Consider the following 277,200-nt stretch of genomic DNA (forward strand, 5'->3'; position numbering starts at 1 on the left):
CACAGGAAGTACATCATTGGACTGTGGTGAATGCAAGTGTCTGCAAATGCCTCCTGTGTACATATACCAACAGCTAGTTTTTGTGGTTTCTCTGTCCATTTTTCTAAATGTCATGCACTGTCTTTACATTCAAACCATTTGTAAACTCTTTATTGTGTTTACAAATGTGTTGCATACCGCAAGGCATTTTTGAAACTATTTGTAAATGTTGATGCAAACTGGGGTTGAGTTTTACTGTGTTATTATGGCACTGCACCACAAAACTCTTGCTGGCATTTTTCATTACAAGGGATGGCAGGTTTGAGAATCCAGCATGTGCCGTAAGTCCCATGTGCTATCCAGCAATGGAGCAGGAGCAGGCTGGAATTTACACCGCAGAATCTGCTCTTGGAACCTGTCCCATTTCAGACCAACAACAGGATCCAAGACTCTATTAACCTTAATGTACAGCTGTGGGGACAAAAGTTGAAAAATAAGGAGATATGAATTTGAAGAATTAGTTATGTTCTTTGACCATCTGTCCATGAGTATAGTATCATTGATTTAATGTTAACTTCAGCTTGAAAGTAGTTTGATTTCAAATAATATTTAAGAAATGTGTTTAACTTAAATTTTTCTCAATGACAGGGATAATCAGAAGAATTAAAAATGTTGACAGATCGCAAAGTTGGGGGTTGTGTCTTTTCCATCCCTCATGGGATTTGAAGAGTTTCATGTCATCTGACATGTTAAAGGAGCTGTGTTCCTCAGTGTCATAAGCATCTCAGTTTCCAAAAGTGAGCAATGGACCACACCCAAATATTGAGACCAGTGGGTCTGCAAGTATAGTTACCATTAATGCAGTAGGCATGTTCATCTACTAAACTGTTGAGTGCTATCAAAGTTTGAGGAAGGCTTCAGAAAGTATTGTTGCAAGAGAATATTAAGTTATATATGCCAGATGGGTATTTCACAATCTAGTTAAGTAGGCTTGAAAGATCCTGGTGAACAATTACAATCTGAAATTAATGTTATGTGTTGGTGGTGGTGAAGTACTATTATTCAAAGCAGAAATAACCACCAAGAGCTCAGAGTCTGAAGTCTTTAAGAGTCTAATTGAATAGTTCCTTAAACTAATGAACATTAACCCAGTGCTGAATTGAAGTTGCAAGGTTTTTCGCAGAAAATGGTCCTGGCTTGAGCTACCTGCAAGAGATGGTGCTGAATGCAGACTTAAGTAAGTCCCCTTGGTAGTGATGTCTACTGTAATGACAAATGAGTGGTGTCATTACTTAATTTGAACAGCACTCATGAATATGTGGGAGTTCTGCCAGTGATATGTTATGGGTAAATGTGCCTTGGTTCAGTATGCAAGGCATATGCAACAGTCCTAAGATGTGACACCAATTTATGATACTTACGTAGTAGCTCTATCAATGCAATCAATGGCTGAACCAACTTAATCTTGCACGCTCAAGATTTCAAAAGATTCACTACTCCGACTGAACATGTCTTTAATTTTCGTTCCAAACACCCTAAACTTTTATTTACATTTATATCAGTGTGTTTCTAGGGTGCCGTCACCTTGCAAATCTGTGACTGTTGGTATCCAATCCTGTAGGAGATGATCCATCTGAGTATTATCTCATTTTTCTGTAATCCATCTTTCTTATGTATCTTAAATAGGTTTCCTGGCTTGTATTTTGACAACTATTTTCACTGTTCCCTAGCATTCCATTTTAAATGTCTGTACATGTCAGAAAATATACTGTATCAGCAAAGGAGTTGTGAATCATTGTCTCGTATCCAACTTTAGAAACATAGAAAACCTACAGCACAGTACGGGCACTTTGGCCCACAAAGTTGTGCCGAACATGTCCCAACCTTAAAATTACTAGGCTTACCTATAGCCCTCTATTTTTCTAAGCCCCATGTACCCATCCAAAATTCTCTTAAAAGACCCTATCATATCCGCCTCCACCACCGTTGCCGGCAGCCCATTCCATGTACTCACCACTTTCTGAGTAAAAAAAACACCCCTGACATCTCCTCTGTACCTACTCCCCAGCATTTTAAACCTGTCTCTTCTTGTGGCAACCATTTCAGCCCAGGGAAAAAGCCTCTGACTAGCCACACGATCAATGCCTCTCATCATCTTACACACCTCTATCAGGTCACCTCCCATCCTCCATCGCTCCAAGGAGAAAAGGCTGAGTTCACTCAACCTATTCTCATAAGGCATGCTCCCCAATCCAGGCAACATCCTTGTAAATCTCCTCTGCACCCTTTCTATGGCTTCCACATCCTTCCTGTAGTGAGGCAACCAGAACTGAGCACAATACTCCTGGGGTCTGACCAGGGTCCTACATAGCTGCAACATTACCTCTCAGCTCTAAATTCAATTCCACGATTGATGAAGGCCAATACACCATACGCCTTCTTAACCACAGAGTCAACCTGTGCAGCTGCTTTGAATGTCCTATGGACTCAGACCCCAAGATCCCTCTGATCCTCCACACTGCCAGAATATAGTATATTAATACTATATTCTGCCATCATATTTGACCACTTCACACTTATCTGTGTTGAACTCCTCCTGCCACTTCTCAGCCCAGTTTTGCATCCTATCAATGTTCCGCTGTAACCTCTGACAGCCCTCCACACTATCCACAACACCTCCAACCTTTGTGTCATCAGCAAGCTTACTAACCCACCCCTCCACTTCCTCATCCAGGTCATTTATAAAAATCACAAAGAGTAAGGGTCCCAGAATAGATTTCTCCAGTTTCTGTGCCAGCTTCACCTTCACTGTACCCATCGTGTGTGTGTGTGTTTGTTTGTTTTTCAGTCCTCTTGGTGTTGTAGCGACTTGATTTGCTTGCTCATTGACTTAAGATCTTAAATCTCTGCATCACCTTACAAGTAGAGAGGTCAATTCACATGGAATTCCTCATTCTCGTATTTCCCTACAGAAGCCCATTCAATCCAGCCCCAGTCCCCCTGTAACCTCTTCTCCCATCAGCTGCCCCTTGTCTTGCCACCTATTTACAGTAACTGATTAACCACATTTTTGTGGTATTGGAGGGGAAACAGTGAATGTGCAAACTCCACCTAGCCTGGGTCACAATGTGTGTGGTGGTAACAGCACTAACTGTTGCAGACGGTTGTAAACCCAGCCAGCTCTATCATGGTCAGGAGCCTCTCCACCATGCAGGGCAGCTTCAAAAGGCAATGTCGCTGAAAGGACCCCCCCACCCAGGACATGCCCTCTTTCTGTTACTACTATCAGAGAGGAGGTACAGGAGCCTGGAGCCACAGTCTCAACATTTTAGGAATGTCATGCGTTTGTGCTCTCTTTCAGCACTACTTATTTAATGTTCTTTGAAATATTTCTTTTTTGCATATATTTTATGTAGTGCTGCACTGCTGCCACAAAACAAAATTTCACAGCATATGTCAGTGATGATAAATCTGATTCTGCACCACCATGGTGACCCAAACCATGCTGAATCAGGCCTATTTCAGGGTCAGCTAGTTCCACATTGTAACTTTTAGATCAGAGATTCCCAAAGTTGGTGATATTTGCCCCCCCCCCCCCACTTAAGGCAGTGTGTGTTTCTAAGAGGGCAATAAAGATAGAGGGGGTGGTGGGGGACAGATTACAGTCTCAATTTAAGAAATGAATTATTTCTTATCAGCATTTAATCCTCAGTGCCTCATAATCGATTACAATGATCACATAATCACCTAATCACCTCATCTCTTGCTAACCCACCATCTGCTTAGACTTTGCTTTTCAACAACTATAAAGTGCTTCAAGCAATGCAATACTCCTGTATTTGCAATATCATGCTGTTTACTACTGTAGTACAGTGCCAGCTAATACAATCCCCACACTCAGTAATGCAATTCTTGGGAATTGGGGTATGGCATTCAATGGGGTAAAGTTCTGAATCTGCCCTTTTGAATGGCCTTGACTGCCTTTCTCTAGCCCACGACCCAAATGTGATAGTGCTGTGCCACTTTATGTACCTTGAGGCAGAGTCAGACTTTGCCTGAGCTATGATGATGTCACAACTTTTACCTTTACGAGTGCACTACTTGAGGTTGGACTGAAACAATAGTTAATTGACCATGGTCATTAATCCATAACAAAATGGCAGAAGCAGACAAAATGAAAAAGTAGTATAGAGTATCTGAAATACAGATTTATACAAGCTCCAAACAACCTACAGCAGCTGATGTGTGAAAATGTTTTATCAAATGAGGTAAATGAAACCATCCAGACTCCTTAACATTTATAGAAAGTACACTCTGTAAAGCAAACAAGAACTTGGCTTATTCCTTCCAAAGTGGATGACCTGGCATTTACCAACATTGTATTCCATCTGCCCAGACTCTTTCCCACTCACTTAGCCTGTCTACATCTCTCTGCAGAATCTCCATATCTTCTGCACAATTTGCTTTTCCATTCAATTTAGTGTCATTGGCAAACTTAGATACACTACACTCGGTCCCCTCTTCCAGATCATTAACATATATCATGAACAGTTGCGAGCCCAGCACTGACCCCTGCGACACATCGCTCACCACTGATTGCCATCCAGAGTAACACCCATGTATCCCAACTCTCTGGTTTCTATTAGTTCACCAATCCTCTATCCATGCTAATACATCACCCCCAACTCTATGCCTCCTTATCGTATGGATAAGTCTTTTATGTGGCACCTTATTGAACACCTTCTGGAAATCCAATTAAATAACATTCAGCTGTGCCCTCGACCCACTGCACTCATTATATCCTCAAAAACCTCCAGTAAGTTTGCCAAACAGGACCTGCCTTTGCTGAATCCATGCTGCCTGATGGATCCATTTCTTTCCAGATGCCTCACTATTTCTTCTTTAATGATAACTTCAAGCATTGTTAAACTGTTAGTTGTTAAACTAACTGGCCTATAGTTACCTGCCTTTTGTCTATATCCTTTTTTAAACAGTGGCATGATAGTCGCCGTCTTCCAGAGAATTTTGGTAAATCATCACCAAAGCCTCTACTATAACTTCTTCCATTTCTTTCAGTACCCTGTGGTGCATTCCATCAGGGTCAGGGAACTTATCTATCTTCAGGCCCACAAGTTTGCTCAGTATCACCTCTTTAGTGACAGCTATTGTATTGAGGTCTTCACCTCCCATCGCATCCATAACATCTCTCTTTGCCATGTTAGATGTATCATTCACCATGAAGACTGATACAAAATAGTCATTCAAAGCATTGGCCACTTCCTCATTACCCAATATCAATTCCCCTTTCTCGTCCTCCAAGGGACCTACAGTCACTTTATTTTGTACTAGTTTATTAATCTAACTTCCCTTTCTTTATTGCTCACTTAATGCTACTTTGTTGCTTTTAAAGTTTACCTGATCTTCCAGTTTCCCACTACTCTTGGCAACTTTGTACACACAAGCTTTTAATTTGATGCCTTTTTTTTATTTCCAAGCGTGGCTCTCCCCACCCTTGCTGTCCTTGCTTTTAACTGGAGTATACTTCTGTTGAACCCTGTGAAAATTTCTTTGAAAGTCTTCCTACTGTTCCTCAACTGTCCCACCATATAGCCTGTGTTCCCAGTCTACACTAGCCAAACCCTCCCTCATCCCATTGAAGTTTCCATTGTTTAGGCATAATACACTGGTTTTAGATCAAACTATTGCACCCTCCATTTATATGAGAAACTCAATCATACTGTGATCACTCTTTCCAAGAGGATCCCTAACCACAAGATCACTAATTTTACCTGCCTCATTGCACAGGACTACATCTAAATATCACATTCCCTTGTAGGTTCAGTAACATGCTGTTCAAGAAAGCCATCATGGATGCATTCTATGAATTCCTCCTCAAGACTGCCTCGACCAACATGATTTACCCCATCTATGTGCAAGTTAAAGTCCCCCACGATAACTGCTGTTCTTTTCTTAATGCCTCAGATATTTCTCTGTTTATTGCCTGTGCCACTGTAATGTTATTATTCGGTGGCCAATAGACAACTCCCACCAGTGATCATTTCCCTTTAGTATTCCTGATCTCTACCCAGATGGATTCAAAAATTCTGCTCCTTAGATCTTGTATTGTCTCTCACTATCACCCTGATCTTATCTTTGATTAAAAGCACTTTCCCACCTCCTTTATCTTCATGCCTACCCTTCTATATTACCTGATATCCTTGGATATTTAATTCCCAATCCTCCCCATACTGCAACCAGGTCTCTGTAGTGGCCACTAAATCATTACCTCTTTGTACTGATTTGTGCCACAAGTTCACTGGCCTTGTTTCAGATACTATGGGCATTCAGATAAAGTGTCCTTGCACTCATTGTGTTTTTAAAATCTTATAATCTTTTACTCTTTTGCACTTGACTTTTCTTCACTCCACTCTTACTTTTTTTAATCTTTTGTTTTTTCTTTATCTTTATCCACACTTTTCTTTTTTTAACTTTATCCATACTACTCCGGTCTATTGAACCCAACCCGCTATGATTTAGTTTAAAGCCCTATCCACAGCCCTAGTTACATGATTTGCTAGGATCCAGGTTCCATTATGGTTCTGGTGGAGCCCGTCCCATTCGTACAGCTCCCTCCTTCCCCAATACTGGTGCCAATTCCCCATGAATTCAAAACCACTTCTCCCACACCAATCCTTGAGCCACGCATTTAACTCTCTAATCTTCTTGACCCTATGTTAATGTGCATGTGGCTCAGGTAGTCCAGAGATTACCACCTTTCTGTTTCTACTTTTTAATTTAGTCCCTAGCTGCTCAGATTCCCTCAGCACAAGCTCTTGTTCTACCTAAGTTGTTGGTACTCACATGGACCACAACAACTGGATCTTTCCCCTCACACTGCCAATTCCTCTGCAGCTCAGGTGAGATGTCCCAAACCCGGGCACCAGGCAAGCAACACTCCTGCACTGCTCCACTCACACAAAGTCAAACCACTCGTCTCCATGTTAACCCTGTTTATGTGCAACTTTGGCTGTTGCGACCTTTTCCAATTTCCAAGCCTCTCTGAGTTGTAAGAGAAAGAAAAAAATACCAGATGGTGATCTTCAAGTCTACTGTGCCCACCTGGGTGAGCTGCATATCAGAGAGATTTCAGAAACAAGAGACAATCTGCACTTGCTGGAAATCTGAACAACACACACAAAATGCTGGAGGAACTCAGCAGACCAGGTAATCATGCCAAAGGGTGTTGGCCCAAAACATCAACTGTACTTCCCCTAGATGCTGGATCCTCCAGCATTTTGAGTGTGTTGAGAGAGATTTCAGGATCGTCTCTCAATCCTCATTCCAGATTGGGTAATAAATCCATTCCTGAACACTTGTAATGAGGAGTTAACCGCAAGGGTTAAGGAAGAATTTAACTCGCTGAAGCTGAGGGCAAGACTTGTGGTTGCAGAAAGAAATCTCTGAACGCTATCCTGCTCTGTGGAAAGGTCAAAATGTTCTTTATTGCCTTTCCAATATTTAGAGGAGTGGGGTTTCTGTGCAGTTGCCCAGTTTGTTTCAAAGCAACAAAAGGCTGCAAATTACTGAAGATGGGGATCTGAGACTGCTGTCATTTATCCTGAAGTTGAGAAGCTGATATCACTGCATCAAGCCCATCCATCACATTCAAAGTGAAAAAGCAACAAAGTAGTGAACAGTGGACTAAAGTAAGCTCTAATACTGATGAAAATTAGTTTTACTGTTATTAAATAATTTTACTTGTAACTTTTAAATAGATTTGAATATTTTTTCTAATTATTTGTCACTGATTTGAATTTGCGTTCCTAATTTCTTTCACTCTGCCCCATAAATAAACATTCTTTACAGTTCTATTGGATGGCCGGAAAGGGAGAGGGGGCGTTGGGGATGTGGTCTGGGAATCATGTAGGTGCTAACCAAAAAACAGTTTTATGATTGTGAAATTCAACAGCTAAGGCTTTGAGAGTGCCCCTGGCTGCTGGGCTTGGTGTCTGTGAACTTTGACCTACTGATCTGAATACAGAGGCTCCGAGCCGACGCCTGTGATTTGGATCTATGGATTCGATTGGGTTCAGAACGCTGCTTTTGTTGCTGGCTTCTACTGTTTGTGTGATTTGTCTTTGTGTTTTTTTCTCTTTCTCTGTGGGCTCTGGGGGTTGGTCTCATTTTTTTAAATTGGGCTCTTACAGGTTCCTTTGCCTGTAAGCAAAAAGGTTGCATAATTTATACATTACTGGATAATAAATGGACTTTGAATATTGAATCTTTTAATCAATATTTTCATCCCGTCATGGGCAATATAACATTTACTACAATTACATGGAAGTGTACAGCTGTTGAGTGTCTTGTTCTGTAACAGGGTTCCAAATCTAAAACTGTTAACTGATTGTTCATTCCACAGATGGTGTCTAACCTTTTTCTTTGTTTATGAGGCGTTAACACAAGGTCCAACACTGTGCGTAATAGTGTCCTTTGCGGTGGTTGTGTGCCGTTTCAACGCGTCTCTTGCAGAGGTCACATACGAGGGACCGAAGGGCGGATGAGGGATTCCCGTTCTCTGAGCTGCCTACGCGTTTCTCGGTGTGAGCCCCTTGCAACCAAGCCCTGGGTTATGAACTTTAGCCTCTTTCCGGGACCGCTGCAGAAGGGGAAACGTGGGCAGGACAGCCAGCGTGGTGTTATCACGGCGAAGCAGGTTCAGGGTCTTTGTGGGCATGAAGGGATCAGCGCACCTCCAGGATCCACGGCCTGACACGCATTCGGTCCCGGTGCATTTGTCGTGGGAGAGAGAAAACGCACTCGAGTTCCAGTGACGCGATGCTGCGTCTCCCTCACTATCCCGGGTTAAGCAGTACAAGGACGGGTGGTGTGGGGCCATACATGGCCAGTGGCTGCAGCTTCTCCCGCCTCCCTCTCCTCGCTGCTTGCTGCCTCCGCCGTCCTTGTTGACTAGTCGCTTGACCAGCACTCTGTCCGCGGCCGCCTGTTACAATATTGAGAGTGTACCAGCCTGCTCCACACACTGAGGGTGGCGCAGCCGGTAGCGCCGCTTCTTCACTGTCCACACCAGGATTCGTTCATAAGTCAGGCCCTGTCTGGGAGAAATCAAAGTCGGCAGGGGCATTCAAGTTTCTTGTTGGGGTGGAGGAAGAGACGGTAAGCGACACCTTAACTTGAGGCAGGAGACCAGAGCGACTGTGTCAACTCACCCGCGTCGACATCCAAAAAATTTTATTTAAATTTAGTCCTGTTAATGATTCATAGATACAAATGGTGTACGTATGAAGGTGATGGAGCTATGAATTCTAATTCTACTAAGAAACCGAAGCTACAGAAAGTGCATCAGTACAACGTTACCTTCCTTGAGTATGGTTTTGTTCTGTTACCGTCAGATCCCTCATGTAGTTGTAATACTGTGCTGTGTAATGAAACCATCAAGATTGCAGGAACACTTCAGCAAATGACAACCTGCAAAGGCTATTCGTGGTATTACTCAGTTCCAGAAGACGAAAGAAGCATTTGAAAAGCGTTGCACACTCGAGTCATTTGCCAAGAGCTTAAAAAAAAACAGCCTCGATAGTGGTCTCTTTGCTTATTTTAACACTTCCAAAATGATAGCAAAGTGTGGAAAATCTCATACAATTAGCAAAAGAGTAATAGAGACTGCTGTATCAGAAGTGCTCACCACTATTTTAAAATTAATTCCTCTGAGTAATGACTCTGTAACTGGTCATATTGACAAACTGAGTGAAGACATTGACATAGGTAGGAAAAAGGGAAGAGGTCCTGAAAAGAGACTACAGGGAGTTAGGAAGGAAGTTGTAAAGCAGGACCACAAAAATAGTAATCTCATTACTGCCTGTGCCACGTGACAGTGAGAATAGGAATAAAATTAGGTGGAGGATAACTGCGTGGCTGAGGGAATGGAGCAGGGGGCAGGGATTCAGATTTCTGGATCATTGGGACCTCTTTTGGGGCAGGTGTGACCTGTACAAAAAGGACGGGTTGTACTTGAATCCTGGGGGGACCAATATCCTGGCGGGGAGGTTTGCTAAGGTTACTGGGGAGAGTTTAAACTAGAATTGTTGGGGAGTGGGAACCAAACTGGAGAACTGGGGAAGAGGAGGTTGGCTCACAAATAGAGAAAGCTTGGAGACAGTGCGAGAGGGAGGATAGGTAGATGATAGAGAAGGGACGCACTCAGACCGAAGGCTTGCGATGTGTTTATTTTAATGCAAGGAGTGTTGTGAACAAAGCAGATAAGCTTAGAAGAGTGGATCAGTACTTGGAGATATGATGTGGTGGCCATTACAGAGACTTGGATGGCTCAGGGAGAGGATTGAAGTGCTAGGTTTTAGATGTTTCAGAAAGGAGAGCAAGGGAGGCAAAAGAGGTGGGGGTGTGGCACTGTTGATCAGAGATAGTGTCACAGCTGCAGAAAAGGTGGACGCCATGGAGGGATTGTCTACGGAGTTTCTGTGGGTGGAGGTTAGGAACAGGAAGGGGTCAATAACTTTACTGGGTGTTTTTTTATAGGCTACCTAATAGTAACAAGGATATTGAGGAGCAGATAGGGGAGTAGATCCTGGAAAGGTGTAATAATAACAGAGTTGTCATGATGGGAGATTTTAATTTCCTAAATATTGATTGCATCTCCCTAGAGTGAGGGGTTTAGATGGGTGGAGTTTGTTAGGTGTGTTCAGGAAGGTTTCCTGACACAGTATGTAGATAAGCCTACAAGAGGAGAGGCTGTACTTGACTTGGTATTAGGAAATGAACCTGGTCAGGTGTCAGATCTCTCAGTGGGAGAGCATTTTGGAGATAGTGATCATACTTCTATCTCCTTTACAATAGCATTGGAGAGAGATAGGAACAGACAAGTTAGAAAAGCATTTAATTGGAGTAAGGGGAATTATGAGACTATCAGGTAGGAAACTGGAGGCTTAAATTGGAAACAGATGTTCTCAGGGAAAAGTACAGAAGAAATGTGGCAAATATTCAGGGGATATTTGTGTGGAGTTCTGTTTAGGTACATTCCAATGAGAGGGAAGTTATGGTAGGGTACAGGAATCGTGGTGTACAAAGGCTGTAATAAATCTAGTCAAGAAGAAAAGAAATGCTTACAAAAGGTTCAGAGAGCTAGGTAATGTTAGAGATCTAGAAGATTATAAGGCTACTAGGAAGGAGCTTAAGAAGGAAATTAGGAGAGCCAGAAGGGGCCGTGAGAAGACCTTGGCAGGCAGAATTAAGGAAAACCCCAAGGCATTCTACAAGTATGTGAAGAGGAAGAGGATAAGACGTGAAAGAATAGGACCTATCAAGTGTGACAGTGGGAAAGTGTGTATGGAACTGGGGGAAATAGCAGAGGTACTTAATGAATACTTCAGTTTTCACTATGGAAAAGGATTTTAGTGATTGTAGTGACGACTTGCAGCAGACTAAAAAACTTGAGCATGTAGATATTAAGAAAGTGGATGTGCTGGAGCTTTTGGAAAGCATCAAGTTGGATAAGTCACCGGGAGCGGATGAGATGTACCCCAGGCTACTGTGGGAGGCGAGGGAGGCGTTTGCTGAGCCTCTGGTGATGATCTTTGCATCATCAATGGAGACGGGAGAGGTTCTGGAGGCTTGGAGGGTTGCAGATGTTGTTCCTTTATTCAAGAAAGGGAGTAGAGATAGCCCAGGAAATTATAGACCAGTGAGTCTTACCTCAGTGGTTGGTAAGTTGATGAAGAAGATCCTGAGAGGCAGGATTTATGAACATTTGGAGATGTATTATATGATTAGGAGTAGTCAGCATGGCTTTGTCAAAGGCAGGTCATCCCTTACGAGCCTGATTGAATTTTTTGAGGATGTGACTAAACACATTGATGAAGGAAGAGCAGTAGATGTAGTGTATATGGATTTCAGCAAGGCATTTGATAAGGTACCCCATGCAAGGCTTACTGAGAAAGTAAGGAGGCATGGGAGCCAAGGGGACATTGCTTTGTGGATCCAGAAGTGGCTTGCCCACAGAAAGCAAAGAGTGGTTGTGGACGAGTCATATTCTGCATGGAGGTCGCTGACCAGTTGTGTGCCTCAGGAATCTGTTCTGGGACCCTTACTCTTTGTGATTTTTGTAAATGACCTGGATGAGGGAGTGGAGGGATGGGTTAGTAAGTTTGCTGATGATGACACAAAGGTTGGAGGTGTTGTGGATAGTGTGGAGAGCTGTCAGAGGTTACAGTGGGACATTGATAGGGTGCAAAACTAGGCTGAGAAGTGGCAGATGGAGTTCAACCCAGATAAGTGTGAGATGGTTCATTTTGGTAGGTCAAATATGATGGCAGGATATAGTATTAATGGTAAAACTCTTGGCAGTGTGGAGGATCAGAGGGATCTTGGGGTCCAAGTCCATAGGACACTCAAAGCTGCTACGCAGATTGACTCTGTGGTTAAGAAGGCGTACAGTGTATTGGCCTTCATCAATCGTGAAATTGAATTTAGGAGCCGAGAAGTAATGTTGCAGCTATATAGGACCCTGGTCAGACCCCACTTGGAGTACTGTGCTCAGATCTGGTTGCCTCACTACAGGAAGGATGTGGAAGCCATAGAAAGGGTGCAGAGGAGATTTACAAGGTTATTGCCTGGATTGGGGAGCATGCCTTATGAGAATAGGTTGAGTGAACTCGGCCTTTTCTCCTTGGAGCGAAGGAGGATGAGAAGTGACCTGATAGAGGTGTACAAGATGATGAGAGGCATTGATCATGTGGATAGTCAGAGGCTTTTTCCCGGGGCTGAAATGGTTTCCACAAGAGGACACAGGTTTAAGGTGCTGGGGAGTAGGTACAGAGGAGATGTCAGGGGTAAGTTTTTTTTACGCAGAGAGTGGTGAGTGTCTGGACTGGGCTGCTGGCGATGGTGGTGGAGGCAGATACGATAGGGTCTTTTAAGAGGCTTTTAGATGAGTACATGGAGCTTAGTAAAATAGAGGGCTATAGGTAAGCCTAGTAATTTCTAAGGTAAGGACATGTTTGGCTCAACTTTGTGGGCCAAAGGGCCTGTATTGTGCTGTAGGTTTTCTATGTTTCTATCAACCATGTAGAGCTACAGAAAACACAATTTGGGATACAACTGGATGTGTCAAATGTGTGAGACAACAAAGCATTGCAAATGGCATATGTATGGTTGATCAAAATTGAAAAGTTTATGAAGAGATTCTCTTTTGTAAAAAGAGAAAAATAAATCAATAGGGAATCAATCTACGATGAGCTCAAAATGTGTACTGAGGATAAAAGTATTCCATCTCAAGCTGGAGAACATGAAGAGAGCTTGCAAGAAGAAATTATTGAAATTCAGAATGATGAACAAGCAAAAATGCTTTTCAAAAATGTCAGCTTTTATAGTATGTGACTACACTGTCATATGAAGTTTCCTGATCTTTGGAGAAGAGTCAAACTGCTTTTCATTGCACTTCTATCCTCATACCTTACTGAAAGAGGCTTTGGTGCAGTGAAACCCATCCTCACAAAGAACAGAAACTGCTTGGACACGTTACACATGGGGACTGAGGCTTTTGCTGCCAGAACTTGAAGCAAACATTTCAAATCTTGCTAAAATCCATCAAGTTCAAGGATCACATTGATATTGAAGCTGACTGTGTAAACTAGGTTTAAAGAAATAAAATTTAAAGCAGAATAATTTTTCTCATGTTAGCATATGGTAGACTTGTTTTTACACTATGAGGATGCTGGAAAGTATATTGTGCCCAAGAGGGGTATTGGCAAATGTGAAGGTGCTTTAGGAGGGACGTTACTCTCAAAGAGGTTGGGAAACATTGCTCTGGCCATTCATTCTACGGAAGTGCATCAGCTAAGAAGTTAATGAAACATCATCTGCTATTTCTTTGCCCAGCTGACCAGTTATCAACATCGTTCTGGAGCCACAAACTACCTGCTTTGGTATAAACAGCACAGCAGCCAATTGTTAAGTGTTGTAGTTCTGGAGAACACAGCAGGGTCGTCCTTGCATTCCTTGCATTCCAAGGAATCCATAATTCCTTGGAAGTGATATCACTGGCCGGTAGGATCATAAGGAGAGCTTTTAGCGTAGTGGCCTTCATAAATCAGAGTACTTAGTATAGGAGGTGGGATGTTGTGTTGACATTGGTGAGACCCAATGTGGAGCACTGAGTTACTGTTTGCAGTGTGGTCACCTACCTACAGGAAAGATATTAATAATACTGAAAGAGTACTCAGAAATTTTACGAGAATGTCACCAGAACTTGAGGACCTGAGGAACAGGGAAAGCTTGAATAAAGCATTGCTCTGCCAAACAGTCACCCGGCGTATAATGTAGAGGAGGTCATATCAAAAGCACCAAATGCAATAGACAAGGTTTGTGAAGGTCGGGGCTGATGGGTGAAAAAGTTAAATTATCAAGTTAATGAATCAAGACTCATATTCTGGAGTGAAAACATTGAATGGCAATATAGTTGAAGATAGGGAAGCTATGGAGAACTATTTCCACATTATTACAGCACAGTAGAAAACACATCAGCTAGTTTTTGTACAGCTGAGACCCACAAACAGCAACAGGCTTACAAAACAGATTGTCAGTATTTTAGGTTGGGAAGTTTGATGCATTTCTTAGGACTCCAGGGAGATTACTGTGTATCCAGCCCGAATCCAGAGCTGGTGTTTCAGGTGCTGGATGGATCTTGAGATAATTTGCCTTGAAATGCACTGTCAGCATTCTTCAAAAAGAGACCTGGTGTGTGTTGCTCCAAATTTCCAGCATCTGCAGAATCTCATGTTTGAAACTAACCTGTGATTTAAAAATCACTATGACCAGCATTACCTGAGTTTCAAATCTGCACTTGAGCCTTAAATTAACATCCTGAGTCTGGAGAATGAAAATAAGTAAATGGAAAATTAAATAGCGTAGGTGTCAAAAATGGGAGACATTGAGGCTGCTAGTGCCAGCCATCTCTCTTTAGCTTCACACTCTCACACTGAAGCAGACAATACCCTCAAATCACTCGCAAAATTAATGAGCTGGTGTTTGCAAACTGACGGCCTTGGAAATAGCAGTTTAGCATCTCCTGCCTGTTACAGCATTGCTTGGATTGTCACTGCTGTCCCTCCAAGCAAATCTTTATCTATTTGGGCCCTGTTGTGATTCTGAAAGGACAGAAGCTCCTATGATGAAAGAGAAACTGAAAACAGGATAGGAAATATTTCTGTGAGATGTGGCTTACTAGGTCTGCCATGCCTTATGCATGAAGTGCTGTGACAACACCAAAGTCCTTCTGCCAGCAAATTCATTGTCACCGATGGCTATGGAGGCCAAGTCATTGGGTATATTTAAAATGGAGGTTGATAGGTTCTTGATTAGCAAGGATGTCAAAGGTTAAGGGGAGAATAAATCACGGTGGAATGGTGGAGGAGTCTTGATAGGCCAAATGACCTAATTCTGCTCCCATGTTTTATGGATTAAATTAAGACTTATTCCCTGCGGTGTAGAAGAATGAGAGGAGATTTGATAGAGGTATACAAAAGTATGGGTGGGATAGGTAGGGTAAATGCAAGAAGGTTTCTTCTGCTGAGATTGGGTGAGACTAGGACTAAAGGTCATGGGTTAAGGGTGATAGTCTCCATATACCTCCACCCCTCACCAGAAGACTTCAAAGCTCTCCACTTCTTTCTGGACACCAGACCCAACCAGTTCCCCTCACCACCATCACTCTCCTCTGTCACTCTCAATAATTTGTCCTTTGGCTTCCTTCAAATAAAAGGTGAAGCCATATGCCAGGGTTCCCAACCTCTTCTATGCCCCACACCCCTAGGAAATGTTTGATTAATGTTCACACCCCCTGCAAAAGTAATATCACATTTGAAGATGAAGAAGTCTAATTTCTAATTTTTGAACCACATACAATAAATTGAACTTAAAAGCTTTTAACTCAGAGTATAAAATGCAAATATAAATTGAGCAATTAGATTCTAATTTATTCAGAAAAAAATGTAAACAGTAAAATCAATCCCAATTGTGAACATAAAATTCAATTACTTCTTTGCTCCTGCTTCTCATTCACGATTTTGTCAAAACATGGAACTTTCTTGCTGACTGCGATCCGCAGGTCTGCCTGTGGATTCAGGCGATTCCTAGATTTTGTCTTGATTGACATAAGAGAACTGAATCCAGATTCACACAAGTATGTGGGAGTATGGAATGAGGACACGAAGTGCTTTTCCACCAAGTCTTGGGAATATATCCAGTGCTGCACACCAAGACTCCTCCAAAGTCTTGCTTTCAAATTGCATTTCAAGAGCTTGATTTGTCCGTAAATCAATAAGATCTTCCTTCAGCTCTTCATCATCTGACATTTTCTCCAAATTGTAGGAATATGGATTCATGATCCATTCTTCTGAAATCTTCAGGTCTCCAGCAGCAAAATATCCATCAAACGATTCTGACAGCATTTCCAAATGAGCCACAATTTCTTCATGCACAGTAGGAGTTATGGGAGGAAAATTTGAGAGACTGCCTCTTTCCATCCTTTGATGCCATTACAATATTATCTGCGGTTATAGCAAGATAAATCGTCAGGTGGAAATGCTACAGGGACGCAACGCGACTTATTAGGCTACTCTCTACTGAATTTACACACCTATTTATGATGATTACCGGAGATATGAATTCCCATCACATGATTCAAAGTCCTCAGTGCTAACCATGATACCTCCTCAACTAACACAATTCAAAATTATCAATGATTCAAGAAAAAAACCTTTTAAGAGAAAAAAAACCTTTGAAATTCAAAAACTTCTTTAATGCATTGAGACAAATACGAATGAATGACTTCAGCTGCTTTTTATCAAAATGCGGCTTTTTTAAATTTTGTAATTGAATAATGTACCTACTGTCTGCGGGTTTGGTTTTAACATGAAGTCGTTACTCGGTGGTTGATTCGGGATGTATAAAGATTTTGGCGTTATGAGATGATTTTTAACTCTGAGATGTAACCTTCGAGCTAACATTGATGAGACTCCTCAACTCTGAGGTGTAATTTCCCAGGTAACACTGATGAGAATCCTCAACACTGACTCGGGCAGCGGGAGACTGGAGTGTGCTTGGGACAAACATTACCTCCTGTCTCCCCCGCGCTCCTCAGTCCTTCGCATTATATATGGGGAAGTCAGTGGTAACAAGGGAGGCGTTTGATTGGCTGGACAAAGCGGAGATAAGCACAGGATTGGCTGAGTGAATTCAAGTGACGGAGGGAGGCAGAGGCGTGTGAGCAGGGGTGACGGCGAGCTGAGAGGCCCAGAGGGGTGAAATACTTAATGAACTCTCACGATCATGAATTTATGTGTGAAACAATATACAAGGATTATGTTAGATGTTGCATTATTGATGCACCATCAATAACTCACGATGAGACTTAGGAAGCGAGATATCGGCTTTTATTGACTGGAAGAATAAACAACACTACATCCTGGGGAAAATGAGGGAGAGCAGCAGCCCACAGTCGCCTTTATACAGGGGTCTGTGGGAGGAGCCACAGGAGCAGTCAGCAGGGTCTGTGGGAGGAGCCACAGGAGCAGTCAGACAGGTATATCTAGTTCACCACAATTAGAATGATTTTAAAAGCAATACTCTGACAATCAGTTACTTACTTTACGTATATGTTAATTCTGTTATTCTCTCCTTTTGATTAAATAAACAACGAGACTACTATCTATGCAGCACAACCACCTACTACCACTTCTCAAGGCACTCTGGCAGCTGGCTGAGTGATGACTCATGACTTGTCACTCAAGGACACAAGCCATTCTTTGTTGCATCCCCTATAATTCCATCTCGCACCCCCTGGGGGTGTGGGCACCCCAGGTTGGGAAACCCTGCCTTATGCACTGCCAGCTATACCTGCCTGTTTGTCAGCTATGTGGAACTGTCTATGTTCCAAGCCTACACTGGTGACCATCCAGCACTTTTCCTACACTACATCAAAGACTGCATTGGTGCTGCTTCCTGCACCCACGTGGAGCTTGTCAACTTCATTAACTTTGCCTCCAACTTCCAACCTGCCCTTAAATTTACCTGATCCATTTCCAACATCTCCCTCTTCTTTCTCAATCTCTCTCTGTCTCTTTCTCTGAAGACAGCTTATCTTCTGAGGTCTATTATAAACTCATGGACTCTCACAGCTGCCTGGACTATACCTCTGCCCACCCCCTTCTCTAAACACACCATCCCCTTCTCTAAATTCCTCTGTCTCTGCTGCATCTGCTCTCAGGATGAGGCTTTTCATTCCAGGACGAAGGAGATGTCCTCCTTTAAAGAAAGGAGCTTCCCTTCCTCCCCCATCAGCGCTGCCCTCAAACACACCCCACCAGCCTCCACGTCCAGCAGATAATTCTCTGTAGCTTCTGCTGTCTCCAATGGGATCCCACCACCAAGCACATCTTTCCCTCCCCCTCTACTTTCTGCAGGGAAGGCTCTCTCCATGACTCCCCCCCCCCCCCCCCCGTCCATGCATCCCTTCCCACTGATCCTGGCATTTATCCTTGTAAGCAGAATAAGTAGTACACCAACCCCTACACTTCCTCCCTCAGTACCATCCAGGGCCCTAAACAATCCTTCCAGGTGTCCCTTCCATAGTTGTCCCCCTAACTATGGAGTCCCCTATTACTGCTGCCATCCTCTTTATTTCCCTACCCTTCTGAGCCACAGGGCCGGAGTCTGTGCCAGAGGCACGGCTGCTGTTGCTTCCCCCAGGAAGGTCGTCCACCCCGACATTACTCAAGCAGTCCTCTCTGTTATCCGATGTTTTCCCTTCCCTATCTTGTCAGGGACCCAGTTTGCTGCCTCCTGCTGCCTTGGGGTGACTACCTCCCTGTAGCTCCTGTCTACCACCCCTTCACTTTCCTTAACAAGCTGAAGGTCATCGAGCTGCAGCTCCAGATCCCTAATATAGTCCCTAAGCAGCTGCATCTCAATGCACCTGGTGCAGATGTGGCCACCGGTCTCCTGGAAATCCCACATCTGACACCCAGAACAGATCATTGGCTCTGCAGACATACCCCCTATTCTCTCAAGAGTTAATTAAGAAAAAGAAATAAACTTACCTACTTACCTTGCCTCCGCCTGTTCCGTCAAAGCCTGTTGAGCCAAAGCCTGATCGCTCCAGCGATGACTGCTCGACTAGACAGTACCTCTCTTATGGAGACAGGGTTTTTCAAGCTCTGCTCCGGACCTGTGCAGGAACACTTTTACTGCATCTGCGCTGCTAACCCATCAAAGGCTCCCCTCTTATCCCTCCTCACTTGCCTATCACCCCTCTAGTGCCCCTTCTTCTCTTTTTCCTTTTCTCCACTCGCCTCTCTTATCAGATTCCTCCTTCTTCAGCCCTTCACTTTTTCCAAACATTACCTCCTTGCTTCTAACTTCATCCCCCTCCTCTGGTTTGACCGATTACCTGCCAGCTTGTACTCAACCCTTTCCCTACACCCTCTTATCCTGGCTTTGTCCTGGTCTGGACCGTCAGATGCTTATTCCTTTCCAGATGCTGAGTTCCTTCCGCATGTTGTGGTGTTGCTCTGGATTTCCAGCATCTGCAGGATGTTGTGTCCTACAGTCTTTCTCTTGTATAAGATATGTTGTGTATGCTGTCTGAATCCACACGCGTGTGATATTACAACAAGTTTTTTGTATTGTGCCTCTACCTCACCGGACCTGTACACAGGACAATAAACTAGACTCAGTTTCACTGGATCTTGCCAACAAAGGAACATCTTCCCCTTCCAAACCAGGTGGACAATGTGGAAACGATATTCCCCTCGATACTCACCAGCACTTTAAATCTCACCTGGGCTCTTTTCTCGAGGGGTTAGGTTCTGTATTTGTGAAGAGAAAGGTTTGCCCCTGGGAAATAGGGATGAGGAGGAGGAGGAGTTCTGCAGGAACCTAAAGATAACACCAGCCAGGATAAAATGTTCTTGCTAATATAAAGACTGCTGTTTGTCCTCCAGTAATGAATACACCAGCTGAATTTTACAAATTACTAATTATAAAGAATCCTTATTACTTATCCACCACTGTGTCTGTCTTTTCCACCACTCTTCTGCAAAATTTTGTCCTGTGATTCTTTTGGCAAGTACATAGTCTTAAATCAATTCTGTAATTGAAGATCTCTAACTATGCACAGTACTCCAAAAAAGCACAAATCTTCCCTAGTATGAAACTTATGTCAAATGCCCCAGTTTTTAATGCAGACCATTGATCTCCCAAGTGGTTTTATTACCATGCTAAGGATGTCATTTTGTTGATTAATAAAGCTAGAAACGAGAGCAGTTGTGTAATTCAAGTTCCTATTTGGAACTTCACTTCAATGGAAACTTAATTTGAATGAAACAATCCGTTGTCCCCTCAGTTTTCAAGGCAGCAATCGTCATTCCTGTGCTAAAGAAGGTGACAGTAACTGCCTAAATGACTATCGTCCGGTGGCATAAACATCAACTATTATGAAATGCTTTGAGCGGCTGGTCATGAAGCACATTAAAGCCTTTCTCCCGGCTACACTGGACCCTTTCCAGTTCGCTTATCGCTCAAATCGATCCACTGATGATGCAATAGACTCTGCCCTCCACTCTGGCCTGACCCACCTGGAAAATGGGGTCTCACATGCCAGGCTGCTGTTTAATGACTTCAGTTCGATATTCAACACCATCATTCTGGTCACCTCAGTATAGGAAGGATGTGGAAGCTATGGAGAGAGTGCAGAGGAGATTTATTAGAACATAGAACATAGAATAGTACAGCATATTACATGCCCTTCGGCCCACAATGTTGGGGCCTTTCCACCCCGATTTTAACTGCGTGTTACAGGAGCACCATTGACAGCGTCCTGACAAGTTACATCTCCATCTGCTAGGGGAGTTGTCAAGCATCGGACCAGAAGTCCCTACAAAGGACCGTGAGAACCACTGAGAGAATCTTTAGGGTCTCCCTACCATCCATCGGGGACTTTTATCAGGAGCGCTGCATACACAGGGCCCTTAGTATATTAAGGAACTCACTCAGCCACCCGGCATCATCCTCTGACTTTCTATCATCAGGCAGCAGGCTCCGATGCATAAAAACACGATCAGAAACAGTTTTTTCCCTCAGGCCATTAGACATCTGTACTCTCAGTCACTTCATTTTCGATGTGTCACTGGTTAATCTGTTCCATACCTTACAATATTTAATATTAATACACTTTAGTTTGTGATGCACCATCAATAACTCTAGGAGACTGGAAGTGAATGATAGGCTTCTATTAACAGCAAAAAGGGAACATGACATCTCGGAGATTGAGGGAGGACCAGTGCCCCAATCGCCTTTATACAGGGGTCTGTGGGAGGAGCCACAGGAACAGTCAGCAGAGGGACGTGTCCAGACAGGTATACATAGTTTACCACAGTTTGCTCATCTGTAGATTTTATCCTTACCTTCAAAAGTTACCATTATTTATGTGTGTTTTGTGCTTTACATCCTGGTTTGAAGAAACATTGTCTTGTTTCTATACATGTTATATGGTTATATACGTTATATACATGTATGTAGTTAAGTGACAATAAACTTCACTTGACTTTTAAGTGCTTCCTGAAAATGGTTTTTGGTCTCCACTGCAGTTGTTGGTGATCACCAGCTGATGGCACTAATGAGCTGTCTCAGCACGGAGCTCAGCACTGCCACCTAGTGCAGGCAGGCTGAGAAGCCAAACAAGCCTCAGGGTGATAGTCCCAGCCAGTAGAGGCCTCATCTAATCAAATTTATTCTTTTTGGGAAAGACATGCAGATTATGCTCACCAATAGCTAACAGAAAGTTATAATTTGCAAACATCCTAGCCACAGTGAAAGTATAACGCCCGAGGGAAAGGACCATGGTACAGCAGTGCTTGAGGGCATCAGCAGTGGAGAAAGATGAGCAGTTTCAAGTTCCTGGGTGCCAACGTCTCTGAAGATCTATCCTGGGCCCAACATATTGATGAAATTACGAAGAAAGCACACCAGTGGCTACATTTCATGAGGAGTTTGGGAAGATTTTGCATGTTACAAAGACTGCAGCTGCACCGTGGGGAGCATTCTGACTGGCTGAATCACCCACCGTCTGGTTTGGAGGGGACACTGCACAGGAACAGGAATGGAAAAGCTACAGAGACAGCTTCATCAAGGGCACCAGCCTCCCCGGCAATGAAGGACATCTTCAAAAGGTGGCATCCATTAAGGACCCCCATCACAGTCTCTCTTTATTACTATCATCAGAGCCTGAAGTCACACCATCAGTGCTTTAGGAACAGCTACTTCACCTTCGCCATCAGACCTAGAGCAGACAACGAACCCACCCATGAACACTGCCTCACTATTTTTACTCTTGCATTGCTCTACTTATGTAATTTATATATATTTCTGATTGTAATGTATGTACTGCACAGCTCTGCTGCCACAATACAACAAATTTTATCACATACGTCAGTAATATTAAATCTGTTTCTCGTGGAGGGTGACGTCCTTTGCTAATGCATAGCTGGAGCTGTGAATCTTAGATTGGCTGGGCGCCTCATGAGGAGGTGAGAGGGAACCAGGGATCCTCAGATATGCTGGAGAGGCTCATAAGAAGGTGCTGTGGTGGACAGGAAACTGGGAAACCCTGGGTGATCTGGTGAGCCAGAACTTACTGCTTCAGGGCATTATATTTTGTAACAGTTTACCTGGGTGTTAACATTAGAATTGCCAGATCTCAATAACCCTTCCTCAAACAAATAACTTGCTTATATTATGAACCTGAATCAGGTTTATTATCACCAGCATGTGACATGAAATGTGTTAACTTAGAAAAAACACAATTAATATATTATCCATCTTATTTTCTGTAAACTAGCAAACATCTTGACAATTTTTCAAATAAACTTAAATAAGAGGGGTAATTGATAAGTTCGTAGCCTAATGTAGAAGGAGTCAAATTTAGAAAACCTAGCACATTTATTTTTCAACATAGTCCCCTCCTACATTTACGCACTTAGTCCAGCGGTCGTGGAGCATACAGATCTTGGACCTCCAGAAAGTGTCCACAGCAGGGGTGATTGATAAGTTCGTGGCCTAGGGATAACCAGAAAGGAAGAGGTGGAGAGTTTCTTAAATGCATCTATTTTAATGCTAGGAGCATTGTAAGAAAGGTGGATGAGCTTAGAGCATGGATTGATACCTGGAAATATGATGTTGTAGCTATTAGTGAAATATGGTTGCAGGAGGGGTGTGACTGGCAACTAAATATTCCTGGATTTCATTGCTTCAGGTGTGATAGAATTGGAGGGGCAAGAGGGGGAGGTGTTGCATTGCTTGTCAGAGAAAATATTACAGGTTGCTTTGGTAGGATAAATTAGAGGGCTCATCTAGGGAGACTATTTGGTTGGAATTGAGGAATGGGAAAGGGGTGTATTATAAACCACCTAATGGGAAACAAGAATTGGAGGAGCAAATTTGTAAGGAGATAGCAGATATTTGTAGTAAGCACAAGGTTTGATTGTGGGAGATTTTAATTTTCCACACATAGACTGGGAAGCCCATTCTGTAAAAGGGCTGGATGGTTTGGAGTTTGTAAAATGTGTGCAGAATAGTTTTTTGCACTAACTAGTGAAGGGTCAGTGTTGGATCTCCTGTTAAGGAATGAGATAGGTCAGGTGATGGAGGTATGTTGTTGGGAAGCACTTCGGGTCCAGTGATCACAATTCCATTAGTTTCAATATAATTATGGAGAAAGATAGGACTGGACCAAGGGTTAGATTTTTGATTGGAGAAAGGCTAACTTTGAGGTGATGCGAAAAGATTTAGAAGGAGTGGATTGGGACAATTTAGTTTATGGGAAGGATGTAATAGAGAAATGGAGGTCATTTAAAGGTGAAATTTTGAGGGTACAGAATCTTTATGTTCCTGTTAGGTTGAAAGGAAAGGTTAAAAGTTTGAGAGAGCCATGGTTTTCAAGGGATATTGGAAATTTGGTTCGGAGAAAGAGATCTACAATAAATATAGGCAGCATGGAGTAAGTGAGGTGCTCAGGGAATATAAAGAATGTAAAAAGAATCTTAAGAAAGAAATTAGAAAAGCTAAAAGAAGATAAGAGGTTACTTTGGCAAGTAAGGTGAAAATAAATCCAAAGGGTTTCTACAGTTATATTAATAGCAAAAGGATAGTGAGGGATAAAATTGGTCCCTTAGAGAATCAGAGTGGACAGCTATGTGTGGAGCCAAAAGAGATGGGGGAGATTTTGAACAATTTCTTTTAATCGGTATTCACTAAGGAGAAGGATATTGAATTGTATAAGGTAAGGGAAACAAGCAGGGAAGTTATGGAAACTATGACGATGAGGAAGTATTGGCACTTTTAAGGAATATAAAAGTGGATAAGTCTCTGGATCCTGACAGGATATTCCCTAGGACCTTGAGGGAAGTTAGTGTAGAAATAGAAGGGGCTCTGAAAGAAATATTTCAACTGTCATTTGTTACGAATGTGATGCAACTCTGAGGGGGCGAAGGGTACAAAGTCGCCCCCCCCCCCTCCTTTTTGAGAATCGCAAGATCGCTATTAATTCGGGTCTGGGACCCAGGAAATGAGAGAGAGAGACGTCCAGAATACACAAGGTTTGGAATGTGTCCTGACCTCAGCGAAACGGAACCACTGATTACTGCCATTGTCTCTTGGAGAAGGAATTGTGTATTGAGTACTGTACTATTCATTGAAACCCCTCAGGGGACAACCAGAGTGGGCTGGTTGAGGGATTGCATCATCCCAACCTGATTGACATCTGAGACCCCGTGAGTAAGGATAAAAGAGGGTCTGGGGAACAACCCCTTCAGACGCACCAGGAGAAACGCTGGAAATCCAGTGACAGCATTTATAGCAAAAGTCGGTGGGGGGCTCGTGTGCGTCCTCCCTTGCCAGGGTGGCGGGCTCATCACGGAAGAACGGTTTAGCTAAAGGAGAGGCCACAAGTGAAAGGCCACAACAACGAGACTCCTGACTGATCGAAATCATAAAAGGAAAGCCGACAAGTTTTTCTCCAAATCTCTCTCTCTCTCTCTCTCCAACCATTGCAACACAGCGGTCCCCAATGGCTGCAGCCTGCATGAACTGAGTGAACTTATATTTCCATCGGACAATACATTATCCCCTAGACAACGATAGAGCTTATTTCTTATTATTATTATACCCGCACTTTAAGATTTAGTATTGACGACGTATATTATCAGTATATTTGCATTGATATTATTTTTGTGTATTTTTACTAATAAATACTGTTAAAAATAGTATCATCAGACTTCAACAGACGTCTCCATCTTTGCTGGTAAGTGACCCAGTTATGGGGTTCGTAACGCATTAGAAACTGGGATGGTGCCGGAGGATTGGCATATTGCTCATGTGGTTCCGTTGTTTAAAAAGGGTTCTAAGAGTAAACCTAGCAATTATCGGCCTGTAAGTTTGACATCAGTGGTGGGTAAATTAATAGAAAGTATTCTTAGAGATGGTATATATAATTATCTGTAATGACAGGGTCTGATTAGGAGCAGTCAACATGGATTTGTGCGTGGAAGGTCATGTTTGACAAATCTTATTGAATTTTTTAAAGAGGTTACTAGGAAAGTTGACAAGGGTAAAGCAGTGGATGTTGTCTATATGGACTTCAGTAAGGCCTTTGACAAGGTTCCACATGGAAGGTTAGTTAGGAAGGTTCAATCGTTAGGTATTAATATTGAAGTAGTGAAATGAATTCAACAGTGGCTGGATGGGAGATGCCAGAGAGTAGTGGTGGATAACTGTTTGTCAGGTTGGAGGCTAGTAACTAGTGGTGTGCCTCAGGGATCTGTACTGGGTCCAATGTTGTTTGTTATATACATTAATGATCTGGATGATGGGGTGGTTAATTGGATTAGTAAGTATGCAGATGATACTAAGATAGGTGGCGTTGTGGATAATGAAGTAGGTTTTCAAAGCTTGCAGAGAGATTTAGGCCAGTTAGAAGAGTGGACTGAAAGATGGCAGATGGAATTTAATGCTGATAAGTGTGAGGTGCTACATTTTGGTAGGACTAATCAAAATAGGACATACATGGTAAATAGTAGGGCATTGAGGAATGCAGTGGAACAGAGTGATCTAGGAATAATGGTACATATTTCCCTGAAGGTGGAATCTCATGTGGATAGGGTGGTGAAGAAAGCTTTTGGTATGCTGGCCTTTATAAATCAGAGCATTGAGTATAGGAGTTGGGATGTAATGTTAAAATTGTACAAGACATTGGTGAGGCCAAATTTGGAGAATTGTGTACAGTTCTGGTCACCAAATTATAGGAAAGATGTCAACAAAATAGAGAGAGTACAGAGGAGATTTACTGGAATGTTACCTGGGTTTCAGCACCTAAGTTACAGAGAAAGGTTGAACAAGTTAGGTCTTTATTCTTTGGAGTGTAGAAGGTTGAGGGGGACTTGATAGAGGTATTTAAAATTATGAGGGGGATAGATAGAGTTGACGTGGATAGGCTTTTTCCATTGAGAGTAGGGGAAATTCAAACAAGAGGACATGAGTTGAGAGTTAGGGGGCAAAAGTTTAGGGGTAACACGAGGGGGAACTTCTTTACTCCAAGAGTGATAGCTGTGTGGAATGAGCTTCCAGTAGAAGTGGTAGAGGCAGGTTCGATTTTGTCATTTAAAAAAAAATTGTGTAGGTATATGGACAGGAAAGGAATGGAGAGTTATGGGCTGAGTGCAGGTCGGTGGGACTAGGTGAGAGTAAGCATTCGGCACGGACTAGAACGGCCGAGATGGCCTGTTTCTGTGCTGTAATTGTTATATGGTTATAAGGTGGAAGGAAATGAGTTATACAGGTCTTGTTACATGCACATGCAGTTCAACTCTGAGTGATTATGGAGGAAGTTTGAATAACTCATCTCCTTCTACATTAGGCCATGAATTTATCAATCACCCCTGATGAGTTATTAACTTCAAACTTCCTGCATGTGCACTTTCTGCACTCAAAGAGCTGACCTGCATGTGCATGCAATGAGAGCTGTATAACTCATCTCCTTCTACCTTAGGCCATGAACTTATCTTTCTTCCTTTTTCAATCTTTTGATTGATTTTTTTTTAAAGTGTGTACGAACAGGAGAATATCCCTGGTATAGATGTCAATGGCAATACATACAGAAGGTAAAGTAAACAATATCAGAATCACACATAGTGTTGATCTACAAAGTATCAATTTGATATAGAATATATAATTCTTCTCATCAATTTATGAAGAAAGGAAGGACTACTAGAAATTTTTATATTAAAAAAAAGTGTTACGAACCCCGTAACTGGGTCACTTACCAGCAAAGAGAGAGTGGTCCGCTGAAGTCTGATGGTACTATTTTTAAACGTTTTTATTTATGAAGGGGCACAAAAGTAAGGTTAATACAAACATTCAGATAATATACGTCATCAATACTCAATCTAAAGTGCGGGTATAGTAATAATCAACATTAAGAAGTAGCTCGATCGTTTGTCTAGGGGTAAAACTATTGTCCGATGGAAATATCAAAGTCTCTGAAGTTCATGCAGGCTTTTAGCCTTTTGGGGACCGCTGGGGTCTCATGTGTTGGAGAGAGAAAATAAACTTGCCAGCCTTTTGGACTCAACTCGTTGAATCGGGAACGTGGGTTCCCCGTTGTCAGTTCGAAATCCTTTTCGGGGTTATCAGCCACTTGGTTCCCAAGCTGGGGGAACCGAATCACACGTGGCTCCCGAACAGCTTCCCGTCATCACAGGAGCGATGAGCGATGGTCTCCTTCTGGTGTGTCGCTGGGGTACTGCCTCCTGCAGTCTCCTTTTTATCGTGACTGGCAGATTTCTAGATGTCAATCAAGGTAGGGTGATACAATCCCCACCCCACATTGCCCGAGGGTGTCCATGTCCCTGATAGCTGGCACGTACTTTAGAGTTGCAATTCACACAGGTGTCTCTAAGAACAATGGTCAAATCCATTGCATTGTCTCTCATTTCCTGGGTCCAAGACCCGAATTAATAGCGATCTTGCGATTCTCCGGAAGGAGGGGGCTGGTCCCGCACCCTTCGGCCCCTCAGAGCTGTGGTACATTCATAACAAAAGGGGAAAAAAACACTGTTCTAAACAGAAAAAGGACTGGACAGTTCATCCTGAGAGAGAAACCAAGAGAAAAGAGACTCTCTGATCAAATTCAAGGTTCTGACAAAATAGCTGGAAGAAAATCAATACAAAAATCAGATCATATGAAAATATTGAATAAAAGGTCGCCAGATTTCTTCAAATTTAAAGGATGTATCCAATGTCCGACTTCTTATTTTCTTTAGACTTAAACAGGACATAATAGAGGAAAGCCAACAAAAGGCGGTAGGAGGGTTAGGTCTTCCATTTAAGTAAACTGGCTTTCCTAGCCAATAAGGTTGAAAAGGCTATCATCCACTGAGTGGAAGCAGGAATAATCTCAAAAATACCTGTAAATAAGTTTGGTTGTAAATCCAGATACAGCACTTTTGATAAGGTTTTAAAAAAATCTTTCCAAAAATTCTCCAACTTTTTGCAAGACCCAAAACATGTGAGTTAAAGTGGCCACCCGAGTATTACATCTATCACAAATAGGATTAATACTGGGAAAAATACAGGCTAATTTATCCTTTGACATATGTGCCCGATGCACTACCCTGAACTTCATCAAGGAATGACGGGCACAAATAGATGAAATATTTACCAGATGAAAAATTTTACTCCATTGATAATCTGAAAGTAACTCTTGAAATTCTAATTCCCAGGCAGCTTTAATTTTATTGTTAGATATTATTTGTAAATTTAATAACCATTTATAAATTGTAGCTATGATCCTTTTTGGAGTGGTTTAACCTGGAAGAGGGTATCTATTATATTACATGGATAAGTGGAGGGATAAGTTTTATTAAAGAACAAATTTCTTTATTTTTTGAATTAAATACAACTGAGGGAATGTCAGATTTGGTTATTTGGGATACTGTGGCGACCCACTTCCCAGAGCACTCGAACCGGCTCACAAAGCGGCATGCGCCGGCATTGAGGCCGGTCCCAAAGAGAGCGCCAAGCCTGCTTCATCAGCACGGGGAAAAGCCCGCGCGTGGGACGGGACTGTGAATATGGGCCTCCCCCCAAGGCAACAGGGGGCTGGAGACCATGCGACTACCACAGGCTGAACGAGGCTACAAAACTGCTACCCTGTGCCGCACATTCAGGACGGCACACGAATCTTCTCCAAGGTAGACCTCGTCCGGGGATACCATCAAATCCCGATGCATCCGGACGACGTCCCCAAAACGGCCTTTTCGAGTTCCTCCACATGCCATTTGGCCTGAAGAATGCCGCACAGACGTTTCAGCGGTTAATGGATGCGGTGGGACGCGACCTGGGCTTTGCTTTCATCTATTTGGACGACATCCTCATAGCCAGCAGTAGTCATCAGGAGCAGCTCTACGCCCGACTGAGTGATTTCAGCCTAACAATCAACCCAGCCAAATGCCAGTTTGGGCTCGACACCATCGACTTCCTGGGCCACAGGATTACTAAAGACGGGGCAAACCCTCTGTCCGCCAAGGTAGACATGGTCCGCCATTTCCCCTGACCCAACACAATCAAAGGCCTTCAGGAATTCGTGGGTATGGTAAATTTCTACCACCGCTTCCTCCCTTCAGCAGCCCGAATCATGCGCCCCCTGTTCGCCCTGATGTTGGGTAAGGGCAAGGACATTACCTGGGACGAGGAGTCCACCACCGCTTTCATTAAAACCAAAGAAGCCTTGGCAAACACCACGATGCTAGTGCACCCCAGCACAGACGTCCCTACCACCCTCACAGTGGACGCATCTAACACGGCAGTCGGTGGAGTGCTGGAACAACTCATCGAGGGTCGCTGGCAACCCCTGGCGTTTTTCAGCAAACACCTACGACCACCCGAGCTAAAATACAGTGCTTTCGACCGGGAACTGTTGGCACTATACCTGGCAATCCGGCATTTCAGGTACTTCTTGGAAGGTAGGCCGTTCATCGCGTTCACGGACCACAAACCGCTTACCTTTGCATTCACGAAAGCATCCGACCCCTGGTCGTCCCTCCAGCAACGACATCTGTCCTACATCTCCGAATACACAACAGATGTCCAGCATGTCTCGGGAAAGGACAATGTTGTGGCGGACGCCCCCTCCAGACCTAACATCCAAGCCCTGTCCCAGGGGGTAGACTATGAAGCGCTGGCGGAGGCACAGCAAGCAGATGAGGAGATCCCTAGTTACAGAACCGCAGTCTCCGGTTTGCAGCTCCAGGACCTCCCCTTAGGCCCAGGTGAGAGGACCCTACTCTGTGACGTCACCAGCGGCCAGCCCCACCCCGTCGTTCCGGCAGCCTAGCGGCGGTGCGTTTTCGACTCCATTCATAACTTAGTGCACCCCTCCATCAGGTCAACCGTCTGGATGGTGGCCAACAGGTCCGTTTGGCACGGACTCCGCAAGCAGGTCAGTGAATGGGCCAAAACGTGCATGCACTGCCAAATAGCCAAGGTGCAGCAGCACACCAAAGCTCTGCCGCAGCAGTTCCACCCCATCCACCGGCGTTTCAACCACATTCACGTGGATATCGTGGGCCCCCTGCCAGTGTCGCGAAGAGCGCGGCACCTCCTGACTATCGTGGACCGGTTCACAAGATGGCCAGAGGCAATCCCGCTCACCGACACCACCTCTGAATCTTGCGCCCGGGCACTGATTGCAACCTGGGTATCTTGCTTTGGTGTACCGGCCCACATACCTCCGACAGAGGCACCCAGTTCACCTCCAGCCTGTGGTCGGCTGTGGACAGCCTTTTGGGGACACAGCTGCACCACACCACTGCCTACCACCCACAGTCGAACGGACTGGTGGAGTGTTTCCACCGTCACCTGAAGTCGGCTCTCAAGGCCCGCCTGGGAGGACCTAACTGAGTGGACGAGCTTCCCTGGGTCCTGCTTGGAATCCGCACGGCGCCCAAAGAGGATCTGCACACCTCGTTGGCCGAGTTGGTGTACAGCGCAACCCTGGTCGTCCCAAGAGAGTTCATACCAGCCCCAAGGGGGCAAGAGGAAGAACCAGCAGCAGTCCTGGGCAGACTACGCGAGAGGCTCAGTAACCTGGCCCCCATACCCACTTGGCAGCATGAGCAGAGCCCGACCTACGTACCCAAATACCTGCAAAACTGTAAGTTCATTCTTGTACGATGGGGCGGACATCGGGCACCACTACAACGGCCCTACGAGGGGCCGTTTACGGTGATCAGAAACAACGGGTCCACTTTTGTGCTGGACATTGAGGGGAAAGAGGAAGTTTTCACAGTGGACCGACTCAAACTGGCCCATGCGGACTTGGCGCAGCCGGTCGAGATTCAGGCACCGCGGCGCAGAGGCAGACCCCCCAAACAGACTGAGGACATTGGGGGGTGTATCGCCAGTTCTGGGGGGGGGGGCGTTATGTGGCGACCCACTTTCAGCACACTCGAACCGGCTCACAAAGTGGCGCGTGCCGGCATTGAGGCCGGTCCCAAAGAGGGCGCCAAGCCTGCTTCACCAGCACGGGGAAAAGCCCACGCGCGGGACGGGACTGTGAATACGCGCCCCCTACAGCATTCCTGCCTGGGGAGGGTGGGAACAGGAAGGCTTTAAAACGAAGCCACGAAGTTTGAATAAATCTTCTTTGCAACTGCAGCTCACCGACTATGTGTCGTTATTTCAGCAGTGTGTGTAGCATGCCACTACAATACAATGAAATCTTTTCTCAGGGACAGATAATTTCATATTCAGTCAGTTTTAGAAGGAAAACCAAAGCGGAACTTTTAGTGATTACTAACAGGATTAAAGAAATAGATGAAGTTTATAAGAAAAGGGTGGAACTTCAAACACAGCATGATTTGCTTTTGACCTATCCTATTGAGCAGGAACTTCTCAAATCTAAAAGTCAATTTTACTTACATGGGGCTAAGTCAGGCAAATTATTGGCTGGTCAATTAAAAGCAGATATGGCTAGAAGATAGATTTTGAAAATACGAAGAGCTTATAGAATTGAAACATCAGATGGTCAGGAAATTAATAAGGTATTTCTGGATTTCTACTCTAACCTTTATAAATCTGACTTTTCAGACAATACTACTTCTATGAATAGATTTTCGCAAAAGCTGAATATACATAAAATTTCTACTCAAGATATGAATACATTAGATGCACCTATTAAACAAGAGGAAATAACAAGGGCTATATCCTCTCTTCAATCAGATCATACTTCAGGACCAGATAGATATACAGTGGAATTTTAAAAGATTTTTACTGAGATACTTACACCTCATTTATGTCAAGTTTTCACTGATTCTATATCCTCTGGGACTCTCCTGAAAACTTTTTATGAGGCATTAATTTCACTAATTTCTAAAAAAGGAAAAGATTTATCTGAATGTGCCTCTTATAGACCAATTTCTTTACTAAATGTGGATTCTAAAATTCTTCCTAAAATTTTGGCTAACAGGATCGAGAATATTCTACGTAAAGTTATCTCTAACGATCTAACTGGATTTATTAAGAATAGATATTCACACTTTAATATTGGAAGACTATTGAACATTATTTATTCCATCCAAAGAACCTGAATGTGTTGTTTCCCTTAAGCAGAGGGAAATCTAAATGTTAATTTCATGGGTGCATGGTCTGACAACGTAATGGCATCATATGTGCAATCGGCAACAAAAGGCACCAATTGCATGTCCAGCAAAAAATAATCAATTCTTGAGTATTTATGATATACATGGGAAAAGAAAGAAAAATCCCTATCTTTAGCATGTATAAATCAACCAAATTGTATTCCAATAAAAAAGAGTTATATAAGTCACAGCCTTATTAGGAAGCAGTGGCTTGGTTGATGACCTATCAATCGAAGGAGTTAAACAACAATTGAAGTCACCACCCATAATCAACTTGTGTTCATTTAAATTTGGCAACGCAGAAAATAGTTTCTTAAAAAATTCAGGACTATCTATAGTAGGTGCATAAACACACACTAGAGTCATCTTTTGACCACATAAGAAACCAGTAACAATCAAATATCTTCCAATTGAATCAGTAACAGTATTAAAATGTATGAAAGGGATTTTAGATTTAATAAAAATAGATACCCCTCTAATTTTAGTTATTGACAAAGAATGAAATTGATAACCCCTCCAAAATTAAAAAAAAGATTTTCATCTTCCCTACGAATATAGGTCAGCCTGAAGTGCTTTTAATTTCTTAAAGATCTTTTTCCACTTAATAGTTTGGTTCATACTGTTTATACATCCATATTTAAACTTCAATATAAGATTTTGTTAAGGAAGTTATTGCATAAGCACGAATCAAATCTACCAGGCAAAATAAAGCATGAACTCGATCAAAGATAATAAAAAAATGCAACATGATTGACAGAAAAACCTCTCAGGATTGCCCAGTCGAAAAACACCTAATCTAATAATCCCATCCTTCCCCCCAAAGTCCAAAAACCGTCCAATAGGTGGACAGCATGCTAAATTATTATCCCCTATCCCCTGTCTCCAATTGGCAGGCTCTTCTCAGACAGTTATGTATTAACACCACTAACTAAAGTCAAAACAAAAAAAAATGAAGAAATAAACAATTTCAAATATTTTGGTATTATGTCTAACAAAGGTTAGAACCTAACAAACATTGGCCATCTTAAATTCATTTAAAATAAGTTAGTCATGTATTCAAAAAAGGATAAATCCAACCAATTCATGTGTTATGACTAGTGCTAGCCACTTACAAGTCAATAAAAAAGTAAGTAAATATGTGCATCCAAAACTATATTAAGTATTAAAGTTTTCCCATTTCAATGACTCCCAGCTAAGGATTAATTGTTCAAATTGCTTGGGGGATGGATTTGAACTCCTTTATGAATCTCCACCCCTCTTCTGGAGGGTCAGTCCATTTGGGGTGATCATTAGATGGAGAGATTCTCAGATGAGGCAGGAAGCGCAAAGAAGGACGACAATTATTCTTATAAAGTTCAACCATCACTTCCCAATATGATGAAGGGTCTCGGGCCAAAACATTGACTACTCGTTTCCACGGATGCTGCCCGACCTGCTGATTTCCTCCAGCTTGTTGTACATATTACTTCCCGATATTTAACACTTTCAGCATAAACCTCTGGAGAAAAATCTTCAGTTATACGAATGGCTGTCCCATTAAAGATTAACTTCTCTCGCTTCCTTGCATCTCGGAGAATCGCTTCTTTAGTTGTAAAATAATGCATGCATAGTATCACATGGTGAGGTTTCATCTCAGGTGAAGGCTTTGTGCGGAGAGAGCGATGGGCTCTATCTAATATCGGAGGGGCTTCAAGTATCTCACTAAAAAGTGAATGTAACATATTTGTAAAATATTTTAATGGCTCACCGGATTCCGTACTTTCAGGCAAACCCAGTATGCGTAAATTCATCCTGCGGGTTCTACTTTCCAGATCAATCATCTCCTTCTTAATTCTTGATATTTCCAAAGTAGCCTCATTAATTTTCTTTTCCATAGCCGATATCTTTAATTTTGTTCTTTAATAACTTGATTGTTCTCTTTTAATTCTGTTACTAGTCTTCTTTAGTGTCTCGAATTGGATTTCCAGATTGCCGCAAGAGTCCTGGACAACAGAAATAATTTTTTCAAACTTTTCATTTGCCTTCACCAGGCTATCAATCTCAGTATTCATACCGTGCATTAAAGAGAGCATTCTTTCTGAAGTAAGGACTTCCACTGATTGCTCTGTTAGGTCGGTTTCAGCAACGAGTTTTCCAGCTTTTTTTAAAATCCCTGCCATCGTAATTGAATCATAAAACCTTCAGTAGAAGTAAGAAATCTTCGAACTTTAACCAGATCTAGCAGAGTTATCAAAGTTAGGAGCAGTGCCAGACATGTCCTACTCCATGGACTGCCAAGGGGAGACCTCCAGAACTTATCAATCACCCCTGCTGTGGACACTTTTTGGAGGTCCAAGGTCCGTATGCTCCATGATCGCTGGACTAAGTGTGTAAATGTAGGAGGGGACTATGTTGAAAAATAAATGTGCTAGGTTTTCTAAAATTGACTCCTTCTACCTAGGCCACGAACTTATCAATCACCCCTCGTATTTGATACTTTAGGTATTTCTTTCTAACCTCTACCAGCTCTCAACTGCATCTACCCTGCCCTGAAGTCTAGGTCAACTTTCAGCAGTAAACAACAATTTAATTACCTTTCGATACAGAAGTCTTTTAGAAACATAGAAACATATATTTTATATATTTTATACTTCTTTTAAATCTTACTTTATACCTTTGATAGTGGCAGTTGTGAACGGTCCACTAGTCAATTGTGCCCAATGTGAACTTTTTCCTCTTGATACTGAAATGCACAGGCCACAGTCAAGATAGTAGTTACTGAACTAAATGCATTACTAACATACAAATAACTAGCTGACTCATTCAAATTTCTTGTCAGAATTTAGAGGATTTTTAACGTGATTATTTCATGCCTCTGGGAGAGAGCAGAGAGAAGCATTTCAGATAAAGGAACTAAGCACTCAACAGCTGAGTGCAATAAATGCAGAAAAAATAAGATCATAATTCCATTTGTGTTATCTAGCAAAGTGGAACAGTGAAGCTAAAGAGATATGGGACCAGTAAAGTACAGAATAAAGTTCCAGAAAACTGCAGAAGGGAAGCTTTTTGCAGGAAGGCGATAGCTGATGTGGCTAAGTGGTAGGAGAGAGCCCATAAGTTAAGTTTATGAGCTGTGAAGTTCTAAACCAGACAGAGCTCCCCTTTGACTAGATTTCTCCTTTCTACTATACAATCGGCCCTCCTTATCCGTGGGGGGATTGGTTCCAGGACCCCCCGCGGATACCAAAATTTGCGGATGCTCAAGTCCCTTATTTAACATGTATCAGTGCGGTGGTCTTTAGGACCCAGCGGAACCCCGGACTTTATTTAACATGTCGCCGTGCAGTGGACTTTAGGACCTGGCGGTGCAGCTCTGAATCCGCAGTGTTTCTGTTCACGGAAATAATCACGATCGCGATTGAAAATAAAGTGGAAGTAATAAAGCGATCGGAAAGAGGTGAAATGTCATTGGTCATTGGAAAAGTATTAGGCTACAGTCGGTCAACGATAGGAACAATTTTAATGGAGCATGTGAAAGGCCCTGCCCCGATGAAAGCTACAATTATTACTAAGCAATGCAGCGGTTAAATTATTGAAATACTTATGTTTCTTAAGTGTTTTATATGCATAGAAAGGTAAAATATGTACTATATACTAAGAAAAATGTTTGACTAACTGACACTAAATAATACCGAATGTACCTGGAACAGAACTTGAATGTACCTTGAACGACTTCAAATCAGACTTAAAGATGGACTCAGGAACGGAACTCATTCATAACCCGGGGACTGCCTCTACTTTTAAGTCATTTCTAGATTATTTCTAATACCTAATACGGTAAATGCTATGTAAATAGTTGTTATACTGTATTGTTTAGGGAATAATGACAAGAAAAAATAGTCTGTACATGCTCAAGCAACGAGTGCTGGAGAGAGGACTTACGGGTTTTCCGGATCCGCAGTTGGTTGAATCCACACATACGGAATCCTTGGATAAGGAGTGCCGACTGTACATCTGCAACACATCCCAACACCAATGCAACTTCTCATCTGCTCACTACATCACTCCACAAGCACATATTTTGTAGCCGAGGAAAGAAATGTACACACTTGGGACAACAAGTAGGTTTTCTGATCTTTAATTCCTTTATCTGTTTTAGATACTTCAATGCAGAAAGAGAGTATCAAAAAAATTTTTAAAACAACAAAATGAATTTTTAAAAAAGCAGTTCCTGCTGTTACAATCTTAGCTTAATTTTGGACCATACACTTGTGTATCAACTAGTTACATATGCACAATGAAAATAAATAAAATCTTCAAAACCAATACAATAATGGCAATTCTAAAAAAATACAAACATTAGAATTGCACCAACCCTGTACCTTATACACATCAAAGGTATGAAAAAATAAATCTCACCTTTACTAAGAGGTATCCTCACTTAGGCACACACATGCTTAACTTCCAAACACGTATAGGCTAGACCCTGAAATGAATTCTCCTCGCTCATGCTACGTGAACAGAGATGAACACATTCACATTACTCCGTTACCCATTACATTCACATTCGGCCATGAAACAATAAAGTAAGACAAAAATAAATCTTTACAAAAGCTTTTGTAATATATTGCCTTGTAATTAAGTTACTAAAAAGACTAACCTACTCAGCTGATAAGGAACTTCGCACAACCACGCTATCCAGTGCCAATACCTTACTCACGAAATCTTTCCTCACCGTTCCTGGGAAAAGCAGCTCCTAGTATTCGACGATCTTTCTAAAACATTGTAACTTTTGTTTTTTCTACTCTGCACGTGCTCAATGGCGTCACTGTTTTTTCTTAAAGGCACAGGCAGTTATTTTAGCATTGGCAGGGTGAATACATAAAACGCACTTTAAGAATAAAAAATAATGTTCAGCAGTCACCTGGTTACACATATTATGCTGCTTTCCTGAATGGAAGTCAGACTAGTCCCATTCACCCAGCTGAATTTGTTCTTGTATCTTTCGACTCAGTTTACTTCCTCCAAAGGTGTGTGATGGGATTTGTAAGGATTTAAGTTGTTTTGTCTTTCCAAGGGATCCTCCTTCCAGATCTCTCACTGTACACCGGTGTTCTGCTCTCACCCAACATTAGAACATTTCATTGACTTTTCTTCCCAGTCCAGCTTCCCTCAACTTTATTTTGTCTAGCTCTGACTTTTCCTCTTCCCTTCCATTTCTTTCCTCAGTTTGTTTTTCTGTTATTTCCGGGGACTGGCTAATGAACTTGCTGATTCCCATAACTACCTCGACAACTTCCATACTTTCTGTAAGGGCAGCTTTCCAGTCATGTCTTTTCATTGTTATTTCCTCTTTCTCCTTTCCATGACTACTTTAGACAGACAGACAGACAGACATGCTTTATTGATCCCGAGGGAAATAGGGTTTCGTTAGTCGCGCCAACCAAGAATAGTGTAGAAATATAGCAATATAAAACCATAAATAATTAAATAATAATAAGTAAATTATTCCAAGTGGAAATAAGTCGAGGACCAGCCTGTTGGTCCTAACACTAATTAACGCTAATTATTTTGTGATTGTCAATATTCAACTAGAGTTGGGGGCTGGAAACATTACTGACAATCTGAAAATGAATTAAACACAACCTGGGTTTAATTATCAAAGATACCCATGTCAAACTTCTATTTACACACACAAGATGCTGGTGGAACGCAGCAGGCCAGGCAGCATCTATAGGGAGCAGTACTGTCGATGTTTCGGGCCGAGACCCTTCGTCCTGACAAAGGGTCTCGGCCCGAAACATCGACAGTGCTTCTCCCTATAGATACTGCCTGGCCTGCTGTGTTCCACCAGCATTTTGTGTGTGTTGCTTGAATTTCCAGCATCTGCAGATTTCCTCGTGTCAGACTATTTATTGACTCCAGCTCCACCTTCAATCACCATAGTTCCAAACAAATCCACCCTTCAAGACCCAAGGCTCAGCACCTCCCTTCACTTCCTGACAACAGTCATTAAGGAAAAGTAATAAATCCTCTGCCATGTTCATCCTCAATGCTCGTGCCTTGCAAGGTTGTGCCCTCAGCCCCCGATGTTACCCCTTATGTAGTAACTGTGTAGCCAGACTCTCCATTTATAAATTCACAGATGACAGCACCATAGTGGCTGGATCTCAAAAGTCGATGAGCCTGAGTACAGTACACTGTGGCATGTGGTCAGAACACCCTCAATATCAGTAAAACAAAAGAACTTATCTTTGATTTCAGGAAGCAGGGTGGAGCAGATATCCCTGTATCTATCAATAGCACTGAGGCAGAGGTGGTTGAGAGCTCCAAGTTCCTATGTGTAAATGTCCCCAAAAGCTTGTCCTGATCCAATCACGTAGGCACTGTGGCTAAGAAAGCATATCAGTCCCTCTACGCCCTGGTGTGACTGTGATTGCAGTCACTGGAGAGACACTGAAGCAGATGAGATAGAAGTCTTCATTCAACACAACAAGCAGGCATCATTCTGGAGACACTCTAGAGGCTCACAAACACTAAGGTACATCACATTTTATACCCTTAAGATCAAAGGTAACAGTAGGCAATTCAGTGGTTACAATGAATTGTTTACTTTCATACTTTGGGTTGACAAGTGATTCTTTTGAGATATATAGTTCAAACACATTGTAGTTGATGAGACATCTCTGAAGATCCACGCACCTTTGGGAGAAACTAATTAACACATATATTCCAAAACCTTTTGAGAACAGGAAGCCAGACACCCAAAGTTAATGTTGTCAGGGCTGTCTCCGAGTACAGAAGAATATCATAGTCACACAGAGCCGATTGATTGTCTATACCTGTGACTATGTTTGATATGCCAAGTGCCAACATCAGTCTAGTCTGCCAGGTTGGTCTCAAGTCACAAGGATGCAAATACCTTAAGCCAAGTTGCTTGTGAATGATCTCAGACCCACTCTTGTTAGTCCGTGGAGCAGCCCGGTGTTTTTAACTTCAATTTACTGCTTGCAATTCACAAAAAAATGGAAGGCTAATTGTGAGCATCCCGAACTTAGTTACATTTACAATAAGAATAGAAGCCTGGTTCTTACTTAAATTACCGTCTGCTGAATTCACAGAACTCCGAAACACTCCCTAAAAAATGTGGCTAATCTTGGCTAAGCTTTAGAGATAGACTACTGAACGCATCCTATCTGGATGTATCGCAGCTCAGTTTGGGAACTGCTCTACCCAAGACCAAAAGAAATTCTGTTGCTTTAGAAAAGCAATCAATGTGATCAGAGACATTCTCTTTCCTGCCTGCTTCCATTGGCAGGAGATACACAAGCCTGAGGATACACATCAACAGACTCAGAGACAGCTTCCATCCCACTGGTGTAAGTCTCAACAATGAACTCTTGGCCTCTCAATCAGCCTCTCATGGACCTTGCATCTTTAATGTCCACCTGCACTGCTCTTTCTCTGTAACTATGGCAGCCCTATTAGCAATCTCGTTAGAGGTCTCTCAGCCCAGTATGACACTGCGTAGTAGGGTCGTGATTACTTGCTTGAATCCATTCTCAGTTATTGATGTGAGATAGGGGAGGCTGTTGATAATTGGTGAGTGCTGTACTGCATGCAGGGGAGGACGGTAGGCTATAATTGGTGAGTGATGCATCGCACGGAGGGGAGGGCGGTAGGCTGATAATTGGTGAGTGACGTATGGCACGGAGGGGAGGATGGTAGGCTGATCATTGGTGAGTGATGTATGGCACGGAGGGGAGGACAGTAGGCTATAATTGGTGAGTGATGCATCGCACGGAGGGGAGGGCGGTAGGCTGATAATTGGTGAGTGATGTATCACACAGAGGGGAGGATGGTAGGCTGATAATTGGTGAGTGGTGTATCACACAGAGGGGAGGACGGTAGGCTGATAATTGGTGAGTGATGTATCACACGGAGTGGAGGACGATAAGCTGATAATTGGAGAGTGCTGTACTGCGTGCAGGGGAGGACGGTAGGCTGATAATTGGTGAGTGATGTATCACACGGAGGGGAGGATGGTAGGCTGATAATTGGTGAGTGATGTATCACACGGAGGGGAGGACGGTAGGCTGATAATTGGTGAGTGCTGTACTGCACGGAGGGGAGGACGGTAGCCTCTCCCTCCCGAATTACCTCTCCCCCCACCTAACTTTCCCTTACACGCTGCTGACTGACTTTTGAGAGTGAAAAAACTCTACTGCTGTAGTAGAAAATAGGAGGGAAATTTTCATTCCAAAGACAGTCCAACGTGACAATTTGTGAAGAGGAGGTGTGAGATGGAAGAGGAGGATTCTGGGCCTGGGCCTACAGACAATTCTGATAAGGTTAATGATGAAGAATTACAGTCTTCTGAGGCATTTCACTGAAATAGTGCATCAACAAACACAAAAAAGTTTGTCTTTTTTACAAAACTATAGAAGTTTATTTACACAACAAATATACGAAGTACAAACATTAAATATTTACAAGGAAGTGAATTAATTCAAAATAAAATATGTTTACTACTGTCTATAAAACAGTCAATTCCCTGGTGGGCCCACCACTCTCGGAAATCCCCCACTGTACCCATTGTGAACGCAGGCTCCCTCTCCAAATAAAGCTGGGCACGAACGTATCCTCAGAAGAGGGGCAGGCAGTCGGCCCAGGCAGAGCCCTTGACTTTATGCCACCTGGCCTCGTGAATGGCCATCTCGGAATGGACAGGTGGACGGGGTGTCAGTGAACAATAGACAATAGACAATAGGTGCAGGACTAGGCCATTCGGCCCTTCAAGCTAGCACCACCATTCAATGTGATCATGGCTGATCATACACAATCAGTACCCCGTTCCTGCTTTCTCCCCATATCCCTTGACTCCGCTATCTTTAAGAGCTCTATCTAACTCTTTCTTGAAAGCATCCAGAGAATTGGCCTCCACTGCCTTCTGAGGCAGAGCATTCCATAGGTCCACAACTCTCTGGGTGAAAAAGTTTTTCCTGAACTCCGTTCTAAATGGCCTACCCCTTATTCTTAAACTGTGGCCTCTGATTCTGGACTCTCCCAACATCGGGAACATATTTCCTGCCTCTAGCGTGTCCAATCCCTTAATAATCTTATATGTTTCAATCAGATCTCCTCTCATCCTTCTAAATTCCAGTGTATACAAGCCCAGTCACTCCAATCTTTCAACATATGACAGTCCCGCCATCCCGGGAATTAACCTCGTGAACCTATGCTGCACTCCCTCAATAGCTAGAATGTCCTTCCTCAAATTTGGAGACCAAAACTGCACACAATACTCCAGGTGGGGTCTCACCAGGGCCCTGTACAGCTGCAGGAGGACTTCTTTACTCCTATACTCAATTCCTCTTGTTATAAAGGCCAGCATGCCATTAGCTTTCTTCACTGTCTGCTGTACCTGCATGCTTACTTTCAGTGACTGACGAACAGGGACATCTAGATCTTGTTGTACTTCCCCAGTTCCTAACTTGACACCATTCAGATAGTAATCTGCCTTTCTGTTCTTGCCACCAAAGTGGATAACCTCACATTTATCCACATTAAACTGCATCAGCCATGCATCTGCCCACTCACCTAACCTGTCCAAGTCACCCTGCATTCTCCTAACATTCTCCTCATATTTCACACTGCCACCCAGCTTTGTGTCACCTGCAAATTTGCTGATGTTGCTCTTAATCCCTTCATCTAAATCATTAATGTATATTGTAAATAGCTGCGGTCCCAGCACTGAACCTTGCGGTACCCTACTAGTCACTGCCTGCCATTCTGAAAAAGACCCGTTAATCCCTGCTCTTTGTTTCCTGTCTGCCAACCAATTTTCTATCCATGTTAGTACCCTACCCCCAATACCATGTGCTCTAATCTTGCCCACTAATCTCTTACATGGGACCTTATCAAAGACTTTCTGTAAGTCCAGGTACAGTACATCCACTGGCTCTCCCTTGTCCATTTTCATAGTTACATCCTCAAGAAATTCCAGAAGATTAGTCAAGCATGATTTCCTCTTTGTAAATCCATGCTGACTCGGACCGATCCTGTTACTGCTATCCAAATGTGCTGCTATTTCATCTTTTATAATTGACTCCAGCATCTTCCCCACCACTGATATCAGGCTAACTGGTCTATAATTCCCTGTTTTCGCTCTCCCTCCTTTCTTAAAAAGTGGGATAACATTAGCTACCCTCCAATCCCCAGGAACTGATCCTGAATCTATAGAACATTGGAAAATTATTACCAATGCGTTCACGATTTCTAGAGCCACCTCCTTAAGTACCCTGGGATGCAGACCATCAGGCCCTGGAGATTTATCAGCCTTCAGTCCCATCAGTCTACCCAACACCATTTTCTGCCTAATGTGAATTTCCTTCAGTTCCTCCGTTACCCTAGGTCCTCTGGCCACTATTACATCTGGGAGATTGTCTGTGTCTTCCCTAGTGAAGACAGATCCAAAGTACCTGTTCAACACGTCTGCCATTTCCTTGTTCCCCATAATAAATTCACCCATTTCTGCCTTCAAGGGCCCAACTTTGGTCTTAACTAATTTTTTCCTCTTCACATACCTAAAGAAGCTTTTACTATCCTCCTTTACATTCTTGGTTAGCTTACCTTCGTACCTCAACTTTTCTCCTCGCATTGCCTTTTTAGTTATCTTCTGTTGCTCATTAAATTTTCCCAATCCTCTGGCTTCCCGCTCATCTTTGCTGTGTAATACTTTTATTTTTATACTGTCCTTGACTTCCCTTGTCAGCCACAGTCCCCTTAGAATCTTTCTTCCTCTTTGGAATGAACTGATCCTGCATCTTCTGTATTATTCCCAGAAATACCTGCCATTGTTGTTCCACTGTCATTCCTGCGAGGGTATCCTTCCAGTCAACTTTGGCTAGCTCCTCTCTCATGGCTCCATAGTCCCCTTTGTTCAACTGTAATACTGACACTTCTGATTTTCCCTTCTCCCTCTCAAATTGTAGATTAAAACATCATATTATGGTCACCACCTCCTAATGGCTCCTTTACCTTGAGTTTCCTTATCAAATCCAGTTCATTACACAACACTAGATCCAGAATTGCCTTCTCCCTGGTAGGCTCCAATACAAACTTCTCTAAGAATCCATCTCGAAGGCACTCCACAAGCTCCCTTTCTTGGGGTCCAGTACCAACCTGATTTTCCCAGTCTACCTGCATGTTGAAATCCCCCATTACAACCGTAGCATTACCTTTGCGACATGCTAATTTTAGCTCTTGATTCAACTTGCACCCTATTTCCAGGCTACTATTTGGGGGCCTGTAGTTAACTCCCATTAGGGTCTGCTTAAAGACTTGATGCATGGTACTGCCCAATGCAACACCTACCACCCCGGGTCCCCAATGTACAGGGGAAGGATCCCTGCACAAAGAGATTTCCACCGGGGACCTCCTCCGCTGTCAGATGGTAACATGGACCGCTAAGGAGAGTCCAGTCAGCAGACAAAGGCAGGGAAGTGAAAGGTGTGCAGGAGCAGTCCGGACAAGAAATGCTTTGGAGCGTCACGGAACGGCATGGTGGGCATCCCCATGAGACGGTTCACGTTATGCGGGACCCTCTCCCGTGTGGTCTCCCGAGGCCTGTGTCTGACAGGCAATTCTGGCCAATCAGTTGGTGGTGCAACCAGAACCCTTCCACTTCCCCGAGCCCCCTCGACACCCACTGTGATAGGATGGGGACCAGGCCCCTCCCAGAAAGAGCACCGTCCCCCACCGGCACAAGAGCACCCTGTCTGGATGAGACGAGACCCCACACCCTCAACAGCTCTCGGTAAAAACCCAGCAGTTCCCTCAGATCAGCGTGCTGATGCTGTCCACTGGGAGTCCCGTGTCCTCCTGCAGGTGGTGTCCCCGGTGGAGAAAATGTATTGCAAGCACATGCCATCACACAAGGTGGTCGCTATAAAGGTATCTCTGCAGGGTCCTGAGGCGGACAGCTGCCAGCTGGGTGTGCATGCTCACCAATGACTGACCGCCCTCTGCCATTGGAAGACTCAGGACCATAGCAGAGACCCAATGCCTCCTGTTACCCCAGAAGTCCACCAACCCTCTTCTGGGTCCTGGAGACAAGCAGTCGGTGGGACTAAAGTGATCAGCCAGTATCATATCTTTACAATGAAAGCTACTTATCAATGGATACTTATCATGGACTGGTGATCCAAGTTGTCCTATTCCATTGTGTCTGGTCTGTAGCAAACAATTTACAAATGTAGCAGTGGCTCCAGCAAAATTAAAAAAAAACCTTAACTACAAATCACAGCCATATGGCAAGTAAAAGTGCTGACTATTTTAAATGACTATTGGAATCTCAAAACAAACAGACTAAAGCTTTTGAAAATAAAGTCACAGTCACTAAAAAAACTCAGGAAGCAAGTTATTTAGTAGTTTTAAAACCAGTTCATGAGAGAACATTTAAAAACCTGTGTGTAAACTTGGACAAGAGCACACCAATTTCCTGCTTCAAGCAGAAATCCAATGGCTTAGGAAAAGTTCTCAACAGGGTTTTGAGCTGAAAGGTGAATTGCAGGAGTACTTTCAAGAAAGTAGTATTCAGATTTTACTAAGTGCTTTGAAGATGAAGAACAGCTGCAGAAACTAGCCTACTTAACAGACATTTTCCATCATATGAACCAGCTGAACAAGTCTCTGCAAGGCCCCGGAGAAAATGTTTTGACAAGATATTGGATTTAAAAGGAAACTGAATCTGTGAAAATATCATGTTGTAAAAGGAAAGCTTGAAATGTTTCCACTGCTGCTTGGGCTTGAGAGTGAAGAAGGATCAGAAAATCTTGAGTCTTTTTGAAAAACACCTGGAAGAACTGCAGAGCAAAATTGAGCAGAGAGTGGTCTGTTTAAGTATGTGGATAATTTTGAGATAAGATCCTGACAAATATCAAAATGCTAATCTGTGATCAAGTTACTGGTCAATAACTGTATCTAAAAAACATTGTCCACAATAACTCTGTTGGTGACTGAAGATCGATAAATATTCTGTTTAGATTTGTCCCATTTCCGTACCCCGTAACTGGGTCACTTACCAGCAAAGATAGAGCGGTCCGTTGAAGTCTGATGGTACTATTTTAAAAAGTCTTTATTGATAAAGGGGCACAAAAATAAGATTAATACAAAGATTCAGATAATATACGTCATCAACACTCAATCTAAAAGCGCGGGTATAATAATAATAATCAATAAGAAATAGCTCTATCGTTGTCTAGGGGATACTGTATTGTCCGATGGAAAAATAAAAGTCACTGTCATTCAAGCCGCAGCTCTTTGGGTTTAAGAGAGACGGTTTTAAACTTGCCCGGGTCTTTTATGATGCCAATCCGTTGAGTCGGGAGAGTTGGTTCCCCGTTGTTAGTTCAAAGCCGTTTTCCGTGGTACCAGCTACCAGTTCCAGGTAATGGAACTGAACGCACGTGGCTTCCTTCAAATGGCTTCCCGCTATTACGGGATCGCTAGCGTTTCTTCTGGTGCGTCTGAGGGGCTGTTCCTGCAGTCCCTCTTTTATCCTGACTCGCAGGGTCGTAGATGTCAATCAGGTTGGGGGATGATGCAATCTCTCCCCTTCACCCAGCCCACTTTGCCTGAGGGCTCTCACGTAGAATAGGATCTCAATCCACAAATTTGTCTCCAAGAGACAATGGCCATTTCCCCTAGCTTTACATCGCCAGGGAACGAGACAGTCCGCACGTCTCAATCTCATTTCCTGGGCCCCCTGACCCAACCCAATAGTGATCTTGCGATTCTCACAAAGGAGGGGGCTGCGGGCATAACAATACCTGGACTAATACTAATACTTACATTCTTGTCTACATCAGAGCTAAACTCAATTAATAATAGGTCTGCCTTTTCCACCTGAGCAAATGTGAGTTACATAAAAAGCTAAACACCAGATAGGGCAGTATCTGTCTCATTCACAGCACACAGTCATTATACTTTGGAATAACCTTGAATTGTTAATTTAGTCCTTGCTAAAGAAAAACCAAACTGGTATTGGTTACAAGTTCAGTATCAATGCTGGATTATAAACATCAAAGGCTGGTTCCATTCTGTACCCGTTCAGATGTAACCATCTGAAACCACCACCAGCCAAGAATGGCAAGAAGTGGATGCCAGGCAAGCCCACATGGTTGCACCACTGACATAATCTTGTGTAATGTTATGCAAGAGTTTCTCCTTGACAACACAGGAACACAATACTTCCCTTGTGACTTTCTCCAAGATGGGGGTACATGTCCACAGATCCCTGAAAGTTGCCTCACAGGTAGATAGGGTAGTTAAGAAAGCTTATGGGGTGTTAGCTTTCATAAGTCGAGGGATAGAGTTTAAGAGTCACGAGGTAATGATGCAGCTCTGTAAAACTCTGGTTAGGCCACACTTAGAGTACTGTGTCCATTTCTGGTTGCCTCACTATAGGAAGGATGTGGAAGCATTGGAAAGGGTACAGAGGAGATTTACCAGGATGCTGCCTGGTTTAGAGAATATGCATTATGATCAGAGATTAAGGGAGCTGGGGCTTTACTGTCTGGAGAGAAGGAGGATAAGAGGAGACATGATAGAGGTATACAAGATACTAAGAGGAATAGATAGAGTGGACAGTCAGCGCCTCTTCCCCAGGGCACCACTGCTCAATACAAGACGTCATGGCTTTAAGGTAAGGGGTGGGAAGTTCAAAGGGGATATTAGAGGAAGGTCTTTTACTCAGAGACTGGTTGGTGCGTGGTATGCACTGCCTGAGTCAGTGGTGGAGGCAGATAAACGAGTGAAATTTAAGAGGCTACCAGACAGGTATATGGAGGAATTTAAGGTGGGGAGGGGGTTTAAGGGTTGGCACAACATTGTGGGCCAAAGGGCCTGTACTGTGCTGTACTATTCTATGTTCTATGTTCTATGTCCTACTGCCTCTCTTTGGTAGGGTCATTTTGGTTACTGGGATAACTGAATAGCTTCCTACATGGGCAGAGGAAATATGGACTGTTCAAGAGGTTGAAACCATTTCCTTAACTATTCTGAACAGTTAATAACAAACTTGGTGAAATGAGATTGTGATACAATACATTTGACCTGTAAATAAGACAAGAAATAGGACCTACTACACCTTTTTATTTATCCACTGGTCAGAACACTGTTCACCATCGTGCTGATGCCAATGAAAGAGCTTTGCATTTTGTGTATCATGGAAAGATCTATGGCATTGGTAGATGGAGGGTAGAAGTAAGATTATCAATCACCGCATGCTGTGGACCACTTCTGGAGGTCCAAGACGCCAACTTCTACAAAGAAGGGATCCGTATGCTCCACGACCGCTGGACTAAGTGTGTAAATGTAGGAAAAATAAATGTGCTAGGTTTTCTAAAATCGACTTCTCCTACCCTAGGCCACAAACTTATCAATCACCCCTTGTATAAGATGATAAGAGGCATTGAGTGTGTGGATAGTCAGAGACTTTTTCCCAGGGCTGAAATGGCTAGCACGAGAGGGCACTGTTTTAAGGAGCTTGGACGTAGGTACAGAGGAGATGTCAGGGGTAATTTTTTTACGCAGAGAGTGGTGAGTGCATGGAGTGGGCTGCCGGCAACAGTGGTGGAGGCAGATACGATAGGGTTTTTAAGAAACCTCTGGACAGATATATGGAGCTCAGAAAAATGGAGGGCTATGGGTAATGCTAGGTAATTTCTCAGGTAAGGACATGTTCGGCACAGCTTTGTAGGGTGAAGGGCCTGTATTTTGCTGTAGGTTTTCTATGTTTCTATACGTATATTGAATAGATTTTAAAAATGTGCAAAAACAGAAATACTGTATATTAATAAAAAGTGAGGTAGTGTCCAAGGTTTCAACGTCCATTTAGGGAATTGCTAAATCGCTGAGCATGTGCCTTCAGGCTTCTGTACCTCCTACCTGATGGCAACCATGAGAAAAGGGCATGCCCTGGGTGCTGGATGTCCTTAATAATGGACACTGCCTTTCTGAGACACCACTCCCTGAAGATGCCCTGGGTACTTTGTAGGTGAGAGCCCAAGATGGAGCTGACTAGATTTACAACCTTCTGCAGCTTCTTTCGATCCTGTGCAGCAGCAACACCACCCCCCCCCCCATGCCAGACAGTGATGCAGCCTGTCAGAATGCTCTCCACAGTACATCTATAGAAGTTTTTGAGTGTATTTGTTGACATGCCAAATCTCTTCAAACTCCTAATGAAGTATAGCTGCTGTCTTGCCTTCTTTATAACTATATTGATATGTTGGGACCAGGTTAGATCCTTAGAGATCTAGTCGGCATATTTCGCTCCTGTACGCCCTCTCATCACTACCTGAGATTCTACCAACAATGGTTGTATCATCAGCAAATTTATAGTGTTACGGATTCAAGCAACAATAAATATATGAGTTAGGCAGGGGATTTAATAACAAATAACATGTTTATTAAACACTGAAAACAAACCCCCCAAAAGTAAACAAATCACTAACGTAACCGGAAATCAGCTGCTGTGCGGCAGCCTAAACAGTTCTTAAAGTAATGAAGCTTAAACAGTTCTTAAAGCGATGTTGCAAAAACAATTCTTCAAAGTAGTATTGCCAAAAGTTCAGAATGATCACAGTCCATTTAAGGGAGAGACTTTTTAAGATGATTTAAATTCTTTTTCACGTCGTGTTGCTTCGGTTCCCAAGATCAAACTTTTTCCCATGAAGAATTTACGAAATGAAATAGCTTAAAGGCACTGACCTTTCCTTTACAGAACTATTCCCAATCCTTTCTGCTATTTCGCAGGGATTAACACGAGAACAGTCAACGAATTCCTTCCGAATAAGGATCAAACAAGGTTGAACCTGTTTCACCGTCGAAATCGATTCTCCTTGATCTTTAACTCCCGAACTCCGATCTTCACTCTCCACTGATTCTCAACTAGCAGTATTGTAAAGAAACTGCTGGCAATGACCTTTTAAAATTTAGGCATTAGATAAAATTTCATCTTCCAACTAAACTGCGTCATAACATTAAATCACGCAGCAGCATGAAGTCAACATGGCAAATCCAGCCACGAACTGCCCCTCCTCACAGGGAGGGGTCCTCCTTTTATACCCTGTAAAAAAAACCTGTCACATGACCACTACTGGCGGGAAAATGACGTCACTCCACCATCACAAAACCATTACCTCAAGTCCAGTATAGCTTCAATCCCAATCACGTGACAAGGGTACCATTATCAAGTGTCACGGGTACGTAACAATAGATGGTATTGGAGCTATGCGCAGCCACACAGTCATGAATATATAGAGATTAGAGCAGTGGGCTAAGCACACACCCATGAGGTGCGCCAGTGTTGATTGTCAGTAAGGAGGATATGTTATCACTAATGCACACAGATTGTGGTCTTCCTGTTAGGAAGTCGAGGATCCAACTGCAGAGGGAGGTATAGAGGCCCAGGTTCTGCAACTTCTCAATCAGGATTGTAGGAATGATGGTATTAAATGCTGAGCTATAGTCGATGAACAGCATCCTGACATAGGTGTTTGTGTTGTCCAGGTGGTCGAAAGCTGTGTGGACAGCCATTGAAATTGCATCAGCTATTGACCTATTGTGGCGATAGGCAAATTGCAATGGGTCCAGGTCCTTGCTGAGGCAGGAATTCAGTCTAGTCATGACTGACCTCTCAAAGCATTTCATCACTGTAGGTGTGAGTGCTACCAGACGATAGTCATTAAGGCAGCTCACATTCTTCTTCTTCTGAGGCACTGGTATAATTGTTGCCTTTTTGAAGCAAGCGGGAACTTTGGCCCGTAGCAGTGAGAGGTTGAAAATGTCCTTGAATACTCCTGCTAGTTGGTTGGCATAGGTTTTCAGACCCTTACCACGTACTCCATTGGGACCTTCCGCCTTGCAAGGGTTCACTCTCTTTAAAGACAGTCCAGCATCGGCCTCTGAGACAGAGATCAGAGAGTCATCAGGTGCAGCAGGGATCTTCACAGCGTGCATAGAAGGTGTGGAGTTCACCTGGTAGTGAAGCATTCATTCATGCTATTGGATTTCGCTTTGTAGGAAATAATGTCTTGCAAACCCTGCCAGAGATCTTTATTGAGAAGTGCAGACTCTGTCAGTAACCTGACTTTGTGTGTCTTCTTTATAGGGCAGGGCACCTCTACAACCCACACCTCCAATCTCATCTCATTGACTGGAACACCTGACTCCAAAAAGCATTTGTAGAAGGCATTACCCCAGAGGTTCACATACTTTTTCCAACAAATACATGTAATATTGGATCATTTTTCTCAATAAGTAAACAAACAAGTATATATTTTTGTGTTATTTATTTCATTGAGTTCTCTATCTACTTTTAGGACTTGCGTGAAGTTCTGATCACATTTTAGGTAATATTTATGCAGAAATAGAGTAACTTCTAAAGGGCTCACAAACTTACTAGCGCCACTCTATGTCTATGCCAACTGTGAATTTGAATGGCGATCTCGATAAAATATTATTAGAGTGCCTGCCCTCTGTTACATTATCAGAAAGTGTATTCCAAAGTGCATACCACACTCTGTAGGAAAAATGTCTCAGATCTTCTCTAAACCTCCTGCAATTAACCTTGATCCTCCGATTTTATGCCTCCATTACTCACTATGCACCCTATCCATGCCCTTCAGAACTTTGAATACTTCTGTCAGACCCTGCCTCCGAGCATCACCCCGATAATAGTAATCTAAAGTCATATCAGGACAGGTGTCCGGTTGGAAGGTGGCGGTTTGGTAGATCAAAACCTAGGCTTGACTTCTTGAGCAACATATCACTAATTTGAAACCTTGATCCCGTTTCTCTCCCTGGAGGTGCTGATCTGGCGTGCTGAGTGAGCCCGTACAATGAACAACGATTGGACTCAATGAGTGGGGTCTACTTCTGGATGTGATGCCGGCACCGGTCACTACAGATTCTGCCGGACCTGCTGAGTTCATCCAGCCTTTTTGTACGTCTTGATTTGACCACAGCATCTGCAGTGCACTTTGTGTTTACCACAGTGAAGTTCCCCTATGCCCTTTCCAACCGCGGCCTGCGCTGCCCGGAGTGGACCTGACGGTTACCCTGACAACAAGGTTTCCACCCTCCCCCCGCCTCCTCAATCAGGAACCGGAAGGTGCGGCGCTTGCACCGGAAGTGTCGGTAATGCGGCGCCTGAAACCGGTGCTGTGAGGCTCGGGAGATGAAGTCGGTGTTAATGGTGGCGGAGAAGCCGTCCCTGGCTCTTTCCATTGCCAAGATCCTATCGCGGGGTAAGTGCGCCGCGACGGTCTAGTCCGATGGAAACCTGGAGCTGCTGGTTCCATTCTCAAGTTTAAAGCACGGGCATCAGACACTGATTGCTGGGACCGAGCTGAGGTATATATTGTATAAGGCGAAAGAAGAAGGCAAGCTCTGATGACAGGTTAAAGTGTTTACTGACTTAGCAAAGTTTAGTATAGAGACAGGACTTGCTGGAAATACTCATTAGGTCATGCGGCATCGGTGGAAAGAACTTCTGACTAGTGTTTCCAGCATAACCAAGATACAAGATAAGAACCGATATTGCCTTTGGTTTCTGCTGAACTTAGCTGAGACAAAAGCAGAAATGTAACAAATTTTATTTTTCAATTCCCTTTGGCTAGAAGGGGCAGGGGAGGGCAAGTCAATCTGGATTTCATGATCCGATATCTTGCGTTGACCTGCGCCAGAAGCCACTTGGGACTGTGCTGTGGGCAGGTTTAGATTTGACAGATGTTGACAATCAAATAGTTTCCATCATCTATGCTCATGTGTAAAATAGGTAGCTGAGTGAAGAACCAATAATGTATCTGGTATCAGTTACAAAAACAGAGTACAGAAGTAGGCTGGTCAGTCCATCGAACCTGCTAGTTCTTTCAAAGGGCAGTCAGATTAATTCCACATATCCATTCTTTTCCCATTATGCTGTAAATCTCTTTCTCCTTGGAGTACTGAACTAATTGACAGAGTAGATGATGAATGCTGTTTCCCCAATGTGGAAAGTGTAGAACTCAGGTTGTAGACCTGGAGCGGTGGAGTACCGGTATTTGCACTTGTAGGCCGAAGACCTTATCATTCCCAGCCACGTTAGTACTCCTCACATTTACCCAGATTAAACTCCATCTGCCAGTTCTTCCCCATTTTCCAAATTGATATTCCTGCAGCCTAACACTACCCTCTGCACTGTCAATAACTTCACCAATTTTAGTATCACCTGTGAGGTTATTGATGCTTCCTACATTTACATTCAAACCATTCATCTACACCAACGTTACAAAAGCATCCCATCACCCATCTCCTGTTGCCAAGCCAATTTGGATTAATTTTTCCAAATTGCCCTTGATCTTGTGGTCTAGTCTCCCATGTGGAGCTTTGTCAAGGGCCTTATTGAAGTCCAAGTAATCTTCATCAATACACTTTGTTACCTTCTCAAAAAATTTAGTCAGATTGTTCATGATTTCTGCTCTTGACAAAGCTTTGTGAGCTATCTGATTAGTCCCTGTCTTTACAAATAATCATTAATCTTGCCTGTCCCTCAAAAACTTTTCCCATAACTTTCCTACTGCAGATGTATGGCTCTCAGGCCTGCAATTACCAGGCTTTTCCCTTCTGTCCTTTTTGAATTGAATTGACTTTATTTTTTACATCCTTCACATACATGAGTAAATATCTTTATGTTATGTCTCTGTCTAAACGTGCAATTTATAGTAATTTGTAATAAATAGTATGTACAACAGGATAGTCAATATAGCATAGAAATACAATTGTATTAGTGTGTTAATCAGTCTGATGACCTGGGGGAAGAAGCTGTCCCGTAGCCTGTTGGTCCTGGCTTTTATGCTGCGGTACCGTTTCCCAGATGGTAGCAGCTGGAACAGTTTGTGGTTGGGGTGACTCTGGTCTCCAGTGATCCTTTGGGCCCTTTTTACACACCTGTCTCTGTAAATGTCCTGAATAGTGGGAACTTCACATCCACAGATGCGCTGGGTTGTCTGTACCACTCTTGGCAGAGTCCTGCGATTGAGGGAAGTACATTTCCCATATCAGGCAGTGATACAGCCAGTCAGGATGCTGTCAATTGTGTCCCTGTAGAAAGTCCTTAGGATTTGGGGACTAAAGCCAAACTTCTTCAACCGCCTGAGGTGAAAGAGGCACTGTTGTGAGTTTTTTTCATCACACAGCCGGTATGTACAGACCACGTGAGATCCTCGGTGATGTGTATACCAAGGAACTTAAAGTTGTTCACCCTCTCAACCCCAGATCCATTGATGTCAACCAGCTCCTTTCTTTTTGTGACATTTAGGGAGAGGTTGTTTTCTTGACACCACTATGTCAGGGTGATGACTTCTCTGTAAGTTGCCTCATTATTACTTGAGATAAGGCCAATCAATGTATCGTCAGCAAATTTAATTAGCAGATTGGAGCTGTGGGTGAGGACATTCATGGGTATACAGAGAGTAAAGGAGGGGGCTTAGGACACAGCCCTGAGGGGCACCTTTGCTGAGGGTCAGAGGTGAGGGAGCCCACTCTTACCACCTGCCAGTGATCTGACAGGAAGTCCAGTATGCAGCTGCACAAGGCAGGGTGAAGGCTGTGGTCTCTGAGCTTCTTGCCTGGGGGAATTATGGTGTTGAATGTTGAACTATAGTCCAAGAACAGCATTCTCACATAAGCATCCCTCGTCTCCAAGTGTGCAAGGATGGTGTGGCTATTGCATTATCTGTTGATCAATTGTGCCGGTAGGCAAATTGTAGGGGGTCCAGTGTGGGTGGTAACATACTGCAGATGTAGTCCTTGACCAGCCTCTCAAAGCATTTGTTTATTATTGAGGTGAGTGCAACAGGTTGCCAGTTGTTCAAACATGTTACCTTGGTCTTTTCAGGTACAAGAACAATGGTGGATGTTTTGAAGCAGGAGGGCACTCTACACTGGGAGAGGGAGAGATTAAAAATGTCTGTAAACACACCTGCCAGTTGTGCTGTGCACATCCTGAATACCCGGCCTGGGATGCTGTCTGGTCCCGCAGTCTTGTGACTGTCCACTCGTTGGAAATGCCTGTGCACTTCAGCCTCAAATGACTAAGGTGCAGGTCACTTCGGTGGCTCTCCTCGAGGGCTCACATTTGACAAGGCTACTGGGACTACATTTCTCTATTCATCTGGTGTCTAGTGGAGATTTAAAAATCTCAGCCAGGGCTATAGCTGTCTCTTTCCCCATCACAATCTAAGATGAGTCTCATCCGTATTAGGGGATTGTGCACCTCCTCTTTACTTAGGGAGATCTGAACTAGAATTTTATCTTCTGCTTTTCTAAGTTTGAGTTCTCCAACTAGTCTTTTTCCTTGCTGAATAATCTCAGGGTGGGACAATTTAGGACTGAAGTTGGGGGCAGAATGGTAGCATAGCGGCTAATGTAACACTTCTACAGTACCAGCGACTGGGTTGAATTTGTGCAGCTGTCTGTATGGAGTTTCTGTGTACTCCCCATGACCGTGTGGGTTTGCTCTCATATTCCAAAGGGATATGGGATAGTAGGCTAATTGGGCCAGAACAGCCTGTTATGCTGTATCTCTAAATAAAATAAATGAAGATGAAGAATACTTAATTAACAGAATAAAATCAATGGTAGTATTTCTATTGGACTTTGGATCATCTTCAATGATTAGACTAAATATTTATTGGTTACCTAGACCATAGAGGAAGAATCAGGTTTAATATCACCAGCATATGTTGTGAAATTTGTTAATTTTACAACAGCAGTATAATGTGTTACAAATGTGCCACAGCTCTGAGGGTGTGGGGTAGCCCCCTCCTTTGTGAGAATCGCAAGATCACTATTAAGTCAGTTCAGGGGACACAGGAAATGAGAGAAAGACATGCAGAATCCATAAAAGGGTTGGAATGTGTCCTGGCCTCCGAAAGGCGGACCCATTGATACCGGCTGTTGTCTCTTGGAGACGGACTTGTGTATTGCATCCTGTACTATGCATCGAAGCCCCAGGCAATGAACCGAGGGGGAGGTTGGTGGAGGGATTGCATCATCCCAACCTGATTGACACCTGAGACCCTGTGAGTCAGGATAAAAGAGGGTCTGTGGGAACAGCCCCTCAGACACACCAGAAGAAATGCTAGCAATCCCGTAATAGCGAAAGCCGGTGGAAGGCCACGTGCGTCCGCTTCCATTTGCCCGGAATCGGTGGTCTTTGCCACGGAAAAACAGTTTTTAGCTAACAACGGGGAACTCAACTCCCAACGACTCTCGAAGGATTGACATCATAAAAGGAATGGGCAAATTTTAACCCGTCTTTCTCTCCAACCAAAGGCTGCAGCCTACAGCTTGACTGAACTAAAGTGACTTTTATATTTCCATCGGACAATACATTATCCCCTAGACAACGATAGAGCTATTTCTTACTGATTATTATTATACCCGCGCTCTTAGATTTAGTATTGACGACGTATAATATCTGTGTGTTTGCATTGATATTATTTTTGTGTATTTCTATCAATAAATACTGTTAAAAATAGTACCATCAGACTTCAACGGACCTCTCTATCTTTGCTGGTAAGTGACCCAGTTACGGGGTACGTAACAAATGAAATACATGATAAATAAATATAGGGAAAAGACTGAGTTACATTGTGTGTGTGTGTGTGTGTGTGTGTGTGTGTGTGTGTGTGTGTGTGTGTGTGTGTGTGTGTGTGTGTGTGTGTGTGTGTGTGTGTGTGTGTGTGTGTGTGTGTGTGTGTGTGTGTGTGTGTGTGTGTGTGTGTGTGTGTGTGTGTGTGTGTGTGTGTGTGTAAAAAATGTATATGTGGTGCGTGGCCAAGTGGTTAAGGCGTTGGACTAGTGATCTGAAGGTTGTGAGTTCAAGCCCCAGCCGAGGCTGCGTGTTGTGTCCTTGAGCAAGGTGCTTAACCACACATTGCTCCAGTACACCTAGCTGAAAATGGGTACCGGTAAAATGATAGGGGTTAACCTCGCAATAAACTGGTGTCCTATCCAGTGGGGGGGGCGGGAGGGGAGAGTGTCTCTAATCTTAGTTGCTTCATGCCATAAGCACCGGCCTGATAGCAGTGCAAAAAAAAGTAATGAGATAGTGTTAGGAATCGGATGGCAGAGGGGAAGAGGCTGTTTCTGAATCACTGAGTGTGTGCCTTCAGGCTCTTGTATCCCCTTCCCAACGCTAACAATGAGAAGAGGATATGTCCTGGGTGGTAGTGGCCTTTAATGATGGAGCAGTCCCAAAGCACCACTCCTTGAAGATGTCTTGGATACTACAGAGCCTCGTACCCATGACGGAGCTGACTAATCTTACAAGTTTCTGCGACTTGCATCACTGTTTTGCAGTAGTTTCCCCCCTCCCCCCCCCCCACCAGACAGTGACACAACCAATCAGAATGCTCTCCACGGTACATTTGTAGAAGTTTACAAGTGTTTTAGTTGACAATCTAAATTTCTTCAAACTCCTAATGAGATATAGCTACTGTCTTGCTGCCTTTATAGCTGCATCAATATGTTGTGTCCAGGTTGGGCCCTCAGAGATATTGACATCCAGGAACTTGAAACTGCTCACTCTCTCCACTTCTGATCCTTCTGTGAGGATCAGTATGTGCTCCTTTGTCTTACCTTCTGAGAGTCCACAGTCAGCTCTTTGGTCTTGCTGATGTTGAGTGCAAGGTTGTTGCTGTGACACCATTCAACTAACTGGTATATCTTGCTCCTGTACGTCCTTTCATCACCATCTGATATTCCGCCAACAACGGTTGTTGCATCATCATTTTCAAATTTATAGATGGTATTTGAGCTATGCCTAGCCGCACAGTGGAAGGTGTAGAGAGTGTAGTGCAGTGGGCTAAGCACACATCCGTGTGGTGCACCAATGTTGATTGTCAGTGATGTGGAGATGTTATTTCCAATCCACGTAGATTGTGGTCTGTCGGTTAGGAAGTCAAGGATGCAGTTGCAGAAGGAGGTACATAGGCCCAGGTTCTGTAGCTTTTCAATCAGAACTATGGGAATAATGGTGTTAAATGCTGAGCTGTAGTCAATGAACAACATCCTGACATAGGTGTTTGTGTTGTCCAGGTTATCCAAGACCACATGGAGAGCTATTGAGTTCGTGACTACTGTAGATCTATTGTGGTACAAATTACAGTAGGTTCATGTCCTTCTTGAGGCAGGTGTTGATTCTAGGCCTGACCAACCTGCATGTTGGAAGATGGGAATTATACGGAAAACTAAGATTGATATCTTTGCCCAAGGTGTTGTCTTTTGGATGAGATGTTATGCTGAGATCTTAAATGCTCTTTTATGTGAATGCAAACAAATTACATGGTTTATTTTAAACAAGAGCAGGTTATTCTGACCAAACCAATTCCTTGACATAACAGCACTAAAATGCATTATCTGATCATGGTTTCATGAGAACTTAGTGCACGCACATGACCATATGCATTGCCCTACTAAGCACAGTAAATGAACTTCAAAAGTACTTAATTATCAGTTCCTTGGGACATCCTGGGGTTGGGTGAAAGGGAGTTAAAGATCATTATGGAAATACCGGAATTAGTGAGGACACAAAGAATACAGTTCTGCAACACACATGACTAAGTGAATGAATTTCTAAGAGATTTATCGACATAAGATAATATGGTTTCAAACAATAAAAATATTATGAATTTATTTAGGGACTATCCTGCATTAGTAAATCTTTATCCTATGGTTGATTCAATAGAAAGCTCTGGTGAATGTTCTGTTTATCCAAAGGGAGTCTTTTTAAATACAAGAGTGCTGTAATAAATTCAATCATTAATAGACAATATACTTAGTTTAGTCACCGTATATGCAGTACATCTTTTAACTCATTGGAGTTTCTAAGGTAACGTCTGTGGTAATTTACAGGATCTGATAGAGGAATTTAAGGCAAAGTTATGAGAGTTGAATTTGTTACTGTGATTTACATTTGTCCAGTAAGACTGCCACAACCACTGCCCTGTGAAACACTTACTTATTTTCAAACTCTATTTAATTTAGAATGTTGAAACTGAGCGAAAAGAAAGTTCTGGAGAGTAGAAAGTCATTCATCCCTTATGGTGTAGTTATTTACAAGCAGGCAATGGATTTTCAGAAATGTGATTAAAGTTTTCCATTGGTATCTCAAGTGCTCCTTGACTGATGGCAATTGTATAAATGAGGATTTACAGTTATGTGTATGTAGTGAATTGTTGAGCCATGCAAACTTGGATGGTTCCAGATTGTTGCTTACAAGATTGACTTTCAATGATTGTTCCTCTATATGGTTCCAGTCTACTGCTGCCTTGAACCACAGTCCTTGTAATGTGAATATTCCCAAAATTGGAAGTGCTTTATTCCAATGGTGATAAAGGAAATGATATCAAGTTTCCCAAGTATGTGACTTGGAAGACAACATGTGAGTGATGGCATTCCCATGTACCATGTGAAGTAGGTCACAGGTTGGAGAGTAACCATTGGAAAAAACCTCAGTGAGTTGCTGTAGTGTTTTCCCCCTCTGGTTTCTGGAGTATATGGTACAGCAGCGGAAGCAGGAATGAATGTTCACATTGCTGAACCAAGAAGGGCTGTTTGATCCATTGGTTTGGAACATTTGTGTATTATTACAGTAGCACTAGCCCAGGCAACTGTAGAATATTCTGTCACTTGTACCTTGTGGAAAGGCTCTGGAGAATCAGAAAGTTTAATATTTCTCGTTATGCTGTTGGAGGCTGAATCTATGTTGACCTCATCAATCCTATTTCCCCTACTATTTTCCTATAACTTATGCTTTTTCTCTTGGTCATGCATCCCCCTGATTCTCCTGCTACTCACCTAGGGCAAATTTGCAGTAGTTAACCAACATCACATCATGTCTTTGGAGCACATGGAGGAAATCCACACAATCACAGGAGGACATGCAAACTTTATTCATGCAGTGATGGGACTGCGAATCACATGCTGCTAAATATCTACCTGTAGGTATGTTGCTGATTCAGCTACCGAATTTCCAGTAACCCCACAATGATGATACCAGATATTATCCAGCTGTTTGTTGACAGCTACCCCCTGTGAGGAACTGCTTACTACATTGATTCTTTGTGGACTGTTGTAATGGCCTGCTAGGCCAATCCAGATGTCACATTGCTGCTGGCCCAGAGTCTCAAAGCTCAAACTAGCATGAGCTCTTCAAAAGTCACTGATGAGAAAATTAGGCTTTTATGACAATCTTGTTTCATGGCTGCCTCTGACAACAATGGCTTTTTATTAACTTGTATTCAACTAAGCAAATTTAAATTCACTCTCTGCCTTGTGATTTCTTTTGGATCATTAATCTAGTTCCCTCTATTGTTAACTAACCATCATAACAGCAATATAACCCTCCTGTTTCAAATATATTGGTTCCTTCATGACTACAATCCCCATCATATATTAACCAAGATATTATTACAGATCCTTAAGCGGTGAAAAAAGGCATTGTAAATCATTGAGCTTGAATCTAGAGCTTGGATACCCATTGTATGAATTCTGTTTCACTTCATTGGGTCTCCTAAAAAAAAAAGCTGTAGGAGATTAAACTTGTTTTCTCTTGTACTTTCCATTCAGGGAACTTGAACTCACGGAAAGGTTTGAATGGAGTATGCTCTGTGCATGAGTACGCTGGGACCTTCCTGGGGCAGAATGTCCGATTCAAGGTGACATCGGTCTGCGGTCACGTGATGACCTTGGATTTCATAGGTAATGTGAATTCTGGTGCAGCTTTTACTTGGTAAAGATAGAGATTATTGTCTAATGATTGAATACAGGCAGTCCCCGGGTTACGAACAAGTTCCGTTCCTGAGTCTGCCTTTAAGTCAGATTTGTACGTAAGTTGGAACAGGTACGTCTGGTATTATTTAGTGTCAGTTAGTCAAACGTATGTCTTAGTATATGGTATATATTTTACCTTTCTATGCATATAAAACACTTAAGAAATGTATGTATTTCAATAATTAAACCACTGTGTTGCTTATTAATAATTGTAACTTTCATCAGGGCAGGGTCTTTCATATGCTCCATTATTCTCACTTTGTCCTTTACCTGTATCCTTCAAAGTTGTTCCGATTGTGGATCGACTGTAGCCTAACACTTTTCCAATGACTGATGGCGTTTCACCTCTTTCCAATTGCTTTATTATTTCCACTTTATTTTCAATCGCGATCATTTTCCGTCAATGGAATAGAAAACTGTGGATTTTATGTTCTATCGCTGAGCAGCAGTGAACCGTCTGATTGGCCTATCAGATTTTTCTTTAGGAACTAGCTGACTTGATCAGCATTTCTGATCTGGCTATTGTTCACGATCGCACTTAATAAAAAAAATACAGCAGCAGCCGTGGGTGGCGGGTCACTCCGGGTCCTAAAGTCCACCTGCACTGAGACAGGTTAAGTGGAAAAGGGGGATCAGAGTGAATCTTGCTAAGAAGTATTTAAGCCAAATACAAAGTTACACACTCAACACAGTGTTAATGGCAACAACTTAAAATGGCGGATGGCATCGTGATCCAACTTAAAATGGCGGACAGCGTTCTCCTCCCTCCGTTTGTAAGTACGAGTTGTCCGTAAGTCGGACGTTCGTAACTTGGGGACTGCCTGTACTGCCAAATCTGCTTATAGTTACATTCTTCAGTGGGTATTCTTCATTTTATGAGATTATAGATAAGAGGGTGCAGTCCCTGACCTGGTTGCTTCTGTGCAAAAGTAAGCCTTTAAGCAAGTAAGACTTAATTTGGATTGAGTGAGAACAGTAGCACTGGGGTTCTTGGCTGTACTGTAACTCAATATGGTCCACAAGGTTTAATATCAATTTCCAATCTAAAGTCAACTCCACACGATAAAACAGCTTATTTTTAACCACCTCCTCCAAAATTTTTGTAACAAATAATCAAAAATTCAAATCTGTGAATTACCATGGAGTGCTGGCATTCACAAAAATACTGGGTTTGTATGCCTGCTGATACTGATCTATGAATCCTAATCTGAAGTTAGATAGATCTCAGCAGGGTGGTGAATTCCACAGATTCATTCCCACAGATGGCTGTGGCGGCCACATCCTTGGGTATATTTAAAGTGGAGGTATATTTAAGTAAGGGCATCAAAATTATGGGGGGAAGGCAGGAGAATGGCTGATAATAAATCAGCCATGATGGAATGGTGGAGCAGTCCAGTCTAATTCTGCTCCTATGCCTATACTGTCTTTCAATCTGATTGCTGTATTTTTTGCTATTTTAATTAATGTCATTCAGTTGTTAATAACTAATTCAGCATGAAAACAATTTGGGATTAGAAGGAATATATGCTGGTTTTATATAATTCTTTTGCCTTGCCAGTGAAGTACCACACTTGTTAATTTCAGAGAATGATTTAAGTTCAACCATGTTGCTGAAGGTCTAGTATTAGGCTACCTAGGTAGGGCTAATGCCCTTCCCTTGGACAACATTGGTGGCGTGGAGAGGGGAGACTTGCAGCTTGGGCGACTGCCAGTTTTCCATTAAAAAAAAACCTTGCCCAGGCTTGCGCCCTGGAAACCTTCCAAGGTGCAAATCCATGGTCTATCGAGACTAACGGAGGCCTACACGCCTAGGTAGAGGTGATGGCATATTTACTTCCCTGAAGAGGAAGAAAACAATAAGCTGAACAAGTAGCTTCTTAGCTTTTTATTTCATGCTTATTTCGTTGCTTCAGGTGTGATAGAATTGGAGGGACAAGAGGGGGAGGTGTTGCATTGCTTGTCAGAGAAAATATTACAGCTGTGCTTTGGCAGGATAGATTAGAGGGCTTGTTTAGGGAGGCTATTTGGGTGGAATAGAGGAATGGGAAAGGTGTATTAACACTGTTACGTTCCCCAGTAACCGGGTGACTTACCAGCAAAGATAGATAGGTACGCTGAAGCCTGATGCTACTATTTTCAAACGTTTTTATTTATAAAGGGGCACAAACGTATGGTTAATACAAAACATTCAGATCATATACGTTGTCACAACTCAATCTAAAGCACAGGTACAGTAATAATCAGAAATAAGCTCTATCGTTGTCTAGGGGTAATGTATATATTGTTCGCTGTATATCTGAAAGTCTCTTGCGGCCACTGCAGTTCCACCAGCTGCCGTCTGTTGTGGTGTCGCGTTGGTGCACTTTTGTTAGAAAGAGAGAGAGAGAGATTAAATGAAACAGTTACCCGACAGGTTTTCCAACCTGTAGGAGTTCGGTTCGTCGGAAGTCTCGTTGGGGAATGGACTCTCATCTGTGGCCTCCCCTGTAGCTAAGCCGTTCTTCCGTGGTGAGGTCGCCAATCCCAGGCAAGGAAAAGACGCACACGAACCCCACCACCGGCTGTCGCTATCAAAACGCTGTCGCAGGATTTCTAGCGTGTCTTCTGGTGCGTCTCAGGCCCCGCCTCGGCAGCCCACCTTTTATCTGGACTGGCAGGGTTGTCGATGTCCATCAGGGTCATCTTTCCCCCATCACCCATCTCACCTTGCCCTGAGGGTCTGCACGTAGGCCAGTTCCTTATTCCACAAAGGTGTCTCCCAAGACAATGGCTATGTCCAAGGCTTTTGTCTTGTTGAGCGACCAGCCCACATTCCAAACCGTAAGGCTCTCTCTCTCTCTTGCGATTCTCACAAAGGAGGGGGCTGAGGTCATAACAACACTTATAGGGGTGTATTATAAACCACCTAATGGGGAGCGAGAATTGGAGGAGCACATTTGTAGGCAGATAGCAGATATTTGTAGTAAGCACAGGGTTGTGATTGTGGGAGATTTTAATTTTCCACACATAGACTGGGAGGCCCATTCTGTAAAAGGGCTGGATGGTTTGGAGTTTGTAAAATGTGTGCAGGATAGGTTTTTGCAGCAATACATAGAGGTACCAACCAGAGAAGGGGCAGTGTTGGATCTCCTGTTAGGGAATGAGGTAGGTCAGGTGACGGAGGTATGTGTTGGGGAGCACTTCGGGTCCAGTGATCACAATGCCATTAGTTTCATAATTATGGAGAAGGATAGGACTGGACCCAGCGTAGAGACTTTTGATTGGAGAAAGGCTAACTTTAAGGAGATGTGAAAGGATTTAGAAGGAGTGGATTGGGACAATTTGTTTTATGGGAAGGATGTAATAGAGAAATGGAGGTCATTTAAAGGTGAAATTTTGAGGGTACAGAATCTTTATGTTCCTGTTAGGTTGAAAGGAAAGGTTAAAAGTTTGAGAGAGCCATGGTTTTCAAGGGATATTGGAAATGGTTTGGAAAAAGAGAGAGATCTACAATAAATATAGGCAGCATGGAGTACAGGTCATATCTTCCCCAGAAGAGATCCCAATGATCCATAATTCTAAAACCATGCCCCCTGCACCAGTTCCTCAGCCACACATTACTCTGCTATCATTCTATTCTTATCCTCACTGGCATGTAGCACAGGCAGCAATCCAGAGATTGCTACCCTGGAGGTCCTGTTTCTCAGCTTTCTACTTAGCTTCATAAAATCTCTCTTCAGGATTACCTCGTCTTATCTACCCATGTCATTGGTGTCGATACGCACCAAGTCTTCCAGCTGCTCACCCTTGTCCTTGAGAATGCTATGGACCTGTTCCGAGACAGCTTTGATCCTGAAACGAGGGAGGCGATATACTATCCAGGTGTCTCTATCAGAAGCTCGTCTCTGTTTCTCTGACTAAGGACTCTTCTATCAACAATGCAGTCCTCTTCATCTCTCTGCTCTTCTGAGCCACAGCACCAGACTTGGTGCTAGAGACTCCCCTGGTAGGTCATCTCCCTCAATAGTATCTAAAGTTGTACACCTATTATTGAGGAGAACGGCCACAGGTGTACTCTGCACTGGTGTGCATTTCTCCTCCTTTTCCTGACAGTCACCCAGTTACCTGTCTCCTGCAACCTAGGGTGACTAACTTCCTGTAGCTCTTTTCTATCACCTCCTCATTCTGGAAGTCTCTCTGACTTCACACATCCCACACAGAGTATAAAACTGGAGCAATTCTCACTAAACTACTATGCCCTAACAGATGAGGAAGGAACAAATAAGGACAGACAGAGAGAGAGAGTACTTACAAGACAATCTACCTCACCCAAGCTTGATGAGCCTACGCCACTCTAAACACTGGCACACTCCAGAAGAATGGCCGCTCTGCTTGTATATGAATTATTCTTATTTGGCCCTTTCTAATGAATCCATCTTGCTGATTGGTCGATCTTCAAATCAGGATAACTGCCATGAAGCTCTGCCTTCAAAATCTTGATTGCTACCCTGATTTAAAAAGTAGCTCTTTTCATGCACCCCTGTTGCAGATTGTCCAACTCAGAGAAAACTGGCTCAAAACTCTGCATTTTAAACCTTGAATGTGGACCTGACTGAAAGGTAGCTCTTCTTATGCACTGCCACTTTCTGATTGGTCACTCCTCAAATCAGAAAAACTGCAGTGAATCTCTACCTTCAAAATCTCGATCGCTACCCTGATTTAAGAAGTTGCTCTTTTTACACACCACTGGTGTGGATTGTCCAAACTTTGCTGATGTTGAGTGCAAGATTGTTGCAACACTACTCAACCAGCCAATTGACCTCACTCCTGTATGATTCCTAGTGACATCAGTGAATTTATAGATGGAGTTTGATCTGTGCCAAGCCACACAGTCATGGGAGTAGAGTAGTGAGCTAGGCACGCTAGTGTTGATTGTGAGCCAGGAGGAGATATTATTTCCGAAATGGACTGACTATGGTGTCCTGATGAGGAAGTCAAGGATCCAGTTGCAGAGGAAAGTACAGAGGCCCAGGTTTAGAAGCTTGTTGATAAGTTGTTGCTTGTTGTATATTAGTAAAACAGCAAAAAAAACTTACTCAAATATGAAAATGCTTGAAATGTTCATTTCAAATTTTATGCCCATTTTAATAATGATGCACATGCAAAGGGAAAATTCCAACAGATTTACAACTGGAATTTAATATTATAGGAAGGTATACTTATGATGTGACTTATTTTGATCAATACCAACATATATTGTCCATTGTAATATATTTGTAGATGAGATTCTGGAAAAGGTTTGGGCAACAGGAAAGTAAATGATTTTTGTACTGGTGATTTGTTGCTTTCAAAGTAAATTTATCATCAAAATATGTATATGTCACCATATGCTACCCTGAGATTCATTTTCTTGCTGGAACTCACTGTAGAGCAGAGAAATACAATCAAATCAATGAAAAACTACACACAAACAACCAATGTGCAAAAGAAGACAATCTGCAAATACTGATACTAATAATAAGTAAATTAGTACTGAGAGCATGAGTTGTAGAATCCTTGAAAGTGAGTCCATAGGTTGTGGAATCAATTCACAGTTGGGGTGAGTGAAGTTATCCATGAACCTGGTAGTGTGATTTAGTACTCTGTAATAATGGGATGATGGTGGATTATGTGGATTGCTTTAGTTATAATTTATAGCATCTTGTTTTTATTTTTCAGGAAAATATAACAATTGGGACAAAGTTGATCCAGCAGAACTTTTCAGCAAAGCACCAACTGAAAAGAAGGAAGCCAACCCCAAACTCAATATGGTGAAGTTTTTACAGGTGCTGAAACCATCATTATGCTTTTCAAATGGTTAATATATATGTACACCCAGTTTTGTCGAGTATATGAAAATACTTTGAATGATGTTTAAATACAGCTTGTTGTCAGTAAGTTCTGTAAGTTGCTGTAGAACTGTGCAGTGATTCATTTAATTAAGAAAGTTTTGCTCACTGTCCTAGTGAATGAAGTTTCTATTTATTCATAAGGATCAGGAGGAGAATGGAGACAATCAGTCCCTTGAGGCTACTCTGCTGTTCCATATGTGTGGAATGAATCTTGGTGGGACTGCCAATACCTTGCTCTCTCCCTATAATACTTCTTCCCTTACAATTCAATAGACTTCAATCTTTTCCTTTAATATTTTCATTGACACTACGTCTGCACTCTTGTGTTTGAGAAGTATGAAGAGTTGTAACTCCCTGAGGAAAGAAATTCCTCTTCATTTCTATGTTAAGTGCATGGCTTTTTATTTTGAAACAATCCATCTTTTGTTCTTAATTCCCCCACAAGGGACAAGAAGAACTTTCAGCATCTACCCCACCATTTCCCCTCAGAATCTTCTATGTTTAAGTGAAATCTCTCCTCTTTCTACTTACTCTAATGAATATAGACCCAATCTGCTCAATTTTTCTTTGTACGTTAATTCCTCCATCACAGAAATGAACTCAATGTACCTTCTCTGCAACACCACTAAGGCAAGTGCTTCTTTCTTAAGTTTGAAGACCAAAATTTTTAAACAGTACTCCAGATGTGGTCTTACCAGTGCCTTATAAAGTTGCATGATAGTTTTTATCCTCTGTAACCCTTGCAAAAAAGGCCAATGTTGCATTGTTCTTCCAAACTATTTTTTTTATTATTATTCCTTCCAAAGTGGCTAACTTCACTCTTTCCCACATTATTCCAACTTTTTGCCTACTTCAATAACTTGTATGAGATTCACCTTTTTCTTCAAATGTTGGTTTCTTTGCTTGTGTGTCAACAAATCCAACCTTTTGAGTTTATTGTTTCAAAGAAATATAAGACTTCCTTTTCCACTGCCTTTCTAGTTTCTTTAATGTATTATGAAAGCGCTCCCCATTGTGGGGGAAATAAAATTACAAGTTGATTTGCATGCAGCAAGCTTTCACAAGTAGTGATATAATAATAACTAGAATATGCTGATGGAGACATTAATGTTTGCTAGAATATTCAGGATTGTTTAATATCATTTCCAGTACACAAGAGTATGGAGAATGAAATAATTGTTACTCTGGATTAAAAAGCACACTTAGATAAAGAACACAATAATTTAAAAAATGTAATAAATATAAATACATGATAGCTTAAATGTGCATAAAGTGATGTTGGGTACAGAAGTGTCAGCACATAAGGTGACTGACAGGAAATGATAAAGTCGTGGTGGGTTAGTGGATGGAAGTGTTGATCAACCCTGCTACTTGGGGCAAGTAACTTTTTGAATCCGGTGGTCCTGGTGTGGATGCTATGTAGCCTCCTCCCTGACAGGAGCGGGACAAACAATCCATGAGCAGGGTGGGTGGGATCCTTCATGATAATGCTGGCCTTTTTCTGGCACCTTTCTGTATATATGGCTGTGATGCAATGGACTGTTTTGACTAACAATTATAAAGCCTTCCTGTCCACCATAGTGCAGTTCCCATACCATGCAGAGATGTAGTATGTTAGCATGCACGTCTGTAGAGGGCTGTGAGTATTGATGTGTTGTCCAGCTCTTTTCAGCCTCCTCAGAAAGTAGAGACTTTGGTGAGCTTTCTTGATCGTGTAGGATTCATTCTGGGTCCATGAGAGGTTGTGTGAAATGCGCACTTCGAGGAGTTTAAAAATGCTCGCAGTTTCTACTGCTGTGCTGCCAATGTAAAGAAGGGTGTGAGTGATGTGAGTTCTCCTCCAGTTGATAACCATTTCCTTTGTCTTGTTGATATTGAGGAAGAGGTTATGTGCCTGGCACCAGGCCTCAGTCTCTTCCACCTCCTCTCTGTAGGCAGTCTCATTGTTGAGATGAGTCCCACAGCTGTTGTGTGACTGGTGAACTTGACAATGTGAACTTTCAGGTCATGCAATTGTGTGTGAGCAGAGTGTACAGCAGTGGGTTCAGCACACAGCCCTGAGGAGCACCTATATTGAGGATGATGGGGAAGGAGGAGAGGTGTTCATCCTTGCTATGTGAGGTCTGTTGGTTTGGATGTCCAACACTGGTTGTACAGTGGTGAAGTAGGAATTTGTTCACCAAGGTCTCGGTGGGGCAATAGTTTTGAATGTCAAACTGAAAATCAGAAACAGCATTCTGACATAAGTGCCCCTGTTTTCTCAGTGTGTAAGGGTCATGATTGCATGACAGATACAATGATATTTTAAAATGGTACCAAGAATGCTTTTATGTCCATCAAGCAGGAGCTCACTCTTAACTTCTCATCATGAGGGTAGAAGTTTCCTTAGTATTAGACTGAAGCATCAGTTTGTGTAATTAGTCCCATTTATTTACAGTTGCTTTTTTCTGAGCAGGTAGAAGGGCGAGGCATTGACTATATTGTCCTCTGGCTGGATTGTGACAAGGAAGGAGAAAACATCTGCTTTGAGGTACAATTTTTTTTTAATCTTGTGTTTCATGTCATATAAAAGACAGTTCCTTGTGCATTTCCCGTGTTTTGGTGGACAAGGATGGCCATTGCAATTAATGATACAAAAAGAAATTCTTACCATTAGAAATAATTTAGACATAAAGACTCGGAGTTTGAGAAGAATGAAAATGATAGCTAAGTAGCTTCAGAACAGTTTACTTGCAAGATGCTTTAGGGTTCTGAAGTTTTTTTCAATACATTTGCCTGTTAATCATTGTTCTTTTTGATTCATTGTGACATCTATTAGTGTTGAATTTCAGGCAGTTAGTTGGCTGTGAAAATTTACATTATAAAAATCAACATAGTCTTAAGTTTAATAAAACTAGATTTTTTTTGAGGAATATATACACATAAATGCAGCCATATTCAAAAAGTAACATTTTTTCTAGAAAACTATTTTTTAAAAAGTTAACTAAAAAAGATTTGCTTATTTTCTAAATATGCATAATTCTTGATGCAAGAATTATATGTTATTCCTGTTCCAAAGGTTTTGAATGGCTTTAATATATTGACAATCAAGGCAAAGGTCAGAAGAGAGTCTTCCAAAATAAAAATTTGCTTTTAAGACCAATGTTTGATGTTGAGAAGGCATTCATCTAAAATGGCATTAAACTCACAGAGGTGCTGAAGAAGTTAATTGGTCTGATAATGGAACATCATCAAACCAAGCCTTTGAATTGTCAATAAATAACCCAATAGAATAGCCCTAGTGCCTATGAATCTAGTAATTGTTTTCATCTAAGCAATAGCTAGCAGTGTAGGGTACCATTCAGACATAAAAGACAAAACTCCTGAAGCTATCTGAGAGGATACTCCAAATTTTCCTTGGTTTTGATTAATGCCAGGTGTTCCCTGATGATAGCAATATTGCAGATACAGGATAAAATGTCTTTTGAGGAGAGTCATTCTTACCATGACTTAGAAAACCCAATTCAGTGTCTTCATGGTGTTATTTATGCCACCTAGTAACTTGATGGAGTTAGTTCAAGTGTGTCTGAGCAAACATTTGGAAGGAAATCTTAAATCTTGTAACATTTTCTTTTTGAATATTTCTTAGACATGCCAGTTTCAAGAACCGTGACCTGCACAACCAGTGTATGTGCACTAGCTCTTCAGAATGTCCAGGAGTGTTTTCCTTGTTTGTCATTTAGAAGTAACAATTCCTCAAGGGAAATAGAGAGCATTATTGCTAGGTGTTCTGTCCATTATTTTAGAAAATCACAGAGCATTTGGTGTATCTTCCAAAAGGAAGTATTGTTTTACATCCAGACTTGCACTGTGGTGTGTTTTTGTGTTCATTTAGGTACTGGATGCCATTAAACCTGTTATGAATATTCCCCATGGAAATGAAAGGGTGATTTATCGTGCAAAGTTCAGTGCTATAACGGACAGTGACATTAGCAAGGCCATGAACCATTTGGGAGAACCTAATCGGAATGAAGCACTGTCAGTTGATGCACGGCAGGAGCTTGACCTGAGAGTGGGTTGTGCTTTTACAAGGTACAGCAAGAGTCTATACAGTACGTACAGTGTTCAGAAACACCTTGGCTAATGTTCAGCCTGCATCTTACAGATACTGAAGAAGTAGATTGGTCTGATAATGGAACATCATCAAACCAAGGTCTTTGACTTGTCAATAAATAATCCAAAAGAATAATCCTAGTGCCTATGAATCTAGTAATTGTTTTCATTCAATATAACTTGAAGTCAGTGTGAACTTGCTTCCTTGGGAAATTCTCTTGTTGCTTCAGTTAAACATCCTCTGCAATAAATCCCATTTATTCTCTAACGATACTGCCTTTTCTTTGACACTATTGCTCAATTAGTTAATAAACTTCTACAAAAAAAGTTCTAATAATTCTAGCAATAGCTTTGAATTTCATTTTGTTGTGTAAAAGTAAAATTTCACTGTCTGACGAGAGAAGTAGCTACAGTAAAATTTTCAATAATCTGGTGACTAGCTGTACAGAAATCCTGATGATTTGGCATTGGGGTCACTCATTAACCTTAAGTGTGAGCAGAGAGTCCGTAATGTGGTTTCAGAAATTGGTGATGAATTCAGAAATTGAATCGCAGAGTAACGATCATTTCAGCTTAATTATCAGTGTCTACTTCCAGAGGTTGTACAGGAACAAATGTGTGTTTAGGGGTTCCTCATATAGTTTACTGTTGGACATTTAGAGGAACTGTAAAATATGTCCTTTCTTTTTTAAACTAGGCTGACATATTTACTACTTTACTGTACTCTGACACCACCTCCATACCTTGGGAAGGTTACACTCTTGTGTTATTTCCTCTTCCTACTTCCCTCAACCAACTAGGATGCAAGTCATCTGGAAAACTGGCCTGCCCACCAATTTTCTCTCCATTACGTCTACATTTGGTGCTTTTACTGGTATTTTATCAACAGAAATAAGTCTCTTTGGGATATTGTTTTTGCAAAAAAAAAACCTTTTTGTATTTGAAACACCATATGTACAGATAGGTTTTTACAATGAACTCTAAATACCCTTAAAAGGGCACAAAGCTATTATTTCCCAGTAAGTGACCAACATTTTCTCTGTTGTTTTTCAGGTTTCAGACTAAATATTTTCAGGGTAAATATGGGAATTTGGACAGTTCTCTCATCTCATTTGGACCCTGTCAGACGCCTACTCTTGGTTTCTGTGTAGAGAGACATGACAAGATCCAGTCTTTCAAGCCTGAGACGTACTGGGTCCTGCAAGCAAAGGTTTGTGATAAAGTTGTAGTATTATGTAGCTTGGAGACAGACCTTTCAGCCCACCAAGTTCCTGCTCACCATTAAGTATAAATCATGATATAGTAATCCTTTTAGTTTTAGAAGGCTATTAATACTCTTGATTATTTAGAGGGGAGGTGATTGTAAATCTGAGAGACTAGATTTGCACTCTAGATACTGTCCTCAATCTGCTGCAGAGCAGTGGCTGTGAGGCCCACTAGCAGCGGTAGTCCGTGTTGCATCTGGTGTACTTGAAGTTGGACTTGATTATGCCTGTTCACTGTTTTATCTGTGTTCATACTAATGTGAAAGCTGTGGATATTACAAACTTTTATCTACATTAATGATGTTCCAGTAAGTTTTGAATGTAATCATGTTTATAGAGCTTCCAGAAATGAAGCATTTTTATTTACAGACAGTTAATGAGGTTTGTAATGTGGTGTGTCCATTGCCTGGATAGCACTATCTTTAGAAAATAGCTAGATATCACCCATGGTTACTTGCTATTTATGATACATACATATGCATTATATCCTGCTGAAGGGTCTCAGCCTGAAACGTTGACTGTATTTTTTTCCATAGATATTGAGTTCCTCCAGCACTTTGTGTGTGTTTGCTTAGATCTCCAGCATCTGAAGATTTTCTCTCGTTTGTGTACATGTACAATGTCCGGTGTATGTTACTAAAAAGGGCTTCTTTGGTTTGTTACGAGTAGGAATGTTTCTTTGTCTGTTAAATGTTTCTCTCGCCGTTGTTTCGCTTTAGAATGGCTGATATGGTAATTGTATTCATTTGTTAATCAATGGGGAATGTTATTGTGTTTTGTGAGGCTGGGAACTTGGGGGAGGGGTTGCGCGGGCTTGGGGGTGAAGGGAGTCGGCAGGAGAGACGGACGAGGAAGGTGGACGGGCGCTGGACGGCTCGTAGGACCACCGCGACTGGCGCTAGACGGCTCGTAAGACCACCGGGTGGTCCCAGGGGGTGACGACATGCACTACACTGACTGAGCTCCTACGATGTGCACTACACTGACTGAACTTTGATAAGTTGGCGCCTTTTGTTTTTTTCTTTCCTTGTATATATATATTGTATTGCCTAATACTTCTTTAGTTAATGTTAGTAAATTCTATAAAGTGTATGTCATAACGGTATTTGGTGTGAAGTTGATACGGTGAGTGGCGCGAGGCATAAACTCGATTCTCACAGCACCTGCGTGTACGGGAGGTGGGTTGGTGTGTGGCTGGATCTCCTTTTCCCCTAGACATATACCAGCCTGTTGGGTAAGTGTTACATACGTATAAAGTTGTCTTATTCCTAAATAATAAACAAGAAGCTGCTTCAGTATGATAGATTGGAACATCCTACTTCCATCAGCTTCTAGATGAGTGCTGCTACCCTTTCCTTCTGGATGTTTTCTCTTACCACAGGTCATTGCGCAGAACAGCTTGGAGCATCCTGCTCTTTTGCCAGCACAGTGCATCCAGACAGCTTCACAGTATCTGCTGGGTTTGAGCACAGTCCTGCTGGCTGCTGGGTTTAAGAGCACCTTTTTGTTGAGTGTTGAGCTTAGAAGTGTTCTATTGGTTGCAGTATTTAAACATAAACATTAGATTACTAACACTTCAATTTTTTGAATCGTGAGATTTCGGACTCAAACTCCATTATAGGATCTTTACCCAGGATGTTGCTCCTGCTCTTCATTGTTTCTGTGCGACCATTACACTAAGAACATACCTACCTTCTCAGTTAGAGGGAGATGCGACAAAATTTGTTAAAGAACATTGGTTTTGTTTTTCTCCTTTTGTACCGCCTCATATTCCTCAATCAACAGTATTTTTAACATGATTATTTTTTCCTTTACAGCAAAAGCCATGTGCAATGTTGCAGTGTTCAAAGTTCTAAATCAATGATTTTCACCCACTGCTTGGGTTTCAAAGCATTATTACATATCAATGTTTCATTTTGGGAGTATAGTGGAGGTGGCAGCAAGAGGAGGTGGTTACAAGAATTTTTATCAAAGTTCTTGAAGAGCAGGTGAAGTGAAGATTTTATCTGAAAGTGGGAGATTGTTTGTTCCAGTTTTCTGTATTTCACAATTGAGATACGTGTATGACACAGGGTCTGTTATGAACATACTGAGCAAGTAAAGCTCTTGATTTCTCCATATATCAGTTCGTGTTCCACTTTCTTATTTGTAACCATAATTAATATGTTCATCCAGATATTAAATACTTGAAGAGTTTCTGACTCCACAAGCCTTTCAGATGTCATATTCCAGTCCCCACCATGCTGGGGTGTTTTGTTTGGCTCCTCTGATCCTGCTACCAATGTCCGCTAGTAGTATTGCTCTTTGCTAAGGAAGAAAGGAGCTTCCTATTCATCTTTGCTGCATTTGTTAAGCCTCAGTTAAATCTTCCCTTTGTGCCAAAGAAAACAAGGCCCAACCCAGCCAGTCACGTTAATTCTCCCACGCTGGCTGAATCCTTGTGTTTTGATGGGCAGTGCACACAGTTTAGGATGGAGTGAGAATATATAAAATAACATATTTATTGTTTTAAAACATTTTGCTGTTCCAAAGCATTTTATCCCTTTCCATTTTTATAAATCTTTGTCATTGTATTTGGCTTGTAAGGTTCTTTCCAAATTGCTAAGTAATAGCTGTAATAATTGATGAAATCAATAATTCCTTGCCCATGTATGTATTTTTTTTTAAAGAAGGGTTTCTGAATGATGAATTCCAATCTCAATCTCTTTGTTTCATTACAGGTTAGTAATTGTGCCGGTGATTCCATGGTTCTAGACTGGGACAGAGTCAGAGTTTTTGATCGAGAAGTGGCACAGATGTATCTTAATATGACAAAATCTGTGAAAGAAACAAAGGTAGGTAAGGGGAAGAAAATGGATCAGAACCCATCAAGCTGCCAATGATTGTGGCCCTGGGGAATGTTTGTGAGGGAACAAGAGTGCATATGGATATATGAGGGGTGATTGATAAGTTTGTGGCCTGAGGTAGACGGAGATGAGTTATTAACTTCAACCTTTCTACATAATCACTCAGAGTTTAACTGCACGTCCATGTAATGGGAGCTGTATAACTCACCTCCTTCTACCATAGGCCACAAACTTATCAATTACCACTGCTGTGGACTACTTTCTGGACATCCAAGACACCGACTTCTACAAAGAAGGATCCGTATGCTCCTCGACCGCTGGTCTAAGTGTGTAAGTGTAGGAGGGGACTATGTTGAAAAATAAATGTGCTAGGTTTTCTAAAATTGACTCCTTCTACCTTGGGCCATGAACTTATCAATCACCCCTCGTATAATATACTGGGTACAATAATTTAATAATCATGTACGGTACTTGAACAGGGGTTCACAGACCGAGAGAAATGGCATGAGAGCAAGTGGGCAGAGGAGAAATGTTCAGTAAGGAAGTAATAGACACAAAGGTGGGGGAAGAATGGAGGTGGATTGAGAAGGATGTTGAAGACGAAGAGGAGAATTTTATGTTGAAAATAAAACTGAAGGTGCTGACTCTGCAACGTATATGGAAGATGCTTTTGTACCAGCTGACACACCAGGGTAATATTATATGAGTATAGCTCACTGGAGCCCTTAAACAAACAGAAATCCCTTCATTTATACTTCCAACTATGTTCTTTGGTCACTCAGAAAATGTTATGCTGTCAACTCCAGGATTTAGTTAACAAATTAATGCCTTTCTTGTAGCTTAATTCAGCATATGATCAACATTGTCCAATGCAAGTAGAAATTCTCGTCCTTAACTCTAGAAGTAGTTTCTGGTCTGGTTGCTTATCTTAATGTTTTGTTTGCAGGTGCAATCTGTGACTAAAAAGGAAAAGGTGAAGCAAAGACCACAGGCACTTAACACTGTGGAGATGTTACGTGTAGCAAGCTCGGCCCTGGGTATGCCTTCTATTAGCAACAGCCCTTACCGATGATTTGTGTTTCTTCAGTTGAGTAAGATCAAAATGTCTGAGTATTTCAAATGAATAACACCTACTTTATTTCCTTTTGTCTTTTTAATTAAATGGCTTTATCAGTCCTTGTCTTGGTGACATGTAACTGGTGGGAAATGATCATGGGTGTTTAAAGAACCAGTGCCAGAAACAAGCACTTCCAAATCATCTCATACAGCTCAACATTAACAGCATCCCACCAGCATATTAATTTCCTCAACATACTTAGTGTTTTCACTTAGTGAGATGGATTGCCTGCTAGCTATTCTTTCCCCATGTCCTTTTGGCTTGGGGCTACCTAATTTATTTTCATAAGGGACCATAAAAGTCTGCAAACATGTTGTTCGTGTCCAACAATGCAATTTAGATTTATAAAACAAAAAATGGGGCAAATGAGATACCAAAATATAAAAGTTTTTTTTAATATAACTAACATGAACTTTTTGTGAGAAACTGCTTGAAGAGCTGTCGGAGATGAATGAGGACAACATCCAACAATGTAACTGCCTCTGTGTATAACAGTTACTGTATGTGTTTTTCTCTCAAGGCTGTATGATGCTGGAGAGTAAAGTGATACTAGTAAATAATCATAAAAATAAAGACTCTGAAAGTCCACAAGAATTGATTGGCTCTATTTCTATAGAATCATCCCTACTAGCTGCATTCCATTGATCATGGACAAGATTTTCCAAAGAACTTGAATTTGTTATTGGGGACCTTCCAGAATGGAGAAGAAAACATGACACAAGATCCCTAATTTTTAAGATTTTCGGCAATACGTAATGTGGCCCTTAAAATTAGACATTTTGGATGTGTTTCCTGGACATCTCAAATGATTGTGATTAAAACGAGGGAATTCAACAATGTTCAAAGGTCTTATTCATTGAACAAGGCAGAATAGCAGGTTGCCAAGAATATAAAAATTCAAACCTAATACTCACAAAGGTCATCAGGTAGGGCACCATATCTATGCACAATAAACTGTGTGTCAATTGTTTCTGTCTCTGACTTCATGATGTGTTTAATTAACGTTACCCTTCGTATTGTCTGACCAGGGATGGGCCCTCAGCATGCAATGCAAGTAGCAGAGAAACTGTACACACAAGGATATATCAGTTACCCTCGAACAGAAACCACACAATATCCAGAAAACTTTGACCTCAAAGGAACCCTCCGACAGCAGGCAAACAACCCCTACTGGAGTGAAGAGGTTGGTAAAAAGAGACTTGCGTTCACATAGCATTTTAATAGCTTTTTCAGGATGATGCAACACGCTATGAAACTGATGATGCACGTAAACAAGTGATCAAATTCAAATTTATTATCAAAGTATGTATATCATCTACAACCTTGAGATTCATCTTGCAGGCACTCACAATAAAATTCACTAAAACACACAGACTGCCACAGATCCAATTTGCAGAAGAATACCATGCAAATAGTAAAAAAAAAACAAGTAGGGACTTCCGGTAAGATGGCGATTGTTTAGATAGATAGATAGATAGATAGATACTTTATTCATCCCCATGGGGAAATTCAACTTTTTTTCCAATGTCCCATACACTTGTTGTAGCAAAACTAATAACATACAATACTTAACTCAGTAAAAAAATATGATATGCATCTAAATCACTATCTCAAAAAGCATTAATAATAGCTTTTAAAAAGTTCTTAAGTCCTGGCGGTTGAATTGTAAAGCCTAATGGCATTGGGGAGTATTGACCTCTTCATCCTGTCTGAGGAGCATTGCATCGATAGTAACCTGTCACTGAAACTGCTTCTCTGTCTCTGGATGGTGCTATGTAGAGGATGTTCAGAGTTTTCCATAATTGACCGTAGCCTACTCAGCGCCCTTCGCTCAGCTACCGATGTTAAACTCTCCAGTACTTTGCCCACGACAGAGCCTGCCTTCCTTACCAGCTTATTAAGACGTGAGGCGTCCCTCTTCTTAATGCTTCCTCCACCACCACGCTCTCCACAACTGACCTATAGAACATCTTCAGCATCTCACTACAGACATTGAATGACGCCAACCTTCTAAGGAAGTACAGTCGACTCTGTGCCTTCCTGCACAAGGCATCTGTGTTGGCAGTCCAGTCTAGCTTCTCGTCTAACTGTACTCCCAGATATTTGTAGGTCTTAACCTGCTCCACACATTCTCCATTAATGATCACTGTTTAGCTGCTCCGAACTTTTGTTCCGTTACTGTCGCTACCTTTGCACTAAATGTCTCCATTTTTTAAACCTTAGTTAGGAATTATTTCGGTATCTCTTACTTGCCTGTGAATATATCTAACTTACAATGTCTAGCAAGAGTTCTAAATCCGGGAGAAAAGAAACTATGACCGCGTCGGACGAGACGCTGGTTGCGCTGGGAAATCTCCGAGATGAAATCTTAAAGGAATTTAAAACCGCTTTCAAACAGTTAGAAGACAAACTGGATCGGATCAACGATAAAGTGGACAAACATGCTGAACACTTATCTCGCATCGATTCGACTTCTGAAGATTTAGAAAGCCGTGTTCGATACTTGGAGACTCTCTGTTCCAGCTTAGAGGGAAAATCTAATAAACTTCTTTCCAAAATGGTGGATCTCGAAAATCGTAGCAGACGCTGCAACATCAGAATTCTGGGATTACCAGAGGCGACTGAAAAGGGACCAACTGCGAAGTTTTTCGCCGAGTTTCTCTGTGAGTTATTCGGGAAAGATTTGCTTCCGAAGCCGCCCGAGCTCGAACGGGCCCACAGGGTTTACGTACCCCTGGAATTCTGGGTTCCCGTCCACGACCAGTAATCTTGTGTTTCCATCAATACCAGGTAAAACACAGTCTGATTGTGGAGGCACGTCGCAGAGGCTCTTTTTCTTTCCAGGATACAACCATTCGCTTTGTGGAAGATTTTGCACCCCAGACTTTAAAGATGCGCGCTGAGTTTAAAGGCGCAATGAAAGTGCTTTTTGATCGTGGTTTCAAACCTTCCCTTCGTAACCCTGCTGATCTACGAATCAAGCTTAATACCGGGGAATTCAAGTGGTTCAAATCAGCAAAGGAAGCTGAAGCGTTTGTGGCAAGTCTTCCGGCTATCCAGTCATCTTCGGAATCTGATCGGACCTCCTAAAATGGTGGATAAGTACTCCTCGTAGTAAAATTACTTTCTCTGGACTCGGAATTCACTTGAATCACTCAGACATTATTCATTGAAACTTTAAGGGCTGTTGACAATCTCTCCCGGGATTTGGTGTGTGTGTAACCTATCTTTATTCTTGTATAACTTTACCTACAGAGTTCTACAACTAATTCTAACTTGTTTTGGAGGTTCGAAGTCTTTAGTGAAGGCCTCCCTGTTTGTCGGTTCACAGTTTAATTGCTGATTTATTTTTCCTTTGCTTTAAATATTTATTTATTTTATCTTTTTCTTTTCTTCACCCCTTTTTTCTAATCTCTGAATTTTTCTCTCCCTTCTCTGTAAATGGTTGATAAATACTCGTCTTGAATTTATAATTTTCCCCTTCCCCTTTTTTCTTTTTCCTTCTTACCTTTTTTTTACCCTTTCTCTTACTTTATTCTTCTATAATTTTTCGCGGGTAGGTTAGTTTTGGTTTTCTTCCGATTTTCTCTGTATTAAGTTGTATATTTCTGCAGAAGGTGTTCTAATCTGTAGTTATGTTTTCTAGTGCATAAACTAGTTATTATTTGCTATAGTATTTATATGGAACTGTTGTTAATGACACAGATCTGGAAGTTGTAGTTGGGTTAATTTTTTTGGTAGAGCTAGCTACTTGTTTTGGTAGCCGTCTAGTTTTGGGTTGTGCGGGTGGGGTGGATTTTCCAGTTCCAACATCTCTTTATTGCTTAGGACATGTTTATATTTTGACCTTACGAATCTATGTTTACATCTCTGCTCCCAGACTGCTATTGTACTGCTTGATTTTTTTATATGCCTGCTGCCTTTCATGCATTAGTAATTGATAATGGCTAGTGCACTTAAATTCGTGAGCTGGAATGTAAAGGGACTGAACCACCCTGTTAAAAGGAGGAAGGTATTCGCACATATTAAACAACTCAAAGCTGACATTGCTTTCCTCCAAGAAACTCATATTCGTTGTTTTGATAACTCCCGGCTTCTGTCAAAGTGGGCGGGTCAGCATTTTCATTCATCCTTTGCCGCTAAAGCTAGGGGAGTTTCCATTCTTATTAACTCAAATATTCCTTTTGAACTCCATAATAAAATATCTGATACAAATGGCCGTTTTATTATTGTTTCTGGTAAACTATATAACACTAAAGTTGCACTAGCAAACCTGTATGCCCCCAACTTTGATGATGTTAACTTTTTTGAACGTTTTTTTCCCTCACTACCAGACTTAAACTCATACTCTCTTATATTGGGTGGTGACTTCAACTGTTGGTTGGATCCTAAACTGGACCGATCGTCCTCTGTTACCAGATCACCTACTAAATCTGCCTTAGCTATCCAATCGTTTCTCTCTAATTTTGGTATCTCTGATATATGGCGTTTCCTCCATCCTACGGAGAGAGATTATTCTTTTTTCTCACATGTTCACCATACCTTCACTAGAATTGACTATTTCTTACTCGATAACCAACTTATCCCATTTGCCCACTCTTGTGACTATCAGAGTATACTGATCTCTGACCATGCCCCAATTACCCTCTCTCTGAACTTTCCTGGTCTCCCTCAGAGGAACAAACACTGGCGGTTTGATTCAACTTTACTATCGGATGATGATTTCGTAAAATTTATTAAGGACCAGATAACCTTTTATTTTAACACTAATACATCACCTGAAGTGCCATCCCAGATTGTCTGGGATGCCATGAAAGCATATCTGAGGGGTCAAATAATCTCTTACACAGCAAATCTCAATAGAAGATCCCGTGCAGATCGAGCAGACCTCATTAACCAGATTAAAGATTTGGATCAAATATAAGCCCAAACTAAGAACCCTGAATTATACAAGAAGCGCGTTGAGCTCCAAACTAAATTTAACCTTCTGTCCACTCAACCTGTCGAACGCCAACTTCTCGAAAGCAAGAGCCGCTTTTACATTCATGGGGATAAGTCTGGTAAATTCCTAGCCAATCAGCTGAGGCGTTCCAAAGCCAAACAACATATTACAAAGATCCGGAAGGAGAACGGAGACTTTACATCGGATCATTTAGAAATTAATGACGCATTTAAAATTTTTTATTCTCGGCTTTATTCCTCTGAATCCCTGAATGACAATATCTCTGTGGATCAATTTTTACAGAATCTGAATATCCCCTCACTTTCATCTGATTCCAAAGCCAAACTCAATGCGCCTATATCACCAGAAGAAATATCTTTTGCAATTTCTGCACTGTCCTCAGGGAAATCTCCTGGACCTGATGGGTTCCCTGTGGAATTTTATAAATCATTCTCCTCACTTCTTTCTCCTCAGTTACTTTCAGTATTATCTGACTCGTTTAATTACGGCAAATTGCCACCCTCTTTCAATGAGGCAACTATTATTCTTCTTTTAAAAAAGGGCAAAGACCCAACAGAGTGTTCCTCATACAGGCCGATCTCTCTGCTCAATGTTGATGTAAAGATCTTAGCTAAAGTGTTGGCTCATAGATTAGAAACTGTTATTCCCTCCATTATCTCTGATGACCAAACAGGCTTTATTAAAAACCGTCTCCCTTTTTTTAACATTCGGCGTCTATTTAATATTTTATACTCAGTTCCAACTGGGCCTCCTGAATGTGTTATCTCCCTTGATGCGGAGAAAGCATTTGACCGTATAGAGTGGAACTACCTTTTTGCAGTCTTAGAAAAATTTGACCTCGGCCAAAGTTTCATCTCTTGGATCCAATTGCTGTACCTGATGTCCTACTGCTTCTGTTCTAACTAATTTTCAGAAATCCCAAGTATTTAATCTCAAACGTGGCACCCGTCAGGGATGCCCCTTAAGTCCCTTTCTCTTTGACTTGGCTGTAGAACCTCTGGCGATAGCATTTCGAAATTGTCCTGAATTGACCGGGATTTGGAGAGGGGGTGTTGAGCATAAAGTTTCTCTCTATGCTGATGACTTATTACTCTTTCTCTCAAATCCGTCTACATCCTTACTTCTAATGTTTTCACTTCTTGACCAGTTTAGCCAGATCTCTGGCTATAAACTCAACTTACATAAGAGTGAACTTTTCCCAATTAATAAAGAAGCACAAGAACTAATATTTCGTGATCTCCCTTTTAAAGTAGTCCATAATCAATTTACTTATCTTGGAATTACAGTCACAAGGAAGTTTAAAGATCTCTTTCGTGAAAACTTTGTCAATCTTTCATATGCTATAAAACAGAGTCTGGTACAATGGTCACCTCTATCTATGTCCTTGGTAGGTCATATTAATGTTGTTAAAATGTATGTTCTCCCCAAATTTTTATACTTATTTCAATCTATCCCAATTTTTATTCCTAAATCTTTTTTTGATTCCTTAGACTCTATTATTTTGTCATATCTGTGGCAGAATAAGCACTCTAGAATTAATAAAATCCACCTCCAAAAATCTAAAAAAGTGGGTGGCATGGCTTTACCTAACTTTCACTTATACTACTGGGCAGCTAATATACGTTGTGCTGCCTTCTGGTCTTTCTTCCATGGTCAACCCGAGTGCCCTAACTGGGTGGCAATGGAGTTGAGCTCCACTAAAGAATTATCTATATCTGCACTTCTTGGCTCTGCACTCCCTAGCAGCCTGCCCAGATCAATAGCTAATCCTCTGGTCAGACACACTTTGCGTAAATGGGCTCAGTTCAGGAAATGCTATGGTTTCCAGGGGTTTTCCGTTTCTAGCCCTGTCGCACATAATCACCTTTTTTTACCTACTACGTACAATTCAGCATTCCATGTTTGGTACAGGAAGGGCATTAGACATTTTGAAGATCTCTTCATTAATAATCGCTTTGCTTCTTTTCAGCAGCTCTCCGTTAAGTTCAACCTGCCTAACGCCCACTTTTTCAGATATCTCCAAATCCGACACTTTACTGCTCCTTTAATTCCTAACTTTCCTGAAATGCCTGCGAAAAGTGTTATGGACCTATTTCTTTCCATTAATCCACTAGGTAAAGGTTTAATTTCAATTATCCAAGATAAACTAGCAGCCTTACGACGGGCCCCTGTGGATAAAATTAAAATGGCCTGGGAGCAGGATTTAAATATCTCCTTATCCGAGGAGAGCTGGGACTCAGTTCTCAAATCGGTCAACTCAACCTCCCTTTGTGCTCGCCATTGCCTCTTACAGTTTAAGATTGTTCTTAGAGCCCATATGTCTAAATCTAAACTATCTCGATTCTACCCTGGCATTAGTCCGCTCTGTGATAAATGCAAGAGGGGCGTGGCCTCTCTCATCCATATGTACTGGTTCTGTCCTAGCTTGGAGAAATTCTGGAAAGATGTCTTCACTACATTATTGGGTATTCTGAATCAGCACCTAGAACCTAACCCCTTAATTGCTCTGTTCGGTTTTTGGGGCGAGACAGATTTATGTCTGGGTCCGACCAAATGCCGAATACAATCCTTTGCCTCTCTCCTGGCGAGACGCTTGATCCTCCTTAGATGGAGAGATGTTGCCCCGCCCACTCATGCGCAATGGCTTAACGACATTATGGCCTGCTTGGACCTCGAAAAAATTCATTATTCAGTTCTTAATTCGGATCTAAAGTTCCATAAGGTCTGGGGACCTTTTATCGAGTACTTTCATAACCTTCCTCTTGACTTGGGTTTTTTTTTTCTTTTCTTTTTTTTTCTTCTTTTCAGACCCTTGCTTTCAGCTCCCTTTTTTTTCTGGTAGTAGGCATTATTATCCTCTGTTACTAAGTGTATTCACAGTCTGGGAGCTTGACTGTCCTGACTTATACTCTCTATATTGTGTGGTGGTTGGTCTGGAGTTGTTGTTGTTTTTTTCTTGTGTTGTGGGGATTGGGGAGGACACTAAGCTCACTTGTCTTTAATTTAGGTGCTTTTTTGTTAAATTCTCTTTGTTTGTAGCATATTGTTATTGTATGCGTAATCTTGCACTGTATTAATGCTCCCCACTGGGATTTGGGGTTTTTAATTTTGTAAAATGTTTTGAAAAACTAATAAAAAAATTTAAAAACAAAAAACAAAAAAAAAAACAAGTAAACAAAAAAAACATTTAGAACATGAACTGCAGAGTCCCCGAAAGTGAGTCCGCAGCTGCGGGACCCATTCGGCGGTGAGGCGAGTGAAATCTGTCCAAGAGCCCAATGGCTGCAGGGCAACAACTACTCCTGAACCTGGTGGTGTGGGACCTGCACCTTCCACCTGACAGTAGTAGTGAGGAGGAGACTGGTCAAAGGCAGGCAGATGTTGCTGTTTCCCACCACCCCTCCCCAGCCCAAACCAAAGGGTGAAGGGTTTACATGATTTACTTCCTAACCCAAATGCAACTGACATTATTCCCCAGTCATTATTTATTCTGCAAATTCAGCTTTAAAGATTATCTCAGATTGCAAACCAAAAGAGAGCTGCCCTTGTCCTCACTCTCATCGTACTGTTTTATCTCTTTGTTCTATTCTCTACTTGTTCATCAAAAACACAGAATCCCAATTTATTGTCTGTTGCATCATTTGAATTTTTTCACCCAATTCCGATCATGATGAAATGGTTGAGAAGACTCAATGGGCTGAATGGCTTAATCCTGCTTCTATGTCTTGTGGTCTTATTATTTTGCAAGATGAAATTAAAAATAATGGAGAGATAAAGCTGAAATCTCTTATCTGGCAATGATGGACTTAAATATTTTTTGTAGGTGAAAGCATTACTTGCTGAAGGCATCAATCGTCCTCGGAAGGGCCAAGATGTAGGTGATCATCCACCTATAACCCCAATGCGTTCAGCTACAGAAGCTGAATTAGGTATGTCTGCAATAACAGATATTTAAATTGCAGCCCACGTGTGAGTCACACACCTATGATGTTTGTGGTTGAATTTCATGGCCTTGGAGGTTTGGGAAGATTTTGTTTAATGCTGTTGCTTAGATTCATTAATCCTAAATCAAAGCATCAGGCATACAGCTAATGGTCTTGGCCTACAATGTGATGTAGTTTGCAGGAAATTTGCTCAGAATATTAAAAAAAAAATTCCTGAACTGAGTGAATGGACTGAATCAAAAACAGAAAATTTTGGAGCTATCCAATAGCATCTGTGAAGAGAGAAGCCAGGTGTACATTTCAGGTCAAAGATGTTTCATCAGAACTGCATACAAGTGGGGAAAACAAATTCCTTAAGTGTGGTTGTAAAAAGGGAATATAGTTAGATTTGGCCATGTGATGAAAGAGCCAGAAGAGATGAACTAATTGTGGGTGAGTCATTGTAATGCATTCTGAGGGTTGAAATTGAACTAATGAAGGTAAAGGTTAGCTTAGATAGTTATTCACGCAAGGTTGGATCTGAGCAGATTTTAGAAGCATGAGGAGCTAGATGAAGCCAAACTGAAGGAGCATTATTTTTAGATAATAGAATGCTCTGAAAGAACTTGTAGATGTATGGAATAAACATTCTATTTATTGAAAATGGGGTTCAGCTTTAGGATATCATGAAAAAATGGAAATTAAGACCAGATTAAATCCTGCTGATACTTGCTGTACAGTGCAGTAAGCATTCAGAGTTGCTGTCCAATGTTGATGTGAAGACGGTCAAAACAATAGAATTTCTGCCCACTCCCATCTTCCATTAGTTGAAATTCTTCATTTTGATTCTTCTGGCCTTTCTTAGATTTCCTTGGCAGGATTGTCATTGGGTACATTTCTCCTGAATCATTAGGAGAATTACAAAGTAAACTACAATTTAAGTTAGATCCTTACATATTGTGTCTGACATTAGTTACTAGACATAAAATATCTCCAGTAGGGAATAGAGATCATAACTCTGATCTGTATTTCCCTGCCACCTCAACAAATAATTCTTGGTGGTTAATGGGGTGGTTAAAATTTGTTGGCTTTGTTATTGTCAGATAATGCTTTTATATTTTTGGAAAACTACATATACCGTACACGCCATCGAGAAATGGAAGCATAATACCACCTTGGGGTAGATGCTCACAGAATGTTACAGATCACACCTACAGTAACTGAGGTCATTTATGTTTTTAAAAAAGGGACCTGTATTCTATAACAGTTGAATAGAATCTTACAAAATTAGGAATAATGATCCACCTGTTTAAAACCTCAGAGTACAATATATTGTATTATTCATCCAGGCAAGTAATGACAATTATAACCTGGAATTGAGGCAGTAACTGTCTCCTACACAACCATAAACTTAACCAATCTGCTCACTCTAAGCAGGCAGCAAGCTTGGAAACTAGGTCAAATGATACCCTGACAGAAACTTGATTAATTTTGGGATGAAGCCCCAATTAATTTGCTGTTCCTAATGTTAGGATGTCTGGTCATCTTAAGGCTTAAAGGTATACATTACTTAAAATTGCAGAATCAGACTAAAAAGATACCGTAGTTTCAAGTCAAGAAATGCTCAAATGTGGTGTAGGCCTTTCATTATCCGTGAAGATGTAGACCTTGAAGTCTTTAATTTGGTACAGTGTATTTTGAAACATTCTTAAAATTTCATGACTGCAAAAGTAATTTAGCTGAAAGTGGTAAACCCATCTCCAGGTTGGGTCTTATCAGTGCTAAACCAACAATTATGATCTTTGGTTTGGAAGTGAGCTAGACAGAAGATTGCATGTCTTTGCAAAGTTAGCAATCAACTGAAGTAAAACTGGGCCAATGTACACCCTGTGCTAGGAAAATATAACCATAAGGTGTCCTGCCTCTAATCAGCATTTAAATATTTATATCCTTTAATGGAAGGTTGCTGATGGATACTGATTGACTTCACATCATGATTGTTTATCTTGTTATAGTATTTTCCAAATGCAAACACTATTCAATAATGGACAAGGCCTGATTTATAAGAAATTGTATGGAATTTTGGAATTCATGATTTCTGAGATGTACCAGATGCAAATTACCAAATGATGTTTAAAAAATATTATTTACAAATCATTAATGAGTAACTAGGCCTACTTGTAATTGAGTTGAATCATAGAATATCATCTTAAAAATAGAGACATTAAGTAGGAATGAAGTTTTACTTGATAGCATATGATAGTTTGCTGCAAATAAGATTTGGTACCATTCTTTTTCTTTTTACAATGGTTTTGTCAATAAGTGAAGATTTGCTTCAGAATAAATAACCTGTCAATAATTTGAAGGAAAGCTTTAGATTTGGAAATAATTTTTGTAATGATTGTGTTTGTTTTAGGGATGCACGGGTCAACTGGACTAGTGGAGGGATCTGACTGAGTTATGGTTGCTCCTCCTATCCTTGTGAACACCAACTTGCCTCTAACCTTCTGTTTCATTGTCTTTTGTTCTAGGTAGTGATGGCTGGAGACTTTATGAGTACATTACCAGACACTTCATTGCTACAATTAGCTTTGACTGCAAATACCTCCAAACCACAATCACTTTCAGTATTGATGAGGAACACTTTACTTGTTCAGGGAAGACTTTACTTTCAGCTGGTAAGGATGAAACATCAGTTTAATGTGGTGGTGGTTGGGTACAATTGTGCAATGGTTGAGTTACTTGATAGTCAAATCAATCAGAATCATTGGGCCAGAAATATGAACTTGAATCCTAATGTGGCACCTAAGGAATTTTATTTCAATTAATTTGATTTATTTTAAATAAAAGTCTGTGATTATATTCTTTAAACAACTGGATTTTTTTTGAACATCCCTACCTACTTTACTAATGAGAAGGTATTCTACATGCAGTTCTCTCATCCTTATTCTTTTGGTCTATATATGACTTTAGAAGAACCATTGCTGGTATTTTTGTATTTATACATATTTCTGTATAATTGTTTATTCTTTATCATTGTTGAAAGTTGTTTCTGTTGCATGTTGCGCCCTGACCAAAATACCACAGCAAATTCCTGATGCATGTAAATATATATAGCGAATAAAGTTGTTTACTCTCTCCTCAGTTCTGGAGCAATTGTGGATGGAAACATTAACAACAATGACCATATCATGTGAATAAATAAATAAAAACAGTGAGGGGGTATTGGGTGATGTGTATTGGAAAGTGTTTAATAAATTCATCACTAGTTAAAACTATTCTTCCAGGATTGGAACAGACAACATTTAGATATGGGCAAGTATCATGCATTTCCAGCCCAAGTTCTTTTTGACAGTTTCCATTGTATTTGTGGGTGAACTTATTTATAATAGAAAATTGATGAAAGTACTCATGGAAATTAATAAATTGATTGATGGCCATTTTTTGGCTGTAGATTTCAGAATATCTGTGTGGTTACAGAGTGATATGACTTCATATAGTGCTCTTTGGAGCAGCGTAGTTGTCTTCGCCTATTACCAAAAGTGCTCCTCTGTTCAGTCAAGGTCGTATGCAGAAGGCGAGAAATATTGTCCAGGATTTACTGTAGGATCCTTTGTTCTACCACAACCTGCAGTGTGTCCAGTTTGACTCCTATAACAGAGCCAGCCTCTCTATTCAGTTTATTGAGCTTGTTGGCATCACCTGTGTTGATGCCATATTATTGCAACAGGCAATCAAATGAATGGGTACTGACAAGTATAGTTCAGGCAAAATTTAAGTTACTAATTAATACATTTATAGGCATCTTTAATGCTTAATTTGTGTTTTAAAAAAAAAGAAGTTGCTAAGTTTTTCACTGAAGGAATTGACTGAGAAGAATATTCTCAGCTTTTTGTTGCTGATATGCCTGATGATTTTTCTTTTTTTTGCAATGTTTTGTTTGCAAGGGAACCAATTATTAAATATCTGTGTTTGCCTCTTGATGCTTAAGCATCTGTTAGAAAAAGATCAGGGATACCATTTCTTCAAGGTTGCTGTGTTTGCTCCATGTCTGTATGTTTGACTTTCTTGCTGTAATCCAGGTTACACCGCAGTGATGCCATGGCAAAGCCTAGCAGATGAGGAGACGCTTCCGGTCTGTGAGCGAGGTGATGGGTTTACTGTCAATGAGGTCAAGCTGTTGGAGAAACAGACAAATCCACCCGACTACCTGACAGAATCAGAACTCATCACTTTAATGGAAAAACATGGCATTGGTAAGTTCATTTTACTGTTCTGGCCTTTTTTTTTGTTTTTAAAGATTTTAAACACCACTGCATCTCGGACACAAATCACGGTGCATTGTCTCATTTACCTTCATTGTATTGAGTTAACATTTATTTTATTTAGAGATACAGAGCAGAATAGACTCTCCTGGCTTTTTGGGCTGTACTGACCAACAACTCCCGACAATCCCAATTTAACCCTAACCTAATCATGGGACAATTTACAGTATCCAGTACGTCTTTGGACTGTGGGAGGAAACCAAGGACCTGAACTAAACCCATGCATTCCATGGGGAGGACAAAGAGAGACTCCTCACAGAGGATGCTGGTATTGGACTCCAAACTCAGATGCCCCAAGCTGTAATAGCATTGTGCTAACCGCTTCACTACAGTGGCATCACAACATTCTTAGCATTGGAAATGAGAACCCTAGCAATGGTGGGTAACTCACCGTATGGGCAGCAAGGATTGTTGCTTCCACGGAAGCTTAAAGCAAAATCCACATTTCTCAATTATACTGATAATTTCAGTCTCTGCTGTCTCCCATCACTTAATATACTTATTTCCACCTTGGGTCTCAGTGTTAATTTTAGTTTTGGATAATCCTTCCTTTCTGTTCATGTTTAAATTTTAACCTGACTAATGGTCCCTCACTTCAGTCACCTCATTAACTCAGTCATGCCATCACCTGGTGTATTAATTTCAGCTCAGTGGCACAGTAGCATAGTAGTTATCACTGTGCCAGTGACCACCGATTCCTGCCACTCTGTAAGGAGTTTGTACATTCTCCCTGTGACTGCATGGGTTTCCTCTGGATGCTCTGACTTGCATGTTAGGGTCAGTGAGATGTGGCCATGCTATGCTGGAACTGAAAGAGTGGCGACGCTTGAGGGCTGCCTCCAGCATAATCCTTGCTGATTTGGCTTGACACAAACATTGCATTTCATAAACAAAAGAAAATCCACAGATGCTGGAAATCCAAGCAACACACACAAAATGCTGGAGGAACTCAGCAAGCCAGCCAGCATCTATGGAAAGAAATACAGTTGATGTTTTGGGCTGAGACCCTTCAGCAGGACTAGATTTTACTGTATGTTTCAATGTACACGTAACAAATAAAGCTAATCTTTAGAAAATCCTTAATCATTCTATCAGTAACAACACTATTTTAAGCAAAATTATAGGTTTTATATTCTTAGACTGTGCTGCTTGATCTATTTTGTTTCTCCAACTGGACATGATTTGCTTTTGTAGTCTTTTCTATCTAGTATCAGATTTGCTCCTCTAACAGCTTTCCCATTTTCCCCATTTCCCAGGATTAAAAAAAAAATCACAGCTGCAGCCCTTCTTTATTTAACTGACGGATTCTTAGAAAAGAAGTGTTTTTTAAAATATTTTATTTATAATTTTCTACAAACTACAACGAAGAAAAAATCAATAATATATATAGAAGGATCATTGCCATATAAACAAAAATAACAATACATGTCTTAACAAATGAGCAAGTCACCCATAGTAAAAAAAGGAAAGAAAAAGAGAAAAAGAAAGAAAAGCACCCAATCCATCACCTATCCAACTCCAAGCCAACCATTATATGAGATAGACTTTTATTACCCCAGAACTACATATTGTAATAAAAAAACGGGGGGGGGGGCAGCCTGCTACCTGATCAGAAAAAAACAAAAGTCAAAAAAAAGCTGGAAATGTAGGGTCTGATTATCAAGGGAAAAAAGAACAAACACCTGTCAATCTAGGTGAGAGTTATGAAAATATTCGAGAAAAGATCCCCACACCCTATGGAACTTTATGTCCGAATTAGAAAGTGAGTAGTGAATCTTTTCGAGATCTAAGCAAGACATAATATCTCTAAGCTATTGAGCATGGGTAGGGGGAACTACATCACTCCATTTAAGAAGTACTGCTCGTCTGGCTAGAAGAGAGGCAAAAGACAGTGTTCGTTGTTTAGCCAGGGTTAAATGCTTGTCAGGGTCTTGAAGAAAACCAAAAAGAGCGATCAAAGGATCAGGTTCCAAATGACAATTTAATATAGAAGATAAAGTTAAAAAAACATCTTTCCAAAATTTTTCCAGAGTAGGACAGGCTCAATACAAATAGAAAAGGGAGGCCTCACCTCCTTTGCATTTGTCACACCAGGGACTAATATCAGGATAGAACTTAGCCAATTTGGTTTTGGACGTATGAGCCCTGTGGACGACTTTAAACTGCAGGAGACAATGACGAGCACATAAAGAGATTGAATTGACAGATTTAAGAATTGAATCCCAAACCTTGTCGGACAAAGAAAAACCTAAGTCATGCTAGAATCGACTATTTTTTAATTGATAATCAATTGATCCCATCCGTCCGTTCTTGTGAGTATAAGAGTATATTGATTTCAGATCATGCCCCACTTACACATAGTTCTCCCTGGCCTCCCTCAAGTACATAAACACTGGCGTTTTAATCTGACCTTGTTGTCGGATAACGACTTTATAAAATTTATGGAGGATCAGATAACTTTCTTTTTAAATACCAGTGCACTACCTGAAACCTCTAGTCAGGTGGTTTGGGACGCAATGAAAGCATATCTAAGAGGTCAAATAATTTCCTACGCAGCAAATTTGGAAAGAAAGACTCCCAAAGAACGTTTAGAACTGATCAATCAGATTAAAGCTATAGACCAACTGTACGCCCAGGTCAAGGATCCGGAGTTATATAAGAAAAGAATGGAACTTCAAACTAAATTTAATCTTATTTCTACTTATCCGATTGAATGCCAACTTTTGGGCAGTTGGAGTAAGTTCTATATTCACGGGGATAAATCTGGTAACCAACTTAGGCGCTCTAAAGCAAAACAACACATCACTAAAATTCGAATGAGTAATGGGAATATTAGTGTGGACCAGTCTGAAATTAATGATACATTCAGGAATTTTTACTCTCAGCTTTACACCTCTGAATCCTTTAATGGTAATACTACTGTTATGCAATTTTTAGATAGTTTAAATATTCCTAAACTTTCTTCTGATCTTAAACATAAATTGAATGAGCTATTATCCTTAGAGGAAATATCCTCTGCTATTTCTGCTTTGCAGCCTGGTAAATCTCCTGGTCCTGATGGGTTCTCTACAGAATTTTCATTGCTCTTATCCCAACTTAGTTTAGTTTTTTCTGATTCTTTTAAACAAAATAAATTGCCTGCATCATTTGATGAGGCTTGTATCATTCTTTTAGCGAAAAAAGGCAAGGATCCATTAGAATGTGCTTCATACAGGCCGATTTCTCTATTAAATGTAGATGCTAAAATTTTAACTAAAGTTTTGGCCCGTAGGCTGGAGACTATTTTACCCTTAATTATCTCTGAGGATCAATCCGGCTTTATTAAAAATCGCCTTCCCTTTTTCAATATTAGACGTCTTTTTCATATTCTATATTCATCTTCATCAGGGACCCCTGAATGTGTTATCTCTCTTGATGCCGAAAAGGCGTTTGCTCGGGTGGAGTGGCACTAGTTATTTGTGGTTTTAGAAAAATTTGATTTTGGATATAATTTTATTAAGTGGATTAAGTTACTATATTCCCATACAGTTGCATCAGTTTTGACTAATTCCCAGCAATCCCAACCATTTGATCTTAAACATGGCACCCGATAGGGATTTTGAGCACAAAGTCTCTCTATACGCCGATGATTTGTTACTTTTTATATCAAACCCGACCACCTCCTTACCTTTGTTGTTTTCACTTCTCAATAAATTTAGTCAGCTATCCGGATACAAACTTAATCTACGTAAGAGTGAACTTTTTCCGATAAATAAGGAAGCACAAGAATTAGAATTTCACAATCTCCCTTTTAAAGTAGTAAACAATTGTTTTACGTATCTTGGTATTATCGTAACAAGGAACTGCAATCGACTGTTCGATGAGAATTTCAATAATCTTTTAAATTTTACAAATCAGAGATTAGCACAGTGATCACCTCTGTCCATGTCTTTAATTGGGCGAATTAATGTAATTAAAATGTATATTCTCCCTAAATTTTTATACTTATTTCAATCTTTACCTATATTTATTCCTAAAGTTTTTCTTGATTCTTTAGATTCTATTATCTCGTCATACCTATGGAAGGGTAAATAGCCCAGACTCAATAAAGCTCATCTCCAAAAGCCTAAAAGAGAAGGTGGCTTGGCGTTGCCTAATTTTTGTTCATATTATTGGGCAGCCAATATTCGTAATATTATCTTTTGGTCCTACTTTTATAATCAGTCTGTTTGTCCAACATGGGTGGCAATGGAATTAAACGCTTATAAAAAATTATCTATTCCAGCTTTACTTGGATTTGTTCTTCCTTGCCAATTGCCAAAATCTATTATTAATCCTGTAATCAGGCATACTCTGAGAATTTGGGCTCAATTTAGGAAATACCATGGTCTTTATAGTTTTTCCCTCTCTAGTCCTATTCTATACGATCATTTATTTCAACTGTCTGTGCAGGATTCCACATTCCAAGACTGGTGTAGGAGAGGTATCAGGCGTTTTGAAGATCTTTTTATAGACAATCGGTTTGCGTCTTTTGAACAGTTGTCTATAAAGTTTAATTTACCGAATACTCATTTTTTTCGGATACCTCTAAATTAGACATTTTATTAGCCCTCTAATACCACATTTTCCTGAACAACCTGATAAAAATGTTGTAGACTTGTTTCTTCAAATGAACCGCTTGGGCAAAGGCGTAATTTCTACTATTCGTGTTAAATTTATGATTCTCAGACGAGCCCCTTGTGATAAAATTAAAACTGCTTGGGAGAAAAGAAGTGTTGCAAAATAGTTTCACTAATTTATTTTGTGCATAACCAGCCTTGTGTATGGGTGCTGAAACACTTGTATAGTGTGAAGAATTTGCCATCTGGTATTAGTATATTTCAGTAAAGTAGTTAAGTTATTCTCAACTTTTTATTTCAAAAGGCTGCTGATGATTTTCAATTAAGTATAACAGTCTTATGAAGCTTTTCTCTAATTTTAGCTGAACTTTTCCATGGATGGTTTTGTGTGGAAATGGTGGCAAAGCAGAATCCCTGTCTTTGCCCCACACCCCCCAACCTAGTTCTCTTTCTCAGATAGGCAGTAATTAAAGTAATAGCAGATCTAACATCTTTTCTCAACCTAGGCTGTGAGTTTATCTCAGCATTGGTGTAGCTGTGGGTTCTAAGGAACGCATCATTAGAGAATTTATCTGAAATTGAACCTGGAAATGTTTAACTTAAAATAGTTTCCTTTCATTAACAGGAACAGATGCCAGTATTCCTGTTCACATCAACAACATCTGTCAACGCAACTATGTAACCGTGGAAAATGGCCGCAGATTGAAACCCACAAATCTTGGAATTGTTCTTGTTCATGGATATTACAAAATTGGTGAGGACTGGAAACCCACAGTTCTGAATTTATTTTTTTATTTTCAGGTCTTTATTTATCTTTCAGGAGAATTAATTGTCCCAGGATGTCTTTTCAGAATGTTTGCAAACGGACAGTGTAATAGCTCTGATTGTATGGCAATAAATGATGGTTGCCCCTATAAGTAATGTTGAACTCCAATTTAAAAAAAAGTACATCAACAAATTGCTTCACATATTCACATTGTCTTAATGTGTTGCTTGACATGATTCAAGGAGAATGCCAGCTTTTCCAATAACTCTTAAGCTGTATTAAAATCATAACCATCCATTGGGCACATGCTCATTCAATTATATTTATTGCTGCTGGGGTGTTGCTCAAAGCTAGGTGTGATGTACCTCTGTCTGCATCGCCAAATTGTATTCCTTTGCAGTTGGCATTATTTTCTCAGAGAATTGTGTCAGCAGGCTTGCAGAAATACGTATTTTGCTACTGACACTTATTACATACTTAAGATAAGTACCTTACAACGAAGTATTTCATGTTAGAAAACTAAAAGGGAGACATAAATTATCACAAAGTAAACCTAATCCTTGGCAAAAATCAAAGACAGGTTTTGTGTTGTGATGCAGTTCCTCATGACTTCTATTGCTTTTTGGCATGCTATTGACATAGTGAATAGCTACACCTTGGCACAGTGTCAAAGAACATGATTCTCTGGTACATTTGTTCCCCCTAGCTATTCTTGGCAATAGTTCGATTAAACAGTATCCTGCAGAAAGATAACGCTAAAGACAGCTTGTGTAGCCACTGTGGCTCACATCAGGGAGTATACTGGTAACAGCTTGCTAGCAGTCTTCACTGAGAATGGTATATTTTACTCTGCAGTATACAAAGGAAACGGGTGATTTGTTTAAATTTATTTGGATGTGACTTGAACTTTGCATTTTAATGAGGAAAAAGTCTTGTTTAACACAGAATGGATTTATTTATTACTTCATTTATTTAAACTGCCCTACATGTAATGGGTTAAGCAGGCCAGTGATGTAGTGACGTCTGCACGGAGTTTGAGTTGAGTGGTCTTGGGTTCAAATCTGGCCAGCTACTTGCCTGCTTTCCATCCGTGCTGCACTAAGCATCGAGCTAGCAACTCGGCCTTGTAAAAATGATAAAGAAATGGCAAGGTTGCCACCCAATGCATCACACCACGCGGAAAAGAACAGCAACATGATGAAAGAAAGTGGCTGGTGACGAGCTTTAGCATGGGTTTAACTGGGAGTGCAGAGGAGCAGCCCCAAACGATTAACATATTTATTCTATTTAATTTCCTTCAGATATTCTGATATTTATTATCTGTGGCCAGCCTTCAACCTGGCCTTGCAGAGTAATGCTAGGCGAGATTCATGGAGCTGAACAATTGGAAATCTTTATTAAAAGTTTATTGAAATCGCAGTATATAAGGTGAAATGCTATAAATTATACACCTGATTTCAAGAAACTGCAAAGGAATTGTACAACATATATATGATAGGTAATTTTATAAACTGTAATTAAAGGACCATGCACTGCTGTAATTAGCTAGAGGTCTAATTCTGGACACAACTCACATTGTTTTTAATGTGATCCTGCCCCACCTCCACAGACTGATCGACCTAATCATAGTTACTTCACAGGTTGCCCAGGTTTGCCCTCAAACTTCATTTTTTTATAACACTAATGAACAAGCCTGTGACATTTGTTTGACTGAACCCCTTTGTTTTGTAACTGCTCCTTCTACAATCTGATTATTCCTTAAGGTTGTACAGACCAATGCAATTGGTCCTAAATCATTACTTTATACTGAACAGGGAAGAGCTCTGTGTTTTATCAGTACCTGTAGAATTTCCTACAGACAACTAGATTGTTGAGGAAAAAGAATCTGAATTGTGTCCTGGGGTAAATGTTTGTGAACAGAAGATCTTCTCACAATTTCAACCCTCATTCTTTTAAAGCAGCCTCCCATAATTTAGAATTTTGATCACTGCTAGTCCATCTTCATGTAGGTACCACCTACAAGATGAAGCAATACTTTTGACAAAGGGTCTTCAATCTGAAATACTCTATTTCTATTTCCACAGATGCTGTCTGACCTGTTAAGTGTTTCTAACATTATTTGTTATTGTTTCCAGCATTTTTTTTGTTATTTCCATTTTTGTTTACCATTGCTTTTACTTTCCGCCATCTCCCACTATATGCAATCCTTTGTTGCTTTATGGGAAAGGTGCTAAAATGGCATTGCTCTGTTTGGAGCCAGCATAGACTCAATAAGTTAAATGGCTTCTTTTTTACACCAAAAACATTATAATTTTTTTTTTGGATTTCTTCTAGCCTGGTTCAATGACGGAATGCTATGATGTACATAGAATTATTGTTTCTTTCTGTGCCGTGTTGCACATCGGGTGGCAACGTTGCCATTTCTTTAGCATTTTGTGTTTTGTGTTTTTTTTATGAGGCTGAGTTGCTGGCTCGATGCTCAACCCAGTACGGATGGAAAGCTTGCAAGGAACCTCGAAGTCCAGTGCAGATGCCATTACACCACTGGCTGGTTAATGTAACGTAGTGTTATTCCACTAGATTAATCTAGAATATATTCTAGTACAAAACTTAAGTTGGTTTCTATCACAATGGCCACGAAACTGTTAGATTATTGTAAGATCACAACTGCAATACCAGTGGCTGCTGAGGAAAGAAACCTATCCTTTTTACCTGGTGTGTTACGAATATGGTTAGTGCTTAACTCCCCTCTGAATTTGCTCAGCTAGTCACTTAACTACATTAAATTGCTACTTGCAATTACTCAGGAAGCTGGTCTGCTCAGGACAGGTGGGGTCAGGAATTGAATATCAAACTTGCCTTCACAACCCTATTTCAGAGAATTAAAGTTGGAAAGGTCATCCCTCCTCCCCCCCCCCCCCCCCCGCCCAAATGATCTGAGCCTAACAAGACCTAACTGGCTTCAGATGGTGTTTGTTGTGAAAAAGAAAACAAAAGGTCCATGCACCAGCAGCTTTTAATACAATAATAGCATGTCCATGTGTTTTAGAGCAGCCTTTGTAAGTAAAATAAAATGTGTTTGTTGATCATTTTCAAGCTACATTCTGCTGGAGACTCACAGGGCAAGTAGAATCCCTTTCAGAGCAATGGCCTGACAGGTCAGATGTCTTGTTGTCAAGGGTACTCTGTCACCAGGCACACTGTGAGGTGGTGATTATTATCCTCAAAACAGGTCAAGTGTATCTAACCAGTAAGTGGGGAAAGTTGCTCTGGAAAGGTGCACCCACAATGCACATCAAGAGAGCTTCAAGATGGAGAAGGGGTGAGCTTGATTGGAATAAGAAAAAGAAAAGGAAGAAACTCACATTTAAGGATTTAGCATGAGATACAAATATTAAAAGTTGATCACATGTGAGATCCCTGCAGTGTTGAGTAGATTGGGCACATGTCTGCTTTCATAGGACCTTATACTGGGGTTGGTGTCAGATCAGGTTTTAATTATGTCCTCAAGTACATCTCTAGGATTGGATTGGAGGGTGAATATCAATCAATCAAATTCTATCAGTTATTTGAAGCACCCTGCTTCTCTTTTACCAATTACTTTGTAGCATCATGTAAAATATGTGATCTGTTTACAGACCAGGAGCTCGTCCTTCCCACTATCCGCAGTGCAGTCGAGAAGCAGCTTGGTCTCATTGCTGCAGGCAAGGCTGATTTCCCTCCGGTACTGGAGCATGCTCTGAATATCTTCAAACGGAAGTTCCATTACTTTGTAGACTCAATAGGAGGTATGGGTGAATGTTTTAACATATTATAGAAAATTCCTAATTGCTAGACTGTTAAACACATTGTTCAAAAAGAATAAGGCTTACTACAGATACAGACAAGCAGGTGTGTAATCTATGCTCCTGTCAAATAAACACACAAAATGCTGGAGGAACCTAGCAGATCAGGCAGCATCAATGACTTGGTATAAAGAATCGACATTTCGGGCTGAGATCAGGATGAAGGGTCCTGGTGTCTTGGTGAAGGGTCTCTCCCTGAAACATTGACTCCGTATTCTTACACCTGGCCTGCTGAGTTCTTCCATTATTTTGTGTATGTTACTCTGAATTTCCACCATCAGCAGAATCTCTTGTGTCCATGTCAAGTAAAGTTCAGTGGTGGAAGTAGAAGTGCCCTGTACTTTGTCTCAACAGATATCCCAAATCAGAGTAGATTGTACAGTACAGAGTAGGTCCTCAACAAAAGATACTCCCGATCATACTCAGACTAGGAAAATTACTTGAAGATTGATTGCATTCTATTGCAATCATATCCTGTCTTAATAGGGAGACCAGACCTGTACACAGTGTTCCAGATGAGATTTCACCACACCTTGTATATTTAAAGCAGTATGTATTTACTCTTATACTAAAGTCCTCCTGCAATGAAAGGCAATAAATATATCCTTTGCCTCCTAATTTCTTGTTATATCTACAAGTTAACTTTTGTAATTTACATATAAGGAGATGAATACCAGCATCTTTCAATATCTAATGGGAAAAAAACAATAATTTTTCTAGGTTTATTCTCCCATTTCTCCACGTTATGCTCCATCTTCTGTGATCCTGCCTGTCTGTAATCCTTGTGAAGCCTCTCTGCATACTCCTCAGAATCCACACTGCAATTCATCTTAATTAGATGATAACATTGTACAAAAATAATCTGCCTGCCCAAATTAGAAGATGTTAACATATGTTGTAGCAATGCATTTTCAATCACTAAAACATTTTTAAACAAAAAAAAAGACAATTGATGCTCGGTCATTTACAGATCTTAAATCTGGACAGATTTTTGATGTTCAAGGAGTGTGGGAACATTTCAGATACATGGAGTTAAGCTGAAGATTGAATAACAGAACAGACTCCAGGGGCTAAGGAATCATGGTAGCTTGTCTCCTCTCTGGCTGTTTCGCTCAGTTTGCACTTGATCTCTCTACAGGTATGGATGAATTGATGGAGGTGTCTTTTTCTCCCATCGCTGAAACAGGAAAGCCTCTGTCCCGTTGTGGCAAGTGCCATCGATTCATGAAATACATTCAGGTTGGTAAAGGGAATGTGAAACTTAGGGTGCAGGGATAATTGCTTCGCTTTTAATAATCATATTAATAGTTTCTTGCAAATGCATTGGTTCTATTGAGAATGCCATACGTTTGCTGTCCAAATCAACGCAGGACATCTTCAGGAATTCTGAAATTATGTCAAGTTGTTTTAAGGCAGGGGTTCCCAAACTTCTTTATGCTGTAGACCCCTACCATTAACCGAGGGGTTCGTGGACCCCAAGTTGGGAATCAGAATCAAAATCAGCTTTATTATCACCGGGAAATTTGTTAACACAGCAGCAGCAGTTCAATGCAATACATAATATAGAAGGAAAATAAAAGAATAATAATCAATAAATTACAGTGTACGTATATTGAATAGATTAAAAATTGTGCAAAAAACAGAAAATACTATATATTAAAAAGGTGAGTTAGTGTCCAAGGGTTGAATGTCCATTTAGGAATTAGATGGCAGAGGGAAATAAGCTATTCCTTAATCACTGAGTGTGTGCCTTCAGGCTTCTGTATCTCCTGTTTGATGGTAACAGTGAGAAAAGGGCATGTCCTGGGTGCTAGATGTCCTTAATAATGAACACTACCTTTCTGAGACACCGCTCTCTGAAGATGTCCTGGGTACTTTGTAGGCTAGTACCCAAGATGGAGCTAACTAGATTTACAACCTTCTTCAGCTTCTTTCAGTCCTGTGCAGTAGCCAATCCCCCCCCACATACCAGAAAGTGATGCAGCCTTTCAGAATCCTCTCCACGGTATATCTATAGACGTGTTTGTGTGTATTTGTTGACATACCAAACCTCTTCAAACTCCTAATGAAGTATAGCCGCTGTCTTGCCTTCTTTATAATTATATCAATATTTTAGCGCCTGGTTAGATCCTCAAGAGATCTTGAAACTGCTCACTGTCTCTATTTCTGATCCCTCTGAGGATTGGTATATGTTACTTCGTTTTGCCCTTCCGAAAGTCCACAATCAGCTCTTTTGTTTTACTGACGCTCAGTACCAGGTTGTTGCTGTGACACCAGTCCACTAGTTGGCATATCTCACTACTGTACGCCCTCTTGTCACCACCTGAGATTCTACCAACAACAGATGTATCGTCAACAAATTTATAGATGGTATTTGAGGTATGCCTAGCCACACAGTCATGGGTATATAGAGAGAAGAGCAGTGGGCTAAGCACACATCCTTTGGGTATGCCAATGGTCATCGTCAGCAAATAGGATATGTTATCACCAATCCGCACAGATTGTGGTCTTCTGGTTAGGAAGTCGAGGATTCAATTGCAGAGAATTGTAAAGGGAACCTCTGCTTTTAATGTTTCTGTAGGACATTCAAAAGCATTGAAAAGATCTGAGAACTTTGACATACATCAGAAGCTGGGGGCTAAGATCATTTAATTTGAAATCCAGCTGCTGTTTCTAAAAACAATCAAACACCAAAGTAATGTGATCATCAAATTGAAAATATAATGCAGCCTGTCAGATGTCTGTAATGTAAATGTGATACCTCTCACAACAGTTTATAGTACAATTTATATTCATAAGAACAACATATGAAACACTGGAGAGACTCAGCAGCCGGGCAACATCTGTGGAGGGAAATGGGCAGTCGACATTGTTGTTGCTGCAACTAAGTTACATGAGAAACTGGAGAAGTTATAGATACGAGTTTTCATTCATCATAACTACAGACAATCTCCTGGAGTCGTTCTTGGTAGAGTCGCACAGACTCAAACACACATCACATTTTGATCAGTGGTAATGGGAGGTAATTCAATACATTGGTTACTTCAATATTTTGTGTTAACAATGCTTCCTTTGAATTTGTTTACAATGGTGAACCAATAGTTGTCTTGAGTGAAGCAGGCCATATGTGAATGTCTCATGGTCACCAGTTTTGCAAAGGTGTGTTGTTAACTTCAGTTTACATTAAGAACTGAAGACTGGTTCTCATTTGAATTCATATTTGATACATTCAGATATCACAACCCCTCGGGACTCACAGCACCAGGTTCAGGAACAGTCAGGCTCAGCCATCGGGCACTTGAACCAAAAGGGATAACTTCACTTGCCCCATTTTTGAAATGCTCCCACAACCAAAGGATTCACTTTCAAGGATTCCATCTCGTGTTCTTGATATTTATTGCTTATTTATTTATTCATATTTTTCCTTCTTTTGTATTTGCACAGTTTGTTGTCTTTCACACTGGTTGAATGCCCTAGATTTCATTGGTCTTTCATTGATTCTGTTTTCTATAAATTTATTGAGTATGCCCACAAGAAAATGAATCTCATGATTGTAAATGGTGACAGATATATGCCTCTATAATAAAATTTGCTTCGAACTTTTGAACTTTGATAACTCCAGAATACTCCTGATGGACATTTAATGTCAAGACCCTCACCTGGTTTGCTCCAGTCCCAAATAAGGAAAGAACAGAACAAAGTCAATGTAGGTGAAGGGCAGTGAATGGAAGTACAAGGTTCTCTTCTTGCAGTTACAGATACTGTAGAGTCCATTTACACCCTCTCTTGCTACAGCTAATGAAAGGGGAATGAACATCTTATCTTACCACAATATAATTACTGAGCATGGAATTTGATTCTAGAGTACAATATAATTACCAGGTAGAAAATATGAGATCTGAATTCTTTCATTCTATGTGCTGGGGAGGAAGTAGGACTCCAGAACAGTTTAACTTTTAATGGATTCTGGGCAGAGAATGGAGCTCCCATATTCTAACATTAAGTTCATAAGATATTGAATACAGTGTGGTTACCTCCACTGGCTGTGAATGGAAATACAGTACTGATGGATCATTGTTCACCAGTCTGTGATTATGAATTTGAGGATCTTGGTTTGTACAAACTTTGTAGTTACCAGACTTGTGGATGGAAGTCTAATGGTTTGGTTGCTCAGTTACCAGGTCTAGATACACACCCTTCTCGATGTACCATTGGTAGCTAGGTGAACTGAACTGTAGGATTCCATTTGTGCAGGTATTAGTAATCATTGAAAAAAACTATGGCCATTCTGCAGGAGTACACTAATTCAATAACGTACTACTTAAATTTGATTTTTACCTTTCAGGCCAAACCAAGCCGGATGCATTGTTCCCATTGTGATGATACCTACAGCTTGCCCCAAAACGGAACTATCAAACTGTATAAGGAACTCCGCTGTCCACTAGATGAGTTTGAACTGGTTCTTTGGTCTTCTGGTTCCAGAGGAAAGAGCTACCCTCTGTGTCCATATTGCTACAACCACCCACCATTCCGTGATATGAGGAAAGGTAAGATGTTTGTCAACATCATTGCTGACTGAGTTTACGTCGTTTGTGAATCTGCTGTAAAGAGGATGCAAATAAGCAAAGAGAGTTGTATTAATATATTTCCAATTTACATTGTTCCTTAGGCATGCTGACTGTTTGCTAGGAGGGTTCTATAAATGTCACTGGTTCGCACCGGTTCTTAATGGGTGACCAAAGTAAAGCACTGACCAGTGCTGTTCAGTTGTGTGGGCTTTATGATATTTCCCCAAACTATTCTATTTGAGTAATCAGATAGAAAATTAATCCCATTCAAGAACAAGGTAGCTGAAGCCTGATGGCTTTAAGCACAGACTAGGTTCCAGAGACCTCCTAATCTGTTTTACTCCATGGTCACACTACACCAAACTATATGATGGGAATGGCACATCCACCCTTATGAAAATTGGTCAAAACATTAGAAAGGCCTGAAAACGCATAACGCCAGGCTGAAGTATAACTTCTATTCACACTGTCATAAGAATATAATGGTTCCTTAGTACGAAAAGGTGGATTCTTGACCTCACAATTTACCTTGTTATGACTTTGCGCCTTATTGTCTACCTATACTTCCTCTGTAACACTTTATTATGCACTCTGTTATATTACATTGAACTACGTCGATGCACTGTTGTAATGAATTAATCCCTATGAACAGTATGCAAGACAAAATTTTCACTCTACATTGGTACACATGACAATAATAAATCAACTTACCAATTTTCCTGCTTGAATCCAAAGAGTGGAGTAGGAGCTTGCTACAGTTCCCCAGCATTTACATTCATTACTGTGCTCTTGAACTCTACACCAGCTGAAACATAACCCAGAATCATAAACACATTCATTTGAAAGGCAGTTATGTAACAACAAGGAAGGAGTTGTTTTTTCCCCGGTTTTTATTTTAATTATTTATTTCATTCCTAACATTTTTAACTGTTTCTGAAGGACATTCAAAAGCATTAAAAAGATCTAAGAGCTTTGGCATGTGTCAAAAGCTGGAGGCTTGACAACGCTGACTGTGAAAGGATTTTCAAAGTTCAGTTTAAATTTATTATCAAAGTACATATGTCACCCTATTCTGTCCTGAGGTTACTTTTCTTGCAGGAGAGAGAAATATAATAGAATCAATGAAAAATTATACACAAATACTGGCAAATACCCAAAGTGCAAAAGATGATAAAAGATGCAAAAGAGTCCTTTAAAGTGAGAGACTGATGATTGAGGGGTAATAATGGTTCCTGAATCTGGTTGTGTTGGACCTAAGATTCCTGTACCACCTTCCTGGTGACAACAGTGAGAAGAAAGCATGGCCTGGATGGTGGTCCATAATGATGGATGCTGCTTTCCTACAACAGCTCCCCTTGTAGATGTTTTCAGTGGTAGGGAGGGCTTTACCAATAATGGAATGGGCTCTATCCACTATTTCTGTAGGCTTTTCTGTTCAAGGGCATTGTGATGCAATCAGTCAATGTACTTTCTACCACACATCTATAGAAGTTTATGGAAGTTTTAGATGACATGTCAAATCTTTGTAAACTTCTAAGAAAGTAGAGGTGCTGCCATGCCTTCTTTGGAATGGCAGTTGTGTGCTGGACTGAAGACAGATCATCTGAAATTATAACGCCAATAAATTTGAAGTTACTGACCCTCTCCACCTCTGATCCACAATGAGGACTGGCTCTTGAACCTTCGGTTTCCTCCTCCTGTAGTCAATAATCGGTACTTTGGTTTTGATGACCTTGAGTGAGAGGTTGTTATTGTGGTACCATTCAACCAGATTTTCAATCTATATGCTGATTCACCACCTTTGATTTAGCCAACAACAGTGGTGTCATTGGCAAACTTAACTATGGCATTGGAGCTATACTTAGCCTCACAGACATAAGTGTAAAAGTGAGTAGAGCACGGGGCTAAACATACAGCCTTGTGGTGCACCTGTGCTGAAGGTGATTGTGGAGGAGATATTGTCAATCTGAACTGACTGGGGTCTGCAAGTAAGGAGATTAAGGATTCAGTTGCACAAAGAAGTATTGAGCTCACGGTCTTGGAGCTTATTGTTTACTTTTGAGGGGATGATAGTGTTGAATGCAGAGCTGTAGTTGATAAAGAGCATTCTATATGCATCTTTACTATCCAGATATTCCAGAAGAGCCAATAAAATGGGTTTCTGCCATTGACCTGTTGTAACTGTAGGCAAATTGGAGCGGATCAAAGTCACTCCTCAGGCAGAAGTTGATATGTTTCATGAACAACCTCTCAAAGTATTTCATCACAGTGCATGTAAATGCAACTGGATGATGGTCATTGAGGCAGGTTACCATGTTCATCTTGGGGTCTGATAGGATTGAAGCTTGCTTGAAGTAGGTGGGGACCTCAGAATGCAGAAGCAAGAGTTGTCAGGAGCTTTGGGAGTTCATGAAGGTATCTACGTGTTCTGTTGGTCAAAGCAAGCATAAAAGGCATGGAGACCATCTGGGAGTGAAACCTTGTTATCGGATACGTCGCTTGGTTTTACTTTGTAGGAGATAATTGCATTCAAGCCCTGCCGTGGCTCTTGAGTATCGTTCCGTGATTCAGTCTTTGTCTGGAATTGCCACTTTGCAGAGTTTACAGGATGGGTTTGTTCTGTCCCATCCACATGACCTGATTCATGACAGTGCCTCTCCACTTGGTTCCTAACTGGTCTTAGGAATGTGGATTTGGTTTGGTCCACAGCAATACCTGGCAATGTTTTATCCATAACTCTCCAGGAACACTTGCTTGTCAAAGGACTACTGGTCAATACATTGGAATTTGGAAGTTTTAGAGCACGGAGATTTTTATTGGCAGTTAAGTGCAGCCAAAAATTGAAAATGCAAGAGCCTATAAATTTAAGAAAAATAAAACAGGTAAAGAAATGATAAACCAAGAAGTTATTACTAATGATGAGCACGGGCTTTGAATTGTGGGTGGAAAGGAAGATTGAATGGGATAAAAAGGCTGGGTGAATTCTATACAAACTTAAGTGTCATTTCAAATGGGTTAAAATTATGAATAATTTTCAGACATTGTGATAATTTAATTTAATTGACATTGGGAGTTTGATTTCTTTTCATTCTTTGCCCCCCCCATTTTTTTTTTGCCAAGAATCCACATTTATTTTTGGTGTCTTCTGATGGTTGTGGTGATGGTTCTCCTTTAACTCTTGTGTTCTGTTAACAACTGCCTCATGCAGTATAGACACTACAAGAAAAAGGTGATCAAACATCTCTAATCTGTTGTTTTAACTTGGTGGCACTGATGGCAGTCATCAGTGATTTCCATGGTGTTCCATACATTTATATTTGAAAACAATGTGGATAAATCCTAAAACAGAACACTAACATTTTGTAAAATTAATGATTTAAGATGTATGCAAATTCTTCCATTTTTTTAGACATCTTCCTTTGCAGGTAAGAGAAGTACCAACTCCAAAGCCACCATTTTGCAGTAAAGTTCATAAAGATAAATACCCTGGTCACTTATTTTGCATCATTCTAACTAATAGAGTTTGGAGGCCAGACATATAATCCAATCTGCTTCAAAACATCCACCATTGCCCCTGTACCAAAGAAAACCAAGGTAACATGTCTGAATGATTGGCATCCTTTTGCACTCCTCTTAATCATAAGCAAATGCTTTGAGAGGCTGGTCAAGAACTACATCTGCTATGTTACCACCCACACTGGACCCCCTACAATTCGTCTACCAACGCAACTGATCAACAGACGTTGCCATAGCCAAAGCACTACACACAGTCCTCACTCACCTTGGAGAAGAGGGATCCTTAGGTTAAAATGCTGTTCTTGGACTACAGTTCAGCACTCAACACCATAATTCCCATCAGGCTCAACAAGAAGCTCAGAGACCTCGGCCTGCACCCCGCCTTGTGCAGCTGGATCCTGGACTTCCTGTCAGATCACCAAGAAAACAACATCTCCCTCAATGTTGAAAAAACAAAGGAGTTGATCGATTACAGGAGGAATGGAGACAGGCTAGCCCCTATTGACATCGATGGGTCTGAAGTTGAGAGGGTGAGTAGTTTCAAGTTCCTTGGTATACACATTACCAAGGATCTCATCTGGACTATACATACTGGCTATGTGGTGAAAAAAGCACAATAGCGCATCTTTCACCTCAGATGGCTGAAGAAGTTTGGCAAGAGTCTCCAGATCATCAGAACTTCCTACAGGGGCACCGTTGAGAGCATCCTGACTAGCTGCGTCATCACCTAGTACAGGAACTGTACTACCCTCAATCGCAGGGAACTGCAGAAAGTGGTGTGAACAGCCCAGCTCATCTGTGGATGTGAACTTTCCTCTATTCAGGACATTGGGTGCGTAAAAAGGGCCTGGAGGATCATCAGGGACTCCAGCCACCCCAACCACAAACTGTTTCAGCTGCTACTGTCTGGCAAACGGTATCTCAGCATGAAGGCAAGGAACAACAGCATCTAGGACAGCTTCTTTCACCAGGCCATCAGATTTATCAAAACACATTGATCTGATTGTGTATCTGACTGTACATTGATCTGATTGTGTATGTGTACATTGATCTGATTGCGTATCTGACTATATGAAGCAATTATGTATACAATCTTAGTTTTTTGGCAATATCCTCCCACATTTCCCCTCTTTATTGCTTGTACATTGCGACAGAGACGCAACACAAAGATTTGTACTCCCTTGAATATAAGAAGTAAAATAAATACAAGTGCAATCTTTCAGCAGATTGCTTGTTGCTCCACATAATATTTTTCTGTTCATAATAAGATCAGTTGATAGGAACATGACTGAGGTCAGGAAAATTCATCTTGTGACTCATTGTTTGTTTTTCTTTCTTAGGAATGGGATGTAATGAATGCACCCATCCGACTTGTCAACATTCATTGAGCTTGCTGGGGATTGTCCAGTGTGTTGATTGTGACAGTGGTGTGCTGGTCTTCGACCCCACCTCAGGCCCCAAATGGAAGATGGCATGTAACAAATGCAACGTGGTGGTGCACTTCTTCGAAAATGCCCACAGAGTGAAAGTATCATCTGAAACCTGTGACGTGTGCGAAGCAGCAATCGTTGATGTAGATTTCAACAAAGCAAAATCCCCACTGCCTGGTGAAGCAACACAGCATTCAGGCTGTGTCTTCTGTGATCCAGTGTTTCAAAACCTTGTCGAACTTCAGTATGCCAAAATGAAACACCCAATGCACAGAAGTGGTGGAGGGCAGGGACGAAGACGGGGCCGAGGGAGAGGCAGGGGACGTAGAACTCCAGGCAGGGGCAATCCAAAGAAACCCAAAGACAAAATGGCTGCACTAGCTGCTTATTTTGTGTAGGTGTAAATAAGTGATTGAATAATGCATGGATGCATTTTCATTGCTTTGTTTAGGGAATTTGTAATCTTCCTGCTTTGTTCTAACTGAAAGTCTGAAATAAAGCCTGAAACCCCAAGGAAATGAGGAAAAGGAAAAGAAAACTCAGAAGAAACTATGGAATCTGCAGGTCATGCAGCTAGGATTTGGGCACATGACAATGTCAAACTAAAATAGCTCACCTTCAAAATAAAATAAAATATGTGGTTCATGAGGCCTCCGGATATATACAAATGGTGCTAAATTTATTATTAGTTTAGTTGTGTTGTTCATACAATATACAGTTTGCCTTGTCCTAGAAATGTTTAAATTTGTGCTTCAAATGTGTTGAATAATTGCTGATTGCAATTATTCTGATTGCAGTTCTCTGATTGCTGAGCTGCCAAATGTATGACATGTTACAGCTTGGAGAAAATCAGCATTCAGTACTGATCTCAGCCAGTTGTAGGAATAGCAATAAGAAAACTTTTTTTTCGTGTTCTTAGTTGGGTACAGATCAAGGGGAACTGACTGAGCATTTTTTACTCTAAAGAGCATATGCAAGCCCATAAAATGAGAACAAGTCATTCAAAAAGGAGATCCAATATCCCTGCTCATGAATTGAGAATTATCAATGCAATAATTTAAGCCTTGGGTTTTTGTTGTTGAAATGTGTTGAAGTTGACCGGTTAAGTTTTCACAAAGTTCAGGAAGTAAGCATTTGGGGATGAAACATGCAATGAAAACAATGTGTAACAATTATGACATGTTCAACTGGCACAATGAATATTTGTCCAGGAGCATTTCCAGTGCATTGTTTATAATGTCTGACCACTCTGAACAAGAGTGATAGATTCATACAGAACAGAACCGGCATCACATCCTCGCTGTTTGTTGTAATTATCTATACTAATCACATTTGCCCACATTAAGTCCATACCCTGCTATGCCCTAGCTAAACCAAATGCAGCTTACAGATTGCGATTACATCCGCCTCCACCATCTTATTCGGCAGCATGTCCCAGATAGCGACCAATCTGGTGAAACACTGCCCTCTCAGATCCTTTGTAAACCTACTCCTTCCTATCTGCCTTAAACCTATGTCCTCTTGTTTTAGACACCCCTCCCCCAACCCCCAGTAGGAAATTTATTCTTTCTATATCATGCATTTAAATACCTCTATCAGGTCACAACTCAGACTCCTTACATCCTGGTGAACCTCCTCTGTACTTTCTTCAGCACAACTACATCCTTTAGTCAACTCACGGGCTGAACACATGTTGTGACAAATACAAAATGCTGGAGGAACTCAGCAGGTCAGGCAGCATCTATGGAAAGAAATAAACAGGCAAAGTGTCTTTGCCTGAAACGTTGACTGTTTATTCCTTTCCGTAGATGCTGTCTGACCTGCTGAGTTCCTCCAGAATTTTGTGTGTGTTACTCTGGATTTTCAGCATTTGCAGTATCTCTGGTGTTTAGAACTCTTAGTTTGAATGACTTTAATGGGAGTAAAGTTCATTTTCCCCCAATAACAAAAGATAAATTTCTCACCCAAATATTCTCATGAATGTTAACACACTTATTGTTCTGGCACTTCGTAACTTATCAAGTATTCAATTTGAACAGGTTCTCTCAGTAATTGTTTAACACTGTGTGGGTGATTATGGGTAGTTGTCCTTGATTTTACCTGTTCTCAGGGAGATATTTAGAGGAGAGATTCATGAGAAGAAACCGCTTCTTCATCCAGAGAATAGTCAATCTCTGAGATTCTCTGCCTCAAGGGGCTGGGGAGGCTGAGTTATTGGCTATATTCAAGGCAGGAATTGATAGACATTTCAAAATTAGAGAAATCAAGGCAATGTAGAGTTAGTGCAGCAAAGTGCCACTGAGTTAAAAGATGAAATGTGATCTTATTGAATGACAAAGCATGCTTGGCGGCATAAACAGCACTTTGATTTCTTATGTGTTGGTATTCTGATTTTAAAAAACGCGCACACACACAAAGTATTACCTTCTGTGTTTACGTACTGTGGGTTTACCAGCCAGAATAGTAAATGCTACCTGCACTTCTCAGTATCACTGCCTAAGAAACATGGAAAACAGTTTTAAAGATAGCTTGAAATAAGCAACAACCAAAGTATATCTTAGTTCTAGAGAAGATGGGATCTACAGAGGAAATATACAAGGCTGCAAAATCTGATGTGTGTTGTAAGAACACTAGTTACTGTGCATATATGTGTTTAGGCACACACTAAAGATTGTTATCCCTTTTTAAAATTGAGCAAATAAACCATCATTTCTGATATTTTTCTGAATTTTCTTAATTATTATTCTATTTCCTAGTTTTTCCTATGGTCTGAATTAATTATATGTTTTGTCTTTTAGCTGGTAGGGTGAGGTGTGAGGTTTACAACAGTTGCTCCAGTTTCTTAGGATGGTTTAGTTTATTTGATACAAGTAATGCCACCTGTAATGCCACATGAGGTTTTCTCTCAGATCCTCACCAGTGTTCCTGCAACTTCACAGCAAAAGAATCATTGGTGACCAGCAGATCTGAACAATAGACACTCTGAGATGAAAGTCACCATACCAAATGGAATTTTGATCAAAGTCACCGTTTAAGAGCAAATCTCTTTCTTGCCAGCATTAGTCCTAATGCCTTTCCCTTGGACAACATCGGTTGCATGGAGAGGGGAGACTTGCAGCTTGGGCAACTGCCAGTCTTCCATTAAAAAAAACCTTGGCCAGGCTTGCGCCCTGGAAACTTTCTATCAAGACTAACGGAGGCCTACATACAGTCCTAAAGGCATTTATTTCTGTAATATAAAGACGGTTTGCAATTATTAAACTTCATAGGAGTGAAAACTAGTCTAACAACTAGTTTGTGATTCTTTCACAACAGGGTAAGTAACATTTCTAGTTTTAATTGACAATAAATGAACTGTGAGAGTTACTTCTTGCCCAAACCTGATGACTCACTGAGCCAAGTTTTTCCTGGACGCCACTTTACTAGTGCCACAGGCTTGCATGGCATTTCATCAAGTTGAAGTTAATTATTTTCTTCTTAAATAATAAATAAATAATGTCAATGCTGGAAAGACTCAGTAGTTTAAGAACCATTTCAAACTTATTATCCTCTTCAGCCCTAACTTTGTTTTTGCTGCTTGAGAGTGTGCTGGGGGCCTTCTGTAAATGTCATCACACATTCTTCGTCAACACAGCATGCCCACAATGCTTGGTAGCACAATACCACAAGAAGAAACAAAACAGAAACAGCAAAACAGACCCCATTTCCCCCTGCAGAAACAAGAGAAAACCTGCAGATGCTGGAAATCCAATCAATGCACACAAAATGTTGGAGGAACTCAGCAGGCCAGACAGCATCTATGGAAAAGAGTATAGGTGATGTTTTGGGCCGACACCCTTCAGCAGGACTGGAGAAAAAAAAATCCAAACAGATCTAAGTCAACCGTACTCTTTCCTATAGACGCTGCCTGGTCTGCTGAGTTCCTCCAGCATCTTATGTGTGTTGCCCATTTCTCCCTCTCACCTACCCATGTACACACACAGTTTTATGTGTCTAGTAGATTAATGGTCACCATTAGTAATAATGGCTTCTTAATTCACGAAATGTGTTTAAATTCCTCAGATTCTATGATGGGAAAGTTGAGCGTCTAGATCTTTGTTTTTAAGTAATTTAACCAATAGGCTGTTGTATCCATTTTACTGAAATGTTATTGTTGAGCATATTGCTATTGTACTTTCGTTGTCAATCAACAGATCAAACTGAAGTTCTTCAATCCTCTTACACTGGTTGTGAATGATCAGCTACATTTAAACAGTTAGGAAGTTCTGCAGCTTCTTTCCCTAATCCTCGATTATGATTTTACTTGAGCGCAAAAGATGTGTCAGAAGTGTATGCAAATATTTATAGCCATCACAAACTACTGAGAACCTAACCATTGCAAAAGCTACTAAATTCAGTACTTTCCATGTGATTCCAAGAAACAGCTGAACACAGAAAAGATTATGGAACTTGATGACATCCTAGCTATATGACTCTAAATTCATTTGGAACACTCGCCAAGTAACTTCATTACACCTAGAGTAGTGGCGTATATCCAATAGTATATAACAAACTGCCCAGCCTTTTCTGTTGACAGAAAGTGGGATAAATACAATCAGCCAGTTATCATCAGTAAGGTGGATCAAATGTGAAATCAAGCAGCAATTATAAATAACTTGCTCTGAAAATTTAGTCTTGTATTTGCATGTCTCCACACTTGACTTTATTGCACTCTTCGTTCAAACATTAACTTGGAGTGGAATTTCAGATTCTGCAATTAATATTATGACAGCATATGGCTTTTGGTTCCTTAAGGTTGTTACAACCAGAGGTGGTAATGGGACAAGCTCCCACTACTTATTAAATGCTCCCAATAGTGTGTGTCTCAAATAGCCTCTGACAACCAAGCCCAGCTCCTGGCCTTCATGTGTGGCTTAGCTACTAAGCCTGCCGGAACTGTTTCTACTGACAGGAGAAGGGCAAAGGTGGGTTACTGGCACCTTAAAACTAGTTGCTTTGGGCAGATGGGGCTTGTAGGCCATAATTGGCAGCTCATCTAGGAAAAGGAAAACTCTGATCCCAAATCTCCACTGCCTTGCAGCTATACCCACTCATGGGGAAGGCTTCGGGAGTAAACCCAAAGATGAAAAATCTGGAGCTGGATTCCCTACGGCAGTCCTACAATGAGTTCAATATTGACTGGCAACTCCTATGACACTGCTGGTACCAAATTGTATCAATCTCTGCCGTTCCTTTGGGTTCATCAGTTGCATGGAGAGGGGGAGCTTGCTACACGGGAAACAGCTTGCTCTCCATATTGTACTGTCTGGGCTTGCGTATCTAGACAGCTAGGATGCAATATCCATGGTGAACCCTGACCAAAGGAGGCCTCAGACCAGATATGGCTCTACCAACTTTTATTGATGAAATGTGGAAAGCATCCTATCTGGACGATAATGGCTTGGTTTGGCAATCACTGTATGAGACCAGTTGAAAGAAACTGCAGTGAGATGTGGATGTAGCTCAGCACATTACAGAAATCAGCTTCTGTGTATAATTTTTGCTGCTTCAGTAAAGCATATTCAAAAATTCCATTCACTCTAGATATTCTCCCTTCTCCCTTCTTCCATTGTGCAGAAGATACAGATACCTGAAAGCATGTATCACCAAGCTGAAGGATAGCTTCTACCCAGCTGTATAGAACTATTGAATGATGGCCTGATCCGAATCCGAACTTCACAATATTGTATACCTGCACATTCTCTGGAGCTGTAATCTTCATTTTGCATTCTATTATTATTTTACCTTGTGCTACCCCAGTGCACAGTGTAATGATTTAATTTTCATTAAAAGTATGCAAGACGTTATTCACTGTACCTTGTACATGTGACAATAATATTCCAATTGCAGTAATAGCAAGTGCCCTAATAAAGATCAATGCCAATAAAAAGCAGGGAAGACTCTCCATCTCCAGGACCAAACATTGAATCAAGATGAAGGAGAAGGCCATAAGACTCAAACCCCATTTATTATCAAATAATGTATAAAAATATACACCTTGAGATTTGTCTGTTAACAGGCAGCCATAAAGCAAGAAACCAGAATTAAAATAAAAGAAAGACACAAAACCAATGTGCAGAGAAAGAGAGGGGAAAAAAACATTAATCATGTAACCAATAGAAGCAAGCCAACAGCATTCTGAACCAGACTGAGTCTGCAGAGCTGCTCCTGGAGCAGCTGGAGTAGGCCAAAGCCTAGGTCCCAGTTCATCACACCAGCATGGCAAAAATACACAGCAGCTGGATCACTTTTTTACCTTGATATTCAATGACTTTGCAATCAATCATTGTATCATTGGTCAGAGTTATACATGCCTTTTTATGGTAATTCTGGAGAGAGGTGTTCTTTGCAGGGCAGCTTTTCTCTAACTTCCATTCTTGATCACTACAATATCTGATTTCCATAAGAGACATGCACTTTGTACCACATAGTTTCACTTTATGCCACCAGTTATTGTATTCAATGTGATCATGAACCTCTAATGAAAATGCTATTAACTTTTCTTTCCTTTATTTTGTGATCAATTCTCTGGTATTTTAAACTGTTTTGTGTAAAATATGTTTTCTTTTAAATGAGGTTATCAACAGTCATTTAAAATTAGTTCAAAGGCCTTTGAGAGAGGCGAGATATCAGAATTGTAGACAAGGAGTCTTGAGATCTGATATCACAGATTGAGACATAGCTCACAACCTGCACTGTGTTGTTGGGTTGCTGCAGTAGCAAACCGGCAACGGGTCAGTCTCATGGAGTCAGAATTTAGGTGCAAACCCACATGTGGAGGCTAAGTGCAGATATGTGCTCACAACTGAGAGGTTGCTGTCAAGCATAATCTTAAATAGGCTAAGCATATTAATAGCATGGCTACAAAGACTGGATATTTTCCAGTAAGTGACCCATTAATTCCCAATTCCACATTCTGTACAACATAATTTCTTTTTCTCAGCAATATTTTGATTGGTTTTTTAAATCAAGAAAGCACAGGTTTGTGCAGTACATAACGAATGTAACAAATGTACAATTCACATCTATGAAAGAGATGCACCCATAGTACAATCATGCTTTGGTTGCCTCCCTGCCCCGACTGACCCCTCTCAATTCCCATCTCCAAGCCATCATTGCATTAGCAAAAAGGGTTAAACAGAACCTTTATCCTCACAGAACTGCATTGGTACAGAGAAGGTGTATTTTCCTAACACATAAACTGTTGTATGTTTACATGTCTGAGTTCATAGAATTTTACCGGGGAATGCTGAAAGTCAGGGAGTTATGTGCAGAGGAAAGGAAGAAGGGATGAACCTTTAGTCTGGCTGGGAATTCTGAAAATATTCAAGAAAGGGTCCCCACACCTTTTTGGAACTTTATGTCTGAATTGAGAGTTGAATAATGGATCTTCTCAAGGTATAGACTGGACATGATGTCTCTGAGCCACTTGAGAACAGTAAATGGAACTATGGAATGTATTTCCAATATTCATGGAAGATCCAGACACTTTGTGATGGTCTTTCCTGATTTCATATAGCATTTTTTTACAGCTAGAGACAGTGTGAAGACAGAATGGACCCATTGTTTCAATGTAGTGTTTAACATTTAGGTATTTCAACTTCAGAATCAGAATCAGATTTAGTATCACCAGCATATGTCATGAAATTTGTCAACTTTACTGCAACAGCACAATTAAATAAGTATAGAGAAAAAAGTGAGTTACACTAATATATATATGTCTATGTCTATTAAATAGTTAAGTTAAAATAAGTAGAGTAAAATAACAGAAATAAAAAAAGTAGTAAAGTAGTATCAGATGCCAGAGGGGAAGAAGCTGTTCCTGAATCACTGAGTGTGGGCCTTCAGGCTTCTGTACTCCTTCCCAACAGTAACAGTGTGAAGAGGGCATGACCTGGGTGGTGGGGATGCCACCTTCCTAAGGCATCGCTCTTTGAAGATGTCTTGGATACTCCGGAGGCTCGTACCCATGATGGAGCTGACTAGTTTTACAAGTTTCTGCAACTTGTTTCAATCTTGTGTAGTAGCATCCCCCCCCCCCCCCCCCCAGTGATGCAGACTCTCCACTGTACATTTGTACATTTGTGATGGATACTCTCCACTGTACATTTGTAGAAGTTTTCGAGTGTTTTAGTTGCCAACCACATTTCCTCAAACTCCTAATGAAATATAGCCACTGTCTTGCTTTCATTATTGCTCCATCAATCAGGCAGAGAGGGGAATTTAAAGAAAACATTATTTATCCCATTCATACTGTATCTGATAAGCAGTGTAGAAGTTGTTTAAATCAGAGTAAGTCCATCTACACCAGACATTGTTTTGAGCATACGGAGCAGATTGACTTTTGTTACCATGAATGTAGTCAGAATTTAGCTGGTTGCAATAAACTGCTAGGAGTAAAAATGTATCCCATTAGTATCCCAACATTAAAGTTACTATTATCGGTCAATGTCAAGTAAAAGGTATTTCAAACAAATTAAGGATTTATTAACTATTAAAAATCATTTTCCTAGTCAGGACTTCTGCACAACGAGCATAAAGTTAATTTACTAGTTTGTTGTGAATGTAGATGGACATGGAAAGGCACCGGTCCTGAAGAAGGCTGTCAAAATAGATCTTGATCGATTTATGGATATTAAAATGAACCAAAGGATACGGGGAATTCGGAATTTTTTGAGGCAGCAGTTCAGCTACGCTGTTATTTGACGGTCTGCTCCTTCTTGTGTTTTTAGAACATAGAACAGTACAGGCCCTTCGGCCCACAATGTTGTGCCGACCCTTAAACCCTGCCTCTCATATACCCCACCACCTTAAATTCCTCCATATACCTGTCTAGTTAGTCTCTTAAATTTCACTTTGTGTGGATGAACTATGATTCAAAACACTGCAGATGCTGGCAATCTAAATTAAATATAGGAAGTGCGGGAAGTATCAACCGGTCAGACGCCTTCTGTGGAAAGAGGTGCTGGCTATACTGTTGAACGTCTCAAGCCTTAGTTGTTCGATGACCTGCACTCGAACTTGTTGCATAATTTGACTACCTTCATCTCTCCACCGCCTGCACAGTGACTGCCGGCAAGGGAGCTCAGTTTGCGTTTTCTCCAAACGTTTATATCGGTTTTAAAGTGTTGGCTCGCGCAGGAAGGGGCAAACAACCAGCACAGGCTGGACGATTCAGCGAGGAGTGCGCATGCGTGCGAAGGGACCCCAGCGCGCGGGACGCGCATGTGCGGCCGCGAGTGCCCGAGGTTCGGAAGCGCGCGGACTGGCGGTTAGTCCGGCGCTGGCAGCGGCGGGGAATGAGGTGGACATGAGTGTCGCGGCGGGGAAGAGTGAGCCGTGGATGGAAGCCGAAACACGGCAAGTCTTGGACTCCTTGGTGCGGGAGTTTCCAGCCCCGCTGGGCCCTGAGGATCCGCTACCCGTGCGGCTGCAGAGCGCATTGTTGAGCTGGGAGGAAGTGGAGGGAGAGAGCGTCGACATGGGGCTGAAGCTGCTGCAGGACAGGTAAGGGCGCAGCATCGGGGTGCACGGTTGCCTTGGCCCCGTCGCCTGAGAAGGAACAGCAGTCTGAAGGCTACACGTGTGCTGTAACAATCAGATTTATGGACAAGGTTGCATAACCGCTAAGTAGGTGTGTGTGCGCGCCCGAGGTGAACGGGGCAAAGGGCCCTCTGTTAACAAGTGTCATTTCCAATCACTTCATTGCATTTGCAAACAAGAACTCGGTTAAACTATAACAATAACCTTAAATTAAACTTAAATAAAAAGAAGCGAAATGAATATGCCGCAAAAAACATATAAAACAATGCAGATGATGTGGAACTAAAATGCGACACGAGACTGGAGTTTGCAAAAAAAATTTAAGTGTTCGAACTCGCGCACTATTTTGGAAGGGTTATAATTAAAAAGGGCAATAACCAGAAGAGACAAAGTACTCAGCAAGTCAGGCAACATAGTGGATTTTTTCCCCAGATTTCTGACATCAGCAGTTTTTTTTAAGTTTTCACCCCGAAGAGAGAGATTTAAAGTGTGACAAGGCAGAAAAACACATGGTTCGAGGGCACCTATTTTACATAGTTTTGTGATCTGAAGTGCCCTGCGTGAGGGGTAGTGTAAACTTTCTAAAGGGAATAGAATAAATTATTTTTAAAAAATGGCAAGTGAGCGGGATTCTGAAATAAACACGAAAATGCTGACTCCGCAGCCCAGGAATCCCCTGCGTAGAGGTTAAAAGTTCTGATTGATCTTTCATTACAACTGAGGAAAGTTAGAACACAAATATTCTTTTCATTTCAGCAAAAAGTGGAATCAATGATAGGGGAAGTGAATAATGTGAATTGTAATAGTTACAGTCAAAGGGTGATAAATTGTTATATTTGATCTTTTTGGGGAGATGAATGGAAATGAGAGAAAATAATTGTTTCTGAAACAATATGATTTAAGCCATAATATTTGCTGAAAATCTGAAGCAAAAAATGCAGCAAATACTCAGCTGGTCAGGCAGCATCCGAGCAAGTGAGTTCTGCAAGAAGAAAAATTGTAGTTCAGTTCATTGAGTTTCAGGGATGTAATGTCCAAATATGAGCAATGCAATTCTATTCCTTGAGTTTTAATTAGAACAGAAGAAACCAGAGGCCGAAAGATCATAAGCAGAAATGGATGGCAAATTAATAAACTGGAAATGAAAGCTAGGGGCCAACCTTACAGTATGAATGGTGGTCACCTTGTGAGTACCAAATTGAAAAGAAGCACAAGTAAATATTTACTTTATGGAAATGCTTGGTCCTTGAAGTAAAATTGCATCTCCTGTGGTTGTATGAGAAGGGTATAGAGGGTATTAGAGGAGAAGAAAGAAAGAGGGAAATATATCTCTGGAATATGGGAAGAGCAGGTCTGATGGTGGCATCTCATTTTGAGTAATGGAAATTGCAGAGAATGATCCATTGAATTTTGAGGCTAATAAAGTGGAGAGAAGTAGACCCTATCCATCCTCTGAGAAGAGAGGTTAAGAGGGGTGCAGGAAATGGAAGACTTTCAGGAGTTCTGTTAGTGTTATTACAAGTCGTCATGAAGGAGAAAGTAATATCGCTTGGAAGTACTGCTGTTGAAAGCTGTGCTATCAGAATCAGCTGGAGAATCTAAGAGAATGGAATGGAGTCCTTTTGGGAAGCAGCATGGGAGAAGGTATAATGGAGATAGAATTGGGAATCTGTGGACTGGTAATGGATATTGGATGCCAGTCTGTCACCTGAGATGGAACTAGAGGTTAAGAAAAAGAAAGGTCAGGGGTAGATCCTTTTCAGGGAGCAGAATGGAAATTTCTAGCAGAAATGAAACTTGAAATCTATTGAGAACTGAACAGCAACAACACTCATCAGTCTTTGAGAAAGCAAGTTGGGATAAGGGTTCATCATGTATTTGACAAGCAGACTTGTGGCTTGGACTCATGCAAGTTTCTACAGTTATACATTGAACTTGAAGAAAATGAATAGAGTTCTATTTTAGTTTATATACAGATACAGCACTGTAGCTGGTCCTTCCAGCCCAGTGAGCCCATGCTGCCCAACTAAACCCATGTGACCAATTAACCTACTAACCTATATGGTTTTGGAATGTGGGAGGAAACCAGAGTACCTGGAGGAAACCCACTATGTCATGGGGAGTACGTACGTGCTCCTTACAGAGAGCAGCAAGAAATAACTGCCAGTAGCTGGTGCTATAATTAGAACAGTGGAAAGTTTTTGACAGGAACAGGCCATTTGGCCCACCAATGCTTGCCAAATTCCAATTCACATAGTGTGTTGAAACAACTATCAAGTTTAGATTTGAAAGTCTCTAAGACACTACTCTCAAACACACAACTGGGTAGTTTGTTTCATGTGTCCACAACTCGCTGTGTAAAGAAATGCTTCCTGATGTTAGTCTGATATTTCCCTTTAACCAGTCTCCGTGTCCTCATTGATGGATTAATTTTGAAGTAGCAGCTGGCATCCACCTTACTTGTACCCTTAATGATTTTGAACACTTCTATCATGTCTTCTCTCATTCTGCATCTGCTTAGGCTAAAAAAATTAAATTCTTTCAGACTTTCTTCATAGCTCATACCCTGTAGACCCAGAATTAGTCTCGTCACCCTTCGCTGAACTCTCTCCAGTGCCTTCACATCCCTCACAAAATATGGAGACAAAAATTGTATACAGTATTCAAGGTGTGGCCTCAAACACATTATACAGCTTTAGGAGAACATCTCTAGACTTGAACTCCACTGAGGGCATTATATACCCCAACGTTCTTTTAGCCTTCCTAATCACTGCTGTGTAACAGTGTTACGCTAACCGCTGCGTTACCATGCCATCCCAGTTAAGAAATAAGTTCAACTAGGTGGTTGGGACAATGATTGATTTTATGTTCAATGGAAGGGTCCACAAACCATTTTTTGGGATGCAGCTATAGAAACAGAAAACTGAAGATACAGGTGTTGCAGATGTCAATGGAAATGTTTCCTAATGTTGATGGTCAGTGTGACATGTAAAACCAAGACAGTCACATTGACACATATGTTTTGGTTGTGTTCTGTACTGAAATATTTTTGGAAGTCTATTTTCTCTACAATTTCTAAAGTTTTAAAAATTAATTTACAACCTAAGAAATTGACAGTTTTATTTGGTATAATCCCTCAATATATTCATGGTATTTCTCCATCAGACCAACATGTAATTGCATTCGTTACATTACTGGCCAGAAGAGCTATTTTGTTGAAATGGAAAGATGCTTCTGCTCCTATTTTGATATAATGGTTTTCCCAGGTTATGCTATGTCTTAGTTTAGAGAAAATCAGAAGTCAAACTTTTGATCCTCGATTTGATTTTGAGAAAAGGTGGAGTTCATTTGACCACTACTATCATCTGATTTGAGTTAATTAATATGGTTTCCTTCCGATTTTTCTTTAAGTGGATTTGAGTTGGCGGATTGATGTTTTTTTAATGGAAGCTTGTATGATGCATAGCTCTGGGGTTGTGCTCCCACTGGGGTTTTTTTTTTGGGTTTTTTCAGTTAGTAGGGGGTTGTTTCCTCCTCTTTCTTCCAAAAAAATTCTTAACTCTTTATTTTCTCTTATTATTATTGATATATTGCTTATATTGTACATAATGATATATTGACTTAATGTATCTTTTTATTTATCTTCAATAATTAATTAAAAAAATTAAAATAAGTAAATGGAAAGAGATTGGACATGGGTGGGGAGGATGTGGAGGGAAACAATAGTTTAGGTATGAAGAAATCAGGTTGGACAAGAACAGCTGGAAACAATGAGTCTGTGGGAACAATCCTATTTGTGGATCAAGGGAGAATGTAGAAGCGAATGATATAATTTTGGGATGCTGAAGGTGAAGGCTATGCAGGAAAGATGTAAAAAGCTGAAGTCAGTGACAGAGTAGCCTGATGTGGTCAGGAGGGAAATATGGGCAGATGATGCTGAGCCTCTGTGAGGTAAAGGGGCATCGAGTGGCTCGAAAGAGCTGGCGCAGATATAACAAGCACGACCATGTATTGCATAATTCTAAAGTTTATTTTTATTTTGTTTGCTTACAGTGTTCAACATGTTTTGTCTGTACAATGCATTGATGATTAGCTTAAAGTACCTTAAAGATTAGCTTGTCTTTCTGTTATTTATATATCTATGAGTACTTAATTACGTCCTCTAAACTTGAGTTGTCTCCCCAGTTTGGCAGTTTGCAACTGTTGATAATGAATCTTTGATTTTTGTTTGTTACAACACAGATAATATTCTTTTTCAGAATTTAGGGTTTTTTAAACAGTGGGGATTTTAGGCTTGAGTTTTGAAAACTGAAGCTGAAGATAATGGGAGCTAGCAACTTCCTGAGGGGGAGAAATAATGAACTGTTTATTGCATACGTCCTTGCAGTTAAGCAACCTTTCACTATGATTGAGGTACATCTCTTAGAAGAGGAGAGATCACCTGTTGGTCCTGCAGGTATGGAAATGAAACTTTATGTAACTGGTAGACGTTCCATTTTCAGAGTTTGGTAGGAAGAGGGACATGGGAAACTGCAGCAAGTAATCTGCAAAAGTATTTGGAAGGCAACTATTTATTTAGTTGATTACATTGGTGTCTTAAGCTACTTGCTATAGGAGTATATTTATCAGTTAGTGAATAGAATTAAGCAGAGGGCTATTTAGTCCTTTATGACAGTTCTGCTATTCAATGGCTAATCAGTTCAGTACCCTGTTTCTGCTTGCACTTTATACTGTCGATCTCTTTAGATTAAGAAATATTTATACCTCTTCGAATATGATTTGGTCTTAAATGCCTTCTGTGGTAGAGAAATTTCTCCTGATCTCATTTCAAAATGTCATACCCTGTATCCTGAAGCTGGGACCTCTGGTTATGGATTCCACATCAGTCCTACCATCTTAGGAATCACTAATTAAACTCCCTTATAGGTTCTTCTTATCCTTCCTCGAATAGGGGGACCAAAACTCCAATGTGGGTGGTTTCAGTAAGATTTTGTGTTATTGTGGCAAAGCATCCTTGTTACTCTTTCCAAGTTGTCTTGCAATTTAAGTTCACGTAACAATTGCCTTTGTAATTATTTGCTGCACCTGAATGCTTACTCAGGACAACTGGTTGAATTCTGTTTTCTAATCTATCATCATTTATATAGTAATTGACTTTTTAAAACCAATGTGTATTAATTTCATTTTCATCCATGTTACACGGCATTTGTTACCCATCTGACCACTGCTCAATCTTGTCTAAATAAGACCATAAGATATAGGAACAGAATTAGGCCATTTGACCCATCGAGTCTGCTCTGCCATTTAATCATGGCTAATCCAAATTTTCCTCTAAACCCCAATCTCCTGCCTTCTCCCTGTATCCCTTCATGGCCTGACCAATCAAGAATCAATCAACCTCTGCCTTAAATGTACATTAAAACGTGGCATCCACAGCTACCTGTGGTAAAGATTTCCACAATTTGAAACTCCCTGGCTAAAGAAATTACTCTTCATCTCCATTTTAAACAGACTATTCTGAGGCTCTGTCCTCTGGTATGAAGACTCTCCCTTCATAGGAAACATCCTCTCCACATCCACTCTGGGCCATCAAATGCTCTTTATATGACAAGCCATTCAATCCTGGAATCCTTTTTGTAAGTCTGCTTTGAACCCTCTACAATTTCAACACATCCTTTCTAAGATAAGGGGCCCAAAATAGCTTACAATACTCCAAGTGAGGCCCCACCAGTGCTTCACTAAGTCTCAACATTGCATTTGCCTTCCTCACCACAGACTCAACCTGCAAATTAATCTTTGGGGAATCCTGCACAAGGACTTCTAAGTCCCTTTGTGCCTCATTTTTGTGTGTGCTTTCTCTTTATTTAGAAAACAGTCAGCCCTTTCATTTCTTCTACCAAAGTGCGTGACCATACACTTCCCGACACTATTCCATCTGCTACTTCTTGTCCATTCTCCTAATATGTCTTTCTGTACCCTCTCTACTTCCTCAAAACTATCTGTCCTCCACCTATCTTCATATTGTCTGCAACCTTTACAACAAAGCCATCAACTCCATCATCCGAATCATTGACATAGAATGTAAAAAGAATCGGTCCCAACACAGATCCCTGTGGAACACCACTATTCATCAGCAGCAACCAGAAAAGGCTCCCTTTATGCCCACTCTTTGCCTCCTGCCAATCAGCCACTGCTTTATCCATGCTATGGATGGATACCATGGGCTCGTAGCTTGTTAAGCAGCCTCAGGCGTGGCAGCTTGTCAAAGACCTTCTGATAATCCAAGTACACACATCAACTGATTCTTCTCTGTCTATCCTGCTTGTTATTTCTTCAAAGAATTTCAAAAGATTTGTGAGGCAAGATTTTCCCTAGAGGAAACCATGCTGACTATGGCCTATTTTATCATGTGCCTTCAAGTTCACTGAGACCTCATCCTTAATAATCGACTCCCAACATCTTCCCAATCACTGAGGTCAGCCTAACTGGCCTGTTGCTTCTGAGTCCTCCACAGCAGCAAACTTAGTTATTTCATATAGTTCTTTCATCAAAGTAGTTGATAAATACTGTGACTAGCTGGCATGCCATTAGCCACCCAGAAAAAAGTCCTATTCATTCCTACTGTTTCCAGCATGGCAACTAAATTTCAGCTTATGCCAGTGCATTACTTTTCAATTCGATGCACTTCAGTTTCATAGTCTAACATATGGTACCTTATCGGAAGCCTTTTGAGCCGCCTTAAATACCGCATCAGATGTCTTTCAGTAGTGATTCCAGTGGCATGCCCAAAAACTCCATTATATTTGTTAAGCAGGATTTCCTTTTCATAAATGCAATAGACTTTTAACAATTCTGTTAATACTTTCTAAGTGTTCTGTTATTACTGTAAGATCTACAGATATATAATTCTGTTTTTATATTTAAACAGTGCAGGTCTCTTCTAAACAGTAGGAACTACGCTGAAGTTTAAAGAATTTTGGAAGACCACCACAATCTATCTACTATTTCCAGTGTATTTCCTTTGGTACTCTGAGATGTGGATTTCCAGACCTCAAGTGTGTCAACCTTTAGCAATATTAATTCCCTATCATTATTTATTTAGCCGTACTGATTTCTTTCAGTTCCTGCTTCTCATCAGATCTTTATTTGCCTAACATATCTAGGAGTTTATTTCTGTTCTCTGTTCTCTTTTATTGTTCTGTCATTAACTTTGTTTCCTATTGCAAATGTCCCCATTTCTTTACAGTTGCAGCCTATATTTGCCTTTCCTAGCTCATTTTTCTTCAGATATGTAAAAGCTTTTAGTCATTTTTTGTTCCTTGTAAGTTTGTTGTCATACTCTATCTTCTCGCTCTGAATCTTTCCATCCTCCTTTGTTGACTTCTGAACTGGTCCCATTCATCAGCCTTGTTTTATCTCTCTCTGGGAGCTTGTGTCATCCCTAATTTCTTTTAATAGCCACCTATCCTGACATATTTTGGATTGAATAGGTAACTGCTGTGGCATTTGAAGGCCATGTTTCAATCACTTGCGTTCAGGTAGGCATATTGTGCTCCTAAATTCTCATACACTATTATTATTAGCAATGTACTAAGATTTACAAATAAAAATATTGTTTTATATTCTTCTCTAATCACACATTCTTCCCTAATTTACCGTCAGTCTAGACCTTCATCTTGACTGATAAAATATCAGGGAGAAATGTGTAACTTATACCTTTTTAAACTCTTAATTTTAACATGCTATAGTCAGGAAAGAGGAGCAATGTGCTGTGACTTTGGAACAAGGATCATTAAGAGACCACATTTCTATTTTAATAAAAGCATCATTGGAGTGATAGTGCTGGGCACTGAGAACTCTTAATACAGCTCTAAGATTGAGATCAACCTTTTAGAGAGGCTAGGATGTGGGCCCAAGTATTTGATCCTTTACCCAGATCTTGTTCACTCTGAGCCTGGTGATGCTTTTGCACTTCGCTTTCCTGTTTAACAAGATTTAACAAGATTTTCAAGAAATAATTATTGGGGATGAATTTATCTAAATGGCTTTTAACCCTATTGTTATGACCACTCCAAAATCATTGAATGGACAGTTACTTTCAAAGTATGATGCAATTAAAAACTAATAAATTTCCTGCCAGTCTGACTTGTGTATATTGCAGTCAAATTTCTCTTAGGTTTGTGTTAAATATTGCACTCACCTACTTTCCTCAGTCTTATCCAAATGGATAAGCAGTAGGTAGCCAGTGTTCAGCTAAATAACCATTTCCATCACCCTTACATGTTTTGCTAGGGTTGGGGCTCTGCTGCTTCCTTTATATATTGTTTGTTCTTTTGTTACACAAGATAAAGGAATTTACTTCCTTTGGGTCAGGTGGCTTTTTGTCTCAAAGGCTACAGCTTATTTTGCTATTTCCTTTTCTGAGCTGCAGCGTAGGTTGTTACTTCCTTGCTTGTAGTCTATGATGTGCTCAGTGCCTTAATTATTCTTTTGTTCTTTGTAAGCAGGAGTTAGGGTAACATATGAATAAAATTTGGCTACAGTGGAAAGGATTTATGTAACTTGCAACTTTATGAATTTGGTGGTGATGTTGGCTGGCTGATAAACCACAGACAGAACCTGAACCGAAGTGTTAATTGCCAGTTATTTATTGTCTGGTGCACATACCAGGAATTTTTACTTAGTAAGTGCTTCTCATTCAGTGTTTGACCTTGTGTACAAAAGAGATACTGGCTCAACTGATACTAGAGTGGATTAGCTAAACAAAGCCACCTGAATCCACCATTTATTGACAATGAAAACCACACATTCAAAGCACCCGAATTTCTTACACAAATGTCAGCAATCTTAACTGTGTAGCTGTACAGTTGAGATTGATATTCTAGAACATGTGTTTTGATATGGTGGGGGTTATCCTGTAGGCAACTATACATATTATGAGATCTACCTGCACCTATTTGACAGGGTTAAACTAGTTAAGACTCACAAAGCAGCTCAAGTAAGAATTTTATATACATGTATACTTAAATATAATATTTTATATGTATATTAAAACTGAATAATCACTGCAACCAGTTTGAAACACTACAAATAATATAATTTTGTATTTTTGTCTAAGATTTTTGTTACATAAAATTATAAAATATACACTGTACTTATTTTACACTGGTATAGTGCTAATGCAGCCTTCTCTTAACTGTAACCTCAGTTTGTACTCTCCCTCTCCAACTGTAATTCTGAATGCAAATTAATTCCAATGATCAGAAATAGGAACTTGTTCCCTTATATACAAGTGATTTGATTCTACCCAATGCCCTTTGCAGGTTCCCCTACACTTCCATAGCAATTGATTGGTAACTGCTCGATTGTGCTGTATTTGCCAAGGTTAAATACATTCATATATTGGTTGATTTAATTAGTCCTTGTGTCAACCTGAAATTATTAACCTGCTCAGTTGAGGAAAAACACAGGAGACACAAAATTACCTCTGTAACAGTTTTTATTCAGAGAGGAGTTCGCAGCCCCACGCACTTCGGGCGTAAGGTAGCCAACTCCCAATTTGTCGGTTTACAAAGGTCATACTTATACCCAAAAGCAGGGTACTACATTCACAAATATGGTTACCGATTCGAATTCATCAATTGATTGGCTATTGCGTAGCTAAGCATGCAAAATACTCAGAATTAGCAAAGGTTCAAGCGTAATACTTGGAATTAATACTGACGCACTTCAAAACACTTGAAATAGGTATACTCAAAATACTTTGCCAAACACATTGTCTTGTGGTCGCAGGTTCCCTTTTCCTTGTGGTCTCCACGTCTAGCCTGGCACCTTATTTTAGCTACCTCTCCTTACTTCCCCAATGACGTACCTCTCTCTTGTCCTGTCTACATATTTTGCTACACTTACCCCTCGCCCACCCCCTCTACACGTACCCCTTACCCTCTTCAGATTCTCACTTGAGCATTAGTAATTAATTCATGGGTTTTATTGTTTTCTCAACTTGTTTTGCTGTGGAAGAACTGTGACCTAATCAGTACCTTGAAGAGTTGTTGTTCTAATGAGCACTTATAACTTGAAAATTCTGTGGGCAGTCATAACAGATAAGTGAACTATCCTTGATTAGGAACACGAGAAAATCTGCAGATGCTGGATATCCAAAGCGCACACACGAAATGCTGGAGGAACTCAGCAGGTCAGACAGCATCTAAGGGAAAGAGTAAACAGTTGATATTTCGGGCTGAAACCCTTCTTCAGGGCCTGAAACATTGACTTTTTTTCCATAGATGCTGCCTGACCTGCAGATTTCCTCCAGCATTTTGTCTATGTGTATCCTTGATTAGTCCTGTTAGTTTGTAAAGGTTCTCATTTTGTTGATTCTTCAGCTTTCATTCTCTTTTAAAATTTTCTTTTTAAGATCCTGCAGTGTTGAATGCATTCCTGATTCAGGTTTGGCTTCAGTACTACTCTGGTGGATTAATACAGTTGTGGTTAATTTAAGATTCTGCTGAGCTAGCGAGTGGGCCTTTATAGGTTCCTAAGCATGTATGTCTTTGGGTTTTGTACTTTCTTTGTGTGTTGTTACGCCTGTGCCCCAACTCTGAGGGGCCGAAGGGTACAAAGTAGCCCCCTCCTTTTTGAGAATCGCAAGATCGCTATTAATGCGGGTCTGGGACCCAGGAAATGAGAGAGAGACACGCAGAATCCACAAGGGGTTTGGAATGTCCTGGCCCCTCAGCGATACAAAGCCATGGGAAACGGCCATTGTCTCTTGGAGACGGAATTGTGTATTGAGTACTGTGCTATTCATGGAAGCCCTCAGGGAATGATCAGAGGGGGCTGGTTGAGGGATTGCATCATCCCAACCTGATTGACATCTGAGACCCCGTGAGTAAGGATAAAAGAGGGTCTGGGGAACAACCCTTTCAGACGCACCAGGAGAAACGCTAGAAATCCCGTGACAGCGTTTAATAGCGATAGCCAGTGGAGGGCCCACGTGTGTCCTTTCCCGTTGCCTGGGATTGGGGCCTTACCACGAAAGACGGCTTAGCTGAAGAAGAGATCACCACCAACGAAATTTTGAAGGATCGACATCATAAAAAGGAAAAGCTGGCAAGTTCTAAAAATCTGTCTTTCTCCAACCAAAGGCTGAAGCCTGTATGAACTGAATGAACTAAAGTGACTTTTATATTTCCATTGGACAATACATTATCCCCTAGACAACGATAGAGCTATTTCTTATTGATTATTATTATACCTGCGCTTTTAGATTTAGTATTGACGACGTATATTATCTGTATGTTTGCATTGATATTCTTTTTGTGTATTTTTATCAATAAATACTGTTAAAAATAGTACCATCAGACTTCAACGGACCTCTCTATCTTTGCTGGTAAGTGACCCGGTTACGGGGTACGTAACAGTGTAGTGAGCATAAATGTATGTTTTATGTAAGATCATAGACCCAATAAGATGTAGGAGTAGAATTAGGCCATTCAGCCCATCAAGTCTGCTCTGCCATTCCAGCATGACTGATTTATTATCCCTCTCAACCCCATTCTGTTGCCTCTCCCCGTAATCTATGTCACCCTAACTAATCAAAAACCTGTCAACCTCTGCTTTAAATATATCCAATAACTTGGCCTCCACAGCTACCTCTGGCACTGAAATCCACAGATTCACCACCCTCTGGTTAAAGACTATTCTAAAGGGATGTCCTTGTGATCTGAGGCTATGCCTTCTGGTCCTAGAGAACCTAAGCAATTAGGTTCAGGATCTATAGCATCCTGATGGGAAAAGAGCTTAGCTTGAACTGTTACGTTCGGAATCATCTGTCTGTTTAATTCAGAGCCTGTGTGAACAGTTAATCAGTATCAGGTTTATTATCACTGACATGCGCTCAGTGGCCATTTTACTAGGTACACCTACTTATTAATCAGCCAATTATGTAACAGAAACTCAATGCATAAAAGCAAATTTCATGACACATTCTGGTGATAATAAACCTGATTCTGATTCTTACTGGTTCAAGTTGACAGGAAGTTGGCAGTAACTCAAATAAGCATGCATTACAATAGTGGTATACAGAAGAGCATCTCTGAGCGCACAACATATTGAACCTTGAAGTGATGGGCTATAGCAGCTGAAGGCCACGACCATATTGAAATAAACTCGGTGGTCACTTTATTAGGGACAGGAGGTATCTAATAAAGTGGCCATTGAGTGTATGTCATGAAATTTGTTGTTTAGTGTCAGCAGTGCAGTGCAAGATGTAAAAATTACTATCAGTTACAAAAATAAATGGTGCAAAATGGTGGTTTATGGACTTTTCATTAATCTGATGATAGAAGGGAAGAAGCTGTTCTCTAAAACACTAAAGGGCATTCAGATGCTCTCAGGCTCCTGTGCCTCCTCCCCGATAGTAGTAACGTGAGCAGGGCACATCCTCGATAGTGAGATGGATGCCATCATCTTGGGGAGAGTGTTGAGCACATTTCAACCAGTCTAACTATATGATCATTTCAGGAAACCACTAAATCCAGATTTTTCATTTCTATTCAAAAACCTTGTTTGAAATTACTATAGCTATTATGTAAAGAAAGTATAATGGTTAGCTGGGAATTTCTCAGTGTTAAACTAGTCAGCAAACAATGCCAAGGCAGAAAGTGGAATCTAGGTAATCTATTCTAAAAGATGCTAATGTTATGATTGTTCAGGCATCAAATAATTCATAAAATGAAAGAGTCATAATTTTTATTACCAAATTAGTGATTGGTGTGCACATAACATTCAATAAATTGAAATTGAATTTGTGCTGTGTGAAAACTGCCTTCTACCTCTTCTGCTTCCCTTCCTATGAGCACTTTTCCCTAGTTCCATCTGCTCCAATCATCTCTTGATAGGGAAAACAGCGTAGACTACTATAAACATCTGCAGTAACTTCCAGCATCCGGTGACTATGAAAATATAAAGTGGAGGAAATAAAAAGCATAATATTAAAGACATGCCAGAAAGAGTTTGATTTGCATATCTGCTAGGTACAAAGACTTATCTAGTATAGCTGTCACTTCATAGATCCAGCAACCAGGGTTCAATCCTGACTTCTGGTGGAAGTCTGTAATATTGTGTCTGTGATTACGTAGTTTCCTTCCACATACCAAAGACCTGCAGGTTGGTAGTTTAATCAGACATTGAAAATTGCTCCGAGTGTACAGGTGAGTGGTAAAATCTAGGGAAGTTCATGGGAACATGTGGAAATTTTTTTTAAAAATTGGATTAATGCTGTAATAGATTGTTGATGCCTGATGGTCATCACAGATTTGATGGGTCAGAGGGGCCGTTTCCCAATGTTACTACCTAAACATTGAACTCACAAAAATGAAACTTAGGCTAATCTACAAATACAACAAATTTTGCTACAGAATGCAATATTTCCAGATAATGCCAGATTTTTTTAATTCATAAAGTAATTACAGAAAGTTGTTGATATTGAAAGTGCCCAATAATCTTTTTCTAAAGCTCCAGATAGAGTGTAGGTAAAATTTATGATTGATTGTACTGTGATGTTAATTACACCATTGGCACTAACACAGTACAATAAATTTTAGGTTATGTCATAGTTGTTTATCAACTTTTAACAATCCTAGCACCTGTTTAAATGCTATAAGACCAAAAAGAAATTACAGAACCTATCACCATGCCCAATTCTCCCCAATTTCAAAAGACTGCTGTGGACCCCAAATTACAAGGAACATTTGTTAAATGCAATAAGCAAAAGAAAAAGGACAGTCTCAATCCTAATTCAAATCAGCAACTTCCAATTCACCATTAACATGTCTGAAGAAATTAAAGAAGTGCCATATTCTATTATCTTAGAATATTCTAAAGGAAGGATGAGGCAACCGTGGCTGACAAGGGAAGTCTAAGACAGCATAAAAGAAAAAGAGAGGGCATATAGGGCAAAAATTAGTGGAAAGTTAGAAGATTGGGAAGCTTTTAAAAACCAACAGAAAACAACTAAGAAAGCCATGGGAGGGTGGGGGAAGATGAAGTATGAAGGTAAGCCTGCCAATAATATAAAAGAGAGTATCAAAAGTTTTTTTTAGATATACAGCATAAAGAGTAAAAGAGAAATCAGGGTGTATATCAGGCCACTAGAAAATGACACTGGATATTTAGTACTGGGGAACAAAAATGGTGGCAAACTTAAATATTTTGCATCAGTCTTTAGTGTGAAAGACACCAGCAGTATGCCAGAAATTTTTCAGGTTTCAGGGGTCAGAAGTGTGTGGAGTTGCTATTACTAAGTAAGAAGGTGCTTGGGAAGCTGAAAGGTCTGAAGGTATACAAGTCATTGGATCAGATAGACTGCACCCTAAGGTTCTGAAAGAGGTAGCTGAAGAGATTGTGGAGGCATTATTAATGATGTTTCAAGAATCGTTAGATCCTGGAATGGTTCCAGAGAACTGGAGAATTGCAAATGTCAGGGAAGAAGGCAGAAGAAGGGAAATTATGGGCCAGTTAGCCTGACTCCAGTGGTTGGGAAGAAGTTAGCCCATTTTTAAGGATGAGATTTTGGGGTACTTGGTATGATAAGATGTCAGTCAGCTTGGTTTCCTTAAGAGGAAATTTTGCCTGACAAATCTGTTAGAATTACTTGAGGAAATAACAGGCAGGACAGTTGAGAGAGTCGGTGGATGTTGTTTGCATGGATTTTCACAAGACCTTTGACGAGCTGCCATATATGAAGTTGCTTAAGAGTCCATGGTATTACAGGGAAGATACTAGTGTGAATAGAAAACTGGCTGACAGGCAAGAGGCAAAGAGTGGAAGTAAAGGATCCGAGAGAGGTTAAGGCTAACATAAAAGCAAAATGGACAGCGTACAAGGAAGCAAAAATTAGTGGGAAAGTTGAGGACTGGGCGACTTCTAAAACAGAAGGAAACTAAGAAAGTCATTAGGTAAGAAATGAATAATGAAAGGAAGTTGGTAATGAGCATAAAAAAGGATACTAAGAGTTTATTTTTAAATATATGAAGAGTAAAAGAGTGACATGGGTAAATATAGGACCGATTGAAAATGATGCTGGAGAAATTATGGGAACAAAGAGATGGCAGAGGAACTAAATGAATATTTTGCATCAGTCTTCACAATGGAAGACATAAGCAACATACCTGATAGCCAGAGGTCTCAGGGAATAGAGTTGGGTACAGTCAAGATTACTAGTGAGAAAGTGCTTGGGAAGCTAAATGGATAGATAAGTCTCCCGGACAGGATGAGGTGCACCCATGGGTTCTGAAGGAGGTGGCTTTGGAGATTGTGGAGGCATTGGAAATGATCTTCCAGGAATCAATAGACTCTGGCATGGTTCCGGAGGACTGGAAGGTAGCAACTGTAGTTCTGCATAAGAAAGGAGGGAGGCAGCAAAAAGAAAATTACAGACCTATTAGTCTGACATCAGTAGTTGGAAATTTATTGGAGTCAATCCTCAAGGACAAGGTTATGAAATACCTCAAGGTGCATGACAAGATAGGCCCAAGCCAGCATGGTTTCATGAAGGGAAGATCCTGCCTCACCAATCTATTGGAATTTTTTTGAGGTAATCTCAAAAAAGAATGACAAGGGAGAGGCTGTGGATGTTGTGTATTTGGAATTTCAAAAGGCTTTCATAAGGTGCCGCATAAGAGGCTGCTTAATAAGATGAGAGCCCATGGAATTACAGGAAAGTTATTGGAATGGGTGGAGCATTGGCTGATAGACAGAAAGCAAAGGGTGGGAATAAAAGGATCCTATTCTGGTTGGTTGCTGGTTACTAGCGGTGTTCCGCAGGGGTCGGTGTTGGGGCCGCTTCTTTTTACACTGTATATCGATGATTTAGATTATGGATTAAATGGTTTTGTGGCTAGGTTTGCGGATGACGCCAAGATAGGTGTAGAAGCAGGAAGTGTAGAAAAGGAAAGGTTGCAGAGAGAGACTGGGTCAGTTTAGGAGAGTGGGCAAAGAAATAGCAGATGAGATACAATGTTGAGAAATGTATGGTTGTACATTTTGGAAGAAGAAATAATTGGGCAGATTATTATTTAGATGGGGAGAAAATTCAAAAATCGGAAGTGCAAAGGGACCTTGTGCAGGATACCCTAAAGGTTAACCACCAGGTTGGATCGGAAGTAAGGAAAGCGAATGCTATGTTGCCATTCATTTCAAGAGGAATAGTATATAAGAATAAGGTGGTGTTGATGAGGCTCTATCGGGCACTGATGAGACCTCACCTGGAATACTGTGTGCAGTTTTGGGCCCCCTATCTTAGAAGGGATGTACTGATGTTGGAGAGAGTTCAGAGAAGATTTACGAGGATGATTCCTGGAATGCAGGGGCTAACATATGAGGAGCATTTGTCAGCTCTTGGACTGTATTCATTAGAGTATAGACGAATGAGAGGGGATTTCATAGAAACATTTCGAATGTTGAAAGGGTTGGACAGGGTAGAAGTGGAAAGGCTGTTTCCCTTGGTTGGTGAGTCCAGGACAAGAGGCCACAGTCTTAGAATTAGAGGGTACCCATTTAAAACAGAGATGAGGAGAAATTTTTTTTAGCCAGAAGGTCATGGATTTATGGAATTCGTTGCCACATACAGCTGTGGAAGCCCGATCATTGAGGGTGTTTAAGGAGGAGATTGATAGGTGTCTAATTAGTCAGGGTATCAAGGGATATGGGGGAAAAAGCCAGAAATTGAAACTAGATGGGAGAATAGTTTAGCTCATGGTGGAGTGGCGGAGCAGACTGGATGGGCCAAATAGCCTACTTCTGCTCCTTTGTCTTGTGATCTTTTCTGGTGTGCTGCCGGTGACTAGTGGTGTTCTTCAGGGATTGGTGCTGGAACTGATGACTTTGTGGCCAAATATACAGACAATTTGAAGATGGTTGGAGGGGCAGGTAGTGTTGAGGAAGCAGGGAGTCTGCAGAAGTAGACAGATTGGGAGAATAGGCAAAGAAGTGGAAGGTGGAAAACAGTGTCGGGAAGTGTATGGTCATGCACTTTGGTAGTAGGAACAAAGGCATAGACAATTTTTTAAATGGGGAGAAAATTCAGTAATCAGAGGGACAAAGGAATTTGGGAGTCCTTGTGCAGTATTCCTTAAAGGCTAACTTGCAGGTTGAGTCAGTAAGGAAGACAAATGAAAAGTTAGCATTCATTTCAAGAGGACCAAAATGTGAGAGCAAGGATGTAGTACTGAGGGTTTATGTCATTGGTCAGACTGCACTTGGAGTATTATTAGCAGTTTTAGGTCCCTTATCTAAGAAAAGAAAGATATGTTGGCAATGGAGAAGGTCCAGACGAGGTTCACGAGAATGATGCTGGGAATGAAAGGGTTAACACATGAGCATTTGATGGCTGTGGGCTTGTTCTTGCTGGAGTTTAGAAGAATGAGGGCGATCTCACTGAAACCTATTAAATACGGAAATACCTAAATAGGGTGGACTTGGATAGGGTGTTTCCTATAATGGGTGAATCTTGGATCAGAAGGCACAGCCTCAGATTATTTCTCTTTAATAACTAATGTGCTTATACTTGTGGGGAAAATGAGTGAGTACTTTGGCAAGACTCAACATGTATTGCCCACTCCTAATTGTCTTTGAAAACATGGTTGTGAAATAGTTCTTCAATTGCTGCTGTTTACTTATATAAGAATGTGCACTTACTGCATACATTTCAGCTGAATGAGTGAACACATGGCATTACTTTGTGCTTCCTTGTGGGATCCTCAGTTCATTGAGGCATACTTTATAGTGTGGGTTTCATTTGCCACTAGAACAAACTAAGGCAGGCAGGTTTGATTTCCAGCTGAAGGTTATAAGGAACAGAATGCACATTCTGAATGGTTAATACTGGTTGTCATTTTAAATTAACAAACATTTTTTGGAATTTAACTGGATTGGATAAAAAGGATAATTAAAAAGATAAACTGGGTCATGTGATAGCAGTTTACTGTATGTTGGCATTCATTATAGTTGGTTTCACTGGCAAGTTTCAGGGGTGCTGTATATGTATACACTGCTACGTATGTTCAATGTGCTGTTGAAATTGACCATGGAAGGAGATGATTTTTGACACCCATTTTGCAATTTGTATCATTACCAAACTGATTAGTGAATTTCAGTCATTTCATCTGGATTACTGAAAATTATGTATATTGTGCTCTTCTGCCTGAGTAAAATTAGTTTATAATTGTGCTTTTTTTTTGCAAGTAGGGGAGAGGTGGGATTGTTGCTCGCTGCTGCTTACATGCGGGGGGGGGGAGCTGGGGAGGGACTTTGGGGTTCTCGCGTTTGACTGTCATCCATTCTTTGGGGCACTTTATATTTTGTAGATGTTTGTGAAGAAAAAGCATTTCAGGATGTATATTATATAAATTTCTCTGACATTAAATTGGATCTTTGAACCTTTCATTTCTAGCATCTTTGCAGATAGTCTGCCTTAGTAATGTTAATTAGCAAAGACATTGAAATTAAGTCTAACATCTGGGGTTGCATTCATATAATTCAATTGAATTTTATCAAATGATGTTGATCTCTTGCATGACTTGGAAGAGAGAATGAAATGAAATAAAACCAAAAAAAATGGTGCAAGAAAACAAAGGAATTCAGTGGATTGACCAGCACCTGTGGTGGGAAATGGACAGTCAATGGCTGAGACCCTTTAGCTGGACCAGACCCAAAATATCAAAATTTCCCTTCATAGACATTGCTGAACAAGCTGATCTCCTCCAGCAGTTTGATTAATGGAAAAGTCTGCTGTACTCCAGGTGAATCATCCTAATTTGGATGGGTTATGTTGTTGAGGAAAGCAAGGGTAGAAATTGCTTGATTTGGTCAAAATCATCCAGGCATGAAATGGTAGGTTTCTGAAAACTGGAGAATGAAAACTGTTATACCCTTGTTCAAAGTATGTTAGGAAAAACCCAGCCAGTCAGTTTAATTTCATTTTGGGTTATACTTGCAGGCATAATTAAGAGCAAAATGGATCAATTATGGAAAGGCAATGCAGATTTTTTTCAGGACAAATTGTATTTAACAAATTTAATTGCGTCTATTGATGAAGTAACAAAGGGTTTAAGTACTTACATGATCTCCAGTGCTATTTGTATGCAATTTGCACATTCTCCCTATGATTGTATGGGTTCTCTCCAGGTGCTGTAGTTTCCTCCCAGATCTCAAAGACGTGCAGGTTTGTAGGTTAATTGGCCACTGTAAATTGTCTTCAGTGTGTAGATTAGTGGTAGAATCTGGGGGAGTTGATGGGCATCTAGGAAGAATAGATAGTGTGATTAGTGTAGGACTGACATAAATAGTGTGGACTTACCAGCTAAAATGGCCTATTTCTGTCGGTGTGATTTTTAATTTCTAAGCCCATGGAATAAAAGGAACACTAGAATGAATAGTTATTTTCATACAGGTGGGACGTATACAATGCTTTTCTTTAGGTGTCAGAACCAGGAGCTCTGTTTTTCTATTATAAAATGATGTAGATCTGGCCATACTTGGCAGAATTTTTAAATTTGCAGGCAACACAAAATGAATGGTGAGGCATAGAGTAATAGACTGAAATAGTAGAGCAAAGTCGATTGAATGGGTGGGCATGTAGCAAATTAAACACAGGAAAATTTCTAACATATTTGGTAGGTATAACATTGTGGGCATCGCAACTGGGATCGAAATATCCAAGGGTACACATCCTATCAAAAACAGGCAAATGGGCAGAGGGTCTGTTGGTTTAAAAAGATGAAATCAAATCCTTGGCAATAAGTGACATACAATCAAAAGATGTAGAGTTTTTGTGGGTACTGTTAAGAAACTACAAGGGTAAAAAGATCCTCATGGAGTCTTCACTACAGGCCTCTGAATATTAGCCAGAATGTGGGGTACAAATTACAACAGAAGATTGAAAACACATGCAAGGAAGGCAATGCTATGGTAGTATTAGGAGATAGGTAGATAGATTGGGAAAATCAGGAGAAGGAATTTATAGAGTGCCAACAAAATGAATTTTTAAAGTGGCTTGAGGTTGAGCCCACCAGGCAATTCTGGATTTGGTGTTGTGCACTCACAAATTGAGAAAGCTTGTAGACAGTGCGAGAGGGAGGATAGGCAAGTGATGGAGAAGGGATGCGCTCAGACCGAAGACTTGAGATGTGTCTGTTTTAATGCAAGGAGTGTTGTGAACAAAGCGGATGAGCTTAGAGCATGGATCAGTACTTGGAGATATGATGTGGTGGCCATTACAGAGACTTGGTTGGCTCGGGGACAGGATTGGTTGCTTCAAGTGCCGGGTTTTAGATGTTTCAGAAAGGACAGGGAGGGTGACAAAAGAGGTGGGGGGGGAGGTGTGGCACTGTTGATCAAAGATAGTGTTACGGCCGCAGAAAAGGTGGATACCATAGAGAGATTGACTATGGAGTCTCTGTGGGTGGAGGTTAGGAACAGGAAGGGGTCAATAACTTCCTGCCTAATAGTAACAGGGATATTGAGGAACAGATAGGGAAACATATCCTGGGAAGGTATAATAATAACAGAGTTGTCTGATGGGAGATTTTAATTTCCCAGATATCGATTGGCATCTCCCTAGAGCAAGGGGTTTAGATGGGGTGGAGTTTGTTAGATGTGTTCAGGAAGGTTTCTTGACACAATATGTAGATAAGCCTACAAGAGGAGAATCTGTACTTGATTTGATATTGGGAAATGAACCTGGTCAGGTGTCAGATCTCTCACTGGGAGAGCATTTTGGAGATAGTGATCATAATTCTATCTCCTTTACAGTGTTGACTATCAATTCCCTCCATATATGTTGCCTGACCAGCTGATTTCCTACTGGACTTTGTGTGTTGCTTCAGATTCTAACACCTGTAGTTTTGTGTGTGTGTGTGTGTGTGTGTCTCCCCACAATTCTGTGACTCTTTCAGTTAAGTAGTCTCCCACCATGCTTCAATTGTTAAATTTATCAAAAATGTACTTGTGTAATTTCCATTATTACCCTGACTCTTACGAGCATAGTCATGCACATTATTTCTAAAATTGATAGTATTGGGTGATTTAATGGAATAGGAAGTAAAGCATATCGCTGACATAATGATCGTGAGCTCATGTGAAGAATTTCTGAAGATCACTGGAGAGAAAATCATCAAAACAAACAATCTGGAAAATCTGTGTGGAGGCATAGGTGGGGTTGATTAGTGACAAACGGAAGTCAGCATGGGTGGGAAACAAGAATCTAAAGAATGTGGCACTTAATTAAATCTAAACCTTTCATTCTGTCAGATTTTTAAAAAAAAATTCTGCAGAATGTATTTAGTGATCCAGGAGTGAAACTTGCTGAGAAAAGACATGAACTCCAAACAAGTTGTAAATGTGACCATAAAAACAAAATACTTTAAAAATATTGATTGTACAGTCTATCACTTAACACACAAAATGCTGGAGGAATTCAGCAGGCTGGGTAGAATCTATGGAAAAGAGTGAACAGTTGACATTTCAGGCAGAGACCCTTCATCAGGACCGGATGTGGGTTTACAGCATCTGCAGATTTTCTCGTGTTTGTGGCAGTTGATCATTTGTTTATAATTTGAAATGATTTGGACCTGTTTGATCCTGCTGTGGGTTGATTCCTGGTTGAGTGTTCTTGATTAAGTATTCTCATTAAAGCTCACGTCAGGCAGCATTTGTGGAACGAGAAATCGATGAAGATTGAAAGGTTACTCTGCAGTGCTCCTACATTCAGACAACAACAGTGACCCTAAGCTTGCAGTTGCCTGCCTGGTAGTTCAGCATTCCATTCCCACTCAGACCAATCTGTAGCCACTATATTAAGAACATCATGTTTTTTTGAGCATGTTGTAACCTGCAGTTCTCCAGCTTCAGATAACTTTCTTTTGTATTGGTTTTTGCCTGTCATCCACCATTTTCATTTTCCACATGTATACTCTGGCCAGACTATACATATCCAATAAGCTAGACTGTATGTACATCATTACATAAGCAAAGGAGCTTGATTCTCATAATCATTTTCACCCTTTCAGAGAAATTCCCCTCATTTCATATATTGACCTCCCCCTGCACCTTTGCTATTTAGGCTAACTTGTTTCTCTTCCTTACTCCCTCATTTTGATAAAAACATCCCAGATCTGAAACATTAGCTGTTTCTCATTCCACAGATGCTGCATGAGTTGCATGAGGTTTCTTAAATTCATCTGCAGCTTTGATACAGATGGAAAAGGTAAGTTATTGAAATTGTAGAATTTGAGTCTGGAAGGCTACAACATGCCCAGAAGAAAAATGTTGTTGTTGTTCAAACGCAGGTGGACACAGATACATCTGAGTGGGGCTGTGGTGGCAAATTGATATAGCCGTCACCCCTGTGGACTGAACCCAGATGTGGCAGAGCAGACTCAATGGGACGAATTCTGCTGCCATTACTTATGATCTTACATTTCTGCAAAACAGTTGCCCAACTTGAATTTGGTTTCTCCAACCATGCCTTGAACACTGAATATAAGTGAATTGCTGGAAGTAATGTTTAGGGCCTGGAAGATAGGAAGGGAAAAGGTTAAAATGCAGGTGTTGCATCATCTATAGTTGCACAAGAAAATGCTGTAAGAAAGGTAGTGGATAGTGGGGATAGAATTGTGGGCCAGGGAACTGTAATCACTGTAATCTCTTTGAAATGCTGAGAAGCGAGAGAAGGTTTCTGGAAGTGGAATCTTTTTGAGCAGGATGGAAATGGGGGGGGGGGGGGGGGAGAAGGCTAGTAGTGTGGAAAATGAGGACCAGAGAACTCTATTCTTGGGCTGCTCAGGAGTAAATGGAATGATATTAGAGATCCAGAAAATAGATGTGATGCAGTCATGAAGTAAACTATGGGAGAGTAGCAACAGTGGTTCAGAAAGGAGGAGAATATCTCTGAGGCAACTGTGTAGCAGAATGTAGGAGAATAAAAGTCCTTGTGGGAGATAAGGTGGAAGAAATTATAGTTGAGATCTGTGTGTTGGGGTCTGTGTAGTGTGTTGCTATCACATGAAGTCAAGAGTCTGGGGTGGACCATGTTAAGGTGAGAGTCGAATGGAAATGAAAATAAGTCATTATTTTGAGCAAGCAGAAGCTGGTAGTAATTATGGGAGCATAGCTCTACTGCCATTTTATACCAATCTGAGTAACTGCTGACTGGATATTCATGAATATATCTAGATATTCAATCACAAACAAGGGAAAATCTGCAGCCTGCTGAAGAGTCTTGGCCCGAAACATTGACTGGACTCTTTTCCATCGATGCTGCCTGGTCTGCTGAGTTCCTCCAGCAGTTTGTGTGTATATCTGAATATTGTTGATTACATAGAAAGATCTGGTTGCAGTTTAGCAGCTGTTAAACGTTTAACTAGGCGTGATGTTTTGAAGTTAACTGTGTATGTTTGAATAATGACATGTCAAGGACTGACAGCATGAAGTGAAAAAGATGACAGGAAACTGGTAAGTCACTTGGAATGTTCCGTTTATTATAGGGATTGTCAGTACTTGCATAAAATGTTTTATTTTGAATTTTGCATTTAGTTTAAACATTAAGCTGACTTAAGTTAATGTAACAAAGATGAAAAGCAATCATCTTTATATTCTTAATAATGTTCCTTAAGCCCAGCATCAGGATGTGATGTTTCTTTTTCCTTTCTGTGGATGTGGGATTGCTGGCAAAACCAGAATTTGTGTCGTGACATGGTGGTGAGCCAAATTCTTGAACTGTTGCTGTAACTGGTGAAAATGTTCTCTAACACAGTTGGTTAGGGCGTACCAGCACTTAGATGTTGAAGGCTGGCGACCCACTGATAGATCAGAATGCTGTATGATATGCAGGTGGATGATGTTCCTGTATGTCACCTGATACAGTTTATAAGTTGAGGGGTGCTATTAAAGTAATCTTGCGAATGTGTGTGTGTTTCACGTCATACTCTTTAGAACTGATCAAAAGTCTTCATCCTGATGTATTAATTGGCTTTCTTCTCCCACATGTACTGTCGATCTACTGAGTGTTTCCAGCATTACCACTTTTTAGTTTTCACATTTTGTACAAATCAAAAATTATTCATAAACACTAGAAAATCTGCAGATACTGGAAATCTAAAGCAACACATGTACAATGCTGGAGGAACTCAGCAGGCCAGGCAGAATCTATGGTAAAGAGTAAATGGACCTTTTAGGCCAAGACCCTTCATCAGTACTGGGAAGGAAGGGGAGAAGTCAGATAAGGTGGGGGAGGGGAGGAAGAAGTACAAGGTGGCAGATGATAGGTGAAACTGGGAGAAGGAGCTGGGAAGTTGATTGGTGAAAGAGATAAAAGGCTGGAGAAGGAGGACTCTGATAGAGACAGAAGACCATGGAAGAAAGAAGGGGGAGGAGCACTAAAGGGAGGCAGGAAGAGAAACTGAGAAGGAAACAAGAATGGGGAATGGTGAAGGGGGGCAATTATTGGAAGTTTGAGAAATCGATGTTTGTGCCATCAGGTTGGGGGCTACCTAGTTGTTGCTCCTCCAACCTGAGTGAAGTCTCATTGTGGCAGTAAAGGAGGCCATGAACTGACATGTTGGAATGGTAAGTAGACTTGAAGGTGCTCGATGAAATGGTCTCCCAATCTACATCGGGTCTCACTGATACATAGGAGGCCACACTAGGAGCACCTGATACAATAGATGACTCCAGTAGACTGGCAAGTGAAGTGTTGCCTCACCTGGAAGGACTGTTTGGAGCCCTGAATGGTAGAATTATTCAACAGAGTATCGCAATACTTGATACCACTCTGTATACCTTTATGGGTTTGAGAAGAAATACCTCTTTTTATGGCATACATTGTGGCATGCTTTTCTAATAGTGCCTTGAAACAGGGAATTTGTTTCTCCAACTGATGCAGAGGGTTTGATGGCACAAGTGTTTCATGCTGGCTGACGGTTTTAAACAATGTCTGTTTTGTTTTCAAAATGTGGGTGGATATGGATCAGAGAAAAATAGATAATTTGACAATCTGTGTTCTGGTTGCTGAACTTGAAGGAAGAATATCATGAAGCTGGAGGAGGTGCAGTAACCATTTGTTCACAAGACTGGAGGGCTTGAGTTAAGGGGAGGTTGGATAGGCTGGGGCTTTTCCCCCCCGTATATAGTAAGCTGAGGATGACCTTCCTTAAAATTTGAAGGGGAATGATGAGATTAATGGTGACAATCTTTTCTTCCCCAGGTAGGATACTCTATAAGATTTAATTGTGTGGGGAATATTTAGAAGTAATCGTGATCAAATTTGTTATCACTGATGTATATTATGAAATGTGTTTTGTGGCAGCAGTATAATGAAAATTGCTACAAATGACAAAAATAATGCAAAAGTTGAATAATAGGATTGTGCTCGTGTCAATGGAGGAGATCGATTGTTCCTGTGCCTCCTCCCCGATGATAGTGTTGAAAAGAGGGTATGTCCCAGATGGTGTGGGTCCTTTAACTTTTTCCACACACAGAATTGGTGGGTAGGTGGAACAACTGCTATAGGAAGTGGTAGAGGCAGATACAATTACAGTTGGGAAAGGTTTCTTGAATTATTGACCAAATGCAAGCAGTCGAATCAGGCTCTGATAGGCACGGATGAATTGGGCTGAAGCCCAGTTTCTGTGCTACATATTTTATGTCTCTGTGATATCCAGATTAATGTTCATTTAGCGTTGGCTCCTTTGATGGGATGTATCAGAGCCATAAGTATTCCCTTTGTGTGTATCCAGCATGACGACGAAACTGACCATGAGAAAAGTGGTGTTTTTATTGTCACTTCAGCTTTTTGGCAGTTGTTTTGCATTCTGTTGGGAGTTTGTCAATTATTCTGTTTGAATAAAGCTCAATTCCTTTTGAGCTTTCCAATTCGAATGATGCATAATGACCTGCTTTGACAGAATGAAATTAATAATTGGCAGTAGCTAAGCAGACAGCCTGCCAAATTAATGATATTCAGGAAAAACAATCGGTTATCTGCAACATTCAGGGCTACCTTCATTCATTGCAATTGAACTGTATGATTTCAATAGTAATGCCAGTTCCTGTGCAGAAACAAAGTAGGGTAATTAAATTGAAAGTGCTCTTGTTGATAAGTGGAGAAAGTAAAATAAAGGAAAAAATGCCTGCTGGATATCAGATTAAATTTCTGGTCTGCTGGTGTTTTCTGGGTTGTTGATGCTGAGAGATTTGGTAGAGCTAATACTGTCAAGTATGAAATGGAGGGTGGTCTCACTTTTGTTGGAGATAGTTATTGCCTGCCTTTTTTTCTGACGCAAGTATTGCTTTCCAATTATCAACCCTTGTTTTTTGGTGGGCCTTGCTGTATGTAGACAGCTTCGTTTTCTGAAAAGTGGCAAATAAAATTGAACATTATGCAACACAGAACAAATATCCGTGATTATGATCTTTTGATAGGAAAAAGCTCATTGATGAAGCAATAGAAGATGGTCCGATCCAGGTTACCATGATTGACCACCTAACTTCTATAGCTGTGTGAGATGGAAATCCCAGCCACTGGACGTTTTCCTCCCCCATAGTCCTTGACTTTGTTTTTAAAAACATGCCTCCTTGATGCTACATGTGGGCCAGTTGGAGTCAGAATCAGATTTATTATCACAGACATATGCGGGTTTTGCAGCAGCATTACAGTTCAAGACATAAACACTAAGTTATAAAAGCAAATAGTGCCAAAGAGGAAGTGTTCATCTGAACAAAATGAGCTAGATAGAGTTCATGGGGTCATGAACTGTACAGAAATGTGATGGATGGTAGTGAGAAAGAAGCTGCCCTAAAAAGTTGACAGTGGGCCTTCAGGCTCCTGTACCATCTCCCTGCTAGTAGAATGAGAAGGGGGCATGTCTGGATAGTGAGGGCCCTTGGTAATGGATGCCATCTTCTCTTAAAGATGTCATTGGTTGTGCCATCAAGTGGTGCCCTGTCTCAAAAGCAATCACTCCTGCAATTCATCTTTTTGGTTTACATTGGGATTTCTAACTCTTTATCAAATCAGAGGGAGCTGAATCTTTCAAGTCTTTGGATACTTTTGAGGCAGGAGTACATGATGTTTTATAATCAAGGAGAAAGGTTACCATGGGAAGTTAGGGATGTGGAGTTGAGGTTGCAAATGGATCAGTTGTGATCTAATTGAATAGTAGAGCAGGATTGAGGGACTCCTAATGCATGTTTGAAACCCCTTCCTATATGCATATCACTAAGCTGTTAAATCCGAGTGCTGAGACAGGAGATGCCTAGTCATAGTGATGACATTGTCCCAACATATCTGAGTTTACCAGGATGTTGCTTAATTCACTTTCAGGATAATTCTGTTTACATATCAATCCCCAAATATTGATGAGAATTAATTTGCAAAGTTGTTCGGGTTAAGCATGTCTCAGAAGTGACTATCCAGCGGTGAGGTTGATGCTGAAGATCCACATTGTTTTATTCTTTCTCCTTTGTACTGTAGCAGTTGAGCTATTTTGGAGGACAGTTAATATTCATTAAGTTCCTAGTTGCTGTGATCAGAATCAGGTTTATTGCCACTGACCATGTTGTGAACGTTGTTGTTTTGTGAAGCAGTACAGTGCAAGACATAAAATTATTATAACTTACTATAAAAATAAATAGTGCAGAAAAGGAATAATGAAAAAAGTCATTTTGGTAGGACTAATCAAAATAGGACAATAATGGTAAATGGTATGGCATTGAAGAATGCAGTAGAACAGAGTGATCTAGGAATAATGGTGCATAGTTCCCTGAAGGTGGAATCTCATGTAGATAGGGTGCTGAAGAAAGCTTTTGGTATGCTGGCCTTTATAAATCAGAGCATTGGAGTTGGGATGTAATGTTAAAATTGTACAAGGCATTGGTGAGGCCAAATTTGGAGTATTGTGTTCAGTTCTGGTCACCGAACTGTAGGAAATTCGAATCATAATACGAATTATAACAAAATAGAGAGAGTACAGAGAAGATTTACTAGAATGTTACCTGGGTTTCAGCACCTAAGTTACAGGGAAAGATTGACCAAGTTATGTCTTTATTCTTTGGAGTGTAGGAGGTTGAGGGGGGACTTGATAGAGGTATTTAAAATTATGAGGGGGATAGATAGAGTTGACGTGGATAGGCTTTTTCCATTGAGAGTAGGGGAGATTCAAACAAGAGGACATGAGTTGAGAGTTAGGGGGCAAAAGTTTAGGGGTAACACGAGGGGGTATTTCTTTACTCAGAGTGTGGTAGCTGTGTGGAATGAGCTTCTGGTAGAAGTGGTAGAGGCAGGTTCGGTGTTGTCATTTAAAGTAAAATTGTATAGGTATATGGACAGGAAAGGAATGGAGGGTTATGGGCTGAGTGCAGGTCGGTGGGACTAGGTGAGAGTAAGCATTCGGCACAGACTAGAAGGGCCGAGATGGCCTGTTTCTGGACTGTAATTGTTATATGGTTAAAATTTAATATCAGAGTACATATATGTCACCACATAAAACCCTGCGATTTTTTTCCCCGAGGGCATACTTAGCAAATCTGTAGAACATCAATAAACAACAAACTGTGCAAATGTAAATATAAATAAATAGCAATAAATAATGAGAACATGAAAAAAAACAAGTTGAAGTCCTTAAAGTGAGACTATTGTTTGTGGGAACACCAGAAACAATAAGTGTAGCTGTCCCCTTTTGTTCAAGAGCCTGATGGTTGAGGGATGGTGACTGTTCTTGAACCTGGTGGTGCAAGTCCTGAGGCACTTGTAACTTTTACCTAATGGCAGCAGTGAAAAAAGAGCATGGGCTGGATGGTGAGGTTTTTTGGATGCTGCTTTTCTACAGCAACGTTTCATCTAGATGTGCTCAATGGTTGGAGGGTTTTACCCATGATGTACTGGGCCGAATCCACAGCCTTTTGTATGCTTTTCCACTTAAAGGCATTGGTGTTTCCATACCAGGCCATAACACAGCCAGTCAATACACTGCGTTTCTACCACACATCTATAAAAGTTTGTCAAGGTTTTTGATGACATGCCGAATCTCTGCAGTTTCCTGAGGAAGTAGAGGTGTTGTCATGCTTTTTTTGCAATGACACCCAGGGACACCCAGGAATTTAAAGGTACTGACTGTCTCCAACTGATTCTCCGATGCTTACTGGCTCATGGACCTCTGGTATTCCTCTGAAGTCTACAATCATTTCCTTGGTGAGAGGTTGTTATTACACCAATCAGCAAAATTTTTAATCTCCCTCCTGTATGCTGATTCTTCACCACCTTTCATATAGCCCACAACAGTAAACATAAGAGATTCTGCAGATACTGGAAATCCAGAACAACACGCAAAATGCTGAAGGAACTCAGCAGGTCAAGCAGCATCCATGAAATGACTAAACTGTTGAAGTGAACTGTTCAGAAATCTAATGGTGGTGGGATGAAGCTGTTCCTGGGATAATGTATGTTCCTTCATGATGGTAATAATAAGAAGAGGATGATGGATGCCATCGCCATCAAACAGCACCTTTCTGAAGTTGTTCTCTATGGCAGGGAAGCTTGTGCCCATGATGAGCTAGCACTTGTACCAGACCAGATAGGTTTCCTCCTGAAGGATTTTCATCAACCATCTGGGTTTTTGCAGCACTCTGGTTTCATGATTATAGTTTATTCTAATTTTAACTTTTTAATGTCTCTAGACTTAAAAAAAAATTAAGATTGATGATCGAGATGATTGGGTGCAAACATTGCTGGGTTGGGTTTCCAATATACTATAGACATTAGAGACTTCAGCTGCCCTAATTTGGAGCCACAAACAAGATGCGAGGAACTCTATAGGCAGTATTTGTGGTGGGAAATAGACAGTAACAGGAAACTAGTTTGGTTAAAATACAAGTCCAGAACTACATTTTTGTTACATATCTGTCATGTCTTTAGTCTCTTGAGAATCTGTAAATACAGTAATTATGTTCTGTGGGCTTGATGCACCAAAAATTTGGTTAAGTGCCTTGTATCATTTTGCTGTCAATCCTAACTGCCTGAAATCAGAGACCAATTGCACCCCCACAAGGTTTTAACCAGTCCAGCAATGACATTAAAGCTGTTATTGTATCTGCTCCAAAGACTTCCTGATTGAGAAATTAATATAATGTTAAAGCTATGTACCTTCATGGTATTTTTATAAGTTCGTACTATGAATATAATTATAATTGTGTTTTGAAATTGCACAGCTGGTAATAGATTTCACAATACTGGGGCATGATCTATTGAACCCAGTTTTCAAGGCTTAATTGTAGTGCTCTCTGCTCTTATTGAAATCCTGCAAAGGAAGTGGAAGCGACTAGAGGATAAACAGTAAACCAAAGTGACAGGAACATGAATTTTGATACTAATGTTCTTTTGAGCTAATTTAGTTGAACAATGGGAGTTAAAGGAGTTGGGTAAAGATAGCAGTGGGTATAATCAGGGTGCAGGGATACAGATTAGCAGAAATTTCTGGATGGAGAATGTTGATTAAGCATTTTAAAAGTATTAAAATTGATATACATGAGTGGTTGTAAACATAGAAAGGATGTCTTTAGACTTAATATTGGCTTAAATAAACAGCATGTGATCGTGTATCATCTGAGTTATATAGATTGATGAGTCATTGCTAGAGAAAAACTACTATCAAGAGCTAAAGGACTGTCCTCAGTGTTACCATTTGTGAATGCAGGAGTTGCAAGATACCTATTTATATAATGTTTGTTAAACAGTACATTAACAATTGGTGCAAACAGCGAGGACAAAGAGGAGGTAGACAATGATGTCATTTGCTTAGAGACTAGTTCCTCTGCTGCATGCATACAGAAGTTAATTGTGAATTAATAATAATTAGTCCTGCTTGGTGGCGCAATAATATCAGTGCCGGATTCCGGAGCAAAGGTTCCTGAGTTCGAATCCAAGTCAGGTTGAGTGTTGAGCTAGCAACTCGGCCTCGTAAAAACAAGAATAGTTTGCTATGGAAACACCGTCATGACGGTGCCCCACTGCCGAGTTAATGGTTATTCTTCTTATTCTTTAATAATAATTAGTAATTTTGGAATAATATGACTGATGAACACACATGGGATATAAATTGAAGGACACCAAATATCTAGCCCTGTGTATGCTAAAGGTGACTGTGGGATGAGCGACAAGAAATTCTATTGATTTAGTGAGTTATACAGAAAAAGGGGAACTGGAAGAAGTAGCTTGTAGAGGTTGTGAAGGAGCAGACATATTTGGGTATTTCTTTGCCAGTGCTCCTCTTGTATGATTGAAGGAGAATTTCTTTGCATGTCTGTTTAAACATGTTCAAAAGCTTTGATCTTACTTAGTTTTTAATCTCTCTTATAGAAATCTGCCCCCCATCCTTGCTGCTGCTCTGATGCATACTGCCATTACCCACATACAACAGCTGGATATCTCTGTTCTTACAAACAAAAAGGAACCTGATGAGGATGAAGAACAGCTTGTCTGTAGGTATTTGGATTTTTCTTTAATAGTAATTAAAATTTCAAAGCAACATTCACAATACATTGGAGGAACTCAGCAGGTCAGATGGCATCTATGAAAATGAATGAACACCTGATGATTCGAGCTGAGACTTCAGGACTGGAAAGGAAAGGGAAAGACATAAAATTTCAAATGTGCTATAGCTAATCATTTTGGCCAATTCAATAAAAATATTGATTAGATGCCATCTTTGGTATGACTGACTTGGATATCACACTACCTGAAAAACAGTTTAAAACAACTTGAATAGTGCTTGAATTGTGTCATCATGCAGCTTAAGACCTTTCTTAATGCAGGTGCATCTATTCAATACGTAATACAGGCAAAAGACAAAATATGTGATTTTTAAAAATAGTATTAGTTTTCTCCAGCTTAAATCAACAGGATATCAACACGATGAATGAAACTAAATTTGTAAGTTCTCATTGGTATTAAGGTCCATATCTTCATTGTGTTTGTCTTTGCCAAGTTTCCATTTCACAATCATACTGGAGATCTTGAATTTTCCTTCAAATCCTTTGTGACCTGATAGTCACTTTCACTAACTGTAATCTCCTCTGGGCAAGTACCTGCAATATTTGTGCAGGCACCTAGTTTCTTCAATACCAACTGATCTCTTCTGTCTTCCAGCACCAACCACTGCTTCATTTTTTTTGTTTTAGGTATTTTCATAAATTTAATGTTTAACTGCCTTATTTACAGAAATTAGCATTTCTTCCTCACTGATTATCAAAGAGATGCACCAAAAGGATGCTTAGCCACTGCCCTACTCTCTCTCCATTCATGACTGTGTGGCTAGGCACACTTCAAACATACAGGATAAAAATTCACTGAAGACACCACTGCTGCTGGCACAATCTCAGATGGCAAAGAGGAGTAGTACACAACTGAGACAGGTTTCGCTGGTTGAGTGATGTCACAACAACACGCTTGCACTCAACATCAAGACCAAGGAATCAATTGTGGATTTTGGGAAGCTGAGAGTACACATCAGTCCTCATTGAGGGGTCAATGTGGAAAGGATGAGCAGCTTCAAATTCCTGTGCGTTAGCATCTCAGGATATGCCCTGGGCCCAACACATTGATGCAGTCACAGGGAAGGCACGCTAATGGCTATATTTAGTAGTTTTAAGGAGATTTGGTACGTCACCAAAGAGTAACATGTAGACCAGGGGTCACCAACCTTTTTTGCACCGTGGACTGGTTTAATATTGAAAATGTTATTGCGGAACGGCCAACAGGGGGTGGGGGGGGGGGGTGGTGTTAATCACAACCGGAATACAACTATACTCAAAGGGGCTTCCTTATGTCCAGTCTATTCCGCAATTTAGTTTTTGTGGCTATCGGCACTTGCTTCTGTCCCGCTTGCTCATGTTTTTTCCGCTCAAAAAACTCAATGGGTTTACCTTTAAGTGCAGGGTGCTTGGACTCAAGGTACTGAAGCAGTTTTGAGGGCTTCATTGCCTCATTAGACATCCTCCAGGCCCAAACTCCAGCCTCTGCCCGCCCACCACCAGACGCCTTTGCCAGGTGCGGCTGGTCGTAGGTGGGGTGAAAGGACAAGGTAAGGACCAGAGTTCCCTGTGTTGGGGCCGCGGCGGTTGCAGGGCGTGCACTCTCCCCCCTTGTAGGATCTATTGGCCAACAAAAGTTTGGCTCGAGGGTTGACTTTCAGTAAATCGCAGTGAGGTAACTGCTCTGCTACTTACGAAACCCTGAACCCGAATTAGGTCGTCTGCGAATATTTTAGTACCAGGTTCCCCACAAACATCGGTGTGCTAAACAGGTTTAGAGGTGGTGCCCATCTGTCCGTGCTCCAGGCCAGTAGCAACGGCACTTCCCGCCGGCCGCACGAGGCCAGCCAGTGATCCCTGGCGCGAGGGTGTCATTGTGTTTAGGTGACTGATGACCCTTGCGTGCATTCAATTTCAACAGTGGGCATGACAGAGAATGAGGAAGGGTGCAGCTGACTCATATCGTTTCATATTGTCAAATCATATTGTTTCCTCGCGGCCTGGTAGCACATGCTTTGCTATGTTGGGGACATATATGTTGGGGACCACTGATGTAGACTAAAGATGTACAGTGGAGAGCATTCTGACTGATTGCATCACCACCTGGTATGGAGGTTCCAGTATGGAGGATTGAGAGGCTGTAGAAGGTTATAGAGTAACACATATAAGATGCTGGAAGAATGTGACGTAGTTAATCTAATGGGTGTGACTGCCTCCTAAATCAGTGTTAGGATAACTCTCTCCCTTTCCTTGATACTCCTTGAAGCTTAGATTCTAGGTCAACAACTTTGTGCTTCAGCTCCTCGAGCAAATAATTGCTGCAGATGTGGTCACCAGAAACAATAATGGGATCCCTCAGCTCCCGTATCATTAAAAAAAATCCTTTCCTCTTCTCACCTGCTGTTCATCTGTGCCTCTCCAGCCTAAGCCTCAGCTCTGCACCTCAGACAAGTACACTCACACAGTGGATGTTTCAAAAGTGGCATCTGGGGCCTTGGCCTCTTGCTGTTCTCATTGAAGTCTCTTGAGCCAATTCCCCACTGAGTGTCCATTCACTCTGGCTACTCACAGTGGATGCTCCACATATACCCAACTTTTTTATTGTCTCTTGTCAATGGCCTAATAATCCAATCAATTTCAAGCTGAGCAGGAAGTCCTGACAAGCCCCACTTGCTTTTTAAATCTGGTGCTACTCACTATCAGGAATGGCTCCTGATACTGTCTTAACCAGTTTTCTCAAGGAACACTTGGCAAAAATTGATTGTATGCCCTAAGACAATTCAGAAATTCTTAGAAACAAGGCAGCAATAGGAAAGTGTACTATATTATTTTGGAGTTTTACTGTTGATTTGTACTGATTTATTTTTGGTGCTTTTAATGGTCTTGGAAATGAAGTGCAGAATCTCTTTTATTGAACTATTTTGCATAATTTATTTTTCTCTGGAGGTCAGACTAATAGCGAAGAATGTTTGACAGACATTTGGAAAGTTTTTTTGAACTTTGAAATTGGTACAATTTCTAGATTTTTAAAAAAGCATCTTTTAAAAATGACACTTGGTCTGGTGAATATCTCTAGTACTTCTGAATAAAACAGGTAGCATCTGCAAAAAGAAACAAAATCAAAGTCTCAGGCTGAAGACTCCATATCAGTTTTGATTAAATTCTGAAACATTAACTATTTTTCTATATGCTGCCTGACCTTACATTTTCTATTTTTATCTCCCATTTGTACCCATTTGGAGCAGTGTAGACTCCAGCAGGCAATATGTTAATGGCAGAGTGAAATGGTGTATGAACTAGGAAGTGGAATACTTACTATTCCAGTGAAAGGTGACAAAGCATCCGTGCCCCCAATTTACCTCTGTTTGCCTAGGGTGAATGGCCATTGCCCCGCCAATAGTGCAATACTTCAGTGTAATGCCCACCCCGCCAGTACACACTCACAACACAAATATCAGACAATACACCAAAGGTGAGTAAATAATTATGACTTTATAGTTATTTCAGTTTATCAGTTTGTGCACATAATATTTTAATATGTTGGAGCTCACGTCTCCGGTTCTATCCACAACGACCTTCTGAGTCTTCGGCCACCGTCCGAACTGCCGACATCCAGTATTCGCCGCCCTGGAACCGCTGTCTGCTCCTCGCTCGCCTCCCCAAAAAAGACCGCGAACTCCTGCTCAGCTTACACGTACAAGATAGCATAACAATTTTCTATTGGTTAGTTCCCCCCTTATCTGCAGTCATAATCCAAACATGCCAGACACAGAAACCCATTACAGCATTACAGAGAAGCCATTTTGTTAGCCTGAGCAGTTAACACCACAGTTACTGGTACTGAGAGCCCTACACATTTTTACTTAAATGAACAACACAGTGGGTATTACTGTCTTTTTATGCATTTGAAAACTTGTACCTACATAAACCAATGTTCATCAGAGTAAAGTGACTTTGACCTGAACTTTAAACTCAGTTTCTGTTTCCATTTGATGCCTCACTGGATGAATCCTTCCAGCATTTACAATTTTCCTTTCAGATTTCAGGCATCTGCAATTTATGACTTTCACTACTTATTTTTTTTTTTACTGAGCTGTATTCACTGGCTGGCATACCTAACATTTTGTTTTTGACAAAAAAATCCTGTTTTCTCTTCCATCTTTAATAGACATTCATTTATTTTGGAACAAAGCTTCACTCAGGTGAAATTAACAATCAAACAGCTTGTAACAGCACTGGTAACATGAACAGAAACCCAGTTACACCAGTTCAGTGTGACTTGCTAGAGTTGCTTCCTGTTGTACAGTTCAGTGCCTGTTTCTTAAATATCTTACTCCATTTGTTTCTGATAAATGGCAAATTCCTTTCTGAAGATAAAAAAGGTCTCTTTTGATTCAGAATATGAAGTATATCAGAGCTCATTTTGCTGTGTACTTAGGGGAAAACAGGCAGCCTTTGCAAACAGAACAGATTTTAATTTTACTTTTGACAGTATCTGTTCTCTTGCTCGTGAACAATGATTTTGTGAAATATTATATTTAACTTCCTAACTTCTCATCCTACCCTCTACTAGAACTTTATTTTGTCTTAATTGTGACATCAGAAAGATTACTACTAGTGATTTTGCTTCAGTTTATGCTCAGTCAGAATTATTTATGTAGCAAAGGATTATCTGATGTGTTGGTAAATTAATTACCAGCTGATGTGATCATGTTGTTACTCATACTTAAGGTAAGCAATACATGAGTTTGGGCCACTTGCTGAGATTGAGAAATCGTCCCCTTCATTGATTGATTGATTTCTGCCAGAAACTTTAAGATCTTTTGCAGCTCTAGCAGCGGGAGATACTAGAAAAGTTTAGTCTGGGTGCTGGAGCGGGAAACGTGATAATCATCTCAGTAAATTGGATGACCTCTCTGGCAGATGGCCTGGCATTTACCTGTGGAGAGTCTGAGTACATTGTGGGTCCTCATTGTTTTCATTTATTTTTCAGGGTCTACACATTACTGGCAAGGCCAGCATTTATTGCTCATCCCTAATTATTCTTGAGAAAGAGGTGGTACTGGTGAGCCACCATAAGCCATTACAATTGCAGTCAGCTGATAAAGGTGCTCTCACAATGGGTAGGGATTACCAGATGACAAAGGAATAGCAATATACACAAATGGCCACTTTATTAGGTACACTTGTTAATGCAAATATCCAATCAGCCAATCATATGGCAATAAATCAATGTATAAAAGCATGCAGACATGGTCAAGAGATTCAGTTGTTATTCATACCAAACATCAGAATGGGGAAGAAATTTGATCTAACTGACCTACGGAATTTGATCTACGGAATGGTGCCTGATATGGTGGTTTGAGTATCTCTAACTGCTGATCTCCTGGGATTTTTATACACATCAAGCAGCCATAGATATTAATAAATTCAAATGAGAACCTGTCTTTAGATGAAAATTTTCCTGTTTACATGTAGCCTGCCTTAGTAATCAGATACTATTATCTCAAGAACACATACTGCTAATTTCAGTATGGCAAGACACTTGAGAGAGAGAGAGAGTTGGTTGGGAAATTGGCAATCAGTCACTTATGTTGATATGGAAAAGAGTACAGTCGATGTTTCGGTTGATATGTCTGTAATGATGCTATGAGGAGGAACTGCTTTTCCCAAAGAGTGGTTAATCTGTGTAATTCTTTCCCCAGTGAAGTGGTGGAGGCTATCTTAGTAAATATATTTAAGACAAGGTTGGATAAACTTTTGCATAGTAGGGGAATTGAGGGTTATGGGGAAAGGGCAAGTAGGTGGAGATGAGTCCATGGCCAGATCAGCTATGATCTTATTGAATGGCAGAGCAGGCTCGACAGGTCAGATGGCCGACTCCTGCTCCCACTTCTTATGTTCTTAAAAGCCTCTGATTCTGACCAGCCATTGTGGGTGGAGCATCCTTTTTCTGTACCATTTTAATAAGGCAGAAGACAAATGTCTACGTTAATGGCCCTCATTGATCCATTCATTGCAGTACAGTATAACACTGCATCAAATGATTTTGGGTATCTTCTGGTTGATGAATGATAAAAATGGAACTAGTTTTGTAACCCAGGGACAGCCTGCACTGACATCGGGAGCAGTCCAAAAAATATTCATTCAGGAAATTCCTTGGATGAAAGGTTTGTTCTCTCACTAGTGACTAAAGACATGTGCTTTCAAATTAAGATAAGTCAGGTGATCTTATTGATCATGTAACATAGATCCAAAGGGGGCATGATATAGTAGATATCATGTTTTCATTAAAGGGAGTATTTCAAGCAAAGGGTCACAGTTATAAGATTAGGCTCAATCTTTAAAAGTAAGATGACTGGAATTTTCTACCCCGGAGGGTTATGGAGGTTAGGACATTGTGGGTATTTAACAAGGAAGTGAGTAAGTATTTGTAAGTTTTAAGGAATTGAATTGTCATATCAAATGAGATGAGGCCTGGGACTTGTCAACTATAATATTGAATAGCAAGGGATGCAGGAGGTGCTGACTGGTTTATTCCTGCTCCTGTTTTCTTGTGTTCTTAATGGATCATTCTGCCACCTGCGCGCAATATACAAATTGGTGAAAATAAACTGCACATGTCTCTACAAAGGATTATGATGTAAAAATGAAGATTGTTTTCAAAAACTACTAAATTGAAAGGTGTTAATTGAATGAACTGAAATGGTACAGCTCTGTTCTCTCTTAAGCTCCGCGAGAGTGCAGCTGAAATTTTATTTTATAATATGTTTTATTAAAGTGCCACGCAGTTTTCAGGCCATATAAAAATTTCCTGCTCAGTGCAATGGTTGGTCTGTGCAGCTGTAAAAAAAAATATAGGGAACATTGCTCCACAGTTTACCTCAAATCTATCAAAATATAATCACATTCTGTAGTTATTCTGATCATCAGGTTTAATGTTGTACATTGCTATTTGTATTTAAATAATTGCATTTTTGAAGCGAACTCAAGACTTGCTTAATTTGGGGAGTTCTGGATTCATATTTTCTTGCAGTTCTGCATATAATGCCAACTGCAAGAGAATAGACAGTATTAAAAAAGCACGAACATTATATAGGCTTTGCTTTGTTGCTAAGAAGTACAAATGCTTGTTAAATAGGGTTATTCGATAGCGCTATTTGAATACCTGCTTACTAATTAAAGAAGCTGTTTACTGGCCTGCCTTAATGTCTGTGTTATGCAGAGAATAAAGGAGCTTTGGTGTTAAAATAAATCTCCAGTCATCAAGGACAGCATAACACTGGAATGTCTGAATTGGTCAAAGAGAATTGGTTTGCATTTGTAAACAGTGCATAATGTTTGACTAACCTTGATTTTTTTTATTTGCTGTGCAAGTCAGATAATGGATGTGTGAATGTTATATGGACTTTCTGAAAGTATCTGATCGCATTTCATCCAAGATGTCAAAAAATTTAGAGTGCTTGGTATTGGAGGTAATCTATGGAGTCTTTGCAACCAGATGTTGAAGGGATATGATACAATGGCAACACGAGTGAATCTGCAGATGCTGGAAATAAATAAAAACACAAAATGCTAGCAGAACTCAGCAGCCCAGACAGCATCTATGGGAGGAGGTAGTGACAACGTTTCAGGCCGAAACCCTTCATCAGGAGTCCACATACCCTTTGGCTTACAAAGCTGTGCCGAACATGTCCTTACCTGAGAAATTACCTAGGGTTACCCGTAGACCTCTATTTTTCTGAGCTCTATATACCTGTCCAGGAGTCTCTTAAAAGACCCTTGAAGAAGAAATAGAAGGCCGTGTTTGCTCCTTTGAGCTTGGAGTTTGAGTGGTTTCCCTGATGCTGCGGTGAGCAACGGATTACAAGCTGTAACAGAAATCAGTGGCAAGGTGTGATCTCAATAGGTGTAATAGTTTTTATGTGACGCCAGAGGAAGTTATTGATTTCATTTGAGGAAAATGTATCAGACACAGGCAACAGGATTTGTGAAATCGGGTTATTATGTAAATGAATTTATCAGACCACTAAGACTTGGAAATCCCACTGCTGATGGATTTTGCAAGTTACCTTACTAACTCCTTTATTAATCACACTTTTTCTGGTAAACGATCACTGCAATCAGTAGCCTGTAACTTCCCTTTTGGAGTTGAGCTTTTGAACCTCCTGTATGACCTGGTGTTTTTGCGGTGTGACAATCAAAGTCTCTAAGGTGCAGGATAGTTGTGGCGTGTGCAGGCCAAATCAAGAGAGATTGGCTTGGGCATGAGAGTGGGAATGAGCCAATGTTTGGCCATTGCTGGAGAGGACTTAGAGGCGATTTGATGCTGCAGATCCAAGGTGAGGCAGAATCGCAGCAGAGCCCAGGCCCGAGAGCAATGAAAGACCTGGGTTTAATCAATTTAAGCACCAGGCCCAAGAGCTTATCGAAGTGACAGTGCCTGGGTCCGAGAGCGAAGTACGTCCTGAGGTTTGGACAATTTAAGTACACTTCCAGATTGAAATGGTCAATGTGTTGGAGGGCTGGAGGCGAGGGGCGGGCCAGTTCACCTCGCTGCTCTATGAGGTTTACTCATCTCTGTGCTGAATTGAGGCTGTGGCCTGCAATTAATCAGCTCCTGAATCAGCTGCTGGCTTTGTGTATGTGGACTCACTGTTGTGATCTTCAGTTGTGAATGCTATTTGCTTGTTTGTACAGTTTGTTTTTTACTGTCTGCGCATTGGGTGTTTGGTCTTGTTTTTAATGGGTTCTATTGGGTTTCCTTGTTTTGTAGCTGCCTGTAAGTAGACAAATCTCAAGGTTGTATCAAGTACACATACTTTAATACTTAAAGCATAGAAGAATGAGGGGAAATTTGATAGAGGTATACAAAACTATGAAGAGTTTAGATAAGGTAAATGCAAGCAGGTTTTTGTTTCACTGAATTTGGGTAAGACTACAACCAGAGGTCATAGGTTAAGAGTAAAAGGTGGAAGTTTTAAGGAGAACATGGGGGGAACTTCTTCACTCAGGGTCAAGAGAGTGGAACAAGCTGCCAGCAGAAGTGTGGATGCGGGGTTGATTTCACCATTTAAGAGAAGCTTGGATAAGTACACGGATGGGACTAGTATGAAGGGTTAGGCTACTTTGAACTTTATTAGCTATTTTTGGAAAATGTTTTGCTGGAAATAAAATGCAACTGAAAAGTAAGATGAATTTCCCAGTGGGCTCTGAGCCGTCTAGAAATTGTGTGCAAAATTGCTTTTCCATAGGCCAATGCTGATTTCTTTTGGAGTTATGTAAACAAATTTCCAGCCTATGGTGTAAGTTATGTAGCATTCACATGCATCTTTCTGTGAAAACTACAACTTCTGAAAGTGTAGTGACACTCACTTCCAGGTCAGAAAGTTGTAAGTTAAAAGTCCTATTTATGGTATGTTTATGTAGCTGTGCTGGACAGTGAAATGACAGTGAAACAAGAATACATTTTTAAAGTTTAAATGTATACTTGTTGATTCACAGATATTAGCCCATTATTTATGTGAGCCAAGGACTATTTTGGCAAATCTTATTTTCCAGTTCTTAGCCCTACCAGTTACAGTCGCAAAGTGTTTATCCCTGATAAAGGTTTGCCTTATCATTGTGGACAGTGTTTCAGACATCCATAGCTCTTAAGAGCATAAATACTTTCTCATTTTGCTGATGCTTCAACCAGTCATGATTAATCTATGTCACCTGGTTATTTATCCCACAGCCAGGAAATAAATTGTACCACTCACAGTGGCTCTGCCTTTCATAATTGAAAACATGTCAATCACATCTCCCTCAGTCTGGTTTGTTGTAGGAGTGTGTAGGTATGGGCAGAGTGATATTTAATATGGCTTCTCTATGATCTATTCATACCCAGTGCTTTGGCCAATAAAGGCAAGCATCCTGCTTGAAGGTCTTGAGACCAATTATGAGCTTGCACTCCATGAATTTACATAAATTTAATATCCTACATTTATTATGCATTCCTCTGTTTACTCTCCCAAATGCTTTCTCATATTTTTTAAGATTAAATTCTATTTGCCAGTTTTCATCAAATGATGTAATCTAAAAGTTTCTTCCTTTTTTCTAATAACTGTCAGTTTTGATATCATCTTCAAAATGGGGATATCTAAATTGGCAGAGTGGTTGGTGAAGAGAATCTAATCCTAATCATGGAATCTATACGTCTAAATTACTGAGATATCATGAATAGCAAGGGATTTAGTACTCAACCCTTTTGTGTCCCATTGAATGTAACCTTCCAGTCACTAAAGCTCCTGTTTTCTTTTCAATCGAAAATCGTCACTTTCTCTTGGATTCAATGGCCTTAACTTTTTCTGATACAGTATCCTCCCTTATCAAATGTTTTGCTAAACTTCATGTAGACTTTACTCTTTTTATCCTCTAAGTTGCTGAACTGTTCTTTCTATACCATAGTGATATCATGGACTATTCTGTATTAAAAGGGTGGAATGCTCGTTTGGTCTCTATAGTGTCCAATTTTGGGAACTCTGGCAAAATTGAAGTTAGTTGCCTGATTATATATAATATAGCTTTTCAGTCGGATGTATACCACTAAAGGACCTGATGCACAATTCACCATCCTCAACTTGATGATTTAGTAAATAATCTCATTTCTCTGACCTCAAGACATAGAACATAGAACAGTACAGCACAGAATCAGGCTCTTCTGCTCAAAATGTCATGCCAAACTAACAAAAAAGCAAATCAAAAAAACCCCAAAAGCTAGTCCCTCCTATTACACAACATTCATATCCCTCCATCTTACTCATATTCATGTGCCTAGCTAAACGTCTCTTAAAAGCCTCTAATGTATTTGCCTCTACCAGCATGCCTGCACTGCGCATTCCAGGCATCCACCACTCTCTGAATTAAAAAAAAACGTACCACTCACATCCCTTTTGAACCTACAATGCATGCTGTCTGGCATTAGACAGTTCTACCCTGGGGAAAAGATGCTCCCTATCTAACCTTTATCAGATAGCCCTTCAACTTCTGCTGTTCCAGAGAAAGCAACCCAAGATTGTTCAGCCTCTCGTGATAGCACATGCCCTCTGCCCAAGTAAACCTCTTCGCACCCTCTCCAAAGCCTAGACATTTTTCCTATAATGGTGTGACCAAAACTGTAAGCAATACTCTATAGATGTAGCCTAACCAGAATTATGTAAACTTGCAACATAACCTTTTGACTTTTGAACTCAATGATTCAACTAATAAAAGCAAGTATTCCATAAGCATTCTTAACATCCTTTTAACTTGTGTAGCCACTTTCAAGGATCACTTAACTTAGACCTCAAGTCCTCTCTACTCAGCAACAATATTAACAGTGCCCTTAACAGTGCATTGTCTCCTTGCATTTGCCTGACCAAGGTGCAACACCTCACATTTATCTAAGTAAACTCCATCTGCCATTTCTTTGCCCATATCTGCAACATATCAAGCTGTATTCTTTGCCAGTCTTCTACTCTGTCAACAGCTCCACCAATCTTGGTATCATTAGCAAACTTACTAACACCCCCACCTACTTTTTCATCCAGGTCATTTATACATATATCACAAACAGCGGAGGTTCCCACACAGACCTCCAGCTTGAATACATCCCTTTGACCATTGCCTTCTGTCTTCTATGCATAAGCCAGTTCTGAATCCAAACAGCCAATTCGCCGAGGATTCTTCTCATAACTACTCCACACAATAGCATAAAGTAATAAACACCCAAAATTGTCAGTATAATTTTCTGTAGTTTTACTGGGAAACTAGAACAGCCATTATCCGAGCAACACACTCAAATTGCTGGAGGAACTCAGCAGGCCAGGCAGCATCCATGGAAAAGAGAAAACATTTGGTGTTTCGGCTGAGACCTTTCAGTAGGACTGGGGGAAAAGATGAGGAGTCAGAGGGGGAGCAGTGAGAGAGTGTTTCACTGACCTCCCTTTGAAGGGAAGATTTAAACTTCTTCAGGGAGGCATCCCTGGAAGAGACTTCGCAGTGTTGTAGTCCAATCACAAACAAGAGAAAATATGCAGATGCTGGACAACCAACCAACAAGTCATTATCCATCAACCTTTCCAAATATAAACTTATTCTAAAGTATCTGTTGAGCTGTCATTTGTTTAGAAGATATTGCCTGTGCATTGATACTAATTAAATGAACAAAGCTTCTGAAAGTTCAATGTTCATAAAATACCTTTATTATTACAGAAGATGGAATCCTCCACCTTTCAAACAGACAATTCGGTTAAGGAGAGGGTACAGAAGAGGCTTTTGTACACAATTTAACATACAAGCATTATTCAGATTCAGTTTATTGTCATTTAAAAACCACAAATGCAATGCAGTTAAAAAATGAGACAACGTTCCTCCAGAATGATATCACAAAAGCATATGACAAAACAGACTACACCAGAAAATCCACATAACGTTTGGCAATCCCCAGTCCAGAGTCTGGAGAGGCTGCCGTGTATTAATATCACGCTACCATCTTAGCGCATTTCCCGGAAAGGAGCTCCAATCCCACCAGACAAACAAGACCAAAAACTAAAGCTACAAGACCTGCACAAAACCACATATTTGCAACATATAGTTACAACAGTACAAACAATAGCATAATTGATTAAAAAAAAGACCATGGGCACAGTAAAAATAGTCCAAAGATGTTAAAGGACTATAAGTTCGAAAGAAACCACCACACAGTTTCCACAAGTCCTCAGGGTCCCCGATTGACTCGTCATCCCACGCCGGTGGCAGAAGGAAATACCCCCGCTATGGACTTCCACGGCGCCGCCTGACTCAGCCTCGCAGACGCAGAACACAATGAAAGCGACCTGACCGTAGCGGACTCCGAGTCCGTCGAACCTCCGAGCCTCCGACCATCCCCTCCAGCACAGCTTCTCCGAGCACCATCCTCTGCCGAGCGTATTAAGACGGCCCCACCAATGGCCATCGGCAACGCGACCCCGAGGACTGGGGGCTTGTTCTTCCCAGCAGAGACCTGGACCTCACAGCAGCAGCAGCAACGAAGAAGGTCTTCCTGGAGATTTTCAGATGTTCCTCCATGCTCCCACGTCCGTTTTTCATCCAATTATGATTGCGCACGGCACCCTGCTTCACAAATAACAGATAATCAGCTTTGGAGTGGCCGCTGCAAGCTGCGTCGCGCCACCATCTTGGATACCTCTTGGATAATAAAGATGTTTCCAATAATAATTGTATTTATGAATCTATCTAAATATGAGAATTGGTTTAAAGACATGAAAATCATATTTATTTGTCATGTCACTCCGGAAAATGAGCTGTAATAACTTATATGCAAATTATTGCATCAGTTAAATCTGAATTACATTTTGTTTTTGAAATTGGGAGGATTTTCTATTGACTTGCGCTTTTCTTTTATCTTGCTATGGTTGATCAATGTGTTTTTTAAGTAGTCATCATCAACATGTATAGAAAATGCTTTGTACTTATCAGGAAGAAAGTATTTTGTTTTAAGTCATTTTGTATTTTCAGATCCCTTACCAAGTTGAACATCCTCTAATCCTTGTAGCTAATTTAACATTGTTGAACTTCATTGCACTTTGTTTGTTATGCTTATTGATAGATCCATCTAACTTTGTTTTTTCTCATTCTTTTAGTGCTGGATGGAGAACTAGTGGCTCGAACAGTATTTAACAAATTGCTGGAGGTATGCTATGATTGGATAAAAGAGCCACAATTGCTACAACTACCAAAGCGATACCTAAAAGTTTCCAGTCATGCGATTCGTAACACACGGCGAAAGATGGAGGACAGGCACGTTACATTGCCTGAGTTTAATGCTCTGTTTGGTATTGAGGTAAGTTGTTTCTTTTTGTAAAAAGAAACATCGTTATGCTTTGGCCCCAGAATTGAATTAATACAACCTAAACTGATAGGCTATAAGTATCTAGCCCATCAAAAATTTTAAGAGGTGCACGAACAAACTATTGACTTGAATAGAGTGATTTTCATAACCCTGATATGTACTAACCTGCATTACAGCCAATAAAAGTGCTTAAACTGTAGACATTGTTGCGATGCAGAAACAGTTCTGCATGGTTTAGTTGTGAGATGTTTCTATCCTATACCAGTGGGTACATGGTCACACCATAAAACCATTACAGATTATAATAGCCAAAGTTGTTAGTTTAGTGACGTATTATGTCTATACCTTGTATATAGGATGTTAGCACACTCCTGCGTCTCTAAAAATATCTGAAATGACAAATAGTCCTCTAGAGGAACACAACAGGTTGAGCAGAATCTGTGGGAGGAAATTAACTGTCAGTGTTTTGGGTCAGAGCCCTGCATCAGAGATGGCCAGTATAAAGAGGGGAAGGGGATGTGGTGAGATAGGAGCCTGAGGTAATTGGTGGACTGATGAGGGATGTAAGATCACAGGCATGTAGGGAGAAGGGATCGGGGGATCAAAATGTCTGTGCTCTCTTCTTCTTTCACCATTTCAGAGGTGCAGCATTGGAAGTGGCCAAGAGTTGGGTATTTGGATATTTTGGATAGCTTTCCTGCTTGCCCTTTCATTTGACGGCTCAGAAAAAGAAAATGATGTGTATTGCTTCTTAAAACGCAGTTATTGCTTTTATTACTGAAACACTCTGGTTTTGTCAGCTGTGTAAGTCTAGGGAAGACAATTTCCGGCCCCACCAAACATGAGATTGAGGTGTGAGCCCAACCTGAAATCCCCTGTTTGTGTGGATGCTGTGGGATTTGTTACCCTGTTACAAATAAGTACCACGAAATAACAGATACAATTACACAATTTAGCTTTATAATTCTTAATTTGACTAAAGGGTTAGTAAAGAAAAAGCAAAAACAAGAAAAGGACCCATTTTAATGAAACAGTCTAATGTGCACAAGTTGGAGCTTATGGTTTCCCCTTCGCAGATCTGATTTCTATCTCCCCGGGCTTTGTCGAATAATGGCCCCACTCCGGGTCGAGTTTTATGACCTCTTCTCTCCAGCGTCTTCTCCCTTCATCTCCCACCGAATTTTTTTAAAAAAACCCAGCTCACCTGGTGTGTCAGGCACACAACACAAAAACGCACTCCCTTCATTGGACGGCTCATACACCAAAGCACCCATTATCTCTAACCCAAACACTGTTTCTACAGAAAGACCATTATGTTAGCAGTGAAACTTGTTCCAGGGTGTTGCACTCGCCCCCACCAAAATTAATCATGTCCTCATGACATTGAGGTAATTCGTCACCTCTTCATACAAAGCACAAAGTCGAACCAAGATGTAAATGACAGTGACGTAGCTTACCAAGGTGATAAGTGCCACACTCTGTTCCCCCTGTGCTACATAGGTCTCCTGATTCTTTACCCCATCATCTACTTCAGGTTCAGACACTCCTTGGGATACTTGGCGAGGCCTTCCCCCGGTCTAGCACTCGTGCCCTCCTGCAACTCAGACCTTCTGCCACTTGGCTGAGCCTCACTTCATCCCTTTCATGGTCCTGCTGAAACCCAGTCTGTCCACAGATAGTCTCTGCCCCCCCCCCCCCCCCCCCCGATTTCACCTGACTCAGTGTGAGAAGGGTTGGGAATCTCTTCCTCATTCAAAAGGCAGCATATACCACACCCCTATTTCCTCATCCTCCGAGTCTGTATCCCATTCGTACGCAGGGGCTGTTCTGATCTCTCCCGCTGTTGGTCCTTCAATCACTCCTCATTGCCGCAGAGTCCTCTTACTAGGTGTAGGCTCCAGGTCGGGCTTTGTGTCAACCCGCACCTCTTGTCCCAGAGGCAGAAGGTGGTTCCAATGGAGAATCTTGACTGGCCCATACCCACTCTCTGGTCTCACCTGGAAAACTGGTATGTTTGGCATCTGAGTCTCCACTACGTAGGGCATAGCTGCCCAGCGGTCAGCCAACTTGTGCTTCCCGTAGCCCCAAATTCCTTGAAGACTCAGTCTCTCGGCATGAGTTGGAAAAACCTAACCTTTTGATCATACCACACACACAAAATGCTGGTGGAACACAGCAGGCCAGGCAGTATCTATAGGGAGAAGCTCTGTCGACGTTTCGGGCCGAGACCCTTTGTCAGGACTAACTGAAAGGAGAGATAATAAGAGATTTAAAAGTAGTGGGGGGAGGGGGAAATGCGAAATGATAGGAGAAGACCAGAAGACTGTCGCCCGCCCCAACAGTCTCCAAACTCCCGAGCGCACGCTGCGCGTGGACGGGTAGGGTGCCCTAGCTGGGGGCGCCCCCCTCGTGCCGCGCGAGGCAAGGCCGGAGAAAGAGAGAGGAGAAAGCGGGAGGGTACCGCGTGCGGCTGCGTCCTCTGACCGGAGAAGAGCGACCTGCACAAGCGGTGCCCGCCAATGGGATGAAGCTAAGAGTTGGAAAGGTGATTGGCAAACGTGATACAGAACTGGAGAAGGGAAAGGATCATGGGACAGGAGGCTGGGAGAAAGAAAGGGGGAGGGGGGGAGCACCAGAGGGAAATGGAGAACAGGCAGGGTGATGGGCAGAGAGAGAGAGAAAAAAACACAACTAAATATGTCAGGGATGGGGTAAGAAGGGGAGGAGGGGCATCAACAGAAGTTAGAGAAGTCAATGTTCATGCCATCAGGTTGGAGGCTACCCAGCCGGTATATAAGGTGTTGTTCCTCCAACCTGAGTGTGGATTCATCTTGACAGTAGAGGAGGCTATGGATAGACATATCAGAATGGGAATGGGACGTGGAATGTGGCCACTGGGAGATCCTGCTTTCTCTGGTGGACAGAGCGTAGGTGTTCAGTGAAACGGTCTCCCAGTCTGCGTCGAGTCTCACCGATATATAAAAGGCCACACCGGGAGCACCGGACGCAGTATACCACACCAGCAGACTCACAGGTGAAGTGTCGCCTCACCTGGAAGGACTGTCTGTGGCCCTGATTAGTGGTAAGGGAGGAAGTGTAAGGGCAGGTGTAGCACTTGTTCCACTTACAAGGATAAGTGCCAGGAGGGAGATCGGTGGGAAGGGATGGGGGGGACGAGTGGACAAGGGAGTCGCATAGGGAGCAATCCCTGCGGAAAGCAGAAAGTGGGGGGGAGGGAAAGATGTGCTTGGTAATGGGATCCCGTTGGAGGTGGTGAAAGTTACGGAGAATTATACATTGGACCTGGAGGCTGGTGCGGTAGGAGGTGAGGACAAGGGGAACCCTATTCCCGAATGGGGTGGAGGGCAGATAGGGTGAGGGCAGATGTGCGAGAAATGGGAGAGATGCGTTTGAGAGCAGAGTTGATGGTGGAAGAAGGGAAGCCCCTTTGTTTAAAAAAGGAAGACATCTCCTTTGTCCTGGAATGAAGAGCCTCATCCTGAGAGCAGATGTGGTGGAGACGGAGGAATTGTGAGAAGGGGATAGCATTTTTGTCTGTAGGCTTATAGTAGATATCAGTAGATAAGCCATCCTCCAGAGATGGAGACAGAAAGATCAAGAAAGGAGAGGGAGGTGTCGGAAATGGACCAGGTAAATTTGAGGGCAGGGTGAAAGTTGGAGGCAAAGTTAATGAAGTCAGTGAGCACGCATGCTCTGGAGAAGGCTTATCTACTGTAAGCCTACAGACTCTCACAGCTACCTGGACTATTCCTCTTCCCACCCTGTCTCTTGCAAAAATGTCCTTGGTCACTCAGATAGTGTGACGAGTGCTCTTGGAACAACCCACATCAAACTCGTCAGTAGAAAAGACACCTCGTTTCAACATCTTTTCTTTCAACCTCCTCTTCCAACCCTCAGGTACCAGGGAGTCCCCAAAGTTGAATGACTCAGCGGTCAACTTTCCCCCTCTTGCAGATAGTTTCTCCCCAGCCTGTCTCACAGGAATACTGAACATTACTGTCACCGGGAAGAGGTTCGTCAGGGCACCCCCCCCCCCCCCCCCACTTGAAGGTGACCTCCCTGTTCATAGTGTTCCTGACAATCACTGCCATCCTGTTCGCCTGTACAACTGAGGGCTTCTGCAGTCCAGCCTCACTAGTACCCCCTCCTCCTGACACATGTTTTGAAACCCCATCGTGTGCACCATTGGGCTTCCTGTCATACCAAACACCTTCTCTAGTGCTTGCATGTAGGCTGTAGAAGTGGCAAGGGGGTTCTGTGCCTTTACAGCTCTCACTACGTCAGCAGCCCACTGTCTCATACTTTCAACCAATCGCTGTCGTTTTACATCATTAGAGCACTAATACTCAACTAACAACTGAGAGGTCTGCTCCACCCAAGTCTTGTACTCCTCTTCCCCTTTAGGGGTGGGCTTCGTTCCTGAGAACAGGTGGAGCCTATGTTAGCTGGGACTTTGAACCTGGACATTTTTCCATTTTTTTGCCAGGGAGGTAAAGGCTGCTACCACCTCAGAATTCTCACTCCTTGCTGGATATTAGACATTCCAAATCAGACCACTCCTTCCCCTCACTCCGCAGAAATGAGAGCACCCTATGTTAGAAGTCTCTGCCCCCAGCTACGGGAGACTCAACTTGATACAATCTTTTCCTCCTGGAAAGTATAGATAGCCCACAGCCCCTGCCCCTCCTCTCTTGGAGCCCCAATAGTACCAGGCAGTTCTACTGCTGTTATGTCAGCGCTTGTCTGAACTAAAACAAAGTCCTTGCCCGCTACTTTATCAAACCTCTGCCCCCCCCAATCATAACTTTTCCTACAGCTTTAACAGTACTTAAAATTCTAATTAACAATTCATCAGGGATACGAATGCCTACCCAACTCAACACGCACACATTCCCCAAGGATTCGCACTACCGCTCACCCCGGCAGCATCCATAACCATGTACCGTAATCACTTTACCGGACAATAGTTTAGCACAGACTTAAACCACAACCCACTCGATCAATACTCAGGGCAATCATACAGCATCCAGCAAAATCAATCCCAGACAAGCCCCCACAATTGAAACACTCTGGTTCTGTCGGCTGTGTAAGTCTAGGGAAGACAACCTTCTGTGAACTTGAGGTGCAAGCCTACCCCATGTTTGTGTGGATGCTGCAGGATTTGCTACCTTGTTACAAATAAGTACCACGAAATAACAGTCAGTACACTGCATACAATTAAACGATTTAGCTCTATAATTCTTAATTTGACTAAAAGGTTAGTAAAGAAAAAGCGGGAAAAAAAAGAAAGGGGCTCATTTTAATTGAACAGTCTAATGTCCACAAGTTGGAGCTCACGGTTTCCCCTTCGCTGATCCATCTTCAATCTCCCAGGGCTTCGTCGAATAATGGCCCTGCTCCGGTCGAGTCGTACAACCTCTTCTCTCCGTTGTCTTCTCCCTTCATCTTCTGCCAAACAAAAAACCCAGCTCACCCTGGTGTCAGGCACACAGCAAAACACACTCCCTTCATTGGATGGCTCACATTCCAAAGCACCCATTATCTCTAACCATAACCCAAACACTGCTTCTCCAGAAAGACCATTATGTTAGTGAAACATTTCCTAAGGTGTTACATTACATTACATTACATGGGTGTCAGTGAACTCTGCTGGTCTAATTAGACTTAGACAATGCTGTTGCATGGCTTTCAGGTGTATACACCTAGCTACAGATATATCTAAACACTAAATGAATTTATTTGTACAATTATGCTGTAGTTTGGGAGACTAATGTTGCATAATAGCAAGTAATAGGGGCATGTATGATTACAGTGTCTAAATCTCACCTGTATCCCTTCTCCCACCCAACATGGCCAAGTGGGGCTGAAGGGTCTATTTTAGCACTATATGGCTCTACAGAGGACATTTGCACAGATAATTAGATAGGAAGGAAGTCACAGATGTGGACCTAATGTGGGCAAATGAAATGGGCATCACAATCGCCATGGACAAGTTTGGCCAAAGGCCCCATTTCTATGCTGTGCAATTCTGACTCAATCTAGTTTTGACCCTTAATCTCAATCTAGTATTTGAAATATATTATCACTGAATCTATAGAGCAGAGCCATAGTGTAAAACATTTGACCCACAGGATGGGTCCTTTCAGTCCACACTCATAATCCATGCTGTCTGCACTGTCCTGTGGCCATTTGCCATGGCAGTTTACCCCCATTTTTTAGCTGACTATCAGTCCACCCCAGGATAGAGGCCCAAGGACTATTTAATGACAAGTTCCTTTTCTCTGTACCCATGTTCAGATCCAGGTTGATATTAACTCTGGACTCAGTTATGTTGAGCATGTCTGTCACTGATAGACATGGATCTGACATGTACCGTAGATTTCGCACTACAGAGCGCACCTGATTAAAAGCCGCTGGCTCTAATTTTAGAAAGAAAATCAATTTTGTACTTGTACAAGCTGCACCGGATTTTAGGCCACAGGTGTCCCACGTTGTAATATGAGATATTTACACAGAAAGATACTACACGTGAGGATTTTTTAACTTTTAATTAAATCCATATGGTAACATAAACAAATACATATTGCAAATGCTTTTTTTCGAACCGTGCCTCTAACACGGCTACTTTTAAATATACATACGTATCGGTAACACACAAATTACGTTGCGTATACTTTTTTACTGAACAGTGCACGAACAACATTCCAATATCTCCTTAGGACTGGTAAAAAAATATATATACTGCAGCCTACCAGGAAAAGTTATTGATCGCCTTTAACTTAAAAGCAGCGTTTTCGATCGGGTCTAATGCCGCTCCCCCCCACCTTCCCGTTTATCGCAAACCGGTATTTCCCACAAGACGCGGCGAAACCAGATGTGACGTCATAGTATCCCGGGATGTAGTACTTCTAACTTTAACTAGAAAATACTAACAAATGAATTACTAAGCGAAAATATTATAAACTAAATAACTGCCATAAAGGCAGCACAATGCTTTTCTTCGAGTGTTTTCCATGTTGATGAGGGTGAGTACAAATGACTGATTTACAATAATTTAATTGTGAAAGTGCGCTTGATTTATCGTACAATTTCATTGGACCTCTGTGAACTACTCATCAATTTTATTGGTCTACTGTTACGAGGCAAAATGTTTTTGGCGGCATGAAAAAAAATCATGCATTAGCCGCACCGTAGTAAAGGCCGCAGTGTTCAAAGCTGTTCAAAATGTGGGAAAAAAGTAGCGGCTTATAATCCGACATCTACGGTAGTTACCAAAGGAGCAAGGCTTTTGCATCTGTATAATAAACCTGATTTAAAAACAATGTATGTGGTTACCTAAAGGTAAAATAAAATGCAACCCTCAGGTTGTAAATCTGGCCTGTCCCAAAATAAAATTGTACATAACTGCATAAGAGCCTCTTTAAATGATGCCAGAAGAGAGAATGGAGATTCTGTCACATAGTGGATATCCTGGTACATGAAGACTAGGCTGATGAATAATTAGGAAAGTGATTATTTATTGCTAGGCAAATTGTGTTAGTTAACGGGTAATGGTGGAACCTTACCTGGTGTATTGTGTACAGTACTGTTACGTTATTTAAAGAGATGCGTTGATGGGCGTTGTCTCTCATGTAGAAATGTTGGCTGCACTAGGCTCATTTAGAAGAATGAGGGGCTGATTCTTGCCTTGCCATAGCAACAGAGGAGGCTGAGGACAAGTCAGTGTGGGAGGGGAAAGAGTTAAAATGACATGTTACTGGAACCACAAGAGAGCAGTAATGGTTGCCTAGTCTACACTTGATTTCTCCACTGCAGAGAATGATTTGTAATCATTAAATGAAGATCAGGTTTGAGGAATTACAGGTTAATCTCTGCTCAGCTTGGAAGGGCTATTTCATTTCCTAAACTGATGAAGGAGGAGGTGAAGGAGAAGTGCTACACCCCCTACAGTTACGGAGGGCAGGGGGTATGCTAGGCGTGGGTGGAAGGGAGTAGTATCTGCAGAAAGGGGAAGGGTGGGGAAAATATAACTGCTACTGTGGTCATGTTAGATTGCTGTCACTACTGTGAATTTGCTGCTGCTCTACAAAACTCCACCTTTTTTTAAAAGTTCTGTCTGATGAAGGAAGAGCAGTAGATGTAGTGTATATGGATTTCAGCAAGGCATTTGATAAGGTACCCCTTGCAAGGCTTATTGAGAAAGTAAGGATGCATGGGATCCAAGGGGACATTGCTTTGTGGATCCAGATCTGGCTTGTCTACAGAAGACAAAGAGTGGTTGTAGAGGGGTCATATTCTGCATGGTGTGCCTCAGGGATCTGTTCTGGGATCCTCACTCTTCCTGATTTTTATAAATGACCTGGATGAAGAAGTGGAGGGATGGGTTAGTAAGTTTGCTGATGACACAAGTTGGAGGTGTTGTGGATAGTGTGGAGGAGGGCTGTCAGAGGTTACAGCAGGACATTGATAGGATGCAAAACTGGGCTGAGAAGTGGCAGATGGAGTTCAACCCAGATAAATGTGAAGTGGTTCATTTTGGTAGGTCAAATATGATGGAGAATATAGTATTAATGGTAAGATTCTTGGCAGTGTGGAGGATCAGAGGGATCTTGGGGTCTGAGTCCATAAGACGTTCAAAGCAGCTGCGCAGGTTGACTCTGGTTAAGAAAGCATATGGTATATTGGCCTTAACAATCGTGGAATTGAATTTAGGAGCCAAGAGGTAATGTTGCAGCTCTATAGGACCCTGGTCAGACCCCATTTGGAGTGCTGTGCTCAGTTCTGGTCGCCTCACTACAGGAAGGATGTGGAAACCATAGAAAGGGTGCAGAGGAGATTTACAAGGATGTTGCCTGGATTGGGGAGCATGCCTTATGAGAATAGGTTGAGTGAACTAGGCCTTTTCTCCTTGGAGCGAAGGAGGATGAGAGGTGACTTGATAGAGGTGTACAAGATGGTGAGAGGCATTGATCGTGTGGATAGTCAGAGGCTTTTTCCCAGGGCAGAAATGGTTGCCACAAGAAGACACGGGTTTAAGGTGCCGGGGAGTAGGTACAGAGCAGATGTCAGGGGTAAGTTTTTTACGCAGAGAATGATGAGTGCGTGGAATGGGCTGACAGCAACGGTGGTGGAGATGGATATGATAGGGTCTTTTAAGAGACTTTTGGATAGGTACATGGAGCTTAGTAAAATAGAGGGCTATAGGTAAGCCTAGTAATTTCTAAGGTAGGGACATGTTCAGCACAACTTTCTGAGCCAAAGGGCCTGTATTGTGCTGTTGGTTTTCTTTGTTCTTATTTTTACTTAGATTTAGTTACGGAGTTATCCTGCTGTGTTAAAGTTTTTATCAAGTGAACTAAACTGCCGCTAATGAAAATAGGAAATCTGAAATTAGTCTGACTTGATTTACTTCGAACAGGAGTTGCATCTCTACAATTTTGTTTACAAATTCCTCACGTTATCTTTTAAAGATTATTTGGTAATGGCTTGAAATTAGCTTGTAATACTGTAGTAAATGGCAGTAGAGGTCACTGCTCCCTGTGCCCTGGTACTAGCTACTCATGACTGACAGTATTAATGGAATTGAGGAATATAGTATTAATAAAGTGATATTGTAATTCAGAATTACATCTTCTAGAATTAGTCTGCCAAACTATTTAAATTCATGTAGTTTGTTTTTTTAAAAAAAGAAATGGGGACAATGGTTATTGAAAATACATTGAATGGTTCTCATTGCAGTGTTCTGAACCTGTACAAAACAAATTGATTAAACACATCATACACATTTTTTAAAACCTTGTTTTTGTGGCTTGTTTTTTCCCCCCTTAATTTAAAGAGGAATGATTGAGCTGTAAGACAGTCTTGCTCTGTACCAACAGTGAAAATGTAAAATACAGAAAAGAGATGTGCTGTTGTTTTCTACTCTAGGATGGGAAAGAGAGGGCATACTTTGCTGTATTTGATGGACACGGTGGAGTAGATGCAGCTGTCTATGCTGCAGCACACCTTCATGTTATTCTTGCTCATCGGGAAGAGTTTTCTGCACAGCCAGCTGAAGCATTGAGGAGAGCCTTCAAGCAAACTGATGAGATGTTTCTTCAGAGAGCCAAGAGAAAGGTAACTGCAGTAAGGCTGAGAATAGTTCGGAGGTCACGTTGGCATCTGGTCCACCACCAGCATTTCTCAGAGAGAATTTCTTTCATAATGTAATTTGTGCTCACTATAGTAACAGCACAAAGAAGGAAAATGATAGGCACCTCAATTTTGATTGAAATGATGTCCCATTTTTACCTGACCTGACAAACAATTGACTACTTATGTCAATGTGAACCATTTTCAGATGGTTTGCAATGTAGATTTAAGTTGGTAATTTCACTTATTATCACTGCTGTATAAAGCCTGGAGCCAATTTATACGTAATGACCACAGAGCTATTACAGCAAGCATTAATTAAATGGAGCATATTCAGTGTCATTTAGAGATGCCATATTTGTTCAGATTTGCAATTTTATTGCTATAAGCATAATAAATAAATAAATAAATAAATAAATAAGCAAGCAAGAATAATCAGAAGTTTGTTCTGAGGAAATTAGATGTGTGGTTAATGTATTGAAAATATTTGCTTTTACAGTATTGTGATAATCAATTAACAGTACTCCATTAGATAATAAAAATGAATGCAGGAAATACTGAGTCCATTTATTTGATTCTTCAATTCCTGGGATGGATGATAACGGGAGAAAAAATTGCAAATACTGGAAAACCAGAACCACAAAATATCAGCACTGCTTGGCGGACATGCAGTATCAATGATACAGCTGACAACATGGGTCAAGAACTCTTCTTCAAAACAGGAAAAATGAGAGGACAAGTGTGTTTTAAGCTATTTCCTGCGATTTTGTTCTGGATTGAGTAAAAATGAGTCTAAAACTGAAAAACCAGATGTTGAAATCAGAATCAAAACAAAAATGACTGGAGATCAGATATCATATATGGAATGAGAAGCAGTTAAACATTCAGAGCACTATGATGAAGCATCTTTGATCTAAAATAGAGAACAGATTCTGTTGACAGTGGTTCAGCAAGAATTGAGGCATGTAACTGGCATAGATGTCTTTAAATTATTATCTGTTGCAGAAACTGCGAAGTGGTACCACTGGAGTGACAGCCTTAATTGCTGGCAATAAACTACATGTGGCTTGGCTCGGTGATTCACAGGTGATGATGGTGCGGCAGGGCCAAGTTGTGACCCTTATGGACCCACACAAACCTGAAAAAGAGGTAGGTATTTTATAAAGGTAAGAGGCCAAGTGCAGCTGAACGATTTCTGGCTTAACAATTATGTAGATGAGACCATGGATGATAACACACATTCATTACCAGCAACATGGAAGCTTAAGCTAAATGTTTATATGCACAAGTTCTACAAAATACTGTTTAGTATTCATCAGTGATTTTTCACTTGCAGAGTCCTGTGGTTCTGTGTTAAGGTCACAGATAAGTGTTTTAATTTTTTTTTATTGAAGTGCCAAGCCATTGTCACCAAGTTCTTAATTGCTGGCAAGGTCAGTGATGATTGCCTGTGAGAACTTGTGGAGAGCTGCCACCTTGAACCTCTGCAGTGTCTGTCAAAGTGCATGAATGTCACCATTTACAACCCTGAGATCTGTTTTCTTGTGGGCATATACTGTAAATCCAAGTAACAATAGAATCCATGAAAGATTGCACCCAACAGGATGGATAAACAACCAATGTGCAAAAGACAACAGGCTTTGCAAATACAAAAGAGGGAAAAAGCAATAAATATCAAGAATATGAAATGAAGAGTAGTTGAAAGTGAGTCCATAGCTTGTGAGAACAGTTCATTGATGGGGCAGGCAAGTGAAGTTTTCCCTTCTGGTTTAAGGCCCTAAAGGCTCAGGGGTAATAACTGTTCCTGAACCTGGTGGTGTGGATTCTGAGGCTCCTGTACTACCTTCCTGATGGCTGCAGCAAGAAGAGCACATGGCCTGAGTGATGGGGGTCCTTGATGACAGATGCAACAGCAGTCTGTGTACTCAGTGGTGGGAGGGCTGTAATGGACTGTGCTGTATCAACTACTTTGTAGGATTTTCTGTTCAAGGTCATTGGTGTTTCCATACCAAGCCATGATGTAACCAGTTGATATATTCTCCACCACACATCTATAGAAGTTTCACAGATCTATAGATCTGTGAAAGTACTACTGTTATGCTTTTGGTTACTGTGCTCAGGATTTGGGTTCAATGGTGAAGAAACAATGATATATTTCTAGGTCTGCATGGTACATAATTTGGAGTGGAGTTCATGGATGGGAGCCTGCTTTTGATGCCAGATGTCATAGCTTTGGGGAGTGTAGTAGAAGTCTGACCAACTTTCTATCTGTTCTTTATTGCACTGTAGCCCAAGGCAACCTTCCTGGCTATTCATAACACAAAAGTTTTTTAGATGCCCTGAATGTTATTGAGCCTTGATTTGTTTTTGGAGTCATCCAGAGAAGAGGAGAGTACGCAATCATGTTCTTGCCTTGTTGCTTATAGCAGCTGATGAACCCCTGACTTGCTATTCACCTACTGGCCATGTGGTTGGTCTAGCTAATGGTCTCTGGTCATCAGCTAACCCCATGAATGTTAATGATGTGGAATATAGCAATAGGTATTGAGCATCAAGTTTAAGTGGTTAGACTCTTAATTGACAAGAACATTACCCTGTGCTGTTGCTAATCTGCTGCTTTCAATCGTTGTTAAACAGGAATTCATCAATTGAGGGAGGATGGTCAGAGTTAATCCAACCAGTTTTCTTTCCCTCATTCTTAAAGTTAAATCCTTTATATTGCGGCAAGTCTGATTTGCTGCAGAATCTCAATGTTCTGAATAATGTTTGGATTGTTTTCTTTTTAGCTGGTTATCTTGTTCTACAAAAGAACATGCATTGCTGGTAAATTGTTTTGGTAGATTTTCACAGTGGTATTTTGTTTCAATTAGCTTTAAAGCATTATTGGATTGAATTTTCTACTTCAGGATGAAAAACAAAGGATTGAAGAGCTTGGTGGATGTGTGATCTTTCTAGGATGTTGGCGTGTAAACGGAACGCTTGCAGTCTCTCGAGCAATTGGTGAGTTTCCGATTTTCTTATGAGTAGGAATGTGCTACATCTAGTGGCTGGCTATCTTAGACCAGTGTATGAGATGCACCAACTGTAACAAACCTAACACTATTAAAATTTTGCCCCTTGTCTTCTCTTTAAACAAAAAATCATTTTACAAGAATCGTCAGAAGCTTTGATTAATATTTCAAACACAAGTGCTCAACTTGGCATTGCCTCATAGATATATATATGGTGGAAACTACTGTCTGACCTTCATTGTTTGCTTGCACTAACTAAAAGGTCATCGACAGTCACTAACCTGGTTAAAATGGAGGAATCGCTGGACTAGGTAGAGCTGTACAATCAAACAGAGAGGGGTAGACAGCAGCTTCCTGTTGAAGTTTTACTCCAAATTATTGCATGATTTTTAAAATCCACTTTTAAGGTGAGGGCGTGTTTGTTGAAAAGTACATTATCCCCTTGAAGGTATTAGATTTTTAATCATACTGAGATTGCTGAGAGAAATACCGCTTCACAACACAAGTTAATAAAAATCTATCTTCATGGTTTTCCAACTGTATTACAAATGTAGCTGGCATATATATCGCTCTTTTTCTATAGCAAAATATCCCAAGCTGCATTATTTAACGCATATTGATCGTATTGAGCAGCTACTATATTAAAATAGTAGATTTGTCTTGATGGAACAAGGGTACAGTTGCAGAGAAATTTAGCAAGGGAACTCCAGAGCTCAGAGTCTTAACAGCTGCCTGTGGAAGAGCTAATATGATTAGAGATGCATAAAAGGCTAAAACTGGAAGAATGCAGAAATTTTGAGAGGATTGTACGACTGAAGAAAAGTAAGAGACAGGAAAGGTGAGCACAAGAAAGAATTTTTTTAATATATGGGGGTATTGGTATATTTAATGTAACCTAGTAAGTACGATGGGTACTGAATGAAAGAGACGTGGTGATTGTCATCTATCAGTCCATTAGGATCAAGGATAACTTGCTTGGTCTCTAAATGTCTGATGAGGCCAACATTGAACCTGCAAACTTTATTACATGGATCAAATGGGTGGGTAGCTTGTAAGGGAGTGTAATCTTTTTGCAGGACTTTCACTGGAATGTTTTTAAAATTTTGTTTAAGACTTTATGAAGGCCATGTTGTGATTTTTGCTTCCCATTCCATGGTACTGTAGCGGTTAGCACAATGGTATTACAGCTCGGACCTATTGAAGTTCTGTTCTGGTGCCATTCTGTTAACAAGTGTCTACATTCTCCCCGTGAATGCATGGGTTTTCTCCAGGTGCTCTGGTTTCCTCCCACAGTCCAAAGATCTACTGGGTAGGTTGATTGGTCATTGTAAATTGTTCATGATTAGATTAGGGTTGATTAGGTTTGTGGGGGTTGCTGAGGTGGTGCAGTTTGAAGATCCAGTTGGGCCTATTCTGTGCTGTACCCCTAAATAAAATAATTAAGTTTCTATCTTATCAATTTATAAACAATGCTGCTTTTTGTGTTGTGCCCTACACCCAACCATTCTGTGTCACATATATTAATGAGCTTTGGTGTTAAGAAGATGAAAACTTCAGATTTGTGGGTCATATAAATCATGGTTCCAAAAGACAGTGTAACACAGACATTGTGCAGTAATTGTATGATCTATTCTCTTGCCCACTATTTGATATTTTGAATTTTCCAGGGGACATTGACCAAAAGCCTTACATTTCGGGGGATGCAGACTGCAGCATGTTTGAATTGGATGGCAGGGAAGACTACATCATTCTAGCCTGTGATGGTTTTTTTGATGGAGTTGAACCTTCTAAGGTTGTGCACCTTGTACAAGAGCACTTACAAAAGAACGCAGGTGATGGCAGCTCTGTTGCAGAGACACTGGTCACAGCTGCCAAAGAAGGTGGATCTAGTGACAACATCACTGTGGTGCTGGTCTTTCTGCGAGATCCACAGATCATTCTAAAAGACAGCCAATCACAGGCAGGCAATGAGAATGCTGGCCTGGACAGCAAATGCTCTGAATCCAAAGGAAGCTCTGAAGCAACTCCAGCGCAATCAAGTGAGGATAAAGATAACCAGACAAAGGATGTGGCTTGCTAACTGTTGTCTACATGGAACAAGTTAATAGTGTTACATTCAGGGAATATATTTTACTTAGTGGCACCAAAGAATTAGATAACGGGATTGGTGTTACAATGCCTTTACATCTTGGCAGAGCTATGCCTACATCATTTTTACCAATCCATTTGAATCTGAAATCTCCTGTAACATCTTTAATAAAATGTGTCAAAACTCAGTAACTGAGGGTGCAAGACACTTCAGTAGGAAGAATAGAATAGCATATCAAAGTCTGTTACGATATTGTGCATTTCCTTAAATCCCAGGTTTGAAGATACAGGTTCTAGAATCAGATGCCATCTCAATGGATTTGTGCCAAATTGTGTTGCAGTGGTGAATATTTAACTGGAATACTTAACCCTGGTTAATTGGAATGGATGATATCATATTCCATGGCTGTATTTCTTCTGATTTCACATGAGCTATGCCCAGGAGTTGAAATGTCACTTTTGACTTCCTCCAAATTAACAACACTATGCTGTTTGCACCATACCTGTTTTGCAACCTCTTCTGGTTCAAGCTGTTTCATGAGTTTCATCTGCTTGAACATTTTGAGATGGAGGTATTTTGTGCTGAAATCAATGAATGCACATAGCATTACCGTAAAGTTTGCTTGACTAACATAGGGGATATTGTGAGATTATTTTTGTAATAATGAATTTATTAATGCCAGTATGCAATATAAAACATTTTATTCTACTTTTACTGGCCTAAATGAATATCAGTGATTACTAGAAAGATCAATTGAGTTTTATTCTTGGGCTAAGTCCAGCTGGTCCCAATTTTATGATGCTGACAAGATTCCCTGAGGTAAAATTGAAAGCTCACAAGATTATAATTTTTTCTAGATTATTTGTTTCTCAAATACGTGAACTTCTTAAGCACCTTTATGTACTGAGATTCTTCTAGCAAAAAATACATTTGACAATCTAGTGCCTTATTTTGGTCTGTGTGTGCAGTACAAGCCATGTAATAATTTCTACTGTTCCATGGATACATTGCTGGCTAATTGTTCAGTGCCTTATACATCTCTCAACATCTATGGTAATGATATTTGCTGTGCAGTGCAGTATTACTTTGCCATTTGTCGGGAGAGGGGAAAATCTTCAAATAACCTTACTTAAGCATTTCATTTGATACTTAATTTTGAGTGTTCAGTCTATTGCTTATATCAAAGAATATGAACAGATGAATGTATTGTGGTTATGAATAAAGTTAGCAACTGGAATTGATATGTGTAGAAATATTAGGATTTTCTCCATAGTTTACTAATAACTGGATTAAGTAAGTCTTGGATGCTGTGCATTTTGAAGAATTTACTTATGTAAAATTCTACAACCACTGACTGAATTTGTATAAAATAATAAGTAATTCTCATTAACCTCAAAAGGACCTGTACCCTCAAGTATGTTTACTTAATAAAATATTAAAAGTCAATGTGCAAAGAACCCAAATGCACTCCCAGGAAACTGAATGATAAAGTTTTATTTTGAAACTGTAAAACTAATAGCATAGGCTGCAATTCAACCAGGATTCCACAAGAACCCTTTTGACTATAAGTCATTAATTATTCTTTTAAAAAAAAACTTGTAGGGATGGTAGTACCCACAACACTGTCCTATGCACCACTTTGTTTTGGGAGCTACTGCTGCATCCTCAACAATTCTCTCTCTTGATACCTTGGCACTGATGAGGGCAACCTCTAATGATTTATTCTTCCTCTACCCTCATCTCTAGTATAGTACCCTATAGTCTAGGTTAAGGTAAACTTGACTGGGCGTGAACCAGGGACACTGCAAGTCTTTGATATTCTGGCATTCTAGCCACTTTTATCTAATATAGAGATAGGAGCAGGAGAAGGCCATTCAGCTTCTCAGGCCTGCTGTGTCACTGCAGTGGTTCCTTTGTCATTTCTCTTTGTTAATTTCTGTTACCATGATCTCTTTATCAGTCCAAGTTTACCAAGATAATTTATTTTCAATCAGTAGCATTGGTTAAAATGTTTTTTGCAAAAAACAGTCTATTACATTGCCCCTTAGATGGAGAAAGGCCTCTTACACAGAGCTTGGCAATATAAATTTGTATTCTTATCTTCCATATAACTATAGATCTTAGCCCTTTGTCTTTTAACCCTGAAAGTTCTTGCTTGAACTTGTTTTCTTGCTGGAGTGTTGAGAAAGATTTTGAAATCTTATATTTAACTTGGCCCTTTGTAGCTAATTCCGACATTGAGTGCTACTTTTCGACAGTCCATATCTGATTTTTAGTCTGTGGTATTCATTGCCAAGGACAGCTGTGGAAGCTAAGTCATTGGATATATTTAAAGCAGAGGTTAAGATAGCCTTGATTAGTAAGGGTGTCAAATGTTATAGGGAAAAGACAGGAGAATGGAGTTGGGAGGGAAAATGAATCAGCCATGATGGAATTGCAAAGCAGATGGTCCAACTCTGCTCCTATGTCTTGTGCTCTTACATTTTTTGCCTTGTTATTATATAAATTAAGGTTATCAATACATCAATCTGTTTTTCTCATTAACTGCCTGCAAATACAGTTTTTAAAATTTTTCTTATATTGTTATCTTTAATTTTGGCATTTTGTGTTTCTGGATTACTTTTCTATGTTGGGAGGGGAGAATGTAGAAAACCAGGAAGTAATCTCTGTGCCCTTCTAAGCACCATTTCTCCTCTCTCTTTAACATGAATCCTCACTCATACTGATTTGAATATTGGCCCCACATTCTGAAAAGGAGAATGATAGAGGAGAGAGTTGCAATGACTGGGTCCTTTTCTAGATGGAGGCTTGTAACTATTGAATTATCCCAAAGATTGATTTTTGGCCCTCAGTTGCTTGCTATTAATGGCTGAAGGAGAAAATGAAAACAAACTTGTTTCCAAGTTTGCAGACAATACAAAAGTAGGTGGAAGGGATTGCTGTGCTGAGGACATTATGATTCTGCAGTGGGATATAGATTGAAAGACTGGGCAAAAACCCAGTAACTGCACATTAATGTGAGGTCATGCGCTTTGGTCAGAGCAATCAAAAGGCACGTTGTGAAAAGAAGGGAGAATTCAAGTGAAGGTCATAGACATCTAGGTGGTCTAGTACACGAATCACAACGTTAGCTGGTGGGTCTTAAGTAGTTTTGAAGCAAACAGCAGTTTAACCTTTATTAGAGTTTAAGAATTAGTGTATTAATCGCTGTAGAAGAACAAGGGGCAATTCTATTCAAACATGGTCCGAAGGGGGCTTAACAGTAGAAATTGAGCAACAATCGGCTGGAGGAATTCAGTGGGTCAAGCAGCATCTGTGAGAGGAAAGGATTTGTCAGTGTTTTGGGTTGAAATCCTTCAAATGGTTTCACAATTGGGCAAGTCACAGATATGAATATAAGACTGAGGTGCATGGAAACTGCTTATCTTAAAGAGCAATGAACCTTTGGAGTTTTGTCCCCCAGATGGTGGTGGACACAGAATCATGAGATGTGTTTAGGGTAGGACTGTTTGAAAGATCAAGGAATTGAGAGTTATACGGAACAGAGAATTGAATGGCAGGGCTGGTTTGAAGTCTGGTGACTTAGTTTCTTGTGTATTAAGAAAGAATGGATCTCACTGGTATTGATTTTGTATGTTCTGAGACGTTTATATACAGGCCATTATATTGGGCAATTAACAGAAAACTGTAGGGGTCGAATAAAAATGCTTAAATGACCTGTAAAGTCTTTTCTCTCCAATATATCTCTAGCACATCCAGTTATCTTTGCCAGAAGGCTCCCTGTGTATCTGAGAATATCCCGTGGAAGTCAGTGCACAACCTATGTATAATAGCCAGAGCAGGCCACCATTACATTTCAAGTACAGCAGGCCCTGGATGCCTCTATTCTCTTTTAACTATGGACAGTTTTTGTGTGCTGTCCTCTTGATCTAATAAACAAAAGACTCCGTGAAGAAGTTGTTTCTGTACTTGTATCAAGTAGCATTGTATCAATTCATTTATCCATCAAATACGTTGTCATAGAAATTTTGTATTAAAGAAAAAAAAACATTGTTGTTTAATATTATACCTAGTGTCAGTCAGTTAAATTACAGATGACCCATTCTCTGAGAGAAGGTCATTATTCTCAATTCACTACTAACTTTTGCAATCAGTATTGGTGCACCCTTATTTTTGTGAGGATCACTTATTAAACCTATAATGTTTTTTTTGCACTGTTATTTGGAGTGACAGAGCTGGTGCATATATATTCTTGTTTCATTTTACCGTTACTTGCACATTTATTTGCATTATTGCATAAAACTATAAGCGGAGTATATTATTTATTCACACTGCTTGATATGCACGTATGTATTTAAGTAAGCCTGAAAAGGTGATGCCTGATGTGGTTTTGTGCAGTTATTGCTAGAGCCCTGGATGTCGCTTTGTGTATAATCATGAGAATTGCTTTCTTCACTCTCCAGCCAAATATTTTGTGGTATTCAACATGTTAAATTATCACTATTCTGGAACTGAAGGAAGTTTAATTGAGGTAGTCTGGGAGTTGCTGTATTACACCCTGAGGTTAACACACTTTTAAGTGCTGGGGTGAATAATTCTGTGGCAGGGATGCTCATTAAACTCTATGCTTTATCCAGAATGGTTTGGAGATAATCAGAACATTTATGCTTACAGTATCTGACTCAAGTATTCTTTGAGGTTCTGTACAAACTTATATAGTCCCACAACTGTGTATTTTACATTATATGCCACATGACCTCTGTATCTCAAAAAATGTTTACAAGTGAACAGGTGAAGCCTCATGAAAAAATTGTCTCTCAACTTCTAGCTCACTACACTTAATTTTCCAATTTAAGTTTTAAAAAATACCATTTATTTCATACTTTGTGTGGTTAATTCTGAACCTATGAAAGGTAATGTGAAGTTGGCTGACATCCCTGACTCAGTATTTTTGGGCCACCTCACTCCTGCAGTATTGGATACGACTCCACTTTCCCTTAAATTGAATGCTATATTTCAAATTTCAAGCTTGCCAGCACAGCCTCTGAGTTTGACATGCACAGGATAGCAACAAGCCCTTGCTTGAAGAACACTTTCAGGTAATGGTGAATAAGGGTGAAGTTACAAGAAAGAACAAACCCTGATATCACTAGTCAAAAGTATTTAGGACAGTGAAGTGTAACTATATAAGTCTTGAGACAGGATGGACAATTATCCATCTGTCCTATCACATTCAATGTTTCTGTAGGGAGCTATACATTTTAAATTCTAATAATGAATATGGGTATAATGTCCAACTAAATGCTTCTATTGCCATAACCACTATATAAATTAGTAATTGCTGATGGCAGGCTCAAGGACAAAAGCTCCCAAAATAGGCTTGCAAAAAAAAATCATGCCAAGATGCACTTTTACCTTGTGTAAAACAAAATAAAAACGGCAACATTTTTCTCAATAGGCAGCCATTAGCACTCCCATACCCAGCTTGAGTAAGACAGCCCTATAGTGTCCTATTATCATCCTCCTCAAGATCAAACTCTCCTGCCAGTTTTTGTTTCATGAATAAGCCAGTGATAGTTTATCTGATAATGGAATTTAAAGCTAGGCTGTAAAATAGCACAGACATAGCCGCCATGGTAAAGGTTTTGCTCTGTTGCATCCTGTTAGTGTAAGGTAATTATGATTGACTGTAATCTGGATTGAGTGCATCACATTAGGTGGCAGAAAATAATGGAGGGAAAAAAAAGCTCAAATTGCCAGGTTATTTCATGGTATTATAGGCAGATTTATCATAGACAGTTTTTTTTCCCTGCCAAATCTTGTCTTGTGGTTAATGTTAATTTGTAAGAAAAATCAGGTGTGTTTTAAACCTCAGTGCAACCTCCTGGATGATGTTAATTTATGGCATCTGCATCCTGTCTTCAGTAAGCTAATTTCAGTAGCCTGATGTGGGCCTCTACCAAGGACTCCAGTAGGTTGTTTATCTTATCAAAGCTGCACAAAACCAACAGGAAGTGACATTTTGTGTTGAAGACTACTAAAACATCAATCTTTGACAAGGCTAAAACAGTATATAATTTACTAAGCTATCAGTTTGAAACCAAAATGTTTCTTTGCCTTATTGTGGTTGGGGTTTCTCCTGAACTGCTTTTTATGTATGCAGTATTAATCTCATAATAAAGCAATTTATGCAAAGTTACCTTTATTACCTGGCTATTTTTTGTTTAACTATCAAGAAAAAGTGGCAAAGCATACAGCATATTTTCCACGCTGCATTGAAAATTAAGGACACATTTAGCTGAGCAAGCCTAAGAGCCAGGCTTATATTCAGGACATTGAAAATAGCAAATGAAGCACATTTAGTATGATCCTGGCTGATCTATCTCTATCATACTCTACTTGTTAGTGTCCAAAAACAATAATCTCCCCCCTCAAATACAGAAATTTGGCCTCCATCACTTTCGGTGATCCAGAATTCAATAGGTGAAAAAATTTCTCCTCAGCTCAATCCTATATTTTTAATGCAATCTACTGATGGCTAATTCTGGACATATGAAATGTGATTGCAACTGACTGACATTTTTTTGGGCCACCTCACTGTTGTAGTAGTGGATAAGACCCCACCAAGGGTGTGGTCAGTCCTGTGAGAATTCTGTACCATACAGGCCTAGATGACTCAATCTCTGTCATCTCAGGAATCAGATGGTGAACATTTACTTCATGCAGTCTGTGGCAAGTATATCCTTTCCAAAGGATACTGCGAAGGCCAACTTCCCTAAATGAGTGAGAGCTGGTGTTTCATCACATCTTGAGATTATAGTGCTAAATTTAGCCAGTGTCACATCAGGAAAATTTTAGTGTCATTAAATGGGGGGAAAAATACAACTTGACCTGTTTGGAGTTTTCTGTCTTCCAGATTTCTACATCTGCAGTGCAGTGTTGTTTATTTTAATTTTCCTGCAACCTTTTATTTCATGGAGATCCGAACTATGTTTTACCTTCCATGTGTTGTCTAATCAAGATAATATTTAACCTATTAGCATTTAAATTGTGTCTTGAATTTAACATCTGTGCTTGACCTGCCTCTGTGTTTATTAATCAATATTGCTGCTTTCACTGATTTGAATATATAAACTGTTAAAATTGCTTTGTATAACTGGCCAGTTGAAAACTTTAGTTAGCTTATGGTCTCCTCATTCCTCATATCAAGCACTAAGAATCCAAGTTTCACAGGTGCTTAGGACAGTGGAAAAAGCTATTTAGAATTCTTGTCTTTGAAGGGCAGGCTGCAGGATGTAAGAGCTGAGAGGTTATGTTGCAATTTTACAAAATGCTGGTGAGAATATTGTGTGCAGTTCGGGTTGCCACACAATGAAGGATGTAATTGTGTTGTAGAGAACATTAACCAACATTAACCAACTTGTTGCCTGGATTGAATGAGATCAGTTACAGTACTTAAATTGGATAAGCTGGGCTTGTTTTACTTGGAGAAAAGGACGCTGAGTGATGAATTGATTGAGGTGTATAAAAGAGTTGGGGTACATAGTCAAAATGTTATTCCATTTGCAGAAGTATCAACAAGGGTAAATTAGTTACATGTACAAAGGTACAGTGAAAAACTTGCATATCATTCAAACAGAACAGTTCATCACAACAGTATGTTGAGGGATTACAAGAGTGCAGAGTAGTGTTGTAGTTTGATAATAAAGTTTACTTTGAGCTGTACTTTCTCTAAGTACATATGTCACCATATACAACCCTGAGATCCATTTTCCTGTTGGCGCAATCTAAATTGAAAGAATAATAACCATAACAGAATTAGTGAAAGACCAGGGGAAAAACTAGGGTGTTCAGCCAGAGTGCAGAAGACAACAAGCTGCAAATACAAAGAAGAAATACTACATAAATAAGCAATAAATATCAAGAACGAGGTGAATCCTTGAAAATGAGTCCATTGGTTGTGGGAACATTTCAATAATGGAGCAAGTGAAGTTATCCCCTTTGGTTCAAGAGCCCTGATGGTTGAGGAGTAATAACTGTTCCTGAATCTTGTGGTGTGAGTCCAGAGGCTCTTGTACTTCCATTAGAGGGAAGTCACATGCTGCAGATTGCAGTAAGAATAATTTGAAAGAGGTATATTTAAAAGAATATTTGGAACCATTGTCTGCAGTGTAGGTAGATTGGTGCCTGGTCATAGCGAGGTAGACTGAGAGATGAAGAATTCATCTTATTGTACTATGGAATCATTCAGTACTCATAACAGTGGGACAGAAGCTGTCCTTGAACCTGACAGTACATTTTTCAGGACTTTGAATTTTCTGCCAGATGGAAAGGTGGGGGGAAGAGAATGTAAAGGGTGGGTTAGGTCTTTGATTATGCTGGCTTCTTTACCATAGCAGTGAGAAGTGTAGACAGTGCATGGGGGTGGGCACAGGTTTCTGTGATGTGCTGAGCTGTGTCCATAACTTTATGTAGTTTCATGTGGTCAGTTGCCATACCGAACCACGATGATTTCCATGATGAATTGCTTAAAAATTGTTGAGGGGCACACCAAATTTCATTAGCTTCCAGAGGAAATAGAGGCACAGGTGAACTTTATTTCATACAGTGTGAATATGGTTGGACGAAGACAGGTTATTGGTGATGTTCACTCTTAGGAACTTGAAGCTCTTGACCCTCTCAACCTCAGTGCTGATGACATAGACAGGAGCATGTGCACTGACCCGCCACCCTTTCTGAGGTCTAAAACAAGTTATTTCGCTGAGATTGAGGTAAAGATTGTTGTCATGACAGCATGTCACCTAAGCTCTCCATTTCCTTCCTGTACTCTTACTCATCATTATTCAATGAAGTCATATGGTGTGCTGGCATCCATCAGTCGGATTGAATTCAAGAGGTAATGTTACAGCTATATAGGACCCTGGTCAGACCCCACTTGGAGAACTCTGCTCAGTTCTGGTCGCTTCACTACAGGAAGAATGTGGATACTATAGTAAGAGTGTAGAGGAGATTTATAAGGATGTTGCCTAGACTGCATTTCTTCGGCAGTTTGAAGGGGGCACAACTGCGCAAGCGCATGAAAGTCGGCCCGTGAGGCAGTGGAAGAATTTTAAAAGCATGCAGATTAATGGAGCGGGCAACAGAGTAGGAAGGCTTTGGTGAGCAGAGGCTGAGGATGAGCTTGATCCCATTCAGGAAAGGCTCGGTAAGCTCCTTTAATTATAACATGTAACAATTATAGCACGGAAACAGGCCGAACGCTTATTCTCACGTAATTAATCTAAATTAGCTTAGGAGTAGGTAATGGAGGCAGCAATTAGGGCAGTCAAATGCTCCGTTTGCAGTATGTGGGAAGTCAGGGTGAGCACAATTGTCCCTGATGACTACACCTGTAAAAGGTGTTTCCAGCTGCAGCTCCTGACAAACCATGTTAGGGAACTGGAGCTGGATGAACTTCGGATCATTCGGGAGGCAGAGGCAGAAATAGACAGGAGTTACAGGGAGATAGTCACCCCTAAGAGTCAAGAGACAGGTAGCTGGGTGACTGTCAGGAGAGGGAAGGGATTAGACAGAATGAGCAGAGCACCCCTGTGGCAGTTCCCACTAATAATAAGTATATCATTTTGGATACTGTTGATGGGGACGACCTACCAGGGACGTTGCAGTGGTTGCATCTCTGGCACTGCGACTGGACCCTCAGCTCAGAAGGGAAGGATGGAAAAGAGGAGAGCAGTAGTGATAGGGGATTCAATAGTTAGGGGGACAGATAAGAGGTTCTGTGGAAGAGATCAAGAATCCTGGATGGTCTGTTGCCTCCCTGGTGCCAGGTTCTGCGATATCTCGGATTGAGTTCTCTATTCTCAAGAGGGAGGGTCAGCAGCCGGATGTCGTGGTTCATGTAGGGACCAATGACATGGGTAGGAAGAGTGAGGAGGTCCTGAAAGGTGAGTTCAGGGAGTTAGGTGCCAAGTTAAAGGTCAGGATCTCCAGGATAGCAATCTCAGGATTGCTACCAGTGCCATGTGCAGGCGGGTTTAGAAATAGTAAGGTAGCGCAGATCAACACGTGGCTGAAGACATGGTGCAGGAGGGAGGGCTTTAGATTTATAGATAATTGGGCAGGTTTCCAGAGAAGGTGGGACCTGTTCCAGTGGGATGGTTTACATCTGAACTGGAGGGAGACAAATATTCTTGCAGGTAGGTTTGCTAGAGAGGCTCCAGTGGATTTAAACAAAATACAAGGGTGGAAGGGAATCAGAGTGTAGGAACAGATGTATGGGAGAAGGAAGAAAAAGAAGATAGTAAAATTGTTTGCACTATTGGTGATAAACAGAGAGTAAGAGGTGGAGAATTTCTTAAATGCATTTATTTTAATGCTAGGAGCATTGTAAGAAAGGTGGATGAGCTTAGAGCATCAGTTTGATACCTGGAAATATGATGTTGTAGCTATTAGTGAAACATGGTTGCAGGAGGGGTGTGATTGGCAACTAAGTATTCCTGGATGTTGTTGCTTCAGGTGTGATAGAATCGGAGAGATAAGAGGGGGAGGTGTTGCATTGCTCATCAGGGAAAATATTACAGCGGTGCTCTGGCAGGATAGATTAGAGGGCTCGTCTAGGGAGACTATTTGGGTGGAATTGAGGAATGGGAAAGGTGTAATAACACTTATAGGAGTGTATTATAGACCACCTAATGGGGAGTGAGAATTGGAAGAGCAAATTTGGAAGGAGATAGCAGATATTTGTAGTAAGCATAAGGTTGTGATTGTGGGAGATTTCAATTTTCCACACAGACTGGGAAGCCCATTCTGTAAAAGGGCTGGATGGTTTGGAGTTTGTAAAATGTGTGCAGGATAGTTTTTTTTGCAGCAATACATAGAGGTACCAACCAGAGAAGGGCAGTGTTGAATCTCCTGTTAGGGAATGAGATAGGTCAGGTGACGGAGGTATGTGTTGGGGAGCACTTCGGGTCCAGTGATCACAATGCCATTAGTTTCAATATAATTATGGAGAAGGATAGGACTGGACCCAGGGTTGAGATTTTTAATTGGAGAAAGGCTAACTTTGAGGAGATGTGAAAGGATTTAGAAGGACTGAATTGGGACAACTTGTTTTATGGGAAGGATGTAATAGAGAAATGGAGGTCATTTAAAGGTGAAATTTTGAGGGTACAGAATCTTTATGTTCCTGTTAGGTTGAAAGGAAAGGTTAAAAGTTTGAGAGAGCCATGGTTTTCAAGGGATATTGGAAACTTGGTTCGGAAAAAGAGAGATACCTACAATAAATGTAGGCAGCATGGAGTAAATGAGGTGCTTGAAGAATACAAAGAATGTAAAAAGAATCTTAAGAAAGAAATTAGAAAAGCTAAAAGAAGATATGAGGTTGCTTTGGCAAGTAAGGTGAAAACAAATCCAAAGGGTTTTTACAGTTATTTTAATAGCAAAAGGACAGTGAGGGATAAAATTGGTCCCTTAGAGAATCGGAGTGGACAGCTATGTGTGGAGCCAAAAGAGATGGGGGAGATTTTGAACAATTTCTTTTCATTGGTATTCACTAAGGAGAAGGATATTGAATTGTGTAAGGTAAGGGAAACAAGTAGGGAAGTTATGGAAACTATGTCGATGAGAAAGTCCTGGCACTTTTAAGGAATATAAAAGTGGATAAGTCTCTGGATCCTGACAGGATATTCCCTATGATCTTGAGGGAAGTTGGTGTAGAAATAGCAGGGGCTCTGACAGAAATATTTCAAATGTCATTAGAAACGGGGATGGTGCCGGAGTATTGGCGTATTGCTCATGAGGTTCCATTGTTTATAAGGGGTTCCAAGAGTAAACCTAGCAATTATAGGCCTGTCAGTTTGACGTCAGTGGTGGGTGAATTAATGGGAAGTATTCTTAGAGATGGTATATATAATTATCTGGATAGACAGGGTCTGATTAGGAACAGTCAACTTGGATTTGTGCATGAAAGGTCATGTTTGACAAATCTTACTGAATTTTTTGAAGAAGTTTCGAGAAAAGTTGACAAGGGTAAAGCAGTGGATGTTGTCTATATGGACTTCAGTAAGGCCTTTGACAAGGTTCCGCATGGAAGGTTAGTTAGGAAGGTTCAATCGTTAGGTATTAATATTGAAGTAGTGAAATGGATTCAACAGTGGCTGGATGGGAGATGCCAGGTAGTAGTGGTGGATAACTGTTTGTCAGGTTGGAGGCCGGTGACTAGTGGTGTGCCTCAGCGATCTGCACTGGGTCCAATGTTGTTTGTCATATTAATGATCTGGATGATGGGGTGGTAAATTGGATTAGTAAATATGCAGATGATACTAAGATAGGTGGCATTGTGGATAATGAAGTAGGTTTTCATAGCTCGCAGAGCGATTTAGGCCAGTTAGAAGAGTGGGCTGAAAGATGGCAGATGGAGTTTAATGCTGATAAGTGTGAGGTGCTACATTTTGGTAGGACTAATCAAAATAGGACATACATGTTAAATGGCAGGGCATTGAGGAATGCAGTAGAAGAGAGTGATCTAGGAATAATGGTACATAGTTCCCTGAAGGTGGTATCTCATGTGGATAGGGTGGTGAAAAAAGCTTTTGGTATGCTGGCCTTTATAAATCAGAACATTGAGTATAGGAGTTGGGATGTAATGTTGAAATTGTACAAGGCATTGGTAAGGCCAAATTTGGAGTATTGTGTACAGTTCTGGTCACCGAATTATAGGAAAGATGTCAACAAAATAGAGAGAGTACAGAGATTTACTAGAATGTTACCTGGGTTTCAGCACCTAAGTTACAGAGAAAGGTTGAACAAGTTAGGTCTTTATTCTTTGGAGCGTAGAAGGTTGAGGGGGGACTTGATAGAGGTATTTAAAATTGTGAGGGGGATAGATAGAGTTGACATGGATAGGCTTTTTCCATTGAGAGTAGGGGCGATTCAAACAAGAGGACATGAGTTGAGAGTTAGGGGGCAAAAGTTTAGGGGTAATACGAGGGGGAACTTCTTTACTCAGAGAGTGGTAGCTGTGTGGAACGAGCTTCCAGTAGAAGTGGTAGAGGCGGGTTCGATATTGTCACTTAAAGTAAAATTGGACAGGTATATGGACAGGAAAGGAATGGAGGGTTATGGGCTGAGTGCACGTAGGTGGGACTAGGTGAGGGTAAGCGTTCGGCACAGACCAGAAGGGCCGAGATGGCCTGTTTCTGTGCTGTAATTGTTATATGGCTATATGTTAATTGGTTATATTGGAGAGCTTGCCTTATGAGAATAGGTTGAGTGAACTTGGCCTTTTCTGTTGGAGTGATGGAGGATGAGAGGTGACCTGATAGAGGTGTGTAAGATGATGAGAGACATTGATCATGTGGATAGCCAGAGGTTTTTTCCGCAGGGCTGAAATGGCTAACATGAGGGGGGCGTAGGTACAAGGGGGGTATCAGAGGTAAATTTTTGACACAGAGTGGTGGGTGTGTGGAATGCACTGCCAGTGAAGGTCGTAGAGGTGGATACAATAGGGTCTTTTGAGAGACTCTTAGATATATACGTAGAGCTTAGAAAAGTAGAGGGCTATGCAGTAGGGTCATTCTAAGCAGTTTCTGGAGTAGGTTACAATGTCAGGACAACATTGTGAGCCGAAGGGCCTGTATTATGCTGTAGATTTCTATGTGCTATGTTCAACTTGTGGATGGCATTGAAGAATCTCGCCTCGGTCGTGAGTGTACAGTGAGTAGAATAGTGGGTAGAGGACACAGCCTTGTGAGACACCAGAGCTCATAATTGTGATGAAGGTGTTGCTGCCTGTCTGCTGGTCAAGAAAATAAGGATCCAGCTGCAAAGGGAAATGTTGAGTCCCAGATCTCAGAGTTTGGAGATGATTGTTCTTGGAATTATAGTATTAAGAGTGGAGTTGTAGCCACTAAACAAATCTAATCCAAGTGTCTTTACTGCACAGATGCTGCAGAGATGAGTGTGGATCCATGGAGCTGGCAACTAACTGCTGTAGGTGAATTGCAGTGAGTCAAGGTTGTTTCCGAGGCTGGAGTTAGCATGTGCCATGACCAGCCTCTCAAAGCACTTTGTGATGGTGGATGTCAGAGCCACTGGGCGGTAGGCATTAATGCACATTGCTCTGCTTTTCAGGGTGATAAGTGAGAGGAAGGAGTTTTAAAGGGAACCTCAGCAGTACATCTTTTACACAGCGTAATTCTCATCCAGAATACGATGCCAAAGGACATGGTGGAATAGGATTCAATTACCACATTTAAGAGGCATTTAGGTAGACACTTAAATAAGCATACATTTGAAGGATATGGTCCTAATGCAGACAATGGGATTGTGTAGATGGGCCGACAGGTTGGCATGGACATAATGGCTGGAGAGTCTGTTCCTGTGCTGTAGTCCTGCACTAAAACTACATTGACAATTATGCAAATTTCAAGTATGGGCATAATTTTATTTTGTTGCACTCAATATTTGGCACGCTGCCCAAAGCACCAGTTCCCTCGCCCCCACTCCACCCCAACAGCTTCATTCTCAGGGCAACACCACCTGCCACCGCCCTTAACTCTCTTCTGCTTTGCGGTCAGTTTGTTATTACTTGCCTAGTGATTCCACAGTCATGAGATCTGTATTAAGTGTTATTAATTTACTTGAAATATCAAGAACAATGACCGTTCTCTAGCACCAAACTAAGTTGGTATTTGAACAAGATAAATTTTATCTATGTTCCCTTATAATCCCATAATATCACAGAGGGCCTGCACCTCACAACATGACTATTAGGTGAATATTTGTTCTCCAATCAATCTGGAGTAGCACAGTCAAGGGCAGAATACCAGTAGCTGCGCCACCATTGTGCATGGGGCAGTGATCAGCAATATTCAAGAGCCCTGATTACTGCTTCCGAGTGAAGGAATTCAGTAGCAGAGGCTGGTGAACTTTCCGAGAATGTTATCATGTACTCTCAAACAGTCCCTCCATACTGAGCATAACTTCCTCGCCCATTCTTTCAGAGAAAAACAGCACAGAATCATCCATCTGGTCCACACTGATCAATTAAACTAATAAACACAATTTTTGTTCTCCTGTTGTTTTACATTTCACCCCCCTTTCTTCCCCTCTCCTCCACCAGGTTCTTCCACACACCTATGCAGAGGGCACCTTAGTGGCTAATTAACCTACCAACCTGAAGGAAACCCATGCAGCCACAAAGTTTGAGGAGAATTAATATGTCATCACATGTTTGCACATTTCTACAGGTGTACTGTGGAGAGAATTCTCTCTGGCTGCATCACCACCTGGTAATGAGACTCCAGTGCACAGATCACAAGAGGCTGCCGAGGGCTGTAGACTCGGCCTGCTCCTTCACAGGCGCATCCCTCCCCACCGAGGACGTTTTTAAAAGGAGTCTCAAGAAGGCAGCAGTAATCACTGCGGCCCCTTGCCATTCAGGACGTGTCCTCATCATTACTACCAGGGAAGACCCACACTCAACAACTCAGAGTTGTAGACATAGCCCAGCACATCATGGAAACCAGCCTCCCCTCATGGATTCTGTCTCCACTTCACACTAGCTCAATAAAGCACAATCAGACACCATCCATCCCAAACATTTTCTCTTTCCCTTCTCTCATCGGGAAGAAGGCAAGAAAGCATCTACCACTAAGTGCAAGGATAGCTTCTAACCCTCTGTTATCAGACTATTATGATGTTTCGATTATAAGACTAGTAGGATACGATGAACTCTTGACCTCGCAGTCTACCTTGTTATGATCTTGTACCTTATTGCTGAACTGCACTTCATTCTGCATTATGATTTTGTTTTACCTTGTTCTACCTCAATGCACTGTGTAATGATTTGATTGGTATGAACAGAACGCAAGACAAGCGTTTCGCTGTATCTTTGTCCATGTGACAATAATAACCCCATTCTAATTCCAATGCAGAAACAGCTTCTTCCCCTCTGCTGTCAGATTTCTAAACAGTCCTTGAACAGTACATCATTATTCCTTTTTTAAACATTATTTATTTATTTTGCAACCAAGTAATTTTATGTTTTTACACTGTGCTGCTGCAGCAAAACAACACATTTCATGACGTGTATGACAATGATAAGAAAGCAGCTTCTGGTTCTGAATGTGCATTCACCACACAAACAGTGCCCAAGGGCAGGATTTAACCTGGGTCTGGTGCTGTGAGGCAGCAGCTGCCAGTGTGATATGGCCAGTGAATGCCAGCTACCCCACAAACCTGGTCCAACGGCAAGCAGGTTGAAACAGTTGGAGACCAGGCTCAGCTGCACATCCTCTTCCCTCACATTCCCTGCCCTCAGTACCCCAGTTACCAAGGACTCGTTCTCTCCAAGAGTGATGCCCGAAGGACCTCTCCCGGTTATCCACCACTATTGGGCTCACCGCCTGCACTGCCCAAAGTCAAAGGACTCACTCAGGAATACATTAAACACATCCCATACTAAACCTCTCTAGCCAGGCAGCTAAAATAATACCGTGTAATTGCTATTATTGTTTTAAAATCTAAATTGGTGTTATAAAAATGACATGGTACAATTTTCCTGTCATTGCAAGAATATATCCCATAAATATTGCATTTTGCCACACACTATTCCCATACTTACCAATGTCTGCTTGCTACGTTTTCTGTGACTGTCCTCTGACTCTAGGGCTGTTCTGGAGTTGTAATTCTATTTTTTGAAGATAGAAAGCACTGTCCAAAGTTTAGCAGGTCACAAATGAAACAAAATTCAGGAAATGCTCAGCAGGTCAAGCAGCCCCCATGGAGAGAGAAGTAGATTTGGTGACATCGCTATCAATTTGACCGGACAACCCTGAACTTCCAGTTGCCTTCACTTCAATTGTCCTTCACACTGTCATTCTGACATCTCTCATCCTTTTTAATTTTAGATTTTGAATGACTGCAGTTCTGATTTTTATCACAATCACCCAACTTTCACTCTTATACTTTTCCTTCTTTCCCTTAAGTTATTAATGTCCTATCCCAAATGGCTAAGAACTTTATATTTTCTCAAGTTCAGATGAATGGGGGGTGATCTTATTGAAATGCCAATCCAAAAGGGGCTTGACAATAGATGTTGAGGTGTTTCCACTAGCGGGAGAGTTTCAAGCAACATTATAGTCAGTCATTTAAAATTCAGGCTTGAGTGAACTTTTGCACAGGGTAGTTAATCTCTGTAGTGTAGCAATTAACACAATGCTTTACAGTCCAACAGCTTTAAGATTGTGGTTCGATTGATCATGTGGATAGTCAGAGGCTTTTTCCCAGGGCTGAAATGGTTGCCAGAAGAGGACACAGGTTTAAGGTGCTGGGGAGTAGGTACAGAGGAGATGTCAGGGGTAAGTTTTTTACTCAGAGAGTGGTGAGTGCATGGAATGGGCTGCTGGCGACAGTGGTGGATAGGGTCTTTTAAGAGACTTTTGGATAGGTACATGGAGCTTAGAAAAATAGAGGGCTATGGGTAAGCCCCTAGTAATTTCTTAGGTAGGGACATATATTGTGCTGTAGGTTTTCTGTGTTTCTGTGATTCCTACTGCTGCCTGTGAGGAGCTTGTACTTTCCCCACGTGACTGTGTGGGTTTCCTCCCACTGTCCAAAGATGTAGTGTTAAAGTTAGTAAGTTGTGGGCATGTTCTGTAGACACTGAAAGCACAGCAATACTTGTAGGCTGCTCAGCACAATCCTCGTTGATTTGATGTGAAGCAAACAATGCATTTCACAGTACATCTGATAAATAACAGTAATCTCTTTAAATCTTTCTCTATATCTTTAAGGATTGTAGAGGCAAGATAAATGGAATATTTAAAGAGGTGGTAGATAAGTTGTTGAAAGAAATGGACTGCAGACTCTGGGGAACTGACACAGAAAGGGAGATGAGGCCTGAGGCAGATCAGCCACAAGTGACTTTGGTGTTTTGAATTCTTGACACTTCTGATATTTCTCAGGGATGCTTGCAGCATTGAAGAGGAAAATATTGTAGTCTACGACCAGAAGGTTGGTTGAACTAACAGTTAAGAGATAACCTCCAGTAACACTACCAAGTATTGCATCTGGATGGGTTCAAGTACACAAAGGAAAGGGCAGATTAAAATAATACGCTGTTATAAATGGCAGGGGAGAATTTATTTCATGCTCATGAAAGCTTTGATAAGCCCTGTTGTTTATAGCAAAGTATAAACATATAAGAGTATCATGAAGTGGAAGTAATTGTAACAAAAATGTGAGTATATGGATCTATGGTTGAGAAGCAGCAATATGGACACAAAAGTGAAAAAAGAGTATTGATTTGGGCAGAAACTAAATGCAATGAGGTTTCAGTAGGAATGCTTTTATGAAATGCATTTATATTACTAATGCACTTCGAGCCCATACTTGCGTCTGCGGTATCAGAGCGATGTGGCTGAGGACTATAATGGATGTTAACTAAATTGGAGGCATTCAGAAGAAAAATATTGCAGATGCTGGAAATCTTAAATAAAACTTGAAAACAAAATGCTGGAAATGCTCTAGTCAGGCAGGGGGGGGGGGGGGGGGGAGAGAGAGAGAGAGAGAGAGAGAGAGAGAGAGAGAGAGAGAGAGAGAGAGAGAAAACAAGTTACAATGAGGGTAAGGGAGGGATGGTTCTGTGATGGAGTATGGCTAGGGCTTGTTGGATTAGGGTGTGGAATTGGTACTTTCCTTATAATTGAACTTTCCTTTGCTTGCTTGTATTTTATGATCATGTAATTGTTCAGTGAACTTTCCAGCAATTACAGTACAGTCGCTTCTGTATTGTTCTAGAAACTCCTTAGTTTTCAGTAGTAGGTGTCACACTACCTGAGTCCAGCTATTTTATAGGTTAACTGTTATCAGTGGAATGCTTGCTATCTCTGGTCTGAGTATGAGAAGACTACGGCTTTTCCCTTTGTCCTCTTGGCTCCTCTTTCTTTTCTTCTCTGTTCTTCAAACATGTAACAATACATCAATCTTAAGCAGCAAGTTTTGTGCCTCATTCTTGACTTCCAAAAAGTCATTGGATGGCAAATGTATTAGCATCCAACAGTGATAAACTGCAAATGAGGTTGTCTGTTTGATGGGTTGATGGGGGCATTTAGTGAGATAACACCGTTCTTTATTTACTCAGCTATGAAATGGGGGCGGGGGGGAAGGAAACTAACACATTGGGGATTTACAGACAGAGTGAGAATTATCTGAAGATGTCAAGTGGGTTGCAATGTGCCAAGGCAGAAGGCGAGGTGATGTTTTTCATCCTAGATTATTTTAGCAGTGCAGGAGACCACAGGCAGTGTTAGTGGGATGGTAGTTTTAAGGAACAGACAATCAGAAGCTCAGTGCCTCCCCCCAGTAGACTCAACACAGGTTTTCCACAGAGTCATTACCAGATCTGCATTTATTTTCTCCAATGTAGAAAAGACCACGCGGTGAGCATTGGAGGAAATGCAAGTGAATCACTGTCTCACCTGGGCAGAATGTTCCAGTGCCTGCACGGTGGAAAGCGAAGAAGTGAAAGGACGGGGGCTGAAACTCCTGCAGCTGCATAGAGAAATGCCGGAAGACAGGATCAGGTCCATGGGGATGAAAGAGTGGACCAGGGAGTCATAAAGGGAGCAGTTCTTGAGAGTGCTGAGAGGAGAAGCTGTGCCTGGTGGGAAGGCATTGCACTCAGCAGATACATATGGAGAAAATCTGAACAATAGGGAGCTGTGCTATAGGAGAGTGATCTCTGTGTGGCAGCTGTGAAGGAGAGACTGAACAACCAGTAACCACACCCCCCACTCACTCTCTCCACTCTGCAGCAGGATTTGTGGATCCCCAATTGGCCTCAACAACCAAATGAGGACCCACCAACAGCCATTCCCTCAGGAAACCATCGTACTAGTGGGACAAGAAAATCCGCCAGGCAGACAAAGCTAAATTAATGAGCATGCCCACAAAATCAGTGCTTTACTATACATTAAATAATATTACAGAATTAACTTCAGCAGGTAGGTCTTTTTACCTAGGGTGAAAAAGGTAGAAAGATGGCACGATGGAAGTATATAAAATTATGAGAGGCAAAGAGAGGGCACCTAATCATTGTCTGCTTCCCACAGTAGGGGCATCTGAAACTAGAAGGGGTAGGTTTAAAGGAGATCATAGGGGTAAACTTTTCACACAAAGGGTAGTTGTTATCTGGATTGAGCCACCAGAGGAGATGGTGGAGGCAGGAACAATAACAATATTTAAGAGGCACCTGGACAGGTACCTCAATGAGCAATACTCGTAGGAGTAGGGAATTGATACAGGCAGGACGGGTTAATATAGATAGGTATGATGGCTAGCATAGAGATGATGGGTGAAGGGCCTGGTTCTATGCTGTACAACACAATGACTCTGTGTACAGAGATGTTATTGAATACTCCGAGCAACCCAGATGATAGGAAACTGAAGCAGGAGGGGTCATTATCCTCATGACCTTTTTCACTTTCTTTGCCAGATCGATGTTACCCTCCCATTCCCTTCCAATCTCAGGGATCCACAATCCCTTACAGTGGGGAACTGAAAACCCCAGTAACCCCCTCAGTGTCCAAGTCTTTCCTCGTTTCAATCTGAAGAGCTGAAAGCCTTGCTCTGAGACCTTTGCCCCATTATCAAACTGCTCTTCCGAAGATCACAACTGGGGAGTGCTATAGACCCAGCGTTGAATCTCCATGGTGGCATCTCCTCCACTTCCACATGGTGTCTAACCTTATCCCCACCGTTTTTCCCAATCCTTCCATGTATTCCTCTCCCCGCTCCCATGACCTCTCTGCTGCCAGATTATTTGATGCACATCTAATCTTGGGTTTCCTTCGTTTAAGCACAGGGGAGTCTGTAATCAGTGGGAATCATTTTGACTTTGAATCACTACGTAGTGGGTAACGTCTATTCAAACGTTGGTTATGTGCTTCTCCCTGTCTGATTTCCATTTGTTTGTGATGATAAAAATAGGGAAATATACGTATACACACAGACAAATTCAGGTTTGGAGTAGGACACGAGCCCCTCAGACCTGTTGTACTCTTCAGTCAGATTGTGTTTAATCTCATTGATGTTCACCTCATGTAACCTTTCACAATTCTTCCCCCCTCCCTCCCTGCACATCATCTATCCATCTGTCTCAACAGGAAAGATATAAATCGGCTCTGTTTCAGTTACCCTTTCAAGGAAAGAGTTCCAAAGACCCAACACGCTCTGAAATTTTTAAAAAAATCATCTTTTCTCTGTCGGAAGTAAGCAACTACTTATTTTTAAACAGTGACTCTTTGTTCTAGACTCTCCCACAAGAGGAAACTTCCTCTTCACATCCATCCAGTCAAAACTCTCAAAATTTTACATGTTTCAATAAAGCCCCCTCTCATTCTTCTGACTTTTAGTAGATTAAAGGTGAGCTAATTTCAAACTTTCTTCTTCAGCTAAACTGCCCATTCCAGATCCCAGTCCGGTATACCATAGTGACTTACTTGGAATGTATTCACATCTTTCTTTCAATAAGTTGAGCAATACTGTATGCCCTACTCCAGATGTAGTCTCACCCGTAAACTATGTAATATAATGTACAATGTAATATACTGTGAAATCTAACCTCTGCAATGGGCAATAACATTCTGTTGGGTTTCCTAATTAATTAATGTCTTACCCTTATGCAGATCACGTGCTTGGACTCCCAGATCCCTTCCCTTATTGACACAATATGCTTCTTTTTTTCCCATTATTCTTGTCTAAAAGGGCAACTTCATATTTTCCCACATTATAAATCATTTGACAAATGTTTGCCCACTCATTTGACCTATCCCTATCCCTTTTCAGTGTTGTCTTCACAACTTGCTTGAATATTTTTCTGTGAGTCACCATCAACTTTAACAACATAGTTCAATCCATATATAGCAACCATAAGTAGCTGAGGCCCCAGCACCAATCCCCGTTGCATGTCGCTCATTGCATCTAGCCAACTAGAGAAAGGCCCATTCATGTCTATGCTCTCTTTCCTGTAGGTCTAAGATTCATGTCAACGCATTGCCACCTATACCATGAGATTTATTTTTCTGCAATAACCTTTGAGATGGTATCTTACCAGATGCCATCTGGAAGTCTAAGCATAGTAATGTGTTTCCTTTTATCCTCGACACATGTTACTACTTCAAAACATACAAAGAAAAACAAATGCTCACTTCTCATTGACACTGTTTTTGTTATACTTTTGCTTGCATTCCAGCGTTTACTTTGCTGCAGATCTTACTGGCAAGTCTATCTACCTGAATCAGACTGTTGTTGTTAGACAATGCAATAAGCTCTGGTTCATGTTGTGACATCTTCCACTTCCACTTCCCCAATATTTCTGGCTTCCTCTCTAATGTTTTGAAATTCTGACTCTTATTCCAGTCTCAATTGTCTCTAGAGTTAATTTACAAGTAAATTTTATTATCAAAATACATATCTGTCGCCAAATACCAACCTGAGATTAATTTTCGTGCAGGCATTCACTGTAGAACAAAGAAGTACAACAGAATCAATGAAAAACTACACACAAAGATTGATAAATTGCAAATACAAAAAGAAGCAAGTAGTAGTAGATAAAGCTGAGAACGTAAGTTGTAGAGTCTTTGAAAGTAAGTCCAAAGGTTGTGTTTAATGATCAGTTCAATGGTGAGGTGAGTGAAAATGTCCAGACTGGTTCAGGAGCCTAATGGTTGAGAGGTAATAACTGTTCCTGAATCTGGTGATGTGGGACCCAAGGATCCTGTACCTTCTTCCTCATAGCAGTAGCAAGAAGAGAGCATGACCTGGGTGGTGCGGGACCTTGATGATGGATACAGCTTTCTTGCAACAGCGTTCCATGTAGATGTGCTCAATAGTGGGGAGGGCTTTACCCATGATGGGCTGGGCCATATCCACTACTTTTTGCAGGGTTTTATGTTCTTGGGCACTGGTGTTCCCACACCAGACTGTGATTCAATCAGTGAGGATACACTCCACTGTGCATCTATAGATGTTTATCAAAGTTTTAGATGTCGTGATGAATCTACACAAACTTCTAAGCTGTAGAGGTGCTGCTGTGTCTTCTTTGAAATGGCACTTACATGTTGGTCCCAGGATAGAACCTCTGATATGGTAATGCCCAGAAATTTAAAATATTGACCCTCTCCACCTCCAGTCCCCTAATGGCCACTAGCTCATGGACCTCCAATTTCTTCCTCCTGTAGTCAATAATCAGCTCTTTGGTTTTGCTGATGTTGAGTGAGAGGTTGTTGTAGTAGACCACTCAACCAGATTTTCAATCTCCTTCCTATATTCTGATTCATCACCACCTTTGATTCGGCCAACAACTGTGGTGTCAGCAGCAATCTGGAATATGGCATTGGAGCAGTACTTAGCCCCAGAGTCATAAGTGTAAAGCAAATAAAGTAGAGAGATGAGCACACAGCCTTGTGCTGATGATGATTTTGGAGATGTTGTTGCCAATCCATACTGACTGTGGTCTGCAAGTGAGGAAACCGAGGCTTTCCTGAGGTCATACCCGGACCTCTTGTGCTTTCCAGAAGCCTTGAGTAGACCTCTTGTACTTTTGTGGGTTGCCAGACTTGCACTCCACCATTCTAGCCCTCAGCAGATTATGGATCTTTTGTTCATTCAAGGCTTCTGCTTGGGGACGACTCTGAATGAGCCACGGTCTTTATGAAGTCTGTGACAACCATGACATTCATTCAGGTCACCAATTAGTCCCTGAGTATGGCCCAGTCCACCAACTCAAGCAATCCTGTTGCCCCTCCTTTGCCTCCTGTGACCATCTCTTTGCTGTCTTTACATCTATTGCCTTGTGTTTGAGCCTCTGTCTTTATGCTGGTAGGAAGCGGACAGCCAGATGATCATATCACACACTTTTCTCCCTATAAAGTCAACATCCAAACTTATTCTATACTCAATAACTCAGTATTCCACTGTTCATCATCTAAAATAAAACACAAAGTGTTTGAAATACTCAGTAGGTCAGGCAGCATCTGTGGCAAGGAAAACAGAGTCAACATTTTGGGTCAAAAATCCTTGTTTATCTGGTTTCTCCTTCATCAATCCTTCAGGTTCTATAATGGTGTATGTTTCCCACATATTCTTCTAGAATTCCTTTGAGTGGTGTCATAGCAAAAACCTTGTACTCAACATCAGTAAGACAAGAGCTGATTGTGGAGTTCAGGAGGGGTAAGGTGAAGGAACACAAACCAATCCTCATAGAGGGATCCAAAGTGGGGAGAGTGAGCAATTTCATGTTCCTGGGTGTCAATATCTCTGAGGACCTAACCTTGATACAACATATTGATGGAGCTATAAAGAAGGCAACACAGTGGCTGTACTTCATTAGGAGTTTGAGGAAATTTGGTTTGTCAACTAAAACACTCAGAAACTTCTACAAATGTACTGTGGAGAGTATCCTGACTGTCTGCATCACTCGGTGGGGGGGGGGGGGGGCAATGCTACTACACAAGATTGAAATAAGTTGCAGAAACTTGTAAAACTAGTCAGCTCCATCATGGGTACGAGCCTCCGGAGTATCCCAGACATCTTCAAGGAGCGATGCCTTAGGAAGGTGGCATCCCCACCACCCAGGTCATGCCCTCTTCACACTGTTACTGTCGGGAAGGAGTACAGAAGCCTGAAGGCCCACACTCAGTGATTCAGGAACAGCTTCTTCCCCTCTGGCATCTGATTTCTAAATGGACATTGAATCCATGAGCACCACCTCACTACTTTTTTATTTCAGTCATTTTGCTTTAACCTAACTCTTTAATAGATATGCATATATATTTAATGTAACTTAATATTTTGTCTATATTTCTTTATCATGTATTTCATTGTACTATTGCCATTAAGTTAACAAATTTCATAACATATGCCGGTGATATTAAATCTGATTCTGATTCATTATGGGACGAGGCTGCTTGGGAGGAGTGATCATAATATGATAGGGTAATTATTCTTATCACAACATGATAGAATTCTTCCTTAAGATGGAAAGTGACTGAATTGATTCTAAAATCTAGATAAAGGAAGCTCATTGGCATGAGGTGATGACTGGCTAAGATGCACTCAGTGGCCACTTCTTTAGGTACACCTGTATGCTTACTCGTTAATGCAAATACATAATCAGCCAATCAAGTGGCAGCAACTCGATGCATAAAAGCATGCAGACATGGTCAAGGGGTTCAGTTGTTGTTCAGACCAAACATCAGAATGGAGAAGAAATGTGATTTAAGTGATTTTGACCATGGCATGATTGTTGGTGCTAGACAGAGTGGTTTGAGTATCAGAATTTGCTGGCCTTTTGGGATTTTCATATACAATACACTCTAGAGTTTACAGAAAATCACGCAATTTAAAAAAAAACACAACATCCTGTGAGTAAAAATGCTTTGTTAATGAGAGAGGTCAGAGGAGAATGGTCAGACTGGTTCAAGCTGACAGGAAGGCGACAGTAACTCAAATAACCTCAGTTATAACACTGGGGCTCAGAAGAGCATCTCTGCATGCACAACACATTTGAACCTTGAAGTGGGTGGGCTACAGATGTCGAAGACCATGAATAATACACTCAATGGCCACTTTATTAGGAACAGGAAGAACTAATAAAATCGTCACTGGGTGTAGATGACATTGATGGTGAATTAGCAACTGTAGCCATTTAGTGAGTAAAAAGTTGAACTAAGGCAAATATTGTGCACAAGAATAAAGCAAAGGATGGTTCAACTGTTGCTAACAAGGGAAATTAGGGCTAGAATTGGTACAAGAAGGAGACATATGAAATAGTCCAAAAAATAGCAGCAAATCCAAGAACTCAGGAATGGGGGATCATGGCTTCAGTATTCACTACAGAAAGGAACCTTGGTGATTGCAGGGATGCCTTACAGCAGACTGAAAAGCTTGGGCATATAGACATTGAGAAAGAGGATATACTGGAACTTTTGGAAAGCATCAAGGTGGATAAGTCACCAGGACCGGACAAGATATACCCCAGGTTATTGTGGGAGGTGAGAGAAGAGATTGCCGAGCATCTGGCAATGATCTTTGCATCGTCAATGGGGACGGGAGAGGTTCTAGAGGACTGGAGTGTTGCAGATGTTGTTCCTTTATTCAAGGAAGGGAGTAGAGATAGCCCAGGAAATTATAGACCAGTGAGTCTTATCTCAGTGGTTAGTAAGTTGATGAAGAAGATCCTGAGAGGCATAATATGATTAGGAATAGTCAGCATGGCTTTGTCAAAGGCAGGTCATCCCTTACGAGCCTGATTGAATTTTTTGAGGATGTGACTAAACACATTGATGAAGGTAGAACGGTAGATGTAGTGTATATGGATTTTAGCAAGGCATTTGATAAGGTACCCCATGTAAGGCTTATTGAGAAAGGAAGGAGGCATGGGATCTAAAGGAACCTTGCTTTGTGGATTCAGAATTGGTTTGCCCACAGAAGGCAAAGAGTGGTTGTAGACAGGTCATATATTGCATGGAGGTTGGTAACCTGTGCCTCAGGGATCTGTTCTGGGACCTCTTCTCTTTGGGATTTCTCATTAATGACCTGGATGAGGAAGTGGAGGGATGGCTTAGTAAGTTTGCTGATGACAGAAAGTTGGGGGTGTTGTGGATAGTGTGGAGGGCTGTCAGAGGTTACAGCGGAACATTGATAGGATGCAAAACTGTCCTGAGAAGTGGCAGATGGAGTTCAACGCAGATAAGTGTGAGGTGGTTCATTTTGGTAGGTCAAATATGATGGCAGAATATAGTATTAATGATAAGACTCTTGGCAGTGTGGAGGATCAGAGGGATCTTGGGGTCCAAGTCCATCAGACACTCAAAGCTGCTGCGCAGGTTGACTGTGTGGATAAGAGGGCAGCCGGTACATTGGCCTTCATCAGCTGTGGGATTGAGTTCAAGACCGAGAGGTAATGTTGCAGCTATATAGAACCCTGGTCAGACCCCACTTGGAGTACTGTGCTCAGTTCTGGTCACCTCACTACAGGAAGGATGTGGAAACCATAGAAAGGGTGCAGAGGAGATTTACAAGGATGTTGCCTGGATTAGGGAGCATGCCTTATGAGAACAGGTTGAGTGAACTTGGCCGTTTCTCCTTGGAGTGACGGAGGATGAGAGGTGACCTGGTAGAGGTTGAATTGAATTGAATTGAATTTCCGTTTATTGTCATTTAGAAACCACAACTGCAATGCAGTTAAAAAATGAAACAACGTTCCTCCAGGATGATATCACAAAAGCACACAACAAAACAGACTACACCAGAAAATCCATATCACGTTTGGCAATCCCCAAATCCAGAGTCCGGAGAGGCTGCTGCACATTAATATCGCACTACCATCTTAGCACGTTCCCCGGAAAGGAGCTCCAAAACCACCAGACAAAACAAGACCACCCAGACACACCAAGTCAGGAGACCAACTCCAGCACCCAACAAACAAAAAACTAAAGCTACAAGACCTACACAAACCACATAGTTACAACAGTGTAAACAATACCAAAATTGATTTTAAAAAAAAACAGACCATGGGCACAGTAAAAATAGTCCAAAGATGTTGAAAGACTATAAGTTCAAAAGAAACCACCACACAGTTTCCACAAGTCCTCAGGGTCCCCGATAGGCTTGTCACCCCACGCAGGTAGCAGAAGGGAATACCCCCGCTATGGACTTCCACGGGGCGCCGTCAGATTCAGCCTCGTAGACACAGCACACAGTGAAAGAGCCCCGACCTCAGCGGACTCCGAGTCCATCAAACCTCCAAGCCTCCGCCCACCCCCTCCAGCACAGCCTCTCTGAGCATCATCCTCTGCCGAGCGCACTACGACGCCCCCGCCACCGGCCACTAGCAATGCGACCCTGAGGACTGGGGGCCTGTTCTTCCCAGCAGAGACAAGGCCTTCCTGGAGATTTCCAGATGTTCCTCTGTGCTCCCACATCCGTTTTTCATCAGATTAGGATTGTGCATAGCATCCCACTTGACAAATAACAGGTATCAACTCCGGAGAGGCCGCTGCAAACTGCATCGCGCTGCCATCTTGAAGAGGTGTATAAGATGATGAGAGGCATTGATTGTGTGGATAGTCAGAGGCTTTTTCCCAGAGCTGAAATGATTAACATGAGCAGGCATAGTTTTAAGGTGCTTGGAAGTAGGTACAGAGGTCAGTGGTCAGTGGTGAGTGTGTAGAATGGGCTGCTAGTGACTGTGGTGAAGGCAGATACAATAGTGTTTTTTAAGGGACTCCTGGATAGGTACATGGAGTTTAGAAAAATAGAGGGCTATAGGTAACCCTAGATAATTTCTTAAGTAAGTACATGTTTGGCACAGCATTGTGGGCTGAAGGGCCTGTATTGTGCTGTAAGTTTTCTATGTTTCTATGGAATTAATTAAGAGAGCAACTGTGGAGTTTAAAAGTAATCTTGCATGGATTATTAAATTATTGTAGAAGCTCTCAAAGGTATGTGAAATTACAAAGACAAATGTAGTCTCATTACAGCTAGGATCACGAGAACCTATAATAGGGGAGAGAGAATGACTGACTGTCCAAATGCGAAGAGGTTTGGGTCCATCTTAACAAATCACAATATAAATAACTCCTCAAAATACTTGTGAACCCAAGGTCAATGAGGAGGTAGGAACCACAATGTATTTTAATTAGCAGGGAGGGCAATGAAGCTCCTGGGCCTGATACTTAGGAAGTAGCCCTGAGAATAGTGGATGCACTGCTGGCCATCTTCTGACATCTCTTGACTCAGGATGTCAGAGTTCCCAGCCTGGGGCCCACAGACCCCTTGCTTAATGGTATTGGTCCATGGCATAAAAAAGGTTGGGAAACCCAAGATTAGGCCCAAGGCCTAATCCTGCTATTTTAACAAAGGAAGCTGACAAAACAGGAAACTGTTGATTCTTAAGCCTGACATCAGCAGTGGGGGGTAATTTCTCCAACAGCCATTTTTCTTCTCTCTGAATTTGGTCTGAATCTGAAGGGGTGGGGAAAATCAGACAAAGATCACACAGCCTTTAAATACTTTATTAAAACCTATAAACAACAGGTACATGCCATAAATAAATTAATAGTAAGCATTACCAATTATATCACACCCATTGTTACCTGAAATTGTCAAATGTTATAGAAAATGTTGCAGTTATTGCACTCAAGAAGGCAGCATCCATCACTCAGTGCCCTCACTGCCCGGGACAAGTTCTTTTCATCTTAACAATTTCATCAAAACAAGCCCCACACTCAACAATTTCAGAATTCTCCGCCATCAGATTTTTGAACAGTTGATGAATATTACTTTGTTGTTCCTTTTTTGTTACAATTTTTTGGTAACTTGTGGACTTTAATGTCTGCACTGTGCTGCCAGACATTCCTCATGCGGTAACCCTTTCATTCCTGGAATCATTCTTGTGAATCTTCTCTGAACCCTCTCCAATGTCAGTATATCCTTTCTAAAATGAGGAGCCCAAAACTGCACACAATACTCCAAGTGTGGTCTCACGAGTGCCCAATAGAGCCTCAAAATCACATCCCTGCTCTTATACTCTAGACCTCTGGAAATGAATGCCAACATTGCATTCTACTTCTTCACAACTGACTCAACCTGGAGGTTAACCTTTAGGGTATCTTGCACAAGGACTCCCAAGTCCCTTTGCATCTCTGCATTTTGAATTCTCTCCCCATCTAAATAATAGTCTCCCCGTTTACTTCTTCCACCAAAGGGCATAGCCATACACTTTCCAACATTGTATTTAGTTTGCCATTTCTTTGCCCATTCCCCTAAACTATCTAAGTCTCTCTGCAGGCCCTCTGTTTCCTCAACACTACCCGCTCCTCCACCTGTTTTTGTATCATCGGCAAATTTAGTCACAAATCCATTAATCCCATAGTTCAAATCATTGGCATACATCGTAAAAAGCAGCGGTCCCAACACCAACCCCTGTGGAACTCCACTGCTAACCGGCAGCCAGCCAGAATAGGACCCCTTTACTCCCACTCTCTGTTTTCTGCCTACCAGCCAATGCTCCACCCACACTAGTAACTTCCCTGTAATTCCATGGGCTCTAATCTTGCGAAGCAGCCTCATGTGCGGCACCTTGTCAAGGGCCTTCTGAAAATCTAAGTACACCACATCTACTGCATCTCCTGCTTGTAACTTCCTCAAAAAATTGCAGTAGGTTAGTCAGGCAGGATTTTCCTTTCAGGAAACCATGCTGGCTTTGTCTTAACTTGTCATGTGTCTCCAGGTACTTCGTAATCTCATCCCTAACAATCGATTCCAACAACTTCCCAACCACTGATGTCAGGCTAACAGGTCAATAGTTTTCCTTCTGCTGCCTCCTACCCTTCTTAAATAGCGAAGTAACATTTGCAATTTTCCAGTCATCTGGTACAATGCCAGAATCTATCAATTCTTGAAAGATCATTGTTAATTATTCTGATTCTCCAGGAGGATCTTCGTGCTGTACCTAACATGCATTAACCCTTGCATGCAGCTTCTGATCTCTCCCTCCCTACAGACAGTCAGTCCTGTTGCAGTTGCCTTCACAGCTTTCCTCTTACAGTAATTAGAGTGCATTCTGCTTAATTGGGACACATAGCAACCACTACATTTTGGCCAAATGAAGTGCCTACCCCATTTAGCTGAAGTTCCAATGAAATTATTAAAAAGGTATAAAAGAGACATACAGAGAACCAATTATATATTTAAATGAAATACTGAACAAATTAGAACACTCCCAATAGTACTACTGTACTATAAAACTGTGTTAGTTCTTAATAGTTATTGCTGGAGGAATTTATCCAGTGCATGCAATGAACAAAATCATTGTAGACACCTGGTGCAGATAATTGACTGCCTTTATACAATGCTATAGATAATTGCATTCTCCAAATCTTCATTTTCATTGCAATGTTTGAGATGATTGTTGAGATCTTCAAATTTTTTGTAGTCTCTTGTTTGTTGGAGCAGTGAAATCATTTCATTTTCACTCCTGACTGTTTCTGGCATCTCCAAGCCCAATTGCTTGAAACCGCGGTGAGCCAAACAGTTCTGAATTGCCTTAATGTTTATTTCTAGCCAACAATCAGTGAGAAAAATCAGTGCTTTTTGAACACAAACACGTGCAACTGATGCTATTTAAAAACTGTTTGCAGTAAGCATGCTGTAGTGTCTAACAGCCACATAAGTGCACATGACTGACATTAGTTAGAACCTATTCAGTAATCGTCTCCTGCCCTAAATTAAGCAGCAAGATGTCCCAAATAGGCAAGGGGAATGCTGGCTATTTTCTTGATTAGATTTTCTTCTTTCAGAGTTGTCCAAAATTAGTGATTGCCCTGATTAACCAGAATCCACTGGATTACTTTTTCCTCTAACTCAAGGTAACTTCAAATAGATATCAGCATGCTGACCACACATGCCCCTCACTCCTTACAAGGCATACCTTAACCCCTAAATCCAGACATATGTACCTTAAGACTTTAATCCTTAACTACATATCTCTCCCTCTCCCCTAAAAGATGGCATGAGGTTGCTCTAGCAGACAAGCTGAATGAAGGAAAATCACAGGAGCTTCTACAGATACAGAGCCTATAAAAAGTATTCACCCTCCCCTTGGAAGTTTTCATGTTTTATTGTTTTACAACATTAAATCACAGTGGAGTTAATTTAGCTTTTTTGACACTGATCAACAGAAAAAGACTCTTGTGTCAAAGTGAAAACAGATCTCTACAAAGTGATCTAAATTAATTACAAATATAAAACACAAAATAATTGATTGCATAAGTATTCACCCTCTTTAATATGACACACCAGATCATCACTGGTGCAGCCAATTGGTTTCACAAGTGACATAATTAGTTAATGGAGATCACCTGTGTGCAGTCAGGGTTGATTGGAGTAAAAATACACTTGTGTCTGGAAGCTCCAGCTGCTGGTGAGTCAGTATCCTGGCAAAAACTCCACCATGGAGACAAAAAAAAACACTCTGAGCAACTCCAAGAAAAGATGTCAAGAAAATTTCCAAGTCACTGAATATTCCTTGGAGTACAGTTAAGTCAATCATCAAGAAATGGAAAGAATATGGCACAGCTGTAAATCTGCACAGAGCAGGCCGTCCTCAAAAACTGAGTGACTGTGCAAGAAGGGTTTGTGAGGGAGGCCACCAAGAGACATATGATAGCGCTGGAGGAGTTACAAGCTGCAGTGGCTGAGATGGGAGAGACTGCACATACAACAACTGTTGCCTGGGTGCTTCACCATCGCAGCTTTATGGGAGAGAGGCAAAGAGAAAGCCACTGTTGGAAAAAAAACTCTCATGAAATCTTGGCTAGAGTTTGCCAGAAGGCATGTGGGAGACTCTGAAGTCAACTGGAAGAAGGTTCTATAGTATGATGAAACCCAAATTGAACTTCTTGGCCATCAGACTAAATGTTATGTTTGGCATAAGCTAAACACCACACATCATCAAAAGCACACTATCCATAGAACATTACAGCACAGAAACAGACCTTTTGGCCCTTCTTGGTTGTACCGAACCATTTTTCTGCTTAGTTCCACTGACCGGCACCCGGCCCATATCCCTCCATACACCTCTCTTCCATGTATCTGTCCAAGTTTTTCTTAAATGTTAAAAGTGAGCCCACATTTACCACTTCATCTGGCAGCTCATTCCACACTCCAACCATTCTCTGTGTGAAGAAGCCCCCCCTAATGTTCCCTTTAAACTTTTCCCCCTTCACCCTTAACCCACATCCTCTGGTTTTTTTCTCCCCTAGCCTCAGTGGAAAAAGCCTGCTTGCATTCACTCTATCTATACCCATCATAATTTTATACACCTCTATCAAATCTCCCCTCATTCTCCTGTGCTCCAGGGAATAAAGTCCTAACCTATTCAACCTTTCTCTGTAACTCAGTTTCTCAAGTCCTGGCAACATCATTGTAAACCTTCTCTACACCCTTTCAACCTTATTAATATCCTTCCCGTAATTTGGTGACCAAAACTGCACACAGTACTCCAAATTCAGCCTCACCAATGTCTTGTACAACGTCATCATAACATTCCAACTCTTATACTCAATACTTTGATTTATAAAGACCAATGTACCAAAAGCTCTCTTTACTACCCTACCTGTGACGCCACTTTTAGGGAATTTTGTATCTGTATTCCTAGATCCCTCTGTTCTACTGCACTCCTCAATGCCCTACCATTTACCTTGTATGTTCTACCTTGGTTTTTCCTTCCAAAGTGCAATACCTCACACTTGTCTGTATTAAACTCCATCTGCCATTTTTCAGCCCATATTTCCAGCTGGTCCAGATCCCTCTGCAAGCTTTGAAAACCTTCCTCACTGTCCACTACACCTCCAATCTTTGTATCATCAGCAAATTTGCTGATCCAATTTACCACATTATCATCCAGATCATTGACATAGATGACAAATAACAATGGACCCAGCACTGATCCCTGTGGCACACCACTAGTCACTGGCCTCCACTCAGAGAAGCAATCCTCCACTACCACTCTCTGACTTCTCCCATTGAGCCAATGTCTAATCCAATTTACTACCTCACCATGTATACCTAACGACTGAATCTTCCTAACTAACCTCCCATGTGGGACCTTGTATACTGGCCTTACCTACCCTGCCATGAAACATGGTGGTGGCTGCATCATACTGTGAGGATGCTTCACTGAAGCAGGCCCTGGAAGGCTTGTGAAGGTAGAGAGTAAAATGAATGCAGCAAAATACAGGGAAATCGTGGAAGAAAGCCTGATGCCGTCTGCAAGAGAACTGTGACTTGGGAGAAGATTTGTTTTCCAGCAAGACAATGACCTCAAGCATAAAGACAAAGCTGCACAGGAATGGCTTAAAAACAACAAAGTTAATGTCCTAGAGTGGCCAAGTCAGAGTCCAGAACTCAATTCAATTGAGAATTCGTGACCGGTCTTGAAAAGGACTGTTCACTCACGACCCCCATGCAATCTGACAGAGCTTGAGCAGTTTTGAAACGAAGAACGGGAAAAATTGCAATGTCCAGATAGAGACCTATCCACACAGACTCAAGGCTGTAATCGCTACCAAAGGTGCATCTACTAAATACTGACTTGAAGGGGGTGAGTAATGTTGCTATCAATTATTTTGTGTGAACAATTGTAATAAATTTAGAACAATTTGTAGAAATTTGTTTTCACTTTGACATGAAAATGTTTTTCTATTGACGAGCATCAAAAAATCCAAATTAAATCCACCATGATTCAATGTTGCAATACAATAAAACTTGAAAGCTTCCAAAGGGGGTAAATACTTGTTATTAGACACTGTATATTAAGAGCAGAAAGATAAAGGACAAAATGGTCCTCTTGAAGATTACAGTGATGATCTATGCATGGAGATGGGGGACATCTTAAATGGATTTGTTGCATCTGTATTTACTTGGGAGATGGAGTCAGAGTCTATCGAACTGAGGCAAAACAGCAGTGAGTTTGCAGACTGTATATGGATACAGAGAAGGAGGCGCTGGCAATTTTGAGGCAAATTAGGGTGGATAAATCCCCAGGGCCTGACAAGGTGTTCCCTTGGACCTTGAGGAAGGAAACGTAGAGGCCCTGGCAGAGGTAGTTTAAACATCCTTAGCCATGGGTGAGGTACTGGAGGATAGCTAATGTTATTCTATTGCTTAAGAAAGGCTCTTAGAATAACCCAGGAAATTATAGGCTAGTGAGTAAATTATAATTATTGGAAGATATTCTAAGGGACTGAATATACAGATATTTGCATAGACATGGACTGATGAGGTATAGTCAACTTGGCTTTTTACGTGGTAGGTTGTGCCTTTTGAATCTAAGATTTTTTGAGGAGGTTACCAGGAAGGTTGATGAAGGAAAACAAGTTGTCTATATGGACTTCAGCAAGGCCTGTGACAAGGCCCTGCATGAGAGGTTAGTCAAGAAAGTTCAGTCACTTGGCATTCAGGATGAGGTAGTAATTGGATTAGAAATTGGCTTCACAGAAGCCAGAGAGTGGTTATAGATAGTTGCCTCTCTGACTGGAAGCCTGTGATTAGTGTTGAGCTGCACGGATCGGTGCTGGGTTGGTTGTTGTTTGTCACCATTATCAGGATGATAATGTGGTAAACTGGATCAGCAAATTTGTGGATGACACCAAGATTGGGGGCATAGTGGACAGCGAGGAAAAGCAATCAAAGCTTCTAGCAGGATGTGGACCGGCTGAAAAATGGCAGATGGAATTTAATGCAGACAAGTGTGAGGTATGGCACTTTGGGAGGACAAACTAGGCTATGACTTACAGAAGGGCACTGAAGAGTGTGGTAGAACAGAGGGTTCAGGAAATATACATATATCCATAATTCCTTGAAAGTTTGTCACAGGTAGATGGGGTTGTACAGAGAACATTTGGCATGCTGGCCTTCATAAATCAAAATATTGAGTACAGAAGTTGGACTGCACTTGAAGTATTCTGGGCAGCTTTGGCTCCTAAAGGATAGGCTCGCATTGTAGAGTGTCCGGAAAAGATTCACCAGAATGATCCCAGGAATGACAGAATTAATGTATGAGGACTCTTTGATGGCTCTGGTCCTGAAATTGTGTGAGTTTCAAAGAATGAGGGAAGAACCCATTGAAACCTAATGAATATTGAAAGGCTATAGAGTGGACATGGAGAAGATGTTTCCTATAGTAGAAGGCCAGAGGGTACAACCTCAGACTAGAAGTATGTCTCTTTAGATGCTAGGCTGTACCTAAGGTGACTGACAGGAAATAATAAAGTACTGTAGTGATGGAGTTGGGGAGCAGAGACGTTGATCTCAGAACCAGAATCAGAATCAGGTTTATCACCGGAATGTGACGTGAAATTTGTTACCTTAGCAGCAGCAGTTCAATGCAATACAGAATAAAAATAAATCTTATTCTGTATAAGTATATTGAACAGATTAAAAAATGTGCAAAAAACAGAAATACTATATATTAAAAAAGTGAGGCAGTGTCCAAGGGTTCAACGTCCATTTAGGAATTGGATGGCAGAGGGGAAGAAGCTGTTCCAGAATTGCTGAGTGTGTGCCTTTAAGCTTCTGTACCTTCTACCTGTTGGTAACAGGGAGAAAAGGGCATGCCCTGGGTGCTGGAGGTCCTTAATAATAGATATTGCCTTTTTGAGACACTGCTCCTTGAAGATGTCCTGGGTACTTTGTAGGCTAGTACCCAAGATGGAGCTGACTAGATTTACAATCTTCTGTAGCTCCTTTCGATCCTGTGCAGTAGCCCCCCCCTCCCCCAATACCAGACAGTGATGCAGCCTGTCAGAATGCTCTCCATGGTACATCTATAGATGTTTTCAAATGTAATTGTTGACATACCAAATCTCTTCAAACTCCTAATAAAGTATAGCCACTGTCTTCCCTTCTTTATAGCTGCATTAATATGTTGGGACCTGGTTAGATCCTCAGAGATCTTGACACCCAGGAACTTGAAACTGTCTTATCACTTGGGGAAAATAACTGTATTTGAGTCTGGTGTAGATGCTATGCAGCCTCCTCCCTGATGGGACTGGGACAAACAGTCCATTAGCAGGGTGGGCGGGACCCTTCATGATGTTACTGTTCCTATTTCGGCACCTTTCTGTCCATGATAGTGGGTTGGCTGGTTCTAGTGATACATGGGGCAATCTTGGCTACCTGTTGTATAGCCTTCCTTCTGTCCACTGCAGTTCCGTTTTTGTACAAAGCAGTGATGCAGCTTGTTAGAATGCTCTCCAGTGTGCATAGAATGACATGAGTGTGAAGTCCAGCTCTGTTCAGCCTCCTCAGAAAGAAGAGGTATTGGTGAGCTTTCTTGACCATGTAGGATATGTTCTGGGACCATGAGAGGTTGTGTGTGATGTGCACTCTCAGGATTTTGAGACTGCTCACAGTTCCCCTTTACACCAATGTAAAGAGGGGCGTGAGTGGTGCGAGTTCTCCTGAAGTTGATAACCATCTCCTTTATTTTGTTGACATTAAGGAAGAGGTTATTTGCCTGGCACCAGAACTCAAGGTCTTCCACCTCCTCTCTGTAGACCACCTCATCATTGCTGGTGGTGAATCTGTGGAATTCATTGCCACAGACAGCTGTGGAGGCCAAGCCATTAGGTATCTTTAAAGTGAAGGTTGATAGATGCTTAATTAGAAAGGATGCCAATGGTTACGGGGAGAAGGTAGGAAAATTATGTTGAGAGGAGTCATGACTGAATGGCGGAGAAAACTCGATGGACCGAATGGCCCAATTCTGCTTCTTTGTTTCATTGTCTAAGATATTGGTAAAGCCCAATTTGGATTATCACATGCAGTTCTGGTCACCTACCTACAGGTAAGATATCAATAAGTTTGAAAAGAGTACTGAGAAAATTTTACAAGGATTTTGATGGGACTTGAGAACCAGAGTTACAGAGGAAGGTTGAATGGGGTAGAACGTTATACCCTCGAGCATAGGACAATAGACAATAGGTGCAGAAGTAGACCATTCGGCCCTTCAAGCCTGCACCACCATTCTGAGATCATGGATGATCATCTACTATCAATACCCGGTTCCTGCCTTGTCCCCATATCCCTTGATTCCCCTATCCATAAGATACCTATCTAGCTCCTTCTTGAAAGCATCCAGAGAATTGGCCTCCACTGCCTTCTGAGGCAGTGCATTCCACACCCCCACAACTCTCTGGGAGAAGAAGTTTTTCCTTAACTCTGTCCTAAATGACCTACCCCTTATTCTTAAACCATGCCCTCTGGTACTGGACTCTCCCAGCATCTGGAACATATTTCCTGCCTCTATCTTGTCCAATCCCTTAATAATCTTATATGTTGCAATCAGATCCCCTCTCAATCTCCTTAATTCCAGCGTGTACAAGCCCAGTCTCTCTAACCTCTCTGCGTAAGACAGTCCAGACATCCCAGGAATTAACCTTGTGAATCTACGCTGCACTTCCTCTACAGCCAGGATATCCTTCCTTAATCCTGGAGACCAAAACTGTACACAATACTCCAGGTGTTGTCTCACCAGGGCCCTGTACAAATGCAAAAGGATTTCCTTGCTCTTGTACTCAATTCCCTTTGTAATAAAGGCCAACATTCCATTAGCCTTCTTCACTGCCTGCTGCACTTGCTCATTCACCTTCAGTGACTGATGAACAAGGACTCCTAGATCTCTTTGTATTTCTCCCTTACCTAACTCTACACCGTTCAGATAATAATCTGCCTTCCTGTTCTTACTCCCTAAGTGGATAACCTCACACTTATTCACATTAAACGTCATCTGCCAAGTATCTGCCCACTCACTCAGCCTATCCAAGTCACCCTGAATTTTCCTAACATCCTCATCACATGTCACACTGCCATCCAGTTTAGCATCATCAGCAAACTTGCTGATGTTATTCTCAATGCCTTCATCTAAATCATTAATGTAAATCGTAAACAGCTGTGGTCCCAATATCAAGCCCTGTGGCACCCCACTAGTCACCACCTGCCATTCTGAGTAACACCCATTCACCACTACCCTTTGCTTTCTATCTGCCAACCAGTTTTCTATCTATGTCAATATCTTCCCCCCAATGCCATGAGCTCTCATTTTACCCACCAATCTCTTATGTGGGACCTTATCAAATGCCTTCTGAAAATCGAGGTACACTACATCCACTGGATCTCCCTTGTCTAACTTCCTGGTTACATCCTTGAAAAACTCCAGTAGATTAGTCAAGCATGATTTGCCCTTGGTAAATCCATGCTGGCTCGGCCCAATCCTATCACTGCTATCTAGATATGCCACTATTTCATCCTTAATAATAGACTCTAGCATCTTCCCCACCACTGATGTCAGGCTGACAGGTCGATAGTTCTCTGTTTTCTCCCTCCCTCCTTTCTTAAAAAGTGGGATAACATTAGCCATTCTCCAATCCTCAGGAACTGATCCTGAATCTAAGGAACATTGGAAAATGATTACCAATGCATACGCAATTTCCAGAGCCACCTCCCTTAGTACCCTAGGATGCAGACCATCTGGACCTGGGGATTTGTTAGCCTTCAGTCCCATCAGTCTACTCATCACCGTTTCCTTCCTAATGTCAATCTGTTTCATTTCCTCTGTTACCCTATGTCCTTGGCCCATCCATACATCTGGGAGATTGCTTGTGTCTTCCCTAGTGAAGACAGATCTAAAGTACTTATTAAATTCTTCTGCCATTTCTCTGTTTCCCATAACAATTTCACCCAATTCATTCTTCAAGGGCCCAACATTTTTCTTAACTATCTTCTTTCTCTTCACATACCTAAAAAAGCTTTTGCTATCCTCCTTTATATTCCTGGCTAGCTTGCGTTCGTACCTCATTTTTTCTCCCCATATTGCCTTTTTAGTTAAGTTCTGTTGTTCCTTAAAAATTTCTCAATCATCTGTCTTCCCACTCACCTTAGCTCTGTCATACTTTTTTTTTAATGCTATGCAATCTCTGACTTCCTTTGTCAACCACTGTGACCCCTTCCCCCCCCCCCTTTGAATCCTTCCTTCTCCGGGGGATGAACTGATTTTGCACCTTGTGCATTATTCCCAAGAATACCTGCCATTGCTGTTCCACTGTCTTTTCTGCTAGGATATCCATCCATTTAACTTTGGGACAATGGGAGGAGATTTGATAGAAGTATGGAAAATTACCAATGCGTATGATCTTGGGGGATCATAGAGAGGCAGCTTCCAACAAGAATGCTTGGTGTGCAGAAGTCCATGAGGTCACGAAGAGTCGGACTCGAATTAATGACTGAACAACAACAACAATGGAAAATTATGAGGGGTAGAGATAGGGTAAATGCAAACAGGCTTTTTCCACAGGTTGGGTGAGACCAGTACAAGAGGTCCTGGGTGAAAAAGGTGAAATGTTTAAGGGGAACATGAGGGGATAATTCCTGCAGAAGGTGGTGAGAGTGTGGAATGAGCTGCCAGCAATGTGGTGGATGTGTGTTTGATTTCAACAGTTAAGTGAAATTTGGATAAGTTCTTGGATGGGAGTGGTATGGAGGGCTATGTTCCAGATGCAGATCAATGAGACTAGGCAGAATAATAGTTTGGCATGGACTAGATGGGCCAAAGGGCCTGTTTCTGGGCTCTATGCTGTACATATAATCCAAAAATCACATTTTTGATAAATGTAATACTCTTTCTCATTGTACCATCTCCATTTTGTATCCTTTAAATAAACAGATGTTCACTTTGCAGCTTTGAAAGGTATGTGTTCCTTTGTCTTACCCTTCCTGAAGTCCACAATCAGCTCTTCTGTCTTACTGATGTTGAGTGCCAGGTTGTTGCTGTGGCACCACTCCACTAGTTGGCATATCTCATTCCTGTACGCCCTCTTGTCACCACCTGAGATTCTACCAACAATGGTTGTATTGTCAGGAAATTTATAGAGGGTATTTGAGCTATGCCTAGCCACAGAGTTATGTGTATATAGAGAGTAGAACAGTGGGCTAAGCACACACCCCTGAGGTGCACCAGTGTTGATTGTCAGTGAGGAGGTTATGTTATCACCAATCCGTACAGATTGCGGTCTTCCGGTTAGGAAGTCAAGGATCCAATTGCAGAGGGAGGTACAGAGGCCCAGGTTCTGCAACTTCTCAATCAGGATTGTGGGAATGATGGTATTAAATGCTGAGCTATAGTCGATGAACAGCATCCTGACATAGGTGCTTGTGTTGTCCAGGTGGTCTAAAGTCGTATGAAGAGTCATTGAGATTGCGTCTGCCGTCGATCTACTGTTGTGATAGGCAAATTGCAATAAGTCCAGGTCCTTGCTGAGGCAGGAGTTCAGTCTAGTCGTGACCAACCTCTCAAAGCATTTCATCACTGTGGATGTGAGTGCTACCGGGCGATAGTCATTAAGACAGCTCACATTATTCTTCTTAGGCACTGGTATAACTTTTGTCTTTTTGGAGTGAGAACTTCAGCCATAGCAGTGAAAGGTTGAAAATGTCCTTGAATACTCCCGCCAGTTGGTTAGGATGGGAATCTCAGTCCATGGCTTGGTTGATTTTTGGTTGTCTGTGGTTAGACGTTCCTGCTGAAGGAATATGACTACAATGGAATTCCAAAGATTTTGGAAAACTGGCAGAATTGGTCAAAGCCAGCAAGGATATGTGAAAGAAAACAATGCCTGAAAATGTTATAATTTTTTGAGGATGTAGGTGGGGAAGAATCAATGGATTGGTAATGGTATTGGTTTATTATTGTCACATGTACCAAGATACAGTGAGAAACTTGTTTTGCGTACTGTTCATACAGACCAAATCACAGTGCATTGAGGTAGAACAAGGTAAAACAATAACAATGCAGAATAAAGTTTGAGGGTTGGAAGTGACAAAGGGCTGAAGATGATGGAATCTGATAAGAGAGGTAAGTGGAGCATGGAATAGAGGTGGGGAGGTGTTAATGTGGTCTAGTTGGATCAGGAGGAGAGAACCAAAATATCAAATGCCCATTTTCCTTCTGACCCATGGTGTTCCTCCAGCATCTTGTGTGTTTATGATCACCAGACTTTAGCAGATGACTGGGCTGGTCAGATTAGGAAGATTATCTCCAATGATAAGTAAGTCTGAAATCAGGGTCACGGCCCAAGGATTGGTAATTTAGGACTAAAATGCGAAGAAGATTCTTCACCTAAAGAGTGACGGATATGTGGAATTCTCTACCACAGGAGACAGGTGAGCTCAAATTGTTAAATAAACTGAAGATTATGTTAAACACAGATGACCTCTCCTGACAGAGGGTGGATTTCATTCTTGCAAAACAACCTGCATCACAATTTACTCTAACTGTGCATGCACCAAGAAACACAAGTTGATTTAAAAAATGTTTATTTATTTACATTTTTCTACATAAATTCATCCTGTCCAAGGAACTCTGGTCCTTGGTGCACCCTTTAGTGACAGACCTTATACAATTCCTGTTCCCTGAAATTTTGTCTCTAAATTTTCTGCCTCTTTCTAATTCTTTTCAAACTCATTTTTTCCAACTAACCTTTAATCTTGTCCATCATGAAGTTAATTTGTCATCGAAGCCCTTAGGAGAACTTTATGTAAAAAAAAATGTAAATGGCGCTGATTGTCAAATGGAGCAACAGAGAAACAAATACTGAAATATTTAACATGGAGTCCAAGTCATGAAGTTTGAATTCTAGCGAATAGGTTTTGGTGGGCTTTTTATTTCGTAGCTCTTTTTAATGTTATTACTGAACTGGGCTTATCTCTTGTTTTCATTCTTAATACTTAAAAACCATCAATGTTCTAGATTGAATACTGATAATCAGAGATACTGTTGATTGCTGATAAAGAGATGTTTAACTTACTTACAGGAAAATGAATATTCTGATTCCTGTTCTTGATCACTGCCCTGCTTATCATAGAGGTTTCCATTGGCTTGTGTCTTGAGAATGAGGGAGATGATGAAAGGCATAGGTAGCTTCTTTCTCCCCAGGGTGGCAATGAGAGGTATGAGGTATAATGGTATGAGAGGACATGCCTTTAATGTGATTGGAGAAAAGTATGGGGTGGGTGGGGCAGGATTGAAGTGTCAGAAGTAGTTTTTTTAAACACAGCATTAAGCGCACTGCTGCGGTTAATAGTAGAGGCAGACATAATTCAAAAGACTTTTAAATAAGCATATGGATGCAAGGTAAATGGAGGGGTACGTGCAGGTAAGGGTTAGATTGATCTTGGAGTAGATTTAAAGGTTGGCAAAACATTGTGGACTAAAGGCCCTGCACCGAGTTGTACTGTCCCATCTTTAGTGTCAGGGGACTCAATGTTTGCTTGAGACCCATACCAAAGCATCGAGTGGTCACCTAAATCTGTTTGAATTAGAAAGAGCTGAGGGGCTAATTGTCTAGACTTCAGACCCAGATCACAGACACTCAGTGGCAATTCAGGAGTCATAAAATCTGATTTTGAAATATACTGAAATATCTCCTCTTCCCACTGGTTTCAGAAATCTGTCTTACCTCAGGCCTTGAGATTCTTGATGAACTGCATAGCATGTTTGAAGATTTGGTTCTGTTTAGAACATAGAACATAGAATAGTACAGCACATTACAGGCCCTTCGGCCCACAATGTTGTGCCAACCCTCAAACCCTGCCTCCCATATAACCCCCCACCTTAAATTCCTCCATATACTTGTCTAGTAGTCTCTTAAACTTCACTAGTGTGTCTACCTACACCACTGACTCAGGCAGTACATTCCACGCACCAACCACTCTCTGAGTGAAAATCCTTCCTCTAATATCCCCCTTGAACTTCCCTCCCCTTAACTTAAAGCCATGTCCTCTTGTACTGAGCAGTGGTGCCCTGGGGAAGAGGCGCTGGCTATCCACTCTGTCTATTCCTCTTAATATCTTGTACACCTCTATCATGTCTCCTCTCATCCTCCTTCTCTCCAAAGAGTAAAGCCCTAGCTCCCCTAATCTCTGATCATAATCCATACCCTCTAAACCAGGCAGCATCCTGGTAAATCTCCTCTGTACCCTTTCCAATGCTTCCACATCCTTCCTATAGTGAGGTGACCAGAACTGGACACAGTACTCCAAGTGTGGCCTAACTAGAGTTTTATAGAGCTGCATCATTACATCGCATCTCTTGAACTCTATCCCTCGACTTATGAAAGCTAACACCCCATAAGCTTTCTTAACTATCCTATCTACCTGTGAGGCAACTTTCAGGGATCTGTGGACATGTACCCCCACACTCCTCCACACTACCAAGTATCCTGCCATTTACTTTGTACTCTGCCTTGGAGTTTGTCCTTCCAAAGTGTACCACCTCACACTTCTCCGGGTTGAACTCCATCTGCCACTGCTCAGCCCACTTCTGCATCCTATCAATGTCTCTCTGCAATCTTTGACAATCCTCTACACTATCTACAACACCACCAATCTTTGTGTCGTCTGCAAACTTGCCAACCCACCCTTCTACCCCCACATCCAGGTCGTTAATAAAAATCACGAAAAGTAGAGGTCCCAGAACAGATCCTTGTGGAACACCACTAGACACAACCCTCCAATCTGAATGTACTCCCTTCACCACAACCCTCTGCCTTCTGCAGGCAAGCCAATTATGAATCCACCTTCCAAACTTTATTGAAATGTTCTAAGGGCTTTAATTACAGGCAGCTTTCCAGGGATGTTTGTGGTTATTTTTGTATTGGTTAAACATTGCTGACATATTTTGGTATTAACAAATGCAATTTTACAGTAAAAGATGAGCATAAGGCAGGAAATCCCACAAACAGCACTAAAAGGTGCTGAGTGAAAAAAGATCAAGGAAAGCAATCAACTTCGAGTCTTAGAAAGTGTTAAACATTCATTTTTAGTATCTTCATCATCAAGCTTTTCATCCAGAAGGTAAGGACACTTCCTTTCAAAATAGTTTTGGATCATGTCATGATCATCGCTTCTCTTAATCCTCTGCTTTTGAAAGGCTGTTATCATATATCAATCTTCCGCTATGAATTCAAGTCGAATTCCTCCTGCCACTTTACTGTGACTTCCAAAAGGACCTCAAGCTTGTCATGGTTTGGAGGATTGCGTGCCTCAATGACCTGGAGAGCTGTGTTGGCTGGAGTTAGAACCTTGTGCCTTGGTTCTTGATAGGGTCACCCATGCCAAACAAGTCAAAGGGTAGAAGCCAGACTAAGTGGTCCACCAGTCCTCCAGCTCAGGGTTAACAAGCCTGACTGGTCAAAAAGAGTTGTTACAGAAACAGCAATGAGGTATCCTTCTATATCTGTGTGTGATGGTTTGCACAGACAGAGATGGAGGACCTTCACTGCTGCCCTAAACACCAGCGGTGTAACGGGCAGTAAGACTTTACTGTGAAACTAACCTGCAAGCATTCTAATGCTGGGTTTCATCTCTGGTATGTTTTTGTTAAAAGTTCCCCGTATTTGTTCTTCCTTTCTGCATCTGTCTGTGTATGCTTTGTGTGTGTGTGTATACCTATATCTGTGTACAGTATATGCATGCCCATATGTAGATAGATGTGCTGTGTGTAGCCTTGTCCATACATTTTCATCCATGTATGTCTGTGCCCTTGCTTGGGCACATGCATTTCTGTCTGTGCATTTGTGCAAATCTGTGTGTCTGCATGCACACATTTACTTGTGTGCATAAGAAATTTGTATCTGGGTGCACACATCTGTATGTGCAGCACACATATGCACTCTGTCTGAATTTTATGTGTGTGGAAGGTCACTTGCATGACACTGCATTAGTGAGCGTGTACGTTTTGTGTTTGTGTTGCTTGGTGTGTATGTATGCATGCACACCATTTGTGTGTTGGAGTCCTGTCAAAATCTCCTAAAATTACCTTTGCAGGTTAATTGTCAATTTTAACCTTTTCTCTAAAATCTACTTCAAATTGTAGATTCAACTTGTAAATTGAGAAATTACTTTTCCAATTCTTTCCTTCTATTTCTTCTGGTCCTTTCTTTTCTTGGTTCGATAAAGGCAAATACTCCCCCATTCGAAGGCAGAGCTTCTATCTGTCTTTTCTTTTAAACACTGTCCATTTCCACCATCTCCTTCATTCTATCTCAGCAGCCTAGACTGAGTGAAGGACCCCCTATTTATCCACTGATCAGGGTTGTTTCTCAGTATGAGTTTTCTTCTTTCTATGTTAAATTTATTAGCCATGGTTAGGTTTTTATTGGCTTTGTATTTTTATACACAATGTCTGTCATATCTTGTTATTTCAATGGCAGACTGCAGTCTGTTTCAAGCCAAGCAATACTTGAAGAAAAGGAAGCTTGCTCCATGTAGCCTGCATCTGCGGGCTTCACAGCCACAAAGTAAAAAAACAATTTATTGCCCAACATCCTGTCCATAAAACAAAAACTTGCTATTTGTGAGCTGTTCTGAAGCTTAGTGTACTTGGTTGCTAGTTACACAAAATGAGTAGCAGAATAGGTCACACCCTTGCTCTGTCATTCTACAAGAGCTCCAGTCTTCCATTTCTGTGTCCATAACCTTCCGGGGTAGAGAATTCCAAAGCTTTACAACTGTAAGAGTAATCCCAAGTGTTTGACTCCTTTTCACGTGTCAGTACTCCTGCCTGAGTAGACAGCCTCTTAGTATCTACCCTGAATCGTCCATGTTTGAATGTACAAGCAACTCTTGCTCCATGTAAAACTCTCTTCGCAGCAATCAATCCAGCAAATGTCCAGGACAAGTAGCTCCTCCCTTCATTAACAACAGTGTATAAGATGATGAGAGGCATTGATCATGTGGGTAGTCAGAGGCTCTTTACCAGGGCTGACAGGTTTGAGGTGCTGGGGAGTAGGTACAGAGGTGATGCCAGGGATAAGTTTTTTACTCATAGAGTGGAGAGTGTGTGGAATGGGCTGCCGGTAATGGTGCTGAAGGTGGATACGATAGGGTCTTTTAAGAGACTTTTGGATAGGTACATGGAGCTTAGAAAAATAGAGAGCTATGGGGAAGTCTAGTTATTTCTAAGGTAGGGACATGTACGGCACAACTTTGTGGGCTGAAGGGCCTGTATTGTGCTGTAGGTTTTCTATGTTTCTAAAACTACACTCGATGTGTGGTCTGACCAAAGCCTTGTAGAAGTAGAATTGCTGGAAGACTTCCCCACTGATGTGCTCCAATGCAACATCTGTTTTGCTACCTGCTTGTTACACTTTCATTTGGCATTTTATTAACTTGAACTGGAAAATTTCTCCATTTTCACACCATCTTCTCACAGTGTATTTCACCATTCTCCCTTTCAAGATAAATACCCTCACTTATGCCGATATTGTTCTTCACCACCTTTCTTTTCTATTCACATTGTAGACTATACATCCATCTCACAGAGTGTTACACCTGACAGAGGTGATCTCTCACTGGGTTGACAGTGGTACACCTGACAGGGCTGCTCTCTCACTGGGTTGACAGTGGTACACCTGGCAGAGGTGCTCCCTCACTGGGTTGACAGTGGTACACCTGACAAGGCTGCTCCCTCACTGGGTTGACAGTGGTACACCTGACAGGGCTGCTCCCTCACTGGGTTGACAGTGGTACACCTGACAGGGCTGCTCACTCACTGGGTTGTCAGTGGTACACCTGACGGGGCTGCTCCCTCACTGGATTGACAGTTGTACACCTGACGGGGCTGCTCCCTCACTGGGTTGTCAGTGGTACACCTGACAGGGCTGCTCCCTCACTGGGTTGTCAGTGGTACACCTGACTGGGCTGCTCCCTCACTGGGTTGACAGTGGTACACCTGACAGGGCTGCTCCCTCACTGGATTGACAGTGATACACCTGACAGGGCTGCTCCCTCACTGGGTTGACAGTGGTACACCTGACAAGGCTGCTCCCTCACTGGGTTGACAGTGATACACCTGACAAGGCTGCTCCCTCACTGGGTTGACAGTGGTACACCTGACAAGGCTGCTCCCTCACTGGGTTGACAGTGGTACACCTGACAAGGCTGCTCCCTCACTGGGTTGACAGTGGTACACCTGACAAGGCTGCTCCCTCACTGGGTTGACAGTGATACACCTGACAGGGCTGCTCCCTCACTGGGTTGACAGTGGTACACCTGACAAGGCTGCTCCCTCACTGGGTTGACAGTGATACACCTGACAGGGCTGCTCCCTCACTGGGTTGACAGTGATACACCTGACAGGGCTGCTCCCTCACTGGGTTGACAGTGGTACACCTGACAAGGCTGCTCCCTCACTGGGTTGACAGTGGTACACCTGACAGGGCTGCTCCCTCACTGGGTTGACAGTGGTACACCTGACAAGGCTGCTCCCTCACTGGGTTGACAGTGGTACACCTGACAAGGCTGCTCCCTCACTGGGTTGACAGTGGTACACCTGACAAGGCTGCTCCCTCACTGGGTTGACAGTGGTACACCTGACAAGGCTGCTCCCTCACTGGGTTGACAGTGGTACACCTGACAGGGCTGCTCCCTCACTGGGTTGACAGTGGTACACCTGACAAGGCTGCTCCCTCACTGGGTTGACAGTGGTACACCTGACAGGGCTGCTCCCTCACTGGGTTGACAGTGGTACACTTGACAAGGCTGCTCCCTCACTGGGTTGACAGTGGTACACCTGACAAGGCTGCTCCCTCACTGGATTGACAGTGGTACACCTGACAGGGCTGCTCCCTCACTGGGTTGACAGTGGTACACCTGACAGGGCTGCTCCCTCACTGGGTTGACAGTGGTACACCTGACAGGGCTGCTCCCTCACTGGGTTGACAGTGGTACACCTGACAAGGCAGCTCCCTCACTGGGTTGACAGTGATACACCTGACAGGGCTGCTCCCTCACTGGGTTGACAGTGGTACACCTGACAAGGCTGCTCCCTCACTGGGTTGACAGTGGTACACCTGACAGGGCTGCTCCCTCACTGGGTTGACAGTGGTACACCTGACGGGGCTGCTCTCTCACTGGGTTGACAGTGATACACCTGACGGGGCTGCTCCCTCACTGGGTTGACAGTGATACACCTGACGGGGCTGCTCCCTCACTGGGTTGACAGTGATACACCTGACAAGGCTGCTCTCTCACTGGGTTGACAGTGGTACACCTGACAGAGGTGCTCCCTCACTGGGTTGACAGTGGTACACCTGACAGGGCTGCTCCCTCACTGGGTTGACAGTGGTACACCTGACAAGGCTGCTCCCTCACTGGGTTGACAGTGGTACACCTGACAAGGCTGCTCCCTCACTGGGTTGACAGTGGTACACCTGACAAGGCTGCTCCCTCACTGGGTTGACAGTGATACACCTGACAGGGCTGCTCCCTCACTGGGTTGACAGTGGTACACCTGACAAGGCTGCTCCCTCACTGGGTTGACAGTGGTACACCTGACAAGGCTGCTCCCTCACTGGGTTGACAGTGGTACACCTGACAGGGCTGCTCCCTCACTGGGTTGACAGTGGTACACCTGACAAGGCTGCTCCCTCACTGGGTTGACAGTGGTACACCTGACAAGGCTGCTCCCTCACTGGGTTGACAGTGGTACACCTGACAAGGCTGCTCCCTCACTGGGTTGACAGTGGTACACCTGACAAGGCTGCTCCCTCACTGGGTTGACAGTGGTACACCTGACAGGGCTGCTCCCTCACTGGGTTGACAGTGGTACACCTGACAAGGCTGCTCCCTCACTGGGTTGACAGTGGTACACCTGACAGGGCTGCTCCCTCACTGGGTTGACAGTGGTACACCTGACAAGGCTGCTCCCTCACTGGGTTGACAGTGGTACACCTGACAAGGCTGCTCCCTCACTGGATTGACAGTGGTACACCTGACAGGGCTGCTCCCTCACTGGGTTGACAGTGGTACACCTGACAGGGCTGCTCCCTCACTGGGTTGACAGTGGTACACCTGACAGGGCTGCTCCCTCACTGGGTTGACAGTGGTACACCTGACAAGGCAGCTCCCTCACTGGGTTGACAGTGATACACCTGACAGGGCTGCTCCCTCACTGGGTTGACAGTGGTACACCTGACAAGGCTGCTCCCTCACTGGGTTGACAGTGGTACACCTGACAGGGCTGCTCCCTCACTGGGTTGACAGTGGTACACCTGACGGGGCTGCTCTCTCACTGGGTTGACAGTGGTACACCTGACAAGGCTGCTCTCTCACTGGGTTGACAGTGATACACCTGACGGGGCTGCTCCCTCACTGGGTTGACAGTGATACACCTGACGGGGCTGCTCCCTCACTGGGTTGACAGTGATACACCTGACAAGGCTGCTCTCTCACTGGGTTGATAGTGGTACACCTGACAGAGGTGCTCCCTCACTGGGTTGACAGTGGTACACCTGACAGAGCTGCTCCCTCACTGGGTTGACAGTGGTACACCTGACAGAGGTGCTCCCTCACTGGGTTGACAGTGGTACACCTGACAGGGCTGCTCTCTCACTGGGTTGACAGTGGTACACCTGACAAGGCTGCTCTCTCACTGGGTTGACAGTGGTACACCTGACAGAGGTGCTCCCTCACTGGGTTGACAGTGGTACACCTGACAGGGCTGCTCCCTCACTGGGTTGACAGTGGTACACCTGACAGGGCTGCTTCCTCACTGGGTTGACAGTGATACACCTGACGGGGCTGCTCCCTCACTGGGTTGACAGTGATACACCTGACGGGGCTGCTCTCTCACTGGGTTGACAGTGATACACCTGACGGGGCTGCTCTCTCACTGGGTTGACAGTGATACACCTGACGGGGCTGCTCCCTCACTGGGTTGACAGTGATACACCTGACGGGGCTGCTCCCTCACTGGGTTGACAGGATACACCTGACGGGGGCTGCTCTCTCACTGGGTTGACAGTGATACACCTGACAAGGCTGCTCTCTCACTGGGTTGACAGTGCTACACCTGACAAGGCTGCTCTCCTCACTGGGTTGACAGTGGTACACCTGACAAGGCTGCTCCCTCACTCGGGTTGACAGTGGTACACCTGACAAGGCTGCTCTCTCACTGGGTGACAGTGATACACCTGACAAGGGCTGCTCCCTCACTGGGTTGACAGTGATACACCTGACGGGGCTGCTCCCTCACTGGGTTGACAGTGATACACCTGGCAGGGCTGCTCCCTCACTGGGTTGACAGTGATACACCCTGACAAGGCTGCTCTCTCACTGGGTTGACAGTGATACACCTGACGGGGCTGCTCCCTCACTGGGTTGACAGTGGTACACCTGACAAGACTGCTCCCTCACTGGGTTGACAGTGATACACCTGACCAAGGCTGCTCTCTCACTGGGTTGACAGTGGTACACCTGACGGGGCTGCTCCCTCACTGGGTTGACAGTGGTACACCTGACAAGGGCTGCTCTCTCACTGGGTTGACAGTGATACACCTGACGGGGCTGCTCCCTCACTGGGTTGACAGTGGTACACCTGACAAGACTGCTCCCTCACTGGGTTGACAGTGATACACCTGACAAGACTGCTCCCTCACTGGGTTGACAGTGGTACACTTGACAAGACTGCTCCCTCACTGGGTTGACAGTGATACACCCTGACAAGGCTGCTCTCTCACTGGGTTGACAGTGGTACACCTGACGGGGCTGCTCTCTCACTGGGTTGACAGTGATACACCTGACGGGGCTGCTCCCTCACTGGGTGACAGTGGTACACCTGACAAGACTGCTCCCTCACTGGGTTGACAGTGATACACCTGACAAGGCTGCTCTCTCACTGGGTTGACAGTGGTACACCTGACGGGGCTGCTCTCTCACTGGGTTGACAGTGATACACCTGACGGGGCTGCTCCCTCACTGGGTTGACAGTGGTACACCTGACAAGACTGCTCCCTCACTGGGTTGACAGTGATACACCTGACAAGGCTGCTCTCTCACTGGGTTGACAGTGATACACCTGACGGGGCTCGCTCCCTCACTGGGTTGACAGTGATACACCTGACAAGGCTGCTCTCTCACTGGGTTGACAGTGATACACCTGACAAGGCTGCTCCCTCACTGGGTTGACAGTGATACACCTGACAAGGCTGCTCTCTCACTGGGTTGACAGTGGTACACCTGACAGGGCTGCTCCCTCACTGGGTTGACAGTGATACACCTGACAAGGCTGCTCTCTCACTGGGTTGACAGTGATACACCTGACAGGGCTGCTCCCTCACTGGGTTGACAGTGGTACACATGACGGGGCTGATCACTCACTGGGTTGACAGTGGTACACCTGACAGGGCTGCTCCCCTCACTGGGTTGACAGTGATACACCTGACAAGGCTGCTCTCTCACTGGGTTGACAGTGATACACCTGACAGGGCTGCTCCCTCACTGGGTTGACAGTGGTACACCTGACAAGGCTGTTCTCTCACTGGGTTGACAGTGATACACCTGACAAGGCTGCTCACTCACTGGGTTGACAGTGATACACCTGACGGGGCTGCTCCCTCACTGGGTTGACAGTGATACACCTGACAAGGCTGCTCTCTCACTGGGTTGACAGTGATACACCTGACAGGGCTGCTCCCTCACTGGGTTGACAGTGGTACACCTGACAAGGCTGCTCCCTCACTGGGTTGACAGTGGTACTCCTGACGGGGCTGCTCCCTCACTGGGTTGACAGTGGTACACCTGACGGGCTGCTCCCTCACTGGGTTGACAGTGATACACCTGACAAGGCTGCTCTCTCACTGGGTTGACAGTGATACACCTGACAGGGCTGCTCCCTCACTGGGTTGACAGTGGTACACCTGACGGGGCTGATCACTCACTGGGTTGACAGTGGTACACCTGACAGGGCTGCTCCCTCACTGGGTTGACAGTGATACACCTGACAAGGCTGCTCTCTCACTGGGTTGACAGTGGTACACCTGACAAGGCTGCTCTCTCACTGGGTTGACAGTGATACACCTGACAGGGCTGCTCCCTCACTGGGTTGACAGTGGTACACCTGACAAGGCTGCTCCCTCACTGGGTTGACAGTGGTACTCCCTGACGGGGCTGCTCCCTCACTGGGTTGACAGTGGTACACCTGACGGGGCTGCTCCCTCACTGGGTTGACAGTGATACACCTGACAAGGCTGCTCTCTCACTGGGTTGACAGTGATACACCTGACAGGGCTGCTCCCTCACTGGGTTGACAGTGGTACACCTGACAGGGCTGCTCCCTCACTGGGTTGACAGTGATACACCTGACAAGGCTGCTCCTCTCACTGGGTTGACAGTGGTACACCTGACAAGGCTGCTCCCTCACTGGGTTGACAGTGATACACCTGACGGGGCTGCTCCCTCACTGGGTTGTCAGTGATACACCTGACAAGGCTGCTCCCTCACTGGGTTGACAGTGATACACCTGACAAGGCTGCTCTCTCACTGGGTTGACAGTGATATACCTGACAGGGCTGCTCTCTCACTGGGTTGACAGTGGTACACCTGGCAGAGGTGCTCCCTCACTGGGTTGACAGTGGTACACCTGACAGGGGTGCTCCCTCACTGGGTTGACAGTGGTACACCTGACAGGGCTGCTCCCTCACTGGGTTGACAGTGGTACACCTGACAGGGCTGCTCCCTCACTGGGTTGACAGTGGTACACCTGACAGGGCTGCTCCCTCACTGGGTTGACAGTATTATACCTGACGGGGCTGCTCCCTCACTGGGTTGACAGTGGTACACCTGACAGGGCTGCTCCCTCACTGCGTTGACAGTATTACACCTGACAGGGCTGCTCCCTCACTGGGTTGACAGTGATACACCTGGCAGAGGTGCTCCCTCACTGGGTTGACAGTGGTACACCTGACAAGGCTGCTCCCTCACTGGGTTGACAGTGGTACACCTGACAGGGCTGCTCCTTCACTTGGTTGACAGTGGTACACCTGACAAGGCTGCTCTCTCACTGGGTTGACAGTGATACACCTGACAGAGGTGCTCCCTCACTGGGTTGACAGTGGTACACCTGACAGGGCCGCTCCCTCACTGGGTTGACAGTGATACACCTGACGGGGCTGCTCCCTCACTGGGTTGACAGTGGTACACCTGACAAGGCTGCTCCCTCACTGGGTTGACAGTGATACACCTGACAGGGCTGCTCCCTCACTGGGTTGACAGTGATACACATGACAAGGCTGCTCCCTCACTGGGTTGACAGTGGTACACCTGACAGGGCTGCTCCCTCACTGGGTTGACAGTGGTACACCTGACGGGGCTGCTCTCTCACTGGGTTGACAGTGATACACCTGACGGGGCTGCTCCCTCACTGGGTTGACAGTGATACACCTGACGGGGCTGCTCCCTCACTGGGTTGACAGTGATACACCTGACAAGGCTGCTCTCTCACTGGGTTGACAGTGGTACACCTGACAGAGGTGCTCCCTCACTGGGTTGACAGTGGTACAACCTGACAGGGCTGCTCCCTCACTGGGTTGACAGTGGTACACCTGACAAGGCTGCTCCCTCACTGGGTTGACAGTGGTACACCTGACAAGGCTGCTCCCTCACTGGGTTGACAGTGGGTACACCTGACAAGGCTGCTCCCTCACTGGGTTGACAGTGATACACCTGACAGGGCTGCTCCCTCACTGGGTTGGACAGTGGTACACCTGACAAGGCTGCTCCCTCACTGGTTGACAGTGGTACACCTGACAAGGCTGCTCCCTCACTGGGTTGACAGTGGTACACCTGACAGGGCTGCTCCCTCACTGGGTTGACAGTGGTACACCTGACAAGGCTGCTCCCTCACTGGGTTGACAGTGGTACACCTGACAAGGCTGCTCCCTCACTGGGTTGACAGTGGTACACCTGACAAGGCTGCTCCCTCACTGGGTTGACAGTGGTACACCTGACAAGGCTGCTCCCTCACTGGGTTGACAGTGGTACACCTGACAGGGCTGCTCCCTCACTGGGTTGACAGTGGTACACCTGACAAGGCTGCTCCCTCACTGGTTGACAGTGGTACACCTGACAGGGCTGCTCCCTCACTGGGTTGACAGTGGTACACCTGACAAGGCTGCTCCCTCACTGGGTTGACAGTGGTACACCTGACAAGGCTGCTCCCTCACTGGATTGACAGTGGTACACCTGACAGGGCTGCTCCCTCACTGGGTTGACAGTGGTACACCTGACAGGGCTGCTCCCTCACTGGGTTGACAGTGGTACACCTGACAGGGCTGCTCCCTCACTGGGTTGACAGTGGTACACCTGACAAGGCAGCTCCCTCACTGGGTTGACAGTGATACACCTGACAGGGCTGCTCCCTCACTGGGTTGACAGTGGTACACCTGACAAGGCTGCTCCCTCACTGGGTTGACAGTGGTACACCTGACAGGGCTGCTCCCTCACTGGGTTGACAGTGGTACACCTGACGGGGCTGCTCTCTCACTGGGTTGACAGTGGTACACCTGACAAGGCTGCTCTCTCACTGGGTTGACAGTGATACACCTGACGGGGCTGCTCCCTCACTGGGTTGACAGTGATACACCTGACGGGGCTGCTCCCTCACTGGGTTGACAGTGATACACCTGACAAGGCTGCTCTCTCACTGGGTTGATAGTGGTACACCTGACAGAGGTGCTCCCTCACTGGGTTGACAGTGGTACACCTGACAGAGCTGCTCCCTCACTGGGTTGACAGTGGTACACCTGACAGAGGTGCTCCCTCACTGGGTTGACAGTGGTACACCTGACAGGGCTGCTCTCTCACTGGGTTGACAGTGGTACACCTGACAAGGCTGCTCTCTCACTGGGTTGACAGTGGTACACCTGACAGAGGTGCTCCCTCACTGGGTTGACAGTGGTACACCTGACAGGGCTGCTCCCTCACTGGGTTGACAGTGGTACACCTGACAGGGCTGCTTCCTCACTGGGTTGACAGTGATACACCTGACGGGGCTGCTCCCTCACTGGGTTGACAGTGATACACCTGACGGGGCTGCTCTCTCACTGGGTTGACAGTGATACACCTGACGGGGCTGCTCTCTCACTGGGTTGACAGTGATACACCTGACGGGGCTGCTCCCTCACTGGGTTGACAGTGATACACCTGACGGGGCTGCTCCCTCACTGGGTTGACAGTGATACACCTGACGGGGCTGCTCTCTCACTGGGTTGACAGTGATACACCTGACGGGGCTGCTCTCTCACTGGGTTGACAGTGATACACCTGACAAGGCTGCTCTCTCACTGGGTTGACAGTGCTACACCTGACAAGGCTGCTCTCTCACTGGGTTGACAGTGGTACACCTGACAAGGCTGCTCCCTCACTGGGTTGACAGTGGTACACCTGACAAGGCTGCTCTCTCACTGGGTTGACAGTGATACACCTGACAAGGCTGCTCCCTCACTGGGTTGACAGTGATACACCTGACGGGGCTGCTCCCTCACTGGGTTGACAGTGATACACCTGGCAGGGCTGCTCCCTCACTGGGTTGACAGTGATACACCTGACAAGGCTGCTCTCTCACTGGGTTGACAGTGATACACCTGACGGGGCTGCTCCCTCACTGGGTTGACAGTGGTACACCTGACAAGACTGCTCCCTCACTGGGTTGACAGTGATACACCTGACAAGGCTGCTCTCTCACTGGGTTGACAGTGGTACACCTGACGGGGCTGCTCCCTCACTGGGTTGACAGTGGTACACCTGACAGGGCTGCTCTCTCACTGGGTTGACAGTGATACACCTGACGGGGCTGCTCCCTCACTGGGTTGACAGTGGTACACCTGACAAGACTGCTCCCTCACTGGGTTGACAGTGATACACCTGACAAGACTGCTCCCTCACTGGGTTGACAGTGGTACACTTGACAAGACTGCTCCCTCACTGGGTTGACAGTGATACACCTGACAAGGCTGCTCTCTCACTGGGTTGACAGTGGTACACCTGACGGGGCTGCTCTCTCACTGGGTTGACAGTGATACACCTGACGGGGCTGCTCCCTCACTGGGTTGACAGTGGTACACCTGACAAGACTGCTCCCTCACTGGGTTGACAGTGATACACCTGACAAGGCTGCTCTCTCACTGGGTTGACAGTGGTACACCTGACGGGGCTGCTCTCTCACTGGGTTGACAGTGATACACCTGACGGGGCTGCTCCCTCACTGGGTTGACAGTGGTACACCTGACAAGACTGCTCCCTCACTGGGTTGACAGTGATACACCTGACAAGGCTGCTCTCTCACTGGGTTGACAGTGATACACCTGACGGGGCTGCTCCCTCACTGGGTTGACAGTGATACACCTGACAAGGCTGCTCTCTCACTGGGTTGACAGTGATACACCTGACAAGGCTGCTCCCTCACTGGGTTGACAGTGATACACCTGACAAGGCTGCTCTCTCACTGGGTTGACAGTGGTACACCTGACAGGGCTGCTCCCTCACTGGGTTGACAGTGATACACCTGACAAGGCTGCTCTCTCACTGGGTTGACAGTGATACACCTGACAGGGCTGCTCCCTCACTGGGTTGACAGTGGTACACATGACGGGGCTGATCACTCACTGGGTTGACAGTGGTACACCTGACAGGGCTGCTCCCTCACTGGGTTGACAGTGATACACCTGACAAGGCTGCTCTCTCACTGGGTTGACAGTGATACACCTGACAGGGCTGCTCCCTCACTGGGTTGACAGTGGTACACCTGACAAGGCTGTTCTCTCACTGGGTTGACAGTGATACACCTGACAAGGCTGCTCACTCACTGGGTTGACAGTGATACACCTGACGGGGCTGCTCCCTCACTGGGTTGACAGTGATACACCTGACAAGGCTGCTCTCTCACTGGGTTGACAGTGATACACCTGACAGGGCTGCTCCCTCACTGGGTTGACAGTGGTACACCTGACAAGGCTGCTCCCTCACTGGGTTGACAGTGGTACTCCTGACGGGGCTGCTCCCTCACTGGGTTGACAGTGGTACACCTGACGGGGCTGCTCCCTCACTGGGTTGACAGTGATACACCTGACAAGGCTGCTCTCTCACTGGGTTGACAGTGATACACCTGACAGGGCTGCTCCCTCACTGGGTTGACAGTGGTACACCTGACGGGGCTGATCACTCACTGGGTTGACAGTGGTACACCTGACAGGGCTGCTCCCTCACTGGGTTGACAGTGATACACCTGACAAGGCTGCTCTCTCACTGGGTTGACAGTGGTACACCTGACAAGGCTGCTCTCTCACTGGGTTGACAGTGATACACCTGACAGGGCTGCTCCCTCACTGGGTTGACAGTGGTACACCTGACAAGGCTGCTCCCTCACTGGGTTGACAGTGGTACTCCTGACGGGGCTGCTCCCTCACTGGGTTGACAGTGGTACACCTGACGGGGCTGCTCCCTCACTGGGTTGACAGTGATACACCTGACAAGGCTGCTCTCTCACTGGGTTGACAGTGATACACCTGACAGGGCTGCTCCCTCACTGGGTTGACAGTGGTACACCTGACAGGGCTGCTCCCTCACTGGGTTGACAGTGATACACCTGACAAGGCTGCTCTCTCACTGGGTTGACAGTGGTACACCTGACAAGGCTGCTCCCTCACTGGGTTGACAGTGATACACCTGACGGGGCTGCTCCCTCACTGGGTTGTCAGTGATACACCTGACAAGGCTGCTCCCTCACTGGGTTGACAGTGATACACCTGACAAGGCTGCTCTCTCACTGGGTTGACAGTGATATACCTGACAGGGCTGCTCTCTCACTGGGTTGACAGTGGTACACCTGGCAGAGGTGCTCCCTCACTGGGTTGACAGTGGTACACCTGACAGGGGTGCTCCCTCACTGGGTTGACAGTGGTACACCTGACAGGGCTGCTCCCTCACTGGGTTGACAGTGGTACACCTGACAGGGCTGCTCCCTCACTGGGTTGACAGTGGTACACCTGACAGGGCTGCTCCCTCACTGGGTTGACAGTATTATACCTGACGGGGCTGCTCCCTCACTGGGTTGACAGTGGTACACCTGACAGGGCTGCTCCCTCACTGCGTTGACAGTATTACACCTGACAGGGCTGCTCCCTCACTGGGTTGACAGTGATACACCTGGCAGAGGTGCTCCCTCACTGGGTTGACAGTGGTACACCTGACAAGGCTGCTCCCTCACTGGGTTGACAGTGGTACACCTGACAGGGCTGCTCCTTCACTTGGTTGACAGTGGTACACCTGACAAGGCTGCTCTCTCACTGGGTTGACAGTGATACACCTGACAGAGGTGCTCCCTCACTGGGTTGACAGTGGTACACCTGACAGGGCCGCTCCCTCACTGGGTTGACAGTGATACACCTGACGGGGCTGCTCCCTCACTGGGTTGACAGTGGTACACCTGACAAGGCTGCTCCCTCACTGGGTTGACAGTGATACACCTGACAGGGCTGCTCCCTCACTGGGTTGACAGTGATACACATGACAAGGCTGCTCCCTCACTGGGTTGACAGTGGTACACCTGACAAGGCTGCTCCCTCACTGGGTTGACAGTGATACACCTGACGGGGCTGCTCCCTCACTGGGTTGACAGTGGTACACCTGACAAGGCTGCTCCCTCACTGGGTTGACAGTGATACACCTGACAGGGCTGCTCCCTCACTGGGTTGACAGTGATACACCTGACAAGGCTGCTCCCTCACTGGGTTGACAGTGGTACACCTGACAAGGCTGCTCCCTCACTGGGTTGACAGTGATACACCTGACAAGGCTGCTCCCTCACTGGGTTGACAGTGGTACACCTGACGGGGCTGATCACTCACTGGGTTGACAGTGATACACCTGACAGGGCTGCTCCCTCACTGGGTTGACAGTGGTACACCTGACAGGGCAGCTCCCTCACTGGGTTGACAGTGGTACACCTGACAAGGCAGCTCCCTCACTGGGTTGACAGTGATACACCTGACGGGGCTGCTCTCTCACTGGGGTTGACAGTGGTACACCTGACGGGGCTGCTCTCTCACTGGGTTGACAGTGGTACACCTGACGGGGCTGCTCTCTCACTGGGTTGACAGTGGTACACATGACGGGGCTGCTCCCTCACTGGGATGACAGTGGTAAACCTGACGGTGCTGCTCCCTCACTGGGTTGACAGTGGTACACCTGACAGTGCTGCTCTCTCACTGGGTTGACAGTGATACACCTGACAAGGCTGCTCTCTCACTGGGTTGACAGTGATACACCTGACGGGGCTACACCCTCACTGGATTGACAGTGGTACACCTGACAGGGCTGCTCCCTCACTAGGTTGACAGTGGTACACCTGACAGGGCTGCTCCCTCACTGGATTGAGTGGTACACCTGACGGGGCTGCTCCCTCACTGGGTTGACAGTGGTACACCTGACAAGGCTGCTCCCTCACTGGGTTGACAGTGGTACACCTGACAAGGCTGCTCCCTCACTGGGTTGACAGTGGTACACCTGACAAGGCTGCTCCCTCACTGGGTTGACAGTGATACACCTGACAGGGCTGCTCCCTCACTGGGTTGACAGTGGTACACCTGACAAGGCTGCTCCCTCACTGGGTTGACAGTGATACACCTGACAGGGCTGCTCCCTCACTGGGTTGACAGTGATACACCTGACAGGGCTGCTCCCTCACTGGGTTGACAGTGGTACACCTGACAAGGCTGCTCCCTCACTGGGTTGACAGTGGTACACCTGACAGGGCTGCTCCCTCACTGGGTTGACAGTGGTACACCTGACAAGGCTGCTCCCTCACTGGGTTGACAGTGGTACACCTGACAAGGCTGCTCCCTCACTGGGTTGACAGTGGTACACCTGACAAGGCTGCTCCCTCACTGGGTTGACAGTGGTACACCTGACAAGGCTGCTCCCTCACTGGGTTGACAGTGGTACACCTGACAGGGCTGCTCCCTCACTGGGTTGACAGTGGTACACCTGACAAGGCTGCTCCCTCACTGGGTTGACAGTGGTACACCTGACAGGGCTGCTCCCTCACTGGGTTGACAGTGGTACACTTGACAAGGCTGCTCCCTCACTGGGTTGACAGTGGTACACCTGACAAGGCTGCTCCCTCACTGGATTGACAGTGGTACACCTGACAGGGCTGCTCCCTCACTGGGTTGACAGTGGTACACCTGACAGGGCTGCTCCCTCACTGGGTTGACAGTGGTACACCTGACAGGGCTGCTCCCTCACTGGGTTGACAGTGGTACACCTGACAAGGCAGCTCCCTCACTGGGTTGACAGTGATACACCTGACAGGGCTGCTCCCTCACTGGGTTGACAGTGGTACACCTGACAAGGCTGCTCCCTCACTGGGTTGACAGTGGTACACCTGACAGGGCTGCTCCCTCACTGGGTTGACAGTGGTACACCTGACGGGGCTGCTCTCTCACTGGGTTGACAGTGATACACCTGACGGGGCTGCTCCCTCACTGGGTTGACAGTGATACACCTGACGGGGCTGCTCCCTCACTGGGTTGACAGTGATACACCTGACAAGGCTGCTCTCTCACTGGGTTGACAGTGGTACACCTGACAGAGGTGCTCCCTCACTGGGTTGACAGTGGTACACCTGACAGGGCTGCTCCCTCACTGGGTTGACAGTGGTACACCTGACAAGGCTGCTCCCTCACTGGGTTGACAGTGGTACACCTGACAAGGCTGCTCCCTCACTGGGTTGACAGTGGTACACCTGACAAGGCTGCTCCCTCACTGGGTTGACAGTGATACACCTGACAGGGCTGCTCCCTCACTGGGTTGACAGTGGTACACCTGACAAGGCTGCTCCCTCACTGGGTTGACAGTGGTACACCTGACAAGGCTGCTCCCTCACTGGGTTGACAGTGGTACACCTGACAGGGCTGCTCCCTCACTGGGTTGACAGTGGTACACCTGACAAGGCTGCTCCCTCACTGGGTTGACAGTGGTACACCTGACAAGGCTGCTCCCTCACTGGGTTGACAGTGGTACACCTGACAAGGCTGCTCCCTCACTGGGTTGACAGTGGTACACCTGACAAGGCTGCTCCCTCACTGGGTTGACAGTGGTACACCTGACAGGGCTGCTCCCTCACTGGGTTGACAGTGGTACACCTGACAAGGCTGCTCCCTCACTGGGTTGACAGTGGTACACCTGACAGGGCTGCTCCCTCACTGGGTTGACAGTGGTACACCTGACAAGGCTGCTCCCTCACTGGGTTGACAGTGGTACACCTGACAAGGCTGCTCCCTCACTGGATTGACAGTGGTACACCTGACAGGGCTGCTCCCTCACTGGGTTGACAGTGGTACACCTGACAGGGCTGCTCCCTCACTGGGTTGACAGTGGTACACCTGACAGGGCTGCTCCCTCACTGGGTTGACAGTGGTACACCTGACAAGGCAGCTCCCTCACTGGGTTGACAGTGATACACCTGACAGGGCTGCTCCCTCACTGGGTTGACAGTGGTACACCTGACAAGGCTGCTCCCTCACTGGGTTGACAGTGGTACACCTGACAGGGCTGCTCCCTCACTGGGTTGACAGTGGTACACCTGACGGGGCTGCTCTCTCACTGGGTTGACAGTGGTACACCTGACAAGGCTGCTCTCTCACTGGGTTGACAGTGATACACCTGACGGGGCTGCTCCCTCACTGGGTTGACAGTGATACACCTGACGGGGCTGCTCCCTCACTGGGTTGACAGTGATACACCTGACAAGGCTGCTCTCTCACTGGGTTGATAGTGGTACACCTGACAGAGGTGCTCCCTCACTGGGTTGACAGTGGTACACCTGACAGAGCTGCTCCCTCACTGGGTTGACAGTGGTACACCTGACAGAGGTGCTCCCTCACTGGGTTGACAGTGGTACACCTGACAGGGCTGCTCTCTCACTGGGTTGACAGTGGTACACCTGACAAGGCTGCTCTCTCACTGGGTTGACAGTGGTACACCTGACAGAGGTGCTCCCTCACTGGGTTGACAGTGGTACACCTGACAGGGCTGCTCCCTCACTGGGTTGACAGTGGTACACCTGACAGGGCTGCTTCCTCACTGGGTTGACAGTGATACACCTGACGGGGCTGCTCCCTCACTGGGTTGACAGTGATACACCTGACGGGGCTGCTCTCTCACTGGGTTGACAGTGATACACCTGACGGGGCTGCTCTCTCACTGGGTTGACAGTGATACACCTGACGGGGCTGCTCCCTCACTGGGTTGACAGTGATACACCTGACGGGGCTGCTCCCTCACTGGGTTGACAGTGATACACCTGACGGGGCTGCTCTCTCACTGGGTTGACAGTGATACACCTGACAAGGCTGCTCTCTCACTGGGTTGACAGTGCTACACCTGACAAGGCTGCTCTCTCACTGGGTTGACAGTGGTACACCTGACAAGGCTGCTCCCTCACTGGGTTGACAGTGGTACACCTGACAAGGCTGCTCTCTCACTGGGTTGACAGTGATACACCTGACAAGGCTGCTCCCTCACTGGGTTGACAGTGATACACCTGACGGGGCTGCTCCCTCACTGGGTTGACAGTGATACACCTGGCAGGGCTGCTCCCTCACTGGGTTGACAGTGATACACCTGACAAGGCTGCTCTCTCACTGGGTTGACAGTGATACACCTGACGGGGCTGCTCCCTCACTGGGTTGACAGTGGTACACCTGACAAGACTGCTCCCTCACTGGGTTGACAGTGATACACCTGACAAGGCTGCTCTCTCACTGGGTTGACAGTGGTACACCTGACGGGGCTGCTCCCTCACTGGGTTGACAGTGGTACACCTGACAGGGCTGCTCTCTCACTGGGTTGACAGTGATACACCTGACGGGGCTGCTCCCTCACTGGGTTGACAGTGGTACACCTGACAAGACTGCTCCCTCACTGGGTTGACAGTGATACACCTGACAAGACTGCTCCCTCACTGGGTTGACAGTGGTACACTTGACAAGACTGCTCCCTCACTGGGTTGACAGTGATACACCTGACAAGGCTGCTCTCTCACTGGGTTGACAGTGGTACACCTGACGGGGCTGCTCTCTCACTGGGTTGACAGTGATACACCTGACGGGGCTGCTCCCTCACTGGGTTGACAGTGGTACACCTGACAAGACTGCTCCCTCACTGGGTTGACAGTGATACACCTGACAAGGCTGCTCTCTCACTGGGTTGACAGTGGTACACCTGACGGGGCTGCTCTCTCACTGGGTTGACAGTGATACACCTGACGGGGCTGCTCCCTCACTGGGTTGACAGTGGTACACCTGACAAGACTGCTCCCTCACTGGGTTGACAGTGATACACCTGACAAGGCTGCTCTCTCACTGGGTTGACAGTGATACACCTGACGGGGCTGCTCCCTCACTGGGTTGACAGTGATACACCTGACAAGGCTGCTCTCTCACTGGGTTGACAGTGATACACCTGACAAGGCTGCTCCCTCACTGGGTTGACAGTGATACACCTGACAAGGCTGCTCTCTCACTGGGTTGACAGTGGTACACCTGACAGGGCTGCTCCCTCACTGGGTTGACAGTGATACACCTGACAAGGCTGCTCTCTCACTGGGTTGACAGTGATACACCTGACAGGGCTGCTCCCTCACTGGGTTGACAGTGGTACACATGACGGGGCTGATCACTCACTGGGTTGACAGTGGTACACCTGACAGGGCTGCTCCCTCACTGGGTTGACAGTGATACACCTGACAAGGCTGCTCTCTCACTGGGTTGACAGTGATACACCTGACAGGGCTGCTCCCTCACTGGGTTGACAGTGGTACACCTGACAAGGCTGTTCTCTCACTGGGTTGACAGTGATACACCTGACAAGGCTGCTCACTCACTGGGTTGACAGTGATACACCTGACGGGGCTGCTCCCTCACTGGGTTGACAGTGATACACCTGACAAGGCTGCTCTCTCACTGGGTTGACAGTGATACACCTGACAGGGCTGCTCCCTCACTGGGTTGACAGTGGTACACCTGACAAGGCTGCTCCCTCACTGGGTTGACAGTGGTACTCCTGACGGGGCTGCTCCCTCACTGGGTTGACAGTGGTACACCTGACGGGGCTGCTCCCTCACTGGGTTGACAGTGATACACCTGACAAGGCTGCTCTCTCACTGGGTTGACAGTGATACACCTGACAGGGCTGCTCCCTCACTGGGTTGACAGTGGTACACCTGACGGGGCTGATCACTCACTGGGTTGACAGTGGTACACCTGACAGGGCTGCTCCCTCACTGGGTTGACAGTGATACACCTGACAAGGCTGCTCTCTCACTGGGTTGACAGTGGTACACCTGACAAGGCTGCTCTCTCACTGGGTTGACAGTGATACACCTGACAGGGCTGCTCCCTCACTGGGTTGACAGTGGTACACCTGACAAGGCTGCTCCCTCACTGGGTTGACAGTGGTACTCCTGACGGGGCTGCTCCCTCACTGGGTTGACAGTGGTACACCTGACGGGGCTGCTCCCTCACTGGGTTGACAGTGATACACCTGACAAGGCTGCTCTCTCACTGGGTTGACAGTGATACACCTGACAGGGCTGCTCCCTCACTGGGTTGACAGTGGTACACCTGACAGGGCTGCTCCCTCACTGGGTTGACAGTGATACACCTGACAAGGCTGCTCTCTCACTGGGTTGACAGTGGTACACCTGACAAGGCTGCTCCCTCACTGGGTTGACAGTGATACACCTGACGGGGCTGCTCCCTCACTGGGTTGTCAGTGATACACCTGACAAGGCTGCTCCCTCACTGGGTTGACAGTGATACACCTGACAAGGCTGCTCTCTCACTGGGTTGACAGTGATATACCTGACAGGGCTGCTCTCTCACTGGGTTGACAGTGGTACACCTGGCAGAGGTGCTCCCTCACTGGGTTGACAGTGGTACACCTGACAGGGGTGCTCCCTCACTGGGTTGACAGTGGTACACCTGACAGGGCTGCTCCCTCACTGGGTTGACAGTGGTACACCTGACAGGGCTGCTCCCTCACTGGGTTGACAGTGGTACACCTGACAGGGCTGCTCCCTCACTGGGTTGACAGTATTATACCTGACGGGGCTGCTCCCTCACTGGGTTGACAGTGGTACACCTGACAGGGCTGCTCCCTCACTGCGTTGACAGTATTACACCTGACAGGGCTGCTCCCTCACTGGGTTGACAGTGATACACCTGGCAGAGGTGCTCCCTCACTGGGTTGACAGTGGTACACCTGACAAGGCTGCTCCCTCACTGGGTTGACAGTGGTACACCTGACAGGGCTGCTCCTTCACTTGGTTGACAGTGGTACACCTGACAAGGCTGCTCTCTCACTGGGTTGACAGTGATACACCTGACAGAGGTGCTCCCTCACTGGGTTGACAGTGGTACACCTGACAGGGCCGCTCCCTCACTGGGTTGACAGTGATACACCTGACGGGGCTGCTCCCTCACTGGGTTGACAGTGGTACACCTGACAAGGCTGCTCCCTCACTGGGTTGACAGTGATACACCTGACAGGGCTGCTCCCTCACTGGGTTGACAGTGATACACATGACAAGGCTGCTCCCTCACTGGGTTGACAGTGGTACACCTGACAGGGCTGCTCCCTCACTGGGTTGACAGTGGTACACCTGACGGGGCTGCTCTCTCACTGGGTTGACAGTGATACACCTGACGGGGCTGCTCCCTCACTGGGTTGACAGTGATACACCTGACGGGGCTGCTCCCTCACTGGGTTGACAGTGATACACCTGACAAGGCTGCTCTCTCACTGGGTTGACAGTGGTACACCTGACAGAGGTGCTCCCTCACTGGGTTGACAGTGGTACACCTGACAGGGCTGCTCCCTCACTGGGTTGACAGTGGTACACCTGACAAGGCTGCTCCCTCACTGGGTTGACAGTGGTACACCTGACAAGGCTGCTCCCTCACTGGGTTGACAGTGGTACACCTGACAAGGCTGCTCCCTCACTGGGTTGACAGTGATACACCTGACAGGGCTGCTCCCTCACTGGGTTGACAGTGGTACACCTGACAAGGCTGCTCCCTCACTGGGTTGACAGTGGTACACCTGACAAGGCTGCTCCCTCACTGGGTTGACAGTGGTACACCTGACAGGGCTGCTCCCTCACTGGGTTGACAGTGGTACACCTGACAAGGCTGCTCCCTCACTGGGTTGACAGTGGTACACCTGACAAGGCTGCTCCCTCACTGGGTTGACAGTGGTACACCTGACAAGGCTGCTCCCTCACTGGGTTGACAGTGGTACACCTGACAAGGCTGCTCCCTCACTGGGTTGACAGTGGTACACCTGACAGGGCTGCTCCCTCACTGGGTTGACAGTGGTACACCTGACAAGGCTGCTCCCTCACTGGGTTGACAGTGGTACACCTGACAGGGCTGCTCCCTCACTGGGTTGACAGTGGTACACCTGACAAGGCTGCTCCCTCACTGGGTTGACAGTGGTACACCTGACAAGGCTGCTCCCTCACTGGATTGACAGTGGTACACCTGACAGGGCTGCTCCCTCACTGGGTTGACAGTGGTACACCTGACAGGGCTGCTCCCTCACTGGGTTGACAGTGGTACACCTGACAGGGCTGCTCCCTCACTGGGTTGACAGTGGTACACCTGACAAGGCAGCTCCCTCACTGGGTTGACAGTGATACACCTGACAGGGCTGCTCCCTCACTGGGTTGACAGTGGTACACCTGACAAGGCTGCTCCCTCACTGGGTTGACAGTGGTACACCTGACAGGGCTGCTCCCTCACTGGGTTGACAGTGGTACACCTGACGGGGCTGCTCTCTCACTGGGTTGACAGTGGTACACCTGACAAGGCTGCTCTCTCACTGGGTTGACAGTGATACACCTGACGGGGCTGCTCCCTCACTGGGTTGACAGTGATACACCTGACGGGGCTGCTCCCTCACTGGGTTGACAGTGATACACCTGACAAGGCTGCTCTCTCACTGGGTTGATAGTGGTACACCTGACAGAGGTGCTCCCTCACTGGGTTGACAGTGGTACACCTGACAGAGCTGCTCCCTCACTGGGTTGACAGTGGTACACCTGACAGAGGTGCTCCCTCACTGGGTTGACAGTGGTACACCTGACAGGGCTGCTCTCTCACTGGGTTGACAGTGGTACACCTGACAAGGCTGCTCTCTCACTGGGTTGACAGTGGTACACCTGACAGAGGTGCTCCCTCACTGGGTTGACAGTGGTACACCTGACAGGGCTGCTCCCTCACTGGGTTGACAGTGGTACACCTGACAGGGCTGCTTCCTCACTGGGTTGACAGTGATACACCTGACGGGGCTGCTCCCTCACTGGGTTGACAGTGATACACCTGACGGGGCTGCTCTCTCACTGGGTTGACAGTGATACACCTGACGGGGCTGCTCTCTCACTGGGTTGACAGTGATACACCTGACGGGGCTGCTCCCTCACTGGGTTGACAGTGATACACCTGACGGGGCTGCTCCCTCACTGGGTTGACAGTGATACACCTGACGGGGCTGCTCTCTCACTGGGTTGACAGTGATACACCTGACGGGGCTGCTCTCTCACTGGGTTGACAGTGATACACCTGACAAGGCTGCTCTCTCACTGGGTTGACAGTGCTACACCTGACAAGGCTGCTCTCTCACTGGGTTGACAGTGGTACACCTGACAAGGCTGCTCCCTCACTGGGTTGACAGTGGTACACCTGACAAGGCTGCTCTCTCACTGGGTTGACAGTGATACACCTGACAAGGCTGCTCCCTCACTGGGTTGACAGTGATACACCTGACGGGGCTGCTCCCTCACTGGGTTGACAGTGATACACCTGGCAGGGCTGCTCCCTCACTGGGTTGACAGTGATACACCTGACAAGGCTGCTCTCTCACTGGGTTGACAGTGATACACCTGACGGGGCTGCTCCCTCACTGGGTTGACAGTGGTACACCTGACAAGACTGCTCCCTCACTGGGTTGACAGTGATACACCTGACAAGGCTGCTCTCTCACTGGGTTGACAGTGGTACACCTGACGGGGCTGCTCCCTCACTGGGTTGACAGTGGTACACCTGACAGGGCTGCTCTCTCACTGGGTTGACAGTGATACACCTGACGGGGCTGCTCCCTCACTGGGTTGACAGTGGTACACCTGACAAGACTGCTCCCTCACTGGGTTGACAGTGATACACCTGACAAGACTGCTCCCTCACTGGGTTGACAGTGGTACACTTGACAAGACTGCTCCCTCACTGGGTTGACAGTGATACACCTGACAAGGCTGCTCTCTCACTGGGTTGACAGTGGTACACCTGACGGGGCTGCTCTCTCACTGGGTTGACAGTGATACACCTGACGGGGCTGCTCCCTCACTGGGTTGACAGTGGTACACCTGACAAGACTGCTCCCTCACTGGGTTGACAGTGATACACCTGACAAGGCTGCTCTCTCACTGGGTTGACAGTGGTACACCTGACGGGGCTGCTCTCTCACTGGGTTGACAGTGATACACCTGACGGGGCTGCTCCCTCACTGGGTTGACAGTGGTACACCTGACAAGACTGCTCCCTCACTGGGTTGACAGTGATACACCTGACAAGGCTGCTCTCTCACTGGGTTGACAGTGATACACCTGACGGGGCTGCTCCCTCACTGGGTTGACAGTGATACACCTGACAAGGCTGCTCTCTCACTGGGTTGACAGTGATACACCTGACAAGGCTGCTCCCTCACTGGGTTGACAGTGATACACCTGACAAGGCTGCTCTCTCACTGGGTTGACAGTGGTACACCTGACAGGGCTGCTCCCTCACTGGGTTGACAGTGATACACCTGACAAGGCTGCTCTCTCACTGGGTTGACAGTGATACACCTGACAGGGCTGCTCCCTCACTGGGTTGACAGTGGTACACATGACGGGGCTGATCACTCACTGGGTTGACAGTGGTACACCTGACAGGGCTGCTCCCTCACTGGGTTGACAGTGATACACCTGACAAGGCTGCTCTCTCACTGGGTTGACAGTGATACACCTGACAGGGCTGCTCCCTCACTGGGTTGACAGTGGTACACCTGACAAGGCTGTTCTCTCACTGGGTTGACAGTGATACACCTGACAAGGCTGCTCACTCACTGGGTTGACAGTGATACACCTGACGGGGCTGCTCCCTCACTGGGTTGACAGTGATACACCTGACAAGGCTGCTCTCTCACTGGGTTGACAGTGATACACCTGACAGGGCTGCTCCCTCACTGGGTTGACAGTGGTACACCTGACAAGGCTGCTCCCTCACTGGGTTGACAGTGGTACTCCTGACGGGGCTGCTCCCTCACTGGGTTGACAGTGGTACACCTGACGGGGCTGCTCCCTCACTGGGTTGACAGTGATACACCTGACAAGGCTGCTCTCTCACTGGGTTGACAGTGATACACCTGACAGGGCTGCTCCCTCACTGGGTTGACAGTGGTACACCTGACGGGGCTGATCACTCACTGGGTTGACAGTGGTACACCTGACAGGGCTGCTCCCTCACTGGGTTGACAGTGATACACCTGACAAGGCTGCTCTCTCACTGGGTTGACAGTGGTACACCTGACAAGGCTGCTCTCTCACTGGGTTGACAGTGATACACCTGACAGGGCTGCTCCCTCACTGGGTTGACAGTGGTACACCTGACAAGGCTGCTCCCTCACTGGGTTGACAGTGGTACTCCTGACGGGGCTGCTCCCTCACTGGGTTGACAGTGGTACACCTGACGGGGCTGCTCCCTCACTGGGTTGACAGTGATACACCTGACAAGGCTGCTCTCTCACTGGGTTGACAGTGATACACCTGACAGGGCTGCTCCCTCACTGGGTTGACAGTGGTACACCTGACAGGGCTGCTCCCTCACTGGGTTGACAGTGATACACCTGACAAGGCTGCTCTCTCACTGGGTTGACAGTGGTACACCTGACAAGGCTGCTCCCTCACTGGGTTGACAGTGATACACCTGACGGGGCTGCTCCCTCACTGGGTTGTCAGTGATACACCTGACAAGGCTGCTCCCTCACTGGGTTGACAGTGATACACCTGACAAGGCTGCTCTCTCACTGGGTTGACAGTGATATACCTGACAGGGCTGCTCTCTCACTGGGTTGACAGTGGTACACCTGGCAGAGGTGCTCCCTCACTGGGTTGACAGTGGTACACCTGACAGGGGTGCTCCCTCACTGGGTTGACAGTGGTACACCTGACAGGGCTGCTCCCTCACTGGGTTGACAGTGGTACACCTGACAGGGCTGCTCCCTCACTGGGTTGACAGTGGTACACCTGACAGGGCTGCTCCCTCACTGGGTTGACAGTATTATACCTGACGGGGCTGCTCCCTCACTGGGTTGACAGTGGTACACCTGACAGGGCTGCTCCCTCACTGCGTTGACAGTATTACACCTGACAGGGCTGCTCCCTCACTGGGTTGACAGTGATACACCTGGCAGAGGTGCTCCCTCACTGGGTTGACAGTGGTACACCTGACAAGGCTGCTCCCTCACTGGGTTGACAGTGGTACACCTGACAGGGCTGCTCCTTCACTTGGTTGACAGTGGTACACCTGACAAGGCTGCTCTCTCACTGGGTTGACAGTGATACACCTGACAGAGGTGCTCCCTCACTGGGTTGACAGTGGTACACCTGACAGGGCCGCTCCCTCACTGGGTTGACAGTGATACACCTGACGGGGCTGCTCCCTCACTGGGTTGACAGTGGTACACCTGACAAGGCTGCTCCCTCACTGGGTTGACAGTGATACACCTGACAGGGCTGCTCCCTCACTGGGTTGACAGTGATACACATGACAAGGCTGCTCCCTCACTGGGTTGACAGTGGTACACCTGACAAGGCTGCTCCCTCACTGGGTTGACAGTGATACACCTGACGGGGCTGCTCCCTCACTGGGTTGACAGTGGTACACCTGACAAGGCTGCTCCCTCACTGGGTTGACAGTGATACACCTGACAGGGCTGCTCCCTCACTGGGTTGACAGTGATACACCTGACAAGGCTGCTCCCTCACTGGGTTGACAGTGGTACACCTGACAAGGCTGCTCCCTCACTGGGTTGACAGTGATACACCTGACAAGGCTGCTCCCTCACTGGGTTGACAGTGGTACACCTGACGGGGCTGATCACTCACTGGGTTGACAGTGATACACCTGACAGGGCTGCTCCCTCACTGGGTTGACAGTGGTACACCTGACAGGGCAGCTCCCTCACTGGGTTGACAGTGGTACACCTGACAAGGCAGCTCCCTCACTGGGTTGACAGTGATACACCTGACGGGGCTGCTCTCTCACTGGGTTGACAGTGGTACACCTGACGGGGCTGCTCTCTCACTGGGTTGACAGTGGTACACCTGACGGGGCTGCTCTCTCACTGGGTTGACAGTGGTACACATGACGGGGCTGCTCCCTCACTGGGATGACAGTGGTAAACCTGACGGTGCTGCTCCCTCACTGGGTTGACAGTGGTACACCTGACAGTGCTGCTCTCTCACTGGGTTGACAGTGATACACCTGACAAGGCTGCTCTCTCACTGGGTTGACAGTGATACACCTGACGGGGCTACACCCTCACTGGATTGACAGTGGTACACCTGACAGGGCTGCTCCCTCACTAGGTTGACAGTGGTACACCTGACAGGGCTGCTCCCTCACTGGATTGAGTGGTACACCTGACGGGGCTGCTCCCTCACTGGATTGACAGTGGTACACCTGACAGGGCAGCTCCCTCACTGGGTTGACAGTGGTACACCTGACAGGGCTGCTCCCTCACTGGGTTGAGTGGTACCCCTGACGGGGCTACACCCTCACTGGATTGACAGTGGTACACCTGACAGGGCTGCTCCCTCACTGGGTTGACAGTGGTACACCTGACAGGGCTGCTCCCTCACTGGGTTGACAGTGGTACACCTGACGGGGCTGCTCTCTCACTGGGTTGACAGTGGTACACCTGACAAGGCTGCTCTCTCACTGGGTTGACAGTGATACACCTGACGGGGCTGCTCCCTCACTGGGTTGACAGTGATACACCTGACGGGGCTGCTCCCTCACTGGGTTGACAGTGATACACCTGACAAGGCTGCTCTCTCACTGGGTTGACAGTGGTACACCTGACAGAGGTGCTCCCTCACTGCGTTGACAGTGGTACACCTGACAGGGCTGCTCCCTCACTGGGTTGACAGTGGTACACCTGACAAGGCTGCTCCCTCACTGGGTTGACAGTGATACACCTGACAAGGCTGCTCCCTCACTGGGTTGACAGTGGTACACCTGACAAGGCTGCTCCCTCACTGGGTTGACAGTGATACACCTGACAGGGCTGCTCCCTCACTGGGTTGACAGTGGTACACCTGACAAGGCTGCTCCCTCACTGGGTTGACAGTGGTACACCTGACAAGGCTGCTCCCTCACTGGGTTGACAGTGGTACACCTGACAGGGCTGCTCCCTCACTGGGTTGACAGTGGTACACCTGACAAGGCTGCTCCCTCACTGGGTTGACAGTGGTACACCTGACAAGGCTGCTCCCTCACTGGGTTGACAGTGGTACACCTGACAAGGCTGCTCCCTCACTGGGTTGACAGTGGTACACCTGACAAGGCTGCTCCCTCACTGGGTTGACAGTGGTACACCTGACAGGGCTGCTCCCTCACTGGGTTGACAGTGGTACACCTGACAAGGCTGCTCCCTCACTGGGTTGACAGTGGTACACCTGACAGGGCTGCTCCCTCACTGGGTTGACAGTGGTACACCTGACAAGGCTGCTCCCTCACTGGGTTGACAGTGGTACACCTGACAAGGCTGCTCCCTCACTGGATTGACAGTGGTACACCTGACAGGGCTGCTCCCTCACTGGGTTGACAGTGGTACACCTGACAGGGCTGCTCCCTCACTGGGTTGACAGTGGTACACCTGACAGGGCTGCTCCCTCACTGGGTTGACAGTGGTACACCTGACAAGGCAGCTCCCTCACTGGGTTGACAGTGATACACCTGACAGGGCTGCTCCCTCACTGGGTTGACAGTGGTACACCTGACAAGGCTGCTCCCTCACTGGGTTGACAGTGGTACACCTGACAGGGCTGCTCCCTCACTGGGTTGACAGTGGTACACCTGACGGGGCTGCTCTCTCACTGGGTTGACAGTGGTACACCTGACAAGGCTGCTCTCTCACTGGGTTGACAGTGATACACCTGACGGGGCTGCTCCCTCACTGGGTTGACAGTGATACACCTGACGGGGCTGCTCCCTCACTGGGTTGACAGTGATACACCTGACAAGGCTGCTCTCTCACTGGGTTGATAGTGGTACACCTGACAGAGGTGCTCCCTCACTGGGTTGACAGTGGTACACCTGACAGAGGTGCTCCCTCACTGGGTTGACAGTGGTACACCTGACAGGGCTGCTCTCTCACTGGGTTGACAGTGGTACACCTGACAAGGCTGCTCTCTCACTGGGTTGACAGTGGTACACCTGACAGAGGTGCTCCCTCACTGGGTTGACAGTGGTACACCTGACAGGGCTGCTCCCTCACTGGGTTGACAGTGGTACACCTGACAGGGCTGCTTCCTCACTGGGTTGACAGTGATACACCTGACGGGGCTGCTCCCTCACTGGGTTGACAGTGATACACCTGACGGGGCTGCTCCCTCACTGGGTTGACAGTGATACACCTGACGGGGCTGCTCTCTCACTGGGTTGACAGTGATACACCTGACGGGGCTGCTCTCTCACTGGGTTGACAGTGATACACCTGACGGGGCTGCTCCCTCACTGGGTTGACAGTGATACACCTGACGGGGCTGCTCCCTCACTGGGTTGACAGTGATACACCTGACGGGGCTGCTCTCTCACTGGGTTGACAGTGATACACCTGACAAGGCTGCTCTCTCACTGGGTTGACAGTGCTACACCTGACAAGGCTGCTCTCTCACTGGGTTGACAGTGGTACACCTGACAAGGCTGCTCCCTCACTGGGTTGACAGTGGTACACCTGACAAGGCTGCTCTCTCACTGGGTTGACAGTGATACACCTGACAAGGCTGCTCCCTCACTGGGTTGACAGTGATACACCTGACGGGGCTGCTCCCTCACTGGGTTGACAGTGATACACCTGGCAGGGCTGCTCCCTCACTGGGTTGACAGTGGTACACCTGACAAGGCTGCTCCCTCACTGGGTTGACAGTGATACACCTGACAAGGCTGCTCCCTCACTGGGTTGACAGTGGTACACCTGACGGGGCTGATCACTCACTGGGTTGACAGTGATACACCTGACAGGGCTGCTCCCTCACTGGGTTGACAGTGGTACACCTGACAGGGCTGCTCCCTCACTGGGTTGACAGTGGTACACCTGACGGGGCTGCTCCCTCACTGGGTTGACAGTGATACACCTGACAAGGCTGCTCCCTCACTGGGTTGACAGTGGTACACCTGACAAGGCTGCTCCCTCACTGGGTTGACAGTGATACACCTGACAAGGCTGCTCCCTCACTGGGTTGACAGTGGTACACCTGACGGGGCTGATCACTCACTGGGTTGACAGTGATACACCTGACAGGGCTGCTCCCTCACTGGGTTGACAGTGGTACACCTGACAGGGCTGCTCCCTCACTGGGTTGACAGTGGTACACCTGACAAGGCAGCTCCCTCACTGGGTTGACAGTGATACACCTGACGGGGCTGCTCTCTCACTGGGTTGACAGTGGTACACCTGACGGGGCTGCTCTCTCACTGGGTTGACAGTGGTACACCTGACGGGGCTGCTCTCTCACTGGGTTGACAGTGGTACACATGACGGGGCTGCTCCCTCACTGGGATGACAGTGGTAAACCTGACGGTGCTGCTCCCTCACTGGGTTGACAGTGGTACACCTGACAGTGCTGCTCTCTCACTGGGTTGACAGTGATACACCTGACAAGGCTGCTCTCTCACTGGGTTGACAGTGATACACCTGACGGGGCTACACCCTCACTGGATTGACAGTGGTACACCTGACAGGGCTGCTCCCTCACTAGGTTGACAGTGGTACACCTGACAGGGCTGCTCCCTCACTGGATTGAGTGGTACACCTGACGGGGCTGCTCCCTCACTGGATTGACAGTGGTACACCTGACAGGGCAGCTCCCTCACTGGGTTGACAGTGGTACACCTGACAGGGCTGCTCCCTCACTGGGTTGAGTGGTACCCCTGACGGGGCTACACCCTCACTGGATTGACAGTGGTACACCTGACAGGGCTGCTCCCTCACTGGGTTGACAGTGGTACACCTGACAGGGCTGCTCCCTCACTGGGTTGACAGTGGTACACCTGACGGGGCTGCTCTCTCACTGGGTTGACAGTGGTACACCTGACAAGGCTGCTCTCTCACTGGGTTGACAGTGATACACCTGACGGGGCTGCTCCCTCACTGGGTTGACAGTGATACACCTGACGGGGCTGCTCCCTCACTGGGTTGACAGTGATACACCTGACAAGGCTGCTCTCTCACTGGGTTGACAGTGGTACACCTGACAGAGGTGCTCCCTCACTGCGTTGACAGTGGTACACCTGACAGGGCTGCTCCCTCACTGGGTTGACAGTGGTACACCTGACAAGGCTGCTCCCTCACTGGGTTGACAGTGATACACCTGACAAGGCTGCTCCCTCACTGGGTTGACAGTGGTACACCTGACAAGGCTGCTCCCTCACTGGGTTGACAGTGATACACCTGACAGGGCTGCTCCCTCACTGGGTTGACAGTGGTACACCTGACAAGGCTGCTCCCTCACTGGGTTGACAGTGGTACACCTGACAAGGCTGCTCCCTCACTGGGTTGACAGTGGTACATCTGACAGGGCTGCTCCCTCACTGGGTTGACAGTGGTACACCTGACAAGGCTGCTCCCTCACTGGGTTGACAGTGGTACACCTGACAAGGCTGCTCCCTCACTGGGTTGACAGTGGTACACCTGACAAGGCTGCTCCCTCACTGGGTTGACAGTGGTACACCTGACAAGGCTGCTCCCTCACTGGGTTGACAGTGGTACACCTGACAGGGCTGCTCCCTCACTGGGTTGACAGTGGTACACCTGACAAGGCTGCTCCCTCACTGGGTTGACAGTGGTACACCTGACAGGGCTGCTCCCTCACTGGGTTGACAGTGGTACACCTGACAAGGCTGCTCCCTCACTGGGTTGACAGTGGTACACCTGACAAGGCTGCTCCCTCACTGGATTGACAGTGGTACACCTGACAGGGCTGCTCCCTCACTGGGTTGACAGTGGTACACCTGACAGGGCTGCTCCCTCACTGGGTTGACAGTGGTACACCTGACAGGGCTGCTCCCTCACTGGGTTGACAGTGGTACACCTGACAAGGCAGCTCCCTCACTGGGTTGACAGTGATACACCTGACAGGGCTGCTCCCTCACTGGGTTGACAGTGGTACACCTGACAAGGCTGCTCCCTCACTGGGTTGACAGTGGTACACCTGACAGGGCTGCTCCCTCACTGGGTTGACAGTGGTACACCTGACGGGGCTGCTCTCTCACTGGGTTGACAGTGGTACACCTGACAAGGCTGCTCTCTCACTGGGTTGACAGTGATACACCTGACGGGGCTGCTCCCTCACTGGGTTGACAGTGATACACCTGACGGGGCTGCTCCCTCACTGGGTTGACAGTGATACACCTGACAAGGCTGCTCTCTCACTGGGTTGATAGTGGTACACCTGACAGAGGTGCTCCCTCACTGGGTTGACAGTGGTACACCTGACAGGGCTGCTCCCTCACTGGGTTGACAGTGGTACACCTGACAGAGGTGCTCCCTCACTGGGTTGACAGTGGTACACCTGACAGGGCTGCTCTCTCACTGGGTTGACAGTGGTACACCTGACAAGGCTGCTCTCTCACTGGGTTGACAGTGGTACACCTGACAGAGGTGCTCCCTCACTGGGTTGACAGTGGTACACCTGACAGGGCTGCTCCCTCACTGGGTTGACAGTGGTACACCTGACAGGGCTGCTTCCTCACTGGGTTGACAGTGATACACCTGACGGGGCTGCTCCCTCACTGGGTTGACAGTGATACACCTGACGGGGCTGCTCCCTCACTGGGTTGACAGTGATACACCTGACGGGGCTGCTCTCTCACTGGGTTGACAGTGATACACCTGACGGGGCTGCTCTCTCACTGGGTTGACAGTGATACACCTGACGGGGCTGCTCCCTCACTGGGTTGACAGTGATACACCTGACGGGGCTGCTCCCTCACTGGGTTGACAGTGATACACCTGACGGGGCTGCTCTCTCACTGGGTTGACAGTGATACACCTGACAAGGCTGCTCTCTCACTGGGTTGACAGTGCTACACCTGACAAGGCTGCTCTCTCACTGGGTTGACAGTGGTACACCTGACAAGGCTGCTCCCTCACTGGGTTGACAGTGGTACACCTGACAAGGCTGCTCTCTCACTGGGTTGACAGTGATACACCTGACAAGGCTGCTCCCTCACTGGGTTGACAGTGATACACCTGACGGGGCTGCTCCCTCACTGGGTTGACAGTGATACACCTGGCAGGGCTGCTCCCTCACTGGGTTGACAGTGATACACCTGACAAGGCTGCTCTCTCACTGGGTTGACAGTGATACACCTGACGGGGCTGCTCCCTCACTGGGTTGACAGTGGTACACCTGACAAGACTGCTCCCTCACTGGGTTGACAGTGATACACCTGACAAGGCTGCTCTCTCACTGGGTTGACAGTGGTACACCTGACGGGGCTGCTCCCTCACTGGGTTGACAGTGGTACACCTGACAGGGCTGCTCTCTCACTGGGTTGACAGTGATACACCTGACGGGGCTGCTCCCTCACTGGGTTGACAGTGGTACACCTGACAAGACTGCTCCCTCACTGGGTTGACAGTGATACACCTGACAAGACTGCTCCCTCACTGGGTTGACAGTGGTACACTTGACAAGACTGCTCCCTCACTGGGTTGACAGTGATACACCTGACAAGGCTGCTCTCTCACTGGGTTGACAGTGGTACACCTGACGGGGCTGCTCTCTCACTGGGTTGACAGTGATACACCTGACGGGGCTGCTCCCTCACTGGGTTGACAGTGGTACACCTGACAAGACTGCTCCCTCACTGGGTTGACAGTGATACACCTGACAAGGCTGCTCTCTCACTGGGTTGACAGTGGTACACCTGACGGGGCTGCTCTCTCACTGGGTTGACAGTGATACACCTGACGGGGCTGCTCCCTCACTGGGTTGACAGTGGTACACCTGACAAGACTGCTCCCTCACTGGGTTGACAGTGATACACCTGACAAGGCTGCTCTCTCACTGGGTTGACAGTGATACACCTGACGGGGCTGCTCCCTCACTGGGTTGACAGTGATACACCTGACAAGGCTGCTCTCTCACTGGGTTGACAGTGATACACCTGACAAGGCTGCTCCCTCACTGGGTTGACAGTGATACACCTGACAAGGCTGCTCTCTCACTGGGTTGACAGTGGTACACCTGACAGGGCTGCTCCCTCACTGGGTTGACAGTGATACACCTGACAAGGCTGCTCTCTCACTGGGTTGACAGTGATACACCTGACAGGGCTGCTCCCTCACTGGGTTGACAGTGGTACACATGACGGGGCTGATCACTCACTGGGTTGACAGTGGTACACCTGACAGGGCTGCTCCCTCACTGGGTTGACAGTGATACACCTGACAAGGCTGCTCTCTCACTGGGTTGACAGTGATACACCTGACAGGGCTGCTCCCTCACTGGGTTGACAGTGGTACACCTGACAAGGCTGTTCTCTCACTGGGTTGACAGTGATACACCTGACAAGGCTGCTCCCTCACTGGGTTGACAGTGATACACCTGACGGGGCTGCTCCCTCACTGGGTTGACAGTGATACACCTGACAAGGCTGCTCTCTCACTGGGTTGACAGTGATACACCTGACAGGGCTGCTCCCTCACTGGGTTGACAGTGGTACACCTGACAAGGCTGCTCCCTCACTGGGTTGACAGTGGTACTCCTGACGGGGCTGCTCCCTCACTGGGTTGACAGTGGTACACCTGACGGGGCTGCTCCCTCACTGGGTTGACAGTGATACACCTGACAAGGCTGCTCCCTCACTGGGTTGACAGTGATACACCTGACAGGGCTGCTCCCTCACTGGGTTGACAGTGGTACACCTGACAAGGCTGCTCCCTCACTGGGTTGAAAGTGGTACTCCTGACGGGGCTGCTCCCTCACTGGGTTGACAGTGGTACACCTGACGGGGCTGCTCCCTCACTGGGTTGACAGTGATACACCTGACAAGGCTGCTCTCTCACTGGGTTGACAGTGATACACCTGAGAGGGCTGCTCCCTCACTGGGTTGACAGTGGTACACCTGACAGGGCTGCTCCCTCACTGGGTTGACAGTGATACACCTGACAAGGCTGCTCTCTCACTGGGTTGACAGTGGTACACCTGACAAGGCTGCTCTCTCACTGGGTTGACAGTGATACACCTGACGGGGCTGCTCCCTCACTGGGTTGTCAGTGATACACCTGACAAGGCTGCTCCCTCACTGGGTTGACAGTGATACACCTGACAAGGCTGCTCTCTCACTGGGTTGACAGTGATACACCTGACAGGGCTGCTCTCTCACTGGGTTGACAGTGGTACACCTGGCAGAGGTGCTCCCTCACTGGGTTGACAGTGGTACACCTGACAGGGGTGCTCCCTCACTGGGTTGACAGTGGTACACCTGACAGGGCTGCTCCCTCACTGGGTTGACAGTGGTACACCTGACAGGGCTGCTCCCTCACTGGGTTGACAGTGGTACACCTGACAGGGCTGCTCCCTCACTGGGTTGACAGTATTATACCTGACGGGGCTGCTCCCTCACTGGGTTGACAGTGGTACACCTGACAGGGCTGCTCCCTCACTGCGTTGACAGTATTACACCTGACAGGGCTGCTCCCTCACTGGGTTGACAGTGATACACCTGGCAGAGGTGCTCCCTCACTGGGTTGACAGTGGTACACCTGACAAGGCTGCTCCCTCACTGGGTTGACAGTGGTACACCTGACAGGGCTGCTCCTTCACTTGGTTGACAGTGGTACACCTGACAAGGCTGCTCTCTCACTGGGTTGACAGTGATACACCTGACAGAGGTGCTCCCTCACTGGGTTGACAGTGGTACACCTGACAGGGCCGCTCCCTCACTGGGTTGACAGTGATACACCTGACGGGGCTGCTCCCTCACTGGGTTGACAGTGGTACACCTGACAAGGCTGCTCCCTCACTGGGTTGACAGTGATACACCTGACAGGGCTGCTCCCTCACTGGGTTGACAGTGATACACCTGACAAGGCTGCTCCCTCACTGGGTTGACAGTGGTACACCTGACAAGGCTGCTCCCTCACTGGGTTGACAGTGATACACCTGACGGGGCTGCTCCCTCACTGGGTTGACAGTGGTACACCTGACAAGGCTGCTCCCTCACTGGGTTGACAGTGATACACCTGACAGGGCTGCTCCCTCACTGGGTTGACAGTGATACACCTGACAAGGCTGCTCCCTCACTGGGTTGACAGTGGTACACCTGACAAGGCTGCTCCCTCACTGGGTTGACAGTGATACACCTGACAAGGCTGCTCCCTCACTGGGTTGACAGTGGTACACCTGACGGGGCTGATCACTCACTGGGTTGACAGTGATACACCTGACAGGGCTGCTCCCTCACTGGGTTGACAGTGGTACACCTGACAGGGCAGCTCCCTCACTGGGTTGACAGTGGTACACCTGACAAGGCAGCTCCCTCACTGGGTTGACAGTGATACACCTGACGGGGCTGCTCTCTCACTGGGTTGACAGTGGTACACCTGACGGGGCTGCTCTCTCACTGGGTTGACAGTGGTACACCTGACGGGGCTGCTCTCTCACTGGGTTGACAGTGGTACACCTGACGGGGCTGCTCCCTCACTGGGATGACAGTGGTAAACCTGACGGTGCTGCTCCCTCACTGGGTTGACAGTGGTACACCTGACAGTGCTGCTCTCTCACTGGGTTGACAGTGATACACCTGACAAGGCTGCTCTCTCACTGGGTTGACAGTGATACACCTGACGGGGCTACACCCTCACTGGATTGACAGTGGTACACCTGACAGGGCTGCTCCCTCACTAGGTTGACAGTGGTACACCTGACAGGGCTGCTCCCTCATTGGATTGAGTGGTACACCTGACGGGGCTGCTCCCTCACTGGATTGACAGTGGTACACCTGACAGGGCAGCTCCCTCACTGGGTTGACAGTGGTACACCTGACAGGGCTGCTCCCTCACTGGGTTGAGTGGTACCCCTGACGGGGCTACACCCTCACTGGATTGACAGTGGTACACCTGACAGGGATGCTCTCTCACTGGGTTGACAGTGGTACACCTGACGGGGCTGCTCTCTCACTGGGTTGACAGTGGTACACCTGACAGGGCTGCTCCCTCACTTGGTTGACAGTGGTACACCTGACAGGGCTGCTCCCTCACTGGGTTGACAGTGGTACACCTGGCAGGGCTGCTCCCTCACTGGGTTGACAGTGGTACACCTGACAGAGGTGCTCCCTCACTGGGTTGACAGTGGTACACCTGACGGGGCTGCTCCCTCACTGGGTTGACAGTGGTACACCTGACGGGACTGCTCCCTCACTGGGTTGACAGTGGTACACCTGACTGGGCTGCTCCCTCACTGGGTTGACAGTGGTACACCTGACGGGGCTACACCCTCACTGGGTTGACAGTGGTACACCTGGCAGGGCTGCTCCCTCACTGGGTTGACAGTGGTACACCTGACAGAGGTGCTCCCTCACTGGGTTGACAGTGGTACACCTGATGGGGCTGCTCCCTCACTGGGTTGACAGTGGTACTCCTGACGGGGCTGCTCCCTCACTGGGTTGACAGTGGTACACCTGACGGGTCTGCTCTCTCACTGGGTTGATAGTGGTACACCTGACAGGGCTGCTCTCTCACTGGGTTGACAGTGGTACACCTGACGGGGCTGCTCCCTCACTGGGTTGACAGTGGTACACCTGGCAAGGCTGCTCCCTCACTGGGTTGACAGTGGTACACCTGATGGGGCTGCTCCTTTCACTGGGTTGACAGTGGTTCACCTGACAGAGGTGCTCCCTCACTGGGTTGACAGTGGTACACCTGACAGGGCTGCTCCCTCACTGGGTTGACAGTGGTACACCTGACAGGGCTGCTCCCTCACTGGGTTGACAGTGGTACACCTGACAGGGCTGCTCCCTCACTGGGTTGACAGTGGTACACCTGACAGGGCTGCTCCCTCACTGGGTTGACAGTATTATACCTGACGGGGCTGCTCCCTCACTGGGTTGACAGTGGTACACCTGACAGGGCTGCTCCCTCACTGCGTTGACAGTATTACACCTGACAGGGCTGCTCCCTCACTGGGTTGACAGTGATACACCTGGCAGAGGTGCTCCCTCACTGGGTTGACAGTGGTACACCTGACAGGGCTGCTCCCTCACTGGGTTGACAGTGGTACACCTGACAGGGCTGCTCCTTCACTTGGTTGACAGTGGTACACCTGACAAGGCTGCTCTCTCACTGGGTTGACAGTGATACACCTGACAGAGGTGCTCCCTCACTGGGTTGACAGTGGTACACCTGACAGGGCTGCTCCCTCACTGGGTTGACAGTGGTACACCTGACAAGGCTGCTCCCTCACTGGGTTGACAGTGGTACACCTGATGGGGCTGCTCCCTCACTGGGTTGACAGTGGTACACCTGACGGGGCTGCTCCCTCACTGGGTTGACAGTGGTACACCTGACAAGGCTGCTCCCTCACTGGGTTGACAGTGGTACACCTGACGGGGCTGCTCCCTCACTGGGTTGACAGTGGTACACCTGACAAGGCTGCTCCCTCACTGGTTTGACAGTGGTACACCTGATAGGGCTGCTCCCTCACTGGGTTGAGTGGTACACCTGGCAGGGCTGCTCCCTCACTGGGTTGACAGTGGTACACCTGACAGAGGTGCTCCCTCACTGGGTTGACAGTGGTACACCTGACAGGGCTGCTCCCTCACTGGGTTGACAGTGGTACACCTGACAGGGCTGCTCCCTCACTGGGTTGACAGTGGTACACCTGGCAGGGCTGCTCCCTCACTGGGTTGACAGTGGTACACCTGACGGGGCTGCTCCCTCACTGGGTTGACAGTGGTACACCTGACGGGGCTGTTACCTCACTGGGTTGACTGTGGTACACCTGACAGGGCTGCTCCCTCACTGGGTTGACAGTGGTACACCTGACGGGGCTACACCCTCTCTGGGTTGACAGTGGTACACCTGACGGGGCTACACCCTCACTGGGTTGACAGTGGTACACCTGGCAGGGCTGCTCCCTGACTGGGTTGTCAGTGGTACACCTGATGGGGCTGCTCCCTCACTGGGTTGTCAGTGGTACACCTGGCAGTTCTGCTGTCTCAATGTTCCAGCAATCTGGGATCACTCCTAACCTCTGGTTCTGTCTGGGTATTTACATTTACTCTAATGAACACGTGGGTTTTCTCCAGTTTCCACATCTCAAAGCTGGTGATTTAACTGGCTCACAGTAAATCGCCCCTGGTGTGTAGGTGAGTCATTGAATCTGGGGGGGGGGGGGTAGTTGAAAATAACATGGAGAGAGGGGGACTTGTTGGGGTGAATGTCTTGTTTTCATTCTTTATGGTGTCACTCCCTCCTGGACCTGTATTGTCAATGAGTTGGAAGTGTTAGATTTGGATGAGAATTGTTATTAAAATAGAATCTAGGTAATTAAGAGGCCAGCGAATTGTACAAAATGCCATCAAGAACAGTCTACATGTTGGAGAAAGACCTATTTACCCTAGCATAGGAAGCCATTCAGCCCTTTGGGTTCATTCCAGCTTCCGGGTGAATAATTCCATTAGTCCCATTCCTCCCTCCTTCCTCACTGTTGCACTGATTACACCCTCACCTACCCCAGGGGGTAATTAACCTTTTGAGGAAACTGGAACTGGAGCAAACCAAGACAGTCACAGGAAGAAGCAGAAGCCACGAGCAAACCTAGATTTACAGATCAGTGAGAAGGCATCAGTAACTGGTGCCCTCTGGTCTCTGTCCCATCCCATTGTTTTTCTGTTCTTTAAGCAACACCCTGTCCATTCATCCAAACCCATCATTTTATGTATCAAGCTGCTTGAAAATGCATTAAAACACATACCACATCCCCTTTAAGTCTTGCTCTCATAAAACTCCTTAGCTTTCCTAATCTGATGTTGCTTTCATAAACCACAGTGAATCTGCCTTATCATAATACAGTTTTCTAAGTAACCATTTACTGCTGTTTAATAATGAATTCCCAGCAGTGAAGTAAGGCCAGCTGATATGAGTTTATCCAGTTGCCTACGTTCTCTTTCCTGGAATAGAGTCACAGAAACAAGCTCACTGATATCCTGTATGTAGGGGAGGAATGGGTCTGAGATAAGTCATCAGATAAGTCTCAGATAAGCTGAGAGCGTGACCATCTTCCAAAGTTCCTGAAATTCAGTGGTAACCAGTCCCATTCACACCAGTCCTACATTATTCTCCCCAGATCCCTCACTTTGAATCTGTCTGCACTAAGGGTAACTCGCAGCGGTTAATAAGCCTGCTACATGTACATCTTTGGGAGAGTGTGGCAGAAGACTATTGGAAACCTATGTGCTCACAGAGAGGACATGCAAATTCCACACGGGCTGCACCGGAGGTCAGGACTGAATGCAGGCCTGTGATACTGTACGGAATAGGCTAACTTGTAATTCACTGGTACAGACGGACATACTTTATTGATCCCGAGGGAAATTGGGTTTCGTTACAGCCGTACCAACCAAGAATAGTGAAGAAATATAGCAATATAAAACCATAAATAATTAAATAATAATAAGTTAATCATGCCAAGTGGAAGTAAAGTCCAGGACCAGCCTATTGGCTCAGGGTGTCTGACACTCCGAGGGAGTGGTAAAGTTTGATGGCCACAGGTAGGAATGACTTCCTATGATGCTCAGTGTTACATCTCAGTGTTACATCTCAGTACATCTCAGGTCCCACACAGGAGATTAGTGTGCAAACTTAAAGCACACAGTATTGGGGGTATGGTATTGATGTGGATAGAGAATTGGTTGGCAGACAGGAAGCAAAGAGTGGGAGTAAACGGGACCTTTCCAGAATGGCAGGCAGTGACTAGTGGGGTACCGCAAGGCTCAGTGCTGGGACCCCAGTTATTTACAATATATACCATATTAAAGATTTAGATGAGGGAATTTAATGCAGCATCTCCGTGAGGTTATCCACTTTGGTTGCAAGAACAGGAAAACAGATTATTATCTGAATGGTGGCCGATTAGGAAAAGGGGAGATGCAACGAGACCTGGGTGTCATTGTACACCAGTCATTGAAGGTGGGCATGCAGGTACAGCAGGCGGTGAAAAAGGCAAATGGTATGTTGGCATTCATAGCAAAAGGATTTGAGTGCAGGAACAGGGAGGTTCTACTGCAGTTGTACAAGGCCTTGGTGAGACCGCACCTAGAATATTGTGTGCAGTTTTAGTCCCCTAATCTGAGGAAAGACATTCTTGCCATAGAGGGAGTACTGAGAAGGTTCACCAGATTGATTCCTGGGATGGCAGGACTTTCATATGAAGAAAGACTGGATCAACTAGGCTTATACTCACTGGAATTTAGAAGATTGAGGGGGGATCTTATTGAAACGTATAAAATTCTAAAGGGATTGGACAGGCTAGATGCAGGAAGATTGTTTCCGATGTTGGGGAAGTCCAGAACGAGGGGTCACAGTTTAAGGATAAAGGGGAAGCCTTTTAGAACCGAGATGAGGAAAAACTTCTCCACACAGAGTGGTGAATCTGTGGAATTATCTGCCACAGGAAACAGTTGAGGCCGGTTCATTGGCTATATTTAAGAGGAAGTTAGATATGGCCCTTGTGGCTAAAGGAATCAGGGGGTATGGAGAGAAAGCAGGTACAGGGTTCTGAGTTGGATGATCAGCCATGATCATACTGAATGGCGGTGCAGGCTGGAAGGGCCGAATGGCCTACTCCTACACCTATTTTCTATGAATGAGTCTCTGGCTGAATGTACTCCTGTGCCTAACCAGTACATTATGGAGTGGATGGGAGTCATTGTCCAAGATGGCATGCAACTTGGACAGCATCCTCTTCTCAGACACCACCATCAGAGAGTCCAGTTCCACACCCACAATATCACTGGCCTTATGAATGAGTTTGATTCTGTTGGTGTCTGCTACCCTCAGCCTGCTGCCCCAGCACACAACAGCAAACATGATAGCACTGGCCACCACAGACTCATAGAACATCCTCAGCATCATCCGGCAGATGTTAAAGGACCTCAGTCTCCTCGGGAAATAGAGACGGCTCTGACCCTTCTTGTAGATGGCCTCAGTGTTCTTTGACCAGTCCAGTTTATTGTCAATTCGTATCCCCAGGTATCTGTAATCCTCCACCATGTCCACACTGACCCCTTGGATGGAAACAGGGGTCACCGGTGCCTTAGCCCTCCTCAGGTCCACCACCAGCTCCTTAGGTCTTTTTCACATTAAGCTGCAGATGATTCTGCTCACACCATGTGATAAAGTTTCCCACCGTAGCCCTGTACCCCGCCTCATCTCCCTTGCTGATGCATCCAACTATGGCAGAGTCATCAGAAAACTTCTGAAGATGGCAAGACTCTGTGTTGTAGTTGAAGTCCGAGGTGTAGATGATGAAAAGAAAGGGAGACAGGACAGTCCCCTGTGGAGCCCCAGTGCTACTGACCACTCTGTCACAGTGTTGCAAGCGCACGTACTGTGGTCTGCCAGTCAGGTAATCAATAATCCATGACACCAGGGAAGCATCCACCTGCATCACTGTCAGCTTCTCACCCAGCAGAGCAGGGCGGATGGTGTTGAACGCACTGGAGAAGTCAAAGAACATGACCCTCACAGTGCTCGCCGGCTTGTCCAGGTGGGTGCAGACATGGTTCAGCAGGTAGACGATGGCATCCTCAACTCCTAGTCGGGGCTGAAAGGCAAACTGGAGGGGGTCTAAGTGTGGCCTAACCATAGGCCGGAGCTGCTCTAGAACAAGTCTGTCCAAGGTCTTCATGATGTGGGAGGTCAATGCTACCGGTCTGTAGTCATTGGAGTCACTGGGGCGCGGCGTCTTCGGTACAGGGATGAGGCAGGATGTCTTCCACAGCACAGTTGAATTTCAGGAACTTCGGAAGATAATCACTCTCTCTCTTCCTGCAGCCGTATGTCTTGGACCCCCCCCCCCCCCAACATGCTTAGAGGACTTGTTGACTTTCAATCTCTTTAATTTCCACAGTATTTTCTCTTTGTGATTATTAATACACAAGGTTCATCACTATAATCGGGTTCTTACTCATCCACTGTATCTTCAGTGAGGAAAACAGATGTGGAATTTATTGAAAATAAAATCAGAAACATTCAGTAGGGCAGGCAGCATCTTGGAGAGATGAAATGGATTAATATTTTGAGTCATCTTCCTTCATCAGAATTGGAAATCTGAGAAAATACATGTGTCTCAGTCTGCAGGGAGGGAGAAGGAATGAAGTGGACACTGGGGATGTCTGTAACGGTGGAGAGATACATGCTGTCCAGGTTACACGATGTTCCCGGTGTTGTCTAGTTAACAGATGACTGACAGTTTTGGGAGTCAATAAGGTGAATTGGAGGGAGGAGCAGAACTTCTTCGAGGTGGTCAAATTTGCTTATTGCTTGAATCATTCCTTTATACCATATAATAATATCTTCTGTCTGATCTGTGAAGGGACCAATTTATTTTTTATCTCCTCACACCCAGGCATTATGGAGGGAGACAAATAGCCCCCCTCCCCCACATATTGTAAGATTGGGGGACAGTTACTCCACCTAATTGGCTGAGGACAGCATAAACCCCCAATAGGAGCTACTCAGACAGATAGAAAATCAACCAAAGATAGGGCAGGGAAAACCAATGCAAATTTCAAAGCAACTCTGTCATTAAAGGTGGAGGAAAGAATGCATGGGATTAGTTTCTTGTCAGACATTCTGTGTAATAGTTATTAATGTTAACTGCTGAAGACTGAATACTCTGCAGGAGCAAGTGTTGCATTGTTTTCTTGTTGCATGTTTCAGTTACTTGTAAATAAATTCTACTTACACTTTCAGCCTGAATAAACATCTGACTATTGTCCTTTTTAAACCAAAGATTTACAAAGGTTTGCCAATGCTGTTGGCCTCTCTTTTCTTGTTGGTTTGATGTACAGGGAGTCCAAAGTAGGTGGAAAAATTGGGAAGTCAGATAAGGCTATTAAGGCATTGTAAGTAAACTCATTCCTTCTGATAAAGTTGACAAAGTATGAGTCAATTTTCCGAGGCAATTTGGCAGCATTCCCACAGAGAGGACAAGGAGGAAGGAAGGATTCAAATTAACTTCTTTTCTGCTGCAGCAGCTTTCAACTAAGTCACAATAATAGACAAACACAATCTGCCTAAACTAATAACACACAAACAATTGTACTTCTCGTCAATACTGAGTACACCATTTAAACAATCACAGTCCAGGTTCAAAACAGTATGTGAACCTCTGGGGCAATGCCTTCCACAAAAGCTATTTGGGGTCAGATGCTCCAATCAATGAGATGAGATTGGAGGTGTGGGTTGTAGAGGTGCCCCATCCTATTTAAAAAAAAAAGACACACAAATTCAGGTTACTGGTAGAGCCTGCTTTTCTCTAGAAAGATCTGTTTATGTGCACCATGTCTCGATCAAAACATCTTTCAGAGGACCTTAGAAAAATTGTAGAGATAAATGAAGCTGGAAAAGGCCTCAAAAGCATTTCTAAAGACCTGAGTGTTCATCAGTCCACAATAAGAGAAATTGTTTACAAATAGAGGAAATTCGGTACTGTTGCTACTCTCTCTAGGAGTGGGTGTTCTGCAAAGATCACACAAAGAGCACAATGTGCAATGCTGAAAGAGGTGAAAAAGAACCCAAGGGTAACAGTACAAGACCTGCAGAAATCTCTAGAACTTGCTAAAGTCTCTGTTCATGTGTCCACTATGAGAAAAACACAACAAGAATTGTGTTCATGGAAGGACACCACAGAGGAAACCACTGCTCTCCAAAAAGACATTACTGTATGTCTAAAGTTTGCAGAAAAACACCTGGGTGTTCCACTATGCTCTGTGGACAGATGAGACCAAAGCTGAACTTCTTGGCAGAAATACACAGTACTATGTTTGGAGGAAAAAGGGCACTTCACACCAACACCAAAACCACACCCTAACTGTGAAGCATGGTGTAAGGAGCATCATGACTTGAGTCCTGACGAAGGGTCTTGGCCCGAAACGTTATAACCATATAACAATTACAGCACGGAAACAGGCCATCTCAGCCCTTCTAGTCCGTGCCAAACGCTTACTCTCACCTAATCCCACTGACCCGCACTCAGCCCATAACCCTCCATTCCTTTCCTGTCCATATACCTATCCAATTTTACTTTAAATGACAATATCGAACCTGCCTTTACCACTTCTACTGGAAGCTCGTTCCACACAGCTACCACTCTCTGAGTAAAGAAATTCCCTCTCGTGTTACCCTTAAACTTTTGCCCCCTAACTCATGTCCTCTTGTTTGAATCTCCCCTATTCTCAATGGAAAAAGCCTATCCACGTCAACTCTATCTATCCCCCTCATAATTTTAAATACCTCTATCAAGTCCCCCCTTAACCTTCTACACTCCGAAGAATAAAGACCTAACTTGTTCAACCTTTCCCTGTAACTTAGGTGCTGAAACCCAGTTAACATTCTAGTAAATCTTTTCTGTACTCTCTCTATTTTGTTGACATCTTTCCTATAATTCAGTGACTAGAACTGTACACAATACTCCAAATTCGGCTTTGTACAACTTTAACATTACATCCCAACTCCTATACTCAGTGCTCTGATTTATAAAGGCCAACATACCAAAAGCTTTCTTCACCACCCTATCCACATGAGATTCCAAAACGTTGACTGCTCATTTCAACGGATGTTGCCCGACCTGCTGAGTCCATTCAGCCTGTTTGTACATCATGGTTTGGGAATGCTTTGAAAATAAAAACTTGATTCTTTTGTAGCTATCTAGCCCAGTGCATGATTGAACCATGAAAACACACAGGTACTAATGATATAATGAATTGAATGAACTAAACTAATTAACAAACAGAAATGGGTGTAGAAAGAATCAAACTGGGTGAAGGACAACCAAACTAGAAGGTGAGGGTGTGGCAGATGTGACAGTTTAACTTTCAAGTCATCAGTCCTTACACCATGGCAAGAGTGAGCATAGCAACAAGACACAAGGTGATCATTCTGCATCAGCAAAGTCTCTCCCAAGCAGAAATTTTGCAGCGGATGGGAGTTTCAATATGTGCTGTCCAATCTCTTTTGAAGAGCACAAAGAAAAGAGCAAGGATGAGAACCAGAAATGCAGTGGTTGGCCGTGGAAACTGAGTGCAGCAAACGAGAAGTACATCAAACTGATGTTCCTTCTAAATCAGAAGAAATCCAGCACTGCTATCAGCTGTGAACGCTCAGGAACCCCTGCAGCAGATGATATGGCCTCCACAGAGCCCTGATATCATCATTGAGGTTGTCTCTTATGTGGAGAGGTAGAAGCAAGCAAGACAGCCAAAGTCTGCAGAAGAACTGTGGCAAGTTCCACAATATGCTTGGAACAACCACCAGCTGATTTTCTTCTAAAATTGCTTGACAGTACTTAAGAGAATTGATGCAATTTTAAAGGCAGAGGGTGGTCACACCAAATATTGATTTGATTTAGATTTTTACTGTTTACTGCTTTTTATAGTAATTTTTTATATTGAGAAACTTTGCATTTCATTACTTTTGAAAGCCTCTTTGCTTTCCAGATTTTTTTACAAGTACCTAAGACTTTTGTGCACATATATGTGTGAATGTGCAGAAGTCTTTTGTACTATATATATTGTTATGACCTCGGCCCCCTCCTTTGTGAGAATCGCAAGAGCCCTAGTCAAGGGGGGGGGGGGGTCAACTGACCCAAGAGGGGGAGAGACGTGCTGAATAGACACAGGAAACGGGAGAGAGAGAGGGAGACGTGCGGAAGACCACGTTCTCCCGAGAAGCAGAATAAAGGCAACATTGACTAGTGTCTCATGGAGACCACGTGAAAAGCCCTCGGGCAAAGTGGGCTGGTTGAGAGAGAGATCGCATCACCTGCAACCTGATTGACACCTGCGAACCCATGAAAAAGTATAAAGGAGGGTCTGAGGGGGGGACAACCCTCAGACGCACCAAGGAGACACCAAGGAAGCACGATACCGATTCCCCAGGGAGCGGGAAGTCATTTTGAAGGAAGCCACGTGCGTTAGATTCCAAATTTTGAATCTGTGGCTGGAACCAACGGAAGACTGCTTTTACCTAACAACGGGGAAGCCTGCTCCCCTGATTCCAAGGATTTGCTCTGTAAAGACAACGGGCAAGTGTTTATCCTTTCTCAACCATTTCTCTCTCTCCACAACGTGAAACCCCAGCGGTTCCCAAAAAGGGAAAAGCCTGCAGACTTCTGAGTGACTCTTTATATTTCAATTGGACTCAGTATTACCCCCTAGACAACTATAGAGCTTATTTCTGATTGATTATTATTACACCGGTGTTTTAGATTGAGTTTTGACGATGTATATGATCTGAATGTTTTGTATTAACCATACGTTTGTGCCCCTTTTTGAATAAAACGTTTGAAAATAGTAGCATCCGACTCAGCTGATCCCGCTATCTTTGCTGGTAAGTTACCTGGTTACGAGGTTACGTAACAATATACACACACAAAATTACAATAGGAAATATACATTGTGATCTATAGTTAGACAGTAGACAATAGGTGCAGGAGTAGGCCCTTCGAGCCAGCACCGCCATTCAATGTGATCATGGCTGATCATCCACAATCAGTAACCCGTTCCTGCCTTCTCCCCATATCCCTTGACTCCGCTATCTTTAATATTTTGAGTCATTTTATATTTTATGTCTTGCACTGTCTTGCTGCACAACAACAAATTTCACAACATACAGTATGTCAGAGATATTAAATCAGATTCTGAACCTAAGAATCCTTTCTTGTTATATAATTAAGTTTTATTCACAATTGAAGGACGTTGTTGTGATTTCTCTGTCATGAGGCACTATCTTTATTGCTCTGCTCTGAGCAAAGTGTGGCCCAGGGCTCCTTAATTGGAAATTATGTACAGGTATTCCTATTTTGTCCCTTGCTTATAAGTAATCCTGTATGAAAACAAGTTAGTTTGTTGCATTTATCGTCTGTGGCTGAAACTACTTTACGAAAAGTTTATAAATGGTAAGGCTGTTTAGAAATATTTAAGATCAGGCATCAGGATGTCTTCATATAATTTCTGAATTTTTAAATATTTCATTGGGAATTCTAAAAGAAATTCTACTGATTTGCTAAAAACATAACTCAAAGATAAAATTGTTTTTTGTTTGCCTAGAGTCACGTATGATTTGAAACGTACTTACAAGAGACTGATTGTTACGTCAGTATTTTGGTTATCTACCTAGTTTTTGAATATTTTCCTGATCACATTATGAGTAAGGGATTAGTTATAAAGTCCCATCCATCCTATACATAAAGTGCAGTGAAGATGCTTGCTCGTATGAAACTCACAGAAATAAACAATATATATTGTAATAATAAATACAACAAGAAGTACAAATCAGCAGAATGTGCAAAGAACGTCGTGTAACTTGGAAGTTACGCAAAAAGAAATCCTGAAGTAACAATTATAGAACAACCAAGAGAGATAGAATTAAGAATCTAAGAACATGGTATCACCACTAAGGAAGGCAAAATGAAAGAGGTGATTGGTTCAGAAGTCTTATAGCAGTAGGGAATAAGTTATTCTTAAGCCTGGACATCCAGGCTTTCAAAATCTTCTCCAGGAAGGTAGAAGAGAGAAAAGGGATTGTCCAGAAAAAAGGGATCCCATATTTCAGCATTTCCCTCTGTCTTTTACTGATACTGCTAAATCCCTTTCAACTCCATCCATGGTTTTTTAAATGTAATTCTTGGAGTAATCTGTCTCTCTTGCCTGAATGTAGAGCCGGTCTCACATCTGGCTCCCAACTTACTGAGAGATGAATTGAACACTTCCAGTAACCTGTAAATGGATTTGCCATTCCTTAATAAAGTCCATTTGGATCTCCTGATCCACTTACAATGTGAAGCATTAATCCCTTGATTCTTTGTATCAACCAACAAATGGATCACACAATCATGCCTGCAACTGGGCAGCTGGATTTTCCAATACAGCCATGCGATAGGGCATCTCTAGGCAGTTTCTAGAGAAGGTTACATAGTCGGCATTACATTGTGGGCCCAAGGGCCTGTAATGTACTGAAGATTTCTATGTTTAAATGATCTTTCAATTGCACAGCTGGATCTCCTGATTTGTCGAACCTGATACACCATTAGATCTTTCAATTGCACACAGAAATGTTCTTGAGCACTTCCTGATTATCTTTACTGATGAACAGCTGGATCCCCAGACAGCCATTGCACAGCTGGATCTACCGAATCCCCTTCCTGATGTTCAGCTGGGTCCCTTTACATCTTTTTGAACCAGTTTGGAGGCAACAGGATTAAATTTGTTTACTGGCCCTTAGAGCAACAACATGGTTCTTAATTTGACAGAGAGCTCTGAAAATCTATCTAGTTGTTCTTTTATTACTGGGGAAAAAAGAGAAAGTGTTGTGCACACTCAGCAGGTCAGGCAACACTGCAGAAATGAAACAGGTAGTGTTAATGTCTCAGGTTAAAGATCATAACACCGTTAAGACAAAGGAGCAGAATTAGGCCATTGGGCTCATCACGTCTGCACCAGCACTTCATCATGACTGATTTATTATCCCTGTCAACCCTGTTCTTCTGCCTTCTCCCCATAACCTCTGATGCCCTGACTAATCAACCACCACTTTAAATATACTCAATGACCTGGCCTCCACAGCCATCTGTGGCAATGAATTCCACAGATTCACCATCCTCTGGCTAAATAAATTTCTCATCTCCTTTCTAAAGGGATGTCCTACTATTTCAAAGCTGTGCCCTCTGGTCCTAAACTCTGCCACTAGAGGTAACATCCTCTCCATATCCACTCTATCTAGGCCTTTCAATATGTGATAGGTTTCAGACTAAATTTATTATCAAAGTACATATATGTCACCATTTACAACCCTGAAATTTGTTTTCTTATGAGCATACTCAGTAAATCCAAGAACCATAACAAAATCAGTGAAAAGCCTCTCCCTACAAGATGGACAACCAACCAATGTGCAAAAGAAAAAGAAATAATAATAAATAAATAAACAATAAATATCAAGAACATGAGCCGAAGAGTCCTTGAAAGTGAGTTCATAGTTTGTGGGAACATCTCAGTGATGGGGTGAGTGAAGTTCACCCCAGTGGTTCAATAGCCTGATAGTTGAGAGTTAATAACTGTTCCTGAACCTGGTGCATGAGTCCTGAGGCTCCTGTACCACCTTCCTGATGGCAGCAGTGAGAAGTGAGCATGGCCTGGATGGTGGGTCCTTGATGATGGATGCTGCTTTCCTCCACAGAGCTCCTCATAGATGTATTCAATGCTGTGGAGGGCTTTACCCATGATGGACTGGGCTGTCTCCATTACTTTTTGTAGGATTTTCTATTCAAGGGCATTGGTGTTTCCTTACCAGGTTGTGATGCCACCAGTCAATACCACACACATCTATAGATGTTTGTCAAAGTTTTAGATGTCATGCTGAATCTTCACCAACTTCTAAGGAAGTAGAGGTACTGCCATGCTTTCTTCATAATTGCACTTACATCCTGGGTTCACGACAGGTCCTCTGAAGTGATAGCACTAAGGAATTTAAAGTTGCTGACCCTCTCCACCTCTGATTCTCTGATGAGGACTGGCCCTTGACCTCTGGTTTCCTCACTCTGAAGCCAATAATCAGCTCATAGGTTTTTCTGATATTAAGTGAGAGGTTGTTGTTGTGGAATCACTCAGCCGGATGTTCAAACTCCCTCCTATACGCTGATTCATCACAGCCTTTGATTTTAACTAATGGCAATGGTGTCCTTAGCAAAATTAAATATGGCATTGGTGCTTAGCCTCACAGTCATAAGTATGAAGTGAGTGGAGCAGGGGGTAAGGACACAGCATCTTGCTGATGGAGATTGTGGAGGAGATGGTGTTGCCAATCTGAACTGACTGAGGTCTGCAAGAGAGGAAATCGAGGATCCAATTGCACAAGGAGGTATTGAGGCCAATCAATGTCTTGGAGCTTATTGATTAGATTTGAGGGGATGATGGTATTGACTACTGAGCTGAAGTTGATAAAGAGCATCCTGATACCTGCATCTTTCCTGTCCAAATGTCCCAGGGTGGAATGAAGAACCAATGAATGGCATCTGCTATGGACTTGTTGCTCTGGTAGGCAAACTGGAGTGGATCCAAGCTGCTTCACAGGCAAGAGTTGATATGTTTCATCATCAACCTCTCAAAACACTTCATCATATATATAAACTAGGGTGCCTAAGAATTTGCACAGTACTGTAGTAATTTTATTTATTACACTGCACTGATGCCACTCAAAAAAGAAACAAATATGCTGACATATGTGTGTGTCACGATAGTGGACTGAGAGGGAGAAGGGGAAGGAGTGCGAAGCACCAAAGACAATGATCAACAAACCAACTGTTTGTAATCAAAAGACCTCAACTGGTGTCTCAGGGTTCAGAGTGTCTGCACCATGCCAACTCCCGGCCTTGGTACTCCTTCTTTGCCACCTGTTCCACACCCCTCCTGTAGTGCTCCACCCTTGCCATTCCCAACATCCTTTGCTCCTTTCAGATTACAAACTCACTCTCTGCACCATGTTGATAATTACAGTACTGTGTAAAGGTCTTAGTCACCCTAGATGTGCCTAAGACTTTTGCGCAGTACCGTAGGTGCTGGTGGACAATAATCACTGAGTAAGATTACCACATTCTTCTTGGGCACCGGAATAATTGAAGCTTGCATGAAGCAGGTGGGTTCTTCAGACTGCTAAAGATATTGATATTAAAGATACTGAGATTTTTCTCTCATTATTCTAAACTCCAGCGAGTTTTGGTCCAGAACCAAACATTCCTCGTCTGTTAACCTTCCATCCCTGGGATCATTCTAGTGAACCTCTTCTGGACCTTTTCCAAAGTTGGCCCTTTGTTAGAAATCAGAAAAGTTCAAAAGTGAACATATTTTAAATTGCAGAAAGAGAAGCATTAAAAAAAAAGGCTGGTAATTGGACGTAAAGATTCAATACCACAAACAAAGCTGGTGGCAACTATAAAATTGTGGTGAAGGCTGGTGAAAGACAAAATCCATTTGTGGAAAGCATGTATGTACTGTTGATAAGTAATGAAACCTGCAATATAAGATGAGAAAATGTGAATGCTGGAAATGCAAGGAACAAGCTAATGAAGTCAATCTGCATTCAGTTATCCCTACATTGAACGTTAAATGTGGTTGACTGGAAGATGCGTAAGGTAATTGCTACGTTAATTTGTGGAACTATTTGAGTACCTAAAAGTGGAAAAAATGGGAGCTAAAAAGGCAGATTTTGCACTCCATGCGAAGGTCCCCTTTAGGATGTTGAAATGGAGTGCATGCGTGCGTGTGTCTGTGTGTGGGGGGCGGGGTGGTTGTTGAGATGTGCCTGGCCCTGGTACTAACTTCACACATTGGAGGTGTTGGAAATTATGGAGGGTAAATGTGGAGACTGGTAGGTTAGACAAAGGAAAACAGCATCCTTGCACTGATGGGGGATCAATTATGCAAGGTAAGTATGGGAAATGGAGGACCATGGTGAAAGGTGGTCATGTTTGAGGAAAGACGAGGAGATACTGGAAGCACCAATGTGACAAGTGGTGCCACCAGAACAAAGATGCCTCCAAAATGAAGATCAAGAGATTGAGAAAAGGAAGGGAAGAGTTGGAGAAAGTGAGAGGTGTTTGGAAATAGTCAGTAAAACTGATAACACTTCAGAAATCAAACAAAAATTGAAAAAAGAAATGAAAACAGAAAATGCTGGAAAAATGTTGACAAATGCTCTTCTCAGCCTGAAACATTAACTGTTTCTCTCCACACATGCTGTCTGACCTACTGAGTATCCACAGCATTTCCTGTTTGATGAATCTTTGAGTTCAGTTTGTGTCCCAGAGGCAGTACTGATACTCTGCCTTGCTTCTTGTCACCAATTACCAGATAATCTTGATGTTAGTTTGTGTTGTAACCACTTTTTCTGAGAGATTTCTTATGCATTTCTTTATCATTACTATGATCAAAATTGTCAGTACACAAGATTGCCAGCAGATATGTGCTGCTGATCAAATAGTAAGGCCACATTTTTAAAAATGTTTCCTCATTCAGAGATGATTCTCCCCTTGACAGAACAGGGATGCAGTAAGTACCTACTGCCAAGGAAATTGAAGGATGGTCACTTGGAACAAAAAGCTCACATGACCTGTTATGTCTAAGCCGGACTCCCTTGCTTCTTTTCCACAACCTTGCAGCTTTTGCTATTTGTTTTGCATTATTGCTCAATCTGCTTGCGAAACAATCCACTCTCACCCATTTGCAAACTATTTTAAGTCTCCCTTCTTTGGTTGTGTAGCTTGTTGCCAATGGAAACAGTCTCAGCCTATTTACTCTAGCAAAATCACTTGCAATTTTGAACCTATCTATTAAATTTCCCCCTTTTGCTTCACTAAGTAGATGATCTCATCTTTTCCAGATAATTGAAACCCTCTCACTCATCCATGGCAAACATGTGGTAAATGTTTGCTCTACCTTCCCCAAAACCTTAATATGTAGCACACACAATTAAACACGTTGATTTATATAGCATCCTATACGGTCTGCTTTTTCCTTTTAAAGATAAAACAACTTCATGAATTTGTTCTGCTATCCTCAAAGATTTGAATTAAGAACAATCAATGCTGTATGCACTCAGCAGGTCTCAGAATATAAGAACAAAGAGGTTTATGGTACAACTTCATAAAACATGAGCTAGGCCATAGCTGCAGTATTGTGTATTCATTCCTGTAGCCACACTTGAGGGAGGATGTGACTGCACGTGGAGAGGAGACTCACCAGGATGTTGCCTGGATATAATATTCTGAATCAGGTTTGTTGTTTGGTGTTGGCAGTACATACATACAACTTATTATAAATCACATACATACAGATATAAATAGCGAGGAAGAAGAAAGGTGAGGTCGAGTTTATGGACCGATCAGTAATCTGATGGTGGAGGGAAGAAGCTGTTCCTAAGATGCTGAGTGTGGGTCCTCAAGTTCCTGTACCTCTTCCCCGATGCTAATAATGTTCCAGATGGTGAGGGTCCTTAATAATGGATGCCGCCTTCTTAAGGTAATACCTTTAAAAGATGTCCTTGATGGTGGCAGGGGTGTGCCTGTGATGAAGCTGACAGAGTCTGCAAAACTCT

The 277,200-nt window shown here is 43.3% G+C and overlaps 2 protein-coding genes across 2 annotated transcripts; both read left to right on the top strand.

The window, feature by feature from the left end:
• Window positions 1-51,925: 51,925 nt before the first annotated feature.
• top3b (DNA topoisomerase III beta) lies at window positions 51,926-110,468 on the top strand. Its single transcript, XM_073055685.1, has 17 exons — window positions 51,926-52,054; window positions 60,423-60,554; window positions 66,324-66,430; window positions 68,952-69,026; window positions 70,371-70,567; window positions 71,642-71,798; window positions 74,574-74,687; window positions 75,646-75,736; window positions 76,845-76,999; window positions 84,603-84,708; window positions 87,234-87,380; window positions 88,785-88,958; window positions 94,251-94,379; window positions 98,030-98,179; window positions 99,375-99,475; window positions 102,582-102,783; window positions 107,661-110,468. The coding sequence occupies exons 1-17, from the start codon at window positions 51,985-51,987 to the stop codon at window positions 108,146-108,148; spliced, it is 2,595 nt and encodes an 864-aa protein (XP_072911786.1). The 5' UTR covers window positions 51,926-51,984; the 3' UTR covers window positions 108,149-110,468.
• Window positions 110,469-116,996: 6,528 nt separating this feature from the next.
• ppm1f (protein phosphatase, Mg2+/Mn2+ dependent, 1F) lies at window positions 116,997-184,240 on the top strand. The gene is made up of 7 exons (XM_073055686.1): window positions 116,997-117,296; window positions 148,744-148,865; window positions 162,581-162,780; window positions 172,738-172,926; window positions 173,947-174,090; window positions 175,848-175,941; window positions 177,620-184,240. Exons 1-7 carry the CDS (start codon window positions 117,100-117,102, stop codon window positions 178,030-178,032), a joined length of 1,359 nt encoding a protein of 452 aa, XP_072911787.1. The 5' UTR covers window positions 116,997-117,099; the 3' UTR covers window positions 178,033-184,240.
• The last annotated feature ends 92,960 nt before the right edge of the window (window positions 184,241-277,200 follow it).

Source organism: Hemitrygon akajei, chromosome 9, assembly GCF_048418815.1.
Source record: "Hemitrygon akajei chromosome 9, sHemAka1.3, whole genome shotgun sequence".
In the NCBI taxonomy this organism is placed as follows: domain Eukaryota; kingdom Metazoa; phylum Chordata; class Chondrichthyes; order Myliobatiformes; family Dasyatidae; genus Hemitrygon; species Hemitrygon akajei.

Bases quoted from the DNA above. Each gene is read 5' to 3' on its own strand.
- top3b (XM_073055685.1), top strand. From the start codon at position 51,985: ATGAAGTCGGTGTTAATGGTGGCGGAGAAGCCGTCCCTGGCTCTTTCC. The intron at 74,688-75,645 runs GTAGGTAAGGGG...TTTTGTTTGCAG, and splicing joins AATCTGTGAAAGAAACAAAG to GTGCAATCTGTGACTAAAAA. The intron at 102,784-107,660 runs GTAAGATGTTTG...TTTCTTTCTTAG, and splicing joins ATTCCGTGATATGAGGAAAG to GAATGGGATGTAATGAATGC.
- ppm1f (XM_073055686.1), top strand. From the start codon at position 117,100: ATGAGTGTCGCGGCGGGGAAGAGTGAGCCGTGGATGGAAGCCGAAACA. The intron at 117,297-148,743 runs GTAAGGGCGCAG...TCTCTCTTATAG, and splicing joins CTGAAGCTGCTGCAGGACAG to AAATCTGCCCCCCATCCTTG. The intron at 148,866-162,580 runs GTAGGTATTTGG...TCATTCTTTTAG, and splicing joins GGATGAAGAACAGCTTGTCT to TGCTGGATGGAGAACTAGTG.